This window comes from Urocitellus parryii, chromosome 9, assembly GCF_045843805.1.
Source record: "Urocitellus parryii isolate mUroPar1 chromosome 9, mUroPar1.hap1, whole genome shotgun sequence".
Classification (NCBI taxonomy): Eukaryota; Metazoa; Chordata; class Mammalia; order Rodentia; family Sciuridae; genus Urocitellus; species Urocitellus parryii.
In genome coordinates, this window is record NC_135539.1 from 68,850,114 (window position 1) to 69,138,471 (window position 288,358).

Sequence of the window (288,358 nt, forward strand, 5' to 3'; positions counted from 1 at the left end):
CTTCCTGGAGCCAGCGTTTTCTGATCCCGTGGGGCTCCTGTTCTCCCTTCTGGGACCGCGTGGTTAGAAAGCTGCCCTACCTTTTAATCACTTGGCTGCTTTTGAATGGCTTTAGGCTGTCAGCCATTCACAGCTACACGGATAACATAAGGATCATGATACCCACTTCTAAGGGTGTGAAAGTTAAAAAACTAAACTCAGCAATTGGCACATAGAAGGCCTCCAATTTTATTTTCCTTACTCAAATTTTGAATCCCTGCAATCAAACTTCTGCTCTAAAGGCTGCTGAAACAAACTATTTTAAAGGTAACTAATGACCTATTATCACCAAATCCGAGAATGTGTTCTAATGTTCAGCTAGACGTCCAAAGGAAATTATTTATATAATTTATATCAAAAGGCACTCTCACAAAGCCGGTATTTGATACCGTCTGTGAGCTTTAACGCCTCCAAATGACTTCTCCCTGTGGCATGGGCTTCCTTGCAACATGGTGTCTGGGTACCAAAGGATTTCCTTGGAAGTGCCCCAGTGTCTCTCTCACTACATGGTGTTTGTAGAGGCAGCCAGGAAGGTCTGCTCAACTTCAAGAGGGCAAAGAGACACCACTCCTAGAGGAGGGAGTGGCAAGGTTCTGGAAGACCCTGTCTGACTCATATATTGCTGTGGCCATTTTTGGAAAATACAATATGCCACAGTCAGAATCTCCCATTCTTTGAATTCATTCTTACCTCACTTTACTTTGTATTAATCACTTTCATACTTGTCTAATCTCCCTTTACATCACAGTAAATTTTGGGAGGTGGAACTTAATTCCTGTGTCTGCAAATGATTGACTTAAATGCACTTTTTTCGTGAAAGGCACTCAACCACTGGGCTACATTTTCAGCCCTTTTAATTTTTTTTCATTGTGAGACAGGGTCACACTAAATATTCCAGGTTGGTCTCAAATCTTCCTCCCTCAGCCTCCTGAGTTGCTGGGATTACAGGCATGAGCCACCATGCCCAGCTTAAATATGATGCTGACACAAGATTGTCAGCTAATTACATGAACACAGTATCCTTAAAATAAAGATGCACTAAATTGAAAAATCTAACTGACAACACAGTTTACCCCTCTTTACTGCCTATGTCTGAGATAGCTCCATATTTGAAGAGTGAGCCTGGGAGTGAGAAACCAATGTGACTCCATTTTTTTTTTTTTTTTTGAGAGAGAGAGAGAGAGAGAATTTCAATATTTATTTTTTAGTATTTGGCAGACACAACATCTTTGTTTGTATGTGGTGCTGAGGATCGAACCCGGGCCGCACGCATGCCAGGCATCCCCAGCCCTTTTTTTTTTTTTTTTTTTTTTTTGGTGACTCCATTTTTGAGAAACCAGCCTCTACCTCAGAGCAAAGCCTGTCCTAAGGAAGGGGGTTTGACCCTTGTCCTTGGAAAAACCCACAGATCACTCCTAAGCACCCTGCTGAGTTGTTTGTAAATAACAGGAGAGGTCTGAGGCGCCAGGTGTCCCTGACTCAGTTAGGCTAGGTGAAGACCCATAGCAACCCCCCTAGCAACCTCCAATCAGCATGAGACAGGGAAAATACCTGGAATGCCAGATGACCCCCAAGTAGTTTATGGTGGTTGATAACATGTTGGGAAACCATGTAGTTTAGCACGGACACCCCTCGTGGCCTAAATCAATCAGTTCAAAGGACTCCCTCTCTTGTATTAACCAATCACCCCTACCCAAATTGTTCCCGTCATTGAATGTTAAGAGTTGTTGTTTGACTTTCCCACGGTGTGGAATGATTTGCTGTGTGATGTTGTGATGCATAGAGTATCCCCCAAAACCTATAAAATCTCACTGAACAAAGGACCAGGACTCACTCCCTGGGACAGCTGTGTTAGGAACGGTTGTGAGTCTAGGCTCAAGCTTGCAATAAAGACTCTTGTGTGATTGCATCGGATTCAGCTCCTGGAGGTCTGTTGGGATCCCACGTATCTGGCATAACAGAAGTAAGCTTTGTCACCCTGGGTAATTTATGAATTACACTTCTGTCATTCTTCAGTCTTTCTACTACTACATGTTACCCAAGACTTTTCCTTAACTACAATATGCCAGCTGGTCTACATCAGGAATATCACTCTACTTTGACCTCTCAAATTCCTTTAGCATATACAACAAGAAAATTTCTCTCCCTAAACATAAAATAGGTTTTTTTTTCAAATAGACTATTAGTTTACTAATGACCCAGGGCAACCTATCTATCTTTTACTTCTAACTATTTCTAAGTATTTCCAAACAATACCATTCAAGAAACTAAGAGATATGGGGGGGGGAAGAAATTATTTTTCTATTTAAATAGACAATTACAATTTTAATTAAATATAACTTTGTAATTTTACTGATTTATATGAGTGGTGTTAAGTTACATGACGAGACTTGATACAAGAAAAAAAAGTAGCAAGGTATGCAGAAAGAAAGGAGAGGTAACTACTACAGAAATGTTAAATCAATATACTAATACACATATTTAAGATGTGAATTATGAATCTACTGTGCCCAGAACATCGATTCTGAAAGATATTTTTAATTGCATGTAAAACTGGAGAGGGAGTGGGTCCATTCTACCCCCAGGATCCCCCATAAATTCTCATAAAAACAGTATATGACCCAAGAACAGCAGATAGTAAAGGCTCCACAACACCAAGCCAAGTGAATCTACATAGTTTGCAGTTTGGTTATGCTTCTAATACTAGGTGTAATTTCAGATGGGGGGAGTCAGTTGTCTCCTCTAAGAAATCCCCAAGCACGCCCAAGGACATTGGGAAGGTCCCTCTGTTAAAGTGTTCTTTAAATGCCACAAATAAATATATTGCATCTGGGACTTTCACAACCAAAACTGATTAACCAGGATCTGAAATCCCCATCTCAGAAAGCAAAGTCTGATTTCATAAGAATAATTAAGGGGTCAGGGATCATGGCAAAATAAACCACAAATCATTATAGCTAAAACTATTTAATTTAAAAATACACTGTTAGAAGATCGTATAGCCAGAGGTTTGTATTTAATAGGACCCAGGCTTAAGGATGATGGGTAAAACCTTGAAGAACACAAATTGGGAATAATTTAGTTTTGGCTGGCAGATAACAGAATGAAAATAATGGTAGTAACAGGGCTTTGAAAAAAGAAAAAAATTAAAAAGTGGCTAAGATCCAGTTTTGAGATCATCTGTACATGGCTTTAAATTGTAGCTAAAGAACTTTTCCCTGTCTTACATGTTTAATGACAGTGGAGTCTGGAATCATGTAGCTAATGACCTAGTTCTCTAACTCAACTCACATCTAATCAAAACATAACACAAGTACACTTTTTTTTTTTTTTTTTTTTTAGTGAGAGAGAGAGAATCTTTTTTTTTTAATATTTATTTTTTAGTTCTCGGCGGTGCCGAGGATCGAACCCGGGCCGCACACATGCCAGGCGAGCGCGCTACCGCTTGAGCCACATCCCCAGCCCCACAAGTACACTTTTAAGGATAAAATTTACTAGTTTGATTCACGTGTTTACAATAGATGCCCCTGTTTATTCCACCTATTCCAAATTAAATTGTCTGCATCAATTCCATCATCTCAGAGGAATACAAATTTTCCATGTTACCTAAAAGAAAGGGGAAAGGAGAGGAAATAGGCCGTCCTTTCTACAACAGTTTGCTTTAAAAGAAGTAATATTTCCTCAAAGGACATCAGCAAGAAAAGGTCTTGGTGAGAATGTCTTCATGCTGCTGCAGGTGCACCTTGCCAATTCCTACTGCAGGTGCTGCCAAAGGGGGTCGACTCACGAGACGGAGCTGTCATTGAATGAGAGAAGAGATAAAATTATTTTGATTGGAGTTCTGCCTACTTCCTCCAAGAAAGTGCATGTATTTCTCTTAGCTTATTTATCCATAAGTCACCTTTCTGGAGAAATAATGAGTCAGAGAATGATTAGAAAGAAATATGTCAACACTAACAACCAACCAAATTCTAGGCATGAAAGATGGAAACAAGTTTTTTTAATTTGTCCCTTTTTTTTTTGGTGGTGATGGGGATTGAACCCAGGGCTTATGTGCATTCAAGGCAAGCACTGCCCCTTGTCCTATTCTTAAGTAACTATCAGTTGGTGTTGGCTATAGTTTCCTTAATTAGAACTATTTACATGTGAATGTGATTTGAATCTAGCAAGCTAGCATTGAATGAGTGAACTGTGTTTCAATCAAAACAGAATAAAAAGACAAACAAGTACATAGCTTGTCTCACTGTTTTCCCCTTCCTAAGGAAAATCAAGGAGTATATCAGCCTTGATGAATACCAGCTTTGTAACTGGGTCTTGAACGAGTGTTAATTGGGTGTATGTGTTTTGGGTTTTGTTTGGACTCACTATATTGCCCAGGCTGGCCTCGAACTCCTGGGCTCAAGTGATCCTCCCACCTCAGCCTCTAGAGGAGCTGGGATTACACGTGCACAAAAGGAGACCCAGCTAGTCCTATAAAACAAGTCTACTATTATCCTGCTTCTCCAAGGCTTTGACTAAAAAGGCTGAGGGGACTAATGAGAAAGGGAGTAAACAAGTAAGGACTTTACTTTGGGGAGTTAATAACCATACTTTCATCTACATGATAAGAGCTTGTGCATCCTTAATACAAAACCTGAAATGCTCCAAAATCCAAAACTTTTTGAGCACCAAGTTAGCGTTTTCTTCCAAGAGAATAGTCTAAAATTAGAATTTCTATTTTAGGTTATCTTTAAAGAATTGGACTAGGGATAAGCCCATCTATCAGCTCTCCAGGAAAAACATACATACATTCACACACGCCTCAAAACACAACAAAAAAGCTATTACCTTGCAGGCCAGTTGCTTTTCAAACCTTGGAGCAACAAAAAACCATGGACCCATGTTCTGAGGCTCTTCCTGACTCCATATAATATCTACAAAAAAAAAAAAAAAAAAAAAAACAAATAATTCATTTTAGCACCTCAAGTAAGCATAATATACCAAAAGCAAGGTGGGGAGAGATGGATGAAGAGATAGATATCCAACCTCAATTAAATATGTGCTTTTCCAATATGGCATTGTATTGTTTATCTTTTTTCTGACAAATACATAGTCACACATTCACAACCACAATCGTGATACAAATGGTTCTACCAGTGCCCCAAATTTCCTTATCCTATCCTCTTGTAGTCAGTTCCCCCTTCCACTCCCAAACATTGGCAACCACGGATCTTTTCTTTATCCCTAGAGTTTTACATTTTCCAAAATGTCATATAAATGGGATTGGGGTATAGCTCAATGGTGGAATACTTGACTAGTATGCTCAAGGACCTGGGTTCAATCCCTAGCACTGCAAAACAATACAAAACAAAAAAACAATAACAAAATGTATAAGAAATGATTTGGGTGTAGTTCCTTCTAGTCTTTTTCCTTCTGTAGGTATATTTATATTTGTATATACACATAATTATAAAAATTCACCTTCATGAATATAGAATTAGAATTCTGGTATATATGGTTTTGTATACATTTTTGAATCATGCAAAAAGCAAGCATTTTATATTGCTAAATTCTCTTGGAAAGATGATATTAAAGGCTACAAAATCATCTATTTAAAAGATGTCATATAAATGGAATCATATTATATGTAGATTTTTCATTCTGGCTTATACATTTGTGACTTACACATGTTTTTGTGTAAAGCAATATTCACTCTTTGTATTGGGTAGTATGATATTGTACAGATGTTTATTGCTGCGGGTAAATTATGTTTATTCATTCACTGAATGAATGATATTTTGGTTATTTCTTATTTGGGAGAATTACCAACAAAGCTGCTATAAACATATGTATACGGGGGCTGGGGATATAGCTCAGTTGGTAGAGTGCTTGCCTCACATGCACAAGGCCCTGGGTTTAATTCCCAGCACTAAAGTGGCACCCCTTTTCCCCACAGAAAAGCCCTCTTCACCATGGCTGATTTTAGGACTGTCAGCAAAAGAGTCTCTGCAAAAGAGTCCAGTGTAGATAAACTTCCTATTTTCGTATTGCCCTGTTTTACTTGGCCACTGTCTGGGAAGATAGTGTTCAGCACTCCAGATGCTGAACATCCCTTACTAGTTTTTCACAAACATATCCAGTATAGTACTTTGTAGAAATGTGCAAACAAGGCCTTTGGCCTTGAGCTGAGGCTTCACAGAGATGTCTACATTTTTAAGATAAGTTACAATTGGGCTTCATGGTAACAGCTGGCAGGGGGAGGAAAGAAAGGGGAGAAGAAGCTCTCCCCTTCTCTGGTGTTGTCCTTGGGTTAACATGCCCAAAAGTGAAAGAAAAAGCTGCTTTTATGTGAACTTCTACAGACTGTGAATTTCTGAGCCCCTCCCCTTACATCCTGGGTATAAAACTCTGAAACTACCTGAACTTGGGGTTCAGGGGATTGATTGATTACAACAGAAGCTGTGCTCTCTGAACCTGGCTGCAGCCAAATAAAACTGTTCCCTGCTATCTTCGGTGCCTTGCCTCATTTGTCCCTACAACAGCACCACTAGTAATAATAATAATAATAATAATAATAAATGCCTACAGATTTTTCTGTGAATGTGTTTTCATTTCTCCTGGGTAAATACCTACGAGTGGGATTGCTGGATCATGTGGTACCTTGACATTTAACTTTATAAGTAACTATTTTTCAGGGTGGCTGCAACAGTTTGCTTTCCTATCACAAGGGAGTGGGGGCTCCACTTCTTTGCATCCTCATCAGCACTTGATATCATCAGTCTGTTGTTTTATTTTGATTTAATTTTAGCCATTTTGGCAGGTGTATATACATATTTTATATTGGCTTAATTTTTATTTCCCTTGCCACTAATGACATTGAGCCTCATTTCAAGTGCTTGTTTGTCATCCAGTGCTTTGGAAAAGTGCCTTTTCAAGGTTTTTGTACAGTTAGAAAAAATTGTTTGTTTCTTAGTACTGAGTTCTAAGAGGTCTTTAGATACTCTAGATAGTCTTTTCAGATATGTATTTGCAAATATTTTCTCTCAGCATGTGGCTTGACTTGAATTTTCTTCACAATGCTTTTTACAATACAGGTTTTTGTTTTGATAAAGCTGAATTTTTCTTTTATGGAATGTGGTTTAGGTGTCATAACTAAGATATTTTCATCTAACCCAAGGTCATAATGACTTTATTCTGTTAATTCTATAGTTTTACATTTAGGGCCATGATCAATTTGGAATTAATTTTTATATAAGGTGCATTCAGACATCAAATATTCCAGCCTTGACTTGTATTTTTTAATTATCATATATTTCTCACAAATGATAGCACAGCATTGATAATCCCCAAACTCTCAAGAAATTAGCAGTTTTAGATGACAGAAGGGCAGAACTAAGAGGGACACCAAGAGAGACACTAACTCAAGGAATACTTTTTTTCATATTCTTAGAGTCCATGAAATTTGATTTTCTTTTCTTTCTTTCTTTTTTTGGAACTGGAGATAGAGCCCAGGAGTGCTTTATCACTGAGCTACATCCCAGCTCTTTATTTTTTTATTTTTTATTTTATTTTTTTGGGACAGGATTTCATTATGTTGTGTAGAAACTCTCTAAGTTGCTGAGGCTGATCTCCAATTTGCTATCCTCCTGCCTCTGGCTCCCAAATTGCCAGGATTACAGACATGCACCACTGCACCTGGCGAGATTTGATTTTCTAATAACTCGCACTTCCCTCACCACCTTTTTAAATCCAAAATAGTTTGAATAGATTTCATATATCTAAAAAGCAAAGAACACTAACAAGAACAACCCTTTACCTTTCACGTGTGTATATTTGCTCATCTCTTGCTGTAGAGAATCCAATGGGAAAGGGCAGAGTTCCTCTATTCGAATCAGGGCAAAGTCATGTTTCTTGGCCCCCAAAGATTCTCTTTGTTTCAGCAGGGCATAGAAATGCTTACCACAGCAGAATACGAGGGTCTTCACTCTGTTGGGGAGAACAAGAGCAACAGAATGGGGGAGAAATGCTTCCAAGAATTGTGTCTGAGGAAAGGGAGACTAGATTTCTTCAGTGGCTCACTGATGAAGCTGTGGGGGCATGGTAACTGGGGTCAATTATCCGCTGTGCCCTGGCAATCCTCTTGAGCCACAAATGCCTCTGAAGTTCACTCTTTCATGCACACTCTGACTCCTATTCCACTGCCTTAAAAAAAAACTTATGTCAGGATAGGGGCTGGGGATGGAATTCAGAGGGAGAACACTTGCCCAGCATGGAACCATGGTGAGGCGAGGCCCTGGGTTCAGTCCCCAGCACCACAAAAAAATAGAATAAAATAAAATTATATCAGGGTAGAGGAGATTTTGGTTACTTGGGATTCTCCAACATGACCTAAACTTTCCTACTAACTAAACATCTACCCCAGGGTATGAAAACAGAGAAACACATTAAATTACTTTTTTGGATCCACAGATGAATCACCAATGACTGGTTTGAATGTTGTTCCTGGTGCCATTTCTTGAAGAGTTGACACAGCTGCCTAAGGGAGAGAAAAAGCCATACATGTATCAACTAGTGGAAAAGAGATGCAGCTTTAACTTACAAGAGATCTTTCCCACAAATAGCCTAGAACTGAGAGTAAGCACACAAACTAACAAAAACAGTAATTTCCCCAAAATATCAGACTAAAGTTAAGTAAAATTGACTTTTGTCTATGCCACACTATAAGTGTCTTGATAAGTTTTGTTTTGGAGGGTTTTTTGGTAGCACTGAGATTGAACCCAGGGCCTTGCATATGCTAGGCAAGAACTTCACCACTGAGCTACATCCCAACACTTTTTGTTTTTGAGACAGGATCTTGCTAAATTGTTTGGAATGACCTTGAATTTGTAATCCTCCTGTCTCAGCATCTCAAGTATCTGGGATTACATGAATGTGCCACTACACTGGGCCACAACACAGTTTTAAGAATTCATTGGCCAGGGGAAGGGAGGGGGCTTGGGGTTAGTAATGATGGTGGAATGTGATGATCATTATTATCCAAAGTACAGGTATGAAGACACGAATTGGTGTGAATATACTATATATACAACCAGAGATATGAAAATATGTGCTTTATATGTGTAATAAGAATTGTAATGCATTATACTGTCATATATATATATATATATATATATGAAGAATTCATTGGCCAAGGTAGCATACGCCTATAATCCCAGCTACGTGGGAGGTTGAAGCAGGAGAATCTCAAATTCAAGGATAGTCTGGACAATTCTGCAAGACCTTGTCTCAAAAAAATAAAAAGGCTAGAGGTTATAGATTAGTGGTAAAGAGCCCATGGGTTCAAACCCCAATAGTGCAAGAAATAAAAAAATAATAATAACAATAATTTTAAGAATTAAAATTTCAGGCTGGGCATAGTCGTACATGCCTGTAATTCCAGAGACTCAGGAGGCTGAAGCAGGAGGACAGAAAGTTCAAGGCCAGCTGCTGCAATTTAATGATACTCTGTCTCAAAATGAAAAATAAAGAAAGGGCTGGGGGTATAGCTCAGTGGTAAAGTTCCTATGGGCCCAATTTCTAGAACTACAAAAAATGAAAATAAAATTTCTAATAATTCCCTTAATAAAATACATGTTATATTTAATATCATCATGATATTATGATTTGAGGAGCAGGTGACAACCTTGGAGATACAATGAAAGTTGGGTCAAAAATCCCAGATACATGGGCTAGGTTTGTGGCTCAGTGGTAGAGTGCTTGCCTAGAATGTGTGAGGCACTGGGTTCAATTCTCAGCACCACATTAAGTAAATAAATAAATAAAGATATTTTTAAAAAATCCCAGATACGTGTTTCTTAGAAATAAATTGTAGTAATTTTACATTTTAATTTGATCCCTTTAAGATTGTTTCGAAAGCCAAGTATGGTGGTGCATGCCTGTAATTCCAGTGATTTAGGAGGCTGAGACAGGAGGATCACAAGTTTAAGGCCAGGCTCAGCAATTTAGCAAGACCCTCAGCAACTTAACAAGACCCTGTCTCAAAATAAAAAATAAAAAGGGTTGAGGATATAACTCGGTAGTAGAGCACCCCTGGGTTTAATCCCCAGTACCACAATACAAAACAAAACAAAAAAGATTGTCTCACACTATCTGTGTCAAAAGAGCTCTTCCAGAAGAATTGTGTCAAAGGGATTGCATTAACTTTCACTTTTCTCTCTCTCTCTTTTTTTTTTTTTTTTTTGGTACTCAGAACTGAATCCAGGGCACTTAAACACTAAGGCACATCCCCAGCCCTTTTGAAAAATATTTTACTTAGAGACAGGGTCTTGCTGAGTTGCTCAGGGACTCACTAAGTTGCTGAGACTAGGTTTGAACTGGCAATCCTCCTGCCTCAACCTCCCAAACTGCTGAGATTACAGGCATGCACCACCATGTCCGGTGCATTAACTTTTCTTGAATGTATTGTGACGCTGTGATGCTTCTAGGCTTCTGAGAACATTGGGTGAAAGAGAATAAGTAGACCTCTACAAACAAACAGCAGACAACGATGGAAACAACTTGAAGTACATTTCTTCAGCATCGATTCCCAGACCTGGGACTAACCAACAATATCTGCTATAGACGTCCCTCCTTACAACACAAATGGAAAGCAAACTATATTTCCAATTATTTTTTTCCAGTTATTCTTAAATGGCTAAAAATAATGAAAGCAGCAAAGTTAATTTGAACTAAAAATATATTTCTGTAATTTAGAAATATTATTAGACATAGAAAAGAGAGAAAAGTGGAATACAAAAAATGACAGGGAGAGAAAAGCTTATTAACCAGCATTTTCTACTTACAGGGAACCTGAGCAACATCTTGGGAGAAGCCACAATGAGGGGTTTTCTGAAGTTCCGGACCATTTGTCGCCTAAGCAAGTGGAAATACTGCGCAGGAGTAGTTGGGTGTACCACAAACATATTCACAGTGTCTCCATCTACCCCCTCCTCTCTGCTGTCACACATCTAGATGAGAAATGGCAAGAAAGGAGAAAGAAGTTCAGATTATCTACTTCAATCATAGCAACAATATGAAGGCCAAAGGGAAACGTGTTTTCAATTAGAGAAAACACACTTCTCTCCATTATAGAAAAATATTGCAAGGTAAATTTATGACCTGTGAAATATTGACCAAAGGAGACTTCTGAGGACTCTGTCCATTGGCCCAGTGCTTTGCCATATTAACACAGCGGTTCCCAGGCAGACCTAACTGCAAAAATCATCTGAGAAGAACCTTTTTTTTTTTTTTTTTTTTATATTTTTTTTTTTAAAGAGAGAGTGAGAGAGGAGAGAGAGAGAGAGAGAGAGAGAGAGAGAATTTTTAATATTTATTTTTTAGTTCTCGGCGGACACAACATCTTTGTTGGTATGTGGTGCTGAGGATCGAACCCGGGCCGCACGCATGCCAGGCGAGCGCGCTACCGCTTGAGCCACATCCCCAGCCCTGAGAAGAACCTTTAAAAAAAAAAAAGATTTGCCGGGTATGGTGGTGCACAACTGTAATTCCAATGACTCAGGAAGCTGAGACAGGAGAATCACAAGCCCAAGTCCAGCCTCGGCAACTTAGCAAGGCCCTGAGCAACACAGAAAGATCCTGTCTCAAAATTTAAAAAAAATAATAATAATAAAAAAATAGATTGGGGATGTGGCTCAGTTGTTGAACGCCCCTGGGTTCAATCCCTAGTACAAAACAAAACTTACAGTTTAAGGTATGTATGAAGCTAGCTACAGGAGATTCTTTCTTTCTTTCTTTCTTTCTTTCTTTCTTTCTTTCTTTCTTTCTTTCTTTCTTTCTTTCTTTCTTTCTTTCTTTCTTCTCTCTCTCTCTCTCTCTCTCTCTCTCTCTCTCTCTCTCTCTCTCTCTCTCTTTCTTTTTTCACTAAGAACAAACCCAGGCCCTCACACATACTAGGCAAGTGCTCCAGCACTAAGCTACACTCCCATTCTCTGCAGTGGGTAGTTCAAAGAACCTAGAAAACAGTGTAACATCTCCAGGAATCCAGTAGCATTCACCATACCTGCAAGAACCTCTCTATGCGACAGGAGGAGTGGTCTGGCCCAGCCCCATCATAGCCATGTGGAAGGAGAATAACAATGCCACTCTGCAGGAGCCACTTGGCCTCTCCTGGAAAAGCAGGATGCAGGCAATAAGAACTCCATGAAGCAGGTACAAAATGGTCTGCCATGTCATGACTTGGAGAGTAAAACAGATGTTAGTTTGAGATCTAACTTCCCAAAACCTTTCCATTACATGCATCTGCCAGCACTGTCACATCATACTTGCTTGATGAAAAACCTATAATTACATGGGTCCTGGGCTTTGGTGAGTAGAAGATAAACTAAAAGATGAAGGTCCTGGCCTCACAGAAAGTATGTCCCACTCTTGACTTCACTGCAGACACAACCCTTAACAAGAATGGGCATCTCCTCCCCTCCTCACAGCATGGCTGACAACATAGGCCACTGTCCTCAAATGGAAGGTGGAGGACACTTCAGAACAGTCTCTGGACATGTCAAAAGTCCAGGCTCCTCGGGCACTTCTTTCCTCACAATAAAAAGTCATAGAGAAACACAACTATAGGAAAGATCTGGGACATATAATCAAAATCTAAGAGCAGGTACCCCCAGAAAATGGAACTGAATTTCTGGGGAGACTTAGATTTTTCTTAATACACACTGAAATTTTACAATAAACAGTTACTGTTTTTGAAACTTTCAAATGTCAGACACTTGAGAGACCTGGATTGTGGGGAGCAGACTTCCAAGTCTACCACTGACTCTCACCACAAAACCTCACTGTTGCCTGCTGATTTCTTGTGCTATAGTTAATCACTCATTATACCCCCAGAATAGCTGTGGAAGTCAGACAGCTAGAAGCTGGCAGGTACATCACAACTTCCTACAGCCAGGCACAGTCCCCAGGAGACAGAAGGTGCCCCCTGCCCAGCTGCTGAGTGGTACAGGGCCCGCTGCTGACAGAGCACTACGATGTTCTTCCCTTCAGCTTGTCAAGCTGTCTGACAGCTGCCACATGCCAGTGGAGGACAGGATAAGTTCGCGACTATCCAGAGATGCTGTGAATGCAGGAGTCTCAATAGTAGCAATGTCCTCCTTTCATTCATGTCCAGGCCATGCACTGACACCGACCTCCAGAGATGAATGTGTCGAAGATGATCTGGGCTCCATTGAAGAAATCACCAAACTGAGCCTCCCAGATGGGCAGCAACTTTGGGCTTTCGATGCTCATCCCATATTCAAATCCCAGGACAGCTTCTTCTGACAGGGGACTGTTGCTGACCTAATCCCAGGAAAGAGAACCAAACATTGGCATGCAAGGGGACATCTGGCAGGAGCCCACAAAGAGAAAGCATCACATTTATACAAACCTCTCAAAGGCAAGAGGGACGCAGAGGGAAGCTTTGCTTTCATTCATCAACACAGTCCTTACTGCTCAGTATCAGTGATGCATTTGGGAAAAGTCAGGACGAAGAGAGGAGAAGAAAAAGAGGTTGGAATATGGGTATTAAAGATTTTCTCCAAAGATAAGCAATACATTTCTCAGATGGCCTACCTTTGGAGCTGTGAGTAAAAATGGGTCATCAAAACTTTTTTTTTATAAGTCATTCAAATAAAGATGGAAAACTTACAAAATAAAGGCCTATTTTGGTCAGAATTCATTATTATAGCATCCCATTTTCATGATAAGGCAAAAGAACAATCATGTTATATTAAGATTTTAAAAAGCAGAATACAAAATTAATCTCTGAGGAGGTTAAAGAGACGTGATAGTTAAATGCAACTAATTCTGGATTAGATTTGTGAAATATATTGGTAGTAATGTATCAATGTTAATTTCTGGGTTTTGATGGTTATATTGGGTGATGGAGGAGACTGTCATTGTAGGAAATACAAACTGTAGGATATCAGGTTGATAACTTGCTAGCAAATGGTTGGTTTAGGATGAGAAAAAAGTTCCCTTGTATCATATAACCAACTTTTTTGTAATTTTGTGTTTATTTTAACATTAAAAAAATTTTTCTGGTTTTTTGGGGGGTGTTTTGTTTGTTCGATTTTGTTAAAGAGAGGATCTTGCTATGTTATCTAGGACAGCCTCAAAATCTTTTTTTTTTTTTTTTTTTTTTTTTTTTTGGTGCTGGGGATTGAACCCAGGGCCTTGTGCATGCGAGGCAAGCACTCTACCAACTGAGCTATATCCCCAGCCCGCCTCAAAATCTTGAGCTCAAGCAATCCTCCTGCCTCAGCCTCCTGAGTCACTGGAAAAACAGGCATAATGGTGTACATCTGTAATCCCAGTGATTCGGGAGGCTGAGGCAGGAGGACAGCAAGTTTGAGGTCAACCCCAGGCAACTTAGAGAGATACTATCTCAAGACAAACAAAAATTTTTAAAAAGAGTTGGCGATATGAGATACAGATCAGAGGTAGAGTGCCCATGAGTTCAATCCCTATTACCACAAAAAAAAAAAAAAGCCTGCCACATTTTTCAGTTGTATGAGTGTCATAAATAGGGCTTGCATAGTCACTTTATTTGCATCTTCACCTGTCCTCACCGCCTTCCTCATCACTTTTCCTTCCCAAATGGCATACCTACTCCTTATGTATTCATCCCTTCTTTCTGCTTCTTCTGGGACCTGCTCCATCACCTAGACCCTCCTTTATTGGCTTTCTCCCCTCAGCACATAGACACTTCAAAGCTTTAAAATTAAACAAGAAATATTCCTATGACTTGGGCTCCCCCACCCATTGCTTCCTTTCACAGTAAACTAAGTACAGATGCTTCACAACTTGAGATTGGGTCATGTCCCAATAAAACCATCATACAACAAGAATACCGAAAGTCGAAGTGTGTGCACTACATTTCATCCACCAAACATTCTATCTCAGCTATGTGGCACTCTACAGAGTATCCATTGATCCCTTCATGATCTTGTGGCTGATTGGCAACTGTGGCCCACAGCAGCTGCCCAACATGACGAGAGAGGGCTGTACCACCTGTAACTAGCTCAGCAAAAGTACAAAATTCAAGGTATGTTTTTTATTGAATATGTATTACTTCCGCACAATCATAAAGAAGCAAAACTAAGTCAAACCAGCATAAGCCAGGGACCATCTGTATAACCTAGTTTCTGCCTGTCTCTCTGGGAAACAGCTCTGCATGACCTCACCCTCTATTTCCCAGTTGCTAAGTGTAATTGGCCTGTCATTCTTCCTCTTATCTGACCCTTCCTCCTTGCTTATCTGACCCTCCCTCCTTTTTTTTTCATATATTGTCTCCCTTTATTTCTCTTCTACATGTAAGTGAAAGTATCAAACCCACTTTCACTTATGTGTGTAGGCAGGTTCTGTTGTTTAGGAACCTCACTGCTCAGTAGCGAAGTGGGCTTGATAAACGTTCAACACCAACGAGAGGAGCCTTGGTTCTGGGGTTGACAACCAACTGTTCCAGACTACAATTGGTGCTTCAAGGGGAATCAAACTTTCCTTTGCCTGAGGCAAGGCTTCAGCTCCAGTATTCCAATTTTGTTGGGCTAGCGACCCCACCCCTGGCATACAAAGGTCACTCTAAGCCCACCTCTGCCCTCTCACACAGGGCCAATAGATAGTTTAGGGGTGGAAGACCTTCCAGGAATCAGACAAAAGGCATAGAAAAAGCCTGTCCCAATGAACTCACAAACCATGCTGCATCCAATTTCAGAGTGGATCCGAGACACACCCTTGGCAGTCCCACCAGGACCCAAGGGAACCAGCTGGAGCACTGCTGGGAGAAGGACTGGAGGAAAGGAAGGGGTGCAGGCTTGCCCAGGTGTTGGAAGCCCATCCCACCATGTTCCAGCAGTGTGACTTTGGACAGGGCGCTGCACCTCTCTGTGCAGTCCAGAGCTTAGAAGCTCACAAATTAGGTGCCTGGCATACACCAAAGTGGAGCTGCCATGGCCAGCAGTGCAACCCCTCCACCCTGGGAAACTGAGGCGAGACCTGCTGGCCAGGGGGACTGGCCCGCAGCCTGGCTGCCCCGCTCGAAGCAGGTCCCGGGATAGCGTGAATCAGGTGGTGCCACTGCAGCCGCGAAGACGTGGGCCACCTGCCCGCCCTGATCCCCTCGCCCAGGGCCTCGGTTTCTGCCCCTCTCACCCTCCTCAGCCCCAAAAGACCAAAACCGCAGCCCGCCACTCACCAGCCATGCTGCCTCTGCCATCGCCGCTACCGCCACCACCACCTCCCTCCTTGAGCACAATGACACAGTGACTCAAGGTTCTCCTGCCTTTCTGGATACTCATGAAACCCTTTCCCCTGTCTGCCCTTTAAATGTTATTTCCCCCAGGATCCTGCCCTGGGACCTCCTCTTACTCCGCTCTCTCTGGCAGATTCTCCCACCCCTGTGGTTTCAAAACTCCTACACCCTGATTACTTCTAAATCCATCTCAGGATCCGCATCCATTATTAGCACCAGGTATGCATATCTAATTACCATAAAAACCTCTATGTCAGGGCTGGGATTGTGGCTCAGTGGTAGAGTGCTAGCCTAGCATGGGTGGGACCTGGGTTCGATCCTTAGCACCACATACATTGTGTTGTGTCCATCTACACCTAAAAGATAAATATTAAAAAATAATTTAAAAAAATTAAAAAAAAAAACCCTCTATGTCATCTGGGAGTGGTGGCACACACTTGTAATTCCAGCAATTTGGACTGCTGAGGCAGGAAGATCATTAGTTCAAAACCCGCCTCAGGGGCTGGGGTTGTGGCTCAGTGGTAGAGCGCTCACCTAGCATGTGTGAGGCACTGGGTTCAATTCTTGGAACCACACAAAAATAAATAAATAGCCAGCATGGTGGTGCACTCCTGTAATCCCAGCAACTCCGGAGGCTAAGACAGGAGAATCCTGAGTTCAAAGCCAGTCTCAGTAGTTTAGCGAGGTACTTAGCAACTCAGTGAAACCCTATCTCTAAATAAAATATAAAAAAGGGCTGGGGAGGGGCTGGGGCTGTAGCTCAGTGATGGAGCACCTGCCTCACATGTGTGAAGTGCTTGGTTTGATCCTCAGCACCATATAAAAATAAAGAAAGAAAAATACTGTGTCCATCTATAACTAAAAAAAAGAAAAGAAAAATATTAAAAAGGTGTGGCGGGGGGGTCTGGGGATGTGGCTTAGTGGTTGAGCACCCTGAGTTCAATCCCTGATACTAAAACTAACTAAATAAATAAATGTCCATCAATTTTTTAAAAAACTGACCTCAGCCACTCAGTGATACCCCATTTCAAAATAAAAAATAAAGGGAGGCTGGGGATGTGGCTCAATGGTTAAGCGCCTCTGGCTTCATTTCCTGGTACAACAAATAAACAACAACAGCAACAACAACAAAAAACACTATAACCCAAAAAGCCTCTATATCATTCTGCCATGTTAAAGCTATATTTCAAAATTAAATCGGGGCTGGGGATGTGGCTCAAGCGGTAGCGCGCTCGCCTGGCATGCGTGCGGCCCGGGTTCGATCCTCAGCACCACATACAAACAACGATGTTGTGTCCGCTGAAAAACTAAAAAAAAATAAATATTAAAAAAAATTCTAAAAAAAAAAAAAAAAAAATTAAATCGACATCTTTCCTTACCAAAGCAGTCCTTCTGCTCTCATTTGAATGGGTGTCATTGACACTCTTCGGTTGTCCAAGTCAAGCTAGGATGTAACCAAGTCTTCCTTCTTTACTCACCCTACCTCTACCACTCAGTCCAGATCACTTTCATTTTCTGAATAGTCCTTCAATCTGGCTCCAACTTCCACCTACACTGCTCCTGCACTGTAGATTCTGGTTCCTAAGATTGCCTCCTAGAAGAGTGGGGAGTGTCCTTCCCAACTGTCCTAAGTTCTTATTCTTCTTTACCTTTGACTTCCTGAGTACTGTCACGAGCATTCTTCCTAATATGAAAATCTGGGATAGTAGAGGATAGGAAAGGTAGCAGAATACAACAGTCACTAGTATGGCAGTATGTAAAAATGTGGATGTGTAACCAATGTGATTCTGCAATCTGTATTTGGGGTAAAAATGGGAGTTCATAACCCACTTGAATCTAATGTGTGAAATATGATATGTCAAGAGCTTTGTAATGTTTTGAACAACCAATAAAAAATAAATAAATAAATAAAAATTTAAAAAAAGAAAAAAAAAATCTGCTCACCGGGTCACAATTCCTCTATGACTCCAGTTTTACGTGACTTTCAAAGCCTTTCACAGCATGGGTACACTAAATGGCCACTCTCTACTCCTGTATCTTCACTGCAGTTTAAACACTAGTCACATGAAGCTATTTGTAGTTCCTGGAGCAAGCCAGGCTCTCTTATCTCACAACTTTTATATGTATTCTTGTGTTTACCTAGAATGTTCTCCTTGCACTTATTAGACAGCACCTAATGTCCTTCAAGTCTTAACTCAAATGAAGCTTCTTCTCCCAAGCATTTCTTGTCTTCCACACTTAGGTATAGCTGCTTCTTTTCCTATGAATTTATTGTACTTTGTATACACTTGGATACTTTTTTTTTTTTTCAGTGCTAGGAATCAAACCCAGAACTTTGTGCATGCTAGACAAGTGCTCTTCCAGGGAGCTAAACCCCCATACACCACTAGCCCTCAGATACCTATTTTCTTGAATCTATTAAGGCTTTTACTTATTCCAAAAAGTGTCCAAGAAAGTTTATATAGATAAAGATTAAGACACAGAAGAGAGTTAGGTGTATATCCTGATGACCTAGTCACTCATGACAGAGGCTGCCCTGATTTCTAGTCCTTCCTAGAAGCCACCATTGATAAGGAAACACTGGCTGGTAACAGAATTCAATACATAGAATGAAGTTAAAGCACTGCTTAATAAACTCCATTTATTCTCAATTCCAAGATTAACAAAGGGGTTTTTCCCTAGGATCTTGATACAGAGGACCTGGTATTAGATAATAAATGAATACTATCTTTAACAGTATCTTCATAACAAATACAAGACATATAATAGGGGCTTTTTAAGTAGCAATATTTGAAAATGATACTAAATGTCAAATAGCAATTCAATGAAAGCCTCATTTGAGGTAGAACAGATATAAAACATTTCAGTATCTAGTTCACCAATCTGACTTGATCCAAAGGTGAATTTTAAATTAACTTAAAGAAAATGACCTTTAACTAATCTTCCTGGAATATTGCTCTTACCAAGCACATTTTTAAATAGAGAATCACTAAATAACATTATATTCTCAAACCAAAAGCTAGAATAAAAAAAGGAGATGGGATGCCACTGAACTGGCCTTAAAAATACTTTATTTTCATAAACATTATGCTAATTGTTGGAGAACAAAAATGAAGCAACTGAGTTCCTGCCATTAAGATGAAGAAAACAGCACAGAGAGTGGCACCCAGAAATGCCTGCTAAATTTTAGAGAACACACAGGTTCCCCATTCACAGATTACAAAAAAAAAAAAAAAACAATAACCTGGAGGAAATGGTGTATTTTGTTTTGTTTTGATTTTCTTTAATTTTTTAAAACAGGTAATGGCTTACTACCCACAACTTTGACTAGCTTCAATGACTAACTTACAACTAACTTAAGTAACTTACAACATGCAGATTATATTGCAAAATTTTTTTATAGTTGTAGATGGACAGCATGCCTTTATTTTATTTGTTTCATTTTTATGTGGTGCTAAGGATTGAACCCCATGCCTCACACAGGTAAATGCTTTGCCACTGAACTACAGCCTCAGCCCTTACATTGCCAATTTTTTAAATATTTATTTTTTAGTTGTAGTTGGACACAATACCTTTATTTCACTTACTTATTTTTATGTGGTGCTGAGGATCGAACCCAGGGTCCCACACATGCGAGGCAAGCGCTCTACCACTGAGCCCCAGTCTCAGCCCTATATATTGCCAATTTTGAATTGACAAAACACATATCCGTTTGACATTTATGTGATTGTAGATAAGTAGCCAGAAGGAAATAGCTTTACTCTAGCCTTTCATTTCAAATGTACACACTATTTGTCTGCCCACTTAGTATCCCTTTATTTTAAAAAGTCTTGAACCCAAAGTTGCTGACATTTATTTTGGTTGCTTTAAGAATCCTATAACTATTAGGGGTTGGAGCTATGGTTCAGTAGAGCGCTTGCCTAGCATGTGTGAGGCTCTGGGTTCAATTCTCAGCACCACATATAAATAAATAAAACAAAGGTCCACTGACAACTAAACAATATTTTTTTAAAAAATCCTATAACTATAATAATTGGCACCTGAATTTTACAATAGATACCAGGATGTCCTACCTCCAGAAACCCCTTCTGATTAGGGTCCATATGGTTCAGAGGAATGTAGGTGTCATCGGTCTTCTGGCAAACCACCATGGCATGCCTTTGACTGAAAGTTCCACGACCAACATCTTGGCCACTCAGACGGACATTGAAACCTTAAAGAATCAAGAAAAAAAAAATATATTTTTTTTTAAAAATCCAGATCTCCACGAAAAACTTAAGTAGTAGTAATAAGTCATGGTGGTCCTGAATTCTTTTTCTCTCTTTTTTTTGAGACAGGGTCTTAACATGTTGCCCAGGCTGACCTTGAACTCCTGGGCTCACATAATTCTCCTGTCTCAGTCTCCTGAGTAGCCGGGATTACAGGCACACACCACATACCTGGCTGTCTGAATTCTTATACACTGGCTCATCTTGAAATTTTTCCTAAGGATAATAGATTCTCCTTATTAAAACATTCCTGTTCTATAGTTAAAAGTCAAGGTAAAGTTGTATAAGAATGGAGAATTGTTAGTTGTCCTAGAAGTTTTTTACTAGTGTATTTTAATTGAACAGGAAAATGGGTCTCATGGGTCTCATTGTGGCATATTTGTACTTGCAAATAACATAGTTTGATCCTGTTCACCCCAGATTGTCTTCCTTTACACACTTCTTCCCCCATCTTCCTTCTCAGTCTCCTCATTACTTTCATACTCACTCCCCCCCCCCAGATTCCACATGAAGTAAAACATGATACTTGTCTTTCTAAATTTGACTTATTTTGCTTAATGTAATGATCTCCAGTTCCATCCATTTTCCTGCAATAACAGGATTTTATTTCTTTTTTGTCTTAACAATACCCTATTGTATATATATACACCACATTTTCTTTACCCTTTCATCTGTTGATGGACACATAGGCTGATTCTATTACTTGGCTATTGTCAATTTGCCATGATAAACATAGGTTTGCAGGTACCTATATAATACTCTGACTTTAATTCCATTGGGTATATACACATGAGCGGTATAGCTGGGTCATATGGTAGTTTTGATTTTAGTTTTCTGAGGAACCTCCGTACTGATTTCCATGGTGGCTATACTAATTTACACCCCACCAATAGTGTATGAGGGTTCCTTTTCTCCTGTACCTTCAGCAGAATTTATTTTTTTATTTTTATTTTTTTTTTTAAAGAGAGAGTGAGAGAGGAGAGAGAGAGAGAGAGAATTTTTTAATATTTATTTTTTAGTTCTCGGCGGACACAACATCTTTGTTGGTATGTGGTGCTGAGGATCGAACCCGGGCCGCACGCATGCCAGGCGAGCGCGCTACCGCTTGAGCCACATCCCCAGCCCCTTCAGCAGAATTTAATGTTTTTTTTTTTTTTGTATTCTTGATGATGATCATTCTGACTAGGGTGAGATGGACTCTCAATATAGTTTTGCCTTGCATTTCCCTGATGGCTAGAGATGTTGGACATTTCTTCATATAATTTATGGCTATTCACACTTCTTTTAAGAAGTGTTGCTCTATAGAGGCTGAGGTTGTGGCTCAGAGGTACAGCACTTGCCTACCATGTGTGAGGCACTGGGTTCGATCATCAGCACCATATAAAAATTAAATAAAGATATTGTGTCCACCTATATAACTAAAAAATAAAAATTAAATTAAAAAAAAGAAGTGTTGCTCTATATTTTTTAGAGAAAATATAAAAATATAAAATGCTTTCCAATACTTCTGGCACTGATCCTGTATTTCTCAGTATACTGTTGTATTGTCTATGTTCTGATGAAGGCTTTCAATATGACTTATACCACGATCAACTAATATTGTCCAGTAGAATGTTTTAGAACTTTTCTAGTAGATAAAAATGATAGTAGATAGTTGTAATTCAGAAAATCACAGAGGTCACATGTAACAAATGTCATTTAAAGTATTCTCCATCACCTATGAAACTAAACAGAAATGTCTTACCTTGAGCAAGTAAGGAGCCCAAGGCAAGGGTTTCTGCTGTGGCCCAGTCTAAATTTGTTCCGCTCATCACTTTCTCCATTCTGGACTGTAAAATTGAGGTGGGAGCAAAAGAAACTTTTAAGATACCATATTCTTTTTCACAAAGAATTTCAAAAAAAATTGATGCAAAAAAGATAAGTATAAAAAATATGTTGAGCCAGGTGTGGTTGCACATGACTGTAATCCCAGTGGCTTGGTAGGCTGAGGCAGGAAGATCACAAGTTCAAGGCCAGTCTCAGTAATTTAGTGAGACTCTCAAAATAAAAAATAATAATAATTATAAAAAGGGCTGGGGATATAACTCAGTGGTACAGCACCCTTGGGTTCTGTCCCCAATACTCTCCCCCCCACACACACACACATACACCAATACACACAACAGAGTACAGAGGACCTATTTTTAATAACAATTATAATGGTTATTTTTAGCTTTTTAATTTTTATTTTCATTTTTTTGTAGTGCTGGTGACTGAATCCAGAACCTTGCATATGCTAGGCAAGTATCCTGCCACTGAGCTATGCCCCCTAGCTACATACAGTTTTAAACAGGCAAAACAAACATACACTTGGGATTAGTGGTTACCTCTGTGGGGACACAAGGAGATGAAATCAGGGAGGGGTACATGGGAAACTTTATTTGTACTATACTGTTTCTTTTCCATTTTTAGTATCAGAGATTGAACCTAGGAGTGCTTAATCATTGAACCACATCCCCAGTCCTTTTTATTTTTTATTCTGAGACAGGATCTCACTAAGCTCTTAGGGCCTCACTAAGTTGCTGAAGCTGGCTTTGAGCTTGCAATCCTCCTGCCTCAGCCTCCCAAGTTGCTGGGATTATAGGCATGTGCCACCACACCCAGCATAATACCTTATTTCTTAAGGTGGATGGCGACACATAGTATGCTGGAATAGGTCTATACCTATAATAAAAACTCCAAGAGCAAAGTTAGTGTTTTGAGATAATTGAGGGTAGAGTTCCTTCATGTGAGTTTATTTATTTATTTTTTTTTAAAGAGAGAGGAGGGGGGGAGAGAGAGAGAGAGAGAGAGAGAGAGAGAGAGAGAGAGAGAATTTATTTATTTATTTATTTTAGTTCTCGGCAGACACAACATCTTTGTTTGTATGTGGTGCTGAGGATCGAACCCGGGCCGCACGCATGCCAGGCAAGCGCGCTACCGCCTGAGCCACATCCCCAGCCCTCATGTGAGTTTAAAGATGAAGACCTTTAATTCTTTGCTTTCCTGGTTTTAACAATGAAAGTCCTATGTTCCAGAAAATTTTTAAGTCCCAGACATACCAGGATGGTTTGTCATACTATAGTTAGCATAAGATGGTATATAAAACATGAGCATTTTAAAATATCTAAATGGTTATCATTATGATATATGTATCAAATTTTGTTTCTTTTATTTAAGCTACCTAAAAGAATTAAAGTACCTTCTGTTCACTGACTGGAAAAACTAAAATAGATATTTATGCACATTTTAAATTAACATGTATTCCATGTACATATAATGTATTAAACATGCACACATGCATAAATAAATAAATGGAGGGGAATAAAAAGAAAATCTGAATTATTGGCTCTCAGCATCAAAACAACTCTAGAATCAGTTCCTAGAACTTAATAACACACAATAAATATTTGTCAAATGAATATCCAACTGAAAACACCAGTGCAACATCAATCCCTTTGCCAAACAAAAATAGAAAGCAATAATGAGCTATTTCAAAGTTCCTCACCTGAACATACATCTTTAGAAGGTGACTGTGTATCTGCAGTTCCTTCGGCACCTCCACAGACTTTATGCCAATAAACTGCAGGAGATCAAGGGGCACGCCTGTGTTCCAGGTGGTAATTCGAGCTTCTGGCTGAACCAGGCCCTGCCATTGGGCCTGCAGGTTAGTGGCAGGGGGGCTGTAGTGGACCATGTTGGCTAAATGCTCATTTAACTTGGCATAGTAGGAGGCTTTTATTTCAGAGAGCTCCTCCTGGGTCATGAGTCCACTGGCAATGAGGTGCTCTGCATACGTGTCTGGGATGCTCTTTCGGGCTCTGTCCGAGAGAGAAGGGGGAGAAAGTCAATCTGATCTGCAAAAATCTAAGACAGAAGCAATCACTCTCAAAGGTAATGTAGGATACTATCACCATCAAAAGGCACTTAGGAAATTTTTTAAAACTAGATAAAGTGGTGGCTACGCAACATTGTGAATGTACTAAATGCTACTGAATTGTTCACTTTAAAATACTGGGGGAAATTTCGTATTATGATTTTTACCTCAATAAGAAGTTACCAAATTAATTACAAAATCATTACATAAAATTTTAATTAATTAATTAATTAATTCCTCTTATGAGCAAAGAAGAAAAAAAGATTTACCTTTATAAGCCTCTGTCTACATTCAGGCAGAAACCATTAGCGGTGTTTTTCCTACAAGCTGGTAAATTCTGGACAGTTATTTACAAGACTGACCCACCTAATTATCCATTCAGCACAGCCTTTATTTCAAAAAGTACTGAACCCAAAGTTACCAACATCAGTTTCAGATTACATTAATGATCCTTTAACTATAACAATTGGCACCTGGTTGATTCATAACAATAATATCACAACAAAAACAATGCTATTCTGTTTGTATAATCCTTTAAGCTGTACAGTCTGTTTACATGTATTATCACATTTAATCCTAACAAGAATGAGAGGTAGGCAGGATTGGTGTTTTACGTGGGGCCTGAGGCAAATGGAGTCCGGCAACTGCTCAGCCCTGAGCAAACCCAGAACCCAGCTTTGTTCCTCTAGGAACAGAACTCTTCTGCTATGTCCAGAAAGGCCTGTCAAATGTCACTGAGTTTGCTCCTTGGCTGTAATGTATGCCTACGAGCAAACAGGATGAAGGAGGGGTATCTAATTAATTTCTAGTATCTAGAAAAAGAAAATGCCAAAGAAACAGTTGGAATTAATTTTAATAATGTATTTTGGGGGCTGAGGCTGTGGCTCAGAAATAAAGCACTCGTCTTACATGTGTGAGGCTCTGGGTTCGATCCTCAGCACCACATAAATAAAATAAAAAGGTATTGTGTCCACCTACAACTAAAAATTTTTATAAAAAATAATAATAATATTTTTCTTTAAACCAACATATAAAAAATACTGCCATTTCAATACCCAATCAATATAGAAAGCTTGGAGATACTTTGCCTTTCTATTTCACATGCTAAGTCTTTGAAATCTGGTGTGTTTGCTATACTCACAGCGCATCTGCCTCAGGCCTGGCCACACTTCAAGTGCTCAATAATCATTTAATGGCTAGTGGCTTCTGTACTTGGACAGCACAAATCTAAGCCTTCATTAAAACCCTTTGTGGGCTGGGCGTGGTGGCATATGCCTATAATCCCAGCTAAACAAGAAGCTTAGGCAGAAGGATTGCAAGTTTGAGTCCATCTTGGGCAACTTAGTCTCAAAATTAAAAATAAAGTTGACTGGGGATGGAGCCCAGTGGTAGAGCACTTTGCCTTGCATGTGGGAGGTCCTGGGTTCAATCTCCAGTATCACAAAAACAATAAATGCTTTTGTTACTTCCTAGCTCTGTGGCAGTCCTTTTCCTAATCCTTACAATGCCACCCTCAGCTCAGGCATTAAGAGGCTCAGGCAAGGCTTTGCCTAAGTGCTCTGACCTCAGTCTTCCCATCTGCTAAGTGAGTTGTTAAGCTGCCTCTTCTCTATTCAATAAATAAATATATGGAGTTTGAAAAATATGGGAAGCTCTCCTGAGACCCACAAGGTGACCATCCCAGTTTGCCCAGGACCATTGCAGTTCGGCACTGAAACTCTCATGTCATAAACAAACCAAGGAAGTTGGTCACCCTATCTAAGAGCATCTATTAAATATTACAGGGTCAGGGGTATAACTCAGTGGTGAAGCATTTGCTAACATGTGCAAGGCCCTGGGTTTGATCCCCAGCCCTGCAAAATACTGACAAAAACTATAACCACCACAATGACACAAGCACTGTAAGGTCAGGGGATATATTAAACAAAGGCTTATAGTTGCACCTGATGATTTTGTACATGGCCGGGTTGGTGAAGAAAGGCTCATCCAGCTCATTGTGGCCCCACTGCCGGTAGCACAACAAATCAACAATCACATCCTTGCGGAATTGGCGCTGATATTCAAAAGCCAGTCGTGTGGCCCGGACTACTTCCTCTGGCCTGTCTCCGTTGACGTGGATGATGGCACAGCCCACGAGCTTCCCTGAAGAAGGGGTGGCCGAGATGCAGTCAGTCAGTTAACCTGGGATGACATTAGCACCCTGCCACCCTGGTCCCCTTAGTGACTGCCTACTTGGGAAGACATTCCAAGTCCTCAAAGGTAGCTAGGTCTGGTTGTTAATGGTTCAAACAAACTCATAATTCATACAGGGCTTCCAATAGTTAACGTTATACCTGTTAATGTATGTAAAGTGTTAAATGCTTTCCAATACCTGGTATGCAATACTTAACATTTGTTATTGTTATTCTGTCATCTTTCTGCCTGAGAAAAAATGATCAGTAAAGGATGCATCCTAGAAAAAGATTGCTTTTCTCCAAAGAGAAGTTTCAGAATGGATCCTCACTATTCCTATCAGATTAATCACAAAGCACTCACAAAAGAGAGCAGGTCCTACCATCTAACAATCATTGTAACTCAGTGAAATAGGAGGGGGTAATGAAATTCCTGCTCCTCTCTTAAGACAGCTTATTTTTAGAAGTTAACACAAGTCTTTTTCTTATTTCCTTAAATTTAAAGATCATACTCAGGGCTCATATGCAGCTCAGTGGCAGAGTGCTTGCCTAGCATGCACAAGGCCCTCAGTTCCAACCTCAACACCCAAAACAAAAGAATAAATTAAATAAAGACTACATTCAGACTTTAGAGGAAACGTTAACTTGGCAACTGTTGGTGACTACTGTCCATATCTGATCCAAAATTAAAAACTGAATAACTATAAGTTTCTCCAGGAATTCCTTGTCTGACCCAGCAACAGCAATTCTCCTGTGTTACATACCAATGTCACTACAGTATAAAGAAGACCTTCCTCTTTCGGCTGGAGTGGTGTAACCCAGTTGGTTATTGACAATCAAATGGATACTCCCACCAATTCTGAAATGTGGGAGATTAGAGAGAGTAAACGTTTCAAGAACAATCCCTTGACCACAGAAAGAAGCATCACCGTGAACCTAAAACATGGGGCAGGGTATGGGGAGAAAAAGAATATAAGAGATTAAGAAATTGAAGTTTTCAGATCAGAATAAACTATTAAAAATACTAACAGGAATAACAAATGACCACCCTCTCACTACTCCTCTGCCTTCCTAATATGCAGGTTAAAGGATTTTCTAGAATGGTTAGGCTGACCTCATAAACAACTTTCAAAGATAACTTGATGCATCTTTTTCCTCTACCTTGTATCACCACCTATACTCATCACTTCAGCAAACCTTCTAGAACATTCAGCAGCACCACAGGAGGAAGGGCTGTTGTAGATGCAAAGAGAAAAATCAGCTTTAGGAACTCTTGCATGAAAAGAGCCTGCAAACGTAAGGAATAGTGCAAGCTTTGAACCCCTCCTACCCCCAATCACCTTGTCCACCAAAGAGAGACTGCATCAAGTTCCCATCACTAATCCTGGGTGCCACAACGAATATGAGAGTGAAGTGGCAACAAAGACAAGGAGGTACAGGAGAAAAGCACACCACACATAAATGGAAAGAGGGTTTGAGGACAAAGCAGTATATTATTATAGGAGAATGTCTAAAATGTTATTCTTCCAGAATATTCAAAGCCTGCTTGATTGGACTATTATCCCAAAACTTAGTAAACAAGGTGATAGAAAAAGGAGGTTTGGGGGTTTTGGGGGGTAGGGGGTAGGGGGAGAGGTTATTTTTACATTTAAAGCAAATAATAAAGGAATAGTAGATTTTAGAATATGAGCTCTGACTTCCTTTTTCTTTTTCTTTCTTTTCTTTCTTTTTCTTATCTTTTTTTTTTTGTGTGTGTGTGTGTGTGTGCTTAGGATTGAGTCCAGGTGTGCTTTACCACTGAGCTACAACCCCAGCCCTTTTAATCTCTAGTTTGAGAGAGAATCTTGATAAGTTGCTTATATCCTTGCTAAATTGCTGAGGCTAGCCTCAAACTTGTGATGCTCTTGCCTCAGCCTCCCAAGTCACTCCTGAGTAGCCTGGCTCTAAGGACTTCTCACTAAAAGATGATTATCATAAATAACCAAATTCCTGAGCTAAATAAAATGCTTCTCTATGCCCTAACATAATGTAACCATTGAACCTAAGTAACCAAACCAAATATGTAAAGCCAGAAGGTGCAAAGATAGGATTTGAACTTAGGAATTCTTAATTCCAGAGTTTTTGTCTTTTCTTCACTATGGTACATCATAAAGTCCAATACTTAAGCAGAGTGTGTAGTGCACACCTATAATCCCAGGTACTCAGGAGGCTGAGGCAGGAGGATCACCAAATTTGAGGCCAGTCCCATCAACTTACAGTCTGTCTCAAAAATAAAAGGAAAAGGTTTGGGGATGTATCTCAGTGGTAGAACATCCCTGGGTTCAAACCCCAGTACTGCAAAAATATTTTTTAATACAAATAAAGTCCAATACTCAGTATACACAGGATCAAAGGTTCTTTTTTTAATATTTATTTCTTGATTGTACACAATACCTTTATTTTGTTTATTTATTTTTATGTGGTGCTGAGGATCGAACCCAGGGCCTCGCACATGCTCTACCACTGAGCCACAACTCCAGTACAGGGTCAAGGGTTCTATCTGAGTACTCCTCCTCACCTTTAGGCCTCCTTGGCTATGACATCTTGTGGGACAATGTTGTAAAAATGATCAGTACAACAAGAAAGAGAGATGTTTGCCTCTTCTGTGCCTTTTCAGAAATGTTCAGCATTACTCAGGTAATCTAATAAAAGATAACATCTATTAACAAATTGTAGCATTTTCTCATAATCCTAGGATTTATGTTTTTCTTTTAGTGGTATTGGGGATTAAACCCACAGTCTCGCACATGGTAGGCAATCACTGATACACATCCTCAGCCCTTTTTATCTTGAGACAGGGTCTCACTAAGATGTCCAGACTGGCCCTGAACTTTTGATCTTCCTGCCTCAGCCTCTCTGGTCACTGGGATTATAGATGTGCATCATGGTGCCTGGCAATCTTCAGATTCTTGATGCTAAAGCATGTATATAGCATTTGCTGATTTTATTTTCCTTCTTAAACCTAAAGAGACCACTGTGCTCTGTTGATAAAGTTTTGGAGGAATAATTGTCCTCAAACATAAAAACTGGGTAAGTTGGAAGCTTGCCAGTTAAATGCAAGGGTGAGGATGGGCAATGGAAGGGGAGTCATCTTGAAACATGCAGAAGATCACAACTGAGAATTCATTTCCATCAGTTCCAACTCAAAGATAAAACAGAAGACAGCCGGGGGGCGCAGTGGCGCACTCCTGTAATCCCAGAGGCCAGGAAGCTGAGACAGAAGGATCGAGAGTTCAAAGTCAGCCTCAGCAATGGCAAGGTGCTAAGCAACTCAGCAAGACCCTGTCTCTAAATAAAATACAAAATAGGACAGGGGATGTGGCTCAGTGGTTGAGTGCCTCCGAGTTCAATCCCCAGGACCCTGCCAAAAAACAAAAAACAACAACAAACAGAAGACAAATAGAAAAAATTAGCACTAGAAATCTCACCCACCATTGTTTTACAGGGTTCAAATTTAGAAGCCCCATATAATTCAGAATCATGTACTTCACAAGGAAAGACATAAGGACATAGCAGGGCAAAAGACTTGAGGAAGACAAAACAGACAAAGGAAGGCAGTTAGTATTATATCTTTTTCCTTCCATCCTCCCTTCCTTCCTCCCTCCCTCCCTTCCTCCCTTCCTTCCTTCCTTCAATAGGGATTGAACCCAGAGGCCCAGTACCACTGAACCACTGAGCTACACTCTCAGCCCTTATATTTATCTATTTTTTAAATTTTGAGTCATGGTCTTGCTAAGTTGCTGAGGCTGGCCTGGAACTTGGCTATTCTCCTGCCTCAGCCTCTTGGATTGCTGGGATCATAAGTGTGCTCCATTGAGCCTGGCAAAGTCACATCATTTTAAAGAAATGGTCATTTCACCCCTTGCTTCAAAAGTCAATCTTAAGATATACTCAATGCACTAGGTAAATGTGAATGACTAAAATAGTTTAGAGATAATGAATTAAGTCAAGTGAAAGGTAAAGAGAATATATGGCTAATGATTAGACAATTTTTATTTAGAAATACTATACCATAATCAAATCTAATTCTGTCTATCCCCAACAAGTTTTATTATTATTTGCAACAAGTTTCAGGCCCATGAAAAATTAACATGAATAGGATAATGTGGCTGTTTCTGTACAGAGCAGAATATTCTATGGCATTACATACGTATCTACTTCTGTGGGGTTTGAAGACTCCATTACTGATATTGAGAATTAATTTTCTCCCAGAAGTTAAAGGTACATATGTAATAAATGCTCATAGAAGAAAATTTGACCCATAGACTAAATCTCTGAATGATATTTGTTGGGTTACCAAAAATTGTGGGGGGCGGATATATGAAGAAAGAGATACAATAATAATTTTTGTTTTCCTTAAAGCCAAAGGCATTCATTTTATTTTTCTAGGTGGTGGGGATCAAACTCAGGGCCTCACACATGTAAGGCAAATGCTCTATCTATCTTTGAGATATACCCCAATCCTAAAGTTTTTAAACAAACCAGCAAACAAAGTAAATTCACATACTTAAAAAAAAAAAAAAAAAAAAAATATATATATATATATATATATATATATATATACACACACACACAGTGGATACAATATCTTTATTTTATATTTTTGTGGTGCTGAGGATTGAACCCAGTGCCTCATGCATGGTAGGCGAGCACTCTACTACTGAGCCACAAACCAGCCCCAAATCCACATTCTTATAGGTATGTTCATATGTGTTTTTTTTTTAAATTTTAATATTTATTTTTAGTTTTCCGCGGACACAACATCTTTGTTTGTATGTGGTGCTGAGGATCGAACCCGGGCCGCATGCATGCCAGGCGAGCGTGCTACCGCTTGAGCCACATCCTCAGCCCCCATATGTGGTTATACGTAATTTCTGAGAGGGCCACACTTTCAGAGAAGTGGTGACATATGTCCTTTTAGAAGGAGTAGCTCTGCCTATGGATTTTCCCTCAATCATATCAGGACAAGTGTAAGCACCAGGTTAAAGTCAGAAGCTCTGAGACAAGACTTCATATCTGCTACTACATTTTTATAACTCCAGAATTTTCTTTTCCCAAATGTTATCTTAATTTCATTTGAATGTCTATAACCTCCTGTAAGACCTATCAACCCAGACATTCCTTTTGTCTGTTTTTCCCAACTTTTGGCCTCACTTCCTGAAGCTACAGGTACCTGTAAGCAAATGACTTTGTCCCCAGGCTGAGCAGAACCATCCAGAGAGTAGTCTCCATCCTGTCGAGACTGCTGCCTGCCACGGGTTTTCCCAACAGCCACGGGGTTAACGGCTTCAAGGTGTGAGGGGTTAGGTAGCATTGTCACATGGAGGGGACGATGGGCACCAAAGTCCAGGTCCACAGAGGAGGTCAGGTGAGACAGGACATCTCCAGTGGCTGAGAAATTTTCTGGAAATTCACTCAAGCCTTGCATTTTACGGAACATAAGCTATTATGAATAAACATACAAGAAAGTGTCTTTTAATACAGTGGAGACTACAGAAAAGGTGGTTAGCTTAAATAATCCAATAAAAATGTCATGTAAATGCTTTTCTAGTTATTATAAATATGAATCATTTAAAGGCAGGCACAGAACCATTTGGAGAGCTTCTGAATCAAATGAAGTACCAACATTTTATTTTATTTTATTGTAGTTGGACACAATATCTTTATTTTATTTATTTTTATGTGGTGCTGAGGATGGAACCCATGGCCTTGCACATGCTAGGCAAGTGCTCTACCACTGAGCCATACCCTCAGCCCAGAAGTGCCAACATTTTAAGAGGGGACAAAATCACAGCAAAACAAACACACACAGGTGGTCTCTCTTTCTCTTTTTGTTGCACGGGGCTGGGGATTAAACTCAGAGCCTGGTGCACACTACACAAGTGCTGTACCGCTGTGGGAAGCCATTCTCGCACGTGATTGGGCATCTCCCAGATTGGGTGTGAGGCGTTCTGGCCAAACTGTGTCGGAGCTATCCCCACCCTCTCCAGGTGCGAGAACCTGTCCATGTGGGGATGTGACTGACCACTGACCCTGAGGCCAATCACTGACCCTGACCTTGGAATGCTGCCCCCCTCGACCTTCATTGGATGGAATTTTCCCCTGAATTTCTTGTTCCCCAATAAAAGGCCACTCCCTGGCATGCTCTCTCTCTCTTTCCTGCTAGCCCTGAGTAAGCCTTGCTGCCCCACCGGGTGGTTCGAGGTGAGAGCCAGAGAGGTGAGAGCCGACTCGGACCTGGTCATAGAAAAAGGTAATTTAGTCTGTGTGTTTTATTTTGATCTCACTAGTTAACTTCTATGCCACGAACCTCTTTAATAAAACCAGCGTGCTGGTCACCTGGTGGATACCACTGAGCTACACCCCCAGCCCTTGTTGGTCTCTTGAAATAACAATGTGTTATTAGTATTAATACAACCTGTTATCTATAAACTCTGCCAATAAATGGATCCATGACTTCTGATAAGCAAAAATTGTATAAAATTGCATAGATCTCTGTGTTTATTTGAATAATTGGCAAAAAATGAGAAAAGCATACTGAAAGAACAGAATTAAGCTCTATTTACATCATCCTTGAAGAAACAAACTTTGCAGAGAGAAGAAAGAATCCATACAGAGAAAATCAACTCAAATACTACTTCTGCCTATCAACTTTTTTTTTTCTCCCCTTTGGTACCTGGGATTGAACTCAGGGATGCTTAACCACTGAGACACATCCCCAGCATTTTTTTGTATCTTATTTAGAGATAGGGTTTTACTGATTTACTTAGCGTCTTGCTAAGTTGATGAAGCTGACTTTGAACACTTGATCCTCCTGCCTCAGCCTCCCAAGGTACTAGTATTACAGGCGTGTGCCACTGTGCCTGGCCTCTGCCTGTCAACATTAACTTCCACCCATTCACTAAGCTAGTTCCTGGTCCAACTGCTCATGTTCATAGCTGGCTTTCTACAGGTAATTCTTTTTTTTTTTTTTTAGAAGAATTTTTAATATTTATTTTTTAGTTCTCGGCGGACACAACATCTTTGTTGGTATGTGGTGCTGAGGATCGAACCCGGGCCGCACGCACACCAGGCGAGCGCACTACCACTTGAGCCACATCCCCAGCCCCCTACAGGTAATTCTTGACATTATTTTTATTCTGTTACAGTCCATTCTACAGTGTTGGTGAGAAACATAGAAAGAACTTACCTCTGGAGGTAATTGCAGAAGACCTGTCAATAAATTCAGCCTCCCTCTATGGGGCATCCCAATAATGACATCAGTTATCCCGCTGAAGGCTGACATTTTCAGCAACTCATGGAAAAAGCCCATCATGCTTTCAGCCCCTTCCCCTCCATATCGCTTCACGGTGGCAAACTTGGTGGCCAAAAAGTGGTCAAATTCCTATAGAACATCACACCAGACATATTAGCTTCTGAGAAATGACATCTGCTCAGATGAAAGGCAGGGAAGTTTACATGTGTTGCAAAACTACCCCACATTCTCCCAGTGGCTGCAGCAGCACCCCTTTAATACGTATCTCAGGGAGACAGCAATCCAGGACAGCTCTGCCAAGGACCCTAGACCCAGTAGGGACTGGTGGAATTAACATACTCCAAGAAGAACCCACTTAAGTATGTGTGTCCTTCCAGACTAGGGACCAGGCCTTAGATCTTCATTGCCTCTCCCAGAACATTATCTTCTGCAGAGGGTTCTATGACACTATTTAATTGAGGTCATACACTACTCAATTATCCAAACTACTGGCAAGAGGCTGCTTGTCATCTTAACATGCCTTAGCTCTGACATGGTCACAGCAGAAATTTGGTCCCATAAATTTATATCAAGAACCTCTTCCATACATAGTCTTTTGATCACTTCAGGAAACAAAAAGAAAAGTAAAACTTAAGTCTTTTGTCATCTTTTATGGTGTAAGTAGACAAATAGATAAAAGTACTTTGAAGAAAAGCAACAGCTCAAATGTCTGGCGGTCTATTTCTTTTTCTACTTAGAATAAAAGTGATATGTGTTATATGGTCTCTTGTGTTGAACCAATGGGGGGCAACTATGGATGTGTTCAGAGAGTTAATGCTTTAAATTCCTCTCTTCAGTAGCTATCTATCTTGTTAGGAAATGAGCTGACCTTTTCCATTTGATATTATCTGCTTCTTTTATACCTGAGACTCTAGCATTAATTTTGACAGATGTTTTCGCTCTTCTGTGGTAAATGTCTCCTTCTTCAGCTCCTCGAACCGCCTGGCAAACCAGTCTTTCTCCTCCTGGCTCTGAAGTTGGGCGGTTTCAATAGAAATTGGCCCACAGTAGATTTCGTTGAGATAGGCTAATACTTCCTCAAGAGAGGCCTTTTCCTTCCCCATGTTCAACAGTCCTAGGAAATAGAATCAAAAGGATCATTTCAAAGAAAAGTCAGCCATGCAGTAAATTAGTTCTGGAACATACTTGTTTCAATTCAGAGCTCTTCATATTAGTAACTTGAGTCATTATCAATGCTTCTTTTTTTCTTCTTCCTTCCTTCCTTCCTTCCTTCCTTCCTTCCTTCCTTCCTTCCTTCCTTCCTTCCTTCCTTCCTTCCCTCCTTCCCTCCTTCCTTCCTTCCCTCCTTCCTTCTTTTTTGTCCTTTTTTTTTCCTTTGTGGCGCTGCATTATTGATTCCAGGGCCTCATACATGCTGGGTAAGTGCTCTACCACCAAGCTGCATCCCTATTTCTACTTAAATTTTTCTAAAGGCAAAATTAAGGGAGAAAACAACAACAACAACAACAACCTTTCTTCATAAGAATAAAACCATGCTACTTTTTGCCAATTTTTTTTAAAGAGAGAGAGAGAGTTTTTAATATTTATTTTTTAGTTTTCGGTGGACAAATCTTTATTTTATTTTTATGTGGTGCTGAGGATTGAACCCAGCGCCCCGTGCATGCCATGCGAGCGCGTTACCACTTGAGCCACATTCCCAGTCCCCAAATCAATAGTAATTTCAAATTAAAATTTAAAATCTTTGGGCCTGGATGTAGCTCAGTGACAAAGCTCTTGCCAAGGATGTATAAGGCCCTGGGGTCAATCCCCAGACTACTACTACTACTACTGCTACTGCTACTACTACTAATAATAATAATAATAAAAATAAATTTGAAACCTACTTTTCATCTGCTTTATAGCTACAAATCATATATCCTGGATAAAATGTTCATCTTATTAATGTCTATAAAGCTATATCTATTACTGAGTAATTGGTCTTGATGTGAAGTTAAGCACCAATTAATATAAACAGAAAAGCAATGTTTTAAGGTAAAAGGAAACTGACGTGGGGGCTGGAATTGTGGCTCAATTGTGGTAGAGTGCTTATCTAGCATATTCGAGGCCCTGGGTTCAATCCTCAGCACCACATAAAAATAAATAAAATAAAATAAAGGTATGGTTTCCAACTACTTCAAAAAGAAAAAAAATTTTTTTTTTTTTTTAAAAAGGATGCTGATGTGGTGTCCCTGAATGTCAGTCAAAGAAAGGGGAAATTTGCACGTGGCATTAGCTCATCACCATATCAGTTATCAGTCACTTGCTTAATCTTGCAACAATGGTTTAATAAACCAGTATTTATTTTATGTTGTTAATGGCTTCTTAGAATAAACTTTAAATGTTTGATATTGATTATTTAATCTATAAAAATGGCTTTGATGAGTTTGAGGCAGGAGAATAGAGAGTTCAAAGCCAGCCTCAGCAAAAGCAAGGCGCTAAGCAACTCAGTGAGAAACTGTCTTTTTTTTTTTTTTTTTGAGAATTTTAATATTTATTTTTTAGTTCTCGGCAGATACAACATCTTTGTATGTGGTGCTGAGGATCAAACCTGGGGCGGCGCGCATGCCAGGTGAGCGCGCTACCGCTTGAGCCACATCCCCAGCCCGAGACACTGTCTTTAAATAAAATACAAAACAGGGCTGGGGATGCGGCTCCGTGATAAAGTGCCACAGAGTTCAATCCCTGGTACCAAAAAAAAAAATTGCTTTGATGATGCATAACTTCTCTTTGCTTCACTTTTTAGTTCATAAAATGGGGATAATCAATGTACTTCAGGGGGTAGTTGTGATGATGAAATGAGGTAAAAACCCCAAAGTCCATGAAAGGATGAAGGAATACACAAAATGTGTTACAGCTGCACAATGGAATGTTAGCCAGTCAAAGAATGAAAGTATTGATTACAACATGATTAACTTTGAAAACATATGCAAAGCAAAAGAAGCCACACAGTTTACGATTTCATTTATATCTGAGGGGCTGGGATTATGGCTCAGCGGTAGAGCATTCGCCTAGCATGTAGAAGGCCCTGGGTTCGATCCTCAGCATCACATAAAAATAAATAAATAAAGTAAAGCTATAAAAAAAAATGTAGATCTAAGACACAGAAAGTAGATTAATGGTTGCCAGGGATTGGGGAGGTAGCAGAATGGAAGGTAACTCTTTAACAGGTACATAGTTTCCTTTTGGATGATGTAAATGTTCTGGAAATAGATTGATGGCTATACATTATTAACTTTGAAAAATAAAATGTGGGGGGCTGGAGTTGTGGCTCAGCGGTAGAGTGCTCGACTAGCACGTGCAAGGCTCTGGGTTCAATCCTCAGCGCCACATAAAAATAAAATAAAGGTATTATGTCCAACTACAACTAAAATAAAATATTATAAATAAATAAATAAAATGTGGGCTAGGGATGTAGGTTCAGTGGTTCAGAGTTTGCCTGAAAAGTTTGCCTGAGGTCCAGGGTTCCATCCCCAGCACCACAAAAAGATTTTAGGAAATAACATGAGAGAGATGGCTGGGGTTGTGGCTCAATGGTAGAGTGTTTGCCTCACATGCATGAGGGACTGGGTTCGATCCTCAGCACCACATAAAAATAAATAAATAAAATAAAGATGTTGTGTCCACCTAAGGCCAAAAAAAAAAAAAAAAGAAAAGAAAGAAAGAAAATAACATGAGAGAAAACCCCAAGATCATGATTGTACTCCAGACCCCTCCCCAACCTTTTTAAGTTCCCTGGTTGGGAAAGAAAACAGGGTGAAAGGGTACAGACTTTAGAATGGAAGCACACCTGGGTTTTCTTTCCTTTTCTAAATGCAAGTCCTTCTAAATTTTGAAAAATTCCTTCAGGCCACACTCGCTTTAATACATATACATATCATCTTCTGCTACTTGATAGCTACAAATTACTTAAATTCCCTGAGTCTGTTTCCCGATTTGTGCAATGAAGATGACAATAACTAGTTTTAGAAGTGGTTGTAAAAATGAATTGACATAATATCTATGTAAAGTATCTGGTATTTAACAAGAGTTTGATGTTTTTTGTTTTTTTTTTTTTTAATTTTTTTTTTATATTTATTTTTTTTTTAGTTTTCGGCAGACACAACATCTTTGTATGTGGTGCTGAGGATCGAACCCGGGCCACACGCATGCCAGGCGAGCGCGCTACCGCTTGAGCCACATCCCCAGCCCGAGTTTGATGTTTTTGAACACAGAGGAAAGAAGCCCCTCCGAAGACCACTGTAGGATATCAAGACTGATCCTCCCAGGGAGGGAACTGAAGATGCTTCCTTCTTTCCTCATTGGGCCGGAAGCCTCAGCGGGATGCACAGGTTCTTTAAGAAAATAGCAAGGAGCTGCACTTCTTTGGGGTAGCTCTCCTTTCCCTCCACAGGGATAATCTTACCTGCAGTATTGAAGGGCCCATGCAGGGTCTGCACCAGGGCTTGGATTTCAGGCACGGTGTCCAGCAGGGCTTGTCCAGTAAAGAGGGGATTGATTTTGGCCGCTTTATGACCATGCTCACAATATACCGCCACTAACCTGGCAAGGCCATGATCAACTAAATCAGGGGAGAACAAAACAAACCAGTGAGATGCCCACAAACTACAAAAAAAAAAAAAAAAAAAAAAAAAAAAAAAGTCTTTCAAAGACTATGTTAAAGTTTTAGACATTTTTAAAAATTTTTAGTTATCAATGGATGAAATTTTTTTTTAATGAATCGAACCCAGTTCCTCACACATGCTAGGCAAATGCTCTACCACTGAGCTATAGCCCCAGTTCCAGCCTTAGACATTTTTGACACTGCTCCTACCCACATCTAACATCATCTTTCAAGATTAAAGATTATCAGAATCCAGGCAAACATGCTTATTTCCTTGTTTATCTCAGGATAGACTGCAGGGGGGTGGGGTGGAGTGGTGGTGGTGGTGGTAATAGAACTCTGAAAACACATTTGTGAAAACAACTATACATATATGCATAATTATTAGAAAGGAACACACCAAATTAAAAACAAATATTAAAATGCTGAGATTACAGGGAGTCCTCTTTCTCTCCTAGTTGTTCGAGATATTTTTAGACCTTATTTTTTTAATATTTATTTTTTAGTTTTAAGTGGACACAATATCTTTATTTTATTTTTATGTGGTGCTGATAATCGAACCCAGTGCCTCACGCATGCTAGGCGAGCACGCTACCACTTGAGCCACATCCCCAGCCTTAGACCTTATTTTTTACATTAAAAAAACATAGATAGGTCAAACTATAAAATAGTTCCTTATTTCTTTTCACTTTTCCTTTTTTTTTTCATTCTTGTTTTTTTTTAATTTTTAATTTTTTTTCTTTTAAAGGGAGAGTGAGAGATGGGGGGGGACACAGAGAGACAGAGAATTTTAACATTTATTTATTTTTTCTTAGTTCTCGGCGGACACAACATCTTCGTTTGTATGTGGTGCTGAGGATCGAACACGGGCCGCACGCATGCCAGGCGAGCGCGCTACCGCTTGAGCCACATCCCCAGACAGGATTTCACTAAGTTGCTCAGGTTGGCCTCAATTTTGATCCTCCCCCCCACTTCCTGAGTAGCTGGAATTACAAGATTTCACCCCCATGCCTGGCTACATTTTCTTATTTCTTTAAGATCCCAGGTACATGGTTATTTTATAAAACTGTAGATTAGGAAAAGGCCTAAATTATCTTGTCACTCACATAATGGGAAAAAAAATCCTTTCATAAAGCAGTAGATTAGTGATTAGCCTTTTCCTAAATGGGGGTCATCTTTCAATGAATCCAACTCTGAGACTATTTTAAATTGAGGACAAAAACCATTTTTCTTTCTTTTTCTACGTGTAAGTCCTTCGTGTCCACATTCAATCTTCAGTTGACGTATTCTTACCTATACAGAACACAAACCCCTAAAGATCAACAGATCAATGGAAGGCATACTTTTTTTTTTTTTTACTATTTTATTTTATTTTCAGAACCGCCCCCCCCCAAAAAAATTGCTACCATCTTTCAAATGTCTATTTTATAAATAAGTACTGACATGGAATGAGTAGAACCATATATGCCCTTGGATTTGGTTTCTATTACTGTCAAAATGTACCTCTTCTCTCATCACAGGTGTAGTGAGGAAAGAACAGGGAAGTATTGAATATGTGTAGGAGATGCTCACACCTATATGCAGTTATGTGGATCTATGTATGTCAACATTCCCAGAGTTAATTCTGAATGACTCCCTTCCTGAATCTTAGTTGTTCAACACGTCCTTCAGTTGGAGGAGATATCCTTATATTTTTCAAATAAGTCCATCTTTGTTTAGAATAGCCAGAGTTGGTTAGTGTAGTTTGTGAACAAAGTGAATTTAGCTGATTATTTTTTTTTAATTATGGTAATATCATCTATCTATATCAGTTTTTCTTTTTCTCTGCTCAAAGCAAACATGGTGTTAGGAGACACCGAATACTGTTCTGTTTCAAGGAAGCAAAATACTCATATTAGCCAGCATGAAGCAGTTCAAACTCAAGGTAGCCAGGCATGGTGGCTACCTGTAATCCCAGCTACTCAGGATGCCAGGTAGGAGGATCAAAATTCCAGGCCACCCTGGATAACTTAGTGAGACCCTCTCTCAAACTAAAAATTTAAAGAAAGAACTGGGGATAGATCTCAGTGGCAGAGGGCTTGTCTACCAAGCATGAGGCCCTGGGTTCAATCCCCAGTACCAATAAATAAATACATAAATAAATAAGTCAATATACATCTTTTTCAACATCTGCTCATAAACAGCTGCCCCAAAACAATCTAGACCATATCCACAGTTCCATTTCACTTAAGGCAGAATGTGCTTAAAGCAGGTGGAAGTTGAATATCCATAAATATTTTAAAGACTTCCAAGAATGGTAATTTGATAAATGGAGCCTCTTGGAACTCTATTATGGCTGCCTCCAACTTCACCTCAGGAATCACATTAAAAGCCAAACAACTTTGTACCAGAACACTATATTCTGAACAGTAAACCCAGACCAGTTTATATAACACCTTCCAGTCCCACCTCAAAAACAATAGCCTTACAAAGTAAATTTATTTCACCAGATATTTTTCTTACAAAACAAAGAAACTTGAAGTAAAAAGTTTGCTCTGGTTCTTTCAGCTTTTTTAAAAAATTCTTTCTTGGGGCTGGGGATGTGGCTCAGCGGTAGCGCGCTTGCCTGGCATGCGTGTGGCCCAGGTTCGATCCTCAGCACTACATACAAACAAAGATGTTGTGTCCGCCGATAACTAAAAAAAATAAAATAAAATATTAAAATTCTCTCTCTCTCTAAAAAAAAAACTTTCTTAAATATTCTGTAAGATAGATAAGTAAGGGTCATAAATTTTTAGTAAATTATAGTGACCATTTATTAAGTACATATTTTGTGAGTGTCTGTGTGTGTGTGGTGTGCATGTGTGTGGTACTGGGAATTAAATCCAGGGGGGACTCTAACACTTAGTGACATTCCCAGCCCATTTTTTAATTTTTTTAAATTTTGAGACAGAGCCTTCTTATTGCCCAGGCTGGCCTTGAACTTGTGATCCTCCTGTCTCAGCCTCCCAGGTTGCTGAGATTGTAGATGGACAGCAGCCACACCTAGCTGAATACTAACTTGCTATTCACTTGGCTGGATTATTTTTTTTAATACACATTATTTTACCTAATCCTTGTAATGACTCTGAAATAGGTGACCTTATCCTCATAAGGGTAAACAGAGGTCCAAAGAGGCTAAGTGACTTGCAAAAGGTGACACAGGTAATAAAGAAGCTGGAATTTGAACTCTAATGTGTTTGACTTCAGTCCAGAGTTTCATCCATCAAAATACAATAAAAGCTTAAAAGGAAAGTCCTGTTGCTATAGTTAAAGGAATGAGAGAAATAGATATTATTGAGACTTTTTTAAAGTATAAGGGCTGGGCTGGGGATGTGGCTCAAGCGGTAGTGCGCTTGCCTGGCGTGTGTGTGGCCCGGGTTCGATCCTCAGCACCACATACAAACAAAGATGTTGTGTCCTCAGAAAACTAAAAAAATAAATAAATATTAAAAAAATAAATATATAAAGTATAAGGGCTAACATCTTTAGATTTTCTAAGTCTGTATTTATGTTCTTGAATTTTCCTTATTTTTAAAAATTTAGATTTTCTTCAAACTTTCTCCTATGACTCCAATAAAGGTTCCTGCTATTTCCAACGTGGAACATCTCTACAACCTCACTTCAACTATCAATGCTCAAAGCTATAATCACTAAGTAGTTTGGAATCTGATGGCTTCCATCTCCTGATGGTCTATAAATTCTTCCATTAAAAAAAATAATGTAGGTGCCAAATTCACTTTGATGAAATCTGTATCAATGAATCACCACCCCAAACACACCTCTAGTTTAAGTTGAATTTCTGATAAATAAATTCAAGTTTAATGCACAAGACCCTGGGTTCAATCCCACAACAAAAATTTTAAAGACAAATAAATAGTTCAGGTTTACCTGGAAACTTGAGGTTTTTAAAGGGTGAAGTACAAGCTGTTACCAACAGCAAGCTACAAAAACACTCGTCATGGTTCAAACTTTAACTACTGAAACTACTGCCATCCAAAAGTTAACTAAAAGCAAACTCAGTATTTTTAAAAGGAAAAGGCAAATCTTGGTGAATAATGTGGTCATCCTAGATAGGCACTGATGTTAGCCAAGATAAACATGAAGAAAGAAGACCGATGAAGTGCAAAGAAAACTAGGGAAACTCCCTAAGCTTGGCTATCCTCCTCCTACTTCACTGTGTCAGTTTTGATGTGTCCATGTCCAATAGAGTTTGCCCTTTAATTTCCTTTGCCAATACCAAAAAACTGTATACAAGACCCATAATACTAACTCCGACCACTCCTTTCAACCAAGATGGTACCTTTCCTGACAATTAGTGGGCATTATAAAAAACACTACAGCCACTCAAACTGTGTCCTTAACCCATCAGCCTCCACTGCCTCTTTTATGGTCTGGAGGCTGAATCCAGAAGTGCTTTATCACTGAGCTACATCCATAGCCCTTTCTATTTTTTATTTAGAGACAGAATCTCCCTGAGTTGATAAGGCTGGCCTCAAACTTGCTATCCTCCTGCCTCAGCCTCTGAGTCCCTGGGATTATAGGCATATGCCACCCCCCTACCCATTCTCCACCCCAGTGATCAGTCTCCTATCCCAATTAAAAGAATTAAGCATAAGTACATAGTTATACAGACTTTAAGAGAAAAATCCATCAGCAAAGAGCATAATAATAATGTATCACTCAGTATATAAAGAACTTCTCCTATTATGGTTATACATAGAAAATTCAAATGTACTAAACGTCACAAATGAATTGCATATATAGAAGCCCATTTTTCTTTCTTTCTTTTTTGAGTTGCTGATAAACCTTATTTATTTATTTATTTAATTTATAGGTGGTGCTGAAAATCGAATCCAGTGCCTCACACTTGCTAGGCAAGTGCGCTACTGCTGAGCCACAGTCCCAGCCCCGGCCCCCATTTCTATTTCTTAGTAAGAAATATGAAGTCAAGATGGAACTACTTAATCAGCAAGCAGAGATGGACGGAAATTCAGTTCCAATAACAGAAGGGAAGGGACTCTGAAGTCTCAGGAATTACAGTGCATAGCATGGCAATATTGAAAAACATGGGACTTAGGGAGAGATCTTTTTCAGGCTGGGAGTGTAGCACTTGCCTGGCATGTACAAGGTCACAAGTTCAATCTCCAACATGGGAAAACATTACAAGTAAAAACAGAAGATGTGATTCTGGAGAGGCTTTCTTAGTAGACTCAACCCTTCTTCAGCTGTAGTACCTTCTAATAGCATTCTTTTGTAGACAATGGGAGCAAACTTTTCCTTATAGAAAAATAAAGGGTGCTGACTTAACACCCTACAGCCTATTATTCAGATGGTTACAAGGTAAAATTTAGAGTGCATCACTGAATTTAGAGCATAGAAGTAGAAAACAAATGACTAAACTTTTTAGGCTTAATAATTGTCTAGATGAGATCTTCAACTGTGGCACGTGGCTTCTGGAATGACCAGAAAGAAAGACTGCAGATTTTGGAAGTTTATAAAAAAAAAAAATTGTACTGCCAAAGAAATCCCAACTCTGACCCAAACACATACACACACACACACACACACACACACACACACACACACCCCTGCATTCGATGACACTCTAAGGTAACTCTCAGGCTCCCAATTTTATCAAAAACAAAGTCGGCTATGGGCAGCTCTAAAGGAGTGCATAGTCTCCAGAGCCTACTTCAGTTTTAAGCACAGAAGATAATAAGGAAAAAGCCCATGAGGCAAAGCCACGGAATGGACAAAACCAAATAGACTAGTGAACTTAATACATAACCACATAAAGCAGCTCTTATCATTCATTGCCCGATCAACAGGAATTGGTAACTGGTTTGAACCAGAGACTGTGGTAGGTTCCTCATTCTCTTTTAATATGTCTAAGAGGGTGTTGTGGTTTTTTTTTGGGGGGGGCGGGGTAAGGGGGAGATAATAAATGTGTATCTATGGAGTGGGTGGTAGTTCATAAAATTCCAGACCTAATGACCTTGAGCATGATTAAGAGGAGAAAAGAGGGCTGGGGTTGTGGCTCAGTATTAGAGCTCTTGCCTAGCAAGATCCTAGGTTTGATCCTCAGCAACACATAAAAAAAAAAATAAAGATATTATGTCCACCTATAACTAAAAAATAAATATTAAAAAAAAGAGGAAAAGGAGATGAATATGTGCATATACAGAAAGAAATGCTTAGAATATTTCAGTGGCCAAAGGAGTGTGGTGTGGTGGCCATTCCTAGCAGTTTTTCAATCTATTTTCTTCTTCATTCAGGGTAATTCTTGGCTGGTATATGGCCGCCCTGAATAAAGATCCTGCTTCACAATATTTTTTGCAGACATGTGTAGATAGCAACTAAGTTCTGGTCAATGGGGTGTTATTGAAGTCGTACATGCAACTATCTTTTTCCCGTTCTCCCTCACAGCCTAGTAGAGAATGATAATCTACAAAAAGAATGCTGACAAAATAACTTTCTAAAACAGAAAGAATAAAGACTGTCATAGACCTACATGCAATGGTTAATTTTGAAAAGTCATTCCATTTTTTAAAATTTTATTTTAAGTATTTTTAAAAAATAAAGAAAATGAAAATAAAGTTATTACCCTTAGCAAAACAGTCTTTAAGCCAAATCTTGTAACGGTGCCAAAAATAATTGTTTCCAGGATTGATTTTAGTCTTCCCTCCCAGTACCACACATCATGATACCCCTGACCTGCAGTTCTAACTCAGTACTGGACTTTCAGATTTCACCAAGCATGTCACAAGAGGGCCAGTTCTCTACTAGCGAGGGAGTGGGAAGCAATTTGGTGATAATGGCGAGGGAGGGGGCTATACATAAAATCAATATTTTTCAAACCACACCAGCAGTCCAAAGCTCTCTAGATGATTCTGATAGTCTTCCAACTGAGAAAAACTGGCTTAGGTTTCTACAAGGAAAGCTTAATTCTCAGCTGCCAAGCTCTTTATAGGAATGAAATAGAAATTGCTGTCATGAAGAAAAATCCTGAAAGAAGATCACAATAGCTATGCGTGGTCCACACTAACATGACTTCAAATGAAAAAGGTATTGTCAAACTTGTCCTGCATATACATCCTCATGACTACAACTATGTTGGCTAAGCATGGTCATAGATCTCCTGCTAGAGAATCACGTAATGTGCATGATAAAAGTATAAATTCCTGGGTTCAGGGTGTAGTTCAGTGGTAGAATACTTGTCTAGCAAGTCTGAGGCTCTCAGTTCAACACCCAGCACCACGAAAAGTAAGAACAACAAAAAAATCATATTCTTGGAACTTTACTTTAGATCACTGAACTGTGGGAGAAGGAAGAAGTGAAGGCTGAAAACTGGCATTTTAAACATTTAAGTCATTTTGAATGCACATTTAAGTTTGAGAACAATTAACATAAAATTATAGGGGGTTAAAGGTGCAGCTCAGTGATAAAGAGGGTCCTGGGTTCAATACCTAACATTGCCAAAAAAAGAAAAAGAGCAAAAATTCTAGACACTCAATTTGCAAAGTGAAATAAAATACCTAACATCTTATCTAAATGAAGAGATTAACAATCTAGGGCTTGCCTTGCATGCTGGAGGCACTGGGTTCAATTCTCAGCACCACATAAAAAAATAAATAAGTAAAACAAAGCTAGAAAGCTCAATTGATATTAAAAAAAAAAAAATCTAGCCAGGCACAGTCCCTGCAATCACAGCTACTGAAGAGGCTGAGGCAGGAGGACCCCAAGTCCAAAGTCTCCAAAATTTAGCAAGACACTGTCTTTAAATAAAAAGGGTTGGGAATGTGTAGCTCAGTGATAAAGTGCTCCTGGATTCAATCTCAAGTACCCCGCCCCACCACCACACACATACAAAAAAGATTAACAATCTTGTTGACCAAAATGCCTTCCCTAAAGAAACCCCAAAAACTGGTCAACAAGATTGCACTTAAGAATTGAAGTTTATTTTAAGTGCCCCCTAAGGTAAAAATAAGGTGAAGAGCAAAATACTTAAGTTTCAGTGTGTGATGTAAGATCCAAAGGTCAGGTACTTAGAAGATAAAAGAGATCTTAAACATCAATCTTACATTGGATAAAAAAATGCCAAATGTTTCCTCAAATAATCCATTTGCATTCATCTACTCTGAGGCTGAATACAGATAGAATAACTTTAAAGCATAAACCAAATGCTCAAAATTAGTCTCTTGCATGTAAGCATGGAACAGAGATTCCAAAAACTGATATTCACATCTACTAATCCATTAAAACCACTAATGAGGGCTAGGAATGTGACTCAGCGGTAGAGTGCTTGCCTCACATGCCAGAAGTCCTGGTTCTATCCCCAGCACCACCACCCTCTTCCCATCCCACCCCATCCCCCAAAAAAGAAAATAACAAAATCAACGACGTGGTTCTAAGTTCAGCAAAGTTTTGAGCTCTGAAATTAAAGTGAAAGTCCATTTAGATTGGCGACAAATAATAAGTGCTGCTGTCATCTAAAACCACTAATGAATTGCCTTCTCCCAAGTAACATAGACATGTACCCGGTACATCCTCAAATGTACCTTATCCTTGGAGAAAGCCCTGGAAAAGAATCCTTGGGTCAACTCCAGAGTTGGGGCATATTACAAAGTTTCTTTTCCCACAGACCCGCCTACACAATGAGCCAGGGATGGAGAGGATAAGCCCTCCCCAAACCAGGTCCGACCTTGGAAGATGGGGAGCGTGGAATCAACACTGAGACACTGACTTTAAGGACCCACAGCTACAGAGGCTAAACCGGGTGCGGCATGGACTGAGCCCAATAACAACACCCATGCTCGCTTCCTCCTGGGCTGTACATAGGCCGAGAGCCGGTCCCCTGGTCCTCGAAACCCCTTCAAATGCACCCCACCGCAAATCAGGCTGGGAGGCCCCTTGTGTCCCCAGTCCGGGCCCCATCCTCGACCTGGGGGGCGTGCCTGGTTGTCACTGGGCGCCTGGCTCACGATTTTCCTGGGCCAATAGCCATATACACCCCTCTCCGTCTGGTAGCAGCGCCGGATGAAGACTGGGCGAGTCCGGCTGAGGATCCTTCTTGCTGTTGCCACAGTGATCGAAGCCATGCGTCCTCCGGGCTCAGAAACGGCGTTGGGAGGACACCGGGCAATAGCAGTCCAGAAGAGACAGTGGGTCGCTCCGGGGCTAGGGTAGTCCCAGAGCAAGCCACGCGAAAGATTTGAGCCCCGCCCCCAGGACACCGCCCCCACGCCTCATTGGTCAGGGGGCTGGCCCTTTTGAGCCAATCCGGGGCAGCGGCATTAACTGCGCAGCCACGCCCCGAATCGGGGCGGAACTTGGGGTGATCCCCTGGTGAAGGCCGCCTGGGTTTAGGATCAGGGCGGGGGAAGTATCCTGCAGAGCTTTACTGACTCGCGGTACAAAACTTGAGGAATCTAAACAACCTGCAGTCTCCCTCCGTAAGCATTCACCCATCACCCCTCTGCTGGAAGCCTCAGAACAGACAGTATGGATTCTCTTACAGAAAGGATTAAACAAGAATGCAAAATGTAAAGGACTTGAGGAACAGGAAGAAGAAATAAACCCTTCCCGCCCCCGCCCCCCCCAAACATGGAAGAAGAAAAAAATAGGGAAGAGGGAGCCTGTAAGGAAAAGAACAGGAGTAAATAATACTAATTACAAAAAAAATTGACCGACCAGAGTAGTGTAAAAATACTTGAGGTATTTAAGATTTATATTTGGTCTGTCTCTGAGTTTATCAAGATTTTATCTGACTCACCTTTAACTTTGCCAGTTAAAGCAAAGTTAACTGGGGTGGGGAAGCATTCTTCCCCGCTCAGTAATCAGTCAGTCATGTAACTACACTTCACACTCCTAAGAACACTATCCCTACAAACCCTTCCTCACTTATTTATAACAATATTCCTATGAAGTGCTCTGCTAGATTATAAAAATCAATAAGGTACAGTGTTGTGTTCCCAGTCTAATTGCAAAATGAACTCAATGCACACTGTGATAAATGTTATAATGGGCAGACACAGAAGAATGACGTCCAGCATAAGCGGTGGAAGGGACACTAGACAGAATGAGGGACGAGGAGCTCGGTAAATGTGCAAAGAGAAGGGCATCCAAATGAAGCCAGGATTAGACAGGCAGTCGGTATACTTGGGTAAATCGAGTCAGGTCAGATCAAGGAGGCCAATTTGTGTGACTCTGGGAAGTTGGAGACTGCCTCCAGAGATTGAAATGTTAATTCCTTCAGAGCCCTTCCTCCACCCTTATCAAGAACCTGTCCCTGCTCCAACCTGTTGCTAAGGTAACCGGTGGCAGGAATTGCCCCTTCCTACAGGGAGTTACAAAGTTGTTAATTAATGTGTCTTGGGCTGATCCATCCAGTCCTTCCCCCCTCCATCTGCTTTTTACCTTTTGGCCATCCCACTGAGCACCTCCTGGGCCTAGTCACTTAAGCTGGAAGGAGAGAGAAAAGGGAAGAGATCAGGAGAACAATGGAAACCTAATACATATAAAAAAGGCAGAATGCCTCCATTCTTGAGGTACTAGGATATCAGCTATGGCCCCTTTCTCTCTCAGGAGGAGTCTACGTTACCCATTTTTAAATAAACCCTGCTTTATATGCTTGGCTCAGCATGCTTCTCTAATATTATACTTCAACATGTAGAGAAGCTGATACCAGTGGTATCACAACAACACATAAGTCTGAGACTGGCAGTTTCATTTCACATTCCATTTTATTTGCTTGCTCCATTCAACAAAGATGGATTTGGGGCTTAGGCTACAGAAAATAATGTGAAGATTTCAAAATCCAACAAAATAGTTTTTTCCTTTCATTCGTCAGGTTTGAAGTCAGGATCTTGTATTAGTGTGATTATATATAGACAGTTCAATATTGATACATAGAACTAAATTTCAGTGCTGTGTAGTTGAACAATCCCTCCCTTGGGTATCAGTCTATTAGGTCCTAATGTCATCTTTCCCACTGATTGGTCATATTTCCTTGGAAGAGCACATTTCTGTTTTCCTAGTGATCTATGTCTTCTTAAACGTTTCTTCTTAGCATTTAAAACTTCAAGGAATGCTTTTAATGATTCTAAAAACATTTTTTAAAAAATTTTTAGTTGTCAATGGACTTTTAATTTTATTTATTTATATGTAGTGCTGAGAATTGAACCCAGTGCCTCACACATGTTAGACAAGCGTTCTGCCACTGAACCACAATCCCAGCTCTGATTCTAAAAAACTTTAAGTAAGGGATGTGTACTGGATCACTAGATGAGAAGTTAGGAATGTAGGCTTCACTGGGGCCTGAGGGTCTAGCTCAGTAGCAGAGTGGTACTTAGCATTCATGAGGTAGTGGGTTCATGTGATTGGAACGCTACATAGAATTTAAAATGAATGAACCAAAGCTATGCATTTCAATATAAATAGATCCTGAGACTATAAGGTCAAGAGGAAAAATGATATTCAAACAAGATAAAAAAAAATTCACCAAACTAATTGATTTATAAAGATGTATATCTATAGTAAAAGTATAAATATATGGATAGGTAGAACACATACCGATTTCAGTAAATTTGGTTATTATAGGTGGAGAGAAGATGAATGAGATGACAAGGTAGAAGATTCATGATTTCTGCAATGCTTTTAGTTTTTTATAATATTCTGAAACAAACATGGAAAAATGTCATTACTTATTAAGTTGTGGGTAATGGAAACATGGACATTTATTATTTTCTTTGCTTTTCAATTTTCATTATTGAAAAATTAAAACACTTAGAAATTTTTTAAATTATAACTGAAAATTAGAAAAAGAATGCTATCATCTCAGTGAGGTTTATCCTAATATCCTTCTTAAAATTTTGACAAACCTCATCACCCTGTACATTTCTGCTCCCTTTATCACATGTATCATTTTCTAATATGCCTTCCTTTTTTTTTTTTTTTTTTTGGTCTATTTCCTCTGACCTACATGAAAGCTCCATGAGATCAAAGACCTTTGTAGGTTTTGTTCATTGATGTATCAAGAGCCTAGGATAGTGCCTGGCACAAACAGGGGTACCATAAACATTTGTCCAATGAAGATATGTGTTAGAGCCTGATTACCTATCTTGATACTGTCACTTCCCAGCTGTGGGATCTTGGCAAGATGCCACTTAAACTGGGCCTCAGTGAAAAATCAGCCTCTACCTCAGAACAAAACTTGTCCAAGGAAGGGGGTGTGACCCTTGTCCTCAGAAAGACTCACAGAGTACACCTAGGCACATACCTACCCTGCTGAGTTGTTTATCTACAAATAACAGGAGAAATCTGCTGCACCAGGTGTCCCTGACTCAGTCAGGCTAGGTGGAGACCCGTAGCAACCCCCTAGCAGCCACCAATCAGCATGAGACAGGGAAAATACCTGGGATGCCAGATGACCCTCCCAGTAGTTTATGGTGGTTGATAACATGTTGGGAAACCATGTAGTTCAGCATGTACACCCCTCCTGGTTTAAACCAATTAGTTCAAATGAATCCCCCTCTTGTACTGACCAATCACCCCTACCCAACTTGTTCCCGCCAGTGAATGTGCTAATCATGTTTTAGAGTTGTTTTACGATTTTCCCGCGGGGTGTAATGATTTGCTAAGAGATGCTATGATGTATGTGAAGTCCCTGCCTTCCCCAAAAGAGTGTATAAAACTGCTGCAAACCCTGGGTTCCAAGCCTCTCAGCGTACGCGTGGAAGACCGAGCTAGCTCGCAATAAACACCTCTTTGCTGCTTTCATGGATCTTGGTTGGTCTTCGGGGGATCCCAAATTCGAGCATAACACAGTTTATCCAGCTATAAAATGGGATTATAATATTACCTACCTAATTGGTTACTGAGATTACATGTAAAATAACAGTGCCTGGTACAGTTAAGTACTCAATGCATATAAACTATTATAATAATTATCATCATTATTTCAAGGTCTCATTTCCAGTAGTGGTTTTCAGCATCATTCCTGAGATATAATGATCTTGAACATGCATGAGGCCTGATAACCAATTCAGGTCATAGGGTTGGCAACTAGCAAATGGCTAAATAGAAGACGAGGAACATTACAGATATTGGTTTGTCTCACTAATACAGTGTTCAAATGTGTACTAACCTTATCAGGCTACACATAGACCTATTTAATTCTACATTTTGTAGTACTTGGGATCAAACCCAGGACCTCATGTATGCTAGGTAAGTGCTCTACCAAGATTTATTTTGTTTTTATAGGAAATTTTTTTTTTGATGAGGTTCTTTGCTTTATTTTTTAGTGTTGAACATACTAGAATTTTTACTTTTGAAACATTTCTTCAACTAGCAACTATCTAAAAAAATTCTCAAATTACCATAATAGGGTATAGATATGCATTATTGATTGTATATATAGCCCAAAATTTACCTATCACCAAAGCTAATTTTATTTTCTTTCCTTACCCTTTCCTACTTTTATTAGAAATGTTAAGAAGTACAGGGTATAGTGTAATGACAAACTGTTTAATCATAGGAGGGTGAAGATAAATTTTGTTCAAATGAATCCTTAGATTGGATTCCTCCTTAATTCCTTTAAAAGGGGCTACTTACTTTTCTTTCATGTGGCTAATACCAAGGGTCTTCTTTTTGTTCTTATGATTTTCTCCCCTCTATTGTGAAACTGCTTTGTATGAAACTCTGAGGTTCTATTAATTTAGCAGGTATCTACCATCCCAGGGAACAAGGATCTACATGCATGGGTCTCCTAGAGTGGCCACACCTTTGACTGGATTGCTAGCACAGCTTCGATGACACAACTACAATGTGAAATTTTAATAGTTCTTAGTACTTACAAACCAGCAGAGGATAGGTAAAGGTACACAACACAGAGGTCAGGGACAGAGAAGGGGACTCATGAGTCAATGCCTTTATTGGGTCCAGGGTGTTATCCAAATTGGTTTCCAGTGGTGAGCTTTAATTGGTGTGTTGAAAGTAAGCAGGTCATGTTCCAGAAGTGGTCACTTTAAGTTCTCAGGCAACCTCTGAAGGGTTCTTTTAAAGAAAGTGTCAGGAAAAGAGGGATCCTAGACTGCTGGAGGGTAAGATGCCTTTAAATTTCTCTCTGGACAGGAACTGAATCTATCCTGGTGGGGGGTTTTTGGAAATGGTGTTAAGAGTGACCAAGCATTGTCTCTGGTGTGCAAAAAGTTAAACTTAGGATGCCAAGACAACATGAATTATAAGCATTCACTACAAAAATATATCGTAACGGGGCTGGGGTGTAGCTCAACACTTTCCTAGTATGAACATGAAGGCTCAATCTCCAGCACTTAAATAATAAGTTATGTAATATTACATATACTATTATAATATATAGTATAATAATTACCATTGTATTATTTATCTGTTGCTGAGTAGCAAAATACCCCCTAATTTAGTGCCTTGAAACAACTAATATGCATTATTTCTCAGTTTATGTCCATCAGTAAACTACACAGGTTAGCTCACGGTTTCTGGCTCAGTCTCCCAGGGGGATGGAATCACTACTGAGATTTCAATTCATCTTAAGATTCAATTGGGAGATAATTGGTCTCCACATTCTCTCAATGGTTGCTGGCAGGTCTGGGTTCCTGGTTGGCTGTTGACCGGAAGCGTCCTTCAGTTCCTTGACAATGTGGGCCACACCAAAGGGCACCCAGCATAGCAGCTTGCTTTCCTCCAAGATTAAGCCATAATCTGATCATTGGTACTAATATCCATCCCATCACCTCTGTGGCATCATAGAGAAGTTAGTACAAAATCCAGCCTTCATTAAAGATGAAAGGACAGGAGGGCATGAACACTAGGAGACAGGGACTGGGTGGCTGCGCCATTGTAAGGGTGCAATGGGCTTATCCTGTTGACTTGCTTTCATGTACTTACTCACATTCACTCTTCTGCCAGTTGCCCCCACACTCTGCTCTGCCCTGTCCTTTTTCTTCCTTTCCTCTACTTCTACTGACTCCCTCATCTGTTGTTTTCTTCTTCTAAATTCTGGTTTGCCATCTGGGCTCATTCTCTCAGAAGATACATGTCATGACTAAGATTCCTCAAATTTAGCCCTCTCACTTGAGCTCTCTGAAATCACTAATTAATTCACTCATACTTTCCTCTTTCTAAATTCCTACAGCACATACAAGGCAATGCCATTCTATTTAACTTTTTTTTCCTCTTACCTCTCTTGTCTCCCAAAAAATAAAATCTTCACGAGTAAGGATGTTTTTAACTATGTACAGTTATCTTGGGTGCTCTACCAGAGTACTTCTGATTCTAGCATCCTGGAACTCAAGTGACTTACATCCCCTACTGAACAGGGTGGTAGTGATCACACAGTAGAAACACAACTGTTTTTCTTTATTTAGATTCAATCAATCATAACTTCATCTGATAGGAAGTACCAGGCATTATTTGATTAATAATTATTGAGTACCTACTACATAAAAGCACTATGTTAAGTGCTTCAGGATGCAGCTGCGAAGAAGCCACACAATGTTCCTACCTTCAGGAGCATTCAGTCTCTGTGAGTACACAGAAGTTAAATAATTGCACAATAATGAATTATAATTCTAACAGTGCCATGAAGCTAGGCAAGTGCTCTTGTGAATAAACAGTGCAGGATGAAACCAGATAAACAGGGGAATAGATTACCTAGTCTGGGAGATTATATAAACTGAAATTTTAAAATGAAGGAAGTAGGAATTAGAGAAGCAAAAAGACTTAAGGATGGATACCTCACAGGCAAAATCAAGTTCTAACTAGTTCCTCATGTTCTCCCATTGATTAGTGAAAGAGGAAGTATAAAACTACCACTTTTTAAAAAGCATCATCTGTCAGTTTTCATTTTGTCTTCTCTAACTTTATCATAGTTACAATAACTATCATGCTAATATATTGTCTTTAAACATTATTGTGGATGTTGTTCCGTTGGAAAATGTCCTTCAGACAAGTGACCCATCCTCTTGCCTCCTTCCTTGCTTTGCTTCTGGAGAGCCTGAATAGAAGCCATTGAATGCAATGGGAACTGTGCATGAGGAATGAACTTGGAAAGCAAAATTCATTTTGGATATTGAGCTACATGTGATGTAGCAGATCCATTAATTGGGTGGTTGAACACACCTCTCTGGAGTTCAGAGGAATGGCAGGGAATAGAGAAGAAAATTTTGACACTTTCAATGTGTAGATGTCATTGAGGTTCTAGATATGAATGAGACTCTTCTTTCATTTGTGCTATTAGAAGTAGGGATAAGGAGTTCCAATAAAGGAGAATAAGAAGTAGCTACAGAATTTTTGAAGAAATGGAGCTTTTGCAGAAAAAATATCCAGGTTCAAATTCTAGTTTTGCCAGTTATGGGATATGTGACCTTGGATCACCTCTTAGTTTTCAGTTGTAAGATGGAAATAATCATGCCTAACTTAGAGAAAGCTAGCATAGGATTGTGGGTAGGTAACTTCTAATCTAAATGACCTGATTTCTTAATTTTGGTTTTGCCACTCTCATTAGCTGGGACTTTGAACACATTTCCCAACTTCTCTACTCATTTTTCTCATCAATAAAATGGGCTTAATAATCATTATCTTCAAAAAAGTTTAATGTAAAGATTAAATAATAATGCACATTAAAAGTATAGTATTGTCTTACACATAGTAAATAAACAATGCTAACTATTATTATGGGGATGTTTTGAAATGAAGAGAGAAGGAATGTATAGAACTTGCCACAGAGTACCCAAAAGATAATAGCTATTGTTATTAGCTTACTATTATTGTTATTTTAACTCTTTTTTAAAAAAAAATATTTATTTTTTAGGCGTAGATGGACACAACACAATGCCTTTATTTTTATGTGGTGCTGAGAATCGAACTGGGGCCTGCCTGTGCTAGGCGAGCGCTCTACCACTGAGCCACAATCCCAGCCCCAGCTTACTATTATTATTAAACTGATAATGATTGTTGAATGTTACAAAGTAACATCTGTGGTGATTGGATAAAAACTAGAAAATATAATTAGAATTCTAATCTCTTTCATAATTAAGGCAATACTTCATAAACTTTATTTGAAGATTGACATATCAAAAGATTCACATTAGTCTAAGGTCCATAAGTAACTACTTTGAGTTTTAGTTAGAAACCTGTTTGCTTGATCTTGTTGCCTATTTTCGTTTACATTATATGTCTTTTTCTCATATAATAGACAATGTGAATAAACTCAGTTTGATGACTTCTGAAAAAAAAAAAAGTGACATCTGTTTGGATGAGTCTGTCATAAAATAGGAACCAATGCAATGTTCCTTCCTACAGCCTCCAGGGAAAAGTGAGGCAAGTTTAATATGTTATTCTGTCTGTGGTGTAGTACCTTTCAGAAGAAACATGTTAGAAATGACATCTACTTCTTTCACTTACCTTTGGCAACTGACAAGAGTAAAGCCACTGCAAAAGACTTTGTATTATAACTTTTTTCTTTCACCTCTATTTATCAATATGACATTATATTTCTGAATTATGAAGGCAACCAATTTTGTACATGGATTCTGAAACATTTGGAAACAATGGTAAATGTCTGGAAATCAGAAAGTTTGAAATTCTGAAATGTAACCTCTACTCATTTTTAAAATGAGGCCTCTGCTCACAGAGGGTTTCCAATGACTTGCCCCGTTCTTCCATGTTGCCTGTGCTGTGGCTCTAAGACTCTACAGTAGGTCTTTGCTCCCCAGCTTCACCTTCTTTTCTTTGCATTATCATGGGTGTGGATTTGGCAATACACTGGTCTCACCCAGGCAATCATTCTTTTAATCATTTTTTTCCTTTTGCAATGTTGGGGATTGAAGTGCAGGACCTTCAGCACACTAGGTAAGCACTCTACCATGAAGCTATGCCCCCAGCCCCAAGCAAATATTCTCGTTTTATCATATGCATTGGTCTTGGTAGAAGTAGATTATATAATCAGGTCTCTTCTTAGTCCTCATTGTATCCACAGGGATATATATATTATAATTTGTGTGGTACTTGGTCGTATCAGGTGGGGAAAATCCTAGAACAGAGAAGGCAGGAAGTATTACATAAGATCATGAACTTTGGCATCACAGAGACCTGAACTGAGATTCTATTCAGTAGCTGTTTGATCTTGAACACATTATTTAACTATGCTTAGTTTTGTCCCTCTGTAAAAACAGAAATAGCACCAACAATATAATTATTAGGTGGATTAATGCCTGACATACACTAAGATATTTCCATTCAATACTCATTAAAAAGTTGAGTTAGCTTTAAAACAGGTCTGAAATCCTATATTTGGTTTGTTAAGAGTTGATATATTGCTTGGTAAATATATATGAAACTCCAGGCTACAATTTCCTCTTACACATGTCTGCTTAAGTATCTTTACCAAGAAAGCATTCATTCACTTATTAATCCATCAATATTTTATTAAGTGCCCTTTGGCCCTAGGACACAAAGATCAATGAAATACAAATCATAGCCTGGAGGAGTTTATAGTTTAAAAAAAAACTCATTTATAATACAGTTTGTGAGATTTATTTCAGGAATGCAAGCATGGCTGAGTTTTAAGAATTGTACTCATTATATTAATTAAGAAGCTTACAGTTTTATGGGCAAAATATACAAATTGTTCTAATGAAGCATAACAAAAGTTATAATATGGCTGAAGAGTGGCTGTTATGGGGACATCATTTGATATGTGAAATGGTGGTGATAAAAAATGACTTCCTCTAGTAAATAATCCTTAACCTAACTGGTCTGGAAATGGTCACGGGAGAAAGCAAATTCTTGGCAGTCATGATATGCACACATGCAGTCCAGTACATGCAGGCTATCTGTTATGGTTGGAATTTAGACATGCAGGGAAGTAGTAGAGAATGAGACTATGTGTACATAAAAGAGCCCATGGATAAAAACTTTTGTGCTAAGAACTGAGTAGTACCCTGCAAGTCAGTGGCTTCCAAAAGGGCTTGGCAGAAAGGGAAACTCAAGGGCTGGAGCTGTAGCTCAGTGGTGGTTGGATCCTTAGCACCACGTAAAAGTGAAACAAATAAATAAAGGCATGCTGTCCATCTACAACTACAAAAAAAAAAAAAAAAAAAAAAAAAAAGGAAAAAATGGAAACTCAAGATGATCCAGTTAGGCAAAAGTATTAGAACTTCTGTTTTATTTATTGTTATCTTTTCTATTTTGGGATATTATAAGGTATACATTTGTGTAGTACTATATATACACACATCATTTCTATCTAAACATACCATATTGGTTGGAAGTGCATGCCTTCCTCCCATCCCCCTACAGGGATATGAGAGCAAAGAAGTCTGGAGTCACTGCCATAGAAGAGTTGTTAGCAAGGAAGAGAAACAATCTGATTTGTGTTCCAAACAATACTCTCTAAAGTGAGTAGGAGGCAAGATTAGATGCAGCACGGAGAGAAATCAAGAGATGGTTGGCAATAGCAGGAGTGAGTTGACATGGGTTGAATTAAGGTTGCAGCAGTAGATAAAAAAGAGGACCCAGTCAAGGTCCTTTTAAGACATATTGACAGCATTTGGACAAGGGATGAGGAGTGGGAACTCTGGCTTCAATAACTAAAAGAATATAATAAGGGCCCTCCAGTAGATGAATGGATTAAAAAATGTGGTACATATACACAATGGAATATTACTCATCAATAAAAGAGAATAAAATCATGGCATTTGCAGGTAAATGGATGGAGTTTAAGAATATAATGCTAACTGAAGTTAGCCAATCCCCAAAAAACAAATGCCAAATGTTTTCTCTGATAAAAGGAGGCTGATTCATAGTGGGGTAGGGAGGGGGAGCATGGGAGGAATAGACAAACTCTAGATAGGGCAAAAAGGCGGGAAGGGAATGGAGTGGGTATGGGGTTAGAAATGATGGTGGAATGAGATGGACATCATTATCCAAAGTACATGTATGAAGGCATGAATGGTGTGAATATACTTTGTATACAACCAGAGATATGAAAAATTGTGCTCTATATGTGTGATATGAATTGTAACGCATTCTATTGTCACATATAACAAATTAGAATGAAAAAACTAAAAAAATATAAAAAGGTAGGGTGGGGGATGAGTGTTAAGTTCAATTTTGGACATTTTAGGTTTGAAGTATATATTGAATTTTATAATTTTCATTACAGACATACCAGAGCAGGGACTCAGAAACATAGGTGGAAATTCAATAATAAAGACCAATTAGATGGCAGAGTTAGCTTTTCACTACTTACCCATTAACTTCCCCCAAAGAATACTGAGACTAGCTATTCTGTTGGGCAAAAAGTGAAACCAGAAATGAGAACCGATGATTTTATTTTTTTATTTTATTTATTTATTTTTTTAAAGAGAGGGGGGGTGAGGGAGAGAAATTTCAATATTTATTTTTCAGTTTTTGGCAGACACAACATTTTTGTTTGTATGTGGTGCTAAGGATTGAACCTGGGCTGCACACATGCCAGGTGAGCACGCTACCGCTTGAGCCACATCCCCAGCCCAAGAACTGATAATTTTATTTGCAAACCTCTGTCAATATTCATTACAATAAATGAGAAACCTCCTCACTTTCTTTTCAGTCTTCATTTTGAAGTTCATTGTCTTGGCATAGATTCCTAATATATGGATTAAAATGTCTCCTAGTTGCCCTACACAACTAAGCAAGATCCTGTCTCTAATGAAGTACAAAAAAAAAAAAAAAAAAAAAAAAAAGGGGCCCCTGGGTTCAATTCTTGGTATCCCCCCCCCCAAAAAAAAAAAAATCACAACTATTGCAGCTCCTCAGGATCAAGCACATTCTCCTCTCCTAGTGTGTTTGTGTTAATTGACTAAGGTTTAGGGCTACTTCCTATCTTCTTTGCAACTTTCACTACTGTCATCCACTACTCCAATCCACACTCTCACACATTCCTCATTTCCCTTTTCTTCCTTTCACACCCAGTTTAGATTCCATGGTTCTTCGTTCTAATCACTCTCTGGCAAACACCCTCAATTCCCTTACTGCCTTCTCACCCCTCCCCTTTTCCTTAAGTACTGGAGATTGAACCCACAGGCATTCTAGCCCAGTTCTTTATTATTACTACTTATTTCTTATTTTGAGGCAGGGTCTTGCTGAGTTGTAGAGGCTAGCCTCAAATTTACCATCCTCCTGTCTTGGCCTTCAGAGCTGCTGGGGTTACAGACTTGTGTCATATTACTCCTCTCTCATGGAAAAACCATCAAACCCTTTTGGAGAAACAGATTCATGCAAACTGGATGTTTTACTTCAAATTCATGATCACAAAGCTCAAATAGCTTCTCAGCAGAGATCTCACTACTCTTCAAAGTGTCTCATGTTTTCTCCTCTCTTTTCAAACCTTCTCCATTCTCTCCCTCACCTCTTAGCTAATGACTGTGCCTCGAATTTCACCAAAAAATAGGAGTTATCATGAAAAATATCCTTCCTAGACCCCCTCCTAATTTACAAACCAGATTGTATACATGCCCATCACCACTGTCTTAATACAATGTAGAAATGTCCGTGCCTCTACCAAAGGCATTCTTTCTGCTTGTACTTAAAATTCCATACCTTCTTGCCACCACAAAGACTTTGCTACTATAGTGGTCTTTTTGCTGTCTCCTACATCATCAATATTTCTCTCTCCATTGAATCATTACCATTAGAAAACATTTTCTACATACATCTCATTTAAAAGATAAAAATCAAATACCTAAAAGAAAAAATAAATAAATAAAAGTCCACCCTCACTTCACATTCTTCTACAGTTGTATTTTTCTGCTGTTCTTCTTGATACAATTTCTGAAATATCTTTTTCCATCTCCAACTCAAGACTTCAGCTACTCCAACCTGGCCCTACTTCAATGACCTGCATTTTGTAAGGTCACTATTGGTCCCTATGGTGTTAATTTTCCTTGGCTTCTGAACTATCACACTCTCCTGGTTTTCCTTTTCCTCATTCATTCTCCTGTTTGGAGACCTGACTTCTCTAAATAAAAAGGTTCTCAGGGTTTAGGTCTTGGCCTTTTCCTGATATATTTTCTTTGGTGATCTTACCTATTCTTAATGCTGTAGATGCAAATGGGCCCCAACTTCCTATGCTTTAATATGTGATTTTTTTGACTTTACAATGCCATGAATAGAACTGTCAATAGAAACATGTTTCTAATTTTGATCTTTTCTCTGGGCAGCAAAACCCAATGTATTAGTATTGCTGGGCTGTGGCAGCTCCATTAGTCACTTGGTAAGAAGGGGGAACACTAGTAGTGTACTTTGTTGCTGTGTTAGGATGTTTGGTAAGTTAAATATATTAAATACATTTTTGACTTATATTCCATTTACAATATGTTTATAAGGCTGTACCTCCATCATATGTCAAGGATCATCTGCATTACTTATGTGGATGATGCTCTAATTTTCATCTGTAGGACAAAGCTCCCCCATACTCCAGCTGTCCATTTGATATCTCTAGTTGAGTAACTAAGACCTTCTTGTGAATATGTGTTTTTGCAGCAGAGGGGATCTAACCCAGGCCTTGCAAATTAGCATTCTAGTAGTGACTTACATCTTCAGCTCCCTCTTCCCCTCTTTTGATTCCTCCATTCACATAATTTGTTTTTAACATCTAATGAAAGGCAAAGGTTGACTTGATTTAGGATAAGAATTTACTAACAGTGAAGTAAACCCACTTAAAGTAGTTACACAACATAAGGAAACTTTGAAGAGAATTTTGGGTGGCTGTCACAGGTTTGGTGTTTTTGAACACTTATCTTAATTATTTATCCATGATATATATTAGTGTTCATCTTTCTCTCTTTTGCGACCCTTGAAATGCCTGATCTAGTGATAACCCCCAGCCCAAGCGCGAACACTCAATTTGAGGGGGTCATTTGCATGCTAAGAACACATGGGACATAAAACAGTAAATAGAGGCAGAAACAAAGGCTGAATAAAAGGGAATCTAGACCTACCTCAAGTATTTGAGGTTGTGTAGCAGCTCATTTTCTGGGCTTGGTTATCCGGTGTGGCGCCCCATGTCAAGCAAGAATCAAGACTAGTTTTGTACCTTTGTTCTTTTGGCTTTGGACCAACCAAAGCCAACCGGTAACTTCATCCAATCAAATTATGCTGACAAATCTTAACAGTGTTTCAGATGCACAATTTCAGCAACCGAACAGGAAGTGTGTAGCGTGGAGCAGCTGATATCCGTCTTAAAAAGTTGACTTTGGTTCGCATTCGGGAAACAAAACTAACCTTATTTTTTTAACGAGTGAGTTCGTTGTAATTTTTAAAATTCGCTTGCTAGAACACAAGGTACTTCAATTTTTTCTTCATTTTATTTTTAGGTAGAACACCCGAAGCTGCTTCTGGAAATTCCCCTACGGGACTTTCGGAGACATTTAGGGCACTCATCAATCTAGACTCATATTTTAGCAATTTCTACCTTCCCCACCTGCCCCAATTTCCTAAATCTTCAAACCTCTCCCCTTGAATTAGTCCAATCAAACTTTCCCTTCTTGAACCTCCACCTTACGGTTCGCATCGGCATACTCCTATGAGAATCACGTGACCAAACTTGTCCTGATCAGCGCTCCGTAATTCTGCTATTCCATAGCTCATCCTGGCCTCCTGTTAGCCTAGCCCCGCCTCATTCTCGCTACTCCCCGCCACCTGCGAAGTGCCTGCGCCTGCGCATCTCCAATTCAGGCGCTTTCCCTTTCCTGGCGACCAATCCACTTCCTGTCTCCGGTCCTTGGAACACTCCTCCCTTCTGCTGGGGCCCTGGCTGGAGGTGCAGATATCGGCTGTCCTATCTATTGCCTGATTGAAAAATTCGCTTCGAGTAGGCGATCTGAACTAATTCTTAAGGGAATAGCGTCTTTTTGAGACCTTGCTCCATATATTCCACACTAGAGCTAAGTTGAGGACCTCAAAAAGCCGGAGAAAGTGATCTGGGCTGTTTTCTATCTGGCAATAACGCAGATAGCTTCTTCCTTTCCACTTCCCTGCGCCCCGCCCCCACTCGCAGCCCGGCCGCGCTGGTGAGTGGCGGGCGGGAGGGCCGGCGGGCGGAGGGAGGAGGGGGTGCGGAGGGAAGGCGGGTCCTCGGCTGCGAGATAGGTGGGGGGAGGGGAGGGGAGAGCCCGAGTGCTGGAGTTGGTGCTGGGAAACCCGGGGCTAATGTTGACATCAGGCTCGAGGTGAGTCCCAGGGACCCTCCTTCCTCTCCGCTCCAACGATCGGGAGGGAGCGGGGCTGGAGGACACCGGCCTGGACTCCTACTTCCTGAGGGACCCAAGAGGCGACTCGGCACCCCAGCTCTCCGGGGGCGGCGAGCTGTGGAGACACCGCGGGTCCGGCGTCGCCTTCCTCAGACCTCTTTCCCCGAGGTTCTCTTCAACGCGGGAGCCCCGCGGCCCCGGCAGGCGTGAGGGGCGATGGAGGAGGTGCCTGTTCCTCACGCCTGGGCCGGGCCTCGGGGCTGGAGGCGGGGAGCTTGCTGTGGCGGGGCGAAGGTGTTTGGGGGCGTGGAGTAGAGCGAGGGGGAGGTTGGGGAGAGCTCTCTGGGAGTCGCGAGGGAAGCGAGGGCGAGGACGTGGGGAGGGTGCGTGTGGGAGGCTGTGGAGAAGCGAGACCTGCCAGGGAGTCTGCGGTAGTGAGGGAGTGTGGGGCGCGAAGCTTGGGTCGGGCGAGGATGGCACACGAAGGTGACTGGATCTCAGTAGGAAGGGGAGTTGTGGCGGGGAAGCGCGTTAGGTGTAGTGAGCCAGAGCGGGGATCCGTGGGAGAGGCGTGTGGAGGGGAAGGGACTTGGGGTATACTTGGGGCTGGTAGCCATGAGCTGCTTCGTTGACTTCCTTTTAATCGCAGGCTGGTTGATTCCTCGCCTCACCTTTACTCCATGGCTTCAGTTCTCTCTGGCTAGTATTGTGGGACTAAGGAAATGATCGCAGAGTTTTGGGTCTCCAGGTTGGCAGAGTCCCCTGCCAGGTTTAGGGGTACACGGGACCTTTGGAGGTTTGGAGTGACCGGACCTTCAAGTATTATTCTTAAATAACCTGTACAAGTGATGCATCCAACCAAGTAAAAGTGTTACTCTTCTCATTATAGTTTTTAGGTGTTCATAAAAATTGGACGAATCATCAGGAAAACCGTTTTTGAACTCTGGTGAAATTCTAAAGATTTTTAATGTCACTTGATGTATTAGGACTTTTTTTTTTTAAAGAATAAAATCAGAGATTGGGAGATACCACCTCTGTGCTCTTCTGCCCTTAGAACACTTTGAATAACACAGAATTAAAAGGTAAAACAGTATTTTCTCACTCAAGTATTTTCAGAGAAGTCTGATTGTGATTTCATACATAGTCCATATGGTACTTTACAAAGGAATATCTTTAAAAGGGAAACACCACTTTTCTCTGCCCTCTCTCTCCCAGTACACTCAATTGGTATCTGTTTTATCAGTAAAGTAGTTTTACTTTCTTTTGGAAGTTCAGGGTATATTTAGAAAACCAAATAAAATATACAGCCAGTGCCAGGGCACTATTTTGGGAGCTAGAAAGGTGGTTTTTGAAGTTTGGTTTCCTTTTAAGGGCTGTCTGAATATAGTTGTATTCAGTAAAATAGTTTGTGAGAGCAGATCATTAATCATTTCGATTAAAAGATCACTAACTTTTATCTTGATTTTGAGATAGAATCTATCTAAAGTTCTAGTTTTTAATGAGAAAAACTTTTGGAAACGCTTGAAGAAATTTTAGCTGCTAAGTAGAGCTTGAATTTATTAAAATAAGTTTTAGAATTTTTAAAAATATAAATTAATGCCCAGTTTGATTTTTTTTAAGTTAACATAATACAAATGTGTACTGATCTGAATCATTTAAAAAAAAAATCTTACGGGCAGCCAATATAATGGTAAAGAGCACTGGGCAGCCACTAAATCAGTTGCTGCTGCCTCAGTATAAAAATTAAGAATTGGAGTAGATAAAATTCAGTTAGTCATAAGTTGAAAAGTTTCTCATCTTTTGATGGACTTTTCTATGACCTCTGTGAAAGAGAATTGAAAATGGCCTCTTCGTGCTAGCTGCTGTACTAGAAATTTAAAAACTTTTTAAGGCAAATAGCATTATCTCCATTTTATTGATGAATGACTAGAATTATTGGAAAAGTTGCCCAGCTTCTATAGTTAGCAGGTTTCAGAGTTGAGATTCAAATTTAAAGTCTTGACTTTAAAGTGCATGCATGCTATTTTCAGAAGTTGCATTGCTGCCTGTACATAAACCTTTAGGTTTTTTTTTTTTTTTTTAAGTTGTTTAGTTGTCAATGGATTTTTATTTATTTATATGTGGTACTGAGAATCGAGACCAGTGCCTCACATGTGGTAGGCAAGTGCTCTAGCACTGAGCCACAACCCCAGCCCAAACCTTTAGATTTTTGTCATATTTTGTTCACTGAAATTTAGTTCCAAGTGTACTTTAGAAGTATGTTTTTAATATAAGAATGGCGGGCGTAATTCAAAGGAGATGCCTGTACCAAGACTTAAAAGAGTCTTAACAGGGAATCTGTTCTATCATATTCTAGATATATAGAATATATAGCAGGATATATCTTAATTTGTGAATGACTTCTAGAACTTGTAGGTATTTAGAACTTATTAAATAAATGAATATTGTAGAGTCACAAAAATTTGGGAACTAATAAATGATTCTTTAAGAACTTGCCAGGTATCAAGTGAATTTCTTAATGTTTTAGAAGAATTTCTGATTTAATTTTATCTTTTTAAATTAAGCATAAGTATAAATTCTAATGCCATTTTTTAAAATTGAGAATTGTGGTTTCTTACAGCCCTAGAATGTCATTTGTTGATGTTTCACATCAGAAAATACAAATTCTAGCCAGGCATGGTGTTACACACTTGTAATCCCTGAGACTCTGGAGGTTGAAGCAGGAGGATCCTAAGTTTGAGGCCTTGGTAATTTAGACTCAGTCTCAAAAAAGGGGTGGGGTGCGGATGTAGTAGAGGACCCCTAGGTTCAATCACCAGTATTGTAAAAACAAAACAATTAACAATAAAACACAACCAAATTCTATGTAAACATTATTCTGTTTTGTTTTTTGACATAATCACTGTTATCCCTAAATAAAGTTGTGTTATATACTTCATACTTATCTGGAGTCAGCCAGGAAGTTGAAAACATGTAAATAACTGCCTAATCACTATCAGGGACTCTTCCTATGTTTAAGATTCATAATTCTATGATTTGTCATAGTCAGCATCTATGATCAAGTCTTCCATCTCACAATTTGGTATTCTCAGTGTTCTTAACTTTGGTTAAGAGTATGGCTTCAGATTCCAGCTCTGTCACCAGCTGTGAAGGCCTTGGTCAAGTTACTTGGTCAAGTCTCAGTTTACTAATTTATAAGATAGGGAAAACAATAGCCATCTCATAAAGATTTTAGTATTGATTGAGGAAATATACATAAAATGTTTAATATGGTACCAATGAATAGCTGTTAGTATTAAATTGTTTGAAAGTGCTTATTTTTAGGGTATGATATTTTCACATTAAAGATGGGTATTTAATTGAAGATGTGTGAGAACTGATAATTACCCTTCCATTAGTAAATGCTAGTGTTGTCTTGACCATATATAATAGTTACATGTTTTATTTTAGTAGTGATTGTTTAAACAGGAGTAACAGCTGTTATTTGTTCTGAGTTCTACCAGTGGGCTTAATAGGAGCTTTTGGGTCATGTCAAACTAATCATTGAACATGGAAATGCAGGAGAATAAGAAAGTAAAGGAGGAAAAAGAGAAGACTGAGAGAAGGTGCGGACTGTGGCCACTAAACTACTGTGTCTTACAAAAGTTACTTCTGCTGGCCCATGTTGTTTTCTTTGATAATACTTTTTTGTTGTTGTTACTGGCAGAAGTAAATCCTCTTTATAAAGTATTTATTACTGCAAATCTTATTGGTATAGTTTAAAGCCTGCATTTGAAATTATTTAAGAATGCTATGTATATACTTTGGCAGAAATATTATTTTCTTGTATAAAACCTTCAGGTAATTTAAGAATTAAAACATGAATACTGTCCATAAAACAAATCATATTAGAAAACTAGATCTGAATAGGTAAATATTTTTAGAAATGACAAATCCTGAATTTTGCTGGGAAATACTGTTTTTTTGTTTTGTTTTTGGTGTTGCTGGGGATTGAACCCAGGGCCTTGTGCATGCAAGGCAAACACTCTACCTATTGAGCTATGTCCCTAGCCTCAGGAAATAGTTTTTTTTTGTTCCAGTGTTTGTTTTTTCCAGTTTGGCCTTATTTGTAGACTAGTGCTGTCCAATAGAAATTTTCATCATGCTAGAAATATTCTATATCTGCACTGTCCTATGTTGTAGTCACCAGTTGTGTGAAATTGAACATTTGAAATATGGCTGGTGACTGAAGTTCAAGTTTTATTTAATTTTAACTAATTTACACTTAAGTAGCCACATGTGGCCAGTTTAGTGATTTTCAGCTAGTGGTGATTTTGCCCTTAGGGATACTTAATACCTGCATTCACAATTAATTGAGACACTGTTTTGGAGTGGATAATGGTTGAATCTGGGTAATTGGTACAGGGAAGTTCTTTATACTGTGCTGTCACTTTTATGTTTGAATTTTTCTCTAATTAAAAAGTTTAAAAAATAATTGGAAATAGGCGTAACTAATAATGATAGACTGTGAAATGAGATCAGTGTGTTTATTATCACAGAAATACTAGTCATTTTGCATGCTTTTATTTAATCTCACAATTACCAACCTTCATTAATATGTTTTGTTTAAAAAATAGCATCACATCACTAAATAAAATTAATTGTATTTGTAGTACTCACTTTCTTCTACTCTTACAGATTGTCCTGGGTCACATAATGCCAGCTGAGCGTAAAAAATCAGCAAGTATGGAAGAAAAAGAATCTTTATTAAACAACAAGGAAAAAGACTGCAGTGAAAGACGGCCAGTGTGCAGCAAGGAGAAACCAAAAGAGGATCTCAAGATCACTGCCAAGAAGGAGGTCAGTAAGGTCCCTGAAGACAAAAAGAAGAAACTGGAAGAAGATAAGAGAAAAAAGGAAGACAAGGAACGCAAGAAAAAAGAGGAGGAAAAGGTGAAGGCAGAGGAAGAATTAAAGAAAAAAGAGGAAGAAGAAAAAAAGAAACATGAAGAGGAAGAAAGAAAAAAGCAAGAAGAGCAGGCAAAACGTCAGCAAGAAGAAGAAGCTGCTCAATTGAAGTAAGAAAATCTAATCATTAATGTGACGGAATAGGAAGATTGGATTATTTTGGAAAAAATGATTATTTGAAATAAAACTGACTAGGTACACCCCTTTGAGGTTTATGAGTATATTAACTTGTTCTGTTAGTTCCACCCTTGGTTAAAGTCCTTTAATTATTTAGTTTAAGTAATAGTAGTCATGTTTAATAGTTTAGGAGGTCTATGGTAATCTGGATTACTTATTTTTTTTTTGAAAATTTTCTTTTCATTGTATGATAATACTCTATTAATCAGCTACCCTTTTCGCCAGTTTTTTTTAGTATCTCTTTTTCATGAAGTTTAGGTGTGGTAGGCAGTAGTAGTGACCACATTTTGCAGTATTTGCAACCCTGAGAGTTTCATGCTTATTATTTTAATTTTCTTTCTTTTTTTTTTTTTAAAGAGAGTGAGAGAGGAGAGAGAGAGAGAGAATTTTTTTTAATATTTATTTTTTAGGGCTGGGGATGTGGCTCAAGCGGTAGCGCGCTCGCCTGGCATGCGTGCTGCCCGGGTTCGATCCTCAGCACCACATACCAACAAAGATGTTGTGTCCGCCGAGAACTAAAATAAATAAATAAATTCTCTCTCTCTCTCTCTCTCTCTCTCTCTTAAAAAAAAAAAAAAAAAGAAAATATTAATATTTATTTTTTAGTTCTCGGCAGACACAACATCTTTGTTGGTATGTGGTGCTGAGGATCGAACCCGGGCCGCACGCATGCCAGGCGAGCGCGCTACCGCTTGAGCCACATCCCCAGCCCATTTTTTTTTTTTTTTTTTTTAAAGAGAGAGTGAGAGAGAGAGAAGGAGAGAGAGAGATAGAATTTTTAATATTTATTTTTAGTTTTTGGCGGACACAACATCTTTGTTTGTATGTGGTGCTGAGGATCGAACCCGGGCCGCATGCATGCCAGGCGAGCGTGCTACCGCTTGAGCCACATCCCCAGCCCTAATTTTCTTTTTAAAAATAATAAATTCAGGGCTGGGGATGTGGCTCAAGCGTTAGCGCGCTCGCCTGCCATGCGTGTGGTCCGGGTTCCATCCTCAGCACCACATACAAAGATGTGTCCGCCAAAAACTAAAAAATAAAAATAATAATAATAATAATAAAAAAATAATAAATTCATGTTCTTTTTTTGTGGGGGGGTGGGTACCAGGTATTGAACTCAGGGGCATATACCACTGAGCCAAATTCCTAACCCTCATATTTAGTTTTACAATAAAATTTTCTCCCTTTCTCGTTAAAATACTTTAAAAACAAAAACACTACTTTTTATTGGGAAAACTTCAAATATTTGGAAACAGAATGGCATAATGAACCAGCCCCTCTATCTACTCAGCATCAGCAATTGCCTAATTTTCCTCATGGAATAATTTTAAGTATCATATTATTTTACTTGTAAAGAATTCTTTATAAAATTTTAAGTGTTTTCAATACACATAAAAAAAGAATTATCTAATTCAAATACATAATGATTATACATTATTAAGATGTACTTTCATTACTAAGCTTGTATTTGGCTAGAAACTTTCCAAAAAATACTTAAATGTTCATGTTCCCAGTGGTGGACACATCCTTTCTGTTAACATTAGAGTTTTTTGGTGGAAAAATCATAGAATTATCGAGTAAGTCGGGAATGATTATCTAAAAAAGATGATATAAATTTTTTTTTGTAGATTTATATATGTTTTTGTGTTTTAGCATTTTTTTTTTAAAGAGAGAGAGAGAATTTTTTAATATTTATTTTTCAGTTTTTGGCGGACCCAACATCTTTGTATGTGGTGCTGAGGATCGAACCTGGGCAGCACGCATGCCAGGCGAGCGCGCTACCGGCTTGAGCCACATCCCCAGCCCTATATATATGTTTTTAAAGGGAATATTATGCTCCCAACATTCTTAATTTTTATTTATTTGTTTTTATGTGGTGCTGAGGATTGAACCCAGTGCCTCACACATACTAGACAAGTGCTCTACCACTGAACTACAACCCCAGGCCTATAGATTTATATTTCGAAGTTATATATTCTAGTATCACAGACTCTTTTTTTTTTTAATATTTATTCTTAAGTTTTAGGTGGATACAATATCTTTATTTTACATTTATGTGGGGCTGAGAATCATACCCTGTGCCTATTTTTTAGGTGTAGGTGGACACAACACAATGCTTTTATTTTTATGTGGTGCTGAGGATCAAACCCGGATCCCGCCCGTGCTAGGCAAGCGCTCTACCACTGAGCCACAATCCCAGCCCCCTCACAGACTCTTAAAGTCAGATTATTCTTCTCCTCTCAACCCTGCTCAAATTATTTTATTACATCTGCAATCTAAACTAGTTTCATCTGTTCAGTGGAAAAGTGGATGTATCTATGTTTAGCCATTGTTTTTAGGATAAGTTGAGTTTATTCACTTTCTATTAAAGGGCTTTTAACTGATAGTTTTCATTCCTTTCCAAATTTTTAAAATTATGCTTGAATTTTTAGCAAGTGCTTTCTTGAAAGTTTCATTAATGCTCAGTATGGAAAAAAGTATCTAGTATTTCAAAACAGTTTTTTATGCTGGGGTAGAGCACTTGCCCTAGCTTTTGAGAGGCTCCGGATTCAATCGTTAGTACCTCAAAAAAGAAAAAAGAATGTTTTTTTTCTCGCAAAACATTTTAAATAAATTTTCTTAAAATGCTTAATTCCCCCCCCCCCATATTGGAGATCAAACATAGGGCCTCATGCATTCCAGGCAAGCACTCTTATCACTAAGCCTAGCCCTATAATGATTATTTGTTGAAATATTTTTTCTGGACAGTTTTTTTCTGTTTTTATTCCATGTTTTTGCTTGCTTTACATTTTATATCCTTCATGAGCATATTTTATTTTTCATACGGGCAGACTGATTTTTAATTTTGTTTTTGTTGTTTTTTGTAGTGCTGGGGATTTAACCCAGGATCTTACGCACATTAGTAAGCACTCCACCACTGAGTCCCACCACAACCCACATTTTTAAATTTTGATCTAGTCGTTTTCAATCCTTTGCTGTACTCGCATGAAGTATTAATCAGCATATTGAGCTCTCATTGTGTTAAGTCATTAATAAAATGTCTTAAAAAGTAATTAAAAATCAATTTGTTTTTTGTTCCTCTTGGATTCTGATATTCCACTTACATGATTACCATTTCATTGGTGTTTATTCTTATGGGCTTTATCAATGATGCTTTGAAATATATATTTACTTATGTTTTTGTTTTTTATATAGAGAAAAAGAAGAATCCCTGCAGCTTCATCAGGAGGCTTGGGAACGGCATCAATTAAGAAAGGAACTCCGTAGCAAAAACCAAAATGCTCCAGACAACCGACCAGAGGAAAATTTCTTTAGCCGCCTAGACTCGAGTTTGAAGAAAAATACTGCTTTTGTCAAGAAACTAAAAACTATTACGGAACAACAGAGAGACTCCTTGTCCCATGATTTTAATGGCCTAAATTTAAGCAAATACATTGCTGAAGCTGTAGCTTCCATTGTGGAAGCCAAACTAAAAATCTCTGATGTGAACTGTGCTGTGCACCTGTGTTCTCTGTTTCACCAGCGTTATGCCGACTTTGCCCCCTCACTTCTTCAGGTCTGGAAAAAACACTTCGAAGCAAGGAAAGAGGAGAAAACACCCAACATTACCAAGCTGAGAACTGATTTGCGTTTCATAGCAGAACTGACGATAGTTGGGATTTTCACTGACAAGGAAGGTCTTTCCTTAATCTATGAACAGCTAAAGAATATTATTAATGCTGATCGAGAATCCCACACTCATGTTTCTGTGGTGATTAGTTTCTGTCGCCATTGTGGAGATGATATTGCTGGACTTGTACCAAGGAGAGTAAAGAGTGCTGCAGAGAAGTTTAGTTTGAGTTTTCCTCCTAGTGAGATAATTAGTCCAGAGAAACAACAGCCTTTCCAGAATCTTTTAAAAGAGTACTTTACGTCTTTGACCAAACACCTGAAAAGGGACCACAGGGAGCTCCAGAATACTGAGAGACAAAACAGGTGATTTTCAAATGTTTCTCAGAATTGAGAATTTATTTTGGAGCTCATACTTAAAAATGTTTAAAGTCTTCATGCTACTGAAAGAACTTATGGAAAAGGGCTCCTTACAGGTGATTTTTTAACATTCCAGGAAAATTTCCAAGTGTAACAGCAAATACTCATGTTTAAATCGACAATAGATTTTGTTTCTGATTTTAAAAGGAATCTGGCACGTAGATGGTAATTTTTGCTTTGTGGATGTTTTATTCCTGCAATTTTAAAGTTTCCTTAATATTGAGTAAATTTTCTTTTTCTGTCACTTTAACTTCCCTGTTACTATTTTTTGTATGTTTTGATGTTCTCTCTCTAACTGGTTTGCTTTCATTGTTTTATACTTAAAGTTGATAATGTCACTGCAGCTACTTGCTCTTTTTAAGAAATGAGTCATTCATTAGCAGTGGTATTTCAGACCAGAATTTTGAGAAATAGTGCATAAAATTACCTGTGAAAAATTTTCTTTGCAACTATAAAATGCTTTTATAGGAGGTTTCTTCTTGGGGGGCATCCATTTGAGATTCTAAAGGAATAGTGTGTTGTGGCTGTGGTAAATGATGGAAGAGACCTGACAGGGGCTAACTTTGATTTAGACAAGATATTGTAGACTCAGTTGAAAATGCAAGGAGGAGTCACCAAGCTAGAGGTTGATATAGTTTGTGGACATTGAATCAACTTTTATGGAGGAGGGGTGAGGGGTTGCAGAAAGGAGGTAACAGCAGTATATTTTTGGTGAATATAACTAGTTAAATTGCATGGTTGAGAACCTGGAATTACTATTTTTCAGAAATTAGTATGGGGGGAGAGGAGTACCTTTTTCTGTTCCCAAAAGCATTCAGTGGAGAATGGGACTGTCAGTAATTACCACTAGAAGATGATTGACTTAGCTAGAAGAGAACAATACTAACTATATGCCAGTAGAGGTATAGTTAGAACAGAGTCATATAAATGCAGAAATTATGTGGTTAAAGCTGGTGGCCAAATGTCAATGAGAATTTAAGAAAACAGTGTTGTTATTAATGATTCTTAAAAAAAAAAAAAAGGCCATATGTGTGGTAATAGATGCTTGTAGTCCCAGCTACTCAGGGGGCTGAGAGGTTCACTTGAACCCATCAGTTTGAGGACTGCCTGGACAACATAGCAAGACATTTATCGGGCATGGTGGCACATGCCTGTCATCCCAGTGGCTTGGCAGGCTGAAGCAAAAGGATCATGAGTTCAAAGCCAGCCTCAGCAAAAAGCAAGACAATAAGCAACTAAGTGAGACCATGTCTCTAAATAAAATACAAAATAGGGCTGGGAATTGTTGCTCAGTGGCTGAGTGCCCCTAAATTCAATCCCTAGTATCCCCACCAAAAAAAGAGTTTCTATCCTTAACTTGTATTTTGGAATTTTTATAGTTCTCACATATTTAAGGTTTCTTAATTGTGAATTCAATAATCTGTCATCTTCATAGTCTTTTCCCATACTTTTTATTTTATTTATTTATTTAATTTTTTTAATATTTATTTTTTAGGTATAGATGGACACAACACAATACTTTTATTTTTATGTGGTGCTGAGGATTGAACCTGGGCCCTGCCCATGCTAGGCGAATGCTCTACCGCTGAGCCACAATCCCAGCCCTTTTCCCATACTTTTTATTTATTTATTTATTTATTTTTTAAAGAGAGTGAGAGAGAGAAAGAGAGAGAATTTTAATATTTATTTTTTTTTTTAGTTATTGGCGGACACAACATCTTTGTATGTGGTGCTGAGAATCGAACCCGGGCCGCATGCGTGCCAGGCGAGTGCGCTACCACTTGAGCCACATCCCCAGCCCCATTCCCATACTTTTAAAAAAAAATATTTTTTAGTTTTAGGTGGACACAATGTTTTTTGTTTACTACATGTGGTGCTGAGGATTGAACCCAGTGCCTCACACATGCTAGGTGAGCGCTCTACCTCTGAGCCATAACCCCAGCCTTCTTTCCCATACTCTCTATTTAATATATTCACAACTCTTTACTTTGTCTGTATACTAATAAGTGATTAGTTTTATTGGCTACTTTAAGGGTGTTTGTATATTTATTTTTGGTCTCACAGAATCTTAGAGAAAGTCTACAGTGATTTAATCTAGTCACCTCTCCAATTCAGAAATATACTTTACAGATTCATAATGGATCTTATCTAACATTGTTATTCCTCTTAATACCTCCCAAAGGAGCTCAGTGTTCTCTGAACCATTCCAGTGTTGAACACATGCATTTGCTTTGAATTCTTTGTTATATCAAGCTGAAATTGAACTCCCCATAAAATGGTTCATTTTAATTTAGGTTTCTTTTTTTTTTTTTTCCTGGTACAAATAGAATAAAGCTACTTAAAGTGAGAGTCATGAACTTTTTTTACTTGTTCACAATGAATTAAGTATAAGATACTGAGACAATATTTAGAAGTATTAAAGTAATTTTCTATTGCCATGATATTCTTTCTGTATTTTATGAAAATATCTGTAATGATTGGGGGGAAATCAGTCCTTTACCACAGATGTTTGATAAGCACTCCTGTGGGACATGTATCTTTTATTCCCATTACACTAACTTAGATATTTGTAGACTGCCAGCATGTTTTCCGTATTAAATACCCCCAGTTCTTCAGTTTGTTCCAGGACTTCCAGGTACTCCACTATCCTTAGGACATTTGTTTTTGATGCATGCTTTTCTGTGACCTAAAATTGCTTTGGCTTTTATAATATCCTTTTCGTTCTTTTGACTTTTCATTAGGCTTTTTTTCACTAAAGCCAGATCTCTCAAATGAACTGCTATCAAGCTATTTCTTCATCTTGAACTAATACTTTTTTAACCTGAAGTAACCTATCTGCTGACCTTAAGCTTTGACAAGCATATCTTCTGTTTATTTATTACTCAAATTGTTGATAAACAACTTTGTGGCTTTCTTTAGAAATTTTTATTCATTTGGATACAGAACTGTTAATCTATATTTATCAGAGAAGGTTACTTACCTAGTGTAGATTGACATTATCCTTGTGGAAGCCATTTGCCATGGGAGACTTTGTTCACTTACAGACATAATAATTTGGGGGATGTGAGAATCTTAATCATTGAAAACAGTTGGCATATGGCTTCATAAATCACTCATGCATAGGATAGCTTCACTCCAAGCGTCATCTATAGTGTAGATACAGATACCTGACTGAACAAATTAGTGCTGAGGAATGGATTAATGCCCAGTCCCTGCTTGAGCCAATGTTAGTTTTTTCCCTTTTAAGGGTACATTAAAGTATACTGGTAAAATAATCAGTTTCTAAAAGATTGTCCTTTCCAGCCAGATGTGGTAGCACACCTCTGAAAACCTTAGCTACTGGGGAGGCTAAAAGACCGGAGGAGTGCAAGTTCAAGGGCCAGCATGGACAACTTAGTGATACCCTGTCTGAAAAAAATAAAATAAAAAGAGCTGGGCATGTAACTCAGTGATAGAGGGTACCTGGGTTCCTTTCCCCCTACTAGGAAAAAAATAGTTTCTTCTTCTCAATTATTATCTAGTAGGTGTTTTCATTGGAATAAGTCACTGTCAGTAGTTTCTCCCAGTAGGGTTTCTTTTGGGTGTGATAATGCTAGAAAACCAAGTACCAAGCTAGCTCATACTTAAGACTCATGTAGTTAAATTTTTTAAGCCTTTATTCATTATCTTTAAAAACAGTCAAACACGGAATTATTTTCAGTCTAGGACTCATAAGTACTCTCAATCATTTTAATGTAACTTGGGAGATAGCAGTGTTTATTAGAAGTTGTGAAGTCATGATGCAGTAAAGTTTGTACTTAAAAATTTATTCAACCAATTTTTTTTTTTTTTTTTTTTGTACTGGGAGTTGAACCCAGGGGTACTTAACCACTGAACCACACCCCCAGAGCTTTTTTTATATTTTATTTATAGACGGGGGTTGTACTGAGTTGCTTAGGGCCTTTCTAAGTTGCTAAGACTGGCTTTCAACTTATGATCCTCCTGCCTTAGCCTTTTGAGCCTCTGGGATTACAGGCATGTGCCACCATATTCAGCTTCAACCATTTTTTAAACAGACAAGTAAAATTTCTGGTCCTTTCTTAAAGACATCAGAGTGAATGAGCAAAAGAAGTGATTAAATGAGTCATATTGAGCCTTCTAAATTATATTTGGACCTGTTTCATAGTTAATGGTAGCAGGTAGTTTTCATAAGTACTTACGTAGCAGGTAGTTTCTTAGTACCTAAGAAAATTTGGAGTTTTAAGCAAACAATATGGTTGACCTTGGGTAAATTCTTTTTTCTTTCTTTCTTTTAAATACAACCCTTCCATTCTTTTTAGTTATAGATGGACATAATAGCTTTATTTATATTTATTTATTTATTTAATGTGGCGCTGAGGATTGAACCCAGGGCCTCACGGTTGCAAGGCAAGTGCTCTACCCCTGAGCTACAACCCTAGTCCTGGGTTAGGTTAATTCTAATAAATTTGAGTCTATAAATGTTTTATACGAATTTGGTTAAGTGATTTGGGGAGTTATAATTAATATTCGTAAATTTTAAATTATCATCTAGTAATATTTGCCAATTTGGAGTTAATAGCTTTTTAGAAGTTTTGCCTTCTGTTATGTTCAGTGCTCTTAACTTTTCTTTCAAGTGAATTGTACCTATCCTTGTAGTAGGTTGTTTGATCAGTGGTAGTGTTTAAGCGTTGTTAAGTATGACCTCACTGTAGTTTAGACTTAAGGAAGTTCTAAATATTTAAGAGCTCTAAAATTGTTATCTCCTGTTTGATATTCTACTAATTTTGATTAAATGACTTTAATATAGTAGTTGTTTAATAAACACTCAAATGGGTACAATTAGGCTTTACTATATATTCATCTTTTCAAAAGATAATACATCCATAATCAAATTAATTTGAAAATGAGACCAGAAGAAAATTTGATAATTCTAGAGCAAATTTTTATGACAGTTTGACAGAATACAGGAGGACATAAAAAGTAAAACCCAGTGGTTTTTCTTTAGTCTCCTTCATGATAATTTTTTCAAGGTTTTGGCCATGTTATTTTATATGATGGCACAAGGGCAAAGTTAAAAAAGATGTTCTGTATTCTTGCTGAAATTTTTTTTCTTTATTAATTTGGCTAATGGAAGATCAAAATAATACTTGGCATTGAAAGTCTTACCTTCCCTACAGTGTGCTTTGACAGGGTTTTTTTTCCCCCCTTCGGAAAACACCATTTTACTTTAATATAATGTATGACCTGTATGATCTTAATTGATCTTCACATTACTCCTAAAAGAAACACCTTTATTTTGAAGGTAATAGATTTAGGGATTTAAGGAGTTGCCCAATGTTACAAAGATCAGGTTCTTTGCTTCAGTGCTGTACTTTTCACGATTATATAATGCCCATTATTATCTGCATTTAGTACTTTTTCTTCTTTTTAAAATGTCTCTAGTGTTAGCCACTCTGTACTTACCAAGTTATATGTAAAAGATGAACCTGAAAGAGACCATAAAGCACCTGTACTGGGTAGGGTTGCTTTGATATATTCATTTGAGAGACATAATTTCAGTGTATAGAAGATAATTTTAACTTGAGGGTCAGCCTAGTCCAGTATTTAAGAGCGTGGATTCTGGAGCCAGAATTAGACCTTTACTCATTCATTCTGTAATCTTGGGCAAGTTACCTAACATCTCTGTGCTTCAATTTTCCCATCTGTAAAATGGGGCTAATTCTGCCTCTGAGATAGATGTGAATTATGTAATGAATTCTTAGGTTTAAAAAGCACTTAAAACAGTATCTGGCACATGTTAAGTGTTGAGTAAATATTAGTTGTTATGAATATGTTGCCTGCTTAATCTTTTTAAAAACTCTTGATTGAGAATTTCTCATCTTTTTATCATTTTGAGAATTTGAACATTAAACTTATTAAATCTTTTTTTTTTTTGTGGTGCTGGGGATTGAACCCAGGGTCTTGTGCATACAAAGCAAGCACTCTACTAACTGAACTATATCCCCAGCCCTAAACATTATTAAGTCTTAATAGCTTTTTAAAAAATTATTATTATTATTATTTTTTAATTGTAGATGGACAGGATGCCTTTATTTTATTTGTTTATTTTCATGTGGTGCTAAGGATTGAACCCAGTGCCCATGAATGCTAGGCAAGCGGTCTGCTGCTGAGCTACAGCCCCATCCCTCTTAATAGCTTTTTTAAAAGCTAATTTTTTGAGAAAATACAAAACAACAAAATAATCGATACAAAATTTAAAACTAACAAAGTTAACTAAAGATGAAAAATGGAAAGAAAAAATGTCTCTTAATACAAAGCATTAATAGTTTTCTGGTTTATGAGATCAAATGCTTAATTCAAGAATGGACTATTTGATATTTTCTGTCAGTGTTACAATATTAAATGAGTAATATAGAAAGTGCTTCACAGGGGCTGGGGTTATAGCTCAGCGGTAGAATGCTTGCCTTGCACTTATGAGGTACTGGGTTTGATCTTTAGCACCACATAAAAAAATAAATAGAATAAATAAAGATTGTGTCCATCTTTTTAAAAAAAATCTTAAAAAACAAAAAGTGCTTCACAAACCTAAGACTGATACACCATATGCTCTCAGACAGTGATGGCTCATATAAAGTTGAGTAAAGGTGATTTATTTTTTTTTAAATATTTTTATTATAATGAGTAAGACTTAAAATGGTTTTTTTATTGCTTGCTTTTCACATCTGTAAAAGTGAACCAGTTCCTCCCTATTGTAGAATAATTTGAGAAGGAATGAAGTAGATCATAAACATTTTACAGTGACAGTAAATTGATTAACTCCTGTCATAACAGGGGTTGGCATACTATGGCTGATAGGCCAGCTTAGTCCCATGATTAGTTTTTGTACCTTTTTAAATGGTTGAAAAACATCAAAAGTAGAATGATACTTTTTGAAACATGAAAATTATATGAAATTCAAATTTCAGTGTCCATAAATAAAGTTGTATTATAATGTAGTCATACTCATTTGTTTATATGCTGTTTGTGACTGCTTTTGTGCTATCATAACAGGATTGAGTAGTTTCCACAAAACCCTGTGGTCTGTAAAACCTAAAACATTTACTCTCTGGCCTAAAATGTTTACTGTTTATAGACAAGGTTTACTGACCTCTGATTTATGACATTTTCAAAAGAATTGTTTTATTTCAACTTTATGTAATAGATATTTCAAAAAGATAGTAATTAAAAGGATTCATGATGAATTGTTTTTAGCTTGCTTGTATTTTCAGTGTTATATTCCCATGGAAATTTTGGTGAGAGATGGTGGCTGTAGCTCAGTGGTAGAGCATTTGCCTAGCATGCCTTGGAGGCCACAGGTTTAATCCCCAGCACTGCAAAAAAAAAAAAAAAAAAAAAAATTAAATATTTTTTGTTAAGTTTTTTTTCTTTCTTTTTTTTTTTAAAGTAACATTAATATAAAGAAGAGGAACTCTTTGTTCAAATGTGTTGTGAAGTTTAGTTCATAGAGGTGCTTTCTTTTTCTTTTTCTTTTTGGCAGTGTGGGGATTCATCCCAGGGCCTTGCGCCTCGTCACAGAGATTTTCTAAAAACATTGATTTTCTCTTCAGTTTTTATAGAGTTTCAAAAAATTGACACATACAGTACATAAGTTAGAAATGTTTCATTTTAATTTCATTAGAATTTCTAAGTGATTCTAGTGTTTTTGAATGTTTAAGTATGTGTTATATGTTGTTTCTCTACGTTAAGTCTTATATTTAGTCTTATTACATGCTGTGGATTTAATCAGATATTTATGAAATGTTCAAGGAAAACATGAATAAAATTTGTTGTATCCTGTCCTGCTTACCAAGTACTCTGTTTAAGATAAGTTGGAAGGCAAACCAACCAAATCTAAACTTTTTCATTGAGAATTGTTCTTTTTGAATAATAACCTTCTCTTTAGGTGGTTAGGTAGATTAGTGCTGATAAAGAATTTGATCATGGAATTGAGAGTTGGAGGAGGACAAGGTCTATCTTTTTGAAACATTTTAGTTGTAGTTTGATTTCAGTAGACTGGAAAGGAACTGTAGCATAGACGCAGAGAACCATTATTGAATTAAATCACTTTTAACTGACCAGGTTCAGAGTTCCAGGCAAGTAGTTGAATGAGAAGTTGGTTCTCTAGTAAGACTGTTCATTTTCTGTACTCGATATTTATCACTTTGATACTGTTTATGTATCAGAAATCCTTAGTATTGTTTATTTTAACCAGCTGTGTATACTTTAGATGAACAGAATGTCAGAACTTATTAGAGAAATTATTTTTCAGGTTATGTTATTCTGAGATATTTTCCAGTTTCTTTCCGAGTACTGAAATAATGTAGTATTTTTAATTGTCATTAGAGGTTATGAAATCTCTTAGAATAATTATCCCTTCCAACATAATTTGCTTCAAAAAGAACTCTTCAATTTTTATCAGTTAACGTATTTCTAATAATTCATTGCAAACATTTTAAAGTAGCCTACTTTTGAAAATCATTTATTTAATGGCTTAAAAAAACAAAAAGCTTCCAAAAATCACTTGTTTTAGAATTTCTGATTAAAAGTTCCCCCATGTTGGGTGTGGTGGCCTATGCCTGTAATCCCAGCAGCTCAGGAGGCTGAGGCAGGAGGATCACAAAACAAAGTTTCTTTCATGGGTTTTTAGGTTTTAAAATTCATTCATAAACTTATTAGATGAAGCTTTGTTTTTGCCTATAATATCAGTTTGGAATAAATGTTTGAAGAGCGGATAAAATTGTTTTCTAATAATATTTTTTAGAGTTTTTAGAGAAACACTGAATTATCATCATTAGACTATTTTTACATTTTTCTAATGTTGGTAGAATGATATTGTCTAATATATTTAAATTATAAGAAAATTAGCTTTAAAAATTCTAATTTTAGACCCTGAGAGGCCAGATTTGAAAAAGGGAAAATTATTGAAATTAATGACATGCTTGTAAATAGGAACTAATTTTCCTAACAAAGAAAATGTTATTTGGATTGTTTCAGAATTTCAACAAAAGTTTTTGTGAGAATAGATTAACAAAGGAAAGTTTGGAAATTGTTCCAAATAAGAGAGAAGAATAAGTTTAGGCATAATTATTCTACTTTATTTTCTTCTACTATTAAGATGATGTATCTTAAAAATAAAACTAAAAACTCATTTTCTTCTGTGTTTATAAGAAAACTGAAATGACAAGTAATGAGAAAACTTCTAAGTTTTACTTTCGAAAATGACTTAATTTATAATTTATGATTGACTTTAAAACCTGTGTTGTATTGCATTATGGTTTATAAATTTCAGATGTTATACCACCACATAAATGTTTAATACAGAAAAAATTGGACATTTTGTATAAGTTTCAACTATTTATCCTGATATGGTGGGAATTTTGACTTTTTAAATTTTGGTATTCTCCAGTAGTTTTGCATTTGTAATCATAGGTGACACCTATTGGTATAGTGTTATAAAGTGAAAGAATAATTGTATCTTCTAGTCTCCTCAAGATAGCCTGGACTTGGGTAAGTGGGTTGCTCAATTAATATTTGTAAAATGGATAAATAACCAGTATTTATAGTGTAAATTAAGAATTGGATCTATGGATGATGTGGGCTTCTCAAGATACAGTCTTGATTAATACCATTATAGAAGTTTAACTGATTCTGTTTTTGAACCTATTCAAAACCATTGCTTTTGTAATCTGACTTTTGGTTAACTATATGAGTATGGCATAACAATATTAAATAATTTAATTTATAGTACATTGTTAAACATGACACTTATGATAAAATCATTGTGGAGGTTTAAGGATAACTGATTCTATAACTTCTTGCTTTGGAAAACTAATTTGTTAATTGCATTAAATATTTTTTGATTAATTGTATCACAGGAGAGTATTGCTGTAACAAAATAATTTTCATTATTTAGTTGTATATGGTTAAATATTAAAGGCATTTTGAATGCATCATATTTTTTGAGGGAATTTTAATTGTTTAGGTCATTTGATTATATTTTAATTTTCAGATATATCTAGAAAATGTAATAAAAATTTAAGTTATCAAGGAAGGTTGTACTAAATTTGTGTTTCGAGGAGATCGGATTTTTATGGTACATTTCCCATGTAACAACACATGTGTGCTTTGATGAGTTTATCAGATTATTTCATCATTTGCTTATAGGCGTATTCTACATTCTAAAGGGGAGCTCAGTGAAGATAGACATAAACAGTATGAAGAATTTGCTATGTCTTATCAGAAACTGCTGGCAAATTCTCAATCCTTAGCAGATCTTTTGGATGAAAATATGCCAGATCTTCCTCAGGACAAACCAACACCAGAAGGTAAGGTGTCCTTATAAGCACTAACATTTACCTTTAGCCTTGTCAAATGTTTATTATTGAAAATTTAAGTTTAAAATGGCTTCAAAATATTTTAAATGAAGAAATGGTATCAAGGTCTAATAAATAACCTTGAAAAATTATTTGAACTGCATCCTCAAATAGTAAAGACTTTATACCTAGAGAATAATTATTAAGTCATTATAGCAAGTTCCTTCAGCTTCTTTTTAATAGATATCCTCAGATTATATCCAAACCAGGGACCTGTCTTACACTGTACTTGGGATTACAGAAAGATTTACTTGATAAGGTAATGAGAAGGTGAACTGGATATTGAGATTCTAATGTTTCTTTATCCTTATTTTTGATTTATTTGTTTTGAATGATATCTTAAAATGTTAATAGAACTGAAGTTTACTTTGTTGTTTTATGAGATGAATTATTAGTAAAAGGAGTTATTTTTCGTATTATTTCAAAGGTGTTTTTAAACTTCCTTATTCTTTTTCAGCTGATAGGGTTCTTAATACTTTTACCTCATTAAAACAAATATTTGATAAAATAATTATGGCTACATTAGGTAGATAAGTATTAACAAATCATTAATCTTTAAAACATCCTGTCCCCAGATCTAGATGCGGATGAACTTCCTGCATTAGAGTGTGGAAAGGGATCCTCCACCACAAGTGCCATTGGCAGGTCTGAAAGGCAGGTAGCTAGCTGGTTTACACTAATTAGCAAGTAGTGAAGCCACAGCACACATTTGGATTTTATGGATAAGATGCTTATTTACAGAGGCAAAGAAAGGAGAAAGAACCAATTGTAAGGCTGAGTTTCTAGTCCATTCCTCAAACTATTGGAATAAAAAAACAACTACTAAGAAAGTAATTCAGGGGGCTGGGGATGTGGCTCAAGCGGTAGTGTGCTTGTCTGGCATGCTCGAAGCACTGGGTTCGATCCTCAGCACCACATACAAATAACAATGTTATGTCCACTGAAAAACTAAAGAATAAATATTGAAAAATTCTAAAAAAAAAAAAAATAAAAAGAAAGAAAGTAATTCAGGCTGGAGTTGTGGTAGAGCGCTTGCCTAGCATATGTGAGGCACTGGGTTTGATCCTCAGCACGACATGCATAAAATAAAGTTATTAAAAAAAGAAAAAAAAAATTCAATGCTTGGGATGTAGCTCAGTGGTAGGCACTTGCTTAACATGTGTGAGATCCTAATACCACAAAATAATAGTAATGATAATCCAGCAATCCCATATACTTAAAAATCTTGAGCGAAATATTTGTAAAGCATGATTTTATAATGAGATGCATTTTGTGTTCACATCTGCAAAAAGGAATAGCTATTGTATACTCTACACTTATTTTATTAAATTTACATATAATCATGTGCATAATTTCTACTAATTTTTTATTTCAAAAATGAACTGGTCTCATTCAAGAGGTTGAAGTAGGAGGATGCAAATTTGAGGCCTCAGCAACTTAGCAAGTCTGTCTCAAAATAAAATTGAAAAAGAACTAGGGATATAGCTTTGTGGTAGATTTACTAGCCTATTATGTGCAAGACCCTGGGATCAATCCCCAGTGTCATTGAAAACAAACAAGAAAAAGAGTGAGTCTCAAACTGGGGCCCCACTCTCATTCATCTCAGCATTGCTGGGGATTGAACCTACACCCTTAAGCATACTAGGCAAGCTGTCTACCACTGTGCTACATCCCAAACCCAAACTTTTTAATTTTTTAAAGAAGTTTCATTGTAGAATTTGTTTTTGTTGAGTCTGACTGATTTCTTATACTTTTCTCAGTATATTTTTAATGATATTTTAGAACCGAAATCTTTTCGTAATAATTAGCATTCTTTGGTATTTGTTTAGTTGGTTTCTTTACTGTTTTTCCCCAAAGAAATTGTACTGAAATTTAGGCTAATTTTAAATTTTAAATGAATTTAAAAGGTATTTTTAGGCCTTTTCCAGAGATAATAGATCTTGGTAAAATTCTGGCATTTTTAGAAGGTATTTTCATATGGTATAGAATTTTAGGGTAAGTTTTTTCTTCCTTGCAATATAAATTAAAGATGTTGCTTGTGTTGCTTGTCTTCTAGCTTGCATTGTTTCCAGTGAGAAAGCTGCTATCATTTTTATCTTTGTTCTTATTTATATAACGTGACGTTCTGTCTGGTTGCTTTAACATGTTTTTAACTATCATTGATTTTAAAAAACTTAAGTATGAGTAGCTTGGGTAGTTTTCTTTTTTTTTTTTTTTTATAACTTTATTTTGTTTATTGATTTTTTTTTATGAGGTGCTGAGGATTGAACCCAGTGCCTCACACATACAAGGCAAGTGCTCTACCACTGAGCCACAACCCCAGCCCATTGGGTAGTTTTCTTTGTTTCTTGTGCTTGGGTCTCATTAAACTTCTCAGATCTGAGCATGTGTAGTTTCATCTGTCCAATATGGAAAGTCTTGAACTTCATTTCTTCAAATGTATTCTGTTTTTCCCTTTGTCTCTTCTCCTATGGATACTCTATTACAACTATATTAGATCGTGGGAAGTGGCCCCCATAGCTCAGTGGTGTGCTATTCTTTAGTGTTTTTATTCAATAGTGTTTTATTTATTTTTTAGTTTTCGGCAGACACAACATCTTTGTTTGTATGTGGTGCCGAGGATTGAACCTGGGTGGCCGGCATGCCAGGCAAGCGTGCTACCTCTTGAGCCACATCCCCAACCTATTCATTCGTTATTTTAAAAAAAAATATATATTTTTAGTTGTAGTTGAACACAGTACATTTATTTTTATGTGGTGTTGAGGAACAAACCCAGGGCCTCACATGTGCTAGGCAAGCACTCTACCGCTGAGCCAGAACCCCACCATCTATCTATTCAGTAGTTTTTTGTTTCTGTGTTTATTGGATAGTTTACTATTGCGATGTCTTCAAGTTCACTAATCTTCTTTCAAAGTTCTTTGACAAACTCTAGAAGCCACATATATTTTTCTTGTCCCTAATGTGTTCATTCTGTCTTCTAATTATATGAAATACAGATACAATAATTTTTAATGTCTTTGTTTACTAATTTTACCGTTGGTGTTCATTTCTGAATTGGTTTTATTTTTTTATTTTTTTAGAGAGAGAGAGAATTTTTTTTTACCATTTATTTTTTAGTTTTTGGCGGATACAACATCTTTGTTTGTATGTGGTGCTAAGGATCGAACCCGGCCGCACGCATGCCAGGCGAGCACGCTACCACTTGAGCCACATCCCCAGCCCCCTGAATTGGTTTTAATTGACAGTAATTGACTAATCTCTTTTGTATGGTGATTTTTCTTTTTCTTTTTTAAATATATTTTTTTTAGTTGTTGATAGACCTTTATTTTCATTTATGTATATGTGGTGCTGAGAATTAAACCCAGTGCCTCACACATGCCAGGCAAGTGTGCTACTGCTGAGCCCCAGCCCCTGTATGGTAATTTTTCTACTTCTTTCATCCCTGGTCATAATTTATTGGAAGTGCTGGATATTTTTGAATTCTTATAAATATCCTTGAGCTTTCTTCTGGACACAGTTGAGTTACTTATAAACAGTTTCATATTTGAAAGGAAAAGAGAATCCCTGAGTCTAGGACTAATTTTCCCTAATACCAAAGCAGTACCCTTCTTGACTATCTGATTTCTCAACAATTAGAAGATTTTTGCAGTCTGCCTAATGGGCTTACAGGCTGTTTGTGGCCTCATGTGAATTCCTAAGTAAATACTTATACTTTTGAGTAGTTATTTTCCCATTCTCACATGAGATACACATCAGTACTCAAATGAACATTTAAGGAGTATCCCACTGCACATCTTTGAGGCCTTCCTGCCTTTGGGCTGATTTTTCATTTTTAGTACTCTGTTCTGGGAACTGTAGCTGCCTTGGCTAGAGTCCTGCTGAATTTTCAGCTTTGTTGTCCTCATCTCAGGGAGACAGATTGCTTGGCTCTGCCTCGCTCCACCTTACTTGGCCATGGCCTAAAAAATCTAGGTAGTAAGCTAGGGCAATTGTAAGATTTTTTTTTTTTGGGGGGGGGTTATTGTTTGTTTGCCCTCTCTCAGAAATTAGTTTTCTGTTCTGCCTAATGTCCAGTGTTTGAAATGTCCATTGTTTTGGGCCTGGAGGGTAGTTCAATGGTAGATTTTTTTATACTATTCTGTAGCTGTTTTTTTTTTAGTTAAATCATGTATTTTAGATATGTTTTCATATGAATATATATAAAGCCATCTAATTCTGTTAATTGATGCATAATACTACCCTGTTGTATAATTTTGTTATAATTTACTTGCCCTCTATTGATTGACATTTAAGTTCTTTCTAGTTTCAGGTATTTTAGTCAGTGAGTGCTGAAACAAAATCTCTGAACTTTCCTTTATGCACACTGATATTTCCAGGATAAATTCTTAGAAGAAGAATTCTTGAGTTAATAGAATATATGCATTTTAGGTTTCAGTATACAATGCCATGTTTTCTTCCAAAGAAATTTACATGCCCGTGTTTATAAGAATGATTATTTCCCTTTATACTTGCGATGTTGCAGTTCTTGATTTTAAAATTCTAAGCGAGGTTTAACCTGCATCTTTATGATTATTGGCTCTTTTATCAATATATTCTTTCTGTGGAATTTTTGTTGTCATTCTTTACACTCCCTCCCACTGTTTCTCCCAAGTATGTCTTTTATTGATTTGTAAAAGCACTTTGTGTATTAAGGATATTATTCTTTTTCATATGCAGTACAAATATTTTCCCCCACAATTTTCTGGGGGGGTGGATAATGTTTTTTTTTTTGCTTTGGAGAAGTTAAATTTTTTTTCATGATTTAGTGCTAATACATTATTTTTTAGTTATGCAAAATATTCATGCATATTTTAGAATAAAAGTGAAAGTTTTCTATCAGGTCTACTCTATTTTCCAAGTTAACCAATATTAGTAAACTTTATAGGAATGTGTCCAGACTATTTTTTTTAAACACAAAATATATATAACCTGGCATCTATAAATACAGGTTTTTTTGTTAATTTAGATCAATATTATTTTGCATGTTTTCCTTTTTTTTTTCAATAGAGAGCTTCCTGAGTTAGTTCATGTAGAAATAACTTGTTCCTCTCAACACCTAATTGGTATTACTTAATTGTCTAACACTAAGTAACAGTTGTCCAGCTGCTATATAACAAAACACTATAGACTGGGTAACTTATAAACAACAGAAATTTATTGCTCACAGGTCAGGAATTTCAAGATCGGGGACTCAGCACATTTAATATCTGAAAGGCTTGCTGTCTGCTTTATAGTAGTACCATCTTGCTGTCTTTACTTGGTGAAAGTGATGAACAAGCTCCCTGCTGCCTCTTTTATAAGGGCATTCATCCTATTCATGAGGATTGAGTTCTCTTGACCAAAGACCTCATCTCTCAAAGCCCAGCTTTTAATACTGTTTAAGGTTTCAGCATGGGGATATTAAAATATTTGCACCATAGCAGTAGTGTTTATATGTGGATTATTAGCCTTTATCTTATTAATACATATTTAGATTTTTTTCTGTTTTTGCTGTTAGAAACAGTGTTGCAATAGACATTTATAAATCATGGTTCATATTTGTTATTTCTAAGACATTTAAAAAGTAACAAGGTCTTGTAGGATCAAGATTATGCTTATTTTAATTATTGATAAGACACTGAATAATCATTCCCTTATCAGTCCATACTCATATCTTACTAAAGATGTGAGTGCTTCCTCCCTCCCTCCCTCCCTCCCTCCTTCTCTCTCTCTCTCTCTCTCTCTTTCTTTCTTTCTTTCTTCTGAAGATTGAACCAGGGATGATCTACCACTGATCTCCATCCTCAGTTCTCTTTTATTTTTTGAGACAAAATGTCCCTAAATACTCTAGGCCAGCCTTGATCTTCTGCCTCTCCTGCCTCAATGTTTCCAGTAGCTGGAATTAGAGGCATGTGACATGCCTGACAGGATGAGTTCTTCCTTCTCCACTGTCAACATTTGATGGAGTCTGTCTTTTAAATTTTTTATAATCCAGAGTTAAAGTGAATTGTTTTATTTAGTTTTATCATACTTAGTACTGAAGTGAAGGATCTTTTCATATGCTCTTACCTGTTTGGAAGCTTTATCCATTTTTGCATTGGAATTTTTGTATTTGCATATAAAGTTTTTTTTTTCTGGGAAAAAACCCCACATTTTTCTGTACTTTCACACTGAATACTTCTGCCAAGTGTGTTTTTTCCCCCCACACTGACCATACCTGTTTGATCCTAGAATTTAATTAAATTCTGACCACTATTTATCTAGAATTAGCATTACCTCTCACAAGTGACAGGCTTACTTCTAGAAAACTACCCCCCATTTAAGAGGCCACTTGTAAGTCTGACCTCCTGTAATTTGACGGATGCACTATAAATCCCAGGTTCTAATGAATACCTCCTCTGCTTTGATAATTTGCTAGAATGACTTACAGAACTTCGGAGAACATTTTAAATTTACCTTTTTATTATTAAAGATGTTGTGTAGGGTGCAGATGACAGCCAAACGAGGAGGAGGTATGTAGGGCAAGTTCAGAAGCAGAACCCTCTGTCTCTGTTGACTAAGGGTGGCATCCCTCCCTGCACGAGTTTGTGTTCATTCACTAACATGAAAGTTCATAAAGTCTCCTTGTTCAAAAGATTTTATAGAGCTTAATCCTTACTTCCCACCTTCCCTGAGGGTAAGGAGAAAGTGTTAACCCTGTGTTCAAGTACAAATGCTAACCCTTAATCTGTTGACTGGCCCCATCCTGAGGTTTAGGGCCTTCCCCTCAGTCACCTCATTAGCATAATCACCAGTAAGATTCATGAGGCTTCTTATGAATAACAGAAGACTCATATTACTTTGGATACACCAAGTTTTAAGGAGTTCTGTGCAGGGAACCAGGGACGAAGACCACGTATGTTTTATTATCCTATATATCTTATGAATATTAACATTTTATATTAGTATTATTTTAAGGGTGTATGGCCTATTTGTGAAGCTGTAAAGAGTATATAAGTGTGACATAAATGGTACAGAATGTTGGTGATTACTCAAAAACGCTTTATAGAAGGTGTGGGCCCTTAAGCTGAATGTTTTAGGAATGACCAAGCTTATATATTTTCTTATTTTGGTTTTAAGTTTCATGAAAGTAGTCCCAACATATCAGATGGCTACTTAATCTCCTATTGATTGTTTAAAACAAATCTGAGAGAAAAGCATCTTTATCTTATGCTATTATCTTTTCCATTCTGATTTAGGACCTTACTAAAAAAAAATTCGTGACTTGATGTTAAAAATGGCCACATATACAATCCCAAGTGCTTGTTGACTGCAGAAGCTCCTGTCAATCAAGATTAAATAGCTATAAAATTGAAAATTAAGAATGTAATGTCATGTTTACCATGCTATCCTGCAATGATATTAATTATCTGTGGTTTATTTTACTATAGAACATGGGCCTGGAATTGATATATTTACACCTGGTAAACCTGGAGAATATGACTTGGAAGGTGGCATATGGGAAGATGAAGATGCTCGGAATTTTTATGAGAATCTCATTGATTTGAAAGCTTTTGTTCCAGCCATCTTGTTTAAAGACAATGAAAAAAGTTGTCAGAACAAAGAATCTAGCAAAGATGATTCCAAAGGTAAATTCTAGAGGACAAAAACTAAGTGCTGCAAAAAATCAGCTTTAAAAAAAATAAAAGTTGTAATATGAACATTATATTAGGTTTTTTTTTTTTTTTGGTGGTGGTGTTAGGGGTTGAACCCAGGGCATAGTGCATGTGAGGCAAGCACGCTACCAACTGAGCTATATCTCCAACCTTGTAATATGAACATTATATTAAATGAATGACAGAATAATGTGGAGTAGAGCATTAAAAGATGATAATTAAGACACTTTCCCCAGAGTCAATACATTTAAATTAGCATGTACTAATTTGAAAGTGTTTGTTTTTAATATCTTAAGAGTGATTTCTTACGAGATCTTGGTAAGACTCCAACTTTCCCACTCAGATTGTTGGGGAAAGTGTAAGCACTAAAGAGCATTAATTTAAAATTATTAACTTTGTCTCAGGGTGCTGCATCATTTGTCTGAATTCTACCATTCCTCCCCACCGTGCTATACTTTACTTCCTTATGTATGCCAACTTATTTTCCTTGGATAAATAATAAATATCTTGAGAGCAAGGATCACATTTTAAGCTTTTTTTCTGAATGTTTAGTAGCTTAGTGTGATTCCAAATATATAGTCAAAAATCAGTAAATGCCTTTTTGATTGTAAGACATCAAGAAACATTGGGGAGTAAATATATTTGAAAAGATGAATGAAAGAGAAAATAGCAGTCTATTTTCATTTAGAAATAGCATGATTCAATGGCATTTGCAGGTAAATGGATAGAACTAGAAAATATTATGCTAAGTGAAATAAGCCAATCCCAAAAAATCAAAGGCCGAATGTTTTCTCTGATAAGTGGATGCTGATCCATAGTGGGGGGTGAGTAGGGAAAAATGAAGGTACTTTGGATTGTGCAGAGGGAAAGAACTATGGGGATGGAAAGGACAGTAGAATGAGACACTATTACCCTATGTATACATATGATTACACTACTGGTGTGATTCTGCACCATGAGAAGTTGTGCTGCAGTTGAATGTGTCAAAATGCATTCAACTGTCATATATTAGAACAAATTAAAAAATTTAAAAAAGAAACAGCATAATCCATACTAAGTTGGAGCTCTCATTCTCCTAAATATGTTATGGCATCAGGTATCAATAAGACATTTCTGCTTTTAATGCAGAAATTAGGTGATTAGTGGACATAATAGAGAAAGCTGAGAAATGTTTTAGTGTAAGTTCTTTTTTAAAAGATATTTTTAGTTGTAGATGGACATAATACCTTAATTTATTTTTAAAAATTTATTTTTTATGCTAATTTGTTATATATGACAGCAGAATGCATTACAATTCATATTACACATACAGAGCACAATTTTTCATATCTTTGTATACAAAGTATATTCACACCATTCGTGTCTTCATACATGTACTTTGGATATTGATGTCCATTTATTTTACTGTCTTTCCTACCTCCATGCCCCCTCCCTTTTCTCTCACCCATTTGCCCTATCTAGAATTCATCTAATTTTCCCATGTCCCCCAACCCATTATGAATCAACATCCTTATATCAGAGAAAACATTTGGCATTTGTTTTTTGGGGGGTTTGCTAACTTCACTTAGCATTATATTCTCCAACTCCATCCATTTACCTGCAAAAACCATGATTTTATTTTCTCTCTTTTTTTTTTTTTTTTTTTTTTTTTGTGGTGCTAGGAATTGAACCCAGGACTTTGTGCATGCAAGGCAAGCACTTTACCAACTGGACTACATCCCCATCCCCGATTTTATTCTCTTTTAATGCTGAATAATATTCCATTGTGACAATACCTTTATTTTATTTATTTATTTATTTATTTTTATGTGGTATGGGGGATTGAACCCAGTTCCTTACACATACTAGGCAAGCACTCTACCCCTGGCCCCTAAGCATAAATTCTTTGAATTCAGATTTTTTTTTTTTTTTTTTTGGTAATTTTTACTTAGGAAAAAAAAATTAAACACAAAAGAAAAGGTAGTAGAGTGAATTTGAATTTACCCATCATCCAAATTCAACATTTATGAACATTTTGCAAATCTTGTTGCACTAAGATTTTAGCTATTTTACTTTGATATATCCCATGTTTGGATTTCCTCTAACTCCTAGACCTCTAAGTTAAAAGGATCTTTTTCTTCTTTTAAAAAATATTTATTTTTTAGTTATAGGTGGCATACTGTTTTTATTTTATTTTGTGTGGTGCTGAGGATCGAACCCAGTGCCTCATACATGTAGGTGAGCACTCTACTTCCTGAGCCACAGCCCCAGTCCAAAAGGATATTTTTCTAATTAATCTTTCTGTATCTACTGTCTTTTGTTTTTCTAATTTATTTTGTATTGCTGCCAAGCCAGTTTTTTTTTTTTTAAGAGAGAGGAGAGAGAGAGAGAGAATTTTAATATTTATTTTTTAGTTTTCGGCGGACACAACATCTTTGTTTGTATGTGGTGCTGAGGATCGAACCCAGGCCGCACGCATGCCAGGCGAGCGCGCTACTGCTTGAGCCACATTCCCAGCCCCCAAGTCAGTTTTTTAAAAAAAATATTTATTTTTAAATTGTAGTTGGACACAATACCTTTATTTTATTTTATTATGTGGTGCTGAGTATTGAACCCAGGGGCTCAAATGTGCTAGGCGAGTGCTCTGCAACTGAGCCACAACCCCAGCCCTCCCAAGTCAGTTTTTGTATCATATCACATTTAAATATTATATCTTAGTCATTACCCTGCAAAGGCATACTGTGTAAAGGAGAAAGTTTGAACTTCTTAATTTGGCATTTGAGACCTTTTTTAAATCAGCTTGATTTCCCCTCATCTTTAGCACAGATCCTCATGCTGTAGTTGCCCATCCATCAGTCCATCTCTTATTCTGTATGCTATTTATTCATTAAAGTTACGGTCATTGTTCTCAATAAGCATAATGTATTTTACACCTTTGTTTTTGTGGTGCTGGGGATTGAATTCAGGGCCTTATTCTTGGTAGATGCACATTCTACCACAGAGCTACATCCTTTGCACTGCATATTTGTATTTTATAAAATCAACACATATATACATAATACACATACACATAATGAATGCGCCAAATATATGTGTAGTTTCTAAGACAAGTGGTGCAGATTTTGTTGATCCTTATCTTTTTTGCAAGCACTCTATGTGCAAGCACTCTTTTTTGCAAGATTCTGTGTGACATTTAGTTCAGATATACTTGTTCTTTTTTTTTTTCCTTTTAATTTTTATTTTCTGTAGTGGCAGGAATCAAAACTCACACAAATGCTCTACCAACTGAGAAGCCCCTTGTTCTTTGTTTTTAGAGTTAAAAGAACCTAAGGATAATAAAGAGGTATCAAGTCCTGAAGACTTGGAACTTGAGTTAGAGAATCTAGAAATTAATGATGACACCTTGGAATTAGAGGGTGGAGATGAAGCTGAAGATCTTACAAAGAAACTTCTTGATGAACAAGGTAAAGGACTATTTCATGAATTTTCATTTTTGATTATTTTGTACACAAAACTATTGCCTAAAAATATGGATCTTTTCTCTTTAATTCTCTTTTTTTCTTTTTCTTTTTTGGCAGTACTAGTGATTGAACTCATGGTCTCATGAATGTTTGTCATGCACTCCCATTCCCTACCGACCTAATTCTGTTTTTTAATTCCCTATTTTTTTGTTGTATTCAGGCTATCACTTTTAGAATTAGTTTTAGGACAAAATATTACCCAATATTATGTGACTATAAGCTTTATCATTTAAATTATACATATCTTAAGATATTTCTGACAACGTGCTAGCGTTGTCCTGGTATTTTAATTCTGTGATTAGCCTTAAAAACTTAAAATGAATGTATTTGAAAGTTGTCTAAAATGATTAAAAAATAGAACTAGCATATCAGTTTGTGTTAATTTTATCTTTATGATAGAGTATGTTTTATATTTAATAATAAAAATATTCATTATTCTCTAAATACTTCCTATTGAGTTTTATTACTTAGGATTCTTTATTAGAAATATACCTTTTGTCTGTTGATTTCATTGTTTCCTACTGCAGATTTTCTTTACTAGTGAAAGGAGGGTAGTTATTGCTGGAGGATGCCCTATGCTTAAACCACATCAGCTAATGACATTGAGGAAAAGAGAATTTCTCTCCTACTAACTGTATATTAATATCACAGAAGGACTTTGGCTAGTCCTATGTCATTCTGTGCAGCCCAGAAAAATCATAGTATGCTGTGCTTTGATTGGCAGCAGCTACCCCCATCAGAATCTCATGGAATGGGATACTTAGCTCTTCAAAGGCAAGATTTGGGAGTGCTGTGTTGAAGACCATAGAGGATAGAATCTGGACAGATAAAAATATTAGATTTAGTATAAAGTTACATATATTTTATGAGTAAGTTTATGTTTCTTAATGCAAAAAGTTTACCTTTTTGTGGATGATATCTGAACACTGGTAGTGATTTAGGGTTATGATTCTAGAGATTCCCAGGGTTTCTAGAAATATTTTTAAAATTGCTTAATGTTTTCATGGTTATGAAAAGAAGTCTAAGATGATCTATTTCCCAAATAACGGATAATTGGGTGCTTTTATTTTAATCTGTTTTCTGTGTAATTTTTAAACCTATTTTAAAACTAATTTTATATTAGAACAAGAGGATGAGGAAGCCAGCACTGGATCTCATCTCAAGCTCATTGTAGATGCTTTCCTCCAGCAATTACCCAACTGCGTCAACCGAGATCTGATAGACAAGGTATTCTGATTCTTGTGTAATTTTGCTCAAGCACATAGAACTTGCAGGAATCTTCTAATTTGTAATATTTGGCTTTTAGACTATTTAAACAATAAAATGAACCATTTTTTCAGATGGAGTCTTTTATGGGAATTCAACATAAACACAGATAAAGTTGGAGCCAATCTGTAGATGTTTTGTTTGGGAATGGAACTGGCTCCAGAATCCTGTTGGCTTGATACCTTTTGCCTTCAAATAGAGATCCTTCAGTTTGGAAAATAGTGTCTTGAGAGGCTCTTAAAGTGTGGTCTTTGGATTACTGATGGCATACAAGCCACTTTCAGGGGCTCTATGAGGTCATAACTTCTGATAAAATACTCAGACCTGGGCTGGAGAATACAGCTCAGTTGGTAGAGTGCTTGCCTTGCATGCACAAGGCCCTGGGTTCAATCCCCAGCACCAAACACACACGCACACAAAAATACTCAGATTCTTTTTTCTTTAAACTCTTTTTTGATGTTTGCAAAAATGATGGTGGTAAAGTTTTTAGCATTTTTAGCATGAATCAAGGCATTATTACCATTGTGTTCTTTACTGCCATGCATTTGTAATTAGTGCCACTTTTCCTTTATCTCTGTGATAAAGTCATAAAAATGAGTGATTTTATAATAGTTTAGTGTTTTTTTCTGGAGTGGTGCTGGTGATTAAGTCCAGGATGCTCTGCCACTGAGCTATACCCAAGCCTGATGTACCCTCTATCCTCCACCTTTTTCTTTTTTTTGAGATAGCATGCCACTAAATTGCTTAGGTTGGCCTTCAACTTTGGCCCTTTTCAGGCACTCAAGTAGCTTGGATTACAGGCATGTACCACCACACTTGGCACACTTCAGCCTTTGAATATATATCCTTTGAATCTGACCAAGTGGCAAGGACATGTAAAGCACTTCTTTCCTTAAGGTTGTCTCAAGGAAAATTATTTATGTGATGGAGTTGTAAGCTAACTAGTTGCTTTGATCATAGAATGCTATTTTTACTTGGTAGAACTAATGGATAAAACCACGGTTATTCTAACTTAGGAATTAGCAGAAATTTTTCTAAAATGAACTCTGAGTCTATCACTTCAAGGAAAATAATGAATAGTATTTATTACCAATGATTAATTTTGACTTTTTAGTGGGGCATGGTGGCACATGCTTGTAATTCCAGCAGCTTTGGAGTATGAGGCAAGAGGATTACAAATTCAAACTCAGCCTCATGGATTTAAAGGAGACCATCTCTCAAAATTTATAGCAGGTGAATTCACAGTGGCTAAATGTGGAATCATCCTAGATACTCATCAATAGATGAATGGATGAAGAAGCTGTGGTATATATACACAATGGAATATTACTGAACATTAAAAGAGGATAAAATTGTGGCATCTCCAGGTAAATGGATGGAGTTGGAGAATATCATGCTAAGCAAAGTAATCCAATACCAAAAAACTATAAAGGCTGAATATTTTGTCTGATTAGTGGAAGCTGATCTATGATTGTGGGGGCGGGGAGGGTATGGGAAGAATGGATGGAAGAACTTTGAATTGGGCAAAGGGGAGAGGGGGGAGGGGTTATGAAGGTAGGAAAGATGGTGGAATGGGATAGACATCATTAACCTAGGTATATGTATGATTGCACAAATGATGCGTCTCTACACTGTGTAAAACCAGAGAATTGAAATGTTGCAATCTATTTACGTACAATGAATTAAAATGCATTCTGTTGTCATGTACAACTAAGTAGAACAAATAAAAAATAATAAAAATACATAAAGGGCTGGGGATCTGGTTTATTGGTTCAATGCCCCTGGTACCAAAAAAAAATAAAAAGACATTTTAACATGAATTTGAATCTTGGAAAACTTGTCTACCACCAAAAGTTTGACAGCTTTCCAATTCTTTTCTAAAGAGACTTTATTTACAAGACTTTTCTGATGAAATTACTGTGATACTAAATGTAATTTTAAAATATGTATATATTTAGATGATATGCGTTGGCTCAGTGAACTAGTACTCTAAGTGGCCAGTTTATAGTGTTAAAAATCATGCTTAGATGTTGAAGAACCACTCAAGGTATAAGGTATCCCGAAGGATTTCAACTTAATAGAACATGACATGTTTATTAATCCTGTCTCGAATTCTACTTTGCGACTAACGCAAAGTTTGTCAAGTTTGGGGATAGTATCAAAATAAAATAATTAGTTACTAAAAGGATTTTAAAATACACCTCCATTTTTAACCTACATATTGGTGAAGTTATATTTTCTTCATATATTTTTATCCAAACAACACATTATAATAGGTTGAATACATAAATAGATAAAAGAATCCCGCTGTTTGTTAGAGTGCCTGCGATTCTTCTCTCACTAATTTTTTAAATACTTTTTTTTAGTTGTAGATGGACATAATAACTTTATTTATTTATTTAGTTATTTATTTATTTATGTGGTGCTGAGGATCAAACCCAATGCCTCATGCATGCCAGGCAAGTGCTCAACCACTTAGCTACAACCCTAGCCCATTAATTTTTATTTTGAATTTTTTCTTTAAACATTAGGAGACTTTCCCCTGTTTTTAAGTAATGTTTTTCAGATTTCCCAGTTTTAATTTCTAATATGGTAAATGCTAATAGATGTTACCCACATAAGTTTTTTCCATTCCTTGAGAATTTTTTTCAAAAATTTAGTAATTATAACATTTATTTTGGCTGTCTTAAGAGATTGTTCCCTTTTTGTTTCTTCTACAAAATATAGCAGAAACCACTTTTTTGGAGGGTGATGTACTAGGGAGTTGAACCTGAGGCCTTTACCACTGAGCTATATCCCCAGTCCTTTTTCTTTTTTTGAGACAAATAAGTTGCTGAAGTTCTTGCTAAATTGCTGAGACTGACCTCAAACTTAAGATCCTCTTTCCTCAGCCCTAAATTCCTGGAATTTCAGGTGTTTATCACTATACCTGACTAGAAACCACTTTTTTTTTTTTTTTTTTTTTTTATTAGTTGTTGATGGGCCTTGATTTATTTGTATGTGATGCTGAGAATTTGAACCCAGTGCATCACACATGCTAGGCAAGCATTCTGCCACTGAGCCACAAACCCCAGCTGACTAGAAACCACTTTTAAGCAATGAGTTATGTTTCTGAGTTTTAGAAACGACTGAATCTGTCCCCTGCTAAATTGGTATATTCATTTGCTATAAAAGAGGATGAGAGAGATACCTTGGTGCTCCTGCTGACTTCCACCACATATTTGAGCACTAGTCGAAAAATTGCAAGTGAAGAAGGACCTTATTATTAGTGTATATTAGTAACATTATTATTAAGAATCTCGGGTCATACTAATGTATCTTCTAGTGCCCACTTTGGTCTTGAAAGTTATTGCCAGCATTGACCACATATTAAATTCTGAGTTAGTTCTTGAAAAACAGATGAAAAATAGGAGGCCGCCATCTTTCTTTCTTTTTTAATATTCATTTTTAGTTGTAGGTGGGCACAATACCTTTATTTTATTTTTATGTGGTGCTGAGGATAGAACCCAGTGCCTCTCACATGCTTGACGAGCATTCTACCACTGAGCCATAACTCCAGGCCTAGGCCACCATCTTTCTTTTGGACCCCAGTAACTTCCTCATTAGGAATTTCTTGCATATATGTTGGCAGAGGCCCAAATGGCTTTAAGAGGGAAAAGTACTTGGAAACTAGATAGTACAATTCTTCAACTTAAATAATTATGTAGCTACAAATAAGCTTAAATCAGGTAGTTAACAATAAAAATTTATGAAATAAAAAATATATTTTTCTTGTTTTTTTGGTAAATATTCTTGATACTTTCTGGTTCTACCAGAAAATTCTTTATCTTTTCTTCCTTCCTTCCCTTCCTTCTCTTCCTTCCTTCTCTTCCTTCCTTCCTTCCTTCCTTCCTTCCTTCCTTCCTTCCTTCCATCCATCCATCCATCCATCCATCCATCCATCCATCCATCCAGTGGAACCTAGGGCCTCACACATAACTGGGCAAGCACTCTACTATTGAGTTATACCACTAACCCCTGATACTAATATTGATTTTCTTGTTTTTAAAAAGATTGATTGTACTTTTCATATCATTATTTGCCAAACACCTCTCTTTGAGCTACTCCCTTGAAGTTTTGTTCTCAATACTAAGTTGCTTTTAAAAAAAGTAGGAAGCATATTTTTTAGTATGTAAGATTTATTTATTACTAAGCTCGTAAGCTTAGTAATCTTTTCATTTGGGATATTTTTATAATGGTAATGTCTTAAAACCACTTTAAAATATTTAGAAACAAGTGAAAATATAGTAGCCAGAATTTCTATTTTCAGTAGCTACATTTAAGGTAGGTTTGGTGTTTTTATTTATTTATTTTTTTATTTTATTTTATTTTATTTTTTGTTGTTGTTTGTTTGTTTTAAGAAGAAAAGTTTGCTCTTTTTCCTGTAGGCAGCAATGGATTTTTGCATGAATATGAATACAAAAGCAAACAGAAAGAAGTTGGTACGGGCACTCTTCATAGTTCCTAGACAAAGGTAGGTGCTAATAAAAGTTATTTATTAGTGTTTTTACTATGCAGTGGTGACTGTTAGATCAAAGTTCCTATTTGTCTCTTAAAACTATCACTTCTCTTTTGATTTTATTTGTTCAGTAGGCCTCAGTTTTTGTCATATGTTCTAGAATTTTTTCTCATTAGTTTGTTTTTGTTGTAATGGTAATATTTCTTTTAATATTTACCTGTTATTTTAAGAGGAAATGCTTAAGAATAAAAATAACTTTATATACAGTAATTGCTAGAAGCAATTGATTTACACTTTTGCTTCTGAGGAGAAAAAAATAATAAAGATTTAAATTTTTGGAAGGTTTATATTTTGTATAAATATTATAGTAATTCAGTGTATCTAGTTCTTATAATTAGATTTATGTTAAAATTTTGAAGTTGTTTGGGCTATTATGATAGTTTTTTTTTTTTTAAGAGAATTTTTTTTTTTAATATTTATTTTTTAGTTTTCAGAGGACACAACATCTTTGTATGTGGTGCTGAGGATCGAACCCGGGCCGCACGCATGCCAGGCGAGCGCGCTACTGCTTGAGCCACATCCCCAGCCCGATAGTTTATTTTTTAATGATTTTTTAAAAAAAATAAATGACAGTGGAATGCATTACAATTTTTATTACACATATACAACACAGTTTTTCATATCTCTGGTTGTATATAAAGTATGTTGACACCAATTCAGATAACTTGTCCAGAGGTTGGACAAGTTGGATTGTCCAATTGGATTTAATTGGAAGTTACATTAGTGATTATGGCTAGTAGTTCAAGACAAATTTGGTTGCATATGCTTTTAAAGGATTCTACTGCTCTGTTTTACACTAAAATCTCCACTTCACCTGACTGTTTCTGGACCATTCACAGATTATTTGCCTTAGGAATCTGGAGAAGATTCATTCAGTTTATTTTACCAATGAATGAAGAATTTTTTTTATAACGGAATGATAACATATAACATAACTAAAATAGATTATTTTCCCAAAAGATGAGGATTTTGAAGTTGCTTCAGCAAAAATTTAATTTGGTCTAGCCATTAGTGGAGGCCAGTGATTTCTTAGTAATGATAACGTTTCTGAGTGAAACCAAATATCCACTTGTGTTTTTATTGCCTGTCAGCAACATTAATATGAGCTTTTGGTTTTTCATTTTAATGGGTCAAGGGAGAAGGCATGTTAATATAGTGAGCAGATAATTAGGAATTATGTAATTAAGATGATCATATTGATGACTTTATGTGATTTATTGTCACATGACGTATAATTATATGCTTTATTGAATCTAAGAAACCATCAATTTTGAAGTACATCTTTATCTTATATATGATTAAAAGAGAAAAAATATCGTCAATTAATTTTAAGACTTTGTGAAGTAAGTTCCACTTTGATGTATGTGAAAAGTGGGGAGGAAATGTACATCTCAAATTGATGAAAAGTCACATTTTCCCTTCAGAATCTTGAACCAGTTTTTCAAAAAAAAACAAAAAACTTTTTTTGTTTTTGTTTTTACCATACAGGATAGACTGTTCACTTTCATATTTTTCTTTCCAGCTAGTTTTTATTTGAATGAAGATATAATGTTGCAACAACTATCTAGGTTTACAAAGTATAACTATGTATTACAATAGAATATCAAATTTAAAAAAAATAAAAGCCTTGATTAATTAAAAGAAACAAGGGCTGGGTATGTAGCTCAGTTGGTAGACTGCTTGCCTCACATGCACAAAGCCTTGAGTTCAATCCCCAGTACCACAAAAAAGAAAGAAATGATACAGTAATATTTTATTAACTTACCTTTAAAAGATTATCATCTTTCCTTGCAAATCCATTCCACTCACACCTCTAAAAAAGTCCTCAGACTGTTGGGTAAAATTATTTGGCCTTATTCCAGTATTTTCTTTTATAACTGAATTTATCTGCTTTTTTCAGGGGTAGAAAGATTACAAATTATTAGTAGTTCGAATTTGCTAGGGACAAACTAGAAAATAGTAGGAAGTGACAATTTATGGTTTGAGAGGAGAGAAGAAAGTATAAAACATCCCAAGTATTTAAAATATATAGCATTCTAAAGCCTTACAAAATAGACCCCTGTAGTCTTGTATACCTAAAGGAAATAAATATAATGATTTCAGTTTTTATAATCAGCCTGATGATCTGGAAAGATGAAATTATGTTCTGAAGTCTGTTCATTCATTAAATAATTCATTATGGATCTATTGTATACTGTGATTGGTGCTGGAGATGCAGTATAGTAATGAATAAGATCAGTTCAGCTCTTGTATTCATATAACTTAAAGTTTGGAGAGGGCAGATGCATAATTCTAAGTGCATTTATCAAGAAGAAATACAACATTCTTTGAAATATGGAGTGAGTAGAACTTAGTCATTAGTCTGAAAGTCAGAAAAGGCTTGGGAACAAGGAACCTTTAGTTTAAATCCTGAGATTCAGAATGGGTGAGGAAAAGAAACATAAAAGGAATATTTCTGATAGATGGCAGTATGTGAGAGAGACAGAGACAGGAAAAATCATGGCATCAAACTGTTGCAAAAAAATCCCCACAAGGGGATTTACCACCCATTCAAACTAGGATTGACTAATCAGGTTGCAGCTCTATAGTCCGATAATTGTACCTCTGAACATTCCTGCATTAACTTAGGAGCTTTTAGGGAATGCCTCACATCCAAGCCATAACAATGCTTTTTTCTTTTTTTTTTTCCTTAAATCTCAGACTATAAAAACTGTTAGCTTTTTAGGAGAGAAGTCTATGACTTTTAATTTTGTACATCTTCAACACCAAGATGTACTTTTAAGTATGGTAAATGCTTTAAAATATTTGGCAAATTAATGTTGGTTATATGGAGTTTCAAAAAATAATGGGGCTGAGGTTGTAGCTCAGTGGTAGAGCACTTGCCTAGCATGTGTGAGGCACTGGGTTTAATTCTTAGCACCACATATAAATAAATAAAAGTCCAAATAAGAAATAGACAACTGGGGCTGGGGATGTGGCTCAAGCGGTAGTGCGCTCGCCTGGCATGCGTGCGGCCCGGGTTCCATCCTCAGCACCACATACAAGCAAAGATGTTTTGTCCGCTGAAAACTAAAAAATAAATATTAAAAAAATTTACTTTCTCTCTCTCTCTCTCTCTCTCTAAAAAATAAATAAATAAATTTTAAAAAAGAAATAGACAACTAAGAAATATATTAACATATATTTAAAAAAATAAATAATACTTTCAAATAGTTCAAAACCTAAAAGTATACAACATATTTGATGAAAAAAATCCTTTTGATTCTCATTTCCCATCCATCCAATTTCTTCTTACAGTAGGAAACCAGGATCTTGATTCTGACATATCCTCCAAAAGTTTATTTTTTGTAAACAAGAAAATACAATTATAGATTCTTGTTTCCTATTTGTTACACAAATGGCAACTTGTTATTTACATCTTTTCATTTTAATACATTAAAGTTTCCCTTGTTCCTTTTAAAGCTGCAGTGTTTCCTTTTTCTGAATGTACTATGAAAAACATTTCAGATTTTGCAGTCTTTTGCCATTATAAACAGTGCCATATTTAAACTTCCTTTTTTCCCCAATTCCAGTGAAAATTTACTCTTATGAAATGGGACAGTGCTAAGAAATGCCTCCCTCCCATCTGTGTACAATTTATAACACCCACTTAAGATCAGTGTCTTGCTATTTTTCTTGCTGAGTATGTGCAGTTTCACTAGTTTTCTACAATTAGTCAGTATCCGATAAGTGTAGTAGTTGACTAGTTCAAAAGTACAAGCCTTCTCAGAAAGTGGTGAATGACAAGAATGACATGTTGTCACAGATAATGGAGGCTTTGTTTCATCTTTAAAAGAGGCATTGAGGTGGATTCTGCTTCCCATGATCTAGTCAAAATCTTATTGACAAAGCTCTCTCAAATGTGTTGTAATCATCTGGGGCCTCACTCTTTCTTCATAAAGCTGGAAGTGGCTGTCTTGATGTCAGCTGAAAATTCCAAAGTCTGTGTGTTCTTTAGGTTCATATCTCTGGTTGACTTTAGGTTTGTGGTCTTCTCTAGGTCAGTGGTTGAATCGTGGTCCCTGGCCACTTCTACATCTGTGGTTAACTCATCAGTTCTAGTAGGTCTGTGATTGGTCCCGGGAGCAGTGTGGAGAAAGCCACAGCTAGGGCACACAAGACAGGGAGGATCAGACCTTGTGGAGCATGATGCTAGTACCACAGGGAGGGCAGGAGGCTGGTGAGTGGAGCAGGCAGGAAGGTAGACCCTCTTTATCCTTTTGATTATATTAGCTAGTGATTTCTCTATTTTTTTTCTTACCCAAACCCCCAGCTTTTAATTTTATTGTTTATTCTTTTATTGTTTTTTTCCCTCATTTCTAGCTTTGACCTTATTAATTATATCTTTTTTTAAAAATTTTTTTAATATTTATTTTTTAGTTATTGGTGGACACAACATCTTTGTTTATATGTGGTGCTGAGGATCAAACCCGGGCCGCATGCATGCCAGGCGAGCACACTACCGCTTGAGCCACATCCCCAGCCCTTAATTATATCTTTTTGTATCTTTTCATTTATTTTATTCCTTTCCTGGAATTTCATGTATGACTTGTTCATTGAGAGTGGTTTTAGTTGTGTCTTGTAGTTCTTATGTGTGATGATTTCTTATATTTTCTAGAAATTCTGCAGTCTCAGTTTTTATTTTCTAAGTGACTTTTGGAGTTATTAGAAGTTTGAAACTTTTAAGATAATAGGACTGTTTTCTTTTGTGATATTGTTAAAAATTCATAATTTCATTTTAAGAAATTTAAGAACTTAAAAATAATGAGGAGGAATGAAAAATAAGAAAGTCAATAGTTTGCTGTTTGCCTGCTTGTAATGCTGAAAATCAAATCACTCAAAGTTGACAAATCAAATAATACAAAGATAAGCACATTTAAGGTAAAAAAGAAGAACATTAAGGAAGATAACATTAATATCAGATGGGATATCAAGATTTTAAGTTTTTAGAATTTTTGCAATTTCCTTTGTGGTCTTTTCTGTAGCCAATTTTCATGAAGGGGCTTTTTTTCTGTTTGGTTGTAAAGATTGAACCCAGGGATGCGTTACCACTAAGCTACATCCCCAGCCCTCATTTTTTATTTTGAGACAGGGTCTCACTAAGTTGGCCAGGCTCACCTCAAACTTCTGATCCTTCTGCCTCAGCCTTCCAAGTTGCTGGGATTACAGGTGTGCACCACTGCGCCCAGTACCATGGGTAATTTTTTTTTGGTGGGGTTACCTGGGATTGAACTCAGGGGCACTTGACCTCTAGCCACATCCCCAGCCCTATTTTGTATTTTATTTAGAGATAGGGATTCACTGAATTGCTTAGTGCCTCCCTGAGGCTGGGTATGAATTCACAATCCTTCTGCCTCAGCCTCTCTGGCTGCTGGGATTACAGGTTTATGCCATCACGCCTGGCTTCACAGACATTTGAAAAATGCATGTTTTTGTTTTTCTAATGCAGAGTTAAAGATGTTTATCAGGCTTACATTATTAAATAACATTTTTTGCTTTTGCAGTGCTTAGAATTGAACACAGAGCCTCACTTGTACTAGGCAAGCTATTAAGATCTTTTATTTTTTTTTAAAGTGTTTTTTGTCTACTTGCTCATAGTTTCTGGGCTGAGAGAATTAATGAATACCACTGCTGGTATGTTTCATTTCTACTAGTAACTACTATGATTTCAGCTTTCAGAATGATCATGGTATTTAATATGTAGATGAAACTCTGCATTATGAATTGCACCTTTATCATTATAGTGTCTTTTTGGTCTTTTTAATGCTTTTTAACCTTATCTAGTCTTGTGATTGTGACTTCTGCTTTTTTTTTTTTTTCCTATTTTTGTCTGGTATACCTTTGCTCGCTCTTTTATATTTAGTCATTCACAATCAATTCAATTTTGTTGAGTCTCTTATGTGTGTTATTGAATTTTACTTTAAGATTCATTTTCAAAATGTTTCTTTTAATAATTAAGCTAGGCTATTTTTTGCAGTGCTGAGATTCAAACCCAAGGCCTTGTGTATGGTAGATAAGCATTCTACTACTGAGGTACATCCTAGCCCCTGTGTTTTTCAATTTAGTGTGTGTGTGTGTGTTGTGATTTTAAGAAGGTTTGCATTTTATCTTAGTACTTACTTTTGTGATTGTAACTTTACTTAGTGATCATTTTTTAGGCAGTTACCATGAGCAGTGATAAAAATTAGCTTGTGTTCTGTTCTTCTCACTCCTTTTCCTCACCCATCTGATATTAATGTTATCTTCCTTAATATTCTTCTTTTTTACTCTTAAATGTGCTTATTTTTGTATTATTTGATTCATCAACTTTGAGTGATTTAATTTTAAGCATTAGAAGTAGGCAAACAGCAAACTATGACTTTCTTACTTTTCATTCTTCCTCATTATTTTATTTCTATGTTGATAACATATCCTAATATGAAATAAAATATTTATATTCAGATTAGTCATGCTAACAACCCTTGTATTTATTTATTTATTTTTAATTTATTTTTATTATTATTTTTTAAAATTATACATGGCCACAATATCTTTATTTTGTTTGTTTATTTTTATGTGGTGCTGAGGATTGAACCCAGGGTCCCACACGTGATAGGGTGATAGGGGAATGTTCTACCACTGAGCCACAACCCCACCCCCTACCCCTTGTATTTATTTTTATCTCATTCTTTGTTTTTGTTTTGCTTGGTGCTGTGGATTGACTCAGGGCCTGAAGCAACCTTAGCACATACTCTACCACTGAGCTATCCCGCTGTCCCTGTCTTTAACTTAGTTTTACAGCTTAAAATACTCAACACTCCCTGCCAGTCCTCTTGTTATGGTTTACCCAGGTATTTATTGGTTTTGCTGAAGTTTATCTTCTAATAGTTTTTTCAAGAAGTGTTCTTGGGAAAAAAATATCGCTTGACTTCTTGTTTTTTAAATGATATTTCCATGGCTTTTTTACTTAAGTAACATCTTGGCTGATTATAGGATCTATAGCTCAGATCATTTTTATATTAAATACTCTGTAGGAATTATCTGATATTAATTTGTCATTTGGTATTACTGTGAGGACTTCTGAAGCAAATTATTTTTTGGTTTTTAGTTTCTTTCCTCCATAAAATTGACTTGATCATTGTTCATTTATATGATTGCCCAAATAATTTTTTCTTTACTAAATCCAGTAACTTTCTTAGAGTACATTTGTCTTGGCATTGATGATTTTAGGTCATTCTCTGTGCCCTTTCAGTTTTCATATTGAAAATTTTAGGGACTTTTTTATGATTTTTATTCTTAAATGTCTTTAAATACTTCTGTTATCTAGTTTTGGTTTCCTCCTTCTTTTTTTTTGAATCACATCTAATTAGTTAGATTTTCCTGGCTTGTATTATTAGCAGGTTTCTAAGGGTAAATTTTGACCATTGCTTCTGGTATTTGTTGCTTTGGAGGTTATTTCTCTATTCATTTTTTTCTTCCCCTTCACAACTATCTTTTTTATCCTTTTTTTATTTTTTCATTTTTTCTTGGTACATTATAGTTGTACATATTGATGGGATTTGTTGTTACAATTTGTACATGTACACAATATAACAATATAATTTGGCCATTATCACTCCCCAGCATTTCTCCTCTGGCCCTGGGCCTCCCGTAGTCCCTTTCCTCTACTGATCTCTCTTTGATTTTTCAGAGATCTATCATCAGCATTGTTTTTCCTTTTTCCTCTATAGCTTCCACATATGAGAGAAAACATATGACCCTTAACCTTCTGAGTTTAACTAGTTTTGCTTAACATGATGGTCTTTGGTTCTATCCATTTTCCTGCAAATGCCATAATTTTGTTATTTTATGTTAGAATATAACTCTACTGTGTATATATACACCATATTTTCTGTATCCATTTATCCATGTGTAGATAACAAGGCTGGTTCCATAGTTTGGTTATTGTGAATTGTGCAGCTATATACATGGGTTTGCATGTATCACTGAAGTAAGATGACTTTAATTCTTTAGGGTAAATACTGAGAAGTGTGGTGTAGCTTCTAAGTATGGTGGTTCTAGGCCTAGTCTTTTGAGGAGCCTCCATACTAATTTCCATAGCAGTTGTACTAATTTAGAGTCCCACAACAGTGTAAAAAGTGTTCCTTTTTTCTCTGCATTCTCTTCAGCATTTTTTGTTATTTGTATTCTTGATGAGTGTCATTCTGACTAGTGAGAGATGAAATCTCAGTGTAGGTTTTTTTTGTTACCGAGGATTGAACTCAGGGGCACTTGACCGCCAAGCCACATCCCCAGCTCCATTTTGTATTTTGATTAGAGACAGGGTCTTACAGAGTTGTTTAGTGCCTCACTGATGTTGAGGCTGGCTTTTTTTTTTTTAATATTTATTTATTTATGTATCTTTTAGTTTTTTTTTGTTGTTGTTGTTTTTGTTTTTTTAAGGTAGATACATTAGTTTGTTTTTATGTGGTCCCGAGGATTGAACCCAGTGCCTCATGCCTGCTAGGCGAGCACTCTACCACTGAGCCACAACCCCAGCCCTTTGGTGTAGTTTGATTGGCATTTCCCTAACTGCTAATAATGTTGAACATTTTTTCATGTATTTGTTGGTTGTTTGTATTTCTGCTTTGAGAAGAAAATTAAATAACCCATTTATTAACTGGGTTATTTAATTTTTTGGTGTTTTGAGATCTTTATGTAGTCTAGAACAGTAGCTAGCAAAGATTTTCTCCCATTCTGTGGATTCTTCACATTTCTGTTTCCTTTGCTATATGGAAGCTTTTTAATTTGATGCTATCCCATTTATTAACTCTTAGTAATATTTCCTGAGCTTTAGGGGTCCTATTGAGAAAATCATTGCCTGTGTCTAAAAGCTAGAGTGTTGACCCTACATTTTCTTCTAAGAATTACATAGTTTCTGGTCTAATTCATAGATCTACCATCTGTTTTGAGTTATTTTTTTTGTGCAGTGTAAGAGAATAAGGGTCTAGTTTCATTTTTCTACTTATGGATAACCAGTTTGCCCAGCATGATTTGTTTAAAAGGTTATCTTTTCTCCAATGTATGTTTTTGGCACCTTTGGTCAAGGATCACATGACCCTCTCTGTGTGGGTTTGTCTCTGTGTCTTCTATTCTGTACCACTGGTATGTGTGTTTCTTTTTGTGCCAGTACCATGCAATTTTTGTTACTGTACCTTTGTGGTATAATTTGAAGTCAGGTATTGTGAGCTTCCAGCATTGTTTCTTTGGCTTAAAATTTCTTTGGCTGTTCTGGGTCGTTTATTTTCAAATGAATTTTAGGACTATTTTTTCTACTTCTGTGAAGAATGTCATTGGTATTTTGATGGGATTACACTGAAGGTATATATTGCTTTTGGTAGTATTGTCATTTTAATAATATTAATTCTGCCTATCCGTGAACATGGGAGTTCTTTCCATCTTCTGAGGTTTTCTTCTGTGTTCTATTGTAGAGATCTGTTACCTCCTTGGTTAGATTTAGTCCTAGGGTTTTGTTTTTTTTTTTTTTTTTCCCTTTGAGGCAATCGTGAATGAAATTGTTTAATTGATTTCTTTCTCAGATTCATTGTTGGTATATAGGAAAGCAATTGATTTTTATATGTTGATTTTGTAACCTGCTACTTTTCCAAATTTGTTTATTGTAAGTCTTTTGGTGGAGTTTTTTTGACTTTTAGGTATAGAATTATGTCATCTGCCAACTGTGATAGTTTGACTTCTTCTTTTCCTATTTTTATGACTTTTATTTCCTTCCCTTTCCTAATTGCTTTGGATAGAATTTCTAGCACTGTATTAAATAGGAGTGGTGAGAGTGAACATCCTTGTTTTTAGTCGACTTTTTCACTGCTGTGACTAAAAGATCTGACCAGAACAACTATAGTGGAGGAATAGTTTATTTGAGAGCTCTTGTTTTCAGAGGTCTTAGTCCATAGAAAGCTGGCTTTATTCCAGGGGGCTCAAGGTGAGGCTGAACATCATGGCTGGAGAGAGTGGTGGTGGAAGCAGCTCGTATCACAGTGACCAGGAAGCAGGGAGAGACATTCCACTCTTCAGATACAAATATATACACCAAAGCCAGGCCCTAATTCCCACCTCTTTCAGCCATACCCTACCACTTCAGTCACCACTCAGTTAATCCTTGTCAGGGGATGAAATCACTGATTGGGTTAAGACCCTCACAATCCAATCATTTCTTCTCAGAACCTTTTTACATTGTCTCACATGCATTTTGGGGGGATACCTCACATCCAAATCATAACACTTGCCTCAGATTTTAAAGGAAATGCTTTCAGTATTTCCCTATTTACTATGAAGCTGGCTTTGGGCTTTTCATATATAGCCTTCATGATGTTGAGGCAAATTCCTTAGTTTCTTTGGTGTTTGTGTCATGAATGGGTGCTAAATTTTGTTGAAGTCATTTTCTGCATCTATTGAGATTACTGAGTGATTTTTGTTCTTTATTCTGTTAATGTGATGAATTACGTTAACTGATTTGCATATATTAAACCATCCTTACATCTGTGGAATAGAAACAACTTGGTTGTTGTTTAAATCTTAATATGTTGCTGAACATGATTTGTTAATATTTTATTAAATATTTTAAAAACAGGAATGGGGAGCAGGGAGGAATAGACAAACTAGATAGAACAGAGAGGGTGGTAGGGGAATGGAGGGGGCATGGGGTTAGAAATGATGGTGGAATGTGATGGACATTATTATCCAAAGTACATGTATGAAGACACGAATTGTGAATATAATTTGTATACAACGAGAGATATGAAAAATTGTGCTCTATATGTGTAATAAGAAATATAATGCATTTCCTGTCATATATAAATAAAAATTTAATTAAAAAAACTTGAAACTAAATTAATCTGGAATATTGATCTCTAGTTTGATTTCCTGGATATATCCTTATCTGGTTTTGGTGTGATTGTGATGCTGGCCTCATAGAATGAATTTGGAAGTGTTTCATCCTTTTCAATTTCATTGAATAATTTGAGGAGTATTGGCAATAGTTCTTCTTTAAAAGTTTGGTATAATTCAGCTAAGAATCTGTCTTGTTGTTGTTGTTGGAAGGATTTTTGTTACTACTTGTATCTCATTACAAGTTTTGGTCCATTTATGTTTTCTGTGTCTTCTTGATTCAGTTTTTGCAGATCATACTTGTCTAGAAATGTATCATTTCTTCTAGGTTTTTCAATTTATTGGAGTATAAGCTTTCAAATTAGTTTCTAATGATGTGCTGGATTGCTGAAATGTCTAGGTCTTTTTTGTCTCTAATTTTATTAATTTGTTTTTTCCTCCTTTTTCTTTTAGTTAGTTTGACTGAGGGCTTATCAATCTTGTTTATATTTTCTAAGAGCCTTGAGATACATTATTAGATTGTTTACTTGGGCTCTTCTTCTTTTTTTTTTTTTTTTTTTTTACTATCTTTTATTTGGAGTTCTTTTCTCCCAATTTTTTTATACCTATATTTTACTTATTTATATGTGGTGCTGAGATTGAACTCAGTGCCTCACAAACCACAAATGCTAATCATTTGCTCTACCACTGAGCTACAACTGCAGCCCCTATTTGAGCTCTTTTGATTTTCTTATGTAGACACTTATAGCATGGTTGCCTCAAGATGGCTCTTGCCCCACCTCTCCACAACCAGTTGGGAGACATGGGACACTTTTTAAGCACCAGTGTACAGTGCAGCTTCTGGATCAGCTAAGGGCAGTTGCTCTTTTGATCTCAGGATTTTCCATATTAAATCTCTCTCTCTCTGTTCTTCCTCTGTGCCTAAATCAGTGCCACTACTGCTGTTGCCACAACTGGCTTGGCTGCATTGTAGTCTTTCTTCTTTGTTTAAATTTGGACTCAAATTTTTGAGTCTCTGAAACTTTCACTGTTCAATATTGAGTTTTAGTGAAATCCTTTTTTTTTTTTACCCACCTCACAGAGAAATAGTATTCCTGCTGCTTGAATCCTGAGTCACAGAGCAATTAGGAATGTAGCCTTCCTCTAGCCTGTCATCTTGAATTCTTCCTTATTCTTCATTCTTACTGCAGCTCTTCATTTGGCTTTTGTTTGATTTTTGTCTTGTCCTTCCTTAAACCCAAATTTAGTTGTGTGTAAGGGATATCCGTTTATCATTTAAGCTGTATAGTGGCATTGTTCAAGATCTACTGTGTTGGGGCTGGATTTTCATACACTTTCAACTTTTGACTTCTGCCATTAATTTACCTTGCTCCAAATCTGGACTGATTTGACAACTTCTGTTAAACTTAGGCAGCATTTGGGTTTATAGATTATATGCATCTGAGGCTGAAAATGAAGTTAGCAGAATTCTTCACCCTCACCGTTTTGCTTTTGTATAATGTCTAGATGGGATGGGGGAAGTAATTGTCTCAAACTGTCATGTCTATACTGGACCTTCAAATGCAGTTTTAAAGCTGGAAATTAACATTTCAAAATGTTTCTCTGTGTGTCTGTTTTTCAGTATTCATGTACTTGGGTAATTAGATCACTTTTTCTCCAGGCTTTTATCATTGTCTTGCCCATCCGCTTTAGGTGATTATCTTAGAAATGCAGTGATAAAATTATCTTAGAAATGCAGTGATAAATTATACTTATAATCCCAGTGACTTGGGAGACTGAGACAGTTGGATCACAAGCTTGAGGCCATATGGGCAACTTAGGGAGACCCCATCTCAAAGTAAAAAGATCTGGGGATGTATCTCAGCACACGGGGGTTCAATCCCCATTACTCCAACAAAAACAAAAATTGTTTACATACATTTTTTCTTTTTCTTTTTTTTTTAAATATTTATTTAGTTAGTTAGTTAGTTCTCGGCGTACACAACATCTTTGTTTGTATGTGGTGCTGAGGATCGAACCCGGGCCGCACGCATGCCAGGCGAGTGTGCTACCGCTTGAGCCACATCCTCAGCCCTTACATACAGTTTTTCAAAGTTCATCTTTTTTTTATACTAATATCACTCTAGTTTTCTTGCACCAAAACGAAACTTTTTTCAGTGAGAAACATCAATTTTCCTGAGGAAATAGATGAATTAGGAATAGGCTAAACTTTGCTGAGGTAACAAACCTATGAAATACTAACACTTCTAAGGAGTGACTCAAGAGTCCAGACTGCTGTCATCTCACTGCCATGGTTTACAGGGTCAAATGGGAAGAGTGTGTGTGAACTCAGACTAGACAATAAATGGTACTCTTGATCAGGATAGCATAAATATAGGGAAACATGGAAGGAACAATGGTTAGCACTATGGCCTTTGTAGGAGAAATGCTCATAGGAATTTTTTTTCAGTCATTACAGTTTTATTTCTGTAGTTGTTAACCTTGTGAAAATAACAAAAATGTTCTTTATGGTTTCGCTGGTAGGGAACAGTCTGTTGAAAGGTGTAATTTATTTGTAGCTTTGTTATTCTTTACTGACATTTTTATATTTATATGAATTCAGTCACTTGTATCAAAATCTGATTTGTATGAGTAGATTTCCAATTTTTAAAAATATTTATTTTTTAGTTGTAGTTGGACACAGTACCTTAATTTTATTTATTTTTATGTGCTTCTTAGGATCGAGCCCAGAACCTTGCGTATGCTAGGCGAGCGCTCTTATGCTGAGCCATAACCCCAAACCCCTAGATTTCCAATTTTTATGCTTTCCCTGTGTTACCAGTCTTTTCATTGTTTGAATAAAACTGTCTCAATCTCTTTAAAGTTCCTTTAGTTTGTGGTTCCTAGTTGACCTGTATGTTTTTATTAATCAGAATAGCCTTTCATTTTGAAGGTCTTCTTTTGTCCCTAACCGCTAGACATTTTTCTACCCTTTCTGAAAGATTAGTTCCTGAGGAAGATGGCCTGGTCCCTAGAGATACTGAAATAGATAGTAATCAAGTGCCACTAAACCTCTTGTCTGTTTCTCCTTTTCCCTGCTCCTGAATTCTTAAACCTTTCTCTATCCTTTGAATAAAAGAGATGGCTGATAGAGGAGTAATAAGAGGAGCAAAGAGGGCTGCACCTAGAGCCAGCGGACTAGAATGTTGTACTGGGTTAAGAGTTATTAGAGATAGCGAGTTACTCTTAGCCTTCTGGAGGTAGAATCAAATTTGACCTCTAGGAGGGAAAGGGAGCACACTGGGGATGTAGCTCAGTTGGTAAAGTGCATGCACATGGCCCTGGGTTCAATCCTCAGCACCACCATCAAAAAAAAAAAAAAAAAAGGAGGGAGGGAAAGGGGCAAAGATGTACTTTCTGTTGCCTTCTTTTAGCTTCTCTCCCTTAGGCTGATTAGCCACCCTTACCCATCTAGATACTTTGGGCCTCAAACACATGAACCTACCTCTTTCTGTGACATTTTGTTCTCCCATACTCCCTAAAGGACATGAATCCTGTTAAGTGTTTTTATTCTTTTCTTTGGCTAGGATTCCCTCCTTTTTCTGTCTATCCACAGATGACCAGAAAATACAGTATCAAAACCAGAATGGATTATTTAATAGTTATGAGAGACTCTATAGGTTGTATACAGATTGTGGTTTGAGATCTAGCTATTTTACTTAGTTTGTATAGTTTGGTTTAGGAAATATGAAACTAGATAACTCTTTTGAGGTTCTTTACTGTTCCTTTCTTCTTTAAAAAACATCTCTATTGAGATGTAATTCACCCATTTAAAGTATGCAGTTCAGTGTTCTAAATGTGCATAACCATCACCATTATCTAAATAGAAACATTTTTGTACCCCTGAGAGAAACATCATATCCTAGCAGGTAATTCCATTCTGTTTCTTGTCTGTCCCCCACCTCCATCCCCATCTCTGACTAGCCATGAATCAGCTTTATGTCTATAGTTTTGCCTATTCTGAACATTTCATATAAATGGGAATCATAAAATATGAGTCTTTTCGTGCCTAACTTTTTTCACTTATGACTAGTATTTCATTGTGTGGATATACCACTTTTTATGTATTCATTTATCAGTTGATAAATATTTGATTGTTTTTACTTTCTGCCTATTAGGAGTAATGATCTTGTAACTATTCACAAGCAAGTTTTTGTAGATTTCTGTTTTGGGTTCTTTGGGGAATATACCTAGGGGTGGAAGTGCTGCATCATATAGTAATTCTGTATTTAGTATTTTGAGTAACTGCCAAACTGGTTTTCACAGTGGTGGTATTATTTTATGTTCCCACCAGCAATAGCAATGTGTTTCTAATTTCTCTACATCCTTGTCCACACTTGTTAGTGTCCATTTTTTATTATAGCCATCCTACCTGGTGTGTTCAAAGTTGTGCTTTTGATGTTGTATTTCCCTAAAGGCTAGTGATGTTGTACTTTTTTCATATGCTTATCTTTGGGAAAATGTCAGTTCTAGTCTTTCCTCCTCATTTCTCTTCCTCCTTTAATTGTATTTATCTTTTTACTAATGACTTATTAATTTCTGTATATTCTGAGCACACATCCTTTATCGGATATATAATTTGGAAATATTTTTTCTCATCTTTGTCTTTTTACTTTCTTGGAGGTATAAGTTACAGCCCCAATTTTTAAAAAATTTGATGTAGTTCATCTTTGCAATTCTTAAATTTATGATCTGAAGCAGTGTTTTAACTTTCAGTGTATTCTTCTCCTTCATTAAATAAATAATGGTGAAAAAAATATCAAAAGGCTGTTACATATTTCTTAGGCTATTAATTTAAAGGAGTTCATAGAAATAAAATCTAGAAACCTCCTTAATTAGCTATTTGCATATCATTTTATAAGGAATTTGTAATAGCCAAATATGCAAATATAATTGAAATTTTACATAAAATGTTTACTTCTTGAGTACACATATCAGCTACCCAGATCAAGATACAGTACATTCCTAGTACCCCAAAGCCTTCTTACCCAAGCCAGTTTTTTTTTTTTTTTTTTTGGTACTGGGTTTTGAACTCAGGGGCACTTGACCACTGAGCCATATCCCCAGCCCTATTTTGTATTTTTTTTTATCTTTTTTTTTTTTTTTTTTAAGAGAGAGTGAGAGAGGAGAGAGAGAGTTTTTAATATTTATTTTTTAGTTCTCAGCAGACACAACATCTTTGTTGGTATGTGGTGCTGAGGATCGAACCCGGGTCGCACGCATGCCAGGAGAGCGTGCTACCGCTTGAGCCACATCCCCAGCCCTATTTTGTATTTTTATTAGAGATAGAGTCTCACTGAGTTGCTTAGTGCCTTGCTTTTGCTGAGGCTGACTTTAAACTCATGATCCTCCTGACTCAGCCTCCCAAGCCGCTGAGATTATAGGCATGCACCATCGTGCCTGGCCAGATTTTGATTTTATTTTAATTTTTATTTTTTTGGTGGTTCTGGGGATTAAACTCAGGGCCTTGTCCATGTGAGGCAAGCACTTTACCTACTGAGCTGTATCCCCAACCCCAGATTTTGATTTTTAAAGTCAACCAGAATCAGAGAAAGTTACATAGGAATCTCTTTTTTCCTTATTTTAAGTAGAGATACACTCCATTGTTTTTAGTGACTTGGAAATCGGTGGATTTAGCCAAGTGTTGGTGGTGATGTCCAGAATCTCCATAGATGAATATTAACAGAATACCCTTCAGATGTAAAATGCCACACTAGATTCTTGAACAGCTTTTTCTGATCCACCCTTTAGGAGAGTTTGCTAGCAGTTTTGTGAGTGTTGCAGTTGGATCTCCTCCATCCTGAAATCTGAAACTGAAAAAATGTTTTTTTTAAGTCTATTAATATGTTATACCTACCACTTGATGGCACTGTTACATTGGGATCAGCAGTATTGTGAAAAATCAACAATGGTATTTGGTTGTTGATTTCAGAGTCAATTAACTCCATCTTTTATTTTATCTTGTCTATTTAGAATCATCTATTTTGGTATTTCCTATGAAGAAAATTCTTCTTATTTTTTAATTCAGTTTTAACAATTTTTTTTTATGTTCATTTTTTCCTTGGGCATTTTTGAGCATAGAAATACAATTAATGGCTTTCAACAGTCAAATCCTTTAATTTTTAAAGATGAATAAGGCTAGATATTTCTTTTAGAAAGCCAATTGATTAGCAGATACAAACCTGTAAACACCCTCCCCTCAGTAACAAAAGTGTGTACGCGCACGTGCATGTTCATATTATTTTTGTTATTTGTGGTTAGTGAATGTTTACTAACTTGGTAATAATTAACTGCTGGTAGGCTACATAAAGGTGTTATTCAGAGACCTTGAAGATATAAATAAGATTTTATTGTTGTTTAAGGGAAAAAATTCTTAGTGGTTCACTGTTAACTCTTGGTAAAAATACTCACCACTCTTTTATAGAATCCAGTTTTCAAAAGAAAGATCCAACTTTATTTTCTATTTGCTTTTCAGAAAACTCAAGTGAAATCTATTTAGCTTGTTACTAGCATTGAGTAAGCATAACATGTATGTTTTATTTATAACACAAGGGAGTTTATTTTGTGAAGTAATGAGCGAGTAGTCACAGAACTCGAAGATTTGAATAGGGCAGGGTGAAATTTAGTATCAACTATCCATTTTATAGAGTATTCTGAAAAAATGAAGTATCTGACTTTGCTTCCACATGACTAATTCTGAAAGAAAAACTAGGATAACTAGCTATATGCAGGACTTTAAAGACGTAAGCTATTCTTGAGAATCCTTAATATATTTTTGGGGGCTGGGGATGTGGCTCAAGCGGTAGTGCACTTGCCTGGCATTCGTGCAGCCCAGGTTCGATCCTCAGCACCACATACAAAAACAAAGATGTTGTGTCTGCCAAAAACTAAAAAATAAATATTAAAAAGTTTCTCTCTCTCTCTCTCTCTCTCTCTCTCTCTCTCTAAAAAATAAAAAATATATATATTTTAATGTTTTTATTAGTGCATTATACATAACAGTAGGGTTATTTTCTTAAACATTTTAAAAATTCCTATTTAAGCTTAAAGCTCTTACCTGTGTCATTATAATTTGCTAACTGTGCTTGAACAGATAGCGCAAACTGTTTTCCTTGAAAATGGATAGTTATAACTGCCTTTCTTTGGGGCTAGGAAAAAGCTTGCAGTATATACTGGGCTAATTAGAAGGGGAAGTTTTTTAAAATGAAGCAAAAGTATAAGTAACAGATCAAGGAATAGAATAAGGAAATTACATAGTTTAATTTTTGTGTGTGTGTGTGGGTGTGTATGTGGATGTGAATGTGGTACTAGGATTGAACCCAGGAGCACTTAACCTCTGAACCACATCCCCATCTTTTTTTATTTTTTGAGACAGGGTCTCTCTAAGTTGCTTTGGGCCTTGCTAAATTGCTGAGGCTGGCTTTAAATTTGCAGTCCTCCTGCCTCAGCCTCTTGGGCCATTGGGATTACAGGCATGCGCCACCATGCCCGGAATTGTAAGGATTTTTGATGCCAAGTGTTATGATCTCAAACTTAGTTAAAAATTAAAAATAATACAGTGAAAAAAGACAACCAAATTGAAATTTTTGTTTTGGAAATTTAAGAGCTGATTCTTAGAAAAATCCAAATACAGAAGCATTTAGAAAATATATTATGAAGAAAAAGAACACTAAATTTAAAAAAATTTTTTTTTTAGTTACACATGGGCACAATATCTTTATTTTGTTTATTTATTTTTATGTAGTGCTGAGGATCGAACCCAGGGTCTCACACGTGCGAGGCAAGCACTCTACCACTGAGCCACAACCCCAGCACCCCCCCCAACTAAACTTTTTAAGAAATGAGCAGATGATATATGCTAACCATATTTAAAAGCACTTTAAAAATCTCAGTGAAACATAATTTTTTGAAAAAGATAATGAACTTCTAGAATTGACTCAAGACAAGAATACCCCCATAGATAAATGATTATCAAAGAAAATATAAAAAGTTGTCAGTTAATTTCATTTTAGACTCCATAGCTTTAGGTTTATTGAGTTCTTTAAGTCCCATGGAGCAAGAATTTTCTTTGTTACATTGTTAGTTCCAGAGCATAGAAAAGAACTCTTGACATATAATGTGTGAAGAAATAGACAAAATCTTAACAAAAAGGAGCAAAGAATTAAAAGTATTGACCAATCTCATTTTTGACTGTTGATAGAAAAATTATAAAACTCTAGCAACTCAAATTAATAGTATATTTTAAAATAAAAATCTGGTGTGATCAAAGATTTATTTTAGGAATGGAAAAATACTTTAACATGGGAAACAATATATGTTACACCAGTTGGGAAAATAAGAAGCTATATGAATATCCAATCAATTGTTTAAAAGGAACATTTGGTAAATTAGCTTTTGTTTGATAAAATACAAAATTATATAACATTCTTTTTTTCTCTTCATATTTTTTTATATATATTTATTTTAATTGTAAATGGACCTTTATTTATACGTGGTGCGGAGACTCAAACCTAGGACCTCCACATGCTAGGCAAGTGCTCTGCCACTGAGCCACAACCCCAGCCCCTCTCTTCATATATTTTATTGGTGCATAATAGTAATACATGATGATGGTATTTTTTGTTATATTTGTATATGCAAACAATATAACAATATATATATGTATATGTATATGTATATATATATATTTGGCCAACATCACTCCCAGCACCACTTCTCTCTCTCCCTCCCTGTCTCCCATCTCTGATTCCTTTCTTCTGCTTATCTTCTTTTTTTCATGAGATCCCTACCTTATCTTCTTTTCCTTTTTCTTCTCTAGCTTCCACATATAAAACATGTGTCCCTTGACCTTCTCAATTTGGCTTATTTCACTTAACATGATGCACTCTAGTTCCATACATTTTTCTGCAAAGGACATAATTTCATTTCTCTCTCTCTCTCTCTCTCTCTCTCTCTCTCTCTCTCTCTTCAAAATTCTTATTTTATTATTTTTTTCATTTTTCTTTATAACTGAGTAAAACTCCATTATGTATATTTACCACATTTTCTTTATCCATTTATCCATCAGTGGATACCCAGGCTGGTTCCATAGTTTGGCTACTATGAATTTTGCTGCTGTAAACATGGGTATGCATAGTATTATGACGAATTTTTTAGGATAAATTCCAAGGTGTCATATAGCTGTGTCATTTATTATTATTTTTTATAAAAATGAGATTGTACTTTACTATGGGGAAAATATCCTAGATTAAATACTACTAATAATATACTGAATAGTGAGAAATCAGAGACATTCCATTGTACAACAAATGTATGTATGGTGCCCCTACTTTGTTCCAGGCACTATTTTGAGTACTGATAAAACTGTCACCATGAAACTTACATTCTAGTGGGGAGGGGTGACAAGAGAAACATAACATTAACAAGTAAGTAAAGTAAACACTATATTATAAGGTGGCAAATTCTCTTTTTTAAAACAACAGTAGTATAGAGGAAAGGGATTGGGAATATAAAAGCGAGAGTAGATTTTCAGATTCATTTGCAGAGTGTTCAGAATGGTTCTCATTGAGGTGACTTGTGCTGGAAGGATACAGTATAGATGTTTGGGGAAAGCATATTTCAGCCAAAGGGAAAGACCAGGCTGAGGCTCTGAGTGAGAGGATTAGTGAGGGGCTTGTGTACAGTGAAAAGGGAGAGGAAAAAAACAGGTATCATATCAGCCCATCAGATCACAAAAGTACTATTTAAAGAAAATGTGGTAAATGTGATGGAATTGGAACCTGGCCCTTCTAATTCCTTAGCACTCTTTAGTGTCCGAGGACTTCATCTCTTGTGTCTTTACCTGTGGTTGTAGCAACAGGAAGTGGTAGAACTGAGGTGTAGGTTTAAAGCCCCATATTTGAATTTGTCAGTTGATTATGAATTAAAAAAGAATACTTTATTTGTTTTTACAATAGGTATGGAAAACAAATAACCTAGTATTTTAATGAAGATTTACAAATTTGAAATTAGTATAAATTTATTTGTTATGCAAGAAAATTGCATAATAGTCTTATTTTTTTTCTTTTTAACATTAGCAACATTAGGGAAATCATTACATATTTATCCAAATATCTTACAGTAATACTTTATTTTTGTAATAATGACCCATGCTATGTACATTTTTCCTGCAATATAAGCTTAACCTTTAATGGATAAAACTTAAATATTTTAAATAAACGTGTAAAGTTTAACAGTATATATTCTGATTTGAAAGATTTCGAATCTTTATATAATGGCTATAGTTTTTACTGTTTCTTTGAAGAGGAATAAGATTCATTAAAAAAAATTAAGGTACCACTATATAGCTACCATATTGACTTATCTGAGATCTATTCCCTAATTTTTGAAATGATTATAATATTCACCTCAGGGTACTTAATAGATTAACAAGTTGAATAGCACTTATAAGATGCCTGGGACTGGGCCTAGCATATTTGTAAGAACTAAAAAAAAATGATAATTTTTAAAGAAAATAAAACAGTCGAAGAGGAATACAAAGTTTTTGAGAATTTTAGGCATGAGTTTAATTAGTTCTCTTCTCTTAACCCCACCTTTCAAACATGTCTCCATTATTCCTTTACTGTGTCCCTTCTGTCTCAAGGTCAGTATGTTTATGCTGGAAGCTTTGCAGATATAATTCTAAGCCTTTCATGATATGTAATCTTCTGCTTTGTTAAACTTTTTTCATGCAGTATTGTATAGGGACATATTGGGGATAATTAAGACTTGCAGGATTATGTGTTTATGTTCTAATTGGCTTCAGGCTGTCATAGTTTTAGCTTGTGTGTCTACAATTTACAATTTTTAGCTTCCTTTCTCTCTGTTAGCTATCTTGCTGCTGTCAGTGTTGCCACTTTTGTTAGTTTGTCACTGTGTCTCATATTCAGCCTCTGATCTGTTGAGTGTTAAATTATTGAATAATCAAATTTTATAAAATAATATCTGGCAAGAAGGGAAAATTAAGGTTTAGCTTGTATGTTGATTCTGATTAGTAGGGGCTGCCTAGAGTATTGAGTTAAGCAGTATTCTGGAGCTGCATCCATGTTTGATGTAAGAGTGCTCTGATAACAGAAGAGGTGGCAACATGTGTGCCACATTTTGCCATTGATTGTCTGAAGTAAGATCCTGTATGAGAATCCACATGGGTTCTGTGATAAGTGAAATATATGTCAGTGTATGGACTTGGGGATAATTATTTTAACATCTTAGATACATTTTTGGTTCTTGGTTATTCTCTTACTTTAAACATTGAGACTTTCAAATAACTTACCCCAAGATAAATGAAGGAAATTATGGTTTGAAAGGGATCTGCCAATTTTAGTTACCATTGGGTTTGTTTGTTTCTCAGAATTTATGTGATTAAGCTATGTCAAAATTTAATAATTGTTTCTTAGTGTCTCATATTTTATCAAAATTATATATGTAATCAGTTTTCAAATGTGTGACAAATGCACTAAATGGAAATTGTCAGATTATTAATAGACTTTCAAAAGGCTTGTTGACTTTCCAGATACTTCATCATGGCAATAAATAGGCATGTATGAATGATTATTAGTTTTTATAAACATTTAATATGTGAATATATCTGAGAAAGTTGAAATTTTAAAATGAATTTTTCCAGTATGTCTTTCCTTTTACACATATCACATATAACTTTTACAGGTTGGATTTGCTACCATTTTATGCAAGATTGGTTGCTACATTGCATCCCTGCATGTCTGATGTAGCAGAGGATCTTTGTTCCATGCTGAGGGGGGATTTCAGATTTCATGTATGTATTTAAGTATTTATTTTGTAATATATATCTATATATATCCTTGTTAGTTGAGTGAGGATTTTTTAGTTTAAGACATAATTATTCTATTGGTAATCATATTTTTGAAATTCAATAGTGGTTCAGAATTTATAGGATTCTGAATTTTTGAATGCGAATTTATCCAGCAGTGCTCAAAATTGATAAGTGATATTTCAACTGGATGTACCACAAATTCTGTGATCTTAAATGCTGCTGTCACTCATGTTTTATTGATTCTTGCCTTAAGAATCTTTAGTGTGGCTAGTGGTGAGTTCTTTAAAGAGCCTCCTGGCAGATGTCAGGGGCCTATTACCAGACAGCAGATAACTTCCCTTCCTTTCCTTCCCAGGAGTCTGAAGAGACTACATGTTAGTGGTTCTCCCAAGCCCTCATTACCCAGCCATCTTGTGGAAGTGATAGAATTTAAAATATAGACTTGATGGGGTACTGCTAGAGGTGACTGAAAGTTGGCATTGATAGACTTTGGAAAGATATGAAATTTTAAGTGTTTGCATTAGCTGTTGGAAAAATTGTGTTTACAAAATTTAGCTTTATAGTTAAGTTGCAAATAAAAACAAAGTATTTGCTGTGCTCAGTACTCACTTTATTAGACTCGTTATGCACAAATCAGTAGTGTTGCTGACTCTCAGAGAAGAGTAGATAATTCCTGAGATCAGGAACCTCATGATACAGCTGGGGAAATAAGGCATAAATATTCACAGAAGCAAGAGGGAAATAAAAATGTCACTCTTAAATATAATAGATATAAGGATTGTATGCTTAATTAGCAAACAAATTATGAGAGAGTAAGTGCTTTGAGTTGAGAGGAAGGAGAAAGTCTCATGAGGGGCAGAGTGATCTGTAAATCCTTCTTGCTGCAAAAGTTAATTTGTTAGTATGAGCTTTGTGGTTAAGATTTTTCTGGATCAGTTTTTGCCAAAACATTTCAGATTTTCATAACTAGTATTAAGCAAGGTAAGGTTTATGTGTTTAGAGAAGTTTGGAAAAACTGAACACAATAAGTTAAATGGTTTTGTGTTATACTATTGTAAGAATTCTCAAAACTTTAATAAGACAATATGCTCTGCGACTCTCCCAGAGGGATGTGAGTATGTACTCCTGTAAAGAACACACTTTGATGGGACTGCAAATTGGTGCGGCCAATATGGAAAGCATTATGGAGATTCCTGGGAAAGTTGGGAATGGAACCACCATTTGACCCAGCTATTGCCCTTCTCGGACTATTCCCTGAAGACCTTAAAAGAGCGTATTACAGGGATACTGCCACATCGATGTTCATAGCAGCACAATTCACAATAGCTAGACTGTGGAACCAACCCCGATGCCCCTCAATAGATGAATGGATAAAAAAAATGTGACATTTATACACAATGGAGTACTACGCAGCACTAAGAAATGACAAAATCATGGAATTTGCAGGGAAATGGATGGCATTAGAGCAGATTATGCTAAGTGAAGCTAGCCAATCCCTAAAAAACAAATGCCAAATGTGTTCTTTGATATAATGAGAGCAACTAAGAATAGAGCAGGGAGGAAGAGCAGGAGGAAAAGATTAACATTAAACAGAGTCATGAGGTGGGAGGGAAAGGGAGAGAAAAGGGAAATTGCATGGAAATGGAAGGAGACCCTCATTGTTATACAAAATTACATATAACAGGTTGTGAGGGGAATGGGAAAAAATAAGGAGAGAAATGAATTACAGTAGATGGGTTAGAGAGAGAAGATGGGAGGGGAGGGGAGGGGGGATAGTAGAGGATAGGAAAGGTAGCAGAATACAACAGTTACTATTATGGCATTATGTAAAAATGTGGATGTGTAACCGATGTGATTCTGCAATCTTTGTAATGTTTTGAATAACCAATAAAAAAAATTATCCCCTAAAAAAAAAAAAAAGAACACACTTGGATAAATGCTGCTAGTTCAGGAACAGATTCATCAGAAGTCTTATTATTCTTGTTAGTCCCATTGTACAGACAGGGAAATGTTTTACTAGTTGGCAGTATGAGTATGTTACGTGAGTTGTATGAATATACCTTTAAGTCAAACCTCAAATTAAACAAAGGACAAATTGCTGGACTAAGCATAATTACTGCATTTGGTAAATCAATTAAGAAAATTCTATCCACATATACTCCCTTTGCACACTGAAAATTGGAGTGGGAGTTGGGGGAATTGGCATTTTTATTGCTACTCTTCAATGCTTCATTACAATAGTAACAATATGAGAGTTTTAGGAACACACTTTAGAAATCATTGCTCTCAGAGGAGAGAAGAAAAGGCACTTTTAAGGTAATTGATCACCTTTCTCCATTAGAATCTGTTGGTTTCTAATAGGCCATAAATATATGCATAATATGTCAATACACTCTGTTATCATGTATATCTAAAAAGGAAAGGACAAATGAAAAAAATAGGCCATAAATATGTTCAACACTCTCCATTCTCAAACGAAAGCAAAATAACAACTGCCAAAGAAATCTCTCAGGAGGTGCAGTGGCACATACCCATATCCTAGTTACTAGGGATGTTGAGGCAGGAGGATCACAAATTGGAGGCCAGTCTTGGCAACTTAAACTATATCAAAATAAAAAAACAATAAAATAAAAAGGGTTGGGGATATAGCTCAATGGGTAGGGTACCCTTGAGTTCGATTCCCAGTACTACCAAGAAAAAAAACTTCTCTCAAACTTCTACACATGTATACTGCAGCCATCCTCTTTCTTTTCCTTCTTACTTGGATGTTTTAAGATACACTTTTCTCTATTTCTCGTAAAGTTGCCCTTTGATTCACCATCATAACAGCACTCTGACAGAGACCACCAACATTTTCCTAAGACTGTTAGTTGGTGTCCCTACAGATTCTAAAATGCTGGACTCACCTGCTTTTTAAGGAAACCATCATTCTGGCTCCACCTCATGCTAGCATTATAACTTTGGTCGGTTTACTCAAGTTCTAAACCTGTTACCTTGTCTATTAAATGGGGATATTAAATATATGCTTTTAAACAATTGTTCTTAAAGTTGAATGAGGTAATACATATACAGAATTCTTTATATGAACACAAATATCATTATCATAATAATTGTCCCTTTTCTACTACTCCTCTTTCTTGGTTCTTTCTTATTACTATTACTATTATTATTACTTATTACTATCTCAGTCTCCTTCACGGTTTTTCTAGCTGAGTTTATAAATTGAGATTTTCTTGCCTTTCTTAACTCTCAGTTTTGATGGAACACATTTTACTTGGGCTTCAATTAACATCTGTTTTCCAACAAACCCAAATCCCCAAATGTGTATCTTTTAGCAAAACCTCTCTCTTGGTACTTCTAGCTAAATATGTCCATCTTAAAGATGTCTTTATCTTTTACTTCCTTGAATGCACTTCTATATTCTCCCTATAAACATACAATCTATTTTATCCAACTGCTAAGAGCTCTCTGACTTTTAGGAGTCAGTATTCATCAAATTCCCTTACCTGCTTCTTCATAATAAAACATCTCAAACTTAGCATATTCTTTTCATATCTGCTGCTGATGTATTTCATTATCCATAGCTTGAGTTACACTAATAGCCTTTTAACCAGGTTTCCCTGTCTCTTTTATCTAGGTCCAAAATACTGCCTTAGTCTCATGCTTCCCTCTCTGTAAAAACCTCAGCTGATAAGTGAAGGTGGTTAACAAAACTATATGAAATATCTTTGGTAGTTAAAGAAATTCTGGTTAAAACATGAGTTTGCTAATTTGGCAGATTAGTCAAGGTAATAGAAATAAGAAGCCAACATTCTTGTATATTTCATTTAGGTAGAATTTGAAGTGGTATTTTGGCAGTATTTTTCAAGATCCTTGGAGGCATTCATACATTTGATATCTCAAAGCTGTCCTAAATAAATAATTCTGTATACCAAATAAGCTTTATTTGTATCAAAAATTGTAATGGGGAAAAACTGATCGTCTAAAAAGCCCAACAGTAATTAAAAATGTGGTCAGATAAACACAGTGTTGTTAAGATATAAAGCCAGTTTATTTTTACACAAATGTTTTCATATTATAAGTAAAATTCTTTTTTTAAAGCAAGATAAAAAAATCTTATATAATGAATTTATAGGTGTGTTAAAATACTTAGTAGAGAATAGAAATGAATTACATATGATATGTTAACAGTGACTATCTTTGGATAATGGAACGGTGAGGAATATTTTTGACTTTTAGTTTTTCCTGTTCTTCGAATTTTCAGTATAGTCTACTTTTTTTTTTTTTTTTTAAAGAGAGAGTGAGAGAGAGAGAGAGAATTTTTAATATTTATTTTTTAGTTCTCGGCGGACACAACATCTTTGTATGTGGTGCTGAGGATCGAACCCGGGCCGCACGCATGCCAGGCGAGCGAGCTACCGCTTGAGCCACATCCCCAGCCCTAGTCTACTTCTTTAATGATGGAAGAGACAACTTTTATGTATAATCAAATCACCCTCAATCGTGTTTTTTAATTAGTGGTCTCAACTTTTTCAATGAAACCTTTTTATTAGTTAAAGTAAATTGGCCACATATCCGCAAAATAATGATATTTATTTTAAAATTATACCACACATTTGCAGTTGTACCAAATACTTTATGTACATCGTAGAATATGTAAAAGTAAATAGAGGGTTGGGATTGTGGCTTAGTGGTAGAGTGCTTGCCTAGAATGTGTGAAGCACTGGGTTCGATTCTCAGCACCACATACATATAAAAAAATGAAGGTACATTGACAACTAAAAGAATATTTATAAAAAAAAATAAATAGAAAGATAAAAAGTTAAAAGTACATAAATAGAAGTTCCAACCCCCTTCATACACATACATATTCCTTGTAGATCAAGAATATTGTGCATTCTACTTTTCAGATCACTGGTCTACAGAATAAAAAAAGAAAATTAATTTTAAAGCTAGGTAAATTTACTTAGAGACTCAGTACTCATTATATATATACTTTAAATGTCTTTATTTTTTATTTTATATGGTGCTGAGGATTGAACCCAGTGGCTGACACATGCTAGGCAAGTGCTCTACCTCTGAGCCATAACCCCTGCCCCTCATTACATATTTTTTAACAGTAAGTTTTCAGAAAAGTTTATTGAATGATTGAATACATTTAACGTAAAACAGCGATCAAATTATGGAGGAAAGGAAGTATCTCTTTGGTTGAGTATCTATCTGGCACTTTGAGAGGCCACTGGGTTCTTCCTGTAGGGAAATAATAAATGGTAGACATAGGAAAGTCTTATTGTTTATGAGTTAACACATCGAAAGTTTTTATTAATGCCTATAGATTTATTCAGTTCTTTACATTTCATCTATTTTTAACAAATGAGTTGCAAACAGCACTTTGCTATGCATGATTGATTAGTTAAGTAAAATCTTACAAGAGCTATTTTTGAGGTAACAGTATAGAAAAACTTACATTGTTAATTCACATTTAGTGTTTTTTGGAGATGGGGTGAGGAGGGGTATCAGGAATTGAATTCAAGGGCACTCAACCGCTGAGCCACATTCCCAGCCTTATTTTAAAATTCTATGATTTTAGAGACAGGGTCTCACTGAGTTGTTTAGTGCCTCTCTTTTGCTGAGACTGGCTTTGAACTTGTGATCCTCCTGTCTCAGCCTCCCGAGCTGCTGGGACTAAAGGCGTGTGCCACCATGCCCGGCTCTCATTTAGTTTTGCAGAAGCATTTTGATATATTTGATTATAAGACTTCAAAAAATGAGAGTGACCAATACTGAATGAGGAATTAAACTAAGTTAGTCTTGTTTTATAAGTTACAGCCATTTGAAAGGCTTTCAATCTTCTCATTTGAAAATGAAAGAGTGGAGCTGGAGGTGTAGTTCAGAGATATAGCCTTTGCCTAGCATGTGTGTATCGCTGGGTTCGATCCCTAATAAATGCAAAGAAAAAAGAGAGAGAGAGAGAAAATGAGATAATTAGTTTATAATACTTCATTTAAAACTTCTATAATTTTGTAGAAGCTCAAATGTTAACATCATAGAATTAGAGAGTAGAATAGTGGTTACCAGAGCCTGGGAAGGGTTGTTGGGTATGGGGTATAGATGGAGAGAGGATGTTTAATTAGGTACAAGGGAGCAATTGGTGAGGAAGAATAACTTTCAATATTCTGTAGCACAGTAGGTTACCTAGTCAATATATACTAAATCAATTAATTAGATTTCAAAACAGCTAATAGGGAATGGGAGTGTAGCTTAGTGTACTTCATATATAATGGGTTCAGTCCCCACCCTCCAAAAAAGAATCCTAGTAGACATTACACATTATATACATGTATTGAAGTATAACATGATATCTATAAATATGTAGAATTACCATTATGTCAATTAAAAATTTTAAATGTATTTTTAAAATTCTATGATTTTTGCCATTTTTTTAGGTAGCTTGTCCTTTTATAATATTTTGTAATATTTAAGAAGAGTTAATGTAAATACGTTTGATAATGCAGTATGATACAAATTTCGAAAACTATAATGCTCAATAAAATTGATATTTCATTGCAGTTGTTAAAAGAGGCTGCACATCCAGAATCTTCCAAGGAGATTTGAAAAAAAAAAAAAAAATCAGTTCTTACCCTAAAGATAGAGCTTCAGAATAGAGTTTTTAAAATGCTTTCTTATGCTTCCCCCGTGTTCTCTTGATTATAAAAGAGATGCACACTCCATGTAATTTTGAAAATATGTAAAGTAGAAAACAAGATGGGGGGAAAACACTTTACCATTGATCAGCAAACCCTGTTAACATTTTGGTGTTTTCTTTGCCTTTTTTTTTTCTCTATAGTTTTTCATGGATGAATTATACTGTATGTACAATTTTCTGTTCTTATTTCTCACTTAGAAGCACTTTGCTTTGTCATTTAAAACACTCCTTAAACATAATTTTAGCCTGGTACAGTGGCACATTCCTGTAATCCTAGCTACTTGGGAGGCTGAGGTAGGAAGAGACAAATTTGAGGCCAGTTTGGCAACTTAATGAGACCCTGTCCTAAAAAATGAAAGGGCTGGGAATGTAGCTTAGTGGTGGAACACCCCCAGGGTTCAGTCCCCAGTACTGCAAAAGAAAAAAAAAAATCGTTTTAAAGGTATAACTTTCTTTTGCTCTCTATAATAATTGCTTCATATCAGATGGACTGTAGTCACTATCATTATTATCATGTCCTAATATTTATTCTTATTTTGCCAACTGGACAGGAAAGTTCAGGTAATTTATGTGACTTGCCCAAGATCATAATATTCCCCCAGATGACCACAAGAGTGCTTATATTGTGACTAAAGATCTTTTGCTCTTTCACTTTGCTACAATACATATATAGAGGTTAAGTATTTTTATCTATTTGTTTATTCCACAAACATTTAATGCCCTTGTATTAGATATATGAATATACAAACACAGATAAAATTAATAACACTTATTGATATCTTTCTTGTTCCAAGTACTGTTTCCTGTGCTTTACATGTATTATTAACTTTTGCTTAAAACTAACAACAACCCTTATTAGCACCATTTTACAAAATAGGAAAGTAAGGCACAGATTTTAGGTACCAGCTCATAAATGATATAGCTGGAATATAAACCAAATAAAACTGGTCTAGTGTTCATATTCAATCTACCCTCAAGAGTTCACTAAGGTAAATTAATACAAGTTTTTCATGTGTCGTGCTTGTTAAACATTTATTTATGAAAGGGTCTTTATGAAGCCTGTACTCTCATAAATTATAAGGCTGAAAACGATTGTTTATTCAGTATTACTGTGTTTAATGTTAAAATTGAGAATCTTGTCAGTTGTATTTTCTACTTGTCTCTAGTCTCAAGCTATTTTGTTTGTATAAATGATGTGACTAAAATACAGTTTTGGATTAAAGTTGAATTTTTGTGATTTTATTTGATTTTGCTTAATTTATAGTTTCATTGATGTTTTAAATTCAGTTAGGATAAGCTTCTAGTTTGCTCTGAGTTTTTAGTAAACATGATTTTGTATTGAAAGTAGGTCCTTAAAAGTGAAGATGTCAAATTCTATCAAAGCATTAGCTATCTAGGTATTAAAAATTTAGTTTTTACTTAAATGACTATCATTAAGTACACTGCTGCTGGTGAGATTAGATGTTCTTTCAGATGGGGTAGTGCAGTAGAATTCTCAGTTGACTGACAATTGGAATATTTGGATCTCAGTGTCCGTTTTTGGTCATTTGACAGCTTTGTAGTTTTTTATTTTTAACTACTCAGAATGATAATTGTTATTCCTTTCTCAGAATGTTCTTACATGGGGAAAATTGAATGTTCTGGAAAGATTATTAAACTAATTAAAGATTAATATGCTGCCACATTATTGTTATTGTCATTCCAATAATGTATTCCAATAATGAGTGTAGGTTTGATTTTTCTGATAAAAATATAAGTCTGAGGTTAAATCTAATTGCATTTATCTTAATGTGTCCATTCCTATTCTGCTGATGTAATGGGGGTTTATTACATTATATATTTCTTGAAACGTGCCATAAATAGAGAACTGAAATTTACAAAGGATTTGAACTTGGACATACAACGATGACTGGTAATTAAAAAACAACTGAGATTACATCACGTTTTACTGTAGTGAATTAATAATTTAAAATACAGTATATTTCCAGTAAGCCCTAATAGTGTATTTCCTTAAGTGAACCTTTGGCATTTATATTTTTAAAGCAGCATTTTCATAAAGTGTGTTCCTTATGACATTAATTTAATTGAGTATTAACTAATAGTGGTTAACATTTAAAAAGGAGAGTTTGTTTTGTCAAATATATTTGAGTAACATTGATTGAAATTAAGTTAAACAGGTTTCTTTAAGGGCCTTTTTAAGCCTGAAAAAAATGCATTTTCCCCATATTATTTGACCATGAAATGTTTTGCAGCACACTTCCTGGGATTTCTCTGCATTACACAGAGCAAAGTTTTCCAAAATAAAGTTATAATAATTTGAATATAGCAAGAAATTATGCTTTATTTATTTTAAATATTGGAAATAAATTCAAACATTAAAATAACAACTATCAGAGATTGAAAGTGTAGATTAAGTACTTTTTTCTCTTAATTTGTAGGTACGAAAAAAGGACCAGATTAATATTGAAACAAAGAACAAAACTGTTCGATTTATTGGAGAATTAACAAAATTTAAGATGTTCACAAAAAATGATACACTGCATTGTTTAAAGGTAAGTGCTGAATTGTTTGTTTTTAATAGAAAAATTTAAAGTTTTAGATGTAAGTAGTGAATAAATTGAAATAATTAAATATTTGATTAATACAAAAGAAAACAAGAAAAGGACTGGAAAAATACTTCTCAATAGTAGAGTGTTTGCCTAGCATGCTCAAGGCCCTGGGTTCGATCCCCAGTACTACCAAAAAAATAAATAAATAAAAATAACAAAAGAAGTAGAAGAAAAAATAATTAAAAAGGAATGTTAAACAGAGGAGCAAAACAGAAAACAAATAGTAACATAGTAGATATAAATGTAGCTCTGTTAGTAACTGCATGAAACAAAGAGGGATACAATAACATCTATAAAAAGCCATAAGAACATAAGACTTCATTAAAACTACTATGTGCTATGTATGAGACAGATACTGTTAAGTGTAAACACAAGAAAGGTTCCAATAAAAAAATGGGGAAATATATTACACTAATAATAACTATTTTTTTTCAAAGTAGATTTTTAAATTGAAAAACATTGTTAGAAACAAAGGGTAGTTCACAAAGATAAGGAAGTCATTTTAATGGGAAAATGTTAATTGAATCAGTCAATTTGCATCCAGTAACATAGCTTCAAAATATGTAAAGCAAAAATTGGCAAGTAATAGAGAAATAAACAAACCCACAATTAAAATGAGAGGTTTGAAAACACCTCTCAGCTTATAGAACAGGCAGAAAAAAACCCCTAAGTTTGTACTACACAGAATTTGGTAATATATTTACCAACCTTCATCTAATTGACACCATACTCAACAACAGAATTTATAATCTCAGATATACATGGATCATTTACCAAAATCAACCATAAAGTCTGAAAAGATTTGAGAGGATTGAAATTTTTGAGATTAAGGGTTTTGTCCACAATGAAATTAAATCAAAGTCAACTAACAGTAACTAACTGTATGTATTAAAGCTGATGAAGAAAAATGAAATAGTTCTTCTGTACCTGAAATTGGTCACTTTTACTAACATTGATTTTCTCTATAACATATCTTCTGACAACTTGATTTCCTTGGGTTTTCAATAGGTATATCAAACAAAATGTATCTTATAAATTCAAATACATTTAAAATACCCTGAGTTAAGGAAAATTAAACAAGTGTCTTTACTGCATGGTATCTTAGAATGTTTAAAATACCAGTTGTCGAGCATGGTGGCACATGCGTGTAATCCCAGCAGCTCTGGAGGCTGAGGCAGGAAGATCTTAAGTTCAAACCCAGCCTCAGCAATTTAGTGAGACCCTAAGCAACTCATGGAGACCCTGTCTCTAAATAAAATACAAAAAAGGATTTGGGATGTGACTCAGCAGTTGAGTGCCTCTGAGTTCAGCCCTGTTACCAAAAGTGAAACAAGACAAAAAAACTCCAAAAGTCATTATAAATATTCAAGGAATTAAGTTTCCTAAACTTTCATGGAGCATCTCAAGACATTGGTACATAGCAAAGTAAATTCAGAGAAACTCAAGACAGCATTATAAGAGATTGTAGGAATTTTCTTAACACTGTAATTGAAAGGAGTCATGCTATATAAACGTTTTAAATGTATTAGTATATTTCTTTGTATTCTTAAAATATGTAGGAAAGATATATATATATATATTTCTTGAAACAAAAATTCCATCTCTAAAAATTAATTTTAAGGAAATAATCAATAATATGAGCACAGATTTACATGCAGTTTGTTTATCATACAATTTTTGAAATAACAAAAAATGGAGATAATTTGGATGTCAAACAAATTTTTTTAATATTTATTTTTTAGTTGTAGTTGGACACAATATCTTTATTTTTATGTGGTGCTGAGGATCGAACCCAGGGCCTTGCACGTGCTAGGCGAGCACTCTACTGCTGAGCCACAATCCCAGCCCATCAAATAAATTTTTAACCTATTCATATTATGTCATTCTGTATGCCTTATAAATTGTGCCATTGCAGGATAAAAAAGGACATGAAAAAATACTTACATTGAGCCAATAAAAAACCAAGTTATTAAATGAGACAACATGTCTAAAGTGTTTTTTGTTTTAAAAATTATGCACAGAAAAAGATTGAGAGGATAAAAATTAAAAGGATATGGGAATGAGGTTATAAATTTTATATAATACAAGTATTCTGGGGTAAGAATTTTTCAAAATAAATATTATATAGATCAAAAAAGTCATTGAGAAAACGTTATCTTTGTATGTGGCATGTACTTAAATGCATTAATAATAAATGTAGACTATAGATAGGACTTTGACATAGTTCCCATATATGTATGAAAGGAAATACATTAAATATATTGAAGTTTCTCAGTAAAATTTTATGAGAGAACACAAAGATGCCCAGCAATGAAACGTACTAAAGAACATTTGATTTTGTTTTTTACTTTGACATTTTATAAGATGATACACATATTAGATGTGTATACTATTTTCTTTCTCTGCTAGGACTCAAATGTTGTCTTTGTAGTTTTTCATCATTTTTATAATTCCAGATGCTTCTATCAGACTTTTCTCATCACCATATTGAAATGGCATGTACCCTGCTGGAAACATGTGGACGGTTTCTTTTCAGATCTCCAGAGTCGCACCTGAGGACCAGTGTACTTTTGGTAAGGGCTTGGGAATCCTGGTAAGAACCTGAGGTTCTTGATTTGCTTCAGTGACTAAAAATATTGCTCATTACTGTTCATCTTCCCCTGCCATGAGAATACAAACATTTCTACTGAAACTAGAACATTTCAAACAATAAACTGCCATCCTGGAGAGCTGTAGGAATCTTTCTCATTTGGTTACTAGTGAATTCACAGTATTATAAAGGGAATTAAGTTGAATCCATAAAACTAAACAAATTATACAAACAAATACATACTCTCATACTTTTAGGTTAGATTCATCTTTGTTTTTGCTACAAGCTGTTATTAATGTGTCATTTAAAAGATAAAAGTATAAGCTAAAAAATGTAAAATTAAATTTTAATATTTAAAAATCAAAATATAAACTTGAAAATTTAGGGAGAGAAGTTATTTCTGAAGCTAATTAGATGTTGAAATGGCCATTTCAGGGCTGGGATATGGCTCAAGCAGTAATCCTCTTGCCTGGCATGCGTGGGGTGCTGGGTTCGATCCTCAGCACCACATAAAATAAAATAAAGGTGTCCACCGAAAACTGAAAAATAAATATTAAAAAAATTCTTTCTCTCCTTCTCTCTTCTCTTCTCTTCTCTTCTCTTCTCTTCTCTTCTCTTCTCTCTCTCTAAAAAAAAGTGGCCATTTCAAGTTTATTGAGCATTCATGTTATTATGTTTATTGATAATGTCTAAGCATTTGCTTTCAGCCTTTGAAGAGACAAGAGATATGGTAAGAGGGATAGTGGTAGTAAAGAGAGTTCTGGTAGGAATCCCTGCATAGACTGTTATTCTATTGGTATATTGCATTGCAGTAGTCTTGATTTTATCATTTTGTACATGTCAGATTTTTTAGACTCTATTTATGATCATGAATACTCTATGCTGATGGTATTTAAAATGAAACATGAATTTATTTCTGTAAAATGTTTTCATAAATATTAATGTGATTGCCATCAAATGGAATTGATTTCCAAACTTTCAAGGCTTACATCACATCAATCATAAATTCAAATTTTATTGTAATTCCTTATGAAAAAAAAAACCCTCTCTTTCCTCTTTGGTAATTATACCGGTCAGGTTAACTTACTTTTTTTTTTTTTTTTTTTTAATGTTTTTAATGTCATTACATTTTTTTAGTGTTTTTTTTTTTTTTAAGGTGGACACAATATCTTTATTTTTATGTGGTGCTGAGGATCGATCGAACCCAGTGCTTCATGCATGCTGGTGAGCACTACCACTGAGCCACAACCCCAGCCCTTATACTTTTATTTTACTTATTTATTTTTATGTGGTGCTGAGGATTGAACCCAGTGCCTCCTATGTTCTAGGCAAGTGTTCTACCACTGAGCTACAGCCATAGCCCCTTAACTTACTTTTAATGCCTATATTTTATAACTGAATCCTTGATATTTATTTTTCCTAAGGAAAATATTTATGAATTATTATGGTATAGATGAACATAATATTTCCGAAATCTGAATTCTTTCCTACCTGACCAGTGCACTTTTTCCTACCCTTCTAGCAAAAGCAGCTAGCTTTTGGTATTGATTCTCTTGATTTCTGGATACAGACCTTGTTTGTTTATCATTTAACAGTTTTTTTAAAAAATATTTTTAGTTATAGATGGACACAATACCTTTATTTTATTTTTTTATGTAATGCTGAGAATCAAACCCAATGCCTCACACGTGCTAGGCAAGTGCTCTACCACTGAGCTACAACGCTAGCCCTCGTTTAACAGTTTTGAGAATTAATCAGTTCTCCAGGGATTTTATAGTTGGGTAGGAGGGGTCATATAAAGACATGAAATATAATCATCATCCTCAAAATGTTCCACATCTAGTTAGAACTAAACACATATTTCCAATGTGGCATCATAAGTGCTTATATTAGAAGTCTACAGTAGATATTGGAGGGATACTTAGGCCAGCAGGAAAGATCTTCTCTATAAGCTTCATTTTTTTGAGTTAAAACTATGCCAGGGGTTGGGGTTGTAGCTCAGATAGAGCACTCACCTAGCATGCATGAGGCACTGGGTTCAATCCTCAGCACCACATAAAAATAAAATAAAGGTATTGTGTCCACCTACAACTAAAAAGTAAATGTGTTTAAAAAACCCCCACAGCTCTATGCCAGACCCTTGGTTGAAAGAGATAGTCTGCCTCTGGGTGATTTACAGGCTAGTAAAGCAGACAGAAAAGAAAATAGATGATTAAAATGCATCACCATAAGTATAATGTAATAATATGAATAAATTTAGGATATTGTGTGTATAGTTTAACAAAGACATCTAATCTAGTCTTGCAATATCAAGAAAGTTTTCCTGAATGAAGTACTATTTTAGAGACCTAAGTTAAGTCTTACAGAGAGAGAAACCTTTTTAAAAAAATTTGTTCTAATTAGTTGTACATGATAATATAATGCATTTTAATACATCATACTTATACATGGAGTATAACTTCTCATTCTTCTTTTATACATGGTGTAGAATCACACTGATCATGTAATCATATATGTATATAGGGTAATAATGTCTGACCCATTCTACTATCCTTCCTACATCCACATGCCCTCCCCTCCCTTCATTCCCATCTGCCAAATCCAAAGTACCTCTATTCTTCCCTAATCCCTCCCTCCCACCTTATTGTAAATTAGCATCCATGTATCAGAAAAAACATTCTACCTTTTGTTTTTTGGGATTGGCTTATTTCGCTTAACATGATATTCTCCAGCTCTATCCATTTACCTGCAAATGCAGTAATTTTCTTTATCCATTCACCTGTTGAAGGGCATCTAGGCTGGTTCCATAATTTAGCTATTGTGAATTGACTACTATAAACATTAATGTGGCTGCATCACTTTAGTATACTGATTTTAAGTCCTTTGGGTATAAACTGAGGAGTGGGATAACTGGGTGAAATGGTGGTTCCATTCCCAGTGCTTTCCATAATGGTTGTACCAATTTGCAGTCCTACCAGCAGTGTACAAGTGTACCTTTTCCCCTACATCTTAGGCAACATTTATTGTTACTTGTATTCTTGATAATTGCCAAGCTGACTGAAGTGAGATGAAATCTTAGAGTAGTTTTGATTTGTGTTTTGACAGAGAAATCTTTTGAATAGGTAGTTACATTTTAAGATTGATGAGGTAGGAAAAACTAGATTATAAGGAGCCCTGAGTGCTATGCTAAGAAGCTTGAATTTTTTTTCCTTTAAATATTTATTTTTTTAGTTGTAGTTGGACACAATACCTTTATTTTATTTATTTTTATGTGGTGCTGAGAATCAAACCAGGGCCTCACATGTGCTAGGTGAATGCTCTACCATTGAGCAACAACCCAGCTCCTGAATATTTTTCTTAATTTCATCAAATAGCTATTGAAGGATTTTAAGTAAATGGATGGATATGGTCAGATTTAGATTTTTAGTAAGAGTAGCGTGGAGGAGATGACTGAGTTATACCAAGTCCTGAGGTAGGGAGAACAGTCAAAAGACTGTTGTAAAAACCTATGGAGAGGGGCTGGGGTTGTGGCTCAGTGGTAGAGCGCTCACCTAGAGCCTGTGAAGCCCTGGGTTCGATCCTCAGCACCACATAAAAATAAATAAATAAAACAAAGGTATTGTGTCCAACTACAACTAAAAAATAAATATCTTTAAAAAAAAAAACCTATGGAGAAAACAGCATACAGAGGAACATTGTAGGGATAGGGAATGATAATTAGCTAATGAAAAGCTTTTGGAAGTAGAACTGATAAAACTTGGGGTGAGGAAAAAGAAAGTGCCCCATGATAAGATCCATGATTCTGCCATAGGCATTTGAGTGAGTGATGGTACCAGTCATTGAGATAAAAGAACATAGGAGAGGGAACAGATGGAAGTGTTTGGTTTGAAGTCTTATAGGATAATCTAAAATGTATTCATATTTATTTGAGAACACATACTTATAACCTTTTGCCTAATGGTAAAATTGGTCTGGTGTGTATATGTATATTGGAGAAAATGGTTTTAAATCAGTTTAACAGATTGAAACTAATCTAGATTTAACATTGTATCACATGTATAAGTGATAAGTTAAATGGCGCATTATATTTTGTCCAAAGAATATACAGGGCATGGTTAATTATCTACAGCCCTATTAAACACAGAATTGTTTTCTGTTTCCAAACAAGACAGTTTGAAAGATTCAACCCACAAATTATGATATAGAGATAATAGTATTGGAGCTTAGCTACAATTAACATATACTAGGGAGCAAGAGAAGCAGTTACGAAACTTGGTATACCCATGGTTGAATTTAATAAATAGCAAAAATTTGTTTCAGTGATGGCCTCACATTGGATAAGTAGGATATGGAGAGGTTGTGTTTTTGATAGTTCATTCATTTATTCATGTATTGTTAAATATTAATTGCATGCCTATCAGGCACTATTTTACATGCAAGGTATACAACAAAAAAAATGACAGAGCCCTTACCTTCCTTGAGCTTACATACACAGCTGTCTTTTCAAAACTTAAAACTTGCAAGCATCCCAGTCCACAACAGCTACTTGCAGTCTGTCAGTGGTTTCTCTTCTGCTTCAAACCCAGAAACCAGAAAAGCATTCTATATTGCCCAGCCCCTCCCTGCTACACATTGGAACCACACTGGCCTTGTATGAATTCCTATGCCCTGTCTTGCTCTTTTTCTTCTTGAAGACTTTCTTCTTGCTATTCTCTGCTGTATATACTCTTCCTGTGGTTTATGAGGCTTTCCCCCCCCCACCCCTTTGTGGTGCTGGGGATTGAACACAGGGCATTGTTCATGGGAGGCATTTATTTACCAACTGAGCTATATCCCTAGCTATATCCCCACTTATGAGCCTTTTGACATCCTTCATATTCTAGCCTAAGTGTTACTTTCTCCAAGAGCCTTTCTCTAGCCCACCCCTAGCTAAAGTAGGTTTCCTTTTATTCTCCATCTTTATACCTTGCTGTTTTCCTTCATAACACTGATTACATTTATTATTGTGAAGGTGAATAGTCAATTTATGTGTTGACTTGTTTATTCTGTCTTCTTCTACTAGACCGTTAAAGTTCTTGAAGGTAGGAATCATGTCTGTCTTGTTCATTATTGAGTTTCTAGCACAAAGCATAGTGTCAAATAAAATGTTTTCTGGATTGTCTATTGAGTAGAGGTCTGAGTGGATGTAAAACAACCCATAATGCTCAGATTAGATCCTCAAACCAAAAAATTATCTAAAATAAGTGTGGAAGTTGGCAACTCTGAAGAGGATAGTGATTGAATAGATGTGTGTTTTTAATTCATTCCTCTGAGCTGATCCTGAGCAACTCTACACAAATTATAAAACCCTGGGGACTTTTCGTTTTCTTGTCTGTAGAGATATGTCAGATTTATCTGTTATAATATTGGATGGCACAAGCTCTGAGAGGGATTTATTTTTAGTTTTGCAAGGAACTGTCAGAGCAGAGTTGCCCCTTTATCTATGTATCTATCTATGTATCTCTCTATGTATCTATCTATCTATCTATCTATATATTTTTTATATCCAAAATGTGTTTATTGGGATGTTTTCCCACTCATCTTGATTCAGGCTGCTTTTAGTGCTGCTTCCTCCTGAAGGAACATCCTTCTGTAAGCCTTGCTTTTCCTCCTGTAGGCTGGCAGAGATCAGTGGAGCAGCCAACACACAAAACTACTGTTTGTGCATGGCTAAAAACTGTGGTGATTTTGTAGCATCCTGGGCATTTCACATCCATGAAATAGGAGTTGGGGCTCTGCACCAGGCGCTTCTTCTTGTGTTTCCACTTCTCCTCTTCCGGAGAGGGATGAAGGAGATCCTTTGCGAGAGGCCTGTTCTCGTGGGGAGGTCGTCACCACCGGACTTTATCTATATTTTTAACACTTGTTATTTTTTAGTTGTAGATGGACACAATATCTTTATTTTATTTATTTGTTTTTATGTGGAGCTGAGGATCCAACCCAGTGCCTCAAACTTGCTAGGCAAGTGCTCCACCACTGAGCAACAACCCCAGCCCTACCACTTAATTTTATTCACTTACATTCCAGCCTTGGTTTCCTTAGAGTTTATAACAGTCTGGCAGAGTTACAAAATTATATTTGTAGCAACATTCTCTGAATGTTTTCTTAGATAAGGCCTAATGCCAACTGGTCATAGACTAATTTATTTTAAAATTATTAGTAGTGTAACAGTGTGTTTAGACATTCATAGAAATCCTGGTGATTGTTGTTGTTGGGTTTTTTCCCCCCCTTTTCTAACTCTTTATCCTGAAATGTTGTCACTGAGAATAGAACAAATAAAGAAATCTCAAAATGAAAGTGTTTTGATTAATTTGAAAATTTTATTTTAGGAGCAAATGATGAGAAAGAAACAAGCAATGCATCTTGATGCAAGATATGTCACAATGGTGGAGAATGCATATTACTATTGTAACCCACCTCCAGCTGAAAAGACTGTGAAAAAGAAACGACCTCCTCTCCAGGAATATGTCCGGAAACTTTTGTACAAGGATCTCTCTAAGGTTACCACTGAGAAGGTAATTTTTTTCCCTCCAGTGCTGGGAATCTAACCCAGGGCCTCATAGATGCTAGGAGAGTACTCTACCACTGAGCTACATCTCTGGCTTCTAGAGAAGGTAAATCATAATTGAATTAGCTACCTATTAATAGTCAACTTGTGATTTGTGATTGTGCTAAACTTATGTAAATTCCAGGAGTGGTAGGGATAGATCCCAGGTTCCATTGTGATTGATTTTGTACAAGCCATCATAAGAAGATTTGTTTCATATGGTGATACATAATACTTGTGACACTTTTTGTTTTCAAACTTATAGCCAATTCTTGCTTTACACTTTTTATACAGTAAATTTCTATTTATTTTTTATTTTTATTTTTTTTACATTTGAATCAAATGGGGTATAATTTCTCATTTTTCTGATTGTACAGGTTGCAGAATCATATTGGTCATACAGTCACCTATATACATACAGCAATAATAATGTCTATTTTATTCTGCTGCCCTTCCTATGTAAATTTTTATTCTAATTAAAATAGTAACTTCTAAATTTAGTTTTGATGCCATATATACATTTGAAGCTGTTTATTTTGTTTGATTGTTTATTGATTTTGCAGTGCTAGGGATCAAATCTAGGGCCTTACGTGTGCTAGGCAAGTGCTCTACCTCTGAGCCATGTCTTTAGCCTTTAACTCTGGTATTTCATAATAAATTTGCTTTTAACATTGTGTATTAGTTCATGGGCTCTCAACCTTCAATGATCTTTAAGAAGCCTATGATCACTATGAAATTTCATAATTTTGATTGTCTGAATATCTGTATTTTTCTGGAGAAAGTGTGTATAAGCTTTCTTTAGATTCTCTGTAAGGAATAATTTCCATAAAAGGTTAAGAACTACTGGCTTTAGCTTAGTTATTGTAGTTAACCTTGTGGAAACTTCACTTTTAAGATGTTGAGCTGAACATATCTTGGTTAACTCTGTGATATAATACAGTTCAGAACCATGTTTCCTTTTTGGTTAGAAGGTAATAAGGAGTAAATAGTGCAGCTTTGAAAATTGAAGCCATTTTCCAGAATCATATGCAGTAGTTTATAACAATTTTAGAATTGGCTAAGTCTTGTGTGGTGGTGCATACTTGTAATCCCAGCAGCTGGGGAGGCTGAGATGGAGGATCACAAATTCAAAGTCAGCCTCAGCAATTTAGTAAGGCCCTAAGCAACTTAGCAAGACTCTGTTTCAGAATAAAAAAGATGGGGATATGGCTCCGTGGTAAAGCAAGAATTGGCTAAAAGTTTGAAAAGTATTGAGTACTTACGTGAGGACTTTGACATTTCCAGTGAAGGTGATATGAGAAAACATGTTTGGTGATTGTAGAGATTATATAGACATGAAAGGAATATTTTGCAATCTGCCAATAGTATCAAAAAGAAAGAATATGAATAGAAGTACAGTTCATAATTATCTTCATTAATAATAGAAGTTTTGAAATAGTAAAATTAGCATGTATAATGGGGCCTTTATAATGTGCAAAATACTTTTACTGTGTACTTCACACGTTTTAGGTTGTTTAATCCTTACTATAAATTGAAGTGTAAGTACTTCATCATTTCTCATTTTACAGAAGAGAAAACTAAGGTTGTTGTGCAGTGTGTTAGTCTGCTTTGTGTCAGTTTGACCAAAATACCTAACAAATATAACTTAGAAGAGGAAAAGTTTATTCAGAGATCTTAGTCCATTGACAGCCAAGTTCATAGCATGCCTCTAGTGACTCACTCCTCCAGTCATACTCCACCTGCCTACAGTTATCACCCAGTTAATCTATTCAAACTTTCAGTGGACTGATTTCAGGCCCACTTCTCATAATCTGATCATTTCCCCTCACAATATTTATGCATTAATACAAGAGCTTCTGGGGGGAACCTTATATCCAAACCATAACATCTAACATCAGTCTTGTTACAGTAGTCTCCATCTTAAGGGACCTTCTAACTAGTTGACCTTGCATATGCTTATTTGTCAGAAATTGATGATTTTTTTTAAATAAATGAGATTATTTATATCAGGTAATTCACAGAACAGAACATATTATTTTTGGTAAACCTTGGGTATTTCTTTCAATGTCCTGAGTATATGACTCTATACTGTTAGATTGAGTAAAGACCTGGAGGTGTAGCTCTGTGGAAGAGTACCTTTGGGTTAAATCCCCACTTCTACACACACACACACACACACACACACACACACACACACACAAAGAAGAAAAAGAAAGAAAGAAAGAAAGAAAGAAAGAAAGAAAGAAAGAAAGAAAGAAAGAAAGACTGGAAAGTATAGGAAATTTGGAGGAATTGTAGAAAGATTTAGAGAAAATGAGAGTAAATTTTCTCATAATTAGAAAATCTCATTTTTCCTATCTCTAAAGTGAAAAAAACTGATAAAAGCACTATATAAAATATTTCCCATCTCAAAAGTTCTGTTTCTCTGTACAGTAATAATAAAGTACCTGTATTATTTGTTCAGACTACTATATTCTTATTTAATAATTTGAAAAAATTCTCTTCCTTTAGGTTTTGAGACAGATGCGAAAGTTGCCCTGGCAGGACCAAGAAGTGAAAGACTATGTTATTTGTTGTATGATAAACATCTGGAATGTGAAATATAATAGTATTCACTGTGTAGCCAACCTCTTAGCAGGACTAGTGCTCTACCAAGAAGATGTTGGGATCCACGTTGTGGATGGAGTTTTAGAAGATATTCGATTGGGAATGGAGGTAACAAGGACTTCTTTAAAGTCACCAAATTGGAGTTTGTGGAGAATCTAAACAATCTTTGAATCATATTATTGAAAATAATAGTCATTTACTTTGGAGTCAATGATTTATTGTTTTTTTTTAAATTTATCTATTTATTTTTATTTTCATTTTTTATTCATCTGTATTGATACACATGTTCATTCCCTAACCCTAATCCTAGACCTACCCCTCATGTACTCCTACCTCTAAAACTATCACAAAGTACAAAAGCCCTTGCATATGTAAATCATGGGCATTTATGTGAAAAGCATAGATATTTTGGCAGGTACATTTGTATTCTCACATGTATCATATATATAAATATATTTTCTTTTTTTACATTAATTTTTGTATACTAAATTATACATGATGGTAGAATGCATTTTGATGCATCATACATAAATGAACTATTCTTTTGGTTGCACATGATGTAGAGTTATAAAGGTCATGTAATCATATATGCACATAGGGTAATAATGTCTCATTTATTCCACTATCATTCCTACCACCTACCCTCTCCCCTCCCTTTACTCTCTTCTGTCTAATCCACAGTACCTCTATGAGATTTATTGTTTTTTTAAATATATTTATTAGTTATTGATGAGCCTTTTTTTTTTCCTTTTTAACTCTTTCTTTTTTAGTTGTAGATGGACACAATGCCTTTATTTTATTTGTTTATTTTTTTATGTGGTGCCAGGGTTTAAACCTAACGCCTCATGTGTGCTAGGCAAGCAGTCAACCACTGAGCCACATCCCGGTCTCTGTTGATGAACCTTTTTATTATTATTTATTTATATGTGGTGCTGAGAGTCGAATGCAGTGCCTCACACATGCTAGGCAAGCTTTCTACCAGTGAGTCATAACCCCAGTCCATGATTTATTGTTAATAAGCCCTGGTGAATTAGATTTTCTGCTGTTATATCAGGCTAGCACTGAAGTGGTTTAACTATTTTTCTAAAGCTCTTGTTAAGATTATTTTGGCAGGCTGTATTAGATGTTTATTATTTCTGGGTCACTTTTGAGACTTAACTTATAGGATTCTGTGAACTTACTAATTAGAAAAAGTTGATAATCATTTTATAAGAATTTTCTGTAAATACTTTCCTCTTACTATAAACCTTAGGCATATTGTTTACTTCATAGATTACAAAGAAAATAGGTGATGGGGGTTAATAGGGAGAATTGCATTTTAACTTTAAAAACAATTCATTTAATGATAGCTTAATAATTTAATATCTAATATTCTTTTTATTAAAAACATGCCATTTCCTAGGGACAGTGAAAGGACCCTAACAGTGACCATGTTATTAGAAAGGAATAAAGAAACCATTGTTGTCTCACTGTTCAGTGTTTTTTCAACAGTTGATAGATATTGTTAAATTAGAGAATTTGCCCATTCAAATATTTTATTACATGGAAAAAATTGTGTTTTTTTTTGTTTTGTTTTTTAGGTTAACCAACCTAAGTTTAACCAGAGACGTATCAGCAGCGCCAAGTTCTTAGGGGAACTTTATAATTACCGAATGGTGGAATCAGCAGTTATTTTCAGAACACTTTATTCTTTTACTTCATTTGGTGTTAACCCTGATGGTTCTCCAAGTTCACTGGACCCCCCTGAGCATCTTTTCAGAATTAGACTAGTATGCACTATTTTGGATACCTGTGGCCAGTACTTTGACAGAGGTTCCAGTAAACGAAAACTTGATTGCTTCCTTGTGTATTTTCAGGTACATAGGCAGAATATGCATTTTGGCATATTGCATGAGTTCCAAAACATTATTGAAGAAATACTATAGTATTTGTATAAAATGTGTTCATTTTTAGGTTATTTTTATTATTCATATAAGAATGTTTTTAGAGGCTTAAATTTGTTATTCTATTATATTAACATTGTAATTGCTTATAGCGTTTATGTTTGATTAATTTGGAGAATTGTTTTGATGTAGTTTATGAACTTGGTATAGTAATTTATGGATTATGGTATCTAATAACAGTAATTTATTAGTTAAGTTACTTGTGATTTATATGCAGTTTATAATGTTCTTATGTTCTGATTTATGTCCAAAATTATTCTCTCTCTTTTTAATATTTTTTAGTTGTAGATGGACACAATACCTTTATTTTGTTTATTTAGTTTTTTTATGTGGTGCTGGGGATCGAACCCAGTGCCTCATTCATGTTAGGCAAGCACTCTACACTGAGCCACAATCCAGCCCCAAAATTATTGTTTCTAAAAGATTCTGTTTTCTTTTGGAGAAAGAAAACCTTATTACTTTGGGGGGAAAATATTAGTCTTAACACAGAAAGAAATTTTTGTTTATATATTAGTAAATTCTTGGGTTGTAGTTCCCATATCTTAATTTTAGTTTATTATATATAAGTTCAGTATAAATTAAATTCAGTACAAGTACAGAGACAGTCCTATAAAGTTTATATCCCACAAGTTAACTTGTGGGTTGATTGGTTGGAGCCTATTCACTGTTTACCATAAGATACTGACTAGGTTGCACAGCTCATTATCAAGTTCTTAAGATATTACTGAATGAAATACCAGTAATATCAAACAATTTTATATAATCATTAATTGTTAGTAATTTCATTTTACCCAGTGATAAAGAAAATAGATTTAATATTAGAACTTGAGGTGTCAAAAATATATCCACATAGAGACTGGTATTAAGTTGAGGATAAACACTCAGGAAATTGCAGTTTGTTACTTTTCTCTTACCATTATGTCTTTCCAGTATAGTACAGTTTGTTACTACTCCTTTATTTTCTGAATTGATGAGTAAAAAATGGGGAAAGATAAATGAGTTGGGGATCAGATTCCCTGCTGTATGTAAGGACTGTCTTAGCTGGAGACTATTCATTAGAAACTAGAGTATTGCTACAAAATAGCAGCTATAACTATCAGCATCCAAAGTAGAATCTTTTTCATAACAGAGTCCTCATTTGGATTCTACCACCCTGGGCTTCTCTCGAAAAGAGGTATTCAGAAATACCAAGGAACAAAAAGGGGAAAAAATCTTTTCACACAGTATATCTCTATATAGAGATATACCAAGGAAATGGGAGTCAGGAGTGGGTGAGGCTGGGGAGATAAGGTCATTGTATTCTGCCTAGAATACAAGAGAATAAAGTTCAGATGACCAGCTAGACGGATCATCTTGTGCAGTGCTTCTCAACTTCAGTGTGCATGCACATCACCTAGGGAGATTGCTATGATGCAGATGTTTATTTAATCTGTTGAGGGTTGGGGTCTAAGATTCTCCATTTCTAACAAGCTCCCACTTAGGTTCACACTTTGAGTGGCCCTAGAACAAATTGGAGAGAAAAAATGAAGTACCCAGAGGAATACCTGTTAATACACTAATAAATTCTTAGATTGGGCTTTTAGTTAATTTGAAAGTTTAGGAATTAAAACAAAACAATATAGAACAAGAGAATCAATCTAGAAGGAAATAGGGAAAATAACTACACAGTGCCATATACACAGGAGATGTGTATATGGCACTGTGTAGTTGATGATTACTGATTTTTATATAATTAAAAAATAATATCCACAGCTATTTTATTTTTTATTTATTTTTATGGAGCTGAGTATTGAACCCAGGGCCTTGTGCATGCAAGGCAAGCAGTGTACCAACTGAACTATATCCCCAACCCTACTTTTAATTAACCTTTCTAAAAATCAAAGTAATAGTATAGAGAAAATAATGAGAATTTATCAGAACTGTGGCTTTGAATCTCATTGTTTTTATAATATTAAATATGTAAAAAAAAACTGGGGTATCAGCGTAGAGTTTACACCTTGATTTCAGAGTATCTGAAATTTCTACTTGGCATTTTATTTATAATTTTCCTATGGCAGTTATAATAAAAAGATAAAATTTAAATAAATTCACTAAGTGGCTCAAAATCTATACAAGTAGAAATAATTGGACCATGCTATTGGCCATTACTAAAAATAGTAGGCTTTTTATACAATCTTTCAGCTTAGTTATTCTAATTAGGTAACATCACAATATAAATTTATTATTTTAAAATATTTTTTGTTATTTCTTATAGCTAATTTTTTTTTTCATTTGTTATCAGCGTTATGTTTGGTGGAAGAAAAGTTTGGAGGTTTGGACAAAAGACCATCCATTTCCTATTGATATAGATTACATGATCAGTGATACATTAGAACTGCTAAGACCAAAGATCAAACTCTGTAATTCTCTGGAAGAATCTATAAGGCAGGTGAACGACTTGGAACGAGAATTCTTAATAAAACTAGGTAAGCAACTAATTACAGAGGAAAAAAGAAGGTAATTTTGGAAAATGGTTTCTAGAATTTGCTTTGTAATGTTACCATAGTTTTACATTGGTATACTTTCTGTTTTCCATCATGAGTGTTAGCATTAGGTAAAACCTGTGTGGCAACCTTGGTTTCATTAAGTAATCTCAAGCTGGAGTAAAACAGTCGAGTAGTACTTTAAGCAAGTAATGGTAATGGAAAAATACAGTTTTGTCAGCCTCTCTTAATTTTAGAATCTTGATTGCTAATAAAATCTACTTTTTATGAAAGTATCTCTTACATATACAATGTATATTTTCAGCAGGTATTATTTCTAAGAATATGCAGGCTAGAGATTACAGAAGGGAATACCTGTTAAAAATTTGGAACAACTCTACAGAATTTCAGACCTTACTCATTTGTAGATTTGCCTCTGTTTCTAAGGACCAGAGAAAATGTGCCAAGGGTTATCTGTATACTTCTCAGTATCCTTCTGGAACATCTCTGTCTAGGGACTGTAGGAACCAACTCACTTGTCAACAGAGATAACAGGTACAAGGTCTAGTTGTACCATTCTGGTTTGCTTGCTAATAGTTCTTAGCCTACATTATTGTGGTCCTTTCAAAGAGACACATTTTCAGACTATTATGCTGTTACTTTACTCCCCATTAGCACTTGGTACATTTGTGTCTTATCATTAGGGATCTTTACCTTAACCAGTTACATTAACTGTATAAATTGAGTATGTTGTATGACTAAAGAACTGATTTTCATGGTGAAGGCATTTGTAATTTTTTTCCCCTTTCAAACTATTTTTTTAATATTATATTGAGTTTATTAATAGGATTGCTTTCATCAAAGGTAAGTCCTCTTTTGGAGAATATGATTGTTGTTTTTTGCAGAACTGAGGATTAAACCCAGGGGCAACTCTACCATTGAACTGCATCCTCAGCCCTTTTAAAAAAATTTTATTTTGAGACATGGTCTCTATAAGTTATGAGTGACAGCTGGCAATCCTTCTGCCTCACATTCCATGGTGTATACTAACATGCCCAGCTTTGATTTCTGTATTTTTCAAGGCACTGCTACTTATCATACAAGTATTGATTTTTCCTACTACTCAAGCCACAAAGGCTTAGGTAATTCTTCTTGGTTTTTTAACCTTGTCCCAAGTTACCTGGTTTTTCTTTTCATATTTCTAATTGAGTAAATGATCATTTCAAGCAAAGTATTTACTGATAAGTTGATAAACCTAGTTAATTCATGTACTTTTGTGTGCTTTAAAATTGTTCACTTATAACCTTGTTGCCCAAAACCTTTTCAGGATAACTCTCTGTATAGGGGCATGAGTAAATATTAGTGTGACATTCAGTTTGGTGGTGGTAAAGAGAACAGTATGCTTGGTCCTTTGTAGATTTGGGCTGCTTAGGAGGAGTCTGGAGAGGGAAAGATAAGTTATCATTTATGAGTGAAACTAAAGATAGTGGCAGCTACAGTTAGTGTGCTTCCAAGTCATCTCCATTTCCTCCTGATTTTAAGAGTCTAAATATCAGGAAGATGTGTGTAGAAATTTATAAATTAATTTTCTATTGAAAATCTATAAGATAATATAGTGTTTCTCATTGGTAGCACTTGCAAATTTATTGTCTCATTTTATGGTATCCAATGCTAACAGTACAGTTAATAGGAAAACACTAAAAGCATTCCTTTATTTATTTATTTGGTATGGGGGATTGAACTCAGAGGCACTTAACCACTGAGCACATCCTTAGCCGTTTTTATATTTATATAGAGACAAGGTCTTGCCAAGTTGCTGATGCTGGCTTTGAACTTGTGATCCTCCTGCCTCAGCCTCCTGAGCCACTCAGATTATAGGCATGCACCACCATGCCCGGCTTTTATTTTACTTAATTTTTTCTTTTTTTTGATACCAGAGTTGAACCCAGGGTACTTAACCACTAAGCCACATCCCCAGCCCTTTTTATTTTTTATTTTGAAACAGGATCTCACTAGGTTGCTTACAGTCTAAGTTGCTGAAGTTGACCTTGAACCTGTGATCCTCCTGCCCTAGCCTCCCGAGCCACTGGGATTATAGGCATGTGCCACCATGCCTGGCAGTGTTCCTTTACATTTAAAAAAAAATCATTTTAAATATTATTACAAATAATAAATGTTCATGACAGTAATTTTGAAAAATACCAAGACAGCAAAAATAACCAATATTGGGCTGGGGATGTGGCTCAAGCAGTAGCGCGCTCGCCTGGCATGCGTGCGGCCCAGGTTCGATCCTCAGCACCACATACCAACAAAGATGTTGTGTCCGCCGAGAACTAAAAAATAAATATTAAAAAAAATTCTCTCTCTCTCTCTTTAAAAAAAAAAAAATAACCAATATTTCATATAGAAAGCTGATCATGTGTCAATATTTTCATGTATTTTTAAAATTTTTTTAATGTGTGTTTGCAGTTTTATAATTGGATTATTTCTACTTAATATATTATGACATTTTTTTCCAGCATTAAATATTCTTTTAAGTCTTTGTTTTCTCATATGCTGTATTCCTTTCTTTAAATGTGCCATAATTATTTAACCCTGTTGTTTCTTAGGTTGTTGCCAGTTTTGTATCACTATAAGTTAACAAATTAATGTTGGTTTTGAGTGTGCCTCTGATTTCCTCAGGATAGATAAATACACTGAGACATTTATTTTTAAACTTAAGAACAAAACTAAAATGACTATTATACAGCTTAGCAAATGCAAACTGTAATACTAATAGATTGTTTTGAAACTAAATTGCTGTGCAAATGAAAATTTATGAGAAATAGCATATATTTTCCTTACAAATTGGAAGTCTGTCAAAACAAAACTACATATATATTCCAGTTTTCCTTAAGATGCATTATAAGTTAAATATAACAAAGGTGTAATAATGTTTCACATTGTGTGAATTTATTACCGCTTTGATGTTTTTACTGAGAATGCTTATGTTTACTTGCATCATTTGCCTTTGATAACTGACAGTTCAATATTTTGCTTTATAAAGTCCAAATAAACACATCAATAATGAAATCTATTATTTGTGTCTATGAAAACTAATAAGTGATGAGATAAAGTGTTTAAATGAATGGAATCTCATTTGGAGATACTTTTTTCTCAGTATTATTGCCCTATTGAAATAGACCTCTGAGCTCCATCTATCTTTTAATTTTTTTTCTTTCTAAACTGAATATGAATACTTTGGTTACTTTGTACTTCCATATTTTTGTCAGTTTCTTAGATAATTTCTAAGAAACTGGAATTAAGTTTTTACTTTTATTGATTAGCTTGGTTATTCAAACTATGGCATCAGTCTTTATAAAAGAGAGGGGTTAAATCACATTATCATTAAAGTTTCCTGCTGCTCTAGTCCTTTAAGATTGTGAATAAGCAAGTATTCACTAAATTCCTACTGTGTACTTATCAGTATATGGCCTCAGTTAAGTTTTGAATATATAAAACAAGTTATTTGTCCTCAAAGGTCTTATCTGATATGACATTTGTGAAATCCTTAAGAAAAACATTTTATGTTATCAAATGTAATGTGTTTACAATAGGTGCTTTTAGGAGCAAGTATGAGAAAAAGTAATATGTTGAAGTACTCAGTGATAGTTTATACAGGAGGGAAAACTTAACACTGAACCTGAAGAATGGATGGGATTTGAAAGTACATAATAATGGTTTTCTGTACTGAGAAGGCTGTTGGATGAGCAAGATCTTAAGGCAGTACAGACAGGAAGAGCCGAATATAGGAGAAGGCTAAGGAAGGAGTAGTGGGAAATAGTCGGACGAGGGCATAGTATATGCATCTTGAAAGTAGAATAGGTTGAAATTCTGGCAAGAAATGAACATGCAGTGAGATGTGGTGTGGACATGAGGAGATGGAAGTGCATTCAGGCCAGGAAGTTCCCTGAGGGAGAAAATGTTACTGAAGAAAAATATTAAGCTATGTGGTGACAAACTGCTATGTCTTTTTGCCTTGTTCCCTGTCTTAATTTGCCAACATTCAGAGAATCAAATGTAATTTCTCCATTCAAGTAACATGATTTTATTATGTCTTTGAGGTTTTAGAGACTCTTGAGATGTCATTTGGTAGAGTGTGGCTATATCTTATTTAAGTCTGAGACTGAACCTTAAATGGACTGCTTTTTGTCTTTGTCTGAGATGAGATTAGACAGGGCGATCTACAAGTATTGACACTTAGAAAAGGAAAAAAAGAGCATACACACATACATGTTATTTTCCTTTCTGCTAATGGTTAAGAAATGTTATCAGTAGTCCTTTGTTGAAACGTAGGTCTAAACATTTAGTTTTCTTAATGTTTCTTGGAATAGTTTTCAGTTCTGATCTTTTATCATTGTTCTGAGAAAATGCCTTTTTAAATTATGTTTTTCCATTTTCTCGTTATTTCAAGGCCTTGTAAATGACAAAGAATCGAAAGATTCTATTACGGAAGGGGAAAATCTTGAAGAAGATGAGGAAGAAGAAGAAGGAGGAGCTGAAACAGAAGAACAATCTGGAAATGAAAGTGAAGTAAATGAACCAGAAGAAGAGGTGATGACTTTTATTTATAGCAAATAGGTATATTTGTATAAGAGTATTTTGATTATATGAGCCAAGATTTTATTTAATACATAAAATAAGATCCCCTCCCCCAGTTTCATTAGAGTAAATATAAATAGAATTTCTGTTATAAAACCCTTTGGTTTTATAAGAGTTTTTGAAGAAAGGAATAAAAGACCATTCATTGCATTTTTATATATATATATTTTTTGTTACAGTTGAACACAACACCTTTATTTTATTTATTTATTTTTATGTGGTGCTGAGTATCGAACTCAGGGCCTTGCATGTGCTAGGCGAGCATTCTACTGCTGAGCCACAACCCCAGTCCCATTCATTACATTTTTATTCAATTAGCAATTCAAAGAAAAATGTTTGTTCTGTGTATTTTTAATTTCATTGTTTTATAGTCTTAGAAACAAATTACTGGCTAGATGTTAATAAACATTGCTTTATTTTTCCCAGCTCCAGTGGGAAATTCATTGTGTACTGTAATAATTTACATGCCCTTTTTGTTTTTATAACTCTGTTAGGTCAAATTGCTCTTCCTTCTATTTTTGACATTTTCATATGGTTCAACCTGATAGTTTATTACATTTTTCTTCCAAACTTGCTTAAATTGAAAAGTTACATCCATAATAAAAGGATATTTGGGATTTGTTTCATATTCTAGAGGTGGATTAGGGAATGATTAGGAGTATATGAAGAAAAAAAATGACCATGAGCTAATAATTGTTCAGTGCATAATAGGTAAGTAGGGATTTATTGTACTATTTTCTCTACCTTTATATGTTTAAATTATAAAATTAAAAAGTAAAAAGTTTAAACAAAGTAGGATAAATAAGGATAGGAATAGAATACTAATGAAAGTAAAATTTAAACCAGAAAATTAGCATTTGTTTACTGGTTTTCATATAAATGTAAGTTTATATAATCATTATGATTTAGTGTGTATGATTTTTTTGGTGTTCCTTGGGTACTTTAAAGTATTTAGGGGTAGTGTGATAATTCGTAAGAATGATTTTTGTTAAATATTAAAACACAATTTATAGTCAGTATTTAAGTGTTTTGGGAAATCAAATTAAAGTTGTCAAGTTTTGTTTGAATAAAAAATGAAAATATTTAGAGAATGTGCATTTAATTTTTAAAAGAATATTATTTATAGCATTCATACAATCATAAAGTGGGTTTTTTAAAATTCCATTTAGAATTAAAGAAAAAGACCCAGTAGTTTAAGATAATTAAAATTTTTACACAGTAAGAAGTAAAAATTCATAAGGCTCTTTTTCTTTGGCTCTTAAAGTTTTTATAACAGTTGTGAACATATAATCTGATTCTGCTGTATAACAAACCGCTTTGCTGTTAGTTAAAAATGAATGATTATAACTGGGCTTGGTGGCACATGCCTGTAATCCCTGCGACTAGAAGGTTGCAAGTTCAAGGCCAGTCTGGGTGACTTAGCAAGCCCTGGTTTCAAAATAAAAAATAAAAAAGGTTAGGGATATAGCTCCATGGTAGAGCATCCCTGGTTTCAGTTTTCAGTATTGGGAATGGGGAGGGGGAAAGAAGATTGTGAAAATTCAGTATAAACAATAATTTTTTTTTTAAGTAACTGGCAACTATTTGCAGGCAGTGGAAATGCACTTTTGTACTTATATTATTTGTTGCCATTTTCTTTTTCCAACCTTAGAACACCTTTAAAGTAGATAAAAACAAATTAATAAAAATGTAGAACTGGAATATGTTTCTATAATTGGTTTCAGGGTAATAGATGGGTATTGATTTTTCTTCAAAATGAGATTGTCATAAAAACATTCAGTATGGGGTGGGGTTGTGGCTCAGTGGTAGAGTGCCACTCATGTGAGGCACTAGGTTCGATCCTTAGCACCACATAAAAATGAAATAAAGGTATTAAAAAAATTCAGTAATACAATTTAAATTGGATTAAGTATTTTATAATGACAAAGGGAAATAAGAAAGTATTTTCCTTTTATATTTCCAGACTAATCAAACTCATGATTGTCTTTGGGTTTTGCTGCTCTACTAATTATATAAATGGATCTAATAAATAAATCCAACATCTTCAGTAAATGTGACATTAAAGAGGACTAATTTTCATACAGATTTCTCATTTAAAAAGCTGTGAGGGATTATATTTTCCCTCTAAATACATCTTCTCATTTCCAAACTTGGACTTTTATTATTTTGACAGTTTTGTCATTTAAACTATTAAATTTCCAGTTGAAGAGTAAATATTATACAAGAGTATATGTGTGTTTGCTAAGGAGAAATGAAAGCAAAATGTTCAGTTGGAGGATCCACATGCCTACGTTTGGAAGGAGAGAAAAGTGTGGCTTACTTTGAGAGGACAATAGAATAGAATTACCTTCAAAAAAAGTTGATCCATTTTGGGTAAAAGGGTACTGTGTTTGTGTACGTTTTTGAAGTGTTTTTATTTTAAGAACTTTTAAGAATTTCTGAATGTCTATAGTAAGTCATAATATACAGTTTAATAATATATAAGTCAAATGTCACATACATTAAAAGTATTACAAAATATTACAGTTGTTTTAGGAATTATTTCTTAGTTATCTTGGCATAATCTTAATTTCTGAGTTTAGTATGGTAGGTTTTGTTTTTATTGACACACATTTGGACATACTTAAGGGGTACAGTATGGTAATTCAGTACCTGAATACAATGTGTAATGATAAAATGAGCATTATTAGCATTATCATCTCCTCAAATATTAATCATTTCTATGGGTTTGGAAGAAAATGTGGTATGTCTACACATATTCTGCCATATAAAAGAACGAAAATGTCATTTATACTACAATGGCTGGAACTGTGGTTGGTATTTGAAAGACAAATACTGTGTGTTTTATTGATTTATGCAAACTAAACCAGTTGGTCTCAGAGAAGAAACAAGTAAGTAGTTGCTAGAGAAAGTGGAGAGGGGGAAGAAGGGAGAAATTAGATAATGTTTTTTTTTTTTTTGAGTTTTTAACTTTTATGGAACCATGTGGGGTTGAATTATATTGTTGGGATGGAGGAATTAACAGATGGAGCTCCACTGTGTGCTTCACCCTTTGACAATCCATAAGGATTTTGCCCTAGGTTCTGTTTGAGAAGCCATTTCGGCTGATAGGGAGTTGAGGACTGACTGGGGTATGAAGGGAAAACCACTGGTTAGGGAAGCAGAAGATCTAGCTCTTCCACTTGATGGCAGTATATCCTCTGGCAAGACACTTAATTAACTTGGTTTTTTTCATGTATAAAATGGGAACAGTTAAACTCACTCTTCCATCTTTGGAGTTGGAAAGAGTAAACAAAACCAAGTATGTAAGAATACCATCCAAACTGAAGTGCTTTATAAAATGCTTACAACAATGTTAAAATTTGAACTTTGCAGATTTAGATAGGTATTAATGAACTATGGTGAGAAGTTCAGCATTGCAAGGATTAGTTTCAGAGGAGGAAAAAAAAAAAAACAACAACAACAGTTCAGGAAACTTGTACCTTGTGGGATTCAAGGAAGAGTTTCCACAACTGATCTTTATATTGTTAGATCACTGGAAGCTGGTAAGGTGGGCTTTCAGCTATTGGTATGTAGAAAATGTTGTCAGCTGACTTTGTTCTCCATTATAAGCAGACTACATAAAAGGCTGAAACTGGAGAATAATAAACAATTATACAGGCATTTAAAAATCTTTCAAGGAATGTAAAGTGTAGGGATTCTTTTCAAAGTGTTTTAATCTTCTATTAATGTTAACAATTTCAGGAAGGTTCTGATGATGATGATGAGGGAGAAGAAGAGGAGGAGGAAAATACAGATTACCTTACAGATTCCAATAAGGAAAATGAAACTGATGAAGAGAATACTGTACGTATGGCTAAAAGATTTGAGTTTTGAAATTTTTGTAACATTTTATTAGTATTTGAATTTTAGCCACTGAAGTTTTCTTTTGAATATTGAAAAATAGCTCTAGAGATTTATTTTCAATTTACATTCATAGCCATTTTCTTAATAAAAAGTTCTTTTAACAATAAGGTTTTATATTTTAATTATTTATTTCTTGAGTTATATTGAACATGTTATCAATACAAAAAGACTCTGCCATGTAAAACCTTACAGTTAAAATTTCTGCTCTGATTTTGTTTTTGTTTTGTTTTAATAAGGAGGTAATGATTAAAGGAGGTGGACTTAAGCATGTACCTTGTGTAGAAGATGAGGACTTCATTCAAGCTCTGGATAAAATGATGCTAGAAAATCTCCAGGTAAATATCATTCTATTTTGAAGAATCTTCTTAGCGTGACTCATTGTACATTACATTCTACTAAATGTTAGGGTTTATTATCTGAACATCTGCTTTGACAGCAACTTTTCCTGAAGTATACAGCTTGCAGCTGTCAGATACATCTTATATTTAAAATTCTTTAAAGTATAAGGGGAGAATGTGTAGTTAATACTTAATTTCAGTATTAAGTATTCAGTATTGGAACAGTAATTTCAGTATTGGAACAGTAATTTCATTATGCCAATCTCAAGTTATATCTCATCACTTCTAAGTTCCTTATGTTTGTTTAGGAACCAAACTTTGCAGAAGATAAACAATTGGAGATGTTTAGTTTAAGAAATTCGTGTGTTGGAGTTGGGGTTGTGGCTCAGTAGTAGAGTGCTCCCCTAGCATGCATGAGGCACTGGGTTTGATCCTCAGCACCATGTAAATGTAAAATAAAGATATTGTGTCCACCTAAAACTTTAATAAATATTTTTTAAAAAGAAGTTTTTATGTTGAGGATTTGAATAGCTTTTATGTAAATAGAAAAGTATGAGTTAATATTTAAAAGAAAGATTAGGTTTTTTTAGTGTATTGATAACATTAATAAACTGGATTTTATAAAAAGCTTCATCTAGCTGGGAGTTTTTCGTTTTTTCCTGATGCTAGGATCAAACCCAGGGCCTCACACATGCTAGGCAAATGCTCTTAGCTTTATATTATATCCCAAGCCTTCCATCTAATGGTTTTTAAAAAAAAGGTCATAGTAATTTGTAGTAATTAGCATTTTTCTACAAGAAGTAGCTAGGGCAGATCAGAAAGTGACTTTTTTAAAGGCAGAAGATCTTATTGAATCTTAAATGCTGACAGATCAATCTTTTAGAGAAAATATTGGATTTTACTTGATGTTATTAAAGCCAAAGTTATGGTAAAACGCAAATTAGCATTATAGGTACGTTAGGCCAATCTGATTCTTCTTCATATATTAAAATATTTCTTTTAACCAGAAAATTCTTAATTTGTGAAATAAATCATATATTTATATCATTTAGAAGCCATGGTCATCAAATAAAACATAATCATTGTAACCCCCTTGAAGAGAAAATGAAATGGTTCATCTATAGGAACTTTCCATATGCTACTGTACATGGTACATAATCCCAAAGATTCAGGAGGCTGGGGCAGGAGAATCACAAGTTTGAGACCAGCCTTGGGCAACTTAAAGAAATTCTGTCTCATAAAATATAAGCCTGGAGATGTAGCTTAGCGAGAGATTCTCTGTCTGGCATGCTTGAGACCCTGGGTGGAATCCCTAGTACTGGGGAAAAAGAAAGAAATTTCCTACCTGACACAATTCAGTTACCATTTACTCTCAGCTGTTCTTTTGTTCAGCATGTATCTTTTGAGCATCTACTTAGTGCCTAGTAGTGTAAGATAGGCTAAGTTTAAAGTGGTAAATACAAAATATTGTTCCTGTTCTGAGAGAAAGTAGATATTTAACAACCAAACAAATATAGGTTCAAATTTTGATAATTGGTAAGAGTAGAATGCCTTGGTTGATAGAAAGTGAAGGGCCTTTTTTCATGTAGGGATGGTGGGGAAAGCATCTCTGAGGTCATAAATTTTGAATAGGACAGGTTAAATGGAGCCATCCAGGTGAGAGCGTGGAAACAATATGGTAAAGGTCCTGAGGCACAAAAGGTCTGGTATTTGAAAACTGAAGACTAGTATGAAAAGAAAATAATTATAGGACGATGGTATGACATGAGAATTGGGAATTGTGATGGGACCCCTTGGGAGCTCACAGTCCTTTGTCGTTCAGACGAGGGGCAAGACTGAAGAGCAGAGGCCTGAGTAGAAGGCTGTTGTGGTAAGCCAGGTGAGAGGAAATAGTCCTCTGTCTAGTGTAGTGGAGGACACAGACAAGTGGATTTGAAAGCCCTTGAGGAGGTAGAATGGACTGGATTTATTTGGTATTTGATTGAATATGGGTGTGTAGGAAATAAGAAAAAGATGAAATTTGGTTTTCTCACTGGCCCTTCTCCAAGAAAACAAGAAGAGTAAGCAGTAATTCCACTTTGGTTATGTTAAGTTTTTTGAGAGTTCTTTAAGTTGTCTAGGTTGAAATGTCTAGAGATCAGAAGAGATGAATGAAATGAAAACACAAATGGGTTAGGTAGAACACATTTAAAGCCATGGAAATAAATTAATCACCCAGTATAAAGTGTGAAGAGAGAAGAGAAGCAAGTTTAGATTGAGCCCCGAGATACTCCAGTGTTTGGAAATAAGGTAGAAAAATTGCTGAAGTCAAAAGAATAGAACCTTTGATATAATCCAGTAATTGTTTCTTATTGCAGTTCTTAAGAAGCAAGCTGAAAGGATGGAAAGATGTGATTGGAGGAGGGAAGTTTGAATTTATACTTTTGTAGGAGATAGGCTTAGTATGCTAGAGTAAAACTTAATCCTGCATTAGCCATAATTTTCAAACATTTTCAAATACTGGATATGGACAACTGTACTGTCTGTTTTGATGAAGTTGTCATAGGAAGATGCAGTATCTAAAGATACTTTGATTCTCCATAAGTCAGGTTCTTAAATTTAGTGCAGTCCTAATTATATCTCAGCAGGAGGATTGTTTTTGCAGGGGGAAGGGAAGAGCCAAGATGAATTTCGAATGAACTTAAAATTATTCTTTAAAATAATCTATAAGAAAAGCAAAATAGCTAAGAAATTTCTGAAAAATAAGGGGCAAAATACTTTATAAAATATTGAAATGTTTTAAACTTACAATAATAGTTTGGCACAGTGAAATAAAGGAGACTGCAAACTAGATCCGAATCATGGCAATTTGGCAATATGATAAACACATCATTTCAAATCCAAGGGAAAGGCTCAGTAAACAGATAATGCTGGATTTAGCACATGGTCAGTAAACACAAATAAATGTGGATTTTACTTAATAATATTAATTATTATTATTAATAATTGTCAGGCACTTTACTACTTACAAATATACACTCTGTTTCAAGGATTTCTACATCTATTCTTCATACAGTGCTGTCAAATACTGCTAGTATTACTTTTTTTTTTTTTTTTTTTTTTAGTTAAAACAACATTGACTTGAAAAGGCCAGAAACTTGTTTAAGGTCACATGGCTAGTGAGTCATGGAATCCATTTTGGGTTTTGTGTTGGTTGGTTGGTTTGTTCCTTATTGTGATGCTGGGGAATCAAACCCAGGGCCTTGCACATGCTTGGCAAGCACTCTACCGCTGAGCTACACCCCGAGCCCCTGGAATCTTTTGAATCATTCTGTTCTATTACTTTAAAGCACAGAATGCCATAAAAATTCAAACAAATGACAAGAAGGAAAAATAACTCCTGTGCAGCAGTGTGATAATAATTATATAATAGCAAGATGAATGACCCATTTTTAATTACATGAAAGATATTAGGCAAAATCTTGCTAGAAGTCACTAATAATCAAAAGATATGCAAATTATAATTAACTTATTCACTTGTCAGTCCATCACATATAAAGATTTATAAAGTGATAGTATTCAGTGTGGTAGGTCTTTTTTTTTTTTTTTTTTTTTGTACTGGGGTTTGAACCCAGAGGCATTTAAACACTGAGCCACATCCCCAGCCTTTTTTATATTTTATTTAGAGACAAGGTCTCATTGAGTTGCTTAGGACCTTGGTAAGTTGCTGGGGGCTGGCTTTGAACTTTGCCTCAGACTCTGGAGTGCTGGAATTACAGGCATGTGCCACCATGCCTAGCTCAGTGCAGTTTTAAAGTTTGCTAAATGTGCATCAGTTCAGCATGGTTATCATCTATTGGGGGGGGAGGGGATCTAGTAAACCTATCAAATGGGCATATATGTGGTCTAAAAATTTACCCCTACTTAGCAGTTTTCTTTAAAAGTTAAGTATACAAAGATGTCACATTATTTATAATAGTAAAAAAAAAGTTTTAATTGTTTGTCAGTAGGGATTGAATTAAATAATAGGACATACCATATTTTGCCACATAATTATTACAGATTTTATGACAAATTTTCTTGCAAAAAAGTAGGGTATGACCATTTTGTGAAGTTTAAAAACAAATTGTGCCGGTATGACTTAAAGATCATTTATTACTAAACTGTCTTTGGTGTAAGATTAGGTTACATGCAATACTTATAAATATATGTTAATTTAGTGGTGATAACTATATAGTAAATAGAGTATGCATATAATTAGCTCTGTATATATTAAAAGATGCTCAAGAGTTAAAAAGGGGAAAAATGTATTTATTTAGTATAGAATAATATGGCTAATAGTGGTTGCTTATGTTTATAATGTATATTAATAAATGGAAGAAAAAATCTGAAAGAATATAATTGTTAACAACTGTTGCATTTTGGTGTGGGGCAGAAAGAGATAAGCTGGAAGAATTAATACAGGTACTTACTAATACATTTTTGTATTTAAATATTTTTCAAACAATGTGTTAATTTTGTAATAAAGAGAAAAATCCTTTACAAATAAAGATTTGTCTAATATAACCCTTTGCAGTTTTAAGTAGTACATCTTCATAAATCTTATGAACCTGGGACTAACTACTTTAAGTAGATTGTAATAAATTGGAGCTTTAAAAACAAACATAATTAGGGACTGAGATTGTGGCTCAGAGGTAGAGCGCTCGCCTAGCACGCAGGAGGCCCAGGGTTCAATCCCCGGTACCACATAAAAATATGTGTCCATCTATAACTAAAAAATAAATATTAAAGAAAATAATGGGCTGGGGATGTGGCTCAAGCGGTAGCGTGCTCGCCTGGCATGCGTGCAGCCCAGGTTCGATCCTCAGCACCACATACAAAGAAAAGATGTTGTATCCGCCGAAAACTAAATAAATAAATATTAAAATTATTTTTTAAAAAATAATTAAACCTTATACCATTTCACTTAATTTGCAAGTCTTTTGAATATGAGGCCCATATCAAGCACTATTTAAGAAGAGCAGTTTTAAGACCTGTAAAGCCTCTCAGCATTACTTCCCAAGCTTTGAGGAATTATTCTCCCTTCCTTAGGGCATAGACAATTATTTGCAGTTGTGTAAACACCTTGTACTGTTTCACATCCTTACTTTTGCACCTGTTCTTCCCCTGCCTAAATTCCTTCCATATCCCCCAGTTGCTCTTTCCATATGCTCAGAAGACATCATATGAAGTCTTTAACATTCTCAGTTGTCCCATTTGTGCTAAACCTTTCATCAGATCTCTGTACCCACCTGCTCCCCAGCCAGGTGAAGATAATCACTCCGTCCTCTACACAAATGATTTGCACTTCCAATGTATTGTAATTGGTTTACTTATATATCTGTCTAACGTAAGTTTATGAGCTTTTTTGAGAGATAAGTCTTTAATCTTTCCATTTTCAAATCTAACAGTAAATCATCAGTGACGTTTTATTTAATTGGTTGAAAAGTTCAGTGTAAATGTTAAGAATAATTGATATTGCTAACCAATAAATTAATGTGAATGGCTATAGATTCCATTCATTCTTGAACATTTATAGAGCACTACTAGGAAATGCTGGGGAACGGGAATAGAGTGTTGAGTCTGCCTAGTCTGGTGAACGAGTCAGACTGATAAATACGTTATTATGAGACTATAAGAATGAAGCAGGGCGGGGATGTGGCTCAAGCGGTAGCGCGCTCGCCTGGCATGCGTGCGGCCCGGGTTCGATCCTCAGCACCACATACAAAGATGTTGTGTCTGCCGAAAACTAAAAAATAAATAAATAAATATTTAAAAAAAAAAAAAAAGAATGAAGCGAATGAAGCAGATGTTGTGCCACAAGGGTGACTAAAAGGGCATTATTTGGGGCTGGGGATATAGCTCAGTTGGTAGAGTGTTTGCCTCACATGCACAAGGCCCTGGGTTCCATCCCCAGCACCACAAAAAAGCGCGGGGGGAGGGGGCAATTATTAGAGGAGCCAGGGATAATCGGTAGGATGTGCAACACTGAGTGCTTGGAAGCACATGGAACTATAAGTAGGAGCCAAACCACATAACGTAGTTTCTTCTAAGACATATTATAAAGGTTTTAGGTGGTGGAAGAGAAATATCCCTAGTTCATCTGTATTTTAGAGACGTTAACTCTTATGATTGTTGTGTTTTAAAAAATTCAGCACCAAATGAATTCTTTGCAGTTTATATTTACATATATTTATGTATATCTTGGAATATTTATATACTTTTTAATTTCTGTCTTTAAGCAAAGAAGTGGCGAATCTGTTAAAGTACATCAACTTGATGTTGCTATTCCTTTGCATCTCAAAAGCCAGCTGAGGAAAGGACCTCCACTTGGTGGTGGAGAAGGAGAGGCAGAGTCTGCAGATACTATGCCATTTGTCATGTTAACAAGAAAAGGAAATAAACAGCAGGTAAGAAACTGCCTACTGTGCAGTTGTCCTACCCTCCTTATGTTGCCAGCAGAGGGTGAGGCTTGCTTTTTTTTTTTTTTTTTTTGGAATAATGAATGCATAGCAATTTCTATTAGATACTCTTTGGTTACCATTTATGCATAGCTACTAAAATTACATTGGTACACTTGGATCCTGTTTTGTTAACTAAAAAGTGACTTTGGAATATCTTTGTTCTATAGATCATCGAATTACACAATAGTAAGAATTCTGTTTTCTTCCTCCCTTTGGTGGGGTACATGTGAATATTCATTATTGTTTATACCATCCTTATAGAAAATGTAGGCATTAAAAATAAATCAAGAGTGTATCTTAAAAAATTGGGGGCCTTTGAAAATAAATTCACTTCAGAAGTCTGAATTCTAAATTATATGGACTATTTTTGGCTTAAAGTAGATAGATTATTTTTTCAAAAAAAAAACTGTCTCATTTAACTTTATGCTAAATAAGTAATTTGAAGCCCTACTTCTTAAAATGTGAAATTTAAAAATATATTTTTTGAACTTTGAAAATATTAACAAACATGAAATAAGAGCTTAGGGTTCTTAGTTTAAATTTTCAACTCTTATAAAAAGTTTATTTGGAATTTTGGAAAATGTTCAATATTAGGAACATTATTTGAAGAAACATCACTGGTATTTTGTGGTCTGAAAAAGAAAGTGTATTTTGTTCTGATTTTTATTTCTTTATTTGACTTTTGGGTGTTGGCCTGTGAGGTGGAACGGTTTTTCTACAAGTGAGAAATGTGTTGCCTTATAGGAATCTTTAATTCTTAAGTTGAGTGAAAGATCTCTTTGTACACCGAATTTGTGCTTAGAAATAACTTTCTGTTCTAGTCATTAGGGGAAAAAATTATACCGAATTTCAGAGTAGGAGAGGAGAAAGAAAAGGCTAATGCCATTTGTAATTGATTTCTTTCTCAATTTAAATATGAATTAGAATAATGAATTAAAATGAAATATTTTGATTGAGAAAGTAAAAGTTTAAATAGTACTGTTATGTAATGTTGAGACTATTTTAATCAAATCCAAGTGTAATTATTACAGTTTAATATTCGCAGATAAATCATTGTTTTGCAATTAATATTAAAGAGTCATGATTTGTTGCATGTTTTGATGGAGTAATAGATACTTATCTATCACTGTAACTTAAGATTATATGTAAATATATTGGTTGTGTTGTGTTTTGTTTTTGTGGTTCTGGAAGTGTCACATGCTTGACAGACAAGTGCTCTCTACCACTGAGCTCTCCAGCCCTTACATAGTTATAAAATTTTTAAGTTACACTTACAAAGTTGCTTTAAATTACAACCTAAATTACCTTTGCTGCTAATTTATTCCAGGAAATTTAGTTTGAATTACTTCAATCTTTTTGTCATCTAATTTAATATAAAATAGAATCTCTCTTATAATAGTAGCTTAGCAGCTTTATTGTAAAGGCTTTGGCAAAGGAGGGAGGCATCAGGAAATTTATCTTTTCATCACTGTTTACGGCCATTTATTTTCTGTTCTTTTGAAATACATACTACTTGAAAACTTTTCCTTTTGTAAAGCTTGTCTCAGAGGTCACAAAAATGTGTTTTTGTTCATCTTTTACTTATAATGGTTTCCCTTTAGAATATCTGAGTGAAGAAATCGTCAGTCTTATAAGCAAATAGAAAGCCTCTATTTTAGCTGTGTGTGGTGGCTCACCCCTGTAACCCTAGCGGCTTGGGAGGATGGGGCAGGAGGACCGAAAGTTCAAAGCTAGCCTTAGCAAAAGCAAAGCACTAAGCAACACAGTGAGACCCCATCTCTAAATAAAATACAAAATAGAGCTGGGGATGTGGCTCAGTAGTTGAGTGCCCCTGAGGTCAATCCCTGATACAAAAAAAAAAAAAAAATTATATATATATGGTTGGGGATATGGCTCAGTGGTTAAGTTCCCCTGGGTTCAATCCCCAGTACCAAAAACTAAACAAAACAACAACAAAAACAAAAACAACATATTTTTCATGTTTTTTAATGAAATTCATTAAGAAGTATTCTTCATAATATTTTATACAGTTTCTTTAGTATAATTAATACCATCATCATTAAGCTTATCATAACTGAATTATGGGGGGAAATCTCAAATTTTATCATAGTTACCTAATAAAGGGGAAAAAATGATCAGTCTCTTTTATTTCAGAATATTTTGATCTGATGACAAATAAGTATCTAGAATAGCCTCAATTTTTTGATGATCAAGGAATTATCTACCTATGGTTCTTATTGGTCAGATTTGCTTGAATGTTTTGTGAAAGAATAATATATGACTCTGTATTTGCATAAATTTATAAGTGTTTGAGACAGGTCACTAACAGCTACTGAGAGGAAAATCAATAGCTGTTTAACCAAGGATTGGAATGTTGGAGTATGTAAATTACACTGAGACTTTCACCTCTTTCTTTCCCTTGATCTGAAGTAATGCATCTTATGTGATAGTTGGAATGGAAAATGACCTAAAATTGCACTGTCATTTTCAATGCCTACTAGATATTTCATATTTGACTGAGAAACTAACATTGCCCAGAATTCTAGCCTATTAAAAAAAAAGATGAAAAAAACAGTAAGTTAAAATTTAATGAATTCCAGACATTGTACTTTTATATATAGTCATATCTTTAAAACTAGTGTATTTCTCTGCATGACTGCTTTTAGACTGACAGATAATCTCTTTTTTACTGCTGACTACTTTTCACAACGGTCCCTTAAGGGAAGAAAATTGCGTTGCTTCAAGTCCTCATTCTGGATGTTGTTCTCATTTTTTAGAGGGAAAGTTGTAATCTTTGAATTTGAAACTCTCTCCCTGGTATCATGATAATTTGGCTCAGTTCTGTTTACAATGTCTGTTTAATGGAACTTTTCCTTCCTAATAGTTCATAGTACCTGGGTTTGGAAATACAGGTGCAACAGAAAGCTTTCAAAATGAGTAGTACTAAAAATAAAAAATTTCACAAATTACTGTGATTGTCTCACAGTAGTAATATTATTGTTTAGGAAGAATAAATGAAGTTTTTGCTTCACATGTTAGAGACATATGTAAAGAGTTTGACAGGAAATTGATTTCAAGCTGAACTTTTTCCATCTATTTATTTTTTGTGTATCTTCCTAGATTTTGAAAAATAAATTAAAAGTATATTTTAGAGAATGGTAACTATTTTAATTATGTTTTAGTTGTTTTTGTTTTGTGGACATAAACAGAATAAGTGGTGTATTATGTAAATATATTCCTGATGTTTTAAGTTGGTGACTTATTTTGTGAAGAGTCTTCCCCCCCCCCCCAGAAAGTAAAGGAAGCAGGGAGACTTATTCTGAACTTTTAAAAGTTATTTAAGTTCCTTATTACTGTGTGATATTTTTGTGATATTGTTATATTGTGCACTTTACAAATGTTATCTCATTTAATTCTCTGAACAACCTTAAAAGGTAGGTAGTATTGGTTCTTCTTTTTATAGGTGAGAAAAGTGTCTCAGAGAATTCTTTTATTTTAATTGTTCTTTTTATATATATATTGATAGAGTATATTTTCACATATTATACATATTTGTAGTATAACTTCTCTAATTAGGATCCCATTCTTATGGTTGTACATGATATGGAGTTTCATTGGTCATGTATTCAGATATGAACATAGGAAAGTTCATTCTGTTGTCGTCCCTGTATCTATCTCCGCTCCCTTCCCTTCATTTCCCTTTGTCTAATCCACTAAATTTCTATTCTTTCCTCCCCCAACCTGGTTGTGTTTTAGCATCCTCATTTCATAGAGAACATTTGACCTTTGGTTTTTGGGGATTGGCTTATTTCACTTAGCATGATAGTCTCTAGCTCCATCTATTTAAGATCATATTCCATAGTTGCATTTTTTTTATGGCTGAGTAATATTCCAGTGTGCATATATGCCACATTTTCTTTATCCATTCATCTTTTGAAGAGCACCTAGATTAGTTCCATAGTTTAGCTATTGTGAATTGAGCTGCTCTAAACTTAAAATGTGGCTGTGTCACTCTAGTATGCTGATTTTAAGTCCTTTGGGTGTATACCGAGGAGGGGATAACTGGGTCAAATGGTGGTTCCATTCCAAGTTTTCTCAAGAATCTCTATACTGCTTTTCAGCATGGTTGTACCAATTTTCATTCCCATCAGCAGCGTGTGAGTGTACCTTTCCCCCCACATCCTCACCAACATTTATTGTTTACTTATATTCTTGATAATTGCCATTCTGACTGACTGGAGTGAAATGGAATCTCAGTGTAGTTTTAATCTGCATTTCTCTAATTACTAGAGATGTTGAACATTTTTTTCATGTATTTGTTGACCATTTTTATTTCTTCTGTGAAGTGTCTGTTCAGTTCCTTTGCCCATTTATTGATTGGGTTATTTGTTTTTTATTTTTTTTGGTGTCAAGTTTTTTTTTTAGTTTTTTTATATATCCTGAATATTAATGCTCTACCTGAGGTGCAGGTGGCAAAGGTTTTCTCCCAGTCTGTAAGCTCTCTCTTCACATTTTTAATTATTGCTGTGAAGAACCTTTTTAATTTGTTGCCATCCCATTTATTGACTCTTGATTTTACTTCTTGCACTTTAGGAGTCTTGTTGAGGAAGTTGGTTCCTAAGCTGACACAATGAAGAGTTGGACCTTCTTCTTCTATTAGATGCAAGGTCTCTATTTCTAGTGCCTAAGTCTTTGATCTACTTTGAGTTGAGTTTTGTGTAGGGTGATAGATAGGGGTTAAATTTCATTCTGCTGCATATTGATTTCCAGTTTTCCTAGCACCATTTGTTGAAGAGGCTATCTTTCCTCCAATGTATGTTTATGGTGCCTTTCTTTAGTATAGTTCTCAGATAATTCTTTATATGTGGTGTGTGTGTGTGTGTGAGTGTGCATGTGCGTTGTATATTTTAGTTCTAGTTGGATACAATAGCTTTATTTATTTTTTATGTGGTGCTGATGATTGAACTCAGCACCTTGCATGTCTTGGGTGAACGTTCTACCACTGAACCACAACCCTAGCCCCCTCTCAGAGAATTCTTGGGTGATTGCTAGGTCATACTAATATATGATAGGACTATGAGGCCAATTTGTATGACTTCAAAAATTTGTGTTCTTTATTTCCTTGCAGCAATATACCTGACAAGTATGTATTTCATGAAAGAAGTGATTGTAATGTGGAAATCAAAGAAAACTGGGGAAGGGGCTGGGGTTGTGGCTCAGTGGTAGAACTCTCACCTAGCATGTGTGAGGCCCTGGGTTCGATCCTCAGCACCACGTAAAAATAAAGGTACTGTGTCCAACTACAACTAAAAAGTAAATATTTTTAAAAAAAAAAAGAAAAAGAAAACTGGGGAAGAGGCAGAAGAAAGTTATCATAGAATTAGTAATTATGTAAGAAGGAAAAATTGGCTATCATCAGGCCATATACACTAGAATTTAGGAATAGCCACAGTTGGCAATTTTTAAAAACATGTGGCTCAAGGGGATTAGGAAATGCTTTTTAAAAAAAAAAACAAAGAGTAAAAGCCTGTGCTGTGGAGTGGTATTTTCCCCCTCATATCAAGAAAGAACATTTCTCTTTGAAAGGGCATAGTAAGATTGGATAAAATTAAATAATGTCAGAAGGAATAATCTACTTTAAGGAGTCCCAGTCTTCAGATAGAAACTAATTATATCTTTGAGGACTGAAAGAACTTATATATGTAATTATAGAGCAGTTGTCATTAAGATTTTTTGCCTTTTGCAAAAACTACTTTCTGAAATGTAGTCCAACAAACTTGGTGCATAATTCTAGGATGGGTTTTTAAACAGATGGTTTTAGTCACTAGGAAATTTAAAAATGCCAAATGATATATCAGTATGTGCTTACTAGCATAGCTAAAGTTAGGAAAACTGATTGTGCCACGTTTCAGCAGGGATGTGAAGGAACCGAACTCAGTTGGACAGTTCCTTAAAAACTAAAACACACCAGGTATTTCCAGCTATTCCATTCCTAGCATGTTAACCCAAAACTAAAAACAACCCAAATGTTACCAACAGGTGAATCAATATTAGTTCATTTTGTATAATGTAGTGCTAAAGAGTGTGTGTTGGAGGAATCAGTAGTAAAAGAAAGCAGGTCAGCAGCTGCTACCTCGTGGGGTAGAGAAAGAGATGGGTTACAAAAGTTAGAGGTGATTGATATGCTCATTGTCTCAAGTGAGGAGAGATTTTCTTCAGCATCTACCTACAGAGAAATTCATCAAATTACATCAGACATACTTCACAAAAGGTATTTTGGATTTGGTTTTGAGTTTTTGCCATGCTGGGGATCTGCCCCACAGCCTCACACATACCAGACATGTGCTCTACTACTGAAACCCACCTCTAAATGTTGTTTTTTTGTTTGTTGGCTTTTTCCTTTTTAATGGCTTTGAGCTCTTTAAAAATAAAGTGATTATTGGAAGGAGTCAGTACTAGACTCCTTAGAGAAAATTCTCTAAAGCTAAGCACATTGGGGAGAACCAGTGAGGTTTAGTGGGCACCTTAATATTTTTATTTTGATAGGTGAGATTTTTGTCTGCTGATATAAATATAAAATGCAGTTAGTTGCATTTGTATTTTTTGTTTTTTGTTTTTACCTTAGTGGATCTATCTGGCTTAGTATATTTGTATTCTGGGTATTACATTCTAAGGGGAGGGGAACATTGACAAACTGAAGGGCATTGTAAAACAGAATGCCAAGAGAGAACATATGAATTAATATAAAAAAATCAAACTTGCACGTCAAATTCAAATGAATTACACAATGTTAAACTTTACACGATTTTAAAGATGCCAGCATTCAGAAGGCACAGATCAAGCAGAGAGGTCTGGGATCCTGCACACAGTTTCCTGAACCCTGACTTTGCACAGATATGGTCCAGATGAGTTCTCTTCATTAAGACATGCACAACAGAGAATTTAGGTTATGAAACACCTCCATTTTGTGCTTAGATATTAGCATAGCGTACTTAACATTTTCCAGGGAGCCAAGACCCATAAATTCATAGATTTTTTTTTAATCTAGGTTTGTTTGCCATATGCAGTCCTATGCCAGGAACATCCTACTAAAAAACAAAGGCATTCCTAGACAAGGGCTCACTCTCTCCCTGTGACAGAACTGTTTAACTTAACAGTTTTCACTTAACTCTCTCTCCTTTCAAACATCACAGCTGTCTTCAGAAATACGAAGTCCTAGTAATGTTGAAGATGGACTAGATTTGTTCATGTAGTTCATGAGGTGGGTAGAAATGACAGGAGGTGGGTTCCAGTTTCCTGTAGAAGTCTTTCTGACAGCCCTACATGATGGAGTCTACAGAATGAAAAAATCATCCCTTGTTAGAGATATGCTTCCAAATAGGGTACACTAAAGAACTTCTGCTTTTCATGGAGCTTGAACTGGTAGACTTTTACTTCTCATCCAAATCTGATGGATTTTGTCTACTAGAATAATACTACTATTTCTTTTTAGATGTTCTTATAAATCTGTTGATGTACAGTGAAAGAAAAACACTATTTTCCTAAACTTATTTTCTACTTGCTGTTTTATTTGAAGTCTATTTTTTTTTTCTTTCTGGTTTCCTCAGGGTATTTGTGACCTTTGGTTTTTGTTTTTGTTTTTTCTCTCTCAGTTTAAAATACTTAATGTGCCCATGTCATCCCAACTTGCTGCAAATCATTGGAACCAGCAACAGGCAGAACAAGAAGAAAGGATGAGAATGAAAAAGCTCACACTAGATATCAATGAGCGGCAAGAACAAGAAGATTATCAAGGTATGAAATCATTTATAAAATAGGAAATTTTTATGCTTCTTGAGTGTTTGAAATATAGTTTTATCTCATTCTGTGTCCATTTTCCTCTGACTTATTTGTAAAATAATAATATAATTTTCATCTTATTTTTCTAACTCCATAATTCAGATAGATTACCTACTGTTATCTGTGTTTGCAAGTGAGAGGGTAATTTTTTAACAAATGTAGACTCTCTCCAAACACTATATTATTAGCTGTCATTGTACACTGCCTCTTAGGCTTTTTAATTGTCTCTTAAGGCACTTAATGTAATGACCAAATTTACAATAAGGAAACATTGGATACTGAAAGAATCTCATCTCTTGATGGTTCTTTTAGTACCTTACAATCATGATAGTCTGTATAATGGTCACTTTTCTGTAGTCATTTACCTGATAATAGGACTGATAAACTTGATCTCCCTAACATTTTATTTGTTTCATAGATGATGTACATTTAAAAGAGTTAACAGCCTTTTTTTTTTTTTTTTTTGATCCTAATCATAGAAATGTTGCAGTCTCTTGCTCAGCGCCCAGCTCCAGCAAACACCAATCGTGAGCGGCGGCCTCGTTACCAGCATCCAAAAGGAGCACCTAATGCAGATCTAATCTTTAAGACTGGTGGGAGGTAAAAATAGCTTCTCCCTTAGCTAGCTAGCTAGCTTTCTTTCTTTCTTTCTTTCTTTCTTTCTTTCTTTCTTTCTTTCTTTCTTTCTTTCTTTCTTTCTCTCTCTCTCTCTCTCTCTCTCTCTCTCTCTCTCTCTCTCTTTCTTTCTTTTTTATAATATCCATATGAATAAAGTATAGAATTCTGGATTATTCTTACAGACAAAACCCTATTAGCAAAATAGAAAAGTTCTTTGTTGAAACCTGTTTTGTTGCTGCTAAATATACAAACTATTAGCTTAATGGACAATGACAAATGATAGTTTCTTGCTTTTGCAGTTATTTGAAAGTAGCTTTAGCTAGGTATGGTGGCGCCTGTAATCCCAGTGGCTCTGGAGGCTAAGACAGGAGGATTGGGAATTCGAAGCCAGCCTCAGCAATTTAGCAAGATCCTAAGCAACTCAGCAAGACCCTGTCTCTAAACAAAATACAAAAAAGGGCTAGGGATATGGCTCAGTAGTTAAGTGCCCCTGGGTTCAGAGCCTGGCATTAAAAAAAATAAAATAAACACACACACACACACACACACACACACACACACACACACACACAAAGACTACATCTTTAAAATAGCTTTAGGCTTTGGGTATATAGCTTAGTGGTAAAAGCATTTACCTAGCAAGTGTGAGGCCCTGGGTTTAATCCCAGCACCACCAAAAAAAAAAAAGAGTAGCTTTTAATATATGCATAATATAGATGCAGTTTTGATAATATATGTTCCCTCTTATCATCAGAAACTAAAAATATTAGAATATCTTATCTTGGGCTGGGGATGTGGCTCAAGTGGTAGCACGCTTGCCTGGCATGTGTGCGGCCCGGGTTCGATCCTCAACACCACATACAAACAAAGATGTTGTGTCCGCCGAAAACTAAGAAATAAATATTAAAAAATTCTCTCTCTTTCTGTCTCAAAAATAAAGCAAATGTTTTTTTTTTTTTTAAAGAATATCTTGATATTTTTATCAACTTCACTTTTCCATATTGCAGTGTAATATCTCTGAATAGCACATTGTCTTTATTTATACCTAATTCCTTTTCTATTCAGATATTAGTATCTTTTTCTAATTTTTAAAATGTGAGAATATCATAATTTTATAGAATTTGTAAATATGAAGTTTGATGACATAATGGGTATCTGCAGTAGCATATATTCATCTAGTACCTACCAGGTCCAGCCCTTCATTACAAAAAAATTTAAAAGGAGAAGAAAATCCTCAAATTTATAACGTCCAATGAGAAAACAGAGTACTACCTGCACTTGAAGGCTAATTCTGTCCTACTCATTTATTCTGCTTATTTCTATTTATTCTATTTATTCAAATATGTCATTTGTGCTATTTATTCAAAGCATTTCTCAGGCAATAGGGAACAAAGATGAATATGTAGAAACAGATGTGTAAAAGTAATTACTATAATAGATGTATATGTGGTATGCCCTACTTAGTTTGCTACCAACATTATTCAATCATTTCTCAAAATTCTTTAACTTTCTATTTTCCTTTCCTCTTCCTCCAATTTCCCTTTGGAAGAACCAGCCACACTTGCTCTTTGCCTTGCCTCCCAATCATTGTGTGACTTATCCTACCTTTTTAGTGTCTTAACTCTGGGTTAATAGGTGGCCTTCTCTGGGGTCCCTAACTACTTCTTGAGCAATATCTTTGTAGCACTTTGCATTGTGGGCAAATTCTGTTTTCCTCCACATACTCTTTCATTTTGCTTCTATGACTTCTAGCTTCTGATTTTCCCCCTTTTCTCTGACCCCTCTGATTCCTACCTGACTTTCAGCTCATTTATGCACACGCCCTACCTATAGATGTCCAGATTCCTTGGTTTCTTTTTCTATCCTTCTACTGTCTGTAAGGGGTCATTCTTTCCATGACTTCATTACTGTCCAGATCTCCAGCCCAGACTTCACACTTGAGTTTCTGCCTGTCTAGGTGTGCACTCTGAAACAGAAACCTCAGTGTGTGTCTTGTTCCCTCCCTGTTCTAGCTTAATGAACAAAAGCACTACTATTGTCCATACTAGGAAAGGGGGTTTCATTTTGTAATTCTCCTTCCCCCTCAATTCCCTGATCTGGGTAATAACCCTCTGCATTCTAATATTAAAAGGTTATCAAAGTTGCCTATTTTATTCTGCCCCAGACTCTAGATCAAACCACTATCACCTCACATTTGGATTACTGCTGCAATCCCTTCTTGGCCTTTGAGCTAAGATCAAATGTAGATAACTGCAGCTACCTTACCTACATCTACTTCTTAGTCCATTTCACCCACATCCAATTCATTCTCAGTGTTCTTTCTAAGATGCAAACCTGCCATCTGACTATATGAGCCCTTCTGCTTAAAATTCATCAATGGCTCCTTATGGCTCGTAGAATAAACTTCAAACTCTTCATCTTGGTCAGCAAGGTATGAATTGCATGCATATACTTACTTTATTGGCTTCATCTCTCGAAGTTCCTTTCCCTACTCCTAACCAGCTGGTCTTTTAACTACCTATTGCTCTTACTGTTCTATTTTTGCCTTTCTCTGGAGCAGTCTTCTGCTTTTCTTCCTGGATAACTCCTACTCCTTCTTAAGACCCACCTTGGTATTCTCAATACTGACATAGATCAGCAAGGATAGGTTGTCTTAACTCACTATATTTCCACAGACTGTGTCCTATTTATTTACCTGCTAGTTTGTCTCCATTCTCCATGAGATTAAAGACTGGAGGTGGGGGGCATGGACTGCATCTTAATCTTGCTTTCCATTATATCCTTCATAGCTCTTAGTGCCTGGCACCTACTAGATGCTCAGTAAATATTTGTTGAATAGACAAAAGAACTATTTACAATCTACATTTAGTCGTTTTAATAAACTTTCTTCTTTCAGTTCTGCTCCCAAGTTCTTGTTTTCCATTTTTTGTGAGTTCCAACCCTTGAGCTAACCTCTCAACCTATTTTAAATTTTGACTTAAAATTGTAACTTAAAAAAAAAAAAATCCTAACCTGTCCATCATCCTTTTGAATGGCATTCTGTAAAGGATAATGAGTGTTATTTTCATAGGCAGTGTTTCTAAAACATAGGTATGGTTAAGCATTGTAGAATGGTCAAATGCATAAACATGAGTTTTTGAGCGTTTTAGAGTACCACATGTTCTTTGCCATTTTAAACTTAAGTGAAGAAATATAGTCATTTTAAGAACAAACTGATGGGATGGAATGGTGGTTGGGTCTTTATTTTCTTCTCCTTACTTTGGGCCAGACTTAGCTTTAGTCAAAGTGTATATGGAGCACTGACATCAGTAGCTTAAGGAGAGCATGCTGGAGGGGAGTACCTATGTGAAGCGGGGCAGGGGGACCTTGAGTCTATGAGTAAATCTGAGGAACTGGTTTCAAGTTGATTATTAATGTGATGGGTGATTTTTTTAAAAAAAATCAATTAATGTTGGTAATTTTATGTGTTAGTGAAAGGAAAATTAATTTGAAAACTAGTTATTCAAGTAGTTGAAATTTTTTTACCTGTGGATTTTGATAGGCTCCTACTATTATATAATGATTTTTATGTTTTCTAACCAGAGGATCTTATCAGAGCAATGTAAATTAAAACTTCAGCCTTTTAACAAATTACAGGTATTTATTTTTAGTGAATAAGATGGAGTTTGTGCTGTAAGTGAAATTGTTCTTCAGTTTTTCTGTAGTGCAGAACAAGATTCTTTTCTTTTCCAGTAGTGTTGACAATCTGAAACTTTGCATCTTTGGCAAGTATTACTGCTTAAGCATATGGTTTACATGCTACAGTTCATATGGATTATTCTGTTGCTTCTCAAACTTTTAAAATACATATAAATCATCTAGACTAAAAAGGCAGGTTCTGGTTCATTTCTGTTCAGCTTCTAGGTGATATCAGAGCTGCTGGTGTGCAGACCACAATTAGAATAGAAAGGATTTATTTTGTCAGTTTTGGTGGGGTTTTTTTTTTTTTTTTTTTGTGTGTGTGTGTTATTTTTGTTATGTTTTATTTTCATTTTGAGATTTTCATTTTGGTATATTGCTCAGGTTGGTCTCTTAAGCTTGAGATGTTCCTACCTCCAGTTTATAAGTTCCTGACACTGTAAGCACATGCTACTGCATCTAGCTTGCTGTTTTTAAAAAGATATGGATGCCCTTATTGTATGTTAAATAAATGATAGTTTTGGTATAGAATACCTCCTAGAATAACATATAATCCAAAGTATATATTGTAAGTGCTTTTTAAGCTCTTAGTATTTTAATCATTCAGAGTGATTATTTGCCTACAAAGCCAGCCAGGTGACAGATACCCTTCACTATAACTAGTGATAGAAGCATATCTTAACTTAGCAAAGATTTTCAACATTTTTTTCTTTTCATTCACTGTTTATTTAAAATATTTTGTTTTAGACAGCTGCTTTGTCTTGACTTCAGGAGAAACTCTTCCATCTTTTTGTTCTTTCATTGGGGACATGATTATATCATTGATACTTTTTCATATTTATTTCATTTCTGGAAGAGTTATGGGTACAGACAACTGAGGATATGCTTTCCTATATTTGCATTTTATTCTCTGAATTCGTCTTGCTCATATAACTTGTTCTGTGTAAAACAAACTTTATGAGTCTCTAGGAAAGTGCCATTGACTGAATGACTTAAACTACAGAAGTTTGTTGTCTTAAAGTTTTGGTGGCAGGAAATATGAGACAAAGGAGTCTGAGGCTGTAAGGAAAGCTGTTCCAGGCCTCCTGTGTGGCTCTTGAGGTTTGCTGGCAATCTTTGGTATCCATTGGCTTATAGGTGCATCGCTCTGATCTCTGAATCCCTGCCTTCATCTTCACATGACATTCTTCCTGTGTTTGTGCCTAATTTTTTTTCTTTTCTTTTTTTTTTTTTTTTCAGTACTGGTAATTGAATACAGGGCCTTTCACATACTAGGCAAGTGCTCTTGCAGCTGAGGTACATCCCCAGCCTGTGCATAAGGATATAATCATTGTTTTGGACCAGGGACTCACCCTACTCCACTATTGCCTCATCTTAACTAATTACATCTCCAACAGCTGTTTCCAAATAAAGTCACATTTGAGGTACCGGCAGGGAGGGGGGGGGGAGTCAAGTTCAGCAAATGAATTTTGGGGATACACAATTCAACCATAACACAAACTGAATTCCTGACACTTTAGCAGTCACAGAGAAGATACAGGAGCCACCTCTTGCAATTATTGTCAAAATTGTTCCTGTTTTGCTCTTAAAAAAGACTTAACTTAGATGGGGTTGGGGTTGTGGCACAGTTGTAAAGTGCTTGCCTAACATGTGTGAGGTGCTGGGTTTGATTTTTCAGCACCACTTTTATAAATAAATAAAGGTCCATCATCCACTAAAAATTAAAAAAAAAAAAAAAAAAAAAGACTTAGAGAAATCACCAGGTGATAGTTGGTAGTATTTGAGAAACACTTTCTTGCCCCAATTTTGCCCTAAAGCAGTAAGGTCTCTAACATCACCCTGTTTGTACCTTTAGGAGACGTTGATCCAGCAGCACGTGTCATTTCATTAGGTCCTGTATCTGATGTTGTGGATAGTGGAGTCCTCCAGCAATTGAATGAGAGCAGTGGACACATCTCAGCATGTCGGTCTAGAGAGTTGCGAATCTAAACCTGGGACAGGCTGGGGCCATGAGGCAGAAACAGCAGCCTCTGCCAACACCGGAACAAGCCCACGCTTCCAGACAAGGCGGAAAAGGCCTTTTGTAATGGAAATCACGTGAGGGTTAATCTTCTCTTGAGAATGGCAGTCAAGAAATGAGATGGTTCACTTGACTACTGAGCAGTTACATCAGGAAGAGCAGCAATGAGATGACTGAGCCGGAGAAGAAATGGTTGCGATGATAATGGTATGGGGGAAATGAACTTGAGTTTTGAACTTGATTTGAGTTACAGTGTCTGAGTTGAACATCCCATGTTGGAAGAAGATACATTTGGGGGCTCCAGGACTACAGTAGAGAAATATAGAGCAAGCAGTAAAATCTTATAGTAAAAACTTACATGCAGGACAACAAAATGATGAAAGATATCCAAATACCAGATAATCCACCAGAAAGGCCTTTGTTTAGGAAATTGTTTCAAAAGGAACAAGGGATGAGGGAGAAAAATCTGTTTTATCCATCAGAGCCAGTGATATAAAATTGCCTATTAGAGTGAAAGAAAAATGTGAAGACATTAGTACAAAGAGCATTCATTCAGATGGCTTAGACAAGTCTGATACCAGCCTAAGAACAGGGATATAGTTGAGCCCATTGTAAGTATCATTGAAAACAAAACGTGCCAGTCAGCATGTCACAGAAAATGAACGAAGGACAACAAGAAATAGATCAGAATATTTTGTTGACCTTCATGGGTTTACAGCCTCTGTCTCTAAACAAAATATGGAAACAAGTAGAGCTTTTATTTTGCTTTTGTTTTCGTTTTGTTTTGTTGTTTTGTTTTTCCCCCACTAAATAGAAAAAAGGGTTCTTAGTCTGTTTTCTGACAATCTGTTAATTTATTAGGATAGTTGTCTTTCGTTTGCTTTCCAATAGGCATAGTAAATTTAGTTAAAGAGCACATCTGTATGCTACAACTTGATTACATCTTTTTTTCTAGCTATTTTGCATTTTTCTTTTACCACGTTTCAGTTTCTGCATGTAGATTTAAGAAACAAAACTTGTAAAGTTGTAACATTTCACATGGAAATGCTGCCCAATCTTCACCAGCTTCAGAAATCTGACCTTTGCCGATGCTGCAATAAAGTGTTGTAATTTCGATTTGGTGTGGTTTATTTTATTTGGTTTGGATTTTGGAAACCTATCAAATGGACAGTCATGCTCTCTGGGGTCATCTGTGTGCTTTATAAAAGATTCTCAAAAATACTTTCTTGAGCATTCACTGCTAGTATTTCTTTCTCCCTCAGGATTCCCTATGTCCTGACCTTCTCAGGTGCCTCAGTTAGTTTACCTTTGAGTATGTTACTTAAAGTCACCCATGGGGGTTGGGGATATAGCTCAGAGTGCTTGGCACAAGGCCCTGGGTTCAATCCCAAGCACCACCAAAAAAGTCACCTGTGCAATCTAGTAGAATTAATGTTTTTAAAGTAGGGTTACCAGTGATTAACATGGAAAATGCTGGCACTGCATGTTTAGCCTGAGGCAGGCGGCATTGATGGTTTACCCAAGCATGGGCAACAGAGATGGGGAGAGCACCACAAGGCAGGCCAGTCAGAAGGAACTGCAAGAATCTCTGCTTTCTGTTTCCCAGTGTTAATTCTAAGGCTGACTTATATAGTCCATACCAAATTACAATGATTGCTATTGCTAAAATTTATAAAATCTAACCAATAGTCATAATTTAAAAGGAATTATAATAGGCTTTTAACTTTTTTAAAAACTTCTGAACTTCCTTTAAGGAGGGAAGCTTATTATCACCACATTCATCACTGATCTCTATAGTGCTACTTACTATTCTTTTGTTGTGAAAAATGATTTATAAATTTTTTATCAACTTTGTATTATTTCTAGATTTAAATTTTTTTCAGAGAGCCAGAGATCACTCCAAATTCACCCTTTATAATATATAATGATGATCAAGGTAGAAATCATAATGATAATCAGCTATGTGGTAGTAATTCATGTTCATTCACCTTTTATCTAAAGAAAATAACATTCACTTTATCTGTGATGTTTTGGGAACCATGAAGAATGTATACCAAATAAGATTCTTAGCAATGTTGCAATAATATTCATTAGATCACTATAACAAAGATAGGTTACTGATGTTAAAAGATTATCCATATATTAAGATAGAGTCTAGTCTATGCCAGCCACCAAGAAGTTTATAGATGTTTTAAAAAATAAAAGGAGGAGCCTTCTGACTTTGGAAAATGCTGTGACTTTCATAAATTTATCATAACTTTTTTCCCCTATGATCCACCAAAGGTAAGCAGGTGTTCACAGATTTGCCACACTTCCTCCTTCCTTCAATTCTGTAATCCCTCCTTGAGGATTAGGCTGAAGAACGCCTCAGGGCAGCCTAAGGTTCTAGCTCAAGGTAAGTCTCTGCTTTCATAGGAGAGCCTTTTGGGTGGGCACATTTGTTCTCTGACTTCACTTAGAGCCTCTACAAACTTGACCTATTTAAAACCAAGCAGCCAACCAGAAGGAAGGTTGTAGGAGGTATACAGTGGCAAGACAACCAAATAAGGTTGAGAGAACTGGGGATGGAAAGTGGGGTGGAAGGGGTACAAAGCAAGTTACAAATACATGAAAGAGGACATAGGCTTCTTGGAGCTAAAACCCAAGTAGCCCAATAGACCAATTGAGTATTAGTCCTAGAATAAATAGAAGGTTAGTACTGGGAGAAAGGTTCATCCCCGAGAGTTACAATGACTTTAACACCCTTCGGTATAAGATGATTAGGGATTAAGGTTTCAGGATTTTTATGATTAGCAGAAATAATTCTACTGTAGGAAGGAAATAGTGCAGAGAGGTAGGCCCCAGGTTTCCTAACTGACTACATATTTAATCTTCATAGTATAATGGAAAAACTACAGATATTACAAAAGCAGAAATTGAATCTATTTTTGGTCCCCTTCTAAATTGTTTTTTTTTTTGGGGGGGGTGGGAGGGTTTTGTTTTTTTTTTTTTTTTTCAGTACTGGGGTTTGAACTTGCTAAACAAGTACTCCATCACTGAATACATCCCATGCTCTTTTAATTTCCAGACAAGGACTCATTAAAATTTCCCAGGCTGACCTCAAACTTGTGATCCTCCTGCCTCAGCCTCCCAAGTGGCTAGATTATAGGCATGCACTATCACACTCAGATAAAATGGTTTTAAAGTTTTTTATATATTCAGGGGTAAACTTTGAGCCATGCAGAGTTTCAGTGTGTTATTTATTTACAAATGAAAGAGACAATTTGAATTTTTAAATGCAAAGGCTGTTATAAGAATCCTAAAGTATGAAACCAAGCATAGGAATTATCACTGGGCTTTAGAACTAAATGAAGTCAGAAAAAAAATTTTTTTTCTCTGCTCCTCCACTTTTTCTTTCTCCTGTACTAGTCAGCTTCAGCTACTATAACAAAATACCACCACAGACTGGGTGGTTTAAACAACAGAAATTTGTTTTTCTGGGTTCAAAGGCTAGATGTACAAGATTGAGGTGTCAACTGGTTTGGTTTCTCCTGAGGCTGGCCTCCTTAGCTTGCAGAGAGTGGTCTTTTCACTGTTCTGCTATAGCCTTTTGTTCTGCACAGCATCCCTGGTAACTTTTACTTCTTTTTTTGGTACCAGGGATTGAACTCATGGGTACCTGACCACTGAGCCACATTCCCCAGCCCTATTTTGTATTTTATTTACAGACAGGGTCTTACTGAGTTGCTTAGCACCTCACCATTGTTCAGGCTAGCTTTGAACTTGAGATCCTCCTGCCTCAGTCTCCCAAGCTGCTAGGATTATAGGCATGTACCACCATGCCCAGTTATTCCACTTACAAGGACACCAATTTTACTTAGTTACTTGGTGTTAGAACTTCAACATGAATGTAAGAGTCAGGGTGACAGGTGACACAATTTGCTCCATAACATACTATAAACTGGTCATCATCATCTTCTGGGATTTATATCAGGTGCAGAGACTGACTTGGGTTTTGCAACCAAGTCTAAATATCCAAGGATCTGCTAGCCCAGTTTGCCTCAGTGATCTGATGCAGGAGTCATCCCAACTATTGAAAAGGAGGGATAATTCCTATAGTAAGTTATTTCAAAATTTTAGATGTGAAGTTTCGTATATAAAAGTTTAATTTCTAAAATTTGATTTTTAAAAAACTTGAAATACTTTATATATACAACCTCTTAACATCCTTTTGCCTTGTATTCCTGGTCCCAGCATTTAGATTAATGCTCAGACCAGTGTTTAGATTTAGTTTGAATAGAAGTAAAATAGATATGAAATCATTGTAAAAATAAAAATTTAAAAGCATGCTGAAAAGGAAATCAGTAATGGCATTCTTAATATAAAAATTTTTTTAATCTTTGGAAGTTCAAAGAAATTCAGTTATTTGCTATCTCAGTAGATGTGCTTCTTTCTGAGAGGAGTAACTGAAAATTGTTGAGTAATTATTCAAATGTTTGTTTCCTTGGAAGTTGTCCTAATATAGTTTCTGTGAAAAAGCATCAAATTCCATTGCATGTATGCAAGTACTTTTTTTTTTTTTTTTTTTGTACCAGGTTTGAACTCGGGTGCTCGACCACTGAGCCATATCCCCAGCCCTATTTTGTGTTTATTTAGAGACAGGGTCTCACTGAGTGGCTTAGCACCTTGTCATTGCTGAGGCTGCATGCCTTGTGATCCTCCTTATGCAAGTACTTTTACTCTCTGGCTTTCTATATGACACTGAAAAGCCTTTTTATGTTGTTTAGTCAGTTTGATGTCAGATTCTTGGGACTTAAACATTCAGAAGAATACTTGGAGAATGTGGAAAGACAAGTACATTTATTCTGTACTCTATACTGGCACTATTGTAAGTATTGGGAATAGTGAAGTCACAAAAGTTTCTGCCCTCATGCAACTAACATTCTAGCTGGGAATCAAATCAGTGACTTTGTGAAACGAAGTAATATTATCTATAAAGTGCTCATTCCGATGGTTGGCGTGTAGAAAGGACTATTTTAGTGGTCGATGCTGTTACTAGTATTCCTTTTTATGTGTGGTGTTTCCTGGGAAAAATAACTATCCTTTGCTACCTTGGCTCATGCTACCTGCCTTTCAAGTTTTAGTTCAATCAGCACCTCTTCTAAGAAAACTGGCCATCCTGCCCTCCTCCTGGTTTTATTGAAGGCCCCTCTTGAGTTTCCTAAAGGTGTCCCTCTGCCTACTGGCCCTCCCTGGGGGTAGACGTGAATTTAACTCAGCTGTTGTTCTGCAAGAGATGAGCACAATCCACATATAACACATGCTTTCCTTTCTGAACTAGAGATTTTTAGAGAATCTGCTATATCCCAGGGAGTAGGGTTGGCCACATTCTAAATCACTTGCCCCTTCCTTTTTTGGAACAGAATTACTGCATTTGACCCAAAAGTTGCCTGACTCAATTTGCTGATGAGCTCTCCCTTGTCTAGTCTGGCTTGCCTGTTGAGCTCAGGGATTTGGAAAGTAGAAACAGATACATTGGTTTGTCTTCCCCAGTTCACATTGACTCTTGGTGGCACTATGACAACTTAGAACCTACTCTGGTCACTGTCCTCAGTAAATCACCTTGTCTGGACCTATGGACAAAGCAGCATTTTAGTACTGTAAACTATTGGTTTTATAATCTATGAGATGAACAGGTGGCTCTCCTTGACATTTGCCATTAGGGATCACTCAGGTCTGCAACATTGTTTACATACATAGAAGACCAGAGGCAAGAAATACATAAAATAACTTTTACATTTAGAGGAATGGTGGAGGGTCCAGGTTGGCCACAGGCCCACACCAGCTCTAGCACCTCCTACCTTCATGACCTTAAGTAGTTATGGGCCACTCCTCAGTTTCCTCATCTGTAAAATGGGGATAACTTAGTAGGATTGAGCAAGGAATTAACGGGATAATTGACATGAGAATCTTAGCACAATGACTGTTATATAGTAAGTGCTTCAGAAAGATTAACTGTGCACAGTATTACTACCTCCTTGTCTATGTGCCTCATTAAGTGTTTCGTGCAAATGAGCCCAGAAAGCTGTGTCCTTGAAGGTCTCATAAACCCTTCAAGTGTGCAGAGTCAATATCAAGTTAAGACCTGGCAGCCAAAAATCACACACAAATTACAACAACTATGTTACCCATAGAAAAACGCGTCTGAACAGCAGTGGGAATGCTACCCTTCAGGTAAAACTGTGCTGAGCCGAGTTCTGGTTTCTTGCCAAGTAGAGAAACAATGTCCTCATCTCCCCCAGAGATCACTGCACACTTAAATTCAGGCATAAAACTTATTTTTATTCATTAAATTTTCTTTTCCTGTGTGCCTCTTCTCTCCCAGTAACACAGGGCTGGTGGCTTATTTGAATAAGAAGAAAAAAATGTGGTGTTCCCAGTTTATATCATGGTGGCTTCTGAATACTCCAGGCTACCCTGCCAAGAACAGGTTGTTGGGTCAAATCATCTCAGGAATTCTTCTGAGATACACTATGAGTGGGGGTCAGAACCAACAAAAATCCAAGATGCCCTTTGGAAGAGATGGAGGTCCTTGAAACCCCAGAGGCTAACAGGTTTTTCTTTCAGCAAACAGAGTGGATCTTTAGAGTTATCTTGAGACTCAAAGCAGTATTTTTGCCAAGCTTCCTTGAGAAGGAATTGGCAAAGAATGAAAAGAGAGCAAAACAGAAAGCAGTTTTGAAATAAGCAGAATTATTCCTTAATCAGTTTCGACTACCAACTTGTACACCTAGCCTAAGAGTATGCAGAAATTCTTAAATCAATAACCCATGTTAACTCCAATTTCTATGTTACCAGGACATGTGTATTAAAAATCAAGACCTAGAGGAATTGTGAAGAATGGCTCACATCCTTAGTAACTTGTAATCTGGTTCAAAGCCACTTCTGGAATGTACACCCTCATCCTTCAACACAGGACCAACCACCTAACTACCCTCTTTCCAAGGGATGCTGGGTCTGAAGTTAGGTAAAGCTGCATTTAAATTCTGATTCCACCACTTCTTGGGTAAGGTTTTTAATCTAAGACTTTTAACTTATTTGTACCATGAGAATAAATTCCTAATGTTACAGGAGTTTGTGAGAATTGGATACAAAGTATTCATTCCAGCTGGGTGAGGTGCTGCATGACTGTAATCCCAGCAACTCTGAAGCCTGAGGCAGGAAGATCGCGAGTTCAAAGCCAGCCTCAGCAAAAAGCAAGGTGCTAAGCAACTCAGACCCTATCTCTAAATATAATATAAAATAGAGCTGGGGCTGGGGATGTGACTCAGTGATTGAGTGCCCCTGAGTTCAATTTCCAGTACAAAAAAAAAAAGCATTCACTTAACACTTAACTACACGCTAAGCTAAAGTTACAGTGAGATGCAAGACAAAAAGACCAGCTTCTATGAGTTTTACGATCTATAAGGGAGCAACATATGAGCAGTGAGGAAGAAGACTCTCAAGCAGAGGTAAGTGATGGTTGCTGGATCCTCTCCTGTACTGCCCAGCCCACTTTTGCTGAGGACTTGTTCCTGGAGCTGCCAGAAATGTGTTTGGCCCGTGGCCTTTGGCTGCCAGCCCCGGGGGGTGGTCTCAGTTGCCAGCTCAGCCAGAGATTGTCTGGAAAGGTTTCATGCAAACAGTAATCAATGCAGACAAGTGGCCTAGCTGTCTTTGGCCCAAGTCAGGTTGCTTCTGAAGGGCTGTTTTAACCACAGAGCTCCTGGGGTCTGTCTTTGGGCCCACAATGATAGCTCAGTGACTGTCTAATTGGGTCTGTATAGAAGCCTCCACTTGAAGAAAGAGCAAAGCCCAGACCTAAACAGCAAGGAGTCAACCCTTGAATGAGGATGCACACTCCAGGTAAAAAGATCAGAGAGAAATGAACAAGCCATCTGAAAAGCCATGCAGAGGGATGGAAGAGTGGGAGAAGAGGCAAGGCCTATGTCGGATAGGGCTTTGTAAGCCAGAGAAAGAAATTTGGATTTTCTTTGTAAAATGGTGGGATTTATTTGACCTGATTTTTAAAAATTATTCCATTATAGTTATACATAATATTGGAGTTCATACTGACATAATCATACAAACATGGAGTAATATTTGTTCCAATTCAGTCCCCAGTACTTCCCCTTTCCCTCCCCTTTTCCTTCCCGCTATTCCCTTTCTTCTACCGGTCTTCCTTCTATTTATTTACAGTTTTTTTTTTAATTAGAAATAGATATAAAGGTGAAATTCATTGCGGTGTTTTCATATATGTACATAGGATAGTTTGGTCCACTTCCTTCCACCATTCTTCTCTTTTCCTGTCCCTCTTCCCTCTGCTTCAATCACTTTCTTCTACTCCACTGATGCTCCCCCCTCCACCCACCCATCCCCTTATTTTTCCCTTATTTTGCTCTAGCTTCTGGATATGAGAGAAAACATTCAACTTGTGACTTTCTGAGTCTGTTTTATTTCACTTAGCATGATGTTCTCCAGTTCCATCCATTTACCAGCAGATGCCATAATTTCATTCTTCATTATGGCTAAGTAAAACTCAGTTCTATTGTGTTTATATGCCACATTTTCTTTATCCGTTCATTTGTTGACAGGCATCTGGGCTGGTTCCATAACTTGGCTATTGTGAATTGCACTGCTATATCATTATAGCATGCTGATTTTAGATCTGACCTGATTATAAGGGATTTCTTTGGCTTACCAGTGGAGAAGAGGCTGTAAGGTAAGAATGAAATTGGAGAGACCAGTGAGGAGCCTATAGTAAGAGTTTGGACAAGGGACCATGGCAAGTGACAGTGGACAGAAGAAGACAAATTCAAGATATAATCTCCAAGTAGATGTAGGAAGGTGAAGGGAAGGGTTTCTGGCCATGTGATAGCATGTGTGGAAAGTTCCCAGTGGTATCATTCATTGAGAAGAAGTGCTTGCTGAAGCGTCTCACTTCTATTCCTGTAGTTTGCATAACCTGGCATCATGCCTAATGTTTTTACAGGCTGCCAGTGAAAATGACCATTGTCAAATAGACCTGATTTCTAGAGACTTCTAAGTCTGCATGTGTGCACACAAAGATCTTGCCAGGGGATTGAAGAGATTACATGCCCTGAGAAAGGAAAAGGAGGTGTGTGTTGTGGTTGGGGGGTCAAGGGAGACATGACAAAGTACTATAAAACCATGCCACTTTAGTGGCCCAGGCCTTGCCCAACTTTTTGGGACCCTTGATCCTGGGGCTTGAGGAATGAAGAGAATGTCTCCTACAGGGACAGAAACTGCATGAGAAAGGGGTTGACTGTAAGCTGATACTTCTCTATTCTGCCTGACCTGGGTTTTCCTTTCTTTTCAATTTGACTTCTGTTTGTTTGCTGGTTCGTGCTTTGCATTGTTCCTGCAGGAGGCTTAGGAGACACAACCCAGGAGGCCCAGGCTGACAGTGACTGTGCATGTTGCACACCTGGATCAGGCAGGACTCCAACCACAGCCCACTGCTGTCCCCCAGACATCTGAACCTCACTCAGCAACTGTCTGGCTGCCTGAAGGCGCAGGGAAGCAAAATCTTTTTCATGAATTATGCTATTGGTATCATGTCTAAGAAACTCTTTGCCAAGCCCTAGGTCCCAAAGATTTTTTGCTATTTTCTCCTAAAATTTTAGAGTTTGATATTCTACGTATCAAAATCCATGAGCTATTTTAAGTTAATTTTCATATCAGGTGTGTGGTTTAGATATAGGATTGTTTGGTGCCTGTGAATATCCAATTGTGCAGCCCATTTGTTGAGAGCTCGCCTTCCTCTCTTGAACTGCTTTCATACCTTTGTCAAAAGTCAGTTGAGGGGGCTGGGGTGGTGTGGCTCAGTGGTACAGCACTTGCCTAGCATGTGTGAGGCATAGGTTCCATTCTCATCACTGCTTATAAATAAATGAATAAAATAAGGGTTCATCAATATCTAAAAATATATTTTTTTAAAAGTTCGTTGAACATACTTCTGTGGTATCCATGTCTCTTCCATTGATCTCTGTGTCAAGATTGTGTTAGCTAATCTCGTTCATTAGGTTTTCCACGTAAATTTTAAGCTGTCCATGTCTGTAAGATATCTTGCTGGAATTGTAATAGGAATTGCATTATTATGATGATCATTATTATTATTTTGAGGTACTGGGGATCAAACCCAGGAACTTTCACATGCTAAGCAAGTTTTCTACTACCAACCTCCAGCCCTGTATTATTATTTTTGATGCTGTTATAATTGGAATTATTTTCTTTTTCCCCCCTTTTGAATTTTTTTGTTATTATACATATTTTTATTGGTATAATTATACATACTGGTGGGATTTGTTGTTACATATTTGTTCAAGCCATGTGTAACAATATAATTTTGTCAATATCACTCCCCAGTATTTCCCCTTTCTCTCCCTTTCTCCCTTGCCCAATCCCTTTCTTCTATTCTACTAGTCTTTCATGTTCATGAGATTCCCCACCATACACACACACACACACACACACACACACACACACACACTCTCTCTCTCTCTCTCTCTCTCTCTCTCTCTCTCTCTCTCTCTCTTCTTTTCCTTTTTCCTCTCTAGCTTTCACATATGAAAGAAAACAGGACTCTTGACTTTCTGAGTTTGGCTTATTTCGTTTAACATAAGTTCTGAAGTTCCATCCATTTTCCTAAAAATGACATAATTTCATTTTTTATGGCTGATTGAAACTCCATTGTATATATGTATGTATATCATTTACATATATCACACTTTTTTTATCCATTCATCTATTGATGGACACCTAGGGCTGGTTCTATAGTTTGGTATTATGAATTGTGGTGCTATAAACATGGGTGTGTGTGTATTGCTATAGTATGATGACTTTAATTCTTTAGGATAAATGCAAAGGTGTGGTATAAGTGGGTCATATAATAATTCCATTCCTAGTCTTTTGAGAAATTCTCATACTGATTTCTATAGTGATTGTACTAATTTACAATCCCACAAACAATATAAAAGTGTTCCTTTTTCTCCATATCCTCCAGCATTTAATATTTTTTATATTTTTTATGGCTACCATGAATGGAATTATTTTCCTAATCTCATTTCCAGATTGTTCATTGGTAATATATATAGAAGTACATTTTTACATTGATATTATATCTTGTCACATTGTTGGACTCTTTAATTATTTCTAGTAGTTTTTTATGGATTTCTTAGGATTTTCTTCAGACAGGATTGAGTTAACCACAAATATAGACAGTTTTACTTCTTTCTAATCTGGTTGCCTTCTATTTCTTTTTCTTATTCAACTGCACTGGCTAGAATCTCTAGTACAATAATTAATAGAAGTGGTATGTGCAGCTATCTTTTCTTGTTCCTGATCTTGGGAGAAAAGCATTCTATTTTTACCCTGCAATATAAGCAAATTAAGGCTGGAAATGTGGCTCAGTGATAGAGTGCTTTCCTAGCATGCATGAGGTCCTGGGTCCAATCCACAGTCTCATGAAAAGAAAATTTAAAAATAAAAATATGCAAAACCATATGCCCACCAATGACTGGGATCCTGAGAAAGGGGAGGTTGCTGAAGGCAATTTAGGAAGTCTTCCTTAAGAAGAGGTGAGAGGAGGACAGGCCCAGCAAGGGCAGTAAGTTGACGAGTTTGTCCTTATAATACTGGAACTGACTGCCAAAGAGGGTGGACTCAGGAATACTGATTCTAGTGCAGCTTTGTGCATCCTCTAATGTGGAATAGATCTACTCTCCCACTGTAACTATAAGAAGGATGTCCATACAGGCTCCTGTGCCCATCACAGGTTGCATCTCATTCCCTATCACTCTGATTGGGGACAAGCAGGCAGGCAAACTGGGATGTTCTCCACCCTTCATAGGAAGAAAGCCAGGACCAAGTCAGTGAAACTCTTGCCCCAGGGTGCCTGATGCAGCTGCTATCAAAGGAGATCCTGAAAACCTTCTTCTTGTGTTAAAAATTAAGCCTTTGTTCCTTTGTCGATTAACCCATTTCTTTGTTGAATGCATTTGGACAGCATGGGCATGTGTGAGGCATCTGGCAAGGTACAGCATAGCAAGAGATAAATTAACAGGGACTTTATTCACTCAGGCGTTTGTCACTTATAGCAGAGGGATGACTCTCAAATACACTTCAGGGAACAACATGAGCTCTGGGACAAAAGAGGCCGAGATAGGCTGGGGTAGGGTTTGAGATTCTGCGTTTCTGGCAGGCTCCCAAGTGGGGCTGGTACTGCAGGTCTGAGGGTCACACTATTTGTAGCCAGGCCACAGAACACATCTGATATGATTTGGCTGGAGAATAGTAGGAGAAAAGAGCTGGAAAAGTAGGTAGAGGCCAGATTCCAGGCTGAGGAGTATGAACTGTATTTGGCAGGCAACACACAACCTCTGAAGGTATTTGGGTCATGAAGTGATCCAAGCCTGACAAAGGAAGATTAGCCTGGAAATCATTCAAGAAGAGATTGGAGCAAGGTCAACCAGAAACACAGTGATTTGTCATCTACGCACCCACCTTTTCCTCCACATTTCTACTCATCCATTTATCCACCCACCCTATCCTTTCACCATCTACTAGTGTTTATTAATGCATATTCCTGGAGAAGGGTAAGAGAACCCGGGGCTGGGGTTGTGGCTTAGTGGCAGAGCACTTGTCTAGCATGCTCAAGGCCCTGGGTTTGATCCTCAGCGCCACATAAAAATAAATAAATAAAATAAAGGAATCGTGTCCAACTGCAACTAAAAAAAATAAATGTTTAAAAAGAGAGAGAGAGAGAGAGAACCCAATCTTTCTCCCCAGGGATCCCAGAGCCTACTGGGATCAATAGCAGAGTGGTACAGGAACAAAGACACCTATCAAGGACACCTGGCACACTTGAGGAGGACAAGAAGCTTCCTGAAGGAGGAGAACTTTGGAAACTTTTGAAGAGCAATGGAAGTTGTTTGGCTAAGAAGAGTTGGGTTAGATGAAACTACTTGAGCAAAGGTGGGACATGAAAAGTGGCACAGTGTATACAGGTACAGCTGTCCAGAGCTTGGGGCTAATAGAGTAGGCCAGAAAGGCATACTAGTCAGGGTGCCTGCTTGCAACCAACAGAACTGGTTATGGTTATGTCAGTGTATTGGTAGCTCATAGAATTGACCTGAAGTTTGGAGAAACAATTCAAGCAGGAGCCCAAGGTCCTGGCATGTCCCCATCTCTCTGAGGATTATCACCAAAAGGGAAGGGTATAGTCAGCCAAGACAACCAATGTCCACCATCAGAGGCAATGATAGTATTTGGAATCCAGGATGTTTACACCCCCAGTCCCCATGGGAAATGCTTCACACAGATCATCACATGGGCTTCTTCCTAAATAAAGGGATGAAAAAAGTAAACTTTAAAAAGTTGGAAAGTTGCCCAAGGTCACCCAGCTGCCAAAACGCTGAGGCCTCCAGAGCTGAGTTCATTGGACTTGAAAACTCAGGAGAGTAAACTGCAAGGGGACAGTGCTCAAGACTACTCAGAGTGAGTTTAGGCAGGTCCAGACTCACAGGAGTCAAGGGTCTGGGGAAGACACAGTAGCAGTGTCATCCCCAGGGGCTCTGATGTAGATGTGATGGCCACCATATGACAAGGATGATGGGGTGGGAGGGAATGTGCAGCTTCAGGCAAATGAAGGAGCCAGGTGGAGGAAAAGCAGGGAAGCCAGGAGCAGAGGACATTTAACCTGCCCTGGAGATGTGCCCAGGTTCCTAGGAAACAAATGAGAGAAAGGTGAAGGTGCCTGTGCGAGAGGGTTGGAGTGGAGGGCAGCTGCGTGTAAAGGACTAGACTCAGGAATCAATCATTCCTTCATTCTGTGACTGGGGAGAGGTGGGCTGAAACTTAGTTAAATGCCTTGCAGGGCAGTACGTTGGCCAAAAGATGCAACAGCAAGCCCAGGACAGTGGCACACGCCTGTAATCCCAGCAACTTGGGAGGCTAAGGCAGGAGGATCACAAGTTTAAGGCCAGCCTCAGTAATTAGTGAAGCACTAAGCAACTTAGTGAGACCCTATCTCAAAATAAAAACTAAAAAATGCTGGAGATGTGGCTCAGTGATAAAATGTCCCTGGGCTCAATCCCCAGTACTATATATATATAAAAAAAAAAAAATGGAACCAGTAAGGTTTGGAAGAGGCCCCAAAGCAGAGACAGGGCAGCAGTACTTGGCATAGATGGACAGGAAAAGAGGTGTAGGGAGAAGAGCAAGGGATTCAGGGACAGAAAGGCCTGAAGGAAGGTACAGTTTGTTAGACATTGGGCCCAACTGCCCACCCAATAGAAACACTCCACATATACAAGTACTCTGTCTCTCTCCATTTGCTGTGGTTGGAATGTGTCCCCCACATGTGTTAGAACCTTAATTCCTTCACAGGAGCATTTTGGGATATGTTTGGGATCCTCATGGCCAAGCCCTCATGAAGGGGTTAATGCCTTTCTCACATGAGTGAGTTCTTCCTTTGCATGACTGGGTTAGTTAGCTTGAGAGCAGGTTTTCATAAAGCAAGGCTGCCACATACTCTGTTTTCCTTCTGCTTTCCTCCATGAGTTGAAGCAGCACAAGGCTCCTGCCGGCATCACACTCATAGTCTTCCAGACCTCCAGCATCAGTATTCTGTAATAATAGGAAAATAAAGCTGGGTATGCTGGCATGTCCCTGTGTTCCAGCTACTCAGGAGGTTGAGGCAGGAAGATCTCTTGAGCTCAGCAGTGTAAGACCACCCACTCCACCCTGGTGACTTCTCTATGAAGCAAGAGGCTAGGGTAGAGTGTGGAGTCAGTCAGCATTGGCAAACACCCCACAGAAGTACAAACTGGTTCCTGGAGATGATACTTGAAGCCAAGTTCCCACTAAGACTCTCTGGAGAGGCTGGGGTTTGCTGGTTTCCCCATATGGCCACAATCCATTTTTGTGACTCAAAGGTGGTAGTGGGCCAGCAGGCACCTGGCACAGCCTTCCTTCCAACCAGGCTCTGCAGCACAAGATAGCTGGCCTTGAGGAGCAGCTGAATTAGTCTACACGATGGCTCTAACCAAGGTCCAGAGGCTGAGGGTTTAAACCACAGACACTTTCTCACACTTATGAAGCCTGTGAATTCAAGACTAAGGTGCCAACAGGGCTGGGCTCTGTAAGGCCTCCCTCTTTGGTTTGCAGATGACTGGCCTCTTGGTGTACCCCGCACATGGTCTTTCTTCAGGGCTTAATCAAGTAGAGTTAGAAGGAACCTTCTGGTGTCTCCCCTTTCTTATAAGGACATGAATTTTATTCAGTTGAGTCCCTGGCCTATGACCTCATTTAACCTTAATTACCTTCTTTAAAGTCCCATCTCCAGTATAATCACATTGGAGATTAAGGCTTCCACCTGAATTTGGGGAGGACACAATTTATTCTATAACAAGGCCCAAGAGATGCTCTAGTTCAGCCCCCTTATTTTACCAATGAGGAAACCAAGATTTTTTTTTTTTTTTTTAGAGAGAGAGAGAGAGATTTAATATTTATTTTTCAGTTTTCGGTGGACACACATCTTTTATTTTATGTGGTGCTGAGGATCGAACCCAACGCCCTGCGCATGCCAGGCAAGCGTTACTGCTTGAGCCACATCCCCAGTCTCCCGAGAGATTTTTTTCAAGGTCACACAACTGATAAGAGGCCCACAATTAGAAAAACAATGACTTCTAACTTTTGTGGTGTGAGTAGTAGGTGTGTCCTTCAAGAGCAAGTCCCTGTTTACACAAAAGGCAAGAGTGGAGGGGAGCAGGCTCACCCGGAAACCTGAAGGATTTAGCTGAGACCTTGGGAGACTTTCCATTTGAAAAAGTTGTGTCACTGGAATGTATGGATGATGGCAATCATGGGGTTTCTTTCTCTAAAAATGTCAGAGAGCTTGGCAAAGTTTGGGCAGACAGTTGGGCCAAGCTTGGGAATGGACCTCATAACTCATAACTGCTTAAAGATTGTTCTAAAGTTTCTGCAGTAGTGATTAGGAAACTACTGAACTGCAGCCTCCTAAATGCAGGAGTCTTGCCAGGAGGAAATAGGCACAGAGAAAATTCTCTCTGTGCATATCTTTGGCTCAGGAACTTGACCTTAGGGGTGAAGGCAGGGAGCAGGCAAAGGCTGTTTACTCTGATTGGGTAATGCAGATAAGTGGCTCTTTCTGTTTGCATTTGCAAATGGGGTAACTGGGGACAAAGTTTTGGTGGGCAAGGTCAGTCCCAGAGTAGGCTGGATCAGTTAGAGAAGCTGGCTACCCTGGTCAAGGTCCACCACTGGGAGGCAGATCCCAAGGGCTGTGTATAGGAGTGGAACCTGAGTCCAGTTAAGGGCCTGTCCCCACTGCAGGGGGCCTTGTCTTCTGCCTCCTGCTCACTTGGACTCACTTCAACATACCTCTGGTTCTGTACTGATTGAGGCCAAAAATACTTTTTTTATTCATTCTTTTCTTTTCTTTTTTAGAAAATTATTGTTTTATTTTTTGAAAATGATGTTTTTAATTAATTTATTTATTTTTGGTACTGGGGACTGAATTCAGGGGCACTCAACCACTGAGCCACATCCCCAGTCCTATTTTGTATTTTATTTAGAGACAGGGTCTCACTGAGTTGCTAAGTGTCTCTCCATTGATGAGGCTGGTTTTGAATTCACAATTCTCCTATCTCAGCCTCCTGAGCCACTGGGATTACAGGCATGCGCCACTCTGCTCAGCTGAAAATTATGTTTTTTAAAAATATTTTTATCAAAACAAATGCCTAGAAAAAAAATGTTATTAAAAAAAAAACGAGGGCAGGTGTGGTGGAACACGCCTGTAATCCCAGCAGCTTGGGAGGCTGAGACAGGAGGATCGCAAGTTCAAAGCCAGCCTCAGCAAAAGTGGGGTACTAAGCAATTCAGTGAGACCCTGTCTCTAAATAAAATACAAAATAGGGCTGGGGATGTGGCTCAGTGGTTGAGTGCCCCTGAGTTCAATCTTTAGTACCAACCTCCCCAGCCCCCCCACCCCCCTCCCCCCGAAAAACAATGAGTTTGGGGGGCTGGGGTTGTGGCTCAGAGGTAGCTTGCTTGCCTAGTATGCATGAGGCACTAGGTTCGATCCTCAGAACCACATAAAAATAAAATAAAGATAATGAGTCCACCTACAACCAAAAAGTAAATATTAAAAAACAAACAAACAAACAAACAACCATGAGTAGTTTTGACCAGGTTCTGTGAAACATGCCTATAATTCCAGCTACATGGGAGGTTGATGCAGAAGGATCATAATTTTAAGACCAGCCTGGGCAACTTAGCACGACCCTGTCCAGAAAATAATTTAAAAAGAAAAAAAAAATTGGGGCAATCACTTTTATAGCCACAAATACCACTTTAGGGAAAATAAAAATGGAGACATGCCTTGTCCTCTTGAGCATGGTCATTCTGAAATGGTATCAGAACTTGGTCTTTAGAGAAGTCACATCAACAAGGTATAATAATGAATCCGTTTGTTCTCAGTATATAGCCCTATTGTGAGCTTTGTTCAATATTTCCTGATAAAACCATTGCTCCCTTCAGAAAACAGGAAAGAAAGGGGGAGTAAAGGGGCAGCTGCCTACCCCAAGCCTATCCTGTCACAGCTGGAAGAAATAGAGCCAAAGAACTTTTTACAAAACACAAGCCAGCTCTCTGGAAACATGTTTTTTAGGTTGGGAGTCTATACTCCATCCAAATCACACCTGCAAGGAAGCTCCCCCACAACCCCATGGAGGCCCTGTGGAGGCACAGCACAGAAGAGCCAAGACTGGTAGGAGTGCTGCTCCCAGGGTCTCTCTGCCCATCTTTCAAGGGTGAGTGACGTGAGAAGAGTCCAAAAGGGAACATGTCATGTTCAGTGACCACAGGATCTAGCTTTGTGCTGTCTTTTTTTTGCGGGGGTGGGGGGGGTGGTGGGGGGAGTGGTAACCAGGAATTGAACCCAAGGCACTTAACAAGGGCCACATCCCCAGCCCTCCCCCCTACCTTTCTTTTTTCTTTTTTTTTCTTTTTTTTTTTTTGACACAGCCTCACTGGTTTGCTTAGGACCTCAGTAAGTTGCTGAGGCTGGCTTTGAACTTGCAATTCTCCTGCCTCAGCCTCTGGAGCCACTGGCATTACAGGCATATGCCAGCCCGCCTGGCTGTAGTCTTGATTTCAAACATTCAGTCCCACTCTTCCAAGGCATAACTCCTGGGTAGAGACTGTTGATTTGAAAAATGTGGTCAGTGGGTGAATAGGCCCTCATTCCAGGGTGTTGGTTTGCTCAAAAATGAGAAGATTTAAGAACTGAAAGGCTTTGTAGAAGGCAGCCTTTCTTCCTCCTGATAGGGCACAGTCTCTTTCTGTTCTTTGTCTGAGTGGATACCTGAGGACTGTGTAAGTCTCTGAGAGCACCTGGGACTTTACCTCCCTCCTTAGCTGCTTGACTTGGATCTCTGATTCCAACAGTGGAGAGTGTAACTCTTTCTATAAGCTCTTATATGCCCTTTACCAACACCCTACCCAGGTGGGACAGGAGATTGGAAGATGCCATTGACCTAGCCATTTGAACTTGGTTGTGTCCATGCAGAGTAAATAACACTGTTTGGCCCAGGGCATCTTGTTCAACCTGGCAATATGCTGAGTCTAGATGGGAGGTGGGCACAGCAGAGTCAGATGGATGGCTTGTGACCTGTCTCTGTGACCTTGGACAAAGGACTACACCTACTCCCCTTCAACTAACATATCCTTCAGTGGAGATAATAATGGACCTACTTCACAAATTTTTCTTGAAAATGAATGAACGTAACTCACAGAAAAGCCGGGAGCTGAAACTCCAAACCTCAGTTTTTATGTTTTGACAAAAGAAAAGTTAGAGTCAGATACCAAAAGTCATGTGAGAGAACTTGATTATAAGTGAAAGTCAAGTAAAAGCAAGTGAGGATTAACCAAGTAGTACTCTTAAGAGAGACAGTGTCATTCTCTGAGCAGAGAATGACAAAGGAGATTACGCTGTCTCTGGGTTTATTACCAGGACAACTGGGGACCACCTTCTGTACTCTTTACCAATCAGGTGTTCAACTCCTCCTTCATGTCGGGCGGTGGAGTTTTTGACCCTAGTTGGTCCTCTCTGGAACTGTCATGGTGGCTATCCTATTTAGGTGACTTCATCTACAAGTCAATCAATCCCATGTTAATGTGGGTCCTGGGGTCAGTAACTGGTCATAAGTTACCTTAGTAGGCCTGTGCTACTAGGGAATCTTCCTTCCCAGACAATTGGAGACAAATCTGGCCATAATTCTTAGCTTTAACATCAACGTCAATGGATCCTGTCAAGAGTTAGTCCCATTAATCCTTATCTTTTGATGTATTTTCCCATTAGGACCTTTGCTTCCGTTTGTTTTTTATGAATTAACTTTGTTTTCTTGTCTACTTTGGAAGTAGTTTAAAGAGGACCTTAAAGTAATTTAAAGAATACTTGTGACCTTGCCATGCATTTCACTGCTCATTGCTACTGCTACCTAACATAACCAGTATAAACACTTGACACCTGTTTGTTCCTTGGCTGCCAGTCTTGAGCTCCCTCAACTGAGCTCCCTCTAGATGTCAGGGTCCCTGACATCTAGGGTCCCTGTCTAACTGAGTCATGGGGACTTAGCTTTGCAAGGGGATAAACATGGCCTGACTAAGCAGACACCTGACTACTCCTTTAATAAGCAGAGGCCCCAGGGCATTAATGAGACCCTGCCAGTTCCCAGTGGGCCCCAGACAGAAAATTCTAAGCTGATAGTTCCTGGGGCATTGACAACTAACTGAACAGGTTGCTCTCAGACTGCTGTGATCCAGAACACACTGGATCCCCTTTCCTGAGACACCCAAACTGAGCATATAGACTGCAGCCAGAGGTACCAGTGCAGGCCACGGAAAGCCAGTATAGAAACAGGAGAGCCCTTGAACATCCCCTTCTTTGTGCTCTAGGAATAAAGTTTGGGTGGGAGGGGGCTTCAAATTCACAAGGGCAAGAGCCAAGATCCCATTCTTGGCCTGACCTGTAAATCATCTTGGGTGGGTCTGGCCATCTCATCCCAGGGTCTCCTCAAGTGCGGAATCCAGGCAGCCCTAAGTGAGGAGGCTTAATGAAGAGCAGTGATACCTAGAGACCCGCAGGTGGGAGATGAAAGACTTCCAGAGGAAGCCTCTGAGGCTGGTAATTACAGTGGCTTGACCTCCCAGCCGGTCCCAGCCAGTGGGTCTCCCATTTCCCTGAGGCTTCACCAAAGAATGTAGCCCTTTCCTGGCCTCAGAATGGAATGTTCTGGGGCCAGTGGGTTTTTTAACAATTGCTACAAATGCTTGCTCAGTGATGTCAGAGGATCAGGGTTAGCTTGGGGCCAGATTCTCAGAGGTGAAGGTTGAGTGCCAACCCCAGCTTCCCCCCACCTTCATTCCCCCTGCTCATCTGGTTCTCTCTTTCTCTTCTCCCGTCTTTGCCTTAGGAAGAGGGTGTGTTTAGATAGTAGTGTAAATGGTAACAGTACTTCAGTGCTCTGCCATCCCGCTTCCTCTCTGTCTTTTTAAACATCTTGATCTGGCCTTTATCTTGGGCTTCTGAAGCTGGGATCACAAATCTATGAGGTTACCTGGTGATGGGCTGGGGGTGAGCAAAACTATAGGGTAATATAGTGTACCTCTCAGGAACCTAAATTTTTAAAGATAATGATAAAACTCATTATCTATTAAGACAAGTGTAACCTGTCTTAAAGAAGAAAGAGAAATTGCATGAATCTTAATAACAAAACAGTCTTCTTCCTATATATGGCAGTTAAATCTCTTTGCTCAAGGCTGTGGGAGCATAGTTTCCCACACGATCACTCTAGTCAATGACTGTAGAAGTATCCTCGGATCATAACCACCACTGAGGTCATTTTATTGTTATTTCTTTTATTTTAATTATTTATTTTCTTGTCCACAGAAGGGATGGAACCCTGGGCCTCTCACAAGCCATGCAAGCACTCTACCACTGAGCTACATGCCCAGTTCTCTACGTAATTTATAATCTTGACTGACAAATGACAGGTTGGTAGTGATTACTGGTATTTAAAGCTTATGCTTTTCTGAATATTGCATAATATTTTGAAACTAAGGTTAGAATTTCTGTCAGTGTTAACCCATGTTGCCAAGGGCATGCACGGGTATATTCTGCATTTCTGAGCATTGATTTGCTTAAAAGTGTCAGAGTTTTAAACAGTTGCAAACTGGATTGAACCCCATGTGAAAAACCTGTAAAATCCCAGAGGAAAAAATGTTAAGGTAACATTAGGGGAGAGTGCAGACTACAAGGGGAAATAAACCTCCCAGGGACCACAGAGAGAGGCTATGCAAGAAAAAGAATGCCCAAAAACCCGGAGACAGCCTCAGCAGACAGGTCAAGCAGAGGAGCTCAGTTCAAGCAGGGTAAGTTGTAGTTGTGACCTGGCCCTGTGTGGGCCCTGGCTCTGGTCCTCATTCTATACTTTCCCCTGCTACAAACATGTGTCTTGTATGGAAGAAGGGAAAGGTCCATTCTGTCAAAGGTCCATCTCAAAGTCAAAGTCTTGGTGACAGACTTTGACAGAGTGTATTCTATTCTCTAGAACTCATATTTGCTCTCAAATAATTATATCACTTCCAAGATTTCAAATATTAAAGTTAGTATACATCGGAAGAATGAGATGAACTGCATTTCTGGTGAGATATGTGAATACATAGTAAACTGCATTTGTATTTTGTGCAGGACACCCGTCCATTGCATTCATCATGGGGCCCCATTCCTGGAAGTTGGACAAGGACCTCATCAGGTCCATATGGGTGGCTCGTGCATTATCCTTTGGACTTCCTCTTCTTCCTCTTTCCATCTCTGGTGTACCAGTATGCCACACAGCATGTTCTATCCAGTGGCCCTTGGACACCTGAGGGTCAGCTCTCTTCAGGGTGACTGAGGAGATGATGTCCTTGTGATGCCAGAGAGTTTCCTGGGCCACTGGCTACCTTTGATTTTGTCATGTACCACGGTCCTATCCTGGGTCCTTAGGCCCTATTGTGCTCTGTCCGTCATGGTGGGTACCAACCTGCCAGTAAGTAGCATCTTGAACAAGAAACCTAAAACAAGGCCATCCACACACCCTCCTCTGGGTGAAAGGCCAGTGCAACTCTCTGCTGGGCAGAGGGGCCAACATTCAACTCCCTGCTGGAGATAGTAAAGCTAAGATCCAGGAGAGCAGAGGAAACACATAAGCAAACAATAAAGCAAAAGCAAAACAAGGGGGAAAAAAAAAAGAAGAAGGATACTGTATTTAGAGTGGGCATCTTCCACATGCTAAGCCTTGCCACCCTTCATGTCCAACCTATGTGATATAAACAATCTCCTGGTTCATATATGTGAGGCTCTGAGAGATTATGGCTAATGTCTATTCAGGGCTTGCTATATACCATTTGTTTGTCACTAATCCCATTATGTAGGTTCAATTATCTCTATTTTATAGATGGGAAACCAAGACACAGGGACACCAGGTAACTTCCTAGTTGTCACAAGATAATAAGTATTAGCAACAGGACTGGAATCTAGAAATTCTGACTCCAGATCCCAAGTATTTAACACCTAGGTCTGCAGGCCCTCCCAGGCCCCAGAACTATTGGCCCTGCGTCTCCACCCTCAGGTCTGCTGGGACTGCCGCATGCCCAGTGTCCAAGCTCAGCAGCCCCTCCTTCTGTTCATGGAGATGTTCTCAACTGGTGCTATTAACCAAAAAGACCCCAGGATGCAGCTTCCAGTCACACAGGCAGTCTGGTTCCCCAGCGTGGCCTCTGAGGAGAATGTCCCTGTTGCTTCTGGGACACTGACCCAGGGTCTGCCAGTGGGCAAGGGGATTTTGCCTTTCTTATGTGCCAGCAGTGTTGGCTCAGTGATGTCAGAGGATCAGGGCTGGCCTGGGCCCAGACTCTCAGAAGTGAGATGAGCTTGGCATCCTGCCTGCATCCTGGGCTGCCCCTGCCTCCACATCAATGGAGAATGCCACCTTGAAAAGTCACTATAGGGGGCTGGGGCCCAGTGGTAGAGCACTCACCTGGCATGCATGAGGCACTGGGTTCGATCCTCAACACCACATAAAAATAAAATAAAGATATTGTGCCCACCTATAACTAAAAAATAAATATTAAAAAAAAGTCACTATAGGCCAAGGGACGCTTGGTTTTCCTGGGGACCCCCCCCCCCCCCGCCCCTGTCTTCCTCCTGACTCTCTCAACCCTTTCTAGAAAGTACTGACGGGGTGAACTCTCAGTGTGCAGAGGGAGTGCCCAGGAGTTTTACTCACTAACAGCAGAGCAAAGGCAGGGGTTACAGGGTGTCGAACAGAGAGGATGCGTACCAGGCAACACACAAGCAAGTGTGGAATGTTAGAAGAGACCCCTGAGAGATGGAGGAGACCAACACTAGTCTAGTCTGGCTTAGGTCCAGTATGCACTTTTTAGCCAAAAAAAAAACCCAAAAAAACAAAAAAAAACTGGCTCCAGCTCAGACCTAAATGTGCTAGGCATGAAAAAAAAAGAGAGAGAACTTCTTGTTAATTCTAAGCAGCTAAAATGTACTACCCCTGTGGCAAAATTTGCTATTTGATGCTTTGATGCTCCTCTCTCTTTTCCATAGTACTAGAATTGCAAAGTTCTTAGTCTCACCTCAGCCAGCTGTGGACACATGACTAATTCTGATTAATGGGATGTGAATGAAAACCAGGTATGTGTGTCTTTGAAAGGAAGTAGTATGTCCTTGCCTTTTTCTATGCCCCCTTCCCCTTGGTTGGAATAGAAATATGTCAGGAATCAGAGCAACCTTGTGGGGCCACAAGAAAGAAGCCTCTGCTCACCCATTTGAACTTTTATATGACAGGGATACAGATTTCTCTCTTTTTAAAGCCAATGTGATTTTTGTCTCTGTCACTGTAAGCAAGCTGATAACCTAGTACTACATCCCAAAGCTATAGACTCCCCAAATACCTTCCCTTTGGGTATGATGGTTTCAGATTTCAGTGTGTGTGTAAAACACAGTACTGTAGTAGCTCCATATATCTCAGAACTCACCTGCCCGGGATCACAGGGAGTATATTTTGAGGTGAATTGGTTGGAAAACAGAAGAGAAGGCCACTCTGGACAGCATGTTTCCCTGCAAGCTGGTGACCACTTGCAGTCAGGATTTTCTGGTCAGTTTTCTAGAAAAATGGGGCAAGCTCTGATTATTTCATTCAAATTGATGTTCTGTTGGTTAAAACACCTAGTTCCTAGTACCCCAGAGGGGCTGGGGCTGTAGCTCAGTGGTAGAGCACTTGCCTAGCACATGTGAGGCACTGGGTTCGATCCTCAGCACCACATATAAGTAAATAAATTAAATAAAGGTCCATCAACAACTAAAAAAATATATATCTATATATGCATGTATGTATATATATAGATTTGTTTATTTAAAAAAAAAAAAAACCTGATAGGAGAGGAAAATCCTTGACTGTATTATGGTTGAAACTCCAGGGTATAAAATTGAGTAGTGGTTCTGAACCAGTTTCTCCATATGTAAAAACAGAAACCACAATGCTCCAGAGGCTCTGTCTTGTGATCTGTCACCTCAGGAGACTGGGGAACCTCTTTTATTTAAGTCCATGGCAGATTGTTTTTTCTAAAAATGATCACCCTTTTGATTTGGGGTCTCCTGTAGTTTGCCTTAGAGAGAAACCCCCTGCTGGTCTTGACCAAGGAACTTCCAGGCTGGTGCTACTTCTAGCTCCCTAGTGATGGGTAGGTGCAGCCCTAGAACTAGCCAGCCCCTTCTCTGTGTCACAGACCAGCCACGGGACCTTGGCAACTTTCATCATTTCTCATTTTCAATGAAGATCTTGGCATCCTGGTGTCCAGCTTCCTCTGGGTTGTGCTTAGTGAAGACAAGCTGGTCTCTTGGGGCCCGACCTTCCTGGCACCAATGACATGTCTGATGGTCTTCAAGGGCAGAGTAGACTGACCTCTCTTGGCCATTCATCTGTGTTTCTACTGTTTTCCACAAAACTGATGCCCTTACCTTCTATTTCTTCATCTTAGCATCTTTGAGCAAAAGTCTTCTCCCCTAAAAAGGGTCTTTGTCCCTTGTCGTTCCTAAGTGATCTCTGTGTGTCCCTAGAGGAAGCTTTTCCTGAGCAATTTCTTCCCACCTGACCTCCCCTTTCCTCCACAGGCTGCCAGGTTCTTGAGTGGGCCACTGGGGAGACTTCTGAGCTAAGGAGGACTTTGAAAGAGGTGTTAGAGCCCAGACATTCCGAGTGTGGCTCTGACCAGCAAGTCCACACCTAGAATTCTATGCTTTTTTTTTTTTCTCTTTCCTGCTTGGGATGACATTGATCTTTGAATGCGGAAATTATCTAATCAGGAAAGGCCTCCAATGACCAAGTACAGGCTTATGGAGGAAGGCTGACTGGAACTCCTGGGTGGCTTTGTCTGCTATCTCCACCTTTGGCCCATTTTTTAAAAGTATAACCTAAGGCCCCTCATATACCTGTTCCGTCTCAACTATCTCTTCTTAAAAATGGGGATTACAAAACCCTTTCATGTTTGAAAACAAGAGACTGGTCTTGAGTTCTCTAATGTCTTTGAGAATTAGAGTTCTTTTTTATTTTAGTACTAGGGATTAAACCCAGGGCCTTACACATGCTAGGCAAATGCTCTGCCACTGAGCTATATCCCAGCCCTTTTAATTTTATTTTGAGACATAGTCTGGCCTAAAAGTTGCTAAGGTTGGCCTTGAATTTGCAGTCCTCCTGGTTCAGCCTCCCGAGTAGCTGGCATCATAGGCGGGTACCACCACACTTGGCTTGAGAATAGGAATTCTATGAAAGATTGATTTATTGATTTAGAAACAACCTCAAACATTTTCAGGAACGTTGCGAGTACAGTATAAATTTTTTTTCCAGAATCATTTGGGGAAAACATTGCTGACTCAGTGCTCCATCACCTTCCAATATTTTGGTGTGTATTTTCAACAAACAAAAATATCCTCCTCCATAACTGTGATACAGGTATCAAAATCTGGAAGTTGATGTTGATCTGTCACTACCATCCTATCCTCATAGCTCATTGTGTTCTTTGAACTTCCCCATAATGTATTTTTAAATGAAAATCTGAGTCTCCAAAAACTGTTGTTTATTTAGAATTAGTAGAGCAATGCAATGAGTCTATGCATACCATAGTAAAGTGAAATTCAAAGAAGCTGAGACTGGGAGAAAATTTTAAAGACAAAAATAAGAAGGATTACATCAGGTGTTTGGAAACAATACCTTCAGCCACAGTGATTAATAACAAGAGTGGCATCAGCCTGAGGTTGAACAGACAATTGCTGGGTAGATGTCCTTGCAGAAGTGCTTTTTGTATAAGGTTTAATCTTGTAACTCTGTCAGGGTCTTTTGTGACACTTGCTATCAGGTAATTGTGCATAAGAACCCTTCCTTTATAACTGCCTGACTTTATTTACTTTGTTGTTGTTAGGGTTGACATAATCGACTCCATTTTCAATTTGGCAACTTTGAAATTTCTTTCATATTAACAGAAGGATCCAGAACAGTAAGTATTTTTTTTTTTAGTTATAGATGGACACAATATCTTTATTTATATTTATTTATTTTATGTGGTGCTGAGGATTGAACCCAGGGCCTCACGCCTGTGAGGCAAGCACTTTACCACTGAGCCCCAACCCAAGCCCAGTAAGTATTTTTTTTTAATATTTTTTAGTTATACGTGGAAACACAATACATTTATTTGTACATTTTTATGTGGTGCCAGGGATTGAACCCAGTGCCTCACTCATGCTAGGCAAGCACTCTACCACTGAGCTACAACCCCAGCCCCAGTATTTTTTTTAAATATTTCTTTTTAGTTGTAGCTGGACATAATACCATTATTTTATTTTAAATATTTTATTTTAGATGTAGATGGACACAATGTCTTTATTTTTTTTATGTGGTGCTGAGGATTGAACCAGTATCTCATACATGTGAGGTAAGCGCTCAACCACTGAGCTACACCCCAGCCTGATACTTTTATTTATTTATTTATTTTTATGTGGGGCTGAGGATCAAACCCAGAACCTAGAGTGGTAGAGTGCTAGGTGAGCACTCTACCACTGAGCCACAATCCCAGCACCCCCCAGAACAGTAACTATTGCATTTAGTTGTCACATCTCTTTAGTCTCCTTCAATCTAGGAGAGTTCCCTCATCTTTTATTGACTTGCATAATTTTAACACTTGAGCACTGCAGACTCAGTTGTTTACAGAATGCCCCTCCATCTGAGTTTTCTGATGCTTCCTCATGCTTGGATGCAGGTTTCTGCTCTCTGGAAGGACCAGCATAGAAGTGATGCTTTAGGGCTTCCTACCAGGTGCTCGAAATGTCCATCTGCTCCACCTGTGATGTCTTTTCCAATACTCGATTAAGGTAGAGTCTTGCCAGGCTTCTCCCCATGAAGTCATTTTCCCTGTTTTATTGTTAAGTATTTTGTGGGGAGGTACTTTGAAACTGTGTAAATATCCCCTTATTCATCAAATAAGTAATTACACTGAATAATTAATTATACATGTAATTATTAATTAATATGACTACAACTAACAAATATAATTAATATATGTTTAGCCTCACACCATTTCCTATTTTATTTAATGGGCTGTAATGGGTTATAATCTATTTATTATCATTATGTTATTTATTTTATGCTCACATTATACCAGGTTTGGTCAGTGACAGCCCCTCAAATTGGCTTCTGTGTTCTTTTGCCATGTCTCCATCATTCTTTGGACAGATGCCTCGCCTTGCCCAGCCCTCCCTGTGGCCTGTGGCCTACTCTGGCAGGGAAGGGAGGAGCCTACGAAGGCTTCCAAAGGCACTAAATATTCTAGACAGTGGTGCTGGTTGTTTGTGAAACTTAGAAACCCAAGATTCAGCCTGTGGCAATAGCTCACTTAGACTATCCCCTCAGGACCAGGGCTTTCTGGTTGCGGTCATCTGTTACCTTGTCTGTGCTTCTTAGAAAAACAAAACCACTGAGGGGACCCAAGAAAGAAATGGGCCCATGGTGTCTCCTGTGCCTCCATGCTGGACCCATGATGGGTTAAATTTGAATGTTACCCCCAGCTTCAGGACTGGCCAGGAAATTTCCCATATCTTCCCCCTGGTTATTCATGTTTACTAAAAGCAGGCGCTGCCAGTGCCTTCCGGCCTGAATCATTCCTGCACCTCAGGATATCCAGAGCACCAAGACCCAGCATGGACCCCAGCAGGCAGCAGATTGTGAGGCTGTGCTATTTTTGGACTTCCTCTTAGACCCCCTGATAGTTTAGCTTTCTGGAATATTGTTTATTTTTTCCACAGGAGACAGATTTTAAGAAACATCTCAGGAAGCCCTGGCACTGATAATCATGGAGTATCTGTATAATATAGTCCCAGAGGTCACCTGGGGTCGAGGTCCATTTACCAAGAGACTAAAAGAGCTCAAAATTTTAGGGCCCCTCACTTGCATGGGCCACATCCAACATCAGGGCATTTGGTAGTCACAGTTTCGTAGTCTTTATCTTAAAGAAGGGCCCCTGAAATTGCTTGAGCTTTTCACATGAGCCTGCCCTGCCCATATATGACAGGATTCCTGGGCTCAGAGTATCCCATAGTGGTGAGAAAGGAAGGACAAGGTCCCCTGGAGGGAGGCAGGGGTAAACAGTGCCATGGTTAAGAGTGAGGCTGCCTGGGTTCAGATCTCAGAGGTGACACTCAGATTCCAGAGGTGCTTACCTGCCCTCCAGTGGAACCTACTTCACAGGGTTGAATAGGCCCACAGACAGATACATGGATGTGCATAGAGTAAGTCCTTGAAATAGCACTTAGAGGTCTTCTCTTTCCCTTTCTCTTTATGAAGTGCTGCCGTAAAGGACAAGCACCCTGGAGAGTCTTGGTCTCCTCAGTTCTATAACACCAAGGAATGTTCCTGGCTTCTCTGGCTTTTCTAGTCAAGGTTGAAGGTTTCAGAACATTGGGTTTCAGGGTCAGGTTGCTGGGCTGAGTTGCCAGGGAGTGGCCGGCCTTGACCACTGCATGCAAGTGTTTGTAAGTGGGCAGCAGGATGTGAAAAGCCTGAGACCTGGCTCTGAACTGCCTCCTGGCCCTGTCCCCATGGACAGGAAACGAGGCTGGGAGGGTTGGTACAGAATCAGCTTTAGAGTTGCTGGCTGGGATGGAGGGTGATATGAACTGGCCACAGATTCCAGTCTCTGGGGAGACTCACCTGGGAGGCTCTGCACTGGAGGCTTAGGAACTCCAGGCCTCCTATAGGAGATGGCAAGGTCAGGGATTTTGACCCCTACTGCCACCAGTCCTTCCTTTCTCTTCCCTGTGTCAGAAAGCTGGGGGCCAAGTCATGCACAGTGGTACACACTTTTAATCCTAGTGACTCAGGAAGCTGAGGCAGGAGGAATGCAAGTTTAAAGCCAGCCTCAGCAATTTAGCAAGGCCCTAAGAAACTTAGCGAGACCCTGTCTCAAAATAAAACATAAAAAGGGCTGGGGATGTGGCTCAGTGGTTGAGTGCCTCTGGGTTCAATCCCTGGTACCAAAAAAGAAAAACGAAAGCTGGGGACCAAATCACTTGCATTTAAGGTGTATTTTTTTTCTTCTTTCCATCCAGCTCTATGAGACCAAAAATGAATAACAGACACCATCAGCTTGTCAGAGAAGGTGGGTTCCCTTGTCCCCCAAGAGAAGGCTAACCTGCCTAGCTCAGCTCCTCCCTGGACAGCATTTCCCCTGTGCCAGCCTCTCCTTATTCCAACTTCCCAGGCATGCTACCATCTTTCTTTCCTCCTCTACCCTTGTCCTCTCCCTTCCGATGGCCTCATTACTGACCAGCCAGCCTTCCCAGCTTCATTCCCTCTTTAGCCAAGGTCCTGGGGACCTGGAGAGCCATGACTCTTCAACTGTTATAAAGAATCCATATAACTTATACCCCAAGTGTGGTGTTTCTAGAACAATAGCATAAACTAGGACTGTCCTGGCCAAGCAAGGCTATGTGGCCAAGCTAGGAAAACACAATCACCAGCTAATGTCATACTCCCCATTTTCTCAGCCCGTGCTACCCCTTGGTTCTGCACTGTTTTATGTTCTTTCCAGAATAACTCACTCCAGTGTAATCCTTTTACTTGGATCAGGAAGACCCCCAACCCTCATCTTCTCTCACCTGTCCACCGGTGATGGGCTATTGCTAACTTGTCCTGGCTGGGCAGTCTGGTACATTTTTAGGAACTTTACAAGCCAGTTGTTAAATATAGTTATCATTTCCAAATGAAATTATCTGAGCTTACAATTAAATAATTTAAAGACAAAGGTAATAAATACTCTACATTTATGTAATCATTTCCCAACTATATCATTTCCTGTGCTCTTGACATGATGAGTATGTTGTCTGTATAGCTGAAAACCATATATGGTTTACTACTGCAGTCTCTTCCCAACTCTGAGTTCAAAGATTTCAGGTTGGCAGATTTGCCCTGGTGAGAACAGTTACACTATTGTAATTAGCAAATGCTGTATATCAGGGCTGACTTACTGTTTTGTTGATGGGCCTATACTTCAGAAAGTGATGTTTGAAAGAAAATGTTAGTAATGCAGATTAAACTTTAAAAGCATACCATGCCTGAGCCATTATCTTGTGAATAACAAATCAAGGAGGGCTGGGGTTGTGGCACAGTGGTAGAGTACTTGCCTAGTATGTGTGAGGTACTGGGTTCAATCTTCAGCACCACATTATAAATAAATAAACAAAATAAAGGCATTGTGTCCATCTATAATTTAAAAATTTTAAAAAATTGAGGAAATATTTTTCTAGCATTTGAAAAGTATGACCTGATTTACCAAAGAAGTTGTTCATGTCATTGATAAATGAGTAAAGTTCTGATACATAATGCTCAAGCCAAATGAGGTTTCCGTTTAATAAACACAATTTGTGTGAAGAGGAGAAATGGTTTACCAGCAGATCACACATCAGATTTACAGACAAATGAATTTAAAAGGAAAAATGTTAGCCAATTATGTAAGTCCATTTGTCAAATCATGTCTGACTATAAGAGTTTGACCAAAAGCAATGAACCAAATCCGTGAGAATCAGTTTTAGCTACACGGAATTTATAATGTAGAGTATTATAAATGGTGTCTCCACATCCTTTCTATCAGTAAAATTTGTAAGAAACACACACACACACACACACACACACACACACATACACACACACACACACACACAAATGCTTTTCTAGAGAGAGAGTTGGGAAATACTTATCAGCATTATCACTGTCCAAGGCTGGGTTAGGGGCCTTTATTTGCTGCTCCACAGTAGCCTCTAGAGAACTGTGATGATATATCTTTTGGGTGTCACTTACTGAACTTCTTGAGGACAGGGAAGACTATGTCTCCAATACTTAACATGATGCCTGGTACTTATTAGATGCCTCTCCACAAACTGAACAAATGAATGGAAGCATGCTACCCATTCTCCATAACACAGCCTCTTCCTGGAGAGGGGACTGATTTCCTGGTCCTCTTGCAGTTGGATGTGGCCATGTGATGAGTCCAGTCCAGTGATATGTGGTAGGAAAGATATCAGCCACATTCAGGCCTGGCCTTCAAATATTGCTCACAAGACCCTCTCCATTCTTCCTTCCCTGCTTCAGGGACACTGGGGACCCCATTTCTTAGTCTGTTATGTGCTACTGTAACAGAACACCATAGCCTGGTTAATTTACAATCAACAGGAGTTTGTTTAGCTTGCAGTTTTAGATGCTGAGAAGTCCAAGATCAAGGGGCTACATTTCCTGCTGTGTCATAATATGGTGGAAATGTCACATGGCAAAAGAATGTGTAAGATCAGGCAAAAGGGGTTGAAGTCTTTATAACAAAACCAGTCATGATATGACATTAATCCATTTGTGAGGGTGGAGCCCTGTGACCTCATCACCTGCCATTAGGCCCTGCCTCCCAACCCTATTGAACTGGGGATGATGTTTCCAACTTGAATTTAGGGGGACATTCTAGCCATGGGCTCTTGCTAGTGAAGCCATCTGATGGAGAACAGATGCCTGCCCTGAGTAAAATAAACTTTTATTTATTTAAGCCACTGAGATCACAGGCCACAGAGTGGCCTGGCCTATCCTGCTAGTCCAAGGAGGAGCCAGAGATGGGAAGCAACCTGGGCCATGATCCAGCCCATCTTGATTCCTAGTCCTCCCTCCTACACATTTTCAGAAAGTATACGGAATAAAGTCTGAATAAAGGAATAAAGTCTGAATCCAAGGTGGGTTTTGTTTAAGGCCCCATTTGAGAGGATATCTCACAGGGCCCATTCCTGGCCATGCCTCCAAAGGCAGCCTCCTCCGGTGGGAGGCCACCTACGAACGTGTGTGATTAGAGGATCAGCCAGGGTGGCTGGTGGCTGGGATTCAGCCTCCCATTAAGTGTTATTAGCCTGGCCCACAAGCACCTCTCTGGCCCTGTCATTTACTGCTTCCCTCTGTACTTAATCTAGACCAGATCTGGGACTTGGACAGACAGAGAACCAGCTTGGGAAGTGACGTTTTTAGGGCACAGGACTTAGGTCCCAAATGCCAAGCCACACAAACCGGGCTCCCTGCTCTCAGCTTCAGAAGCTTCGGCCCGGCTCCACTAACCTTTGCTGTGTGTGGACGGTGAGGCAGACACGAGGCTGTTCCGGGCAGCGCAGTAGGCCTGGGGCAGACGCTGCGTAGTACAGTGGGATAGGCGTAGTATTTTCTTCTTGTTGCCTCCTGCCCTGAAAGCCTGGCCATTCTCCCTGGCTTTGTTTACAAACCAGGACGTTGAAACCCATAAGGCTGAAGTCACAGATCCCCGAGTGGTGGGGTGACTTGAGGAATGAGTCGGTGCATTCCTGACTCCTGATTCCCTGGTGGTGACCCTGGCCTCCACTTCCTCAGCCCCACCTGTCCTCTTCCAGTCAGGAGTTCCACCCATGACCTGGGCTTACCCTCTCCCTGCTGTGTTACTCTTGCCTTTGTTGTCTAGGTGCACCACCAGGAAGAGCTTCAGAGCAGGCTCTGGCTTTGTTTTGCTCGGATTTCACTGTGTCCCTGGTGTATAGAATGGTGCCCAAGTGTTTGCTGAATGACTGTTTGAGTGTGGGATCTCTGTGTGCAGGGCCTGTGCTTCTCCCTCTGGGACTCCTGCCTGACTCACTGTTTTAGCTGGTGCCTGTGGAGATGGACAGCCCTCACCCACCCTTTTCTCCCAACCAGCATTTCCTCCTGACCTGCCCTGGGTCTGTGCACGCTGTACCTTTTGCCTCAAACACACCCTCTCACCTTTTCATTCCTTTGGTTCCTGCTTGTCTTCAAGTCTCAACTAAGCCCTCTTCTCTGACCTCTGTCCTGTAGCCCCTTTCACACAGCAGCATACCTTCTCAAAATCAGTGGGTCCACCTGGCTTCTTGCCTTGATGCAGGCTTGGGAAGGGTGGGACCTGAATGTCCTGCTCACCGCTGTGTCCTCAGCCCCCAGGACGGCACAGATTAAGTGCTCAAGTACCTGTAAGATGAATCCATGAAAGGCTGACCACTGTTGATCCCTCAAGGAAGACCCAGAAGTCATGTACCAACAAGGATGCAGGAAGTGCGGGCTGGCTCTAGTCTGGCCCAGGGTCCCCACTGATCATCTCCCTGACATGCTCAGGACAAAGAAAGTGGCCCTGTCTACTCTTTCCTCTTATATGACTTTTGTCCCCCTCAAACCAGACTATCTTCTTTCTAAATTTATGAGAGGAACATATACTTATTGTAAGACTTCTGAGCTATTCTTATTCACTATTTTAGCCACCTACTATGAGCGAGATGCCCCATTAGGTACTGGGGGTGCAAAGATAGTGTAGCAGGGCTTCTACCTCAAGGATCTGCACCTGAGGGTGGTTCTCCTTCTGTGCACCTTAGAAGAGGGCTCTGCTTTCTGTGTGCTGGCCCCATGCGACTGAATCCCACGGAGGGCTTATGGAAACCCAGATCCCTGAGTCCCACCTTCAGAGGCTTCAACCCATTGGATCTGAGTGAGTCTGATCATTTGCTTCTCTAACAAATTCCCCCATGATGTTTACTCTGCCAGCAGGGACTATAGATCGAGAACCATTGTCTAGACTACATGAGTGTTACGGTTGTCACAAGTTTTACATGTCTGTGCTCATTCAGTCTTTTGACATCACTCACCTGGGTAAGACACAAGACCAGGGAGAGCTGAGGTGGAACTGAGTTCAGGTCTTCCTATGAGACTCTGCCCTCTCTTAGCACCAGGTGGCATAGAGTTCTAGGAAAGCCTGCAAGGGTCTAACTAGAAGAGGCTGTGGAGAATCCAGGGTGACATTCTGGGAGTTAGGATGGTGGAGTCTGCTTTTCCCTTCTGGAAAGAGCCCTGGCTTGGGACAGGATGGTCTGGGAAAGAGTGATTTGGGGGCAAAGAAGGGTCAGATGGCACTAGGAAGGAAGGGTACTGCAGCTCTGAAGGGCCTTCTGCCCCATGGTGGGGCCTGGGTCATCCCTTCTATCTTGGAGACTCTGGCTAAAGAGGGCACACCTCTAAGATGTCAGAGTAGCCTCCGTTTAGCCCCAGACTTGCCTCCCTCTGCACAGAATGTGCTGTGTATGGTGGCACGTCAGGGGAAGCACCCTGCCAGCCCAGCAACTCAGACAAGCACTTCCTTCCTGTCAGACTCAGGTGGCTCAGGGGCTTTGGCAGGACAATCCCCCAGTGTTCTTGTTGGGCCTGGCTGAGTGGTGCTAACTCCTCAGGAGGAGGCCCGGGAGAGAGGTACAGGGAGAGACAAGCTCTGGGAAGAGCTGTGTCCTCCACAGGCAAGGGGAAGTGTGAGCTCAGATGGACAGCTTCCTGTGATGCTGTGTTTCTGAGCAGGAAGCCAGAACCCTGGAGAAGGAAAATAAACCTGGACACATATTTTTAGAAAGTGGGCAAACCCTGTTGCTTAGCATGCGGTGGAACTGAAATCTAAATCCGGCTTTCTGTGTCTCTAAGCAGAAGGCCGGGACCCACTGGCTTCATGCAGGAACGGGACCTCCAGGGGATGCAAGAGTGAGCTGCCACTCCTCCTACTACAGGAAATCCCAAGCGGTGATGGAGGTATGAGCCAGGCTCCTGCTAGGTGCTCAACATATGCAACCCCATCTAGGCCTCACCAGGACCCTGAAAGGTAAGCACAGCTCACCCCACATTTTCAGGTGAAGGAAGAGAGGCTCAGAGAAGGCAAGACCCTCAGAGAAGGCAATCACAGGCAGGGATGTGACAGAGCCTGCTCTATGCAAACCTCAGCAGATGGCAGGACTGGGAGGGTCACACACAGACTGGTCACTGAGCACAATTGCTTTCCCAGAGCACAGCAGGTCTCTGCCTTCCCATGGTGGGAGTTCAGGCTCACGCACATAGCTCCGTCCATGCAGTCGAAATGCCAGGTAATTCTCTGTATTGAACTCAAACCCCTCTCCTTGTAACCTCACAGAATTATCGAGCACAACAGCCCTTTAAGCCTTGCCAATACTCTGCATTCATTTCCAGGTTCAGAATCTTTTCAGCCATCTCTTCTCTACTCCCCAGAAAGTGTTCCAGGTTTCCATGTGGAACCTGAGATCCAGTAGAGTTGCTTTCTAAGGTGCAAAATAAATCAGGGATATCTGATGTTTAGAAAAAGCAAAGTCGGGGCTGGGGATATGGCTCAAGCGGTAGTGTGCTCACTTGGCATGTGTGCGGCTCGGGTTCGATCCTCAGCACCACATACAAACAAAGATGTTGTGTCAGCCGAAAAATAAAAAAAAAATATTAAAATTCTCTCTCTCTCTCTAAAAAAAAAAAAGAAAGAAAAAGTAAAGTCAAGATACTATGAGACAGATGATTGAGCTGAGAAAACATTTTGATATAAAAGGAAAAATTGTGGGGTTTTTTTGTCCATTATAACCTAAATCAACTCTGATGCTAATTATTCTTAGAAGGAATCTACAGAAATTAATTTAAGCATTAATAACATTTGTGGACCACGAGTTGAACCTCCCAAGGCAAGGTAGATGCTCCATCGAGAGTAGACCCATTCTAGCAGAATCGAGTAAAAATGTCAGTGGTGTGGCTTCCAAATACTGGCAGAATTATAATTATTTATGACAGGATAGGAGGGCCACTGCCAGTGTACTTTGTAGTTGTGTCATAATGGACCTGCTGTTAGGAACTTAAAATGACACACCTCCTCATCTCGCTCCCTCCCAGAGCCAGGCTGCCCCTGGGTGGAGACCCAGGCTGAGGCAGGCTACTTGGTTGGAGCCAGGTCTGTGGACTTTCCACGGAGGCCTGGTTGTCTTTCCAGTAAAAGCCACAACTTCAAAGGACTGCCAAGGAGCAGATTGGGCACTCCCTGGCCAGCCCAGGGTAGCTGTGTTGAATGTAGGAGCCCTGCATGCGGGGGTGTTGGAAACTGGCAATTCCAGGTTCCAGAACCAAGTCCTGAGGGGAGGGAGGGAGGAAGATGGAGCCAAAGGACCTGCCTTGAACTGGATCCCCCACGGCAAGAGGTTGCAGGCTCTGGGCTCAGGGAGCTCTGGCCCTGCCACAGGCCTGCCCAGGCCTGGCACACACCCGCCTCCTTTCCTCTTCAAAGATGCCACTCCACCCACAGCAGTGCTCTTTCCTGGCTTCAAAATGTCACAATCTCCATCTGTCTTTTCTTATCCCTATAGAGCAGTCCCTCATCCCTAATAGTGGAAACAACTACACATCAGGGATGGACCCCTGGGGGAAAAAGGAAGTAACATGGTGGGAGGCAAGAAGAGCTCTGTAGAAGAGAAACAAGGTGGCAAGCACCCTTCCTCTTCTTGATGACACCAAGGAGACTCAGCCCTCTCCACACTCAGTAGGAGAGAAGGCTGAGAGGCAATGGCCCTGCTCAGCTTAGACAGCATCAGCAAAGGGGCCGGAGTCAGGGAGTCTGCAGCCTAGTCAACCAGTGTGATGGAAGCAATGGTCTCTGGAGGCCCTTTTGAAGACAAGCAACATGTGAGTGTGAGCACCATGTAGTCCCACTGGCAGGTGGTCACAGGAATGGAGATGATGGCAGTTGCTGCTCTTAGCATCCACCACATGTGGATGAACAAGAGGATGTTGTCATACTCTGTATCACTTGGCTCACCTCCAAACTTCAAAAATGAAGAAAACAAGTGTCAAACCAGATGTGGTAGACAGACCTGTAATCCCAGTGACTCAGGAGGCTGAGGCAGGAGGGTCACAAATTCAAGGTCAACTTCAGCAGTGTAGTTGAAATCCTATCTTAAAAAAAAGTTTCAAAGCAATTTTTTTTGGAGGGAAACTGGGGATGGAACTCAGGGGCACTTAACCACTGAGCCACATCCCCAGCCCTATTCTGTACTTTATTTTAGAGACAGGGTCTCACTGAGTTGCTAAGCACCATTGCTGAGGCTGGCTTTGAACTCATGATCCTCCTGTCTCAGCCTCCTGAGCTGCTGGGATTATCAGCATGAGCCACTGTGCCTGGCTCAAAACAATATTTTTCCTTTCACCATTCCACTTCCACCAGATGTTTTATAGGATAAACATTTTTTTTTTTAACCTTTAAGATTGGACTGAAAAGTAAAAATCCTTACAAAAAACTTTAACCAACAGGTGGAGTCCATGGTCAAGTATCTCCTCAGCTCTGAGTTTAGAAGGCAAGACCAGGCCAGGGTGCCTGGGCTGATAGGGCGTCTGCCTGTGTGTGTGTGTGTATGTGTGTGGGGGCTCTTCCTTCCACCTTTTTCACTCTGAAAACTGTCCTCACACGGCAGAGGTCCTCTTCCCCAAATTCAGATGCTCTGACACTAAGTAAATGGCCAAGAAAATGGAAGGTAGTCTGATTTCATGGAGCAGGCATCTGTCGGACAAGAGAACTAATGGGACGCTGAAGAGACCCTTGTCACTTGGCACCACAGCCAGCTGCAAGGGCTGTCAGTTCTGGCAGGACTTTGTCATGGAACAAAGGTCCCAGAGACCTGAAGTCATTCTCAGTGACAAGGGCAGACCTGGCCACATGTTGCGACACCCTAAAGGCAGGAAGCAAGGTGACGACAACACAGAATCAGAGGCACAAGGACTGTGGTTAGACAGGCCATTCTGAAGAGGTTGATCACATTCAGGCACTCGAGCTGGCCTGGCACATGGATTCCTTGTCTATCCAGCCCCACCCCTGAAAGGTATTTCCAGAATTTAGGTCACTACACTTGGCAGCTTTGCTTCACACACAAATGCTCTGAGGTTAAAGTTTATGAAGTGTGACCTACGTGCCAGTGACTAAGTTCCATGAGCCTCAGCTTCCAAATGTGAATCCTGATTGGCAGCTAGGGCGGGACAGTCACAGCCACTGCCTTGACAGCCAGCATGGGACTGGGGGGGTCGTAGACCCTGAATCTACAAACTGGCTGGCCCACGACCCAGAGCCCCCGCACCCAGAAAAGAAGCCCCGAGGCCCTTTACAACCTGAGTGGGCTTCATTTTCCAAGTGCTTCATGGACCTCAGCAGTGAGGTTCAGTGGGAGGGGCTGGCTTCAGGCTTTTAAGGCTGTCTCAGGAGTCAGGAAAATCTAAATTAACCTCACCCCACAAAGCAGCAAGGAGGCCTCTGACCCACCTGGTTGTAGATCCCCAAAGTACAAAGGCCTGGTAGATCCCAGGGCAGATATATGAGGGGGCAGGACAGCACTAAGGGGACACTGCTTCCTGCTGTAGGCTGGGGACACCACATGGGCCACATAGGTTTCTTGGTCCTTATTTGAAGTCACCGTGTCCCTGCTTTCAGTTGGTGTTAAACAGGAGGTAAGAAGCTGGCTAAAGGAAACCCTTTCCAGCCCTGCCCGGACACTCACCATGAGGGAGCGTGAAGCCTGCTGTGACCAGAGTGATTGACACTTCTTATGAACTGGGAATGTGTAAGGCGGTTTTGTCATTTTTCTAAATACAGGGACCTTTTAGAAGAACTTCAGCTGTCACACACAAGGACTGTTTCTAGACTGCAAAGTGTGGGGGTGGCCTCAGGCCTCTTCTGCAGATGAGGGAGTCCCACCCAACAGGACTCTTCTGCTTAGAGAACAGGTGATTTTAGAGGGGACTTTTGGGAAGGTGGAGGGGCAGGTGCTGCGCAGGGCTCCCAGCTGTCTCTTTTCAAATTCAGTTACAAAGAGTTCCGATTTTTCCAGGTTGTGGCAGTTTTGCTGTCTTCCTTTCTCAGATGTCTGAAAGCAGGGCTTGAACTAGTAGATTAGAAGGATATGGGGATTTGTTCCCCATACTTTAAAGCAGGGAAAAAAGCCTTGTTGTGAAGAGAAGACAAAACCTGTTTGGTAACTTGTCATTTCAGTGAGAACCTGAACTGCTCACAGGTGAACATTCCCCTCGACTCCGCCCCTTCTTCCCGCCATCCAGCAGCCCTGGCTGGGGACCACGGTGAGGACAAGAGAAACAAGGCTGCTGAATTCATCCAGAGGACACCATTACTGGCTGACAGAAGTTTAAGAACCCAGAGGAGCAGGTCAGAGGCAAAAAAATGTTTATTCCTCTTGCCATGTCACAGTGATAAAATACCCAAACAGTGCCTTTGTTGTCAGGTGCCACCAAGAAAACATTAACAAAGCAGTCACACATTTTTTGATAAGAGTAAACTGTTGTCAGATTTATCTGATTTCTCTCTCTTCCTCTTTAATAAACTGACTTCTTACATCACCACTGAGTCCTCTGAAAGTCCTCACCACCAGAGCCATGGGATTTTAAAAAGGGATTTCTCATTTTCTTAAAAATGTCAATGCTAAGGATTCCATAGGCCTATTTATCAACTCTATCAGGGTCCTACAGTGGGAGCTACCCACCAGGAGTTGAGTGGAGACTCCCCAGCAGACAAGCCCGCTGTGAAGCCTGAAAAGGGGAGGGAGGAAGAAGGCAGCTTAGGCTCTGGGCCCTGGACATGAGCCTCCCACCAGGTGAATCTGCATCAGGTCAAAATGCCTGAAGCAGAGGGCTCTACTGTTAAACACCAGACAACAGTGCTTCAAAATTCCTGAGTGTTAGCATCCCAGAAACCACCTCTCCCCTGGGCCTTTCTTCCTCAACCAGTTTCACAGGAGAACATGAGCTCAGGGAAGGAGAGAAAAAAAGCAAAGATTAAACTTCCTGCCAGTTTTGTGAAGATAAGTATGAACTTTAGGAACCAAATACCAGAGAAGGAGGACGTAAGAACTGGAGCAAATCCCCTTATTCTGGTAACTGCAAGGAAGTACTATTTACAGAAGAGACTCTAGTTTGGGCATCTGTATACATGCTCCTAAAAGCAAAGGCTATTTTTTTGCTTGATTTTTACGTATCAAGAAAGAATTTCATAAAGTGGAGACTCATTTGCAAGCATTACTTGAAAAGAAACTGGGCACTTTGGATTCATCTTTCCTTTTCATTACAATCTGGCTTTGAAATATGGTCCTTCAAATTACCTTGAACAGGATGGCTTTAAGAATGTCACATCATGTAGCTATGGCAAGGAAACTAACGCCCCTCAGCAAACGAGACTTTTTGTTAATATGATATATATAACACAGGTAGGCCATTAGCAGCTGTCCTTTGAACCTCTTACAAAACTTAGAGCATTAGTCACTAGGGTTCTACAGGCACGAGAAGTAGGTATAGTAACAGTATAATTATGAAAAAATAAAAACATGAATAGAAGGAAAACAATCATTTAAAAGAAAATCATTGGGAATATAGTGTGTAATATTTTAAAAAGTTGCTTATATGTAAGATAAAATTATTTTTCAAAAATGTCATTATGCAAACAAATATACTAATATACAGTCAAGTTTACCCTGTTCACAACAAAATCATAGGACAAGATAAAAAGAAAAAAATCCTCGTATTTAAAGGATTTTAAAAACATTAGCTGTGTCAAGACTCTCGGTTACCGAACATCATATGGCATCTCACTTTGTAAAAAGGAAACTCTCACGAATCCTCTAAACAAAGACAACATAAACAGGAGTAAAATTAAAATTAGCACTTTTAAAAGCTCTATGATTAACACATCTATTTAAATCAAGATCAAGAATTTATGAGATTATTTCATCAGGATAAGAGCTGAACAAGATGCTAAATACTGAGGTTCTAAGGAAAAAACCATCATCATTTGTTTAATGTAACTTCCAAGACCAGCGGAATACCAAGAACACACCCTCTGGGCAAGTGTCAAGCCTGGGTCTCAGTAATATTCAGCAGGAAAGAAATGGGCTCTGTGAGGGAGCTGGTGGGGACACACCAGGGTGTGACTGTGCAGGCCTGTCTATTTTTAGAGGTTTCAGACTCTGGCCTTAAATAGTCTGGATGATAATGCTCGTGGCTACAACCCGGCGTGGCCTGGGAGAAAAACAGTTCTTTTCACGCTGCCTAACCTAGTTCCCGGTTTTTTCCCTTTTAAATGCATCCTGAGATGTTGCTCATGGAACATGTTCAATCGGGAAGCTTTCAGAATCTTCTGTTTCCTATTTACTGTGGAGCACTCAAAACTAGAATTGGTTGATAATAAGATTAATATTTTAAAAATGTTCTTTACTAAAATAAGAACCATCTTGCTTCTTTGGAAGCAGGAAACATTACCTTAATTGGGAACAGAACAACACACCGTTGAGGAAAAAGTACTTTTAGTTCACCAAAATATCATGGACACGTGTCCCTAGAAGACTTCCATATTAGGAAGTAAGGATTTCTTGTGTCATCCATGGTAATGCTGAGGGGGCTGTGTCTATCAGGAGAAGTGCTGGTCGCTACATAGCAGGGTTTTCAGTTTATATTTACGGACTAACAAATGTGCATGTATATTCACACAATGCCTATTATATGTCAACATATAGTATGTACACATATACACACAACACAGACTCATACCGTATGTCCCAGGAACACAAAATCACCATCCTTTCCAAAATCTACCTATTTGACTCTCACACCTCAAAATGATAGTGAATCATACTGGGAAAACCAAGTGGACCCAGAAACAAAAATATACCCAGGTGATGTTTCATCTTTCATCCTTTAAAACTAAACAAAGGGGCAAAAAAAGTATATTATGAAACTATGAAAAATTTAACAAGCATTTCTTCTTAATTTTCTTAGAAGAGGAGGTGAAAATCCTGAGGATGAGATCTAAACTGGCTTTTATGTCCTCTTAGGCTAGCTGTGATACTCAGGCCAATTCCCCTCCTCCCAATTTTAAAAACATATGGCATTTACAAATCATGGAAGCCAACAAGACTTAAAAGTTTATTCTCTGAGATCTTAGGAAAAGGAAGGTGAAAAGATATGGGTCCAGGCTCTTGCAGAATTCCCTGCTCCCCTGCGGGACTTCCCAGGCCCAGCGTCTCTGGCTCCCCTCCTCATAGGGCCACAGCTGCTGGGCCCCCAGGTCCTGCTCTTCACATGTGCATTTCAGGCCAACCAAGTCTTGAATTTGCAGGACCATAGGGCCCCTGTCACTGTTTCATTTCATCCCCTTTTCAGGGAGGGGAATAAACAGGTGTCTTAGCCATCCTGCTGACGGATGAGCAGGGGGCCTTTGGTGCTCCTGGGCTAGTCTCCATCACAAGTTCTCCTTCAGTAGCCCGAGCTTGCGCAGGGCCTCCCGCCGAGCTTCCTCTGTGGAGCCCCGGCCAGAGAACTGCACAGTGATGCCCTGGGGCCTGAACCCCACTGCTCTGGGGAGAGAGCCTGCCCGCTTCCTGGCGTCCTGGCCACAGTCTGGCGGCCGGGGCTCACAGAAGCTCCTGCTGGCATTCTGGCGCGCGAGCTTGCTGGCAAGAGTGGGGTCTGGACGGAAGGTGACAGTCTTTCCAGTAGACACGAAGGGACTGGACTCGCTCCGCAGCACCTCATGGATGCTCTGGAAGCCGTTGGCCAGCACTGGGGGCTGCTCTGTCTGCACACCTCTGGACTGCTGACCACCACTGGCCTGCCCGCCTGCTCGGGGCTCTTCAGCTTCCTTGGCCAGTCCTGGCTTGCTCCAGGAGGGCGTCCCCTGATCTGCAGGGACACTCCTCTTCTCTGTGAGATCACTCTTCGGTGACCGGTCTTCTGTGTCGCCAGAGGTGAGGAAAGAGACGCCATTGATGTTGGCCAGGACCTGGGCTTTGCGCTCCTGCACATTGACGGCTGCTTTGGAGATGGTCTTGTTGAAGTCCTTCCCAGAGCTGTTGGTCACGCTGATGTTGCTGGGGAAGCGGTGAATCTTGGGTGCAGGCTGTGCCGAGTGTCGGTGCCAGGGGAACTGGTCTCCGTTCCGAGAGGCTAAAGAAGTCAGTGTCCGCCACTCTCCAGGCCTGCCCTCCTTCGAAGGGGATGTGGGGGAGAGGGCTTCATTTCCTGCCAACTTCTCGGAGATTTTCTGAGCAATCACAAGCGGAGTAGGGACTGAGCGGGGTAGCTTTGGGTGCTCTGCTGGAGGAGAAGGGGAGGGCAGCTCCCTCCTAGGGTAGGCTGGGGCTGGGGTGCCAGGCAGGGAAGGTGGCAGAGGAAGGGCTTCGGGACCTGTGGGCTCTGGTGCTTGGGAATTCTCAGTGTCTTGTTTCCTGCCTTCGAGGACAGCAATGTGCTCCTTCCCAGGTCCAGTCCCTGAAAAGTGAGGGAGAAACCTCATAAGCTTCCACCTAATGTGAACATAAACACAGGCATTCCTGTTGCCCAAATCTGAGTCTCGAAGGGGCTCACCAACTTCCTCAGAGCCTCCTGTGGTGGAACTCCCGTCCTTGGCCCTGGACTGGTGACCACACGCTGAGAATGTACAGGCTACGACAGTGGAAGAACCAGCCAGCCCGGAAAGCAGCCTGAAAAGCCTCTGAGGCCACCACCTTGAGGCAAGGGACAGGAGGCAAATGGCTGCCTTCTCAGGGGACTTCACAAACGGGACACGGAGGTTGGACAGTTGTGTGGCACACCAACCCCCCAATAGGTCTTTCTAGAGGAAGCGCCCCTTTCTTCTGAGGCACAGAAATGCCTCCTGGTGACTCCAGGTGACACCTGGCTAGCCTGCCCCACAGACCACAGCACTTATCTGCATGGCCTGCGGCTACAAAACTGCGAGCTTCTCTTTTTATCTTTATCTTCAGAATCTCACACAAGACCCGCCATAGAAGAGGCACCTAAAATTGCCATGAAATATCATGTGAGAGAACTGGTGGGCGTGTGGAGCATATTTTCTAAAAGTGTTTTCTTTGGCACAATTATGTGAGCTGGTATTTTCAAGGGATCAGCAGGTTCATATTACTTTTAAGAACTATCCTGCAAAACAGCAGTGTAATAAAATGTGAGATTCATATTGTCTCTTGCCTGAAGAGATGGCTGCAAACCAAGCTCTACTTTTATGGGGAATCTGTAACTATGGCAGGTGAAACTCTGAGTAACACACACCCTTGCTTAAAAAAAAAATGCACCCATTTCTAGAGGCTTGTGACGAGTTGCAGTATTTCCTAGTTACTGGGGCAGAAGTACTCCCCTCTTAGTTCCTCCCTGCCCACATTTATTTTCAATATCCTTTTCAATCGGGGGGGGGGGGAAGAAAAGAAAAAGGAAGGCCTTTCTATTTCTCTACGTCCCTTTCCCTCCAGTGCCATCAGAAGTCTCAACGGACAAAAGCACACCTCTCCTCTGGTGCCACTCGGAGTCAAGGAAAATGTACAAACTAGACGCTGACCTGGAGTCTACTCTGATCCTTTTCTGTCTTCCTGAGCCAGTTGAATTTTTCAGTTCAAATATTCCCACCTTGGAAAGTGTACGACAGAATGGAATAGAATCTTGCACTAAAAGATCAGTACCATTTATATTTTCTTTGTAAGACAGAATTGTTACCTGGAAGCTACTTCAATTTTCTTTCTTTTCATATGTGTGTGTGCATTTATGTGTGTACACACATACACACACACACACAAACATAAATAAATAAATAAAATCTGTATATGCTCAACCGGTTTCATTTTTCATTCCAGTCCTTTTGGAATTTCCCAGGTCAGACACCTGACTACCAAGAGGCGGTTTCTCCCTATGGAAGCAGATGAGCTGCAGAAGCCGCTACGTTGGCAAACACCGCTGGGATATGGGAACCTAAACACCAGCAATCTGAACCAAAGGTCCAGGGACCTGTACTTCATCCCTTACCTGCTCCCTGGGGCACCGCTGGAAGGCACTCCATGTCCCCAGCTGCAGGTCTTGGCTGCACTAAATCGATGACATCTTCAGGCTCAGAGTGACTGGAAGGGCTCTCCAGAGACTGCGGAGAATGGCAATGAATACCACTGTCACACAGGGCTGGTTCCTCAAAGTCGTCTTCCAGGGAATCGAGAGTCTCTTCAAAAAACAGGATGACATCCTTCTCCTCGTGTGTGAGGTGCTTCAGGCTCTCGTCATCCTGTGACAGATGTTGGGCATAGAAGAGAGAAACAATGGTGTCACTAAAGACAAAGCAACAAAGTGGGGTCAATAGTCCAGGGTGGAATTCACTACACGTTAGAAATTACCACTTGTGTTACCCACTGACCAACAGCACCTGGACACCCCTCACCATCTTAACCTGCACGGAAAAAAAAATATGGTAAAAAAGATGTAGAAAACAGAGGGTCTTCAACAAATGGTGCTGGGAGAACTGGAAATCGATATGCAGCAAACTGAAAATAAACCCCTCTCACCATGCACAAAACTCAGCTCAAAGCAGACCTAGGAAGTAGACCAGAGACCCTGTAACTAATAGAGGAAAAAGTAGGCCAAAATCTTCATCACTTTGGATTAGGCCCGACTTCCTTAACAAGACTCCGAAAATGCAAGAAATAAAATCAAGAATTAATAAATGGGATGGACTAAAAAGCTTCTTCTCAGCAAAAGACACAATCAATGAGGTGAAGAGAGAGCCTATATTTTGGGAGCAAATTTTTGCCACACACGTCAGATGGCGCACTAATCTCCAGGATATATAAAGAATTAAAAAAACTTAACACCAAAAAACAAAAACAATAAACAAATAACCCAATCAATAAATGGGGTAAGAAACTTAACAGGCACTTCTCAGATGAAGATATATATTTGATCAACAAATATATGTTCAATATATTTAGTAATTAGAGAAATGCAAATCAAAACTACTCTAAGATTTCATCTCACTTCAGTCAGAATGGCAGTTATCAAGAATACTGACAATAATAAATGTTGGCGAGGATGTGGGGAAAAGGCACACTCATACATTGCTGGTGGGACTGCAAATTGGTGCAACCACTCTGGAAAGCAGTATGGAGATTCCTTAGAAAACTTGGAATGGAACCACCATTTGACCCAGCTATGCCCTCCTCGGTATACAACCAAAGGACTTAAAATCAGCATATTAGAGTGACGCAGCCACATTTTAAGTTTAGAGTAGCTTAATTCACAACAGCTAAACTATGAAACCAATCTAGGTGCTCTTCAACAGATGAATGGATGAAGAAAATGTGGCATATATACACACTGGAATATTACTCAGCCATAAAGAAGAATGACTTTATGACTTTTGCTGGAAAGTGGACGGAGCTGAAGATTTTCATGCTGAGTGAAATAAGCCAATCCCCCAAAACCAAAGGTCGAATGTTCTCTCTGATACACAGATGCTAACATTCAACAAGGCAGGGGGAGAGAATAGAAGTTCAGTGGATTAGGCAAAGAGGGATAAAGGGAAGGAGGCGGACTGGGACTAGGAAGGACAGTGGAATGAACTGGACATGACTTTCCTATGTTCATGTATGAATACACAGCCAATGAAATCCTACATCTGTACAACCACAAGAATGAGATCCTAATTAGAATAAGTTACACTCCGTATATGTATAATATGTCAAAATACACTCTACTGTCATGTATATCTAAGAAGGACAAATAAAAATTTAAAAAAAGAGAGAAAAGAAAATAGAGGGTCTTAGCCTGTGGGCTCTAGCCTCATGGTTCCAGGTCTATGCAATAAAGCAACCCTCCTTCAGCACCGTCTCGGGAAAGCTGTTTTCAACTGACCACTGTTCACTTTCTTGTACCTCCAGATTACTGTGGGTGCAGGGTGGGAGGCAAGGGGACTCACAATTAAATAGAGTAGACTGGACTCATATATACATAAAAATATCTCCTCTCCCTTCAGAAGCCCACTAAAACAATACAAGGATTTCTTTTTAAAAATAGGTGTAAATCACAAAGACAAAAGTCAAAGGAAAAGAGAATAAAACAAAATAAAGGAGGCTAGAGAGCAGAAGGAAATGAATGAATGGGGGAAAATGAATTAAGATGAACCAAGACGACAGACTATCAGAGTGGCTACCAGGAAAGCCAGTCACCAACCTGCTAAGCTCTGTGGTCCTGAGCTTGGCACTGAAGCCCCAGCCTTTTGGAAGTATGGCAAAGGGGTCTGGAAAGCACCAAGCTGGCTGGAAATCCCCTCTCAGCAATGAGAATGGCCCAGCAGAAAACAGGGTGCAGTTATTAGAGAAGGCAAAAAAACAAACAAAAAAGCCCCTTTGAATTGGGGCCATCAAGCAGGGCTGATGGCTTACTGGAGATGGGGTGGGGGTAAATGGAGCTAAACTAATTCAGTGTAGACAGAAGACTGTAAGAGTGTTTTCTGGGGAATCTGAAGGTCCAAGAGCTCAAAAAGTTGACCCCAAGGGTTCCCCAAGGTAGCAGTTACAGGTGAAAACAACCATGGACAAGTCCCAGCCTAGAATTATTCATCAGTTTCTGAAGTCCTACTCTTGAATATATCTGAAGAAAATCATTCATTTTCTTCAAAGATAAAACTAAAAGCAACTATGCAGTGATGAAAATTACAAAAAGGTCATCACCATCAATAGCCCATAAACAACATGATGCTGAATCCATAAACACCACCATTTTTTAAAAAGTTGACCTGGGTGTGGTGGCACCCGCCTGTAAACCCAGGGATTCAGGAGACTGAGGCAGGAGGATCTCAAGTTCAAGGACAGCCTCAGCAATTTAGCAAGACCCTGTCTCAAAATAAAAAATACAAAGGACTAGGTGGTAGAGCGCTCCTGAGTTCAATCTCTGGTACCATGTAATACATAAATAAAAATTTAAAAACTGAAGGACAAAGGTGCTTACAAATTTAAAATGTTAGCAAAATAATGAACTAAATAAAAGTTTAAAAGATGATTAGAAAAACTAGAAAATCATAAACATTAAAGAAAGAGGAGAGACATTAAAAAAAGGAAAGAAGGACAGAAAGAAAAAGAAAAAATTAGAGGACAAGCCTGGGAGGGCCAATCTCTGAATACTGAGGGCTCCCAAAAGAGAAGCAGAGAAGGAATCATCAAAACACCCCTAAGCAGAAGCACATGAATTTCCAAATCAAAGGGGCTGACCCAAAGAACAAAAATAAAGGAGATTCACTCCAACACACACCACTGAGAAATTTCAGTATGCTGAAATCCAAGAAAAGAAACTGAAAACTTTTTCACTCTTCTTCAGAGTGAAAAACCAGTTTCTCCACAAAGGTGAGCAATCGGAACGTGATGACCATGCTGCGGCGGGTATGTGCTTTGGTTAAGTACCCTCATTTTCCTCTGGCTATAGAGAGAATGAAAAGAGTGCTGGCCAGGGCTGGGTTGTAGCTTGGTGGTAGAGCACCTGCCTGGATTGTGCAGGGCCACAGAGCAGGTCAGTGGTGGCCAGGCGTGGGTGAAGGAACGGGGGGCTTGGGGGAGGCTGCTCATGGACATGAGATTTCTTTTTGAGGGATAAAATGTTCATGCCCTGGCACTGCAAAAATAAAACAATAAATAAAAGGGTACTGGCCTACAGTGGACCCTCCGTTTAGGAGACACACCAATTTTCCCCATAAGGGTGGGACAAAATGAGTGTGGACTCTAAACCCACATCTAATCCAACCTCAAAGCCAGCAGTCCCCGCGTGAGGTTCCACTTGGAGGAGAAGCTGGGGAGGGTGCCCTCCGTGCACCTGTTTACGTCCTGTGTGCCACCGGGCCAGGCCAGCTCCCACACCCAGCCAGAGTCTTATGTGGCTTCGAGGGTCACATGACCACTGGTGGAGGGGCAAAGACCAGAAGTGGGCTCACTCTCTACTTGCCTTTTGCTCTGCCAGCCCCTAACTTACTCCCTTTCCTAACCATGCACTGGTAAGTGTCAATAAAGGGCTCTGATACTATTCACGGCTTGTCCCTTGCTCCTAGAGTTCTGCAGTTCAGTCTCAACTGTGCTCTCCACTTTTCCTGCATGAGACTCCTCACACCTCAGCCCGGCTCAGTGAGTGCATCTCCAGCCCTAGGCCACCAGGATTCTGGTATCCTCCATCTGAGGTCTTTATGGAGAGGGGCCAGAGGCTTCTTTGTGGCCTTGAGCAAGGCCAAACATGCTGTGGGGCTGGTCTGTTGCTCAATACCCCAGACATGAAACCACCTTTCCAATGAACTCTGCTTGCACCTGGGACAGGGAAAAGGCAGAAACAGAGAAAAACCCCAGCCAAGGGTAAGGGAGCGGGGTGCTTCAGAGCCACAGAAAGGGCACGCTGGCCCAAGTCCAGAAGAGTTCCCTTTGCTCCTCCTGCTACATGGAGATGCTGGACACTGCCTCAGATAAGGACGCTACAGAGAAAGACATGCATGGTCCCGGGGAAGAGGATGAGCATCATGAGATATAAATCCTTGAGCCAGAGAGCAGGTTAGTGGTGGCCATGGGTGGGGGAGGCTGCTCAAGGACATGAGATTTCTTTTGGGGAGATAAAAATGTTTTAAAATCCACTATAGTGATGACTAAATAACTCTGCAAATATGCAAAAGCCACTGAAGTAGTCAACTTTATTTTTAATTTTGATTGATACACAAAATCACAAAATTCTGCATGCCATGTGATGTTTCCATACATGTAACCTACTGTAATGCACAAATCAGGTCAAACATACTTGTTTCTTCAAATGTTTCTTTCTTTATGGGGAAAGCTTTCCAAACCCTTTCTTCTAGCTTTCTGAAATGTATAATACATTGCCATTGCCTACAGCCACCCTACTGTGCGACAGCACCCAGAACTTGCTCTTTCTGACTGTAACTAAGCGCCCACTCATCACCCTTCCCCCGTTCCTCTCCCATTCCTCCACTGTCCCCAGCCTCTGGCACCTCCTCCTACTGTCAGCCTCTGTAAGATGGACTTTTTTAGAGTCTATGGATGAGTGAGATGATGTGGTCTTTGTCTTTCCATGTCTGGCTTATTTCACTTAATTATCTCCAGCAGTTCCACTCCTGTGGGTCACAGAAATGATGGAGCCCATTCTTCTTTGTGGCTGAATGGCATCCATCGTGTGTATGTACTGCCGATTCCTTCATACATTCAGAGGCTGAAGGACACTCAGGTTGTTTCCATTTCTTAGCTCTGGTGAATAGTGCTTCAATAAGTACGGAGTGCAGAAGTCGCCCTGACAGACTGATTTCATTTCCTTTGGATACACACCCAGGGGAGGATCACTGGATCACATGCTAGTTCTATTTTTAACTTTTTGAGGAAACCCCATGCAGTTTTCCATAATGGCTATACTAACTGACATTCCCATCCATGTGTGGAAGGGTCCCCTTTCCTCCACACCCTCACCAGCACTGTCATCTTGGGTCTTTTTGGTAAAAGCCATTCTCACCTGGATAAGGTGATACTTCATTGTGGTTTTGATCTGCATGATGGTTAGTGATGTTGAGCATTTTTTCATACGACTCTTGGCCACTATTTTTCTTCGAGAAATGTCTATTTAAGTCTATTACCCCCCGGTTTAGTCAAGTTATTTAATTTTTTTACTTTTGAGTTTTTGGAGTTCTTTATGTATTCTAGATTTCAACCCCTTGTCAGGTATATAATTTGCAAATATTTTCTACCATTCTGTAAATTATATTTTCACTCTGTTGATTGATCGTTTGCTGTGCAGAAGAGCTTTAGTTTGATGTAATCTCATTTGTCTAGTTTTGCTTTTGCTTCCTTTACTTTGGAGGATGTTGTCTAAAAAAAAACTCCTGTCCATTCTAGTGTCCTAAAGGACTTCCCCCTGCTTTGATTCAGTAGTTTTTATAATTTCAGATGTTACATTTAAGTCTTTGATTTTTGTAACTGGCAAGAAATAGGGGTCCAGTTTCATTCCTCGGCATGTAGAAATGCAATTTTTGGAGCACCATTTATTGAAGTCTGTCCCTTTTTCAATGTGTATTTTTAGCACATTTGTTGAAAAGCAGTTGACTCCAAGTGTGTGTTCACTCTGGGCTTTCTATTCTGTTCCACTGGTCCCTGTGTTGTATTTTTTAATGCCAACACCATGCTGTTTTGATTACTGCAGCTCTGTAGTTAAGTCAGGCAGTGTAATGCCTCCTACTTTGTTCTTTTTTCTATTTTCAAGATAGCTTTGTCTATTCAGGTTTTTTAATAGTTCCGTATGAATTTTGGGGTTAGTTTTTCTAGTTCTGTGAAGAATGTCATTTGGGACTTTGATAAGGACTATAGTGAATCTGTAGATTTCTTTGGATAGTATGGACATTGGGATGCATGGGAATGTTCTAAAATTGACTGTGGTGATGGTTACACAATTCTGGAAACTTGCTAGAAACCGCTGAAGGTAGACTTTAAGTGGGGAACTTTTTGGCATATGAATTATACTCAAATAAGAAAAACAAAACAAAACAAGGAGTGGACCAGTGGCCCCACATGGAGGACAGAAAGCTGGAACCCACGGTGGCTTCCCATGTGGGTGCGGTGCTTTTGGAAGTGGTACCTGCTAAATTAGTTCCCAAAGAACTAAGCAGGTAGGGGATAAGGAAAAACAAAAATGGCAGTGTTCTTAAGTGAGTTGGAAAAAAACATAAGTTTGTCACTATTAATTTGGAAGGTAGTGGCTGACAGCAGAAATTTTTAAAATCTTTCTACAAATGGTATTTGTAACATACCAATTTGGGCTGAGGAGTAAAAGAAAGCCCTTTAAGGCTAAAAATCTCCAGATGTTAAAAGAACTATCGAGAAAACTACACCTCACCTATTCTTTCCCACCATGACCTGAGGTGACGGCCATAGGTCTGCGAGGGAAACACTGCTTCAAGAATGTGGGAAACATATTGTTCCTTAATATTTACATTGTGGTTTTGAAGAAATAATTTATCTCTCTTCCTCTCTCTCTTATTTATTTATTTTTGGTACTGGGGATTGAACTCAGGGATGCTCAACCACTGAGCCACATCCCCAGCCCTATTCTGTATTTTATTTAGAGACAAGGTCTCACTGAGTTGCTTAGCACCTTGCTTTTGCTGAGGCTGGCTTTGAACTTGCAATCCTCCTGCCTCAGCCTCCTGAGCCGATGGGATTACAGGTGTGAGCCATCACTTCAAACATTCTCCTCATAGATACAAAAATTCTCTCTGACATTTGAGCAATACTGTACTGAGTTAATAATGTAGTTGACAAGAGAACCCCCAAAACTGTAATGGAATAAAGACAAGGAGAAAGAAACACAACCAAGCCTCTTATGAGCTTTAAATGCTTCTGCTTACTGTGGCAACCTCAAAAGAAAGACCATAAGTGCACATGGCTTTCCTCGGAGTTTCAGAATGAGGGCTTAATTATGGTTATTTGAAACTAGACACTATTGTAACTTTTCACTATGGTTAACTTGAACCTATACTTCTGATAGGAAAGAGACATAACAAACCAGCAAGGAATGAGATGGGTACGGTGTTGATTACAAAACTACAGTAGAAGGGTTCAAAGGACTACATTTAAGCTCCCTTTAACATCTTTAAACTGGTAACGCAAACACTAATCTCCATTCCTCATCTGTTTTTTTTTCCTTTGGTACTGGGGACTGAACCCAGGGGCACTTAACCACTGGGCCACATTCCCAGCCCTTTTGAGTACTTATTTAGAAACAGGGTTTTATGAGTTGCTTAGGGTCTCGCTTTTGCTGAGCCTGACTTTACTCGTGATCCTCCTGCCTCAGCTTCCCAAGCTGCTGGGATTACAGGTGTGTGCCACTGTGCCTGGCTTCTCATCTGCCTCTTGATCTGTGTCTCTTATGAAGGAATCTTGATTAAGATGGAAATACCTCACGTGTGTGGCATTACAGGTGCTCTAAGATGCTACATAAGCTGTGTCTTTCTATCTATGCTAGCCTGACACGTCTGTCTTGCCCCTATATTAAGAAATACTGAAAAGGTTAAAACCCAGTGTTATTCAGATATTTTTTTGTTGTTGATTGTTTTCTGCTTTGTTGGTGCTGGAGATGGAACCCAGGGGTGCACTACCACTGAGATATACCCCCAGCCCCTTTTTAATATTGAAACAGGGTCTTGCTAAGATTCCCAGGCTGACCTTCACTTGCGATCCTCCTGCCTCAGCCTCCCAAGCAGCTGGGATTACAGGCTTGTGCCTCTACACCCTGCTAAGTGAACTGTTTTTATCCTGTGAGTTGCTTCTCTTCTTTCCGCCATCTGATGTCAAAGGCAGGGGTGTTCCAGCCTGGGTTCCTATTGCCTTTACGTTTCTTTCTAGTGCTCAGTTGTTCTAAGTTATCGGCTATGGATGGAAATTTGCTCCACTTTCTTGGGTAATGTTCTATATTTGTGCAAAACTTAAAATGATTAAAAATAAAAGGCCATTTCACAAAGAACTATTCCAAAACATCAAGCATGTTAACCCCAAGGATTTTCTAAGATATTCTAAAGGGGAAAAGGGTTGAGGCAGAATTAACCAACCAAAGCACATAAAAACACTGAAGAAAAGCCCACTCACCAAAGTGAAACTTCTGGACCGCGAACTGCTGCTTCGACTCTCCAGACTCCCACCTCTGCTCAAGTCACTGAGCCTGCAGCTGGGTGACATGTCGGAGTCCATCTCCGAGAAGTCTGATTTCTGATGGTTTATAGGCATCCCCACAGAAGCCCAGTTCCCGGCTTGATCACAGGAAGTGGGGAAGGAGCCAGTATCCCATTCCGAGGCAGAGGGTTACTTCTAGAGAAATCAGAGCGACACGGTTAGTGAGCCTAGAGAGTAAAATGCCTTATCCCTCAAAAATGAAAGGCTGGCATGTGTCAGATTCACCTGCATTCACACACTCAACCATGAGGGTAAAGGAAATCAGGAAGCCCCAAGCCTACTGGTGTGGGGATGCTGGTTTCTATTTCTCCTTTTTAATCATGGCCCATTGTGAAGATGTGAGAATGATTTTTAAGACACTAGGTATGGTGGCATATGTCTGTAAGTAACCCCGGTGACTTGGGAGGCTGAGACAGGATTGTAAGTTCAAAGCTATCCTCAGCAACTCTGTGAGACCTTGTCTCAAAATAAAGAACAGAAATGGCTGGGAATGGAGCTCAGTGGCAAAGAGTCCCTGCGTTCAATCCCTAGAACCATATTAAAAAAACCTCAAAGATGGATGTACTAAAAATGACTATGGTGCTCATACTCTTCACATTCAGCATTCAGCACTGCCCTGCTTTTGTTGCCTTAGGCACCACAAAATGGGCTCCTTCTCCAACTCATTGGAATTCAGGGTTAAGCTGAGCTGAAGCAAGTTGTTACCAACTCACCAGGCATGGTGGTGCACCTGTAATCCCAGCAGCTCAGGAGGCTGAGGCAGGAGGATCTCGAGTTCAAAGCCAGCCTCAGCAATGGAGCTAAACAACTCAGTGAGACCCTGTCTCTAAATAAAATACAAAATAGGGCTGGGGATGTGGCTCTGAGTTCAATCCCAGGTACCTTCCCCACAGCAAAAAAAAATAGTTACCAGCTGATGGCTGCCTGCATCTGCAAGATCAAAGGCTCCTGGGAAGCCTGGGCTAATGCAACCTTACATAAAAAGTTAAGTATCCTAAGTTATTATTACCAGGAAGTCCATGTCTACATTACTTCCAGGAACAGAGACCTCCAAGGATCCCCTGAAGCTCCTTGGTTTCATACTATCACCCTTTAAACAGGAAATTCAACTCAGTCCCCGAACATTTGAGTTCAACAAAACATTCTAGAAGACAAAAGAAGACTAACTGGAATAAGTCCCCTGATGATTAATATTTAACAGACATATGATCATTTGTGGAGGAAATCCAATCAGTATTGAACATCTTTATGGAGACCTTATCATTTGAGATGTCAAAAATTACAGTGAAAACCTTTTTAGAGAAATCCTGCAGACATCTCTTAAAAACAGACAAAAAAAAAATCCTCAGCCCACTTCTCTTTTCTTTTCAGATGAATCAGTACAGGTCAAAGGGCAATTTTAAGAGGAAGGCTAGGAAACCAGAAGATTCTGAGCACTTGTATTTTTTGTAAGTTATCATTGTTTCAGATAGTCAACAACAACAAAAAGACTTAAAATGTTAAAACTTTAAAAGTTTGTTCCATAAAATGAAAAATTTAAACAATACACAAAGTTTATATAAATGTATTAATAGTAATATACAACCCGTAAATTCAGATGTCCATGTGAAGGTCTCTGGTGTCTTACAAATGCTTGACATGAGTCTGGTACACACACATACACACATACCACACCAGAGAGCTGGCCACAACTGCTCGGGCCGAGGCAGATGCAGCCCCATCCCTGGGCCCGGGAGGAGCAGGCAAAGGTGGGACAGGCTATGCAGAGAAGTCAGGCCAATTCTTAGGTCCTTCCTGATCTGCAGATTCCCACCCACTGACTCAGCTTGAACTCAGTCCTGAGTGGAGTGAATCACTCTTCCAAGGATAGGGCCGTGGGGCACAAAGCCTTCCCATACATCCCAGAGAGGAGGTGGGAAGGGAAATGCTGATTCACAGCTCGGGGTGTGTGTTTCTGGTGGGGGGTGCCCCAGGATGTGGGAAGGTTCTGGACTTGTGCCTGGCTCAGGTCGGGGCGGTGAGAGCAGCACCTGGAAGCCACCCCAGCAGGGCCAGAGGGTTCTGCCTCTCACACCCTCCAGAGCACACCTTTTGGGAACACATCTCTTTCATGTGTTGCTGTGGTTTAAAAAAAAATTTTTTTTTTTAGTTGCATATGGACACAATGCCTTTATTTATTTTTATGTGGTGCAGAGGATCGAACCCAGTGTCTTACACATGCTAGGCAAGCGCTCTACCACTGAGCTACAACCCCAGCCCCTATTGCTGTGATTTTGAAAGCTATAAAACTCTAATATTTAGGCTGCACAAAAAAAATGAGGACGCCAGCCAGGATCTTCCAGAAGGCGGGCTGTGAAACCTTGCTCTCATTTCCTTCCTACCCTGGAGAGGCCAGTCTTCTGTGATCTTCCGAGGAAATCAAGAACTAGTGGCTCCCTGATTCTGGTTCTGAAAATCCAGAACTCCATGGGAGGCCCACTGTTGAGGGCAGAGTTGAGAGTAAGCAGCCTGCTCTACCTCGCCCTGGACACGAGCACACGGAGACTGGGACATGTGAGGAGGAGCAGGCGTAAGGGGTGACAGTAAAGGACCACAGCTGAAGGGTCCATGTGGGTCCTGACCACTTTAAAATGCCCACTCTCCTTCCAATCATGGGTTCAGTCTTTGGGTGTGCCAAACAATGCACACTATAAAAAGTGACCCTGGGGTCTGATTGACAGCCCCATGGGTGAAGAAACCGATTCCACGAAAAGGGCAGTGGGCTAAGAAATCATGACAAGCCTAATACTGTGAGAGAGAAATACACACCCTGCGTGCTCATTCCTTTTATTCTGTTTCCTGTGTTTATTTCTTATTATTTACTAAATTGCCCAGGCTGTCCTTGAACTCACAGTCCCCCGCCTCACGCACCCAAGGTGCTGGTGTTACAGGAGCTTGCCACTGTGCCTGGCTTCTGGAAGCATCCTTTTTTCTATAGTCTAGTTTATCATTTGAGCAAACAGAATAAGGATGAAGTCACAGCAGGTCACAGTCCTGGCGGATCTGTGTCTCCTGGGCATGACTGGTCGGGAGGACAGCAGTCAGCTAAGGAGCTCCTGGGAAATCTGGCAGATGAGGGAAGCCTTGAGCAGGAGCTCAGGACAGAAAGGCCACTCCTGTTCTTCATCTTCCCAGACAGTCCAGAAAGACCAGGAACGACCTAGCTGGTACGCACGAAGGCCTCCCCTCACCACCACCCTACTCCATCTCAATTCCAGAGCCACAGCCAGGACACAGAGCAGCCCAAGTTATTCCCTCACTCACCCGAAAGCTCTGGTTCTGCGGAGTCCCAAAGCTGATCTGTGCCAGTCAAAGCCCTATCCACAGGCACAGGGGCTGACCCCTCCTCCTTCTTGCCTCTCACAACCAGCTGCCAGCACCCAAGTTAGCAGGACACCCCTTTAGCAGGACAGTGTTATCACTTCCTTTCTGGTCCCACTCCCTAGAGCAGGGCCGCTGGACACGCCTACACTGTTGCCAAAGCCATCCGACTGCTCTCCTTGCCTTCTTATTCTTCTTTACACTTTGGCTGTATTTTTCTGATGGTTTAAACGTAACATCAATGTGGCTGGGCGTAATAGTGCACGCCTGTAATCCCAGGGACCCTCTAGGTTGAGATAGCAGGATAGCAGGTTCTAGACCAGCCACGGCAACTTAGCAAGACTTTTTCTCAAAATAAAAAAATAAAAATAAAAAGGGCTGGGGATGTAGCTCCATGGTAAAGCATCCCTGGGTTAAGCACTCAGTACCAAACCAAACAACAACACCACCACCACCACTGTGACACCATCTTGTACCACCACTCTCCTAAGCAACCAAATTTAACCTATTGCTAATTGGTTTCAGAATCAAAGTTTCATCCTTTGGTTGATCAATACTTGCTTCAATCTGAGCCTTATCTTCCTTTCTAACCTAGGCATGTTCTTGAATTGACCCTTTTTTTCCCTACACCAAGCAGATTCTAGGCACTAGAGAGAGATGAGTAAGAGCCGTCCCCCCACAGGAGGACTCCATCTATACCTGGCTTCTAAATCAGGCAATGAGTCAGAAATGCTGTAGGACTCGGACCCAGACCTACGGAAAGCATTTCTGGTGGCAAGGCTTGGGCATGTAGTTTTTTAAAAAAGCTTCACAAGTGACTCTGTTGTATCACATCAACTCTAATAGAAGACAGATGTGTAGTCAAGTTCAGTGCCATGACAGGGGACACGGGGTGAGACAAAGGAGCACCAACTCTTCCTGGAAGGGACATAGAACAAAAGGGACACTGAAAGCCAAACCCTGAAAGCTGGGTGTGATCTTAGGAGACTGCTAGTTAAATTCAGATGGGAATTCCAAATAGAGAAAGAGAACCATCGAGAGCGTACAAAGATGCATGCCTTCTAAATAATGGTGAGTGGCTGGATCACAACCTAGGTGAAACAGGAGGTGCAAAACAAGCTGGAAAAGGTACAGAGATATGTAAATGGAGGGACGTGGAGAACTGGACCAAAGCACAGAGCCTCTGAAGTGTGAACTTGACCCACAGATGACAGCCAGCCACGGAAGGCTTACACCCACTGGAGTGATAGGACCAGGTTCTGGTTTAGAAAGATAACTTTGGCAATAGTTTGAAAAGTAGGTAGAATCAGGGGAAGAATTTAAAAGTAATTAGGATAACTGAGTCCCACTTACTGTTAAAAAAAAAAAAGAATGAGGCAGCTCAACGATCACCATGACATTATTTTTGAGAAAAATACAAGGGAGAGCAAAGTTTAATGTACTTGCACTTTTACATGGAAATAAACAAGAAAAAAATGTACATGCTTTTACATGCAGACAATCTCTCTGGAAGGACATGACAGGGAAAATTGTAAGTGGCTGTCCCTAAGGAGGGCAGAATAGTGACAGGAGACCAGGATGGAAATCTAGTACCACATATAAAACACTATGCTTTATACAAAATGAGGAATTTTACAATAAGAATGTATATTTTGGGGGCTGGGGGAAAGCACTTGCCTAGCAAGTGTGAGGCACTGGGTTCGATTCTCAACACCACATATAAATAAATGAACAAAATAAAGGTCCACCAACATCTAAAAATAATTTTTAAAAAAGAATGTATATTTTTATTTGTTATGTACATAAAGAAACTCTGAAAGGATATGCAAGTCAAAAACAATTGTTAGGTGGGAAAGGAAGAGGTAAATGAAAGATAAGAGTTCAAACAGTTTTCAGAAAAATAAATATCTGGGCTGGGGATGTGGCTCAAGCGGTAGCGCGCTCGCCTGGCATGCGTGCGGCCCAGGTTCGATCCTCAGCACCACATACCAACAAAGATGTTGTGTCCGCCGAGAACTAAAAAATAAATATTAAAAAAATTCATTCTCTCTCTCTCTCTCTCTCTCTCTCTCTCCCCTCTCACTCTCTCTTTAAAAAAAAAAAAAGAAAAATAAATATCTTCTTTTTTAACCATAGGATTGCATTACCAACTTAAATTGAACTAGGATGTTATGAAGATACTAAAATAAAATGTCATTTTCAAACGAGTAATAATTAGACTTATTTCCTATAACATCAGTAACGAAAGCCAAACAGCTGAATATTCTAAATGTGCTGAGAAAAGAACCGTTAACCTAGACCTGTCTATACTATAGCCATATTTTTTCAGGAACAAAAGCAAAGTGTGGAAAATTTCCAGAAGGTCTACTTTATCCAAAACCAAGACAGAATGAAATACGAACGCATGCGCGCGCGCGCACACACACACACACACACACACACACACGCACACAAACTGAAAAGGGTTCTAACTGCTGAAAACCAGGATCCTGGCTTTTCAGAGGAAAACAAAGAACAAGGAAAAAAATATCACACATTTTCATTTCCATATAAAGAAAAGCTGAAAGAGTCAAGTCTACCACCAACAGACTCTACTTCAAAAATTACATTTCAGGAAGGAAGGATTCTCGATGGAAAAAGCAAGAATGCGCAAGTGACAGAAGCAGAATGTGAGTCCCCAGCAAACCCAGTCCTTGCTGAACGGAGTTCTATGTTCTGAAGAGAACGGTAAACCCAGCTGCCTGGCCACCGCTGCATGTAAGCTGGGAAGCAGGCATCAAAGTTTGGGAGGAAGATGAAAATAACAACTTTTTATTCTTACCACCATTTATGTTGAAATTTCTAAGGAAACCACTAAAAAAACTGAAATACTTTTCAACATCCAAAACCGAGGGGATATGTAACAACAAATCCCACTATTATACATAATTATAATGTAACAATAAAACATGCAGAAAACAAACCAATAAAAAAAATGAAAGGGGAAAAAAAATGGACTTAAAAAAATCATTCCAGGGTTGGGGATGTAGCTCATTTGGCAGAGTGGTTGCCTCGCATGCACAAGGCCCTGGGTTCAATCCCCAGCACCAAAACCAAAACCAAACCAAACCAACCAAACAACATCCACCCCCCCCCCAAATCATTACAGGGCTGGGGTTGTGGCTCAGGGGTAGAGCACTTGCCTAGCACCTGTGAGGCACTGGGTTCGATCCTCAACACCACATAAAAATAAATAAATAAAACAGAGCATATTATGTCCATCTACAAGTAAAAAAAAATTCTTTTTTGAAAAAAAAATTATTCCAAGAGTCAGCTAGGGGAAAAGAACAAAACACAACAAATGAAAAGCACAAATTATGATTAAAAACAAACCTAAATATTTGCATAATAAAATAATTTAGTGAAAAATGATCCATTAAAAATGTTACAATGGAACATTCTTAAAATGCAAAATGCTGCTGGATGTTCTTTACATGAGACAAGGAAGGACACAGAATGAGAGAAGTCAAGAGGATACAATAGGATTTTTCAAAAATGCTAATAAAAAGGAAAGATGGAATCATTACAACAATATCAGACAAAAGAGATTAAGTAAAAGGTAAATTACTAGAAATAAAGAGGTTAACCTGAAAATGGTTAAAAATAAAGTTTCAATTTAACTTACATATACCTCATGACCAGCCAGACAACATCAATGAACAAACCCACCACTGTAGCGAGATTTTAGCACATCTGTCAATTGACAGATCAAGCAAAGAATAGACAAGACTTGAGTAACTGTTAAGTTTGACCTAATCAACATTTATAATACAGCACATGCAACAGCTTCACAATAACATACATTCCTTCTAGTTCACAAAGAATACTTACGAAAACTGATGATATTATTGGGCCACAAAGCAAGTCTCAGAAAGTTTCAGAAGACTGATATTAAAAATATTCTCTTAGTACAATGCAATTAAATTACCAATTACTAAAGACAACCAGAAGAATCCATGGGTGCAGCCATTAGGAACTTATGCTCCTAAATAACTCTCAGAAATGATATTAGAAATTAGTAACTATTTAGAACTAAATAATAATCGAAATGCTACATATCAAAACTTAGAAAAGGAGGCTGAAACTTAAAGAATCAAACATCTAACATAAGTTGTGTGTGTTGGGCGTGGGGAATAGAAAAGACAAGAAAACAAAGACCCTGAAATTAAACAAGTAGAAGAACATCTACAGACCTGGGTTGGGTCACCCTGAACATGTCCAGGCCGGGGCAGAGATTGAACACCTAGGAGCTACCCTTTGATAATCTCATTCTCTACCACCTCCATTCACAGAAATGTTGAGATTTGTTCCAAAATCTAGAAAAACAACTGAAGCAAAGAAATGATCTTAAAGCTACACTGTGAAAAATCTCAAGATGATGGTTTTGTAGCCAAACTACTTTTATTTTTTTTTAAAGATATGTTTTTCTTGACCTTCAAGAGCATTAAAAATGAAATAGCCTCACAGAGGGAACCGCTGTAAGTCATGGAGCTCATTACCATGAGTGGGCTTCTGCTCCAGTCCAGCAGTGGGTGAAAAGAAAGCCAGCGAACACAAACGGCCACTGTGGGCTGCTCGGGCTCCTGACCACATCTGCTCACGTGAACATGTGGCTGGGCCTTCTCGGCCATGGCAGACGCTCTGCTCTGATCTTACTCAAAGATGGAAGTCCTACTTTTATAGTTTCCACACGGTTTGTGCAAATTTCTATTTGTACGTAAACAATGTGTTAGCAAAAAATAATTTTATAATAAGAAGCTTACTAGAAAACAAAGCTATGAATCTAATCAATTTGTAAGTTAAAAGGAAACTGAGAACTGTTTTTTCTACTATTCAACTTAATTGCGGCTTAAAAAATTCTTTTTTTTTAAAAGAGCGAGAGAGAGAAAGAGAAATTTTTTTAATATTTATTTTTTAGTTTTTGATGGACACAACATCTTTATTTTATTTTATGTGGTGCTGACGATCGAACCCAGCGCCCTGCGCATGCCAGGCAAGCGCGCTACTGCTTGAGCCACATCCCCAGCCCTTAAAAAATTCTTAAGACTAAATTAACTATTTTTTCCCTAAAAATAACATTTCAGTAAGAGCAGGATTCTACTTTAGTTATCACAATACACCTGATAGCTCTAAATGTAATTTTCAGCTCCATCTCCAATTTTACACAGAGTCCTGCATCTGTATCATCTGTCCCTCGTCGCACCAAAGCTGCACAGAGAGGAATGTGCCATGCAGCCCTGATGGAGAGGTGGAAGCAGGTGCTGGTGCTGGTGCTGGTATGCACTTCACTTTATTCTAAGTATTTCTACTCTCAAAACTGTGTTAAGGTTATGTTAACAGCTCAGTTGGTAGAGTGCTTGCCTTGCATGCACAAAGCCCTGGGTTCAATCTCCAGCACCACAAAAAAAAAAAAAAAAAAAAAAAATAGTGTTAAAAATAGCCAGGCTCCAGCAGCTCCGGAGGCTGAAGCAGGAGGATCTTGAGTTCAAAGCCAGCCTCACCAAAAGTAAGGCACTAAGCAACTCAGTGAGACCCTTTCTCTAAATAAGTACAAAATAGGGCTGGGGATGTGGCTTGGAGGTGAGTGCCCCTGAGTTCAATCCCCAGCATCCCCCCAAAATAAAATAAAACAATACAACATTCACCAACAAATTTCCAAGTACTAAAGCAGGCTTTCTGAAATTCTTGATGATACTCAAGTTGGTAGTTGTTATTTTCCTCATCTATTCTGTCAAAGGAGTCTGAGAACATAAGCCTCTCCAGTGTGTCTCACACTCTGGCCTAACCTTGCCCCTCCATCCCGCCTTCTGCTATATGAAGGCTTCCATCCAGCCAGGGCCCTGGATGTGCCTCTCCAACGGCAGACCCTGCCACTGCCTCCCCTGCTGCTCTCTGCCAGCCTCCCAGCCTTGCTAAGAAAGAAAACAACAACCAAACCTCTCCAACCTCCCTTCCTGATGCTACTCATCTCTCCGCCTAACTCCGCTGGCACTTACTATTCACATCCCACCCCGTGTTGACTGTGTGATGCCATCTTGTCACTCTGATACCAATAGTCACATTAAGTTTCTGCATGTAATTCTCATTTTCTTCAGTTAGATTATAGACCTCTTATAGGTAGAGTTCATATATACATATTACATATATATCTATAGATATCTAGATAAATGTCCAAAACATTATGGATAACATTTATCACAAAAAATAGACTTAATATCCATTACCTATCCCAAATCCACATTCTAAACTTGAAGATGATCTTCGTTTTTAAAAAATGAGAGGCCAGCTTGGACAATTTAGTGAGACTGTGTCTCAAATACAAAGGGCTGGGGATGTACCTCAGTGGCAAATTGCCCCTGGGTTCAATCCAACCCCAGTACAGCAAAACAAATAAATAAATAAATAGAAAAATAAAAGGGGCTATGGGTATAGCTCAGTGGCAGAGCACTTGCCTAGCAATGTTTAAGGCCTGAGTTCAATCCCCAGGACCAGGGGAGAAAACAAAAAAAAATTAGAGCATGCTAAAAACATATCTTTGACCTAAAATCAAAACTACTGTACTTAGGAGTAGTTTTAAACATGTTAACATTGTTGTGAAACCATCCTTTCTGTCCCTCTATCATATTTACAGACCAAATCCTTCAAACTTAGGAGAAATTAATCTCATAGATTTCAGTCAAGGGCAAACAGGAAGCACCAGGAAAACGACTCTGAAAACACAGCAAGAGGGCTAGGGTTGTAGGTAGAGCGCTCGCCTCGTACATGTGAGACCCTGGGTTCAATCCCCAGCACCACGTAAAAATAAATAAGTGAAATAAAGGTATTGTGTCCAACTACAACTAAAAAATAAATGTTAAAAAAAAAGAAAGAAAACACAGCAAAATCTAGCAAGAGAGGAGACTCTTAGATTCATGATGATGTATTAAAAAGTGGCATCAGTAAGTACACCAAACACACTAAACAAGTAGCATCTCACAATATTAACATGCAATAAACATCAAAATGAATGTGTATCTGTAGGTGGAATCCGTGACCAAAATGAACCTCAAAAATGGGCCTCCAGCCTGGGTGTGGTGGCACAGGCCTATAATACCAGCAGCTTAGGAGGCTGAGGCAGGAGGATCACAAATTCAAAGCCAGCCTCAGCAACTCAGCGAGGCCCTAAGCAACTCAGCAAGACCCTGTCTATAAATAAAATATAAAAAATTTTATATTTTTTATATTTTGGAGAATTGGCTCTGTGTAGTAATTCCTCTTTAGTTTGGGCTATTTCTCAATTAAAAACAAAAACAAAAAAAACTTGGAAAGAAAAAAGTGTTTCCCAAAATCCTCACCAAGCAAAGGAGGACTGCATCCCAGAAATATACCAAAGGACACCCGCTCAAGTAGAAGCTAGTTGTTGGGGGGCTCCAAGGGAGAAACTAGTTGTGTTCCTTATTTATTTAATTTTGTTGGTACTGGGGATTGAACCCAGGGCCCTCTACCACTGGGTGACACCTCCAGCCTGTCTACTTTGTGTTTTGAGAGAGGGTCTTGCTAAAGCTCCCCAGGCTGGCCTAGAATCTACAATCCTCCTGCTTCAGCTTCCTGGGTGCTGGGCTTACGGGGACATGCCCCTGTACCTGCTGCTCTTAGAGTTGTACATGGTGATGTGGGCAGTGATTTAGCAGCCTTTCCATGGGATTTTGCTTATTCCAGGTTCTCTGTCACAGGGACTGAACCCAGGTCCTTACATGCACTCACTTTACCGCTGAACTACAACCCCAGCCCATGAAATGTCTGATAAAAGAACTTAGTACCTTAAAGTCTAACTGCTATTCAAGGGTATTAGGTACGATTAAAATTGTTAAAAGGTTAGTAATTTTACCTCTCAGAAGCATGACCATGCTTTAATTTTTTTTGAAAAGCTCTTTCTAAGCAATGCAGAAAGATAAGGATGACTTCAAACTATTTGCATTGTGAATTGTTTCAAGTATTAATAGGAAATAATTTACTTAAGCCCATAGGCCACATGAAAGTAATTGATTTGCTTACGTTTAAGCAAACAAGTTCCCCAGGTAGCCTCACCTAGGTAGGCGGGATTAACAGTCCCTGAGGGAAAGAGTTTCCTATTGCCAGTTTACCATCACTGAATAAGAGCAGAATATCCTTCAGATTTTCCTAAAGGAAAACCTGACCTGAAGGCAACCTTGACTGGAAGTCTGATTGCTTCCCAGTAACAAAAAGTAACGGATAGAAGGAAATGACTAGGCAAGTATCAGCAAAAGCAAAATCCACCTGGGAAAGTATCAGCAAAAGCAAAACTTCTATCCAATGAAAACTCTGCAAAGACAGACACTGCAAATTTTTACTTTTGGCTTTTTTTTTTTTTTTTTTTTTTTTTAAGAAAACTGACATGTAATATGCCTAGAATACTTGTAGATTCTCCAGCAAATTAAAAAAATAGAAAAAAACTCCATTTTAAGTTATTCTTCTTTTGGGAATGACTTTGTATGCTTTCCCTCTTTCCCCCCTCTCCAGCTCCCCACTGGTACCAGAGATTGAACCCAAGGGTGCTTCCGAGCCACATGCCCAGCCCTTTTTATTTTGAGACAGGGTCTCACTAAGTTGCTTAGGGCCTTGCCAAGTTGCTGAGGGTGGCCTTAAACTTCCCTTCTTCCTGCCTCAGCCTCTTGGGATTACAGATGGGGATCAACCCATCTAGTTTTCTCTTTATTCATTTAGCAAATACTGAGCACCCACTGGTGAGAAAAAAGGTAGTACTACTTATGTGGAAGTAGTAATTATACCTTATTGTTTTACAATGTCTTTCTTTCCTCAGGAGCTTAAAAATCTTTTCTGAATTTTTCACTCATCCTCCTAGTGAAAATAAAGCTGACTTTAGTTCATGTTCATTTCTGGTATTTTGTAACACCTGGTTAGGCTGCAAGGGTGATCTAATTTACATATCTTATCTCCAACTGAACAAACCTAAATCCAAACCCAGGAAAGCTAAGCTTACCAGGACCTCCTGCTGCGTCAGTTCACTGGCATCGGACTTTCAAAACCTCTGCTCACCCAAAGGTGAGCAAAGGGAAAGGAATGAGGTTTTACCTGGGGATGTACAAAAGGGGCTTCTCCTCCTCCTGAGCCTTTTCTATACCTGGGAACCCAGCAACAAATTCCTCAAATCACTTCAAATCCAGGTCTTGGGGCCCAGGAACAGACCCTGTTTTTCATAGAAGAGGATGTGACAAAGAGTTCTCAGCATTTTTGATGAGGCTAAGCAAAGGTTTGTTTGAAAAAAACTAGATGATTGCAATTAACAGACAAGATATTAGTATCTTCAGAGTTTAAGAATTGCCTTTCAAGCTCTTTGGGGGAAAACAGAGCACCTTTCTGTAATTCAAGAGCAGAGTTTGAGAGAATCTGATCTGTTTAAAGGTGATACTGCAAAACATGGAAGCATTTTGCCACTTTTTCCACAAAAAGAAAGTTAAAAGCCTTTGCTTGATACATGTTTCAGGTGTAATGTTGTATTGTGCTATTTGTCAAAGCCCCACCTTACCTGAGCTAAGGCTCTGCCTCTCACCTAACTCCATGTTAGAATGGCTCCAAAACAGGCTAGACTCCAGCTCATTTTAAGTTGTGTTCAAAAGATGGCTTTTTGTTGTAAAGATTACTGTGATTCCAAATAAATAGGGGAGGGGCTGGGGTGGTGGCTCAGTGGTAGAGCGCTTGCCTAGCATGCATGAGGCACTGGGTTTGTTCCAGGCACCACATAAAAATAAACAAATAAAATAAAGGTACTGTGTTCAAATAAACAACAGATATAATATATAACTAGGTAAAGGTTTAAGAGTATAAAAATAATTTTCTTGGTTCATAGCTATTACACAAATTGAATTTTTTTTTGCTCTGTTAATTTCATTTTGTACTTTCCTTGTAAACTTTATAAGTGTTGCCTGTTAAGTGTTTTGCAGAGGTATTGCTTCTAGTAAAATAACTTGAGTTAATTTGAAGGTCAAATAATGAAGGTCAGTGGGCTGCTGATCAGTTAGGCTTGTATCCTGACCTCCTTGGAAAATAAAACAAAATTGCAATGAGATGAGCCTTAGTGAAGAAACACAGGATTTAAACATACCCTGTTTTTCTATGATTTTCAAATTTACTGATTAAATTCTTACAAGGGTTGAGAAATAATTGTCTTTTGAGTAGGTTAAGTGTAGCTCAATATACGCAGTTTTCTATGGTTAATATTTTTGGAATTGAATTGATAATTAACATGGTAAAAAAATCAAGTGTTCTTTGAAATTTTGGTGTGCTTTATTATATGTTGATACTAACAAGTTTTTGCACAGAAAGCATCTCCAAAATCAAGTTAGGAGCTGAGTACAGTGGTGCACACCTGTTATCCCAGTGGCTTGGGAGGCTGAGACACGAGGATCACCAATTTTGAGGCCAGCCTCAGCCACTTAGTTAGACTTTTGGCAACTGAGACCCTGTCTCAAAATAAAAAAAAAATAAAAAGGGCTGGGGATTTAGCTCAATGATGAAGCACCCCCTGGGTTAGATCCTTAGTACCAAGTGGGGGGAAAATCAAAATAAGAGTCAAATGGAAAAAAATAAATTAACCCAAGCATATTCACTTTACATATATTTTAAAGACATCTGATTATGCAGAGGAGTTGCCTGCACTAGCAGGAGCTCACCAACAGCTTCACTGTTATCTAGAAGAGATGGAGGTCAGTTATCTTCATCACATGAAGGAATAGGGATGAAGCCTTTAGGATGATTCACTGAGACCCACAAAGCTTTTTCTGCTCCAAGAATTCTATTTGTCATCTGAGGTCCTCAGGTGTCTTCCTTTGTTGGTAGCATCTCGTCTTTATGTCTTCATATTTCCATCCTCTCTTCCTCACTCCTGAACATTCTGTACAACTTAAAGTTATTTTCTCAGTGTGCAAAAGCCTGCTCTACAGGGAAGCCAGAAGACAATGTGGCTATCTCGGCCCTACTCCTGAGCCGTCAGTGGCTGGTGCCCCAAAGCAGAGGCTAAACTCTCAGCAGGACAATCAAAGTCACAGCCTTACCTGTTAGTCTTGTTTCCCACTATCCTCTCTGTTGGCCCAGCTCTAATGTCACTGTCTTCAGGAGTTGTTCCCACATCTCTCCTCTCTGTTCCAAAAAGCCTGGACCTTTTTGCTACCAATTCATACCTTAACTCCTCTAACAGATCACAAGCTTCCTGAGGGCAGACGAGCCCATGTCTTATTCCCCTCTCTATCTCTAGTTGTGCCTAGAATGACAGGAACATAAACCATTACCTTACTCTTCAAGCCCTCTGAATTTTTCCCTAAGTTGTCCAGGCTGGCCTCAAACTACTGATCCTCCTGCCTCAGCCTCCTGAGCTGCTAAGATTATAGGTGTGAGCCACTGCAACTGACTGAATCACTAATTTAGAATCTCCAGTTTCCAGTGGCTTGGGAGGCTGAGGCAGGAAGATCTCAAGTTCAAAGCCAGACTAAGCAAAAGTGAGGCACTAAGCAACTCAGTGAGACTGTCTCTAAATAAAATACAAAATAGGATGTGACCCAGTGGTCCAGTGCCCTTAAGTTCAATTCCCAGTACCAAAAAAAAAAAAAAAAAAAAAAAAAACATCTCCAGTTTCAAGGTCTGATAAAAGCCTGAGAGTCTTTCAGTTCTACTCCAAATTTTACAGACCAGGAAACCAAGTTCTAGAAGGATCAAGTGATGAACTTTAAGGTCACACAGTTATCTGATGATAAAACCTGAAGTGGATCCCCTCATTTCCAGTGGAACCTAGTTCTTTTTTCCTATGCTCCATTAATCGGTCAGTTAAATTTTTTTTTATTGACAACCTGTCAATTTTTAAAAATAAAAAAGTAATCTGTACATATCTATTTGTACACCCAACCATCACCTCAGGGCTCAACACATGGTAGGTAGTCAAATAGTTTATGAATATTGCTGAATAAAATGATGAATACCCAGGCCTCTAGATAACTAAAATAAGCAGAATATTAAAATATTTCAAAGCACTAGCCAGACAACTAGTGGAAGTAGCAGCCTGAAGGAGAAAGCAGAAAACCCCACAAAATAACAAAGGGCTGAGAAGGAACATAATCTACTGACCAGACCCTACATTTACTCACATGCAAGATTTTGGTGATGTGAAATCAAATGCAAAAGAGAATCAAGTCCTTAAGACATTTTCCTGAAGAGGCATACAGTAGTCTCTCCCCTTATTTGCAGGGATTCTTCCCAAGACCCAGCAGATGTATTAAACCGTGGGTTGCACCAAACCTCACATACAGTATTTCCCCCCATACATATGTAATACTAATTATATTATGTTAGATTTATAAATCAGGCATAGTAAGAGATTAGCAATAACTAATAAAACAGAACAATTATAACACTATACTGTAACAAAAGCTATGTGAATGTGCTTCTCTTTCAAAATATCTGTTCCTTGTGGCATCATAGTAACATTTTCAGACCATGGATGACCGCAGGTATATGATATTAAGGAAAGCAACCTGCAGGTGAGGAAGGGGGACAACTTCGAAAGGCCAACAGGCTTGTGAAATGATGCGGAGGGTTATTAGTTATCAGGGAAAGGCAAATCCAAAGCACAACAAGAGTCCTCTGCACATCCACTAGGATGGCCAGAATTAAAACAGCAACAAACAGAAAGTAACGGATGTGGAGAAACTGGAACCTCCTTCACTGCTGGTGGAAAGATAAAACGGTTAAAAGCTGCCCTGAGAGTTCCTCAACAAGTTAGGCATGATGACTGTCTGATCCAGGACTTTGACTCAGGAATAGACCCGAAAGACCAAAAAGAGGTGTTACAATGAAAACGTGCACAGGACTGTTGGCAGCAGTACTGCTCACAGTAGCCAGGGGTGGAAACAACCCAATGTTGGTCAACTGATGAATAAACAAAATGCTACAGATACACACAGTGTAAAAAGATGCAACCGCAAAAGGGAACCAAGAACTGATATGTGCTACATTAGGGAAATGAAGAAACCAGAGAAGAAAGGACACAGATTTTAAGATTCCATTTATATATGTGTCCAGAATTGGCAAATTCACAGAAGCAGAAAGCAAATTAGTGGTTTCCAGGGGCTGGGGCAGTGAGGGAATGGGGAGTGACTGCTTTAATGCATATGCATTTCCTTCCCAGGTGATGAAAAAGTGCTGGAACTAGACAGGTGTGATGATTGCATAACACTGCAAATGTACTTACTGACACCGCTCTGTGCACTTCAAAATGGCAAATCCAATGTTATATCTTTTATTACAATAAAAATGAGAATCAAGTCTTCACAGTGGCAAAGAGGCCTTGAGAATATCTAGTATGAGGATCTGCATTTGTGCACAGCTAGCAGATCCCTTTCAAATAAGGCAGGATGTTATGCCCTGCACATTTCTCTGCCACTCATTCTGACCGCACAGAACTTCTTAAAATACTCTTAAATTTCAAGATTAATGCTGTAACTTTAGAAGGGGGATGCAGGCATTAGTGACAGATACAGCTTCACAGACAGGCTATTATCAGCAATGCCACTATATTGACACCACAGGCCAGACTCAGCGTGAACCAGGCTTTCCTGCAGTTCAGAGGGGAATGCGGCTGTCTATCAGGGACAGAGCCAAGCCTGTCCTCCTAAGGCACACAGGCAGAGAGGAAGCCACCAGAAAGGGCAATGGAAACTGCAACAAAACACTGCCCTTCACCATCAAAGCAAAGAGCTCAAGTTCTGGATGCTCCTAGGATTCCCCCTGGCACCTACAGAAAGGGCCTCTATGTCACTGGCGGCTGTCCCACAACAACACAGATAAGAGGCACTTGGACTTTTTCTTTTTCCCAGAGGATTCCCTGTGCTTAGCTCTACTCCACCCAAGCCTTTCACTTCTACCCCCTCAGGCTTCAAGGCCCCACTTCACCTCTTGTAGTTATCTGAGCTGATCTTCAGAATGAACACAGGGTGCCAGCTATAGGCTCCTTAGGTGTCTGAGAACTTTGGAACCAGGGCCAGGTGTCTCTTCGGAAGACTTACTTGATCTGTTATCTAGAAATGTTTTTATGTCCAATGACAGGGCTCAGCAGGGTGGGAATAGATTAATGAACATGCAAACCCCCACTTAAACAGGCAAATAAACACCTTCTGCAACAAAGGAGCTGCCAAGTCACACACACTCAGAATTTCTTAAAAACATTACTCCTCCTCCTAGCTTCCTCTCATTTGTCACTCTTTAAATTTCTGATGTCTAATAATGAAGAAAAGGTGTTCTTTTTAAATCACCAGCATCCAAAACTTTCAAAGAGAAGCTTATTTGAAGTGACCAAAAAATATATCCAGTCGCTTAAAAATGGTTATTACGTCTGTGCAAGAAAATATACAAGATTCCATACACACACTGTCAAGTTTGGCAAGAAAGATTTTAGACAACTTCCATCCTTCCCACCCAATCCCAAGTAAATAGAGCATTTGTTTATATTTCCACATTGGCTGCATGATCGAAAATACCTCCTCCACCTAGAAAAACAATCTGTAACAGTCAGACATGGAACTTTGAGGGCAAAGTTTTAGTGCAGATGAGAGCATTAGGTATAAGTGCTTAAAAAAAATAGTCAAAAAGTATTTTTCAAAAAGGTTTCTCCTGTGAACATTTTCCTCAAGATGACACAGGCTTGGTTTGGTGTTTTTCTACCTTTCAGAAATAAAGTTTGAAAAAATTTGTTCTCCATTAAAATTGGAGCCCGGAGGAATCTTCTTCTGAAGGTCTCCAGCAAAATACTTCAGCGTTCTATTCTTGGGGGAGACACACAAAATCACTTGCCTTTACTCGCTTCAGGTTTTGTGCTTTGCACCAACTAGGTGTGGGCAAAGAGTTAAAAGTTTTCTGAGGTTAGTTCCTGCGGTTAAGGGGAGGGGGGAGCTGGATGCTTAAATTTAGACTCGGTAAAACAATACTGGGAAACTTTCACAGCCTTGGGGCAACGCTGGAGTTCATTTTATTGCCTTTTGTTCATCAGCCACATTTTCTTTTCTTAATCCCTCCCGCCCTGGTTCCCGGGGCAGATCCTACACATTCCCGCGTGATTCGGTTACCTGCTGGGGGCCGGGGGGACGGAAACCTACTGACGGTTCCGCGCAGGAACTCGGCTGAACAGGTGGCTCCGGCCGCCGCCCGCCGGGTCGCACCGCACTGCCGCCCCGCAGCGCGCGGACCCCGGTCCCGGGAGGTGGGAGCCGGCGCCCCTCGTTCGCAGGCTGGGGAGGACGGCGCGGGCTGGGGACAGCCAGGGACGCTCCGCGCAAAGGCGACGAGGTGCCACCGACCACCGCGCCCCGCTGGCGGCCCCGGGCCGGGGCACCTCACGACTCCCCCCAGGCGCCCCGACGCCGGAGCCCCGCAGGCGCGCCCAGCTTCCCGGGGAGAGCGACCCGCCCAGGAGACCCGCACGGCCCCGACCGCACTCGCTGCCGCCGTCCCGGGCGCCCGGGAAGGGACACCGCGGCCAGGCGCCTCCAGCCGCGCAGAACCTGTCCCGGGTCCGAGGTGTGGCACTCACCTGGCGGGAGTCCCCTCCGCGGGGACGGCAGGTGCCCACGCGGACCGCGACCCTGTGCCCTGCGCAGCCCGTCAGCCAACACGCCCGCGCACCTCGCCGACCGTCCAGTCGCCGCGCCGCGCCGCGCGCGCTCCCGTCCCCGCCCCGCCGCGCCGCGCGCTCCCGCGCCGGGACGCTGGTCCCCCGACACAGGCTGCGCGCGCCCGCGGCATTTAAAGAGACAGGCCCGGTGCGTAGCCGACCCTGTGGCCTCCTCTCAGGGGTCTTCCTTCTGGCAGTGAGGTTTGAATTGGGGAAAATCACCAACTCCCATCTTGGAGTTATCCACGCGGATTTGTGTTTGAAACTCTGAATGAGAAGGAACTTCTTCCTCCCCAACCACCAGCCCATCAGCAGCCTTGAGAACTTATTTTTATTTAATAACAATAACTACAATTTATTGAATACTTTTATACCCTAGGAAAAGGCATACATAACATTCATATATGATTTTACTTAAGTCTTAAACTGTGGGTTTTAAGAGATCATTTCTTTTTTTTTTTTTAATTGACACATTAAATTGTACACATATGTGGGGTGTCCTTGTGATGTTGTGACACATGTACATTGTGTAGTGTTCAGATCAGGCTAAGCATATATATCTCTTTAAAATGTTTGTCATTTCTTTATGTTGCAAACATTCAATATTCTTTCTTATAGCTCTTTTGTAATTGTTGTATTTTTATTGAGGTTCAGAGGGCTCCCCGAAGAGATTTCTTTTTCCCCTCTCTCTTTAGATACACATGACAGTAGAGTTCCTCCAAGAGTTTTCAACCCCACTGCTTCTTGCTGTTTTCTTCTTCCTCCAACATTGGAAACATCTACTGAGGTTAATAGCTGGTTGTGGAAGGCTTTGGATTGGAAGTTAATGTTACCAGTGTTTCCATAGATGGAACAACTTGCTGGGGACAAAGAGAGGAAGAGTTAAGGGATTTTATCAATTGTAGGCTTTGCTGTATACTCGTGGCAAACATTGTAACAACCTTGATTCCAAAAATGTTTGTGTTTATCCCCTTTTCACAGAAAGCAAGAAAGGAAGTGACTAGCTACCCAGAAGACTGAGTCACTGGTAGCACTCAGGGCTGAGCCCCAATTCCTTAGTCCTTAGATCATTTCTTTGCCCTCTCCAGGAAGAGATACCTGATTAAAGGGAAGAAAACTTATTCTCTAATAACATATTGGCCACACCTAACTCCCTGCATCTTTAATTAATGTTTACAAAGCACTTTACCCTACATGCTAGTTAATTAGGTGAGTATTATTATCCCCCTCTTTCTGAACCAAATCCAGGAGAGAATCAATTCCAACAGTCCCTAATCCTTGCTGAATACTAGACCTAAGCTTTCTGTTTATGTTTCCCCCCCACCTCTTAAATTTTTGACCCGTGTTGTGTTAAGTCTGGAAGCATTTCTGATGAAGTGAGTTATTAAAGTGTAAATAATATACAACATCTAGGGATGAGAAGTAATATGGGTAACATTTGTATTCAAGGAATTCAGATGGAGAAAAAAAGAGGCATTTTGATACATGCATTTTTACTATTGTTCTTTTTATTTGATTAAGCTTTTATGGTGTATCTTTTTTTGTAGGTGCAGAAGAAGTAAGAAAGAAGAAACTGAAGGATGATGAGATTAGGATGGATGAAGGAGAAAAGGAAAAGGAAACACACATACACACACACACACCAAAAAAAAAAAAAAAAGTGGCAGGAAATGAATAGGGAAGAAAATGAGTCTGAAAATAAAGTTTCAACCAAAAGGCATTAGGGGAAATGAGGCCACCCCTGGTAGCCCACATCAAATCTTTGTGGGAATTACAATCAGGTGGCCTTTCCTCTGAGCTGGTACAGGCAGAGCCAGGGCCCCAGCTTAACTGCTGTGCATAGGCTGGCTTCTGGTCCCTGTGCACCCCCTGGGAAGCCATCTGTGTGCCAATTGAACACACATCTCCAGGGACTACAAGGTGAGAAAAGACACAGTGACATAAGAAGAAAATAAAGGTTTAGAGGGGAATTTAAAGACAGTTATTCATAAAAGTACATCCAGGAAGAAAAAAATGAAAAGAGAAACCTCTGGAGGGTCTTGAATATGGTATTATTAGTGCCTTAAAACTCATGATGTAATCACAATAATCCAAATTGTCACTCCAAATTGACATTTTTTCTGGTGCTGGGGATACAACCCAAGGCCTCAAGCATGCTAGGTATGTGCTCTTCCCCTGAGCTACACACCCAGCCTCTTGACTTGTAAATAAATGTCTTCTGAAGTTGGTCTTTGCTAAGAAAATACTGATGATACAGACTAGTTTGGATCTGGGGTGTGTTCCAAATGCACATGTGTTAAAGATTTGGTCCCTGGCTGTGATGCTATTAGGAGGTGGAGGGATCTTTAAGAGGCGGGGTCTTATAGAAGTTAGGTCATAGGGGGTGTGTCCTTGAAGGGGATTGGATGCCACCTCTTCTTACTTTCTTTCTTTGCTTTCCAGCTATTATGTGCTCCCACCATGATGCACTGCCTTACCACAAGCCCAAAAGCAATTGGACCAACCCACCCTGGACTGCAATCTCCATAACTGTGAGCCAAAATCAACCTTTTCCCTTATTAAGTGGATTATCTCAGGTATTTTGGTACTGTCATGGAAAGCTGACAACCACAATATGTGAGCCCCCAATATTAAACAATGATTCTTTTGAACTTTGTATAAGTTAAAAATTTTAAAGTAAACTAAAAACTTCAGGTAAACATGTTTTCACTTTATAAGGTAGTAGAGTCACATGCCACATTTCGATGTATCGGTCGATAATGGAACACATAGACGTCAGGGGTCTCATAAGATTGTATGGACCAGTGAAGACATAGACACTCTAGTTTGTGTAAGTATGCTCAATGATGTTCCCACAGTGACAAAATCGCTTAATAACTCATCTCTAAGGATGTACCCTGTTGTTAAGTGGCACTTCTCATTAAGCAGTGGGTGACTGTAATAATTACTGTATAAAATTGACTTCAGAAACTGCAGTTTCTGTGATGGCCATTATAGGGTTGCAAACAAGATAGGGAAAGTGGCTAGTAAGTAAATTTCATGAAGAAATTTTACTAAAAATTTATAGCATTTAGAGCTAAAGTAGGGGGGATGTAAAAGACATAATTTTGATTTCTGCTTTTTCTACCTGAGCGAGATGTTACCTTAAGATATTTATCCTTTTTGAGTCTCAGTTCCTCACCTGTGTAATAAGGCTGTCAACACTCTGTGAGGTTAACGTGAAATTCCTTTAAAATTTGCCTGAACAAATAATAGCTGAGAAGAGTTAAGAAAATAAGGAAAATATGGGAAATTGCCCTATTTATTATTAAAACATAGTATAAGGATATCCTGATGAAAATTAAGTTAAGAGAACAATATTTAACCCAGAAAATGGGTTGTATACTTTAAGATATGATAGAGGAGTTGTTAAAAATAAATGAAAAGGGGAAGCCCACATCAAATCTGGTAGCCCACATCAAATCTTTGTGGGAATTACAATCAGGTGGCCTTTCCTCGGAGCTGGTACAGGCAGAGCCAGGGCTCTGTCAATAAGTGAGGTTTAGAAAACCATCAATTTGAAAGAATAATAAGGTTAACATCTTACCTTTCCTCATGTGCTGGAAGAAATTCCAACTACATTAGAAGATTTTAAAACTAGAAGAGCTGGGTGCCAGGTATATACCTGTGATCCCAGCTGCTCTGGAAGCTGAGGCAGGAGGAACATAAGTTTTAGGTCAGCCCAGGCAACTTAGCAGGACCCTGTTGCAAAATAAAATAATGAAACAAAGGGCTGGGGATGTGGCTCAAGTGGTAGCGCGCTCGCCTGGCATGTGCGGGGCGCTGGGTTCGATCCTCAGCACCACATACAAATAGAATAAAGATGTTGTGTCCACCGAAAACTAAAAAATAAATATTGAAAACAATTCTCTCTCTTTCTCTCTCTCTCTCCCTCAAAAAAAAAAAAAAAAAAAAACAATAGAAACAAAAAGAGGGCTGGGGACCTACCTAGCTCAGAGGTAGAGTGCTCCTGGTACTCCTCCCCCTCCCACCCCACCTCCTCCCCCACAACACACTAGGAGAAAATTTAGGTAAATATTTATGTGATCTCAAATGGCAGAAGAAATGGAAAAATTAGATTAGGTTACACAAGCATTTAAGATTATGTCAACTAAATTATGATGGTGATTATTTTTTGTGGCTGTTTCCAAGTTGCAGTGTCAGGAGAATTCTTTGGCAATTCTTTGAGAAGTTTAAAATATTCTATTTCTTTTTCTTTTCTTTGTTTTTTTGTTTATTCATTTTTTGCCTAACTTTTTCTGCACTGAGTTTAACCTCTGTAATCAATCAGCCATATCAGAATTCCCACTTTCTATTTTGATGTCTTCTGTCATACTCCTATCACTCTCAACCCAGCACATCTTGACAAATTTGCTTCATTAATCAATAAAAATTTCCCACCCTTCTTGTATTCATTAACACCCATGATTTTATTAAGAGGAAAGTATGTACAGGCAACATTAAACACGTTACATGTAGTCTTTGTTCATTTGTGCTTCTATAACAAAATACCTGAGAACAGGTAATTTATAACAAACATAAATGTATGTCCTCACAGATCTGGAGGCTGAATTGTCCAAGCTCAAGGTACTGGCATCTGGTGAGGACTTCTTCTTTTTAATACTTAATTTCAATTTCTAAATTGGTCAATAGGATTAAAACAAACAAACCCTTCCTACAAAGAATCACAACAGGAAAAGAAAGGGGAAATCGCACGAAATGCTCCCATTCACTGTGAGGAATAAAATGTTAAGTGGGATTTTCCTGTTGTCCTAAAGTTGCTACAGAGGGCCAATGCTCAGTAGTTACCATCTCTTTCGTTCCAAGTTCAAGAAGTCACCAGAACGCCTGGGATTGTAGCTCAGTGTAGAGAATTTGCACAAGTGCTGGGTTTGATCCCTACATTGCTCCCCCTGACCCCCCAAAAAAAGTCCCCAGGGGCTAACCACATGGCCTCAGGGCTTACCAATTTTAACACATCTGAACTGTGCAGATCATATTTTGTTTACCCATTCATCTGCTGATGGACATTTGGGTTGTTTCCACATTTTGGCTATTGTGAATAATGCTATTATAAACATGGGTGATCAAATATCTGTTCAAGTCCCTGCTTTTGATGGCTTTGGGTCTTTTCCCAGAAGGGGAATTGCTGAATCATATGGTTATTTTCTATTTCACTTTTTGAGGAAGCACCTACATTAGTTGTTCTATCCCACATTCCCACCAGCAAGATATGAAGATCCCAATTTCTCCATGTCCTTGCTGGCATTTTGTTATTTTCCTTTTTTGCAAAGAACTGAATCTTCAATACAAAAAAAAAATGAGACTGGTCTAATAATCAAAAACATTAGGAAACTCGTTCAATCTGGCAGTCTTCTCACAGATGTCTTGCTACCGGTGAGAAATGGGAATTGCCCAGAAAATAGTTGCAGACAGACGTTGACAGCAATAAAACCATTAGATGTTTATAGCCCCAATAAGTTGAGAGTCCTGAATAAACCGTTTGCAAGAATAAAGTTTGCAAGAATAAAGTCATCTAAGGGAATTTTTTTCCCTTGACTTTTTCTTAAAATGCTTTACTAACTTTGAAAATGGTTCATAAGAGAGTGAAACAGGCCAATATATTTATTGCCTTTACCAATTCAGCTCTCATTTATTTCCTACACTTGATGTCTGGGTTCTATTCCCACAACTCTTCTAAGGCTCTATTCTCTTAGTTCTCATCCTAGTTTTCATTCATCTGGCAGTTTGGATCATCTGTTAGATGGGAGTGTTTTCCCCAAAGTTGAATCTCCTGCATAGCAGAGTCCAGAAACCTCTCCTTGGGCAAAAGAATTCATCACCCTGGTCTCAAATATTGCCTCTCTGAGGACCTGAAAAATCTCCACTGGTGGACATTATCTGTGTCATGTAACAAGCTGCGTGCCTACCCTGGTTCTGCTGGGGAAGCTTTTTTTAAACTGTCCTCTGGGTATTGCATACATTAAATTCATTAATCCATCCATCACCCCTATTTGGTTGCCAAAGGTTCTTTCTTTGGAATGCTCAGGATGGGAGAGGTGGCATTAGGTGGCTAGACTTCACGTCTCATGGGGGCAGGTTGTGTTTACCACCCTTAAGTGCTTGATCCCACCTTCCTCTTGGGCTCACTGTCTTCTGTCTCAGACCCTCCCGTCCTTCTTCCTTAAGTTCTTTTAAAAAACCTAGGGACCCTCATTCTCAGATCTCAGCTAATATCTTTATATCATTTAATAGTTTACAAATCTCATTCACAAGTTTAATTCTCAGAACAATCTTGGAAAGTGTTAATGATTCCCGTTTTACAGATGAGGAAAGTAAGGCTCAGACTCACTCATGTGGTAGTGGCAGGCTGTCATCCTAAGGCTGCTGCTCTTGCTTTCTGCTAAAGCTGCCCTTCACGGTTCTGTCGTGATCTGGTATAGCAGTACGTTTTTCATGCATTTTTTTTTTCTCTATAAAGCCAATTAAGGGATTTGTACTCACATTGTTGACTATTTTCAAGTTTATTAAATGAGTACTGGGGGAAAGCACGACCTTTATGAGAATTGAAGGAATACTAATAACCATTAGAAATGTGGAAATCTCATTAGAAATGTGGAAATCTCACCTTATTAAATATTCATCCCAGTCTGAGGCAGCTGGGGAGATACTAAGAGGGAGGGCTGAGGGGATTACAAAAAACAGGAGCTGCGGCTTCCAGCTAAAGGTGGAGAATCACATGAAAATCCATTCCGATTTTGACAGAAAGCATTGAAACAGTTTTTCAAAAGTGTTTGACAAAGAAGACTAACTGCCAAAGACAAAGTACTGTTACATGCTATGACAAGACTGAGCTTCCATACAGTAAAGAAATCAAAATGGATTAATTGCATGAGTGAAACTAACATAGGCTAAGCCTCATCTCTTCCCAAGACAGACTAAAGCCTTTCATTCAACCAGAACCACAGGCAGCAAAGAATTCATGCTCTGAGATTCCTGCTAGGGACAGGCAGCGAGGCACAGGGCCAAGGCTGTAGGCTCTGGAGTCAGAATTCCTACAATATGGATGTCATCCGTCACTTTGCTGGTTAGGGGCAGAGCTGGGCCCTGAACCCAGGCTGCTCTGCTCTCTGGCTCTGAGATGGAGCCAACGAGCCACCCTTGTAAACTGTGTTTTATGGCAGGAGGATCTTTATTCTCAGTGGGGTATTTACATGTGGCCATTTCCAAGCCACCCTCCGAGGCTAGCAGGGATAATTGCAATTGCAAGCAAACATAATTCCATATTGGTTTGAGCTTCGTCTCTCATCGGTCCACTTCTTATGTTTACTAAAAATAGCAAAATGAACTCATTTAATTTTCATTGACTTTCTCTTCTCCTTCCTCTCCTGGGAAGAAATGCTGATGAGCTCCAAAGAGGCCTGGTTAGGTTCATAAGTCGAAGAGGTTAAGCAATTACCATCTGACTCCAGAGCCCAATCTGATAGACCAGCAAGAAGGAGTCATCTAATTTAATGAGCGGGATGACAGAATAAAGAATAGGTCATTACTGGCTTACATTGTGTTAAAAGTTGTTTTCAGAAAATCCAAATGTTTGAAACACGTCTACAAGGGCAAAACAGATTTTAAATTCATAAGGGCATTCACTGAAAGGTAAAGTGTGAAATCCTTTGGTGCTTTGAAAAAATCGAGGGGCGGCTGGGTATAGCTCAGTGATGGAGCTCTTGCCTAGGATGTCAGGGGTCCTGGATTCCATCCCCTGCACTGGGGGCGGGATGGGGAGTTAGAAAAGAAAAAAGAAGAAGAAGAAAGGAAAGGAAGAAAAGAGAAAAAAACATTGAGCTTTCACACAGCTTTGAAAGGACTCCTCTTTCTATTAAGATGAGATACACCTAACTCTGGACCTAGAACCGTTTTCATGCCTGGGTCTAAAATATTTTTCAGACCTACCTCATTATCTAGATGACACTATATATCCCACTTGCAGAAGGAGAAACTGAGGACCCAGGAGAACTAGGAGAAGGGGGCGTTTCCTGGCCCCCAGTGTGTGGCTTTGTTTGGTACAAGGCCTTTCCATTCTGGGGACATGCCTGGCAGGTGGGGTTGCTGGGAAGACAGTGTATTTTTAGGATAAGGCAGTAAGAGAATAATATGCAATGGATTATTTTTGGCTAGATAATTTTCAGACAATTGAAAAAAAGTCATGCACAATAGATTTGGGGGCTAAAAGGACATTTAAACATATATTTTAAATATATAGGCTTCGAAGAGATGTGCATTGGGTGGCCTTGTGGATGTCTTTAAATAAGTGAAAAAGTATCTTGTAACTGAAACAGGAGGACTGGAATGTGCCAAGGCAGTGTGACATTTCAGCACTCTCCTGTGGCTGACCACCTTTTCTGGGGATCACTATCCCCTGATGGCATTGTTTGCTATCTCAAAGTCCTTCCATTTCACCCAGGCTTGCCTTCCAGGATTAGCAAGTACTGAGCTCCTGGAAGGAGCCTTCTTGGCAGCCTCTTCCTGATTGCTACATGATGACCCCGTTCTCTTAAAAGTCACACTGAGAGAACAGGGGATGAGAGCTAAGGTGGGCAGCCCAGGGGTCCTTGGGTGCTGGGAGGGAGCTCCTGCATCCCAGAGGGCAGGGAGAGGAATGGGGAAATGACCTAACCCTCACCCCGAAGTCTGTTTCCACTTAAAAAAGGAAAGAAGGCAGCTGGGGACCTGGTGCAGCTGTAATCCCAACTACATAGGAGGCTGAAGCAGGAGGATCCCAAGTTCAAGGCCAGTCTGGTCAACTTTACAAGATCCTATGTCAAAAAATTTTAAAAAGGTTAGGAGTTTTAACTAGTTGTTAGAGTGCTTACTTCACATGTGCGAGGTGCCAGTTTCAATCTGAACCATCACTAAATAACTAATTAATTTTAAAAATAAAAATAAAGAAAATCAGGCTGTTTCTTTGTTCATGAGAGGCTCAGCATGGAAACTTTTGATGCTGTTCATATGAAGACACTGAAGTCAATTCCTAGTTATGAGGCCGTGGACTATCCCCCCTCCCTTTTTATTCACTAGTGGAAAAGGACTACGAAGCTATCAAAAGAATTGGGGGATATGTTGCACTTTGTAGTAATAATTCAGGCTGGGAGTGGTGGTGCACATCTGTAATCCCAGCGGCTCAGGAGGCTGAAGCAGGAGGATCGGGAGTTCAAAGCCAGCCTTAGCAACTTAGTGAGGCTGTAATGTAAGAAACTCAGTGAGACCCTGTCTCTTTTTTCTTTTTCTTTTTTAAAATTTATATATGACAGTGGAATGCATTACAATTCTTATTACACATATAGAGCATAATTTTTCGTATCTCTGGTTTATACATAGAATATTCATACCAATTCGTGTCTTCATACCTGTACTTTGGATAATAATGATGATCACATTCCACTATCATTAATAACCCCTCTGCTCTATCTAGAGTTCGTCTATTCCTCCCATGCTCCCACTTCCTATCCCACTATGAATCAGCTTCCTTATATCAGAGAAAACATTTGGCATTTGTTTTTTGGGGATTGGCTAACTTCACTTAGCATTGTCTTCTCCAACTGTATCCATTTACTTGCAAATGCCATGATTTTATTCTCTCTTATTGCTGAGTAATATTCCATTGTGTATATATGCCACTTTTTTTTATCAATTCATCTATTGAAGGGCATCTAGGTTGGTTCCACAAAAAATACAGAATACTTCATGAATTTGTGTGTCGTCCTTGCGCAGGGGCCATGCTAATCTTTTCTGTATTGTTCCAATTTTAGTGTTTGTGCTGCCGAAGCGAGCATGAGAGACCCTGTCTTTAAATAAAATACAGAAATAAGGGCTGGGAATGTAGCTCAGTGGTTAAGCGTCCCTGGATTCATTCCACAGTACCAAAATAATTAATGATGATGATGATAATGATGATAACAACAACTCAGTTTCTTTGTTAACTAATAAATGAAAAAGTTGAAAGTGAGCCTTCATTTTGAAGATGTTTCCTGATGTCTGATGAATTCTCACAGTTAAGTTCTACTCAGAAACTCCTGAAGTTTCACCAAACATGGCCCGGCCCCTGTCCATCTGCCTTCCTCTGTCTGCTCTCTAGATTTCTGCTTCCCTCTGATCCCTTGCTTCTCCTCATGCTCAGACATTTGCGACCACTGTTTCCTGAACTCTTCCTGTGTTTGCCTGCTCCGAGCCTTTGCTCAGGCTGTTCTCATCCTGCCCTGGTAAAAGTCTTGCTGGTCTTTGAAGCTCAGCTTGCGCATCATTGCACACGGGACAGCCACACACATGCGCACCTGCAGTGTTCTAGCCGGCAGTGTGGCTGTTCCTACACCCATCTTAGTCTGTACCCCCAGGGGTTCAGAAGCTCTGTGATGGAGATGAAGCCGGAGCCAGGAACTCATTTCCCTAATGAAGTTGAATGGCTATAGATGAAAACCAAATTGAAGGGGGTACAGAAGAACTGAAAGGGTTCAAGACATGCTACCCCCCACCAAAATGGCACCATGGCATTTCAGAAAACAACTGAAGCAGGAAGGCTGCTCTCACCTTTCCTTTCTCCACTCCAGTGGGTCACATAATCTCCCTCCTTTCTCCGTCAGAAGACCTTCATGTCACAGGTGTCCTGCTGTGTACTCAGAGGGAAGGAATGTCACACAGGGACACCAAAAAGAATCTGAATAAACAGGCCTTGTTAAATGCCCCAGAGATCAGACCCTTTGGTCCTCCAATGTACTTCTGCATGACTGTCCCTAAAAATGCAGAAGCCCTGTTTTTTGCCCCTGTTCCTGAAGGCCCCTGCATCACACAGAACTTATATTAAGGAAATTTGGATATATTTTCCTCTTATTTTTGGACCGAGGACTGAACTCAAGGGCACTTGACCACTGAGCCACATCCCCAGCCCTGTTTTGTATTTTATTTAGTTGAGTTGCTTAGTGCCCCGCCATTGCTAAGGCTGGCTTTGAACTCGTGAACCTCCTGTCTCAGCCTCCTGAGCGCTGGGATTACAGGCACGCGCCATCATGCCTGGCTCTATACTTTCCTCTTACTAATCTGTCTTCTGTTATAGGGGTCTTGGCCATAAACCTTGCAATGAATGAGGAAAGAAATCTTTTCTCTCCTGTTGGGGTTGAGAAAGGGAGGCAGAAAGTTGGTGGTGAAAAGCAGGAAATGAGTAGGAAGGTGACCGTTTAAAAAGAGTCATGATTGGGGAAGGAACCTTCCAGCAAGGACTCAAGGGAAGATTTTGAAGACAGAAATGATCGATTCTGAGTCATTGATGTACAATAGTGCTGTTCCTTAAGAGGGCCCACAGGAACTCAAGGAACACTCCAAAAGGCCCAGTTCATTGACATCTCAGAGAAGACAACAACAAATGGTGACTGCAAAGAAAGAACATGGTCCATGCCTTTCTCTGTTTTGTAATGCTATCACTGGATACCACAGTCTGGGTAATTTATAAAGAAAGAGGATTATTTAGCTAAATCCAAAAGAACAGTACAGGCATTTGTCGGGCCTCCAGTGAGGGCCTTCTTACTGTACCTTAACATGGTAGAGGGCATTGCATGGTGAGAGAGCAAACCGGCTAGCTCAGGTCTCTCTTCCTCTTCTTTTAAAGCCACTAATGCCACTATGGGCCCCTCCCATGACCTTATGGAATCCTAGTTACCTCCCAAAGGCTCAACCTTCAGATACCACTAACATATTAATTTGGGTATTAAGTTTCTGATCCCGGAACCTTGGGCAGTCCCTATTCCTGGAACAGCTCAATGATAATTTTAGCTGGTTCTGAGGAGAGGGAAAAGATCAAGGCATTCTGGGTAATTAATAATGATTACCAGGGCTGGGGATGTGGCTCAAGCGGTAGCGCGCTCTCCTGGCATGTGTGCGGCCAGGGTTCGATCCTCAGCACCACATACAAACAAAGATGTTGTGTCCACCTAAAACTAAAAAAATAAATAAATAAAAAACTCTCTCTCTCTCTTTTTCTCTCTCTCTTTTAAAAAAAAATGTAACAATGATTACCAGTTCATGGTCCTTTCAGGGATCCCTGTTGAGATGACCAGTTCTTCTCACACCACTCCACGGAGGAACAATTGTCAGAGGACAGCCCTGGGCCCAAGGAGGTGTTTCTCAGGGGCATCTGATATGCTCCAGTCCAAATAGATGAGTCTTTTGCCTATTGTTAAGGATTTCCAGAAAAGGAAACCTTTCTCCTCTCTGTCCTGGGGAAAGGGAGAGAGCATCAGAGTATTTCCATGTTGGGTCAGTAAAGATCATTTCTAGGAGCCAGGCAGGATGGTGCACACCTGTAATCCCAGAGGTCTGGGAGTCTGAGGCAGGCGGATGGCGGGTTCAAAGCCAGCCTCAGCAACTTAGTGAGGCCCTAAGCAACTCAGCAAGACCCTGTCTCAAAATAAAATATGAAAAAGGACTGGGGAAAAAAAGAGAGCTGGGGATGTAGCTCAGTGATTAAGAGCCTCTGGGTTCAATCCCCAGTACCCCCCCAAAAAATTAATAATAATAATGATAATAATTTCTAGGACATATTATAGCTGACCAGAAACTGGGTGGGGAAGGCTCCGATTCAAGGAGGGTGCCCAGGACTGAAATCCAGCCCTGATTCTGCAGTAAAGGCGTATTTCAGGCTGCTGCAGCTGCTGAGCAGAGAATTTGCTTGTGCTTTCTGGACTCTTGAGAGGAGCCTGGCGTGGAGTGGAAGGTGAGGAGTGGGTGGGGTGCAGGGGGATGAGAAGCCTCCCTTTGTAGCATGGGTTGCTGAACCCTGTGTGCCAGGACCAGGGTGTAGGTCACATAGGTGGGAAAGGACAGGCTGAAAGACCTTGTGCTGTTGCTCAGAGGGGGGCCCCGAGTGGGGCAATGCCATGAATGCCTGCACTGTGTGGGAGGATGGAGCCAGGATAACTCAGCACAGACCCTGACAGATGGCCATTCTTTTGGACAGGTATGCAACCAGGTGACAACACCTGCAGAGCAGTATCAAGGATCGCCTCAGACTCCAGCTTGGGCTGCCAGCGTTGGGTTTCTGTGATCCCCAGCATTCAGCCAGCAGAAGAAACAAGGACTTTTGATTTCTGTAGTGGTACCAATTTTTCCCCATGAATTATTATTTTTTTTGGGGGGTGGGGTACTGGGGATTGAACTCCAAGGCTCTTAACCACTGAGCCACATCCCCAGTCCTTTTTTTAATATATTTTTTTAGAGACAGAGTCTTGCTGAGTTGCTTTGGGCCTTGCTGAGGCTGGCTTTGAATTCACCATCCTCCTGCCTCAGTCTCCCCAGGTGCTGGGATTACAGGCATGGGCCACCATGCCCAGCTTCCCCCTTATATTAGAAACTGTTTTCTGTCAAGATCATTGTACTGTCATGTGTAACTAATAAAAAAAAAAAAAGAAAAGAAACTGTTTTAATTTATAGACAGCCACGCTGTTGGGCAGCTGCTGATGCGAGGCGGTTCACCTGGATCTAGATCTTCTCAGAAAGTCACAGCGTGCCCATCACCCAAGAGTCCCGATTCAGACTGAGTTATCCAGTCCAGTGGGCAATTTGAAGTACCCCACAAGGAACCCAGTTATAATGCTGAGAAAACAGATAAACCCACTGTAGCCTGAGGGAATAGCCTCCGAGTGTGTTTTGTTCTGTTTTTGTACCAGGGATGGAACCAGGGCGCGTAACCACTGAGCCACATCCTCAGCCCTTTTTATTGTTTATTTAGAGACAGAGTCTCACTCAGTTGCTTAGAGCCTCACTAAATTGCTGAGACTGGCTTTGAACTTTCAATCCTCCTGCCTCAGCCTCTCAAGCCGCTGGATTCCAGGAGTGCAAGCTGCCAAGTTTAAATCCATGGTGTCCAGCCTAACATTATCTAGGAGGACTTCCAGTAGAAAACCCTGCCTCAGCAAAACTGGTCTCTGAATAGGATAAATGAGAAATGGATTTAGAAGCAGCATTTCCAGAGAGGAATCAAGGGCCTCCCTCAAGGAGGGGCTCCTTCAAAGTAAGGTATCGTGATGGATTGGATTGTGTCCCCCCCAACTCCTATGAGGGTGTCCTAATCCCAAGCACCCCAGTGTGACTGTCTTTGGAGAGAGATTTTTTAAAGATAAAGTTAAGTTTAAATGAGGTCATTAAGAGGTTCCTAATCCTATAGGACTGATGTCCTTATAGGAAGAGGAGGGTATAGAAATGCCAGGCAGAAGCACATTCCAAGACAGAGACAGAAGGCAGCCATCTGCAAAGCAAGGAGAGAGGCCTCAGAAGGAGCCTGCCCGCTGACACCTTGACCTTGGACCTCCAGCCTGAGAGTGGTAAGAAAATGAACGTGTGTTGTTGAGATCTCCCAGTCTGTGGTACATTGTTATGCACCGGAGCAGACTAATGCAGGTAGGTTGAGGCACAGCTGTTAGAGAAGCCCAAGACAGGGAGCAAAGATCTGAGGTGCAGGAATTCTTGGACAAGGCAGAAGAGTAAGTGGACAATTTTGAATTAGGGAAAAAAGATTTCAAAGGGGGGGAGAAATAAAAAAGATAATTGTAAAGAAGGCTGGATTCAGGCAAGAGTACTTGTGTTGCACGCCTGTAATCCCAGTGAGCTGGGAGGCTGAGGAAGGATGATGGTGAGTTCAAAGCCAGCCTCAGCAACTTTGTGAGCCCATAAGCAACTTAGCAAGAACCTGTCTCAAAATAAAAAATAAAAAGGGCTGGGGTTGTAGCTCAGTTGTTGAGCATCCCTGGGTACAATCCCTGGTACCAATCCCCTGCAAAAAAAAAAAAAAAAGGAATGAAAGTACTGAGCTAGTCTAACTCTTCTCTCTCCCTGATGCGTCCTCTACCCTGCACTCCCATCTCCATTTTTTCATAGCTCCCCGATTTGTTCCTCATCAGTTAGGGACTTGACTATCAGGATCATCTTATGTGTTTCAGGAATACAGGTGACTTGGTGGAGCATGGCCAAAGAGGGCAAAGTGCCTGTTCCTCCTCCAGGGATCCCCACTGATGGCACCTCATGAAAGGGGCAGAGGGAGGATTTAGGTTAGAGGTGTTTCCTAATGGCCTTCAGATTATATCTCTTGGGGACTGCCTGCTATTTCTACTGTTCAGCCGCCTTGACTGAAGAGTTGAAAGATTGACAGAACTGAAAAAAAAAAAAAGTTACATGATACTGAGTTCCCCATCTTCCTGTCTCTGTCTCCCCAGGCGCTGAGATTATAGGCATGCGCCATCATGAAATTGAAGAAGACCCTCCAAAATGTGTTCATGCCACCCGGAGTCCTATGCCTGACTTTGTCTCTGATCTCGATTCTCTCCTTTGTTTGTTTTTGGAATTTTAAAACAATCAACAGCCCAATGCAACTTAATGGCGGGCCCGTGTTGGAAGACCTAGTGTTGAGTGGACTTAATCCTCCCATAAGTGAGTTATGTCACAAGTTTGTATCTTGATTTCTCCGCATATGGAATTGGGGTTCATGCCACCCACTGTTTCCTTGTTCAAAATGTTATGGCTAGGGGGACCGGGGTTGTGGCTTAGTGGTAGAGCTCTTGCCCAGTAATGAGGCACTGAGTTCAATTCTCAGCACCACATAAAAAATAAATAGATGAATAAGCTATTATGTCTAATTACAACTAAAAATATTTTTTAAAAATTGCTATCAGTTATAAGGAGGCTGATTCATAGTGGGATGGGGGCAAGAGCATGGGAGGAATAGACAACTCTAGATAGGGCAGAGGGGTTGGAGGGGAAGGGAGGCGGCATGGAGTTAGAAATGATGGTGGAATGTGATGATCATCATTATCCTAAGTACATGTGTGAAGTCACGAATTGGTGTGAATATACTGTGTATACAACCAGAGATATGAAAAATTGTGCTCTAAATGTGTAATAAGAATTGTAATATATTCTGCTATCATATATAAATTAAAAAATTTTAAAAATGCTATCAGGAATAATCAAGTTAAAAAAAAATGTTTGGGTTCTCAATATCAGCTAGTTTGCTAACTCTAGCCCAAGTGCGAAATATAGTGACCTGAGATTTCAGTTCTGTTTTAACTTTTGACTTGGAAATTACTATTTGCTTTTTTTATGAAAAGGACACTCATTTTGCCCATTAAATTGCTATATCTCTAATAATAGGTCTATAATGGGTAGAAATTCCCTAAAACCTTGGAAAGAATGGCTTCTCATTTAATTCTCATCATGATAATCACAGCTAACAGCCGCTCATTTAGTTGGCATATTTAGAGACAGCCCAAACTTATCTTTTTGATAGTATTTTGATAGCTATTGTCATGGTTTAATATTTCATGTTTTGATAAAATTTTCTTCAAAGTCTTGCTGGGAACAATGGTGCATGCCTGTAATCCCAGACTCAGGAGGCTGAGGCAAGAGGATCTTAAGTTCAAGGCCAGCCTGGGCAATTTAGCAAGCCCCTATCTAAAACAATAAAATGGGCTGGGGTTGTAGCTCAGTAGTAAAGTGACCCTAGGTTAAATCCCCAACACCAAAAATAAATAAATACATACATAAAATATTTTTCCTTCAAAGTTCATTAAGTATATTTTTATTTCTTCCTAAACATCATCCACAGAATACAGCTTAAATGTTTTTGTTCTCAGGGTGATCATAACATTACTTTGTACTGGTGTCATTCGTGATATCATCAAGAAGCCTCTGTGTTGGTCTTTTTGGCCTTGTGGCTTAATGATCGTGTATTTTGGAACCTGTGTTTACTTTGTGCCATTGCCAATTTTTGCAGATCAATCTGCTTCAAGGGCTCTCCAGCTTGCTGTGGGCTGGGAGACCAGACACCAAACTTGTTAGCATGTGTCTACAACTAGGTAAGATGGGTTTTTAATTATAGGAGTTAGGAGCTCTTTGGTTAAAAAAAAAAAATAAAAAAAAGGTACAGTGGATATTAGGGACTAAATGTTTGTGTCCCTCCAAAATTCATGTGTTGAAGTTCTAACCTCCAATGCCATGGTCTTAGGAGTGGGGACTTGAGCAAGTGTTTAGGTCCTGAGGGTGGAGCCCTCCTGGATGGATTAGTGCCCTTATAAGAAGAGGCCTGAGAACTTTCTTCCTCTCCTGGCTCTCAACCATGTGTGGACACAGCAAGAAGACAGGCATCTGCAAGCCAGGAAGAGAGCTCTCACCACTTTGGATCTACCAGCACCACATGTATTTCCTGTGAGATATACATGTCTGTGGTCTCCGCTACCCACTGTATGTTATTCTGTTATTGCAAACCAAACGAAGGCAGCAGAGATTCGTGAAGGCCTCCCCAGAAGGCTCTACTCCCTGTCAGTCCCTGACTCCCGCTGTGTTTCTACCTTGGCTTCAAGGATGCAGGGCTTGAGCTGTCTCAGCCAATCAGCACCTTCAATCCCCTAGGCATGCGATTGGTGCAGAGGTGAGAAACAGACCCAAGCTGTCCAATCAGAGCGTTCTCAGCATCTCTAGCTCACAATGCTGTGATAAAGAGACACGCTCTTTCTCTGGGCTGGGAGATGGCACGGATGGACTGGCAGTCTTCTTGCCACTGTTAGAGAGCCATCTATAGGGAGGAAGAATGGACAAAGGAACAAAAATAATCAGTGGTTTGGTGACCTCACCTAACCACGGAATCAGGAGGAGTCCCCTACCTCTCTTTTCTTTCTGGAAAGAGAAGGCGAACTGATGATCACACACAATCTCTGCTGCTGATCATGTGGAATGCCCTCCACGGATTCTCGCACCCGTCACTTACACATTTGGTCTCCACCTCCCACCCCCACCGCTTTATTTTTTCTTTTTTAATCATTTTCACATAATGAGATATTTTCACATAACGGGGAGTGGAAATGTTTATAAATAGTATATTTATTTATTTTGTGTTTGCTTGTTTTATTTTGAGCAGTGGAGAATACCAGTGAATCATGATCAGTCCTATAGATGGTAAAGTGTTCTCTGCAGGATACTTAGAAGGCGTTGGTTGTAGAGAAGAAAATCTTCAAGTAGTATAATATCACAGACATGAAATAAACCATCTGAATGTACATACTAAATATTCTCATAGAAAACGTTAATATCTCATAGGTGATATGATCGTCTACATGGAAAATACAAAAATAACTCAGAACAAGAAAAGTTTCCTGGATATGGGATCAATATACAACATCAATTGCATTTCTTTTAAAAAGGTGAGATTTAAAAGGCAATAAGGTACCTAAGAATATATATGTAGAGGATTTAAAAAAATTTTTATACTAATTTGTTATATATGACAACGGAATGCATTACAATTCATATTATACATGTATAGCACTGCTTTTCATGTCTCTGGTTGTACAAAATGTAGAGTCACACCATTCATGTTCTCATATATGTCCTTAGGGTAATGATATCCATCACATTCCACCATCATTACTAACCACATACCCCTCTCCCTTCCCCTCCAACCCCTCTACCCTATCTAGAGTTCATCTATTTCTCCCATGCTCCCCCTCCCAACCCCACTATGAATCAGCCTCCTTATATCAGAGAAAACATTTGGCATAGATTTTTTGGAATTAGCTAACTTCACTTAGCATTATCTTCTCTAACTCCATCCATTTACCTGCAAATGCCATGTTTTTATTCTTTTATTGCTGAGTAATATTCCATTGTGTATATATGCCACATTTTTTTTTATCCATTAATCTACTGAAGGGCATCTAGGTAGGCTCCAGAGTTTGGCTATTGTGAATTGTGCTGCTATAAACATCGATGAGGCTGTGTCCCTGTAGAATGCTGTTTTTAAGTCCTTTTAAAGGACTTTTATGGAAAAAATTACAAAATTCATTTAAGGACATTAAAGAAATTTTGAATAAATAGATGTACTTATAAAAATCAAGAATGGAATATCATAAAAAGGTCAGTTATCAAACTGACCTATAGATTTAATGTAATGTCCTTTGAAGTTTTAACAGGATGTTTTTCTGAGATTGGACAAGAAGAATTTAAATTTTAAAATAGAAAGGAGAAATGTAAAGAATAATCTAGATCTCTCTTGCCTTAAAGGAGAAGAATCAGGCAGAGGAATATGCTCCAGAAAACAAGACTTGCAGGGTGCAATTGGCACAAATACACCAACACAACAGAATCAAAGGTCCTGGGGCAGATATATACATATAAGGAAGCCGTACTATCCCAGAGCACCTGGCTTATCCATCCATATGAAGAAATGGATCCCAACCTCACATGACTTAAACAAAGAATAAATTCCAGATACGTCAATGACTATTTGTTTTAAAGGCAAAACATGACAACTCTTAAAAAAAAAAAACAGGAAAATATTTTTATAATTTCAGGGTAAGAAATGATTTCTTCATGTGCAAGGGTCTGGATTTGACTTCCTCAGCCCTGCCAATAAAGGGGGATTTCCTCAAGACAGAAAAGCACAACTTGACTGTTGTGTGTTTTGGGGTGGGGGGGTGATGCTGGGTCTTGTGCATGCAAGGCAAGCACTCTACCAACTGAGCTATATCCCCAAGGCCTGCACAATGTGACTTTAAGAACTTCTGTTCATCAAAATATGATGAAAAACCTAGCCATGAACTTGAAAGATATTTGCAATACATATAACCATCAGGGGTTAGTGTGTACATGGAGAACTCCTAAAAAATAGCACAGGAGTTCCAAAGGATCCATCAGAAAAAAAAAAACATGAAAGACATAAGCAGTCATTTCACAGAAGAAACATGAGTCTCTGAGGAAAATGGGATCAATTTCATCAATAACCAGGGAAACGCAATGTGAAATAAGGAGATACCTTTTCCCACCCTCCAATTAGGGGAAACTGAGTCACCTGATTGGCATGTAGGGAGATTCCAACTCTCCTCTACTGCTGGAGGGAGGCGGGTAGCTCTACTTGGGCTGCTGGATGAAGCACATAGGTTAGGGGGCTTAAATAGCATAAATTTATTGTTTACAATTATGGAAGCTAGAAATCCAAGATCAAGGTGTTGGCTGATTGTTTGTTCCTGAGGCCTTTCCTTTCTCCCTGGCTCGTTCATGGCCACCTTCTCCATTTCTTCACATGCTCTTCCTCGTGTGTTTGTGCCTCGGGAGGACACCAGTCCTATTGGATTAGGGTCCATCTAATGATCTCAATTTACTTTTTTTTCTCTTTCTTCAATACTGAGGATTGAACCTAGGGGTGCTTTACCACTGGGCTACATCCCCAGCCCTTTTTACTTTGGGACAGGGTCTCACCAAGTCACTCAGGCTGGCCTCAACTTGTGATCCTCCTGCTTTAGCCTCCTGAATTGCTGGGATTACAGGCATGTGCCTTTATGCTTGGCTCTTAAAAGGCCCTCTTTATATGGAATTAAAGGGAAATCTGTGTCATTTTAGACAGCAAGGCAAGACCTATCTGATGAGGTGATGTTTAAACAGAGGATTGAAGGACATGTGGGAATGAGTCTTGCAGATATGGGGTAGGGGTCTGGAAGATCCTACAGGTAGGTGGATCAGTGCGTGCCAAGGTCCTGAGGTGGGATCAAGTTGGTGTAGTTGAGAAACAGCATAGAGGCTGGAGGGCAGGGAGCAAGGGAGGGAGTATCAGAGAGGCAACCAGGAACAAAGTCTCACATGAGATAGTAAGGACGGAGGATGAAATTCACAGAGATGGGGAATGTTCAAGGATTTTGAACAGGGATTGTTAGGATCACTGTATGTGGAAAGTAAGAGTGGTCAGGGGGAACCAGGTAGGAAGCTTTTGAGTGATTCCAGGAAGAGGATGGACCAGGGTGTGGCAGTGATGTAGTGAGAGATGGGCAGGCCCTGAAGGTCAGACCCAGAACTTGTCAGGGGTTATGGATCAGGTGTGGAAGGTGCCAAGAGGAATCAAGGGTGGTTCTTTGCTTGAGTGCTCAGGAGGAGGAGCAGGTCTCAGGGAGCGGGTGGACGTGCTGAGTGTGTGAAGCCTGGCTAGACTTCAGTGGAGCGGCAGTGGGCTGCTGGGTGAATAGCTGCTGAATGCTGGGGATGTGGCTGTGTCTGGAGTAGCTGTCTTGCCTGTGAGTGTCCTTTCAGAGACTGGTGGAAAAGAAAAAAGCAGTGAAGAAAATGGACGAAAACTTTAGGAACATCCAGGGTCTTCCCTGCAACGTCCAAGGTGCAGTGATTCTAGAACTCCACAAGGAGCCACCTACAGTGGCCAAATCCCTGTATTTAATCAGGAAAGCCTGCTGTCGGGGCACAGAAAATGGGTGCCACGGACACTCTGAGAAGGGCTTCCTGTGTGCTAAGACAAGCTGTTCATGCTGAGAGTCCCTCCTGCGGGCTTCTGTGACCTTGTCAACAGTGCACAAGGACACACAGGGCTGCTGCATTTTGTCTGCTTGTCTGAAACAAGTAGATTGTGCTCTCTGCATCTGATCCATTCCCCTCCTAAGTGGCTTGGGCACCCACAAGCCCAGCTGTTGTTCTGGGAGCAGATAATGACAGTCTTTGACCATGGAATGAGAGCCGCACCCCCGGTGGGGTGTGGGGTCAGCCTGCCCTCTACCCTCGGCTCCCTGGAGCTTGAGCAGCAATGAGCACTTCACCAGCGGCCACGTTGGCCCCTGGACTCTGCCTTGCTGTTCTCTGCCTGGGTGTGTGTGTGACACATTTACATCTCAGCGCTTGGGTGCTTCTCTGTCATCTGCAGAATGAATCTAACTGCAAGATTTACACCAAAGTTCCAAGAGCACAAATAAAAGCACTCTCTCATCATAGCTGAATTTCTTCTCCACTTTCCCAAAGGAGGAGGGCAAAAGGAAGGGGTACAGAGAGAGCGCCTCTCCTCCTCAGATGTCTCCCAGGACTCTTCCTAATGAGGGATTAGGTTCTCTGAGAAATGCAGAGAAATGTCCTCCTGTGCTTTTGCATTCAAATTATTAACTAATGTGATAAACCTCCTGGTTCCGGTTCCTGTCCGGTTATAATTGCTGTTTCAGCCTTGCTAATCATCTCCTGCAGTTTTCCTTCTCAGTTGTGATAAATATTAATGCCTTTAATTTGCTGCTTCTCCTTTGGGCCTGGGCTGCTGTTAAGAGCGAGGTTTTCTTGTTCTCCAGTTTGCCTTTCTCAGTGATGAACAAAGTTCATTTTTTTTTATAATGGACTGTTTTGTTTTGTTTTGTTTTAATAGGTCTGGTGTTTAGTGTCAACCTTTGTCTTTATTTCTTTGGCTGCTCTAAAAGAAAAGAAGCCTACAATCAGAGCTGCAGCCTAGCATTGGAAGTTCTTTGTGGTTTCTTCTTCATTGTTTTCTCAACCTAGTTCCCCAGGGTGCATCCAATTCTCTGAGGTTCTATGCAACATTCTATTTGCATGGGAATATGTGCTTTTCTTTCACCAGATAAAATGTCCTATCGTTCTTCAGGTTTTCAAAACATTATACTAAAGTAAAATTTAAAATATTAAGAAATCCTGCTGAACCATTTTGAGGGTTAGTTGCTTTGGGATCTCTGTGTGGTCTCTCACCACACAGGGTCATATCCAAGACCATACTACCTCCTGGAGCCTTAAATAAGGGTAAACAGTTACCTCCTCCTCCCTGAGAACCACAGAGCACTGAAACTAACAATGATGCCCCATCTCTCTGTCTCTTCCCATTCTACTCATGGAGAAACTGATTTCTCTGAGAAACTGATTTCTCCTGTTGGTGGATGGCTTGCCAGAGTCACATGATTAGGCAGTTGCAGAGCGAGGCCTGGAACCCAGGTCTTGGTTCTGGGTTCCATATTTTTACTCTTTACCTTTGACCAACAGCAAGGTGACACAGGGCATTCCATCACACTCAGCATCCCCGATTCCCTTTTTCAGATGCATTAACTTATTCCAACTGAAGTAATTTCAACTAAATAAAAGTTTCTAATTGAGAGTTAGCGGTTGAAAAACCAAACCATATAAAGTGTTTATACGCTACTTGAGAACTCATTTCTGGTCCTTCCCAGCCCACAGAGAGCATTTCTGTGCCTTGCGTCTTGAGTTAGTGCTTGTGTCCCTGCTCATCTCCTAGGGTGAGGGAGTCCTTGAAGACAAGGACCATGTCCTCGAGGCTGTTCCATCTGAGAGGATCTGGCACAAAGGCCTTTGAATGAGGCAGATGTTTGTGGAAGGGCTAGCTCTACTTATGGATTCCATTATGCTTTTAGGACAATGTCTAAGTGCCATCCTGTGGACAGAGCTCATGAGCTCCAAAGCTTTCCGGGGCCAGGCAGACAGTAGAAATTAAGAAGCAAGTTTCTAGCTATGGTGACATGAAAATATCAGTGTATCCTCTCTCTCCAAGTCTGTTATGAAAACTGGGGGGAAATGGCCCAAAACAACCATTTCAGGGCTCTGAAATTGGCCAAAGGCAGACAACAAATCGAAAAAACATTTGAGAAAAACAGCTAGAATACCAGGCCAGGGCAAGGGCTCTATGGCCTTCTTGTCTGGTCTGCTCCTGTCTCTGCCGTCTCTCCGTTTGAGCAGCAGGGTTTTTTGTTTTTCAAGGTACTGGCCAGAAAAATGAATCAGTTTTGCTGTCAAAAGGCACCCATCAATTTGGGGGAGAGAGTGAAACTCTACAGTGTTGACAGTAAACTAGAGAGAACTCCAGGAAAGAAACTCAATAGGAAACCCACACTGCTCTGGCCCGAGGGTGTGTCCTGGTTGGGGTCAGCAAGAGGCTGACCATAAATCTCATGGAAACCCTTGGAATGGCAGAACCACAGAAGAGCTGCCACGGCTCTCTACATCCCCACATAGAGGTACTGTCCACCAAGTCCCCTTTACTGAAACCTCATTTAAATCTCACCATCACCCTATGGGGAAATTATTCTTATCATCTTTGTTTTCTTTTTGCAGTGCTAAGAATCCAAACGAGGGTCTTGCACATGGTAGGCAAGGGCTCTTTGTTTATAGTGTTGTCTTCATTCCTCTTTGTTTTGAAATGGTGTTCTGATGGCTGTGGCTGAATCTGTTAAAGAACTCAAGATTTCAAACTACTTTTGAAGTTCTCCCTCTTGAGTTCACTGAGAGATGGTAGAAATGCACATGAGCCCATCAGCTGAGTGCCACATTATTTCCCTACAGTGCCACTGAAGGCCCACCAGCACCTCTCAATCGTAGCCTGGCCCCACCTACATGTCATCATCAAGCTGCAGTCTGGCATGATCAGCCTGGGCATGTTATGTGTGTGAATGGGGATGTGGGGGTGAGGGAGTGGGAGGGAATTATCTGCCTGCTGGGTTTTATCTGACTAATGAACACAGTAGACAGGTACTTGTAAGTTGAGAGACCGGGCATTTTATTATCTTCTTAACCCTTAGTCCCACACAAACACTTGTATGATATACTTGTAGGACCGGCTGTATAATTTGCAGGGCCCAGTGAAAAATGGAAATGCAGGGCCTCTTGTTAATAAATGATTTTGAAGTCCAAGATGGTGACAGAGGAGCATTAAACCAAGTGTGAGGCCCTCTGATTGGGCAGGTCACCTCCGTGAAGCTGGCCTTCTGAACCTGTCAGTGTCCCTCTGGGGACAAGACTGAAGAGCACCTCCCTGGGTTAATTATCACCCCTTTCGTAGGCAACTCCTTTGTCTTTGCTAGAAGGATCTCCCATCATTCCTCTCTCCTTATCATGGAGACTTTTCTTAGCTGGACTTCTCAAAAGGATTCCTTGAGCTCTCAGGAAAATTGACCTTTGGTTCCACAGTCACTTTTGTTAGTTTGCCCAGAGCTGGGGAGGTGCAGGTGGAGTTTGGTGCAGCCATTGTAGGAAATATCCCTCTGTTATGGCTTGTCCCACTTGGCTCCTCTTCTCTGAGGCTGATCAACTTCCTAGGTCCAGCTGGCTGCAGCAGAAAAGTGGTAGAATGACCCAGGGAAACAGAATGGCTGGCTAGGAATTCCTGGAAAGTGTGTCCTTGGTCAGAGTCCCCTTGTGTTTCTCCCCTCATCAGTCCTTAAGGCTTTAGTGGACAGTGAAGGGGGGTGGGACTGCTCAGCTGCTGGCGGTGCCAGGTGTGCCTGCTCTTTCCTCTTGGTGAGCTGCCTCCCCAGTCCTGGCTCAGACACGCCCACTGACCCCATCAGCTCAGCTTGTCTCTCTCTTCCATCTGCTCATCCTGGCTCCTCTGTCTGCTGGTTTCTGATCAACCTGAGCGATAGGCATTTGTACCAGCCCGTGGGTTGTACCCAGGACCTCTAGATGTTAGGATGCTTCATCTCACCACACCTAGGTTCCCAAAAGATAAGGATAACAAGTCTACCCCCTAAGCCAGTTCAGTGAATCACAAGATGCATCCTGACAGTAAGAGGCAACCTCCTTCCTCCTGAGGAGTTGGAATATGGCGGGAGGGACTGTGAAAGTAACTGGGGTATCCCTATCATGGGGTAAATGAGCATTTCAAGAGGAAATCCTCTTTTGCTGAATCTGCTCCTCCCAGATGACTTTGAACTCTGAGATGTCCAAGAGGATGGTGAGGCAGTGAGGACCTGAGAGCTGTAGAAAAATTTGGGTTCTGGTCCTATGTGGTAGGCAGAATGATAACTCCCTACAATTCCTGTGCTAATTCGCCAAACCAGCGCGGGCGTGTTCATTGCCTTTACACACCTGATTAAGTGAAAGACAGCAATCCAGGTGAGCTCAATGAAACCACAGGCTCTTCACCAAAGGCAGGAGGAAGTCAGAATCAGAGTAGAAGTGAGGAAGGAAAGCTGGAGTAATGTGATTGCTAGCTGGAGACGGGAGCCAAAGGAGGCCAAAGGAGGCAGGAAGAGGTAAGGAAAGACATTCCCTAAGAGCTTCCAGAAGGCATGCAGCCCTGCCTACCCCTTGATTTTTTTTTTTTTACACAATATCTTTATTTTATTTTTATGTGGTGCTGAATCTGCTCCTCCGATATGACTTTGAACTCTGAGATATCCAAGAGGGTATCTCATGGTAGGCAAGCGCTCTTCCTCTGAGCCCCAGCCTCCACCTTGATTTTAACCCACTGAAACCCATTTTGGATTTCTGGCCCCCAGAACTATAAGATAATGAACTTCATTTAAGCCACTAAGTTTGTGGTAATTACTTATCACAGTGCTAGGAAGCTAACATGTCCTACATCTGCAATCGATGAATTATTTGACTCGGGCAGGACATACTCTTTTTTTTTTTTTTTTTTTTTTGTGGTGCTGGGGATTGAACCCAGGGCCTTGTGCATGCCAGGCAAGCACTCTATGAACGGAGCTAATACCCAGCCCAGGACGTCCTCTTTCTTCAAGTTAATTTGCTTTAGGGAGCATTGTATATAATGGCTTTCGAACATTTAAAAGAAAATTTAAAGCAGCTGGGTATTGTTGGCCACAGAGACCACATGTGGAAGCCCAGGGGAAAGCAGAGGCAGTAGAGCTGGTTTGGGACCCTCAGAGTAGAGCAGGCAGAGGTGGCACTACCTGCAGGGCTGGAGTTGGACTAGTGTTACCACTTTCCCTCTGGGGGCAGGTGGGCGCTGTGTGTGTTTGATTGGTTAACAGGTCATCACAACTGTGTCTTATTGAAATTCAATAGAATTTAAGCTACTATTTTTACGAATGAGGCATTATAGATGTATTTTATTTTGGGTGCTTGATGCAACTCATTATAAGAGTAGACCTCAAAATCAACCATTTCTATATCTTCCAAGATTCTCACTGCAAATCCCTTTCTCTCTGGAAGCTTGAGCTAGGAGGTAGAGTCCCTCCCTCTCCCACCAATAGCCATAAAACCAGACAGTTTGAACAACACTTAGAAAGATCAACTAGTTGTTCCTTGTTATTGAAATTGACTTTTGCAGCCTCCTGGGAAAGTCGTCTTTTCCTGCAGTCTTTCTTTTGATGTCTTGTTGTTGCCCTTGAAGTCTAGCTCTGCAGAGTCTGAACTCAGACATCTCTATGCAGCTCTGAATTGTAGATGTCTACATTTGAGGACACCCTGGGACATCAGCAAGATCAAAGAGCCCAAGGGTAAAGTAAGGAGAGCAGCAAAAGCCCAACTTTTCTGATTGGCACTAACATCCTCTGGGAGGATGCCAAGGGCAATATAAACCCAGCCCGGCTGTGAAATCAAAATGACATCTGGAAAACAAACAAATAAGCGTAATGGATGAGACTTATGACTCCCTTATTATAAGCAACTTTAGGACTAGACAAAACAAACTCGAAACCAGAGGAGGATTATTCAGCGAATTTGTACTGCAGAAGTTTTTTTTTCTTTTTTAAACCTTGGTCACTTCATGAAAGGACACAGAGCAAAATGAGAGCCCATATTATATATATTCCCTTAGTGCTCATACAGTAAGAATCAACCCAGTAACATGTCAAGAGGATAAATTCCCACCTTCCTCCAAATCCAGAGTCTGCTGCAGTAGGTCTGGTGTGAGACGTTTGAAGTGATCTAATGTGAATAGTCCTGAAGGGGAATTTCGGCAAGCACTGAGAACAAACACCTGAGCTACCGAATAAGGACAGAAGACAGCCCAGGGATTTAAATCCACCCTTGGAAACTTTCGGAGACAGGGGTACACATGCTTGCTTTTATTTTCTGCAACTTCTCTTCATGAAATTTTATGAAGTGAATACACAATAGTTCTCCGATAAAAACAAAGTAGGGATTGAATTCAGGAGCATTATTATATCCCCAGCCATTTTTATTTTGAGTCAGGATCTCAGTAAGTCACCAAGGTTGGCCTTGGACTTTCGAGCCTCCTGCCTCAGCCTCCTGAGCAGCTGGGATTACAGGTGTATGCTACCATATCTGGTTCAGATTTTTCTTTCTGAAATGTTTCCTTACTTGAGGAGTCTCAGGTCCACACATCCCTGTGATACTCGAACATGAGTAAAATCATTTGCTCATTTTTGACTATTCTAGGGGAATCTCCTGTCATTCTTCAGCATGTTCCCTTCAGGTCCCTACCTGCTCAGACTTCAACCCATCAGGGCAGCTCTGCCATCCCTCAGAGCAGGCCAGCCAAGACTGGGCCATTGCTGGTACCACACTCTGTAGGCCAAACTCAAAGTTGCAGGAAATCACTGACTTCCTGGTAATAAGCCCTGGTCCCCCCTGGGAAAAGAGGCCAGCTCACACTCCTGCCTCGGAGTTCCTGTCCTCTCCAGTCTGGACCTCTCTTTGCTTTGCCCCTTCTCCCCACTGGCTTCCTCTCATCATAGGTCCTCCATCTCCAAGACCTTTGCTGGCCCCTGTGCACAGGAACACCTGGGTGTCACAGACCTGACCACCTCCAAGCAGAGTCCCTGGGCACATGGTGTTCTTTTCTCTGGCGCAGGCTCTGTGACAGGGTGTGAGGCTTGATTAGGGCAGTAGCCTGGATTGATGGGTGGACCTTTTTTTTTTTTTTTTGGTTTACTGGGTATTGAACCTCAGGGGTACTTAACCACTGAGCCACATCCCCAGCCCTATTTTGTATTTTATTTAGAGATAGGGTCTCACTGAGTTGCTTAGCACCTTGCTTTTGCTGAGGCTAGCTTTGAACTCATGATCCTCCCACCTCAACCTCCTGAGCTGCTGGGATTACAGGTGTGCACCAGTGCACGCATGCGCGTGCACACACACACACACACACACACACACACACACACACAGAGTAGTTATGGGCTCTCACCTTGGTGGGAAAGAAACTTGATCTTTCCTAAGTGTAGTGCTTCCTGAACAACACATGTTCTCTTCCCTTCTTTCATGTCGTACATATGACATAGATATGAGATGTGATATATATCATACAGGATCACATATATGTGTGATCATAGGTAGGATGTATATGATGTGACACAAATTTGGTTAAAAAATATATATGGTACATCTTGCCACATCCATATAAAGCTGCTACTGGAGAAAGTTTTGCTAAGGAAGGATCCTGAATTCCCACGCTTCCTCCTTACTTATTTGTTCCTTCATTCTCTTTCCAATACCACTAACAACTCTTTCTCATTGGTCTTGATTCAAGAGCTCTCCATGCAAAGACTGAAGTAGCTAAACCAAGATTAAAAACGCTCCTACTTACAGAGAGCCCTTCCGTCCATCTTTCCTTCCTTCCTTCCACAGGCCATGTCCTTACATACAGAGATGAACGAGACAGACAAGGTCTCTGTTCTCATGTAGCTTGTATTCCACTGTGAGAAAGGAAGAGAGGGAGGGAGAAAGGAAAAAGAGAAAGAAAAGGAGAAGGGAAAGAAACTAGAGTTGTAGGTGCTAAGAAGAGAATTCAGATAGGATGAAGGCATGCAGTGACCACATGACTTTAGATTGGGTGACTAGGGAAGGACTGTCTCTGGTGAAATATCTGAGCTCTGAAATTAAAAAAAAAATTAATGCCAACATCAGAAGCAGGGAGCATTTAAGCAAGGGCGAATATGTTCAGGGAATACAAATTTAAGATCAGACCAAACAAAGTATAATTAGCATGATAATTTTGTGCTTCCATCAAATATTTTCAGAACTACTTATTTCTATTATGCATATCTCTATAAGATGGATATTCAAGGTCAGAGTCAATGGTGGAGAAATACAGCTCAGCAGCAAACAGAGACAACTGAGACTTGTTAAGCAGCTTAATGGAATAGTCAGTCCTGATTGAATTTCTTCCCTGTGCAATTAGTTTGCCACCCTTCCTAGGCAAGAATCCTTTGTCTTCCAATTCTCAGGGTAGGAAAGGAAGAAGGAGGAAGAGGACAAAGAAGAGGAGGAGAAGCAGGGAAAGGGGGAGACAGAGAAAACCAAATTCAAGGTATCCACCTCACCTCAAACAGAAATAACCTCTATTACTCACCAGTTCCGGCAGTCAGAGAGGAGATTGCCATCAGGACATGAGGTCATTATATTCTGCATTAATTGGAGCAAAAGATTAGAGAAGAGGTGAGGTTTTGGAAAGAATTCTCAAAGAACTCCACCCTTCCCCCTTGATTGTTTAGATAAGATTTAGTTAAATACCAAAAATATAACAGCTATAAATTGTTTGACCGACTCACCTGCTATGGACTGAATTTTGCTCCTTGGATTCCTATGTGCCCTAAATCCCCATGTGACTCTTCTGGAAATGGGGCCTTTAGCCGGTAATTAAGATTAAGTGGGTCCTAAGAGTGGAGCCCTGATCCTACAGAACTGCTGTTCTTATAAGAAGAGGAAGAGACCCCACAGATCTCTCCACCATATGCAGACACAAGATGGCGCATGAGGATGTGAGCTCTCAGCTGAACGTACCCTTGAAGGCACCTTAGACACCCACTCTTGAAGTCACATGACTAAGGGTATTTTGTTATGGCAGTCCTACTGACTAGGACACCACCTTACCTCTAAGTGGCACAGAGTGTGCAAAGTTAAATGAGGAAAGCTTGATTCCCCTCACTGCCCCCATAAACATTGGCAATGGATAGCTAATGGATCAAGGTGGCTCAAAGGGTAGGGTTAAAGAAAAAAAAAAACTACATTTTTCATGATTTGGAATTAAAGTCTTGTTAAAGTTTAGCCAATTTATCTTCATGTTTGTTGCTTTAATTTATACCAGGCCATTTGAAATATTTATTGAGTAAATATGTGAAAATTATACTACTGACCCTTAATAGACAAGACCTGTACTTTAAGATTTTCCCTCTTGTTACTGAGGTTAGCTTTTTATTTATCTAAGACTGGGACTATATCAAGTGGGTGTGTATCAGTTATACTCTTACCAAAAAAGATATCATAGCACAGTTATCAGGGACAAATGGTGACTTTAGTGAATGAACCCTAGGGATCATTGCTTTCAGGGACTCCTTCCTCCATTTATTTTTTTTAAATTAGTTTTTGTACTATTCATCTGCAAAATAGAATGGAATCTTGTTTGACAATGTGGATGTAACATGAAATCATAATGTCAAGTGAAATAAGCCAGGTACAGAAAGACAAGTACTGTGTGATCTTACTCATATGTGGAGTCTAAAAAAGTTGATCTCATAGATGTCGACAGTATAGGGGAGGGGGAGGGGGAAAGATTGATTAATGGGACCAAGTTGCAGTTAGATAGGAGCAAGAAGATAGGTGTGCTGTTGTACAGTTGGATGACCACAGGGAATAAGAATACACATTTTAGCTGGCCGCTATGGCACATGCCTGTAACCCCAGCAGCTCAAGAGGCTAAAGACAGGAGGATTGTGAGTTCAAAGCCAGTCTCTGTGTGTGTGTGTGTGTGTGTGTGTGTGTGTGTATAAATAAAAGGGCTGGGGATGTGGGCTCAGTGGTTAAGCCCCCTGGGTTCAATTCACAGTACCAAATAAATAAATAAATAAATACACATTTCAAAGAGTTGGAAGAATTTGAATTTTTTTTTTCCCATAAGAAAGAATATGTGGGGCTGGGGCTCAGTGGTAGAGCGCTTGCCTAGCAGGTGTGAGGCACTGGGTTTGATCCTCAACACCATATGAATAAATAAATATATTGTGTTAATATACAACTAAAAAAAGTTCTAAAAAAATAGAAGAAAGAATATATGTTTGAGAAGATAGATATACTTATTTAAACATACAGTGTATACATGTATTGGAACATCACACAGTACTCCATAAACGTAGCAAATTTGTTTTTATGTGTTAGCTAAAAATTTAAATTAAAAATTATACATTAGTGTGTGTGTGTGTGTGTGTGTGTGTGTATGTGTGTGTGTATGTATCTCCATTCCCCAACCCTGGGGATTGAACCCAAGGGTGCTTAGCCACTCTGCTACATCCCCAGCCTTTTTTATTTTGAGACAGGATCTTGCTAAATGCTTAGGTCCTTGTTAAAGGGCTGAGGCTGTTTTTGAACTGGTGATCCTCCCGCCTCTGCCTCCTGAGTAGCTGAGATTACAGGTGTGTGCCACCACACCCAGCTCTCAAAAATTATATTTTTTATGACAGTTTTCTTATGATTTTAAAAGAAATAGACATTGAAACATTTTGAGACCATTAAAATATCACGAGCCCTTAACACTGTTTCAGCCCTCAGCATAATGAACAGGTCCTTCTGACAGGGGTCACTCTCTGGAGCCTGGGTCCTACTTCATTACTTATTGGCTATGAGATTTGAGGACAGTCATTTAGTGTTCTTGTCTATAAGGACAAGATGTGTCAGGTGCAGTAGTGCACACCTGTAATTCCAGCTACTTGGGAAGGCTGAGGCAAGAGAATCACAAGTTCCAGGCCAGCCTGGGCAACTTGGTGAGACCCTGTCTCAAAATAAAAAAGGGCTGTAGCTGTAGCTCAGTGCATGCTGAACATGTGTGAGGTTGTGGGTTCAAAGCCAAACCAAACAAAACCCAGAGATGAATGTAGCCAGATAAAATGGAGACACATCTTCCTCATTAGCAAAAAAGGTGTTTGATTGGGGGGATGCTCTGATCAGCTCCTTAGGCTGGGGGGTGCTGGAGCAATAAGCTGTCTCATGAGTGGTACAGGGTGAGCTGGAACTGAAACAAAAGAGACCATCTTTGTCCTCCAGAGGCTGGAGGCCTGGTAAAGGAACGTGGAAGTCAGGAGCGGAGATAACCAAATGTGTTAGTTGTTACAAATACCTGGGGTCATCTGCTAGCGAAGAGGAAGGGTTTATTTTAGCTCATGATTTTGGAGGCTTCAGTCCACGGTCTGTTGGCCCATTGCTTTTGGGTCTGTGGAGGCACCATCGTGGTGGGGGAAGCTGCTCAACCTCATGGTGTCCAGTAAGCAAAGAGAGGCAGGGGAAGGGGCAGGATTCCAATATCCCCTTCAAGGGATCCCCCCTCCCCTGCCCCCCCCCCCCCCCCCGCAGTGACCTAACTTCCTTCTAGGGGCCCAACCTCCTGAAAGTTCCAGCACGTCTCTGCAGTGACAACTGGGATCCAAGTCTTCAACACAGGGGCCTTTAGGGGACGCTTATGCTCGGAATAGCCCTGAGGCACAGCCTTATTGTGAGGTTTTGTCTCTGCTCTCCGGTGCTTTGAAGCTTTGGTGAGCCGGGCCTCCTCTGTGCAAAGCTTCCAAGGGCTGAGTTCTGCCCTGAGGTGGGCGTGGTCTGCAGTGGGCGGGGAGCTCCTGGCCGCAGGGAGCATCCCCTTGGAGTATGGACCGCCCAAGGCAGGTTTAGTAAAGCATGCTTCGCTTTGCGGTTCCATTAATTCAGCGCCCTGATGATTACGGAGGGCAGTGATTCTCAACAGTGGGTGATTTTGCCTCCCTCTCCCAGGGGACATTTTCCAAAGTCTGGGGACATTTTTTCTTGACACAACTGGGGGTGCAGAGTGTGGCTGGCATCGGTGGGTAGAGCCAGGACTGCTATTCCGCATTCTAAGGAGGGCCATAGCCTCGAGGGTGAGAAGCCCGCTCTGAAGCCTTCCTTCCACTCACCCCAGAAGTGAAAATCAGAGATAAATTTATAGTCCACTACAAGGTCAGTCAGTTCTATTATTTAAAATAAAGTAAAGATAAGCAAACAATTATTCTAATGAGCTTATCCCTCTCTGTTGCCTCAGCCAAACTGACATCTAATCGAACTTTCTGTATAACCTTCTGAATTAGTTACTTTTAGTTTAGGGATTAAAAAGCACGCGTGATTTCCCCAGAGTAACCAGAAGCAGCTAGGATTTCTATCTAGCGCTAAATAACTACCTCCCTCTGCTGGAGGATTTTATAACTGCAACTTTAGTATGGGGAAAACCATTGAGGCTGGTCATTCTAATTGAAGGAAGTGTCTGGGGCCTTTGAACTTGATTTCCTACCAGGATGGGGAGTATACAAGTTTAGATGACCAATTTCTTTCTTATGTACTACCCTAAAATTTTTAATGTTATTTGGTAGTAATTAAATATTCATACTTTCTCTGTTAGAACGGGATTAATGCATGAAAGGATATCAAAGCTTAACAATAGAAACAAAAGCAGACCAATGATTTTTAAAAAGATTTATCAGTACTTAAAAATAATAGGAAATTTGGAAAAATAGAAATCTAAAAGGAAGAAGAAAAGTTATATTCAGTCCCACTTTCAGAAAAAAATGACTATGAACATTTTGGAACACTTTATTTTTCTATGAGAGTATGAAAATTAGAACGTTTTTAAAATTGAGTTTAGGCTGAGGGCATAGCTCAGGGTTATAGTGTGTGCTTAGAATGTGTGAGGCCCTAGGTTCAATCCCAAGCACCAAAAAAATAAAGTTTTTATTCTTGTTTTTGTTTGCATAGATATTGTCATGTAATACATAAAAATGTGCCCTGCTTTAAAATTCTTTTTTCTCTCTGGATATATCCTAATCATATCTCCACTTTATTACCAGCATTTTTGGTTGATATGAGGGGCATGCAGAGTCCTTTTCCAGGGAAGGACCAGCTATTGCCTTTAGCTACCACCCCTCAGAGATTGCCTCAGCCACAGGAAGCCACGTGTATCAGCTGCGTCCTACATCTGTGCCTGGTGGAGGCCTGGACATTTTGGCCCAATGTGGAAGAGCTCTGATAGGCTGCAGCCTTATGGGCTACTGCTGGACTCCTCCTGCTGCCCAGTCCTGCTTCCTCTCTTGTCTCCCACAGCTTGTCATCTCAGGGTACCTCCTGCCTGCATCCTGCCTACCTCTAGCAGCCTGCCTCCCAGAGAACATATCCTGTGTGATCTTGACTACTTTTAGTTTTCTGAATACAGTACTATGTGCACATGTTTTAAAACTTTTGAAGAGTATAAAGGGCATTTAGTGAAAAGTAAGGCTTGCTCTCACCTTGACTCCCATTCCACAGAGATGAATGCCATTTTCCATTTTGGGGCATATGTAAACATAGACACTGTGATAGTTAATTTTGTGTGTCAACTTGACTTGGCCATAGGATGCCCAGATAGCTGGTTAAATATTATTTCGGGGTGTGACTATGAGGGTGGTTTTTTTTTTAATCTTTATTTAAAAAAAAATTTATGTGGTTCTGAGGATCAAACCCAGTGCCTCACACATGGTAGGTGAGTGCTCCACCTCTGAGCCACAACCCCAGCCCCTATGAGGGTGTTTCTGGAAGAGATTAGCATTTAATCAGCATGCTAAGTAAATTGAATTGCTTTCCTCAATATGGGGAGACATTCCACTCCATTGAGGGACCTCGTAGAATAAAAATGTGGAAGAGAGGATTCCTCCTCCTATTCCTCCCTCCTCCTCCTCCTCTTCTTTCCTCCTCTTTCTCTTCTTCCTCCCTCCTCCTTTTTCTTTTACTCCTCCTCCTTCTCCCCCTCCTTCTTCTCTCTCTCAATGCTCCTGGTTCTCAGGTCTCTTCTTCTTTCCTCCTCTTTCTCGTCTTCCTCTCTCTCCTCCTCTTTCTTTTTCTTCCTCCTCCTTCTCCCCCTCCTCCTTCTCTTCCTCTTCCACCTTCTCTGCCCTCAATGCTCTTGGTTCTCAGGTCTTCTGACCTGGACTGGAGTCTATACCCTCAGCTCTCTGGATCTCAGATCTTTATACCACTGGTTTTCCTGGGTCCCCAGTTTGCAGATTGTTGGATTTCTCAGCCTCCATAATCCCATATCATTAACCTCCTTATAACTACAGTCCGCCCTCAGTATCCATGGGAGATTGGTTCCAGGGCCCCTGCAGACACCAAAATCTGTAGATGCTCATGTTCCTTATATACATAATGGTCTGGTATTTGCATATAACCTATGCACAGCCTGTTGCCTACTTTAAATCATCTCTAGATTACATATGATACCTAATACATTGTAAATATTATGTAAATAGTTGCTATACTGTGTTGTTTGGGAAAATAAAAGTTCTGTACATGTTCAGTACAGACACATTTTTTTTTTCCTGAATAGTTTTGATCAATGGCTGATTGAACCCAATGGGGCAGAGCCCATGGGTAGAGAGACCCCACCATATATGCATCCTGTTAGTTCCCTTCCTTTGGGGAACCCCGATTGATACAGATACATATTACTTTTTAAAAAGGTTTTGTTATGAAATAACTTAGGATTAATAGGAGAACTGTACAGGTAGTACACGAGTCCCCTTATCTCCACCCGGCTTCCCCTAATGTCAACAGCTATACCTCCACATTTACCAAAACCAAGAAATTGACAGTGGTCCAGCTCTGTGAGCCAAACTATGACAGGTTTAATTCAGATCTCGCTGGTTCTCCTCTGATGTCCTCTTCCTGGATGGGGCAGGGTCCCACTTGGCATCAAGCACGTACCTCCTTTTGTGGTGTGCCTTCCAGGTATCCTGAAGTTACTGTGCTTGTGTAGAAGTTGAAGTGATTCTGCTTCTCTTTTATTTATTTATTTATTTATTTTTAAATTTCCCTCTATTCACAAATTTTGTAAAGTTCCTTCCCCATTTCTGATTCTTTCCATGCGGGCGTCTAGCCATCCTTAAGCATGGTGATTGGTGTCACCAATCTCTGTCTTTCAGAATTGTACCTTCACACCATGAGTGCTGTGCCCTCTCACCTGCAGGGATGACCTTGATTCGACCTAAATAGGTATGTGCTGTCCAGTTCCCTTCTTCTAGCCTCTTGGGCAGCTCTCCACGAGGTCAGAGGTGGCAGATGTCACATCTATGAGCTTGGGTTTGTTTCTGGGATGTCTCCCCTGAGGTTCCCTCTGTTAGGGCTGATTACTCCCCATGGCCACCATGAGACTTCCCTTTGTCATCATGTGTAGAATTCCTGTCACCTCTTCCTGGGCTGGTACCTTAGCCTGGGATTCACCCAGAAACCAGAGCCTAAGACCCAGGTTTGCATGCAGGCAGTCTATTCTAGAAGGTGATCCCCAGGGACAGGAGTTAGAAGTGACTCAGGAGGAGGAAAGGTGGCCCAAGGGTGTGCTACCGGGTTGGTCACCACTGTGGGCAGCTGGGGCTCCATCCCTGTGTGGCTGGCCAAGGATGATGCAGTGAGCCAAGACCCACCTGCCCCCCTTCCCTGTGGCCAAGGCTTGCCTTCTTTCTTGCCTTTTGTCTTTGTTTTGGTGGAGCCCTTGGTGGGACAATGGCATAGGGCACAGGGAGGGCAGCCTCCTGAGCTGCATGACTGCCAGTGGCCTCTGTGTCTGTGATATAGTTGTCGTCTGTGTCCCCCTCACTGCCCTCCTGGGTTCCCTTCTCCTCCTGGATGGGTTGCACACCCTGTTTTCTGTACCCTATATGTTCCCCTTTGGGGTTGACTCTGTTTGGGGAGACATCCTCCACTAGCTTCCTGAACAAGGAAGGTGGGAGGTCCTTGTCCTTGGAACGTGCATGTCTGAGAATGTCCTTATTCTACTCTCCTATTTTATGAGGAGGTTAGAAATCACATTTCTTTGTACTTTTGAAGACATTATTGTTTCCTTAGTTCTTCTGTTGTTGTTAAAGACAAAAGTCATGATTCTCAAGCTTTTCCTCAAGTGAATGGGTCTGTTTCTCCCTCTCATATTCATTCTCTCTCTCTCTCTCTCCCCAACCCTTCTCCTTCCGTGTCGTTCTTTCCAGAAGCTTGGAGTCTCTTCTCTTTGTCTCCGTGTTCTGAAACCTCATGGTGATGTGGCCTAGACGTGGGCCACTTTTTATCCATGGTCTGGTTTGGCATGCTTGAGCCCTTATATTTATTTATTTATTTATTTATTGGTGCTGGGGATTGAACGCAGGGCCTTGTGCCTTGGAGGCAAGCACTCTACCAACTGAGCTAGACCCCCAGCCCCGCTTGAGCCCTTTTAAGCTGGAAATTGTCTCCCAGTTCTGAGAAAGTTGCTTGGATTATTTCATTAATGGCTTCTTATCCCCTCTTTTCTTTTGGAAATTTCTATTACTCCCAATTGTTGGTTCTCTGGATCTGGTACTTTAAAGTATTTCTCTTCTTTAAAAAAAAAAAAATTTGTTGTTGTTGGTGTTTCTGTTCCATTTTCTAGGGAATTTCTCTCAATTTAAA

At 38.9% G+C, this 288,358-nt stretch overlaps 3 protein-coding genes, 1 non-coding gene and 1 pseudogene across 5 annotated transcripts; 1 reads left to right on the forward strand and 4 right to left on the reverse strand.

Annotated features, from left to right (window-relative positions):
* Positions 1-3,455: 3,455 nt before the first annotated feature.
* Positions 3,456-47,796, reverse strand: Dhtkd1 (dehydrogenase E1 and transketolase domain containing 1). Its single transcript, XM_026408561.2, has 17 exons — positions 47,539-47,796; positions 38,379-38,534; positions 34,840-35,051; positions 33,872-34,066; positions 31,856-32,125; positions 27,408-27,579; positions 26,416-26,614; positions 24,104-24,416; positions 22,322-22,406; positions 20,383-20,522; positions 13,206-13,356; positions 12,077-12,183; positions 10,860-11,024; positions 8,472-8,554; positions 7,835-8,004; positions 4,867-4,952; positions 3,456-3,835 (listed from the first exon to the last, which is right to left on the reverse strand). The coding sequence occupies exons 1-17, from the start codon at positions 47,693-47,695 to the stop codon at positions 3,731-3,733; spliced, it is 2,766 nt and encodes a 921-aa protein (XP_026264346.1). The 5' UTR covers positions 47,696-47,796; the 3' UTR covers positions 3,456-3,730.
* A 14,972-nt stretch (positions 47,797-62,768) lies between these two features.
* On the forward strand, positions 62,769-178,015 carry Upf2 (UPF2 regulator of nonsense mediated mRNA decay). 2 transcript variants are annotated; one of them, XM_026408550.2, is made up of 22 exons: positions 62,769-62,845; positions 67,544-67,923; positions 71,186-71,965; positions 82,223-82,383; positions 89,880-90,077; positions 93,398-93,547; positions 94,728-94,831; positions 99,298-99,383; positions 122,070-122,178; positions 131,341-131,454; positions 133,968-134,084; positions 140,470-140,655; positions 143,199-143,402; positions 144,875-145,150; positions 147,519-147,702; positions 152,153-152,292; positions 156,085-156,186; positions 156,483-156,581; positions 162,845-163,012; positions 170,719-170,860; positions 171,385-171,505; positions 177,057-178,015. In XM_026408550.2, the coding sequence occupies exons 2-22, from the start codon at positions 67,562-67,564 to the stop codon at positions 177,064-177,066; spliced, it is 3,813 nt and encodes a 1,270-aa protein (XP_026264335.1). In that variant the 5' UTR covers positions 62,769-62,845; positions 67,544-67,561; the 3' UTR covers positions 177,067-178,015. The 2 variants fall into 2 exon arrangements, with proteins under 2 accessions (XP_026264335.1, XP_077658383.1); XM_077802257.1 differs by lacking the exon at positions 177,057-178,015 and having other exon boundaries at positions 171,385-171,509.
* Positions 139,637-139,959, reverse strand: LOC113196589 (small ribosomal subunit protein eS27-like pseudogene; annotated as a pseudogene).
* Positions 178,016-219,687: 41,672 nt separating the features above from the next.
* On the reverse strand, positions 219,688-250,404 carry Proser2 (proline and serine rich 2). The gene is made up of 4 exons (XM_026408563.2): positions 250,295-250,404; positions 231,220-231,438; positions 222,593-222,842; positions 219,688-221,053 (listed from the first exon to the last, which is right to left on the reverse strand). Exons 2-4 carry the CDS (start codon positions 231,355-231,357, stop codon positions 220,026-220,028), a joined length of 1,416 nt encoding a protein of 471 aa, XP_026264348.1. The 5' UTR covers positions 231,358-231,438; positions 250,295-250,404; the 3' UTR covers positions 219,688-220,025.
* Positions 250,405-260,137: 9,733 nt separating this feature from the next.
* Positions 260,138-260,244, reverse strand: LOC113196610 (U6 spliceosomal RNA). Its single transcript, XR_003302571.1, has one exon. It is a non-coding gene; the product is annotated as a U6 spliceosomal RNA (small nuclear RNA).
* Between the last annotated feature and the right edge of the window lie 28,114 nt (positions 260,245-288,358).

Excerpts from the sequence above, each read along its gene's own strand:
- Dhtkd1 (XM_026408561.2), bottom strand. The coding sequence starts at position 47,695 with ATGGCTTCGATCACTGTGGCAACAGCAAGAAGGATCCTCAGCCGGACT. Across the intron at positions 32,126-33,871 it reads TTCTGCAATTACCTCCAGAG|CTTATGTTCCGTAAAATGCA; the intron begins GTAAGTTCTTTC and ends TATTCATAATAG. Across the intron at positions 26,615-27,407 it reads TTTATACTGTAGTGACATTG|GGAAGCTCGTGGGCTGTGCC; the intron begins GTATGTAACACA and ends CCCCTTCTTCAG.
- Upf2 (XM_026408550.2), top strand. The coding sequence starts at position 67,562 with ATGCCAGCTGAGCGTAAAAAATCAGCAAGTATGGAAGAAAAAGAATCT. Across the intron at positions 147,703-152,152 it reads AGAATTCTTAATAAAACTAG|GCCTTGTAAATGACAAAGAA; the intron begins GTAAGCAACTAA and ends CGTTATTTCAAG. Across the intron at positions 170,861-171,384 it reads AGAACAAGAAGATTATCAAG|AAATGTTGCAGTCTCTTGCT; the intron begins GTATGAAATCAT and ends TCCTAATCATAG.
- Proser2 (XM_026408563.2), bottom strand. The coding sequence starts at position 231,357 with ATGCCTATAAACCATCAGAAATCAGACTTCTCGGAGATGGACTCCGAC. Across the intron at positions 222,843-231,219 it reads GGTCCAGAAGTTTCACTTTG|GATGACGAGAGCCTGAAGCA; the intron begins GTGAGTGGGCTT and ends CATCTGTCACAG. Across the intron at positions 221,054-222,592 it reads AGCGGTGCCCCAGGGAGCAG|GGACTGGACCTGGGAAGGAG; the intron begins GTAAGGGATGAA and ends CTCACTTTTCAG.